Genomic DNA, 288,358 nt, shown 5'->3' on the forward strand with positions numbered 1-288,358 from the left:
TTGAGTCAAATGATTGCAGAGGTGCTCGACCCAGGTGGTGCACAATCTCAAATTCCACCTAAGGTATTACTCATGCATGGAATTATTTCCTTTTACCAATATTCTATTCAAGAACTCATAACCCTAGAGATGAATGAAGCATACAATAAATTGTGTGTCAATGGTGCATTAAATCCTAAGCATAAACATTTTGAAACCAAGGGTTTGACCCACATTTCACATATGCCAATAGACTTTTAGGTCAAATGGACTAGATATATTTTAAGTTATTTTCACAATGGATAGTTATGATTAGACAAGCCCATTCAAATTATGAAGAAAATGATTCATAGAATCACTAGGCTTCCAATGCTAAACAAAGCTAATATAACTAAAACCCTACGTTGGGTCAAATTGGCTAAGAATACTCTTGCCAAGTTAGACAAAGGAGGAATGAATCTTAAAGGATTAAGAGACATGGAATTAAAGTATGACATACATGTAATTTCACACAAGATTTATAGTTCTAATCGGTTAAACAACATGTCATGTGAAGCTGTCGATCTTGCATACAAGGTTGTGAAGAATGACCTACCCTTCAAGATTGTAGAGTTGCTATTTAATCAGTTCAAAAAGAACATGGAGAGCATTAGAGGATCAAAGAATAATCCATGTAAGTTTGGATGTCTTTAAAAATGTTTAATCTTCTTTGTTCAAAAGTTTTTCCCTTCCAAAGGTACAGTAGTATGGAGCAAGAATGTTGCTAGTTTATATCAAATTAATGAGTATATAGAAGAGATGAGTGAAAAAATTGAAAGCATCATGGATAACTATTTTGAATCATTCAAAGAGAAGATGCAAAATAAAGATAGGATCCCTACGAAACTTGTAGAAGATTACAAGGATGATATCTATTTCATGGTGGAATATGACAAAATATATATTTAGGTAGTCAAACCTAGAGTGGCATGGGTTATACCTCTAAAGTATGAGGTTAATATTGATGACACTAGGGACATCATAAAGGCTCTGCTAAATGATCCTATGGATCCTAAAACCACATATTTTGGAATATATGATGAAGAAAAGGTAAGAATTGAGCTTGAGATCAAGCTACCTCAAATAGTGAATAAGAAAATATTAGAGAAGATACTAAAAATAACAAAGCAAGAAAGTTCTACTCTAATGCTTACCTAGGGAAAAGGTGATGATATAGCAGATGATGATGTTGAGGATAAAGAAGAAGAAGGCAAGTATGAGTAAGAAGATCCTTTTAAGACGAAAGGTAAATCTATCATAACGAAATATTGTAAGTCATCTCCTACTATATTCACAAGACGAGCAACCAAATCTAGGAAGAAGTTGAAGTTAGGCAAATATGAAGTTGAGAAAATTATCTTCAAAAGAGATGCACCTACACTGACAAAAAAGGAAAACAATGGAAGAAGGGTCTAGCATAGAAAATTTAAAATATCTTAAGTATGAAACCAAAAATGTAGAAGAGAAAAAGAAGATTGAGGATATGCTTATGAAAAAAATGGGCAATTGGAATTGCTCACTAGATCAGCTTGCACAACCAATTCCTAATGAACTTCTATAGGTAATCAGACCTAGATGGGAAAGTGCAACAAAGACTATCAAGGTCATGTTTTAACAAACTCTAAGGAAACTCATGTTGAGTCTTAGTGAGAAGGAAGTAAAGGAATCCTTGAAGGAGAATGAAGAAAAATTCACTCTTAAATTCAACAAATGTATGATATTTCTTAAAGACATTGGATATGTGGTGAAGACAACTACTACTAAGTGGAAAACTATCTATAAGTTGCACCAACCCAGTGACTTTGCTATACATGTTGATGACAAGGATGATGATGAGGAAGAAGATGTAAAAAATAAAAGATGAGGAGTTAGATGATGTCAATCATGACGATGAGGAGGAAGAACAGAAAGCTATTGGAGGAAACCCTCTAGAGATTCAAAGAATTGAGGAAACTAATTGAGAGAAAATTGTAGCAGTAGTCATGGCCTCATTTCCTCACTCTTTGAGAACAACCTTAGTGCAATATGGCTTAGAGATAGCTTCTACTAAGTTGGTTTTGGATACCACTGCAATACCAAGCATCCAACCAAGCTCTAAATTTGTTCAACTGAATGTTTTAGTGACTTAAGCACCCAACACTTCATCAATCGAGCAGCAATGTCCTCAATCATCAAGCTTGATCAAGCAACAATAAAGTATTCATGTTGTTAGTGCCATTTCAACATTTATTTCTAGTCCATCATTTTCTAGAATTGTTTGTATGTCAAATGTATATATAGCTAGTGCAATGATAGTTGAGAACTAGTCTAACCAAAAACTAAAGTCCTAGATAAGGGAAAGTAAATTGTTTCTACGAATTTGAAGGAAAATGGAATAGGAGGAGAAGCTATTGGTCTAGATGAGGATGTAGTTATTCCCAACTAGGACATCTCTACCCTCATCCCTAATGAAATGGATATCATGGGTGAACTACTAAAGAAGAGAGGTAAGAAGTAGAAGCTAAAAGAAGAAAAGAAGAAAGAGAATCAAGTTCTTGAAAACTTAAATAGCATATTTTTTGATGCTCTAAGTATTGAGGTTGATGGTAAACAACCCATTCTACACTAGTTAGCAGAAATTGTTCACAAATACAATGAAGGCCTAAATGGACAAGATAAATTGATACAAATGGCTGAAATAAAATTTGTGAATAGAGTTTTGGAACAAGTTGCACAAATAATTTCAATAGATTAAGTAGAGCTAGTTGCTATTCTTGGTTCACTAGAAACATCTATTAAGAATGTTATTTCATTATTTGTCAAGTTTTGTGACACATTTATTTTTACAAAGGCTATAAAGGAGAAATTTTCCAAGGTAGATGAAGACATGAAGGCAAGTGCACACTAGTTTTCACTTGACCCAAACCATAGTTCTACACCTTATACAAATATTAGATATCAAAGAAAACTATAGGTAGAATTATTGAAGCAAGAATCTAGGATAATAGCCACACTTTTAGAAATCCTGAGCAAGATTCTTCAAAACATGGATGCATTGTAGAAACACATTGCACATGCAAAATAATGCATCCATGATAACAACTTATCCATAGATGATCACATGATGGAATTATCAGCAGAAGTCCAGATTGCATTAGATGCAAGTAAGATACTACATGAGAATTGGGACAAGAAAATGGTAATTATTTTGAAGGTACATTATGAATTCTTGTCAAATTTTTTTATTGATATATAGATATTATACACCTTTCACATTTATGTCAAAAAGGGGGAGTAGTAATATGTAAGAAAAATATCAAATTATAAAGAAATATACTATACTCTATTTATATGTATATAGGAGAGATATATGTATGGGGGAGTAGGATAGTATCACAAAGATACTTGTATAGATAAGTAGAAAATATCTTCACAAAAGAAATTTTGAAAAATCCAAAAAACTAAGTATGTTATTGAGCCACAACAACTGGAAGTCAAAACTAAGTTGAAGACACAAAATGATGGCAAAGGAAGTTTTAACTTATAATTTTGAAAGATCATATTCTTTGTTTGATAAGTAATTTTGTCACTAATGCCAAAGGGAGATATTGTTGAAATGAAGGTCAATTTTTCTATCAGTGACTCAAAACTTATTCAAATGGTTACATTGCTACCAAGCTTTATAGTTGTTACTAAGCCTATTAGTTAGTTTGCAGTGTTAACCAAGCGATTCAATTGTTCCCAAGCCAAGTTGTTAGAATACAATGTCTACCATGCACTTGACTTATTTTGTTGTGTTTTCCAAGTTAAACAATGTTTACCAAGCTTCATAAACAATGTACAATGTAAACTAAGCATAGCAGAGGCTACTAAGCTATTTAGAGGAAGTGAAGAAGATCATAATGTTAATTAATCCCTATAGTATTAACTAAGTTCAACAGTGTCTACTGAGGTCATAGGGTTAATGAAGTAGATCTAGTGTTGACTAATGTCAACAGAGAGATCTAGTTGTTACTAAATTTTTGAGTATTAACTTTTTCACATAGTGTTGACCGATTTCAAGATACTTGGAAGTGATTATTATTGACTAGGCTTCAAGTTCAATCAAGTACCAAAAATTGCTGAGTGTTCTCATTGTTTTTCATGTATTAGAACATCACCAAGTTTGTCTTCAGAACCTAAGTTACAATAGTTGGGCCATCTTTGTGAATGATGATGAAATTAGTATTACAACTAACTCCAGTAAGTTATGATTTGGATTGTTATATATTATGCATTGTATCATATCCAAGTATGATATGTGAAGAGAAATGATGAGAAGAAGTACAAATTAAAGAAGGTTACAAGAAGTATAAGGGACGATAGAGATTTATCTATCATAGTCGAGTGATTATTACAATACAAGGAATCTCAACCAAAAAATTAGAGTTGTAGATCAAAGATCAACCACTAGTTCATCATTCAAATCCCTTAAGAGGGTAGAATTAATAATCTTTTCCAATCTCCTAATCAAGTGTATACTTCATTGTATGTTAGTATATCCTTTAACGAGGTGGACCTCATAGTCCTTATTGCTCCTAATAGGGAAGATCACCAGAAGTGGTCAATTATAAGCCTTAATAGCTTAACTTTATACTACAATACTAAAGCTTGTGGGTATTATCCCCACTCCAGTTTTACTTTCTATTTGGAAGGTTTCTAGGTCACCATATCTTGTGTCAAAGTGTTATGAATGTTTATTTTCTTTCATTCTTCCATGCATGCAATTAGATTAGAATATTATACGAATGATTAATTGGTGAAGTAAGATAAAGTTTTTTTGGCTCTTGACTCACCCTTGTCCTCTTAGTTACCTTGCCTACCTTATATTTCCAAAAAGATATATTAGAATATTAAAAAAATAGATGAAATGGAAATTGAAAACACAATAAGAGAAACATGTAGAATACGGAAATATTTTGAGAGGGCCATCATCACCAATGTTTATAGGGAAGAAAATCAAAGTGCTAACTATATTACCAATATAGTGGTATAGACTGGCAGTATAGTTTAATGGATAGAAGATCAAGTGAAAGATCTAGTTATAAAGGAAATGATCATGATGGATAGGACATGACAAGGAATTGGTAATTTAAATGGTAATTATGAATACTTTAAAGGAGTATAATTATCAATTTAGTATCAATAAAGAATCTTATATGTTGCAAGGTTTCCATGCTTTCTTGGTCATTGTGGTTGTTATCACTCTCTATGTTCATTCTTTTCATTTCAAAGAGGATATGAGCTCTGATATAATAGCATAAAGTAGAGAAGAAAAATGGGCAAAAATCCAAAAAGAAAATAACCCACAAATTTATCAAAATCGAAGAACACCCCACAAGTGTGGTAGTAGCTAAAAAGTGGGGATTAATTGAGTACATCAAGCACCTCCATGTTTTTGATCTTGAGGCTACCCTAAATTTTTTGTAACCATTGGTAAAACTATACTACCACCTTGTATGGTATATCCTTTCTATTCAATACCCATTTTGTCTCTAATATTTTTGGTCTTCTGAATGAGGCAATCCATTTATTTAAGATGAAAATCCCAAGAGGGTCTCATAATTTTTCCTAAGGAGGAAGATGAGAAGAAAGCACTGATCAAGGTAGGAAATTTCTTTTTAAATAAGAAAATTAAGCCTCTTTTGCACTCAGTGCTTAGTTTTATTAGAGCCTACATAACCCTAGATAGTAAAAAGAAGAGGATTCATTGCTTTAATATTTTATATTTTCTTAAATATTTTTTGGCATGGAGACAAGATCAATGTCCCATAATAAATTTTTTATTCTCTATACTATAGCTTAACCGATCATAAGAAGAAGGCCTCATCCTTCTTTTAGTAGATTATTGTAGGGCTCATATCTCATCTCCTAGTTTGAAGTTTAAAACAGAGGAACATCTAACCCTTGTATGATTAAGGCCAAAACTCAATGTCAAATAAGAAAAAGGTTGTCATTGGTAGTTAGGATGATTTTGGAACTGGTTAGGAGGATAATTTGGCATTTAATAACCTAAATGATGATAGGGTTTTAGTTAATTTTAGGCAAGGAGCTATAGAGGAAATATAGACTACAGATTAAATTGAAGATGCTCTATCAGTGATAAAACCTAAATCCCAAAAGGATAACCCTAATGAAAGATTGGGGAAATTGAGTCAAGATACTCAAGGTTTATGTGTTGATAGTCTAAGTAAGGATGTTGTAAATTTGATTGGAAGCATTGCGGGATACTCTACATCTAATTTTAAAGACCCCCTTCCTAGAAAAGATAAGGGAGAAAAATAAGATAATTTTTCTTACACCCTAGCTGGTGTTGAGAAAATCAAAGAAAAAATGGAATCCATTGATGCGTTTGATTCTTGGCTTTAAAATGAAATTATTTATGTAAAGATGGTAGTAAATGAGCTACAAAGGGATTTCAATAAGGAAGTGTGGAAACAAAAGGAGGAGGATGTAACCAAAAGGAGGAGAATGCTCCTTATCATTTAAGAGAACTCAAAATGGTTATAAAGGATAGTGACATGTGCTGGAAACTACAATTGGAACAATTATTGTGTTGTCAGTGATGTCAAATCTATTGGTGAAACAATTTTCCATCTAGTCTAAATGCCATACCTATTTGGTTGACAAAGAGGATTTGAGAAGTTTTTCATAACAAAAGAATCTAGAGGAAAGGTTGAGTTATGAAGAGGAAACTACAAATGGACATTTAATTAGTTAAACTTTGACAAGACAAAGTGATTTTTTAAATCATGTTGATAAAGGAGAAGATAGTAATATTTAATTCTAGAAAGTGTAAGCAAAGATAGATCACATATGTAGGCTTCACTAAGTAACAAAGTAAAATACTAATGAATTTTGATGAACATGCCAAGTAATGCTAGTGTATACTATGCCAAAGTAAGCTCCAAAAAAATTCATCATTGACTGAGCATCAATATCAACTAATTGATAGTGTTGACTCTAAGAAATACATTTTATAGTGATGCAGAAGCATCCTGGGTGTAAGAACAATCTTGCATCACCCAAAAAAATATTTTATTTTTAGTATTTTCTATTTTAATAAGGACTAGTAGACAAGGTGGTTTCGATTTATGGAAACTTTCTATTTTTAGTAAGTTTTTCATATATGAGCTGATAATGTTCTTATTTTCTACATGAAGGTTCATTTTAGAGTTATAAGCCTACTATAAATATCTCATTGCTCAACCTTAAGTATTAGAGATGTTATTGCAGATTTTGAGTAAACAATTTATAGAAAAATCTTGAGGCTCACCATTGGAGGCCTTAGAGTGCCTGGATGAGGTCCAAAAACTTGACAGAAGGGTGCTAGTGTGGTTTTGACCCTATAGGTCAAGAGATGGCATTTATAAAAAGTGGTTATAATAGACAATCAAAGCAATGGTTTGAGATTTATGACCTTCCAAAATTGGGCTACCCAAAATATCTAAAATAATTGTGAAAGATGTATTTGGATGACTCTATATGTATTGGTAGGGTTTTTCAACACTAGGTACTAAGTTTCAATGTCTAGAAACTTCCTAGTTGGCATAAAATTTCCTATTTAAGAAAGGCCCAAACATTTTCTTGGAAAACTTTGTATAGTAATTCACAACTTTGTCTTGCAAATTATTGTAATGAAGGCACCCATGTGGGTTAGCATATTGTGCATCTGAATTTTGTAAATCTGCATTTGCGGCACAAATAAGAAGTACATATTTTGTTCCTACATTTTTTGTTGTTTCTTTGTTTTATTATGAGTTTGTGGTTTTAAGGGAAGCAACCTTCATTAAGTGATATTGGAGATAGAGTTCTTGAGTGTGTGTATAGATCACTGGCTATGAGGCAGTTCGTACTAGGACCATTGTTTGGGCTAAGCATGTAGAGAGATTGCTGATTGTGAGCTAGTTTTCCCTAGGGTTTTAGCGAAAGTGCAAAAAAACCTCCATGAAAAGAGCACAGTGGAAGAGCCATAGGTGTTACACCTGAGGGATTTAGAGCCCTCTAAAGACAAATGCCAGCATTGGAAGAACAAATGCATAGAGGAATAAATCTTCTTTTAAGAGATGAAAGCAAGGATGAGGATGAAGTAGACGAAAATGTCAAAGAAGAGGTAGTTCTAAACCCAGAGGAAGAAAGCATTTTTAGGGCCATCTCCAAGATTGGAAAAAGACCTAAGTTTAAGGTATCCACATTTTCAAGAAATCTTAACCCAGAGGAGTTTATCAATTGGATCAATGAACTGGAGGAGTACTTTAAGTATGAAGATACTAAGAAACTTATTTTAGCACTTTCTAATTTTAACAAGGTGTTTCAAGTAGCCTATGATGCTAGTGGTATTGCAAAAGGAGCTATTATGAGCCAAGAAGGTAGACCTATTGCTTATTTCAATGAGAAATTGAATGATTGAAAAAGAAAATATTATATTTATGATCAAGAATTTTATGCTATAGTTCAAGAATCAAAGAAGTGTAGACATTATCTTCTTCCTAAGGAGATTATTTTGTATACTAATCATCAAGTTTTGCAATATTTTAATAGCCAAGGAAAATTAAACCAAAGGAATTTGAAGTGGATTGAGTTTTTGTAGAGTTGAAAATTTGTTTTGAAACATAGGAGTGTGAATTCTAACAAAGTTGCAGATGCTCTTAGTAGAAGACAATTTTTGCTAATAGAAATGCAGATAGAGGTGGTTGGTTTCAAGAAATTTAGTACTTTTTATCTAGATGATCTTGATTTTGGTGAAGTGAGGAGGGCTTCTATAGAACAAGTTACACTTGATAGGACAAAGTGGTTGGATTCTAGAGATAAGACCATTACTTTGGTTGCTAAGAATTATTACTGGCCATAGTTGCAGCAAGATGTGAAGAAGTTTGTATAGAGTTGTAGAGTATGTCAAATGTTGAAAGGAGTGAAGTAGAATACTAGGTTGTATCAACCATTAGCTATACCAGAGAAGCTGTGGGAGGATGTCAACATGGATTTTGTTCTTGGATTACTGAGGACACATTGTGGGCATGATTCTATTTTTGTCATGGTTGATAGGGTTTCAAAGATGACACATTTTATTCCTTGCAAGAATGCCAGTGATGTTCATGTAGTAGAATTGTTTTTTAGAGAAGTGGTGAGACTGCATGGTCTTCGAAAGAGTATAGTTTCAGATCAAGATACAAATTTTTTTTGGTATTTCAAGCATAAATTATGGAAGAAGTTGAAGATATATTTGAAGTTTAGTTCATCACATCATCCACAGGTTGATGGATAGACAGATTTTGTGAATCACAATTTGGGAAACTTCCTAAGATGTTTGGTTGGAGACAAGAAAAAAGAATGGGATATGATTTTACCATAGGTGGAATTTTCATATAATAATTATGTCACTAGGATTATTGGTAAATCATCATTCCAAATTATATATGGGAGTAGTTCTAGGAATTTTAGATTGGAGTTGAACTCATGGTTCATTTGAGAAAGGACCATCTTCCAATGGGTACATATAATAAATTTAAGATGAAGAAGTTTGGACCATGCAAGATAGTAAAAAGGTATGATCCTAGAAATTCTTATGAAGTGGATTTTCATATTGAATTGAATATTTTACCAGTATTTAACATTTCTAATTTGACATATTATTATGAAAGAGGTGCAGGGATAACTTTAAGGAATCCCCCCTCCCAAAATTTATAAAATTCTGGCGAATCACATGCCATTTGGGTGAAAAAAAATTAATAGTGTTGGCGAATTATGCATCAATCAATGGATATTTGGTGGTAAAATTTTTAATAGTTTAGACAATTTTTATAAAATAATGGCAATTATAATTTTTGTTTTTAATAAAATTATTAATATTGATGGCGAATTATGTTTTCAAATGTAATTATGTTAAATGTATTATTTGAGAACTCAGATTGTCTAATGATCCAAGATCAATGGCTGAGGTTTAATTTTGGCCAACATTTCTTGAAGGAAGAAGAATTGTCAAGGTAGTCATTAGAATGTTGACATGTATCAAGGTAAGTTGTACTTGTCTGTGGAGTACAGTGTCACTCATAGAAAAAAAAATTCACATAGGAAAATGGGAATTTGGCGAATGATGATCGTCGAAAGAGACACTCAATTAATTCCATGGAAAATAAGAGTAAACATTAAAGAGAAATATGGGTGAAGAACCCAACTACCAAACCAAAATTACATAATAATAGTGGCAAACGTTCTGACCACTATATGAGTATTTTATAAAATCTGGGTGAACCGATCAACTAGTATACGGTGTTTTTCTAGCCAATTTCTATAGCCCAATTGGGACATATTAGCCAATTGGCGAATAATAGCCACTAAAAAAATCCCTGAAGAGATGATGGAGATGAAGTTGCAGAAGTGCAGTGGAGTATTCCAGTAGCTAGTTTAGTTATAAAGGAGATTGAGGAGATACAAGATAGTAGTGTTGGCAAAAGCACAAGGAACATAACTTATGAGGAATATCTGGTCAAATGGAAAGGGAGGCCAGTAGAAGAGTCATCATTGATATCAAGGGTAAGCATCTTGTTTTTCCTTTGAACAACTGAGATGTGATAGGGCCACTTCTCAAATTATCTTGGGTGTCTAATGCAAGAGAATCCTATGTGTAAAAGAAATCTTCAATCACCCAAAAAACATTTTATTTTTAGCCTTTTTAATTTTGATAAGGACTATTAGATAGGGTGGTTACTATTTATGATAACTTGTTTTTCTTGTAAGTTTTTCATATGAGCTTGGAATGTTCACATTTTTTATAGGAAGGTTCATTTTAGAGTTATAAGCCTACCATAAAAATCTCATTGCTAGAGCTTAAGTATCATAGAAGTTATTTCAGAATTTTGGTGGAAACATTTGTAGAAAAATATTAAGCCTCACCATTGGAGGCCTTAGATTGCCCAGATAAGGTTCAAAAACTTGACAAAAGGGCATTGGCATGATTTTGATCTTGTAAATCAAGAGATGGCATTTTTCAAAAGTGATTATAATAGCCAATCAAAGCAATGGTTTGAAAGTTATGATCTTCCAAAGTTGGGCTACCTAAAATATCTAAAATAATTGTTAAAGATGTATGTGGCCGACTCTATATGTATTGTAAGGGTTTTGTTGATCAAATAAGTAAGATTGACAAATGAATGTCAACACACTTAGCCATCTTCACTATACATGTCGAGTATACAATGGAAGCCAAGCCAAAACTCTAACACATGCCAAGTTATACATAGTACCAAGTAGATTAGAAGACAGTAGGTGCCAAGTAACATAGGAAGTTAATAGGTGCTGACTAACACAAGTTAATAGGTGTCAAGTAACATAGGAAGCTAATAGGTTTCGAGTAACATAGGAATTCTATAGGTGCTGGGTGACATAGTAATTCTATAGGAGCCGAGTAACCAGGAAACACAGTAGATGCCAAGCAATCTAGAATAGATGGTGTCAAGCATTAGTATTACTTCATATGTCGAGCAACGTAGGATCAGCATGAAAGTTTGTCAATTCACAAGCCAAGATGTAAAACGGTTATGCATGACTTATTACTTAATAAGAAGATAAGATCAAATCCTCTTAACCACCTATGCAATCTTCATGCAGCCAATCAAAAAATTGGAGACTGCATGTAGCCAATGGGTGAATTTCAAGGATTTGAGTAGGAACACTTGAATCAAGGATGCATAATGAACCACTAATCCTTATAAGGGAGTCTTGATGCCATTGAACACGAAAAGAGTTGGGAAGAAGAAGAAAAAGAAGAGCCTATTATTAAGGTCATTGCAGAACATTGGTGTAAAAGATTTAGTGGAAAGGATGACATTTACACATCTAGTTGATCAGAATAGAACAAGGAACACAATCAACAGATCAGATCTAGTAGAGATCAGTGATAGAAGAGCAGATCAAGTACTTGAGATCAGCATCAAAGATTGCATTAGATCAAGTGTATTATTCTAATACTCTCTCACAATTGTATTAGGAATATGGAAATCCTATTGAGTTAGGTGGGTTTAATAGCTCTATGTAAATCCTTTAATAGGGTGGCATTCTAAGTTGAATGTTCTTAAGTCCTCTAATAGGGCACACTCCTAACAGGGTGTAGAAATCCTTTAATAGGGTCAAATTTAATAGTGTGTTGTAGCCTTTAATAGGGCAGGCCTTTAACAAGGCAAACCATCAGAAGTGGTTGAAATTAATTGATGCAGTAATTTTGTGGGTATCATCCCCACCCTAGTTTTACCTTCTTATTCCTAGAGGGTTTTTGGGTCACCAAAAGCTCAAGTTTTATGTGGTGATGCATGTTTGCTTCTCATGATTGTTTAATGTTTATATGCATGCATGTTAACTTTAGTTATATGTTATTAAGGATTTAAAATAGGTGAAAAGGTCAGTACTTCTGATTCACCCTCCCTCTCAGAAGCACTCTTCCCATTAAGACATTCCAACAATTAGTATCAGAGCCGAATTCACTTAAGAAGAAGCTTAACAGCTTGGAGGAAAAGATCCGAAGATGGAAGTCTTCAAACTTGGGAAGATCATTGAGAACTAGGTGATAGATGTGCATCCTGCTCTACACAAGGTAGAGGAAGCTAGAGAAGAATTAAGAAAATCCTTAAAAAGGAGGAAGGAAATAGCTATAGCCAAAGATGATATTGACTACAAGGAGATTGACACCACACAAGTATTTTCCAAAGGAGATTCCAAAGAATTTGATGTAGCAATAGCAGAACTGATGGAGAAAAATAGAGTTCAAGCAGAAGAGATAAGAACTCTTAAGATAGAGCATGAATCATAGGCCATGATGCTATGTGAAATCATTGAGGAAAAGAAAAGAGCAGTTGAGGATAGAGTCAAGATGGAAGATGACAAAAGAAGTCTTGCAAACATACTTGAAGAAAAATGTACTGAATTAACAAGGATCTCAAACATGCAGATGGATACACTTGGCCAACTGATGAATCTTCATCATGAACTCAATATGAAAGATATTGAGATCTCTACTTTGAGGATGTAGAATGAACAACTATAGAATGAATTAAAGAGAGAAAAATAAATAGTACAGAATCTCAACAAGTCAAGTGAAGCTATCAAGTACTTTGAATAGTTGTTGAAATCCCCAAGATCAACCCATGATACATTAGGACTTTGATACATCAACACTAAAGTTGGTTAATCATCAAAGAGTGCTAAGTAAAGAAGTGACAAAGGTAAGGATCCTAAACCCACTCGTCATTACTATAATAAAAGGGGGCATACTGCTAATGTTTGCAGAAGTAGAAGGATCAATCAACCAAACACACCCAAAAGCAAGGGTTACTATCACAAGCGCAACATGCAAAGTCACATGACACAAGACTATAGGTCTAAAGTTACAAGGACACAAAGATTTGATGGACACTACCATAATTGCAAGAAGTATGGACATAGAGCCTTTGAGTGTAGATCAAAGCCTATGTGGACACCAAATCATCATGTAAGGAGGGATAACTATGTACACCATTACAATTGGGACTTCAATAGAAGGAAAAGTTGTCACTATTGTCAAGAGTATGGACATATACCCCAAAACTACATAAGAACACACTTCAAAGGGAACTATAAAAGATGGTTGAACCAAACTACTTGTTTCAATTGCTTGAAAACTAGACATGTCAGTAGTAATTGTCCAACAAAGGCCAAAGCACCCAAGACTAAATTAAATAAGGGCAGAGAAAAAGTTGAGGAGGCACACATCAGAATAGACATGAAGAAGACATGGCAGAAAAAAGATGGACCAAGTACATCCAATGGAAGGGTTACTTCACCGAAGAGGTCAAGTGATCATATCTCATCCAACTAATCACAAGATGAGCCTATGGGGCTGATACATATAAGGAAGTATCATACATTAGCCATAAACAGAGAAGAAGCAGTACAAAGTATAAATATACATGACTTAAGATTCCAAGACAAAATTTGAATGATGATGCTGAGCTATCTTTGGTTGATGAGTGAAACTACTTTCAAAGCCAAGTTAAGAAGTCTAGTGGGAGCTGAGTAAAATTGAAGTGGTTGCCAAGTTATCGACAAAGTCAGAAGATGTTGAGTGAGAATAGCTGCCGAGTAAAATGGAGTGGATGTCGAGTTGAAAATCTTTGGAAGCTGTATGACAGGTGAAGGTACAAGAATGCATTAAATATAAAGTTTTTTGAGTCACTTAAAGGTGAAAATTAATTCATTTTGAGCCATTCAAAAATAGAATGATTACTAGGAGCACGAATGAGAAATTTTTGAGTATTCAACCAGCGATTTGTAGTGATTCGACATCTACTCAAGCAATTTTAAGAATTTAACTAGGTATTTCCTTGAAGTGTCGAGTTGTATAGTTTTTAAAGTTTACTTTAAATGTCAAACCCTAGTTTGGTTTAAAATGGCATCTAGTTCAAAGTTCACCAAAGGGAAGGAAAGCTGTGAGATTTAGCTTGTTAATAATGAGGTTAAACAACCTGAGTTTAGGCCCATACCAGAGGTAGCATACAAAAATGATCCTGCAGGGGCATTGTCTATGATTCCAAAAAAAGTCGTTATGGTTCAGGATGTGCGTAAGTGTTACAAGTGTAAGATTGGATCCATAGGAGATCTATAAATCTTCAATGCCTATGATAAAATTTGTGATAATGGTATATTAAAAGATGAGTTTTCAATTATAGAAAAGAAGGGTTTAACCAAAGCCCTAGTTTTTCCAATCATATTTAAAACTGAGTGGATATGGATAGTACTTAGCAAACTTCATGATGGATCATTCTGGCTAGAGCAAGGACTAGTCAAAATAACTAAGAAGATGGTTCATAGGGTCATAGGCTTTCCAACCCTAGATTGGCCCAAGACACTCAGAAGTGAAAAGAGGGAAATAATTGAGGAAAACATAGGAGCAAAGTGGAACAATAGAGGCATGACCATAGAAACCATAATGTATCCCCATCTAGAGTTTGTTGTAAGGATCATATCACATAAGTTTTATTAATCTAGTAGGTTGAATAGTGTACCCTACATAGCAGTGGATGTGGCATATAAGCTTGTAAAGAAAGACCACACCTATGACCTTGTAGAGCTCATGTTGCAGTAGATAAATGAAAATCTTGGAGCAATTAGAAAGTCTAAGGGAGCACAATGCAAATTTGGCTCAGCATTGGTATACATGTTCTTTTATGTGATGAAAGAATTTCCTTCATTTTGCAAAGTCAATTGGAGTTGGAATAAACCAATTATTGATCAAATAAATGATTTTATTGCACAAATGGGAGATAGCTTTGATGATCAAATGACTATCTATTTTGATGATTTCAAGAATGCAATGAAGAAAAGAATGAGGATACTAGTCTCGTTGGTGAATCAACATGAGAATGACATATGCTTTCTTGTTGATATTGATTATACTTACATCCAAGTAGTTCTTCCAAGAGTAAGATGGCCTAGACCATTAGGATATGAGCTTGATGTTGATCAAGCTTTTGCAGCTATTACAACATTACTTGCAGAGGAAATGGGAAAAACTACCAAGGCATTTGGAACTTATGACATTGTCAGATCAAGAGTTGTTACAAAACTCAAGACAGCCATAGCAGTTAAGAAAAGAGACAAACTAGTAAAGAAAATAAAGAAGAAATTTGGTGTTGAAGAAACAAGTGCAGCAGGAGAAGCAGAATAAATTAGTGATGATGAGAAAGATAAAGATAAGCTAGAACAAAGGCCACTTGAATTGACACAAGGCCAAGGTGAAGAAAAAGATGAGGATGCTAAGGAAGAAGAAGCCAAGGAAGCACCCATCAAAGGCAAGGCTATCAAAAGGAAGGCAAAGACACCTCTTGCTTCTCAGCCTACATCAAAGAAATTTTCCATGCCGACACCCAAGAAGCCAACAACTAGAGCTACAACAAGGGCCTCCACACAAAAAGCTAAAGAGGAAGCTACAAAGAATAAGGAGACATCCAAGAAGGCACAGGAATAGCCAAGAAAAAGGAAAAGATATGTGGCTCAACCTTATATTGATGAGGAAGATCAATCTGAAAAGGTAAGTCATTCTCCTAAGTCTTTAGTTGATACATTATGTGAAAATATTAGGAATGGAGACTTAAGTGACATGGAAAAGATTGATTTCATTAAGTTCACTAAAGAGGAACAAAATAGAATAGAAGAATTAGTCTATGCAATGATGACACAGTTCAAGTATACACCTCTTGAACTAGATGGACAATTTCCAAAAGAATTGTCTAAAATTGTAGAGGATAGATGGCATTTTTGTTTAAAAATGGAGAAGGAGATGAGAGAATCAACCCTAACAAACATACTACCTTATTTGACAAGGGAATAGATAACTAAAGTAGTCAAAAGGCATAATAAAAGGTTTACACCTAAGTATAGGGTATTTTCCATACTTCAGAATAAAATAGAAGAAGTTGTACAGAAAACAACAAGATTGTGGAAGAATTTATATAAGAAAACTAAATATTTCCTTGAAGAGGAATAAAAAGAAGAAGCTACTGCTAAGCCAGAAGAGAGAAGAAAGAGGAGAGAAGAGAAGAAAAAAGTAGAGAAAAAGGTTGAAGAAGAGGAAAACAAGGAAGGAAAAGATGAAGACAGGGGTGCTGATGGGCAGCAAGACCAACGTGTTCAAGACACACAACTACCACCTCCTAGTCCTCCTCAATCTACTACCACACCTATAGAAATCATAAAGATTAAGGATTTTATTGAGAAATCAAGTCAAAAAATCAATCCACTAACTACAGAATATCTCACTAAGATCCTTGACCAAACAACTCTTCAAGCACAATTGTGTACAAGTCCCATATTGGTTAGTGAAGATAACCTCCAAGAGTCAGTAGATAAAATCAAGAAAGGTGAGGTGCTACCACAAGAACCATCTTAGAAAATTCAAACTACTAGATCTTTGTCTCTTCCACCTCTATCACCACCAAAAGATGTCACAAAAACTCTTGTAGAGCTGAGTGCAACAACAAGAGCAGATACAAATACAATAGTATAGAAAATGAGTACACCCCCATCAGTAGTGGCACAAGAAGAGGATAAGGAAGAAACACAGGATAAGGAGGAGTCAACAATACAAACTTTGGTTGAATTTCCAAAAACAAGAACTCCTACCAAACCTGTTCAAAAGCTAAGTACTAACATGTTGACCTTACAAGTTAGGACACTAGGCTCAAGTTCTACTAGGGTAGCCAAGACCATTCATTTTGGTATTCCTGAGCTTGATGAAGAAATTCAAATACCCTATTATGATTAAAGAACTTTAACTGAGGAAAAGATGAATGAGATACAAAGTGCATTGGACAAGAGAAGGAGGCAAGAGGAATTGAGGAACGAGTTCACATACAAGTAGACAATGAATGAGATCAAAGATATATTCATGGATGCCTTCAACCTACAACCTTTAGATTCAAACAGGCCAATCCTTGAGAAATTATCTGATATAGTTGACCAAGTTAATAATGAAGACCATGATACAAATGTAAAACTCATGTAATGGTCAGAAAACAAGTTTCTAGACAAGGTCAACCAAAAGATAGCTAATGGAATTATTTTGGTACAGGTTGACCTAGCCAAGAAATTGGATAAATTAAAGATTGTACTAGGGAACATCTTTTCCCTTTACAACAAATTGTGTGATTTCTCAAAGTTCACACAAGAAATAAATCCAAAAATTCTGAACCTTGAGAGAAAACTAAAGCTCTCCAATATGCAACTACCCTCAAATCCTACACACAATGAGAAGCATTTTTCTCAAATGCTTCACACTCAGAGGGAATTAGCTGCATTATCAGAAAAAGAGGCCACTATTAAAGAAAAATTGATGTAGATTCAAGCCTCAATTACTCCTCACTTGGAGGTATTACACAAGAAGCAATTGTATGCTAAAATAGTCCTCAAGATAGATCTGAATATTTCTACATGTGATGGACTAGTAGATCTACCAGAAGAGCTTGCAATCCAACACAAGTCATTGGATATTGCATTGAATAACTGGGATGTAGCTCTTAAAATACTCCCTGAGGTTAATAAAACATTTTTGGCCAAGCATGGCATTATTATTTAGAACCATTTGACATCAGTGTCAAAAAGGGGGAGATATATCAAAGGAGGAGAAATGCATATAGCAAGAAGATAAGGAGATAACAGGATCAGAGGGCAAGAATAGGATAGAAACAAAGAACATCAAGCACAATGGCACAAGATATCAGAATTCATGACATGATAAGGCATAATCAACACAGGGGGAGTCATAAGGTATATCGATTGTTTACAAAAAAAATTTTGAAATTTTGTATGTAAGTTAAGCCAGTAAAGAATGTACATATAAGGATTAGATCATGAATGATTAGTTAAGTGTTTTTGACACTCATGTCAAAGGGGGAGATTTTTGATCCAATAAGCAAGATTGACAAATGAGTGTCAACACACTTTACCATCTTCACTATACATGCCAAATATACAATGGAAGCTGAGCCAGAACTCTAACACATGCCAAGTTATAGATAGTACTAAGTAGATTAGAAGATAGTAGGTGTTGAGTAACATAGGAAGTTAATAGGTGTCGAGTAATATAGGAAGTTAATAGGTTCTGAGTAACACATGAAGCTAATCAGTGTCAAGAAACACAACAATTCTATAGGTCTTGAGTGACACAGTAATTCTATAGGAGCCGAGTAACCAGGAAACATAGTGGATGTCGAGCAATCTAGAATAGATGGTGTTGAGCATCAGTATTACTTCATGTGCCGATCAATGTAGGATCAGCATGAAAGTTTGTGCAATCGCAAGCCAAGATGTAAAATGGTTATGCATGACTCATTACTTAATAAGAAGATAAGATCAAATCCTATCAACCACCTATGCAATCTTTATGCAGCCAATCAAAAATTTGCAGACTGCATGTAGCCAATCAGAAAATTGGAGACTGCATGCAGCCAATGGGTGAATTTCAAGGATTTGAGTGGGAACACTTGAATCAAGGATGCATAATGAACCACTAATCCTTATAAGGGATTCTTGACACCATTGAACAAGAGAAGAGTTGGGAAGAAGAAGGAAAAGAAGAGCCTATTATTAAGGTCATTGCAGAACATTGGTGTCAAAAATTTAGTGGAAATGATGGAATTTACACATCTAGTTGAACAGAACAAAACAAGGAACACAATCAAGAGATCAGATCTAGCAAACATCAGTGATAGAAGAGAAGATCAAGTACCTGAGATCAGCATCAAATATTGCATTAGATCAAGTGTATTATTCTAATACTCCCTCACAATTGTATTAGGAATTTGGAAATCCTATTGAGTTAGGTGGGTTTAACAGCTCTATGTAGATTCTTTAATAGGGTGTCATTCTAAGTTGAATGTTCTTAAGTCCTCTAATAGGGCACACTCCTAACAGGGTGTAGAAATCCTTTAATAGGGTCACATTTAATAGTGTGTTGTAGCCTTTAACAGGGCATGCCTTTAATAGGGCAAACCAACAGAAGTGGTTGAAATCAATTGTTGTAGTAATTTTGTGTGTATCATCCCCACCCAAGTTTTACCTTCTTATTCCTGGAGGGTTTCTAGGTCACCAAAATCTGAAGTGTTATGTGGTGATGCATGTTTGCATCTCATGATTGTTTAATGTTTATATGCATGCATGTTAATTTTAGTTATATGTTATTAAGGATTTAAAATAGGTTAAAAGGTCAGTACTTCTGATTCACCTCCCCTCTCAGAAGCACTCTTCCCATTAAGACATTCTAACAGGTTTGTCAGCCCTAGGTATTAAGTTTCAATTTCTAGAACCTTCCTGAGTAGCATAAAATTGCATATTTAAGAAAGGCCCAAACATTGTCTAGGATAGCTCTCAGTAGTAGTTCACAACTTAGTCTTGGAGATTACTATAATGAAGGTAGCCATGTGGGTCAGCATATTGTACTTGTGAATTTTGTGATTTTGCATTTGTGATGCAAATAAGAAGTCCATATTTTGGTCTCGCATTTGTTGTTGTTTCTTTGTTTCTACTATGAGTTTGTGGTTTTAAGGGAAGCATCCTTCATTATATAGAAACTATGTAATCCAGTGATGACTAAGTGTCATAACTTAGCATTTCCCAAAGAAATTTTTTTAAACTATTTGTGAGGAATCATAATTTCCAGCCAACTAAGTTGATTTCATGGGATATGGAAAATGTGTTGAAGATAAGGATTAGTGAGTTGGATCCTTTAATTTTAGGAGACCTTTGATTAGGTAAACAATCTAAGAGATAAATTAAAGGAGAAGTTTCTAAAAAATAAGAGATAAATAGAATGGTGATTAGATACATTGTATCGAATGGATCAAATTTTGAACCCAAAGATATAAGGTGTTGATGAAGAGGCAAAACATCAGAACTGCCTATTTAGGGAGGTACAAATGTGAAGTTTTTATGTGTAGAGAAAGAGAAGTGTAGAGTAGTCATGCATGTGTGAAGAAGCTACAAAAAGTTGGAGCTATTACTAATGTTGTTGACTGGAGAATCTAAGAAGAAGGCTTAATTGAGTTGAGAAATAGTGAAGGGTGATTTCTTAAAGGGTTACCAAGTGAATCTAAGATTGAGATTACAATGGAGGCAAGGCAGTGAATTAGTATTAGGAGTTGAATAGAGTCTTGAACATGCAAAGTGAGTTGTACTTAATAGATCAAATATGTTGTTACTTTCTAATCATTGTGAATAATATTTGAAATCCTTTAATCAAGCTTGACCTAATAGTCACAAGGACCTAACACTCTAATCAAGTTTGACCTAATAGTCACAAGGACCTAACACTCTATGTAAATCTTTTAACTAGGTGACACTCTAATGAAATGTTCTAAAGTCCTCTAACAAGGCTACTCCTAAAAAAATGATTAAATCCTTGAACAAGGTCATATTTAATAGTGTGTATCATTAATAGGGTTAGCTCTTAATAGGGCTCACTTCATAAGAGTGAAAATTAGTGACATATTCTTAATGGTTTTTTCCAAATTGCATTTCCATGTAAAATTCTTGTGTCAAACTTGAGTGAATGTTATTATGATGATTTATTTTTTTAAGTTTACATTCTAAATATTCTAACAATATGAAGTTTCAATCCCTAGTTTAGAAGCTGTTAAACTAGGTGCAAGAAGGCATCAAGCTAAAAATTGATCTCACTATTGAATAGAAGAGTAAGGACATCCAAGGCCCCAAAAAAAGGACTCATGGAAGACTCAACAAAAAGAAGATTGAGGGTGGTTCCAAGACCATGGAGGGATTCCTCAAGATTACTAAGGTTTAGGGTGCCAAAGTTCTTAGAGAGTTGGCTTAGGTGCCTTTCTGGTTTTTTGTCATTTTGTTGGTTTGTTTCCTTAGTTGTTATTAGGTGATGGTTTTGGGTGATGGATCTGCTCATGTGTTGTTTATTTCCAACACATACTTTTTTCAAGTCTTAAATTAATTCTATAGACTTTTGGGTTTTAGGTCCTTGTAAAACCTATTTTTAGCTTTAACTAAAAAAGATGTTTTGTATTTTTTATGAATTATTTTTTTTATTATTTTATTATTATTTAAATTTAATAAATTATAATTTTTAACTTATATTTAAGTTTGAAATGTCTATTAATTATTGTATTTTTTGAAATAATACTTTTAATTAATTGTAGACCCAAGTAAAAAATGAGTTCACATCATTTTTTTGTAATTATATAATTTAATATTTAAATTGAGTAAACTAAACTTTCTTATATGATTAATTTTTATTAAAATAATTATAAATTATATATAATACAAAATATGTGAGATGTAAATATTTGTTAATTTTATATTATAAATTTAATTATTATATAAATTATCCATTTTAAAGTAAATAATATAATGCATAGTTAGTATATTGTATAATTTCTACACATTATAGCAATTAAGAAATTATAGATTAAATATACTTAATAGAATATGCAATTTTCTACATATCATATTAATGAAAAATTTCAAATGCATTATAGGTTAAGTATTTATCTTTTAACTATATTATTAAATTTATTGAAAGATACTTGAATATTAGTTTCATTGTCAATATTATATGAAATTTTCTATATACAATGTTTTAATAATTTACTTTGGATGATTTAAATAATTTTATCTCTAATTGTTAGATATACTTAGGTTCTTTTTCAAATTTCATAGTTTATTTATATTTCAAATTCCTAATAGTGAGTTTAAGTTAATACCAGAAAAAAATATTTGTATGTATGTCTCTATATGCATATTTATATCTCTATGTATAGATACATATATACATATGCACATAAATACATACATATACATATGCATATGCATATACATATACACATGCATATGCGTATACACATACACACATACATATACCTATACATATATGTATGTGTGTATGTGTATATGCATATGCATATGTATATGTATATGTATATGTATATGTATATGTATATGTATATGTATATGTATATGTATATGTATATGTATGTATGTATGTATGTATGTATGTATATGTGTGTGTGTGTATGCACGCGCGCGTGCACGTGCACACGTGCGTGTGTGTATACACACACACTTATAGTAGTATCGTAGGGGGTGTGTGTATAACATGTCACTTTCTATATCTGTATCTATCTACATTTATGTCATTTTAGTCTTCTATCTCTATCTCTTCCTAATTATTTATTACTATTTTATTCTATCACTATCTTCTTACCCCCTCTCTAATCATCAAGTTTTTTTTTTCCAAATTGACCTTTCATACCCCTTGACATACCCATGGAATACTTAAGTGCAACAACTAATAAATACATCCATCTTTAACATGTCAAGAGAACATTCAAAGATCAATAGATTTTTTTACAACCCTCACCATCCTATACATCTATTTAATTTGTTGAGGTATACAATAAATTTACTATTTTTGCTCACTGTCATCACCCTCATTATGAATCATGGAGTTCTATCAAAATTATTTAATGCAAAAACTATTAAATATTATAATTCTTAAAATGACACTCATTGTATAGAGTGTTCATGCCTTTTATTACTTCACATTGATAAATGTATGAATAATGAAATCATAATTTATATGAATAAAATATGAGGTCCACTGCATAATTTGTTGTTTCTTCATATTTCTCATCCATTTTATTTTGGGTTTATTTCATTTACATTTGATTCACAAAAGAAAATTGGAATGAAAGTAAAGTTGCACAAGAATGATGAAAATAAACTATACATGATTTAGATAAATTAGTTTTAGATTAAGTGTAAGTTTACAATGTAAATAATTTAACACATCATCAATTATTATGAACCTTTTTTGTTTATAGATGTGATATTTCTAATTTTATTATGGATAGAGTAATAATATTATTCGCATGAGATATAAATTATTATTTAAATAAGATTATTTTAAAGTTATATCATAGTATTATTTTTTAAATAACATCATTTTAATGTTATACCATAGTATTGTTTCTTTAATGTTATAAGTGTATCTTAAGACTCAATTTCTCTTACACATTCACACTCCTACCTAAACATCAAGCCAAATTCCTAATAATATTTGGGCAATTTCTTATGATTGTGATTATTTTAACCTAAAATCATATGATTGACAAATTATGCAATGTCTAGATTCATAATCAATTAATTCAAATTATTTTACAAATTACATAATGTCTAGCATATTCACAGCCTGTAAACTCAAAGAATGGGTAAGGATTTCCTTTATTGATATATTTTTTATTGAATTGATTGTGGATAAGCTATTTCGAATTAGATAATATTCTATTAGGTTAAAACAAAAATTAGTTGGTTTAGGGTCATTCAATTAATTATAGGGATTTATAAACTTCTTTGATTAAAATAATAAAAGATAGAAAAAAAAAAGTGCAATGGATTAATGAGCATACCTTGAAGATGAAATAAATTTCTATGGAGAGGGAAGGAGATGGGGACAAAAATGGGCACTTGTTTCATTGTCTATTCATTTTTTTTTGTTGAAATTAGAGATGAAAATCAAATTTTGTAGAAATTTTCTTTAAAAAATATTAATATTTATTACAAATGGATACCCATTTTGAAATATAATATTTACTTGTTTTGCATGGGTATTTGTTTATAATGGGTATCTATTTTTCTTCTAAATTGACCTACACATAAACTTCTTTGAGTTTGTGCACTTGAACCTAAGCATGTACCTATTAGAAAATGAGGTGCCTATTTCTAGTAGGAATTACAAGGATGGAAAGACTTCCCTCAAATTGGCAGAACTCTTGCTTAAATTGAGATAGTGAATTTGACCTTTCATGTCAAATTCTTTTGAAGAAAGTACAAATATTTTAATGGTCATTAAACTAATTCAATATAGAAAGTCTCTATTTAATTAATACAATCATCTAATCCATCCTTATCACATCCTATGTGTGCAAATTATTATAGAAAACTTGGCATCCTAATTGTATCCTATTCTATCTCCATCTTCCCAATTACATAACCTACAAGTTTGTAATACTAATTGCCTTCACAAAGCATGGTTTTCTTTTGAAACTTTTTATCATTGGCTATAGTTTCTACTGTTCTTCTAATTCTTGTTGCAATGCTTAATGTAACTAGATATTTTAACTTTTTTAATTTTATAAAGACCCTATAATGTAGCTTGACAAAATTAGCAAATAGGTGCATTGACTTGTCAAGTTCTTCTTTTTCTTTGATGTCATTTGTTTCTCCATGTGATTTAGTGTTCCCAGTCTTCTAACCTTATTTCAACTTCTGAAACATTCTTTATTGGTTTCTAATTGCAATTATTTTTCTTTTTGGTTTGTGTTGTAATATGGGATTAGAAGTAGCTTTTAGTTTCTTGTTTGCATCCACACATATTGAAAATTGGTGAGCTTCATGCGCTCTATCATCTACAGAGTCACATCTATGAGATTTAATTAATCCATTTGAGTTGTGCACATAATTATTTCCTATTAGGAGTTATTACTTATCATACACACTTCATTACATAATAGTCATATCCAAGATTGACATTTTATATTTCTTTTATATTTGTTTTCTCTATCACATGTCTATATCTAAAAATACTTTGTTAGTTTTGCACTTTTTGACACTATGAAAATACATATCAAAAAATGTTTCACAAGTGGGACATCATGTTTACCATGCACACTTCAATATATAATAGCTTTATGGAATAACTAGTTGAAATTAAGGAGGAAAATATAAGAACTATATTTTTTGACTGCATGAGATGCATTGTAATTTGAATTACAATTATTTAAATGAATTCTATAAATTTTTATAATTTTTGCATAGGTTAAAACTAGAAATTTTAAATGGAGTATTTTCTTCTATTATTATTTTATAACTATTTCTTTGTTATTTCTAGATCCCATCAATTTGTTTTTGAATTAAAAGCAACCAAAACTAAGGGGCTAGCCCTTAAATAGTCAAATTGGATGATTAACAGTAAATAACCATAAAAAAAACCATCTGCTACCACTTAATAAAACAAAAATAAGGTTCAGAACCATAATTAAAAGAGTATCATTAGGCTTAACATACATGCTAAACTATTTTAAAACTAGAAAACCTATAGAAGTATTTAAATAAAGGCATTACAGCCTTGCATTTGTTCAAGTGCAGCAACTAGTAGATTAATAGCATAAAAAAACAAAAAGGAGGGAACCCTTAAGGCTTCTTAGCCTCCTTCTTCCCCAGGAGAATGTTAGCCTAGTCTTCCACTAGGAAGTCAAACAACATCTTTGAATCCTCCTTTGGTAGATCTCAGTTTGAGTCCTTTAGTAGGTTTAGTGTGGTGGTATCCGTATGTGTTACTTTGATAGTGAACTTTGTCAGTAGGCACATTCTTTCCTCTAGTGCATGAATTCTTTCCCACACCTCACTGCCAACCTTCTTTCTAATTTCCATGTTGACCTCTTGCATGTCACTAGGAAACCATCCACCTACTTCATAATTACTTCCTCCATAATTAGGGGTTTAGTATTAGCTTTAGAAAAAGCCTTAATAGGGGAGGAGATCGTTATGGGGGAGGGAACCTTATCCATTGTATCAGGGAACTGGCCCCTCATTAAGTCCACATACCTCAAACCAATAGTTGTTGAAACATGGAGCCCATCCATATTCTCTATCTTCCTCTCTCTTGAGTTAGATTGGGAAGAGTTTGAAACCTCATCTTCCTCCCCTTAAATTCTTCCCACCCCAAAATTTGACACCTTCTCCTTCATCCTCCATTTGGGGTAGCCCAAATCCTCTGAATCTGTATCCTCCTCCTACAAGACTCGTGCTTTTAGTTTCCTCTTACCATTAGACTTAGCTAACCTATTTAACCTCCTCCTACCCCCTCTTCCCTCCTCCTTTGACTCCTAACATCTCTTTCCCTTTATCCTATCTCCCTCTTTTCCCTAATGGGGTGTGCTTCACAAGGGACCCGCAAGGTGAAGGTTGAGGGGTGGGGGCTCTAGGACCCATGATCCTAAGGGGAACTATTTGGGGCCAGGGGTTCGGATGGGTAGGAATATCTATCTCCAAAATCCTAGGGGGGACCAAGGCAAGGTGAAATTGATACAACCTAAACATTAACCCTTGGTGTTAAATGGTAAAATTAACCCCCTTTCTCATTTTTCTTTAACATTAGTAACATTGTACTCTAACTCATGCAACAAAAGGAACATAATGGAAATAAAATCACAGTGGTGCAAATGATTAAGGAGAGGAAAGTGGTAGTAATAATAGATATTATACCTCCATTCTAGGGTTAGATACTTCATCAATATCAAATAAACCTCATTCCATAGGTTAGGAAGCTTCTCCCACATGAAACCACCTCTATGTCAAATAGGTTCCTCTCCATCCAAGAAGAAGCATTGCAGACTCACTTCATTGGCCACCATTGTCACCTTCTATCACTTCCTACCCTTCATTACCAAACTTGTCACTAGAGAAATCACTTCCTCAAAGATATGGAACAAAATGTTGTTTATCGTAACTCTGTAGTCCTCCCAAGAATTGACAAACTACATGGAATAATTTTCCTCGTGTCCATTGAGCACATCCATAAATGGAATTAAACTACCTTCCTTTAGCAAAAACCACACCAAAGGATTCCTAGCATTTTCCTCAATCATAGCCAGCATAATCTCACCACCCATCTCTAAAATTGTTCTCACTCCTCTCTTCTTCTTTGGAACCCAAAAACGCTTGCTAAAAATAACTTCATGCTTAGGTAGAAAAACCTGAAGGTGAAGATAATAACCATAATTAATAATAATAATTATAGTGTCCTTATTAGCAATAGAAGTCACATGTCAACCACCTCTATCTTTCTCCCAATCATTTACATCATTCTCAATACACACTAACCATCTAAAATTTAAACCTCTTCTCTACCTAGTGTACGAGAATACACATAGGAAAATCATTAAAAAAATTTCTTCTCAAACTTCAAAACTCTTTCGCTCTTAGACCACGTAAATTTTTTTATTACCTATACCAATTCCATCACTCCTTTACATCTGTACATTATGGGCTTGTCCTCTCTGCCAACTCATCAGCATAATAAAAGAAATTTAAAAGGTCTCTCCAACTAGGACTCGTCATTCTTCACTTCTTGATTCACTAACTCCCTTACCAACTTTGGCATTGCATTAAATTCCCTCCAACATCAGTCCCTTCACATTTAGACCTAATGCTGCCATATCATCTACCACACTATTTCCATCCTAAAATAAATGATTCAAATCAAACATATTTAAAATAGGTAATAGGTATCTGATATCTTCTATCACATGTTTGATGGCCCATCCTTCCCCCATGTTACCTTTGACAATTTCTATGATGATTTTTGTATCACCTTCAATTTCCACATATCTCCATCCCACACTTATTACCAATTTTAAACCCCAATATAGAGCCATCACCTCCGCGGTATTGTTTGACACTTTCCCTAACTGTCCAGAATATGCCAATAACATATTTCCTTTACTATCCCTAACCATCCCTCCTCCCACTGAGCCCTCCTTTCTAGCTACACCATCAAATTTGAACTTAACCCAATTCATAGGTGGGTGTTCCCATTGTGTTATTTTCCTAGCCAAAAAATTGGAATTATTGGCCTCCATTATCTCATCCTCCAAATTCTAGCCCTTAGCCACTCTAACTAGTTTTCTCCACTTGCTACAACTCATATTATGAACCATAAGATTGTAAATCCTTTCCACCACAACTTTCTCATCTCTCTCTTCATTCTTGTATGCCTTGTTGCTTTTCTCCTTCCACATACCCTAACAAACAATGGGGGGGATAACCTTCCACAAACTAATAAGGAGAGGGGGGGTAAAGTGGCCTTGCCAATTCATCACTAATCACCAAAAATCCTTGTTAAACACCCAGTTCACCTCCAACTTATACAAATGGGTAATGCTCTCTTCATCCTTCTTACATATGTAGCATCTATTTGATAATTAAAACCCCCACTTCATAAGGTTATCTATAGTGAGAATTTTCCCATGGATGATGGTCAACTAGAAAATATTGATCTATTTGATTAAATTATTAAACCATATATTCTCATAGTCATTATGTTCTAGAGTTTTATCGAATGTTAATTTATATGTAGATTTAATAGTGAACTCCCCTGTTGAAGTGACCTTCCATATGAATTTTATCATTCTAGTCCCTTCCCAAGATTATGTAACCTTCAAGTAGAGAGTTTAGCTCTTCTATTAGGTCTTCTCTAACTATAGCATTCTAATGTAGCTCTTCCCTTTTCCACTTCCTCCCTGGCCTAATAAAATATGCAACCATTGCTGCCCCTACTCCTGAAGGTGATTTCGAAGAGACCCAAACTTCATTTTTATTAAAGGTTTATACGTAAGCCATAGATCCTCCAAAAAATTAATCTGATTACCATTTCCCACCAAACACCTAACATCTTATTTTAAAAGGGTTCTATTCTTCATAATATTTCCCCAAATCTTAGATCCCATAGGGAGATCATTTCTCTAGGTGTAGTGTGAGAACTTCATATTTCCAAGGTACTTTACTTTAATAATATTGTACCAAATAGATTCCTCCTTCATTAGGTTCCACCTCATCTTGGTGAGGAGAACATTATTAAAATCAGTTATCTTCCTTACTCCCAAGCCTCCTCTTCTTTTAGGTTTACAAACTATATCCTAGTCTACCAAGCTTAGCCTAGTCTTCTAACTTCCTCTAGACTAAAGGAAGTTTTTTTGTATTTTCTCTAATTTATTAGCCATACACTAAGTAATTTTGAATAATGATAGGAAGTACACAGGTAACCCCTAGAGGGAGGAAATTTGAAGTTGCAACCTACCTACACTACTCAGAGTTTTACCTTTTCACCCAATCAACATTTTTCCATCCTCTCTAGAATGCAATTCCAAAAGTTTTTACATACATCTTTCACTATGAAGGGGAGGCCTCGATAATTATTAGGTAACTTGATAGTATTACACCCTAAAATATTTACAATATTTTTTTGTAAATTAGGGGGGTTGTTAAACAAGAACACTTTACTTTTATCGAAATTAATTGTCTATCCTGCATTCACTGCATATGTCTCCAATAGTGACTTCCAAGCTTTAGATTCTCCCACCAAGGACTCCCCCAATAAGGAAGGTTTCATCTACAAAATGTTGTAATACTTCAGTTGGAAGTGTGGAAGTAGGTTTAAAGCCTTTAATTACCCCCACCTCCCACCATCTTTCTCAAGAATGCCCTCCCCAGGACTTTAGCAACCATGATAAATAGGTAGGAAGAGATAGGGTCACTCTATCTTAGTTCCCTCTCCCCACCAAAATTTTGCCAAGATGAACCATTCACCATCACTGAGTAGTTAACAATTTCCACCATCGATTTCACCATTCTTATAATTGTTTCACTAAAACCAATTTTACCCATAACTTCATATAAGAAAATCCAATTAATCCTATCATAAGCTTTAGAGATGTTGAGTTTCAAATCCATAACCAAATTACCACTCTTCTCCATTGAGTGCAAAACTTCATGCATCATTATAGCAACATCTAGGATTTGGCATCCTAGAACAAACCCATTCTGGGTTTTCGCAATGAATTTATATAGTAGTAGTTTTAATCTATTCAACAAAATTTTTGAAAAAATATTATAAGTAGTGTTACATAGCCTGATAGGTCTAAAGTCGAAAAGGACCTTTGTGTCTTTAACCTTTAGGATCACGGCAATAAAAGTTTTATTGAGTTGTTTGAGAAGTTTCCTAGTTCTAAAAAATTCATGGGCCACCCAAAGGAGATCCAATTTAATAACATCCTAAAAGTGTTAGAAGAATGCTGGGGGGAAGCTGTTAGGTCCTAGGGATTTATATGCTTTCATAGAGAAGACAACTCTATAGACTTTCTCCCCAATGACCATTTGAGCAAGTTCCTCATTCTCTTTAGCCGAGATCGCCATGGCTATGGAATTATCAGCCACTGCCTATCCTCTTCCCTAAAATTTCTCTACTCTTCCAAATAAGAGCACTTGAAATAAGTCATTTCCCAGTTTCCTATCTCTTTAGGTTTTTTAAGCTTCACATTATTATCATCTTTGATATTATCAATAATATTTCTCCTTTTATGAATTGAGGACGATCTATGGAAAACATAGTATTCCTATCACCCACCTTGAACCATAACACTTGGGATCTTTGCTTCCAGGAGGTCTCCTCTCTAACATCATATTTTTTGTGGGAAGACCTTCCCCCATAGCTTTCTGAAGCTCTTCTAACTTTCCTTCCACCTCCACCTTAGTCTTAAAGATATCACCAAAATATATTTTCTTCCAGGGCTGCACATTTATTCTAACATTATCTAGTTTGACATAAAGTCTATACATAGCCATCTATTTGACCCTAATCTCCCACCACTCTATCACCCTAGGACTAAAATTAGGATAGGATTACCACATAATTTCATATCTAAAAGGTCTTGATCCCCCTTTGGATTCTTCTTTCCAATTAAAAAGATGGAAGTATGATCCGAGATCATCTTGGGTAATCGCATGAGAGAGGAGGAAGTTAAGCCTTCCCAACCAACTAGAATGAAAAGGCTATCTAGTTTGACTTGGATAAGGGGTAAGTGTACCAAGTTGTGGTGCCAAAAGGGGGGTATAAGTGGACACCTTTTTCTAAAATCAGCAATTTTTGAACTCCAACAAGAACTTGAAGATAGTTATGCTCAAAATTTAATGATATGACAAAAACAAAAGTAGTAGTCCTTTGAATATAGTTTCTAAACTACTAATTTTTTTTCAAAATGGTTTAGTTTTAGGTCCTCAAAAAAGCGAGCCACAAAAAATGGTACTATTTATTCCAAAAAAAAATAACACAATACAAAGAATGATCCCCTAAAATTTTAAATTTTTTTTTGAAATTCTTTAATCGCTTTGGTCAAAAGTTACCTAACACTATGTAGTTTATTGCAAATTTTTTGGGTAATTGTATAATGTGTATTTTTTTAATGAATTTTTAATTAGACACATCCCAAAAAATGTGAAATATCTATGTGCTCCCCCTAGAAATGATTGAAAAGTAATCTAAACTCAAAACTTCTTTTTTTCAAAGTGTGTAGAATGGAGTCTTGTTTCTAAAAATCTAAGTTGTTGCAAAATTTGATGAATGAGCTAAAATCTATAGCCCAATTAGTACATGTTCATTTTTGACAAAAAGATGGACATACATTCAAAAGAAATTAAAGTTGAAAGGCTTGAAATAGTTCAAATAAAAAATAAATTATACGGTTATATAGCTAACACAGAGACCTACAATGAAATGTAACCTGATTTTATTGATGTTGAACCATGAGAAAACTTAAATGAGAGCACACAAGAAAAATCAATCATTTTTTTTATGTTTGCAGCAAAATATCTCTCAAACTACTTTAGAGACTCCAAACCTTTGGGTTGGATCTCCAAGGCAAAACCAAGCCTTAGGCTTGGTAGAATGCAAAGCTTTGAATAGTGTGTGCACCCTATAGTGTGCAGTCACTATTTAAAGATTTTTAAATTTTAGTCTTAACAGCATGTGAGCACTTTAGTGCACACACACTATTGAGACCTAAATAGTGCATAGAGAGGGAAGGAGAGAGGCAAAGAGAGAGTGAGAGAGAGAGAGAGAGAGAGAGAGAGGAGGGGGGATGGGCATGCATGTGTGAGAGATAGAGAGAGAAAGTAGGCGATGGGAGAGAGAGGAAGTGTGGAAGAGAGAGAGTAGGGGTGGCACAAAGAGAGTATGGGATGGGAGAGAGAGGAAGTGTGAGAGAGAGTAGGGGTGGTAGAGAGAGTATAGGATGGGAGAGAGATTGAGAGTAGAGGATGGGAGAGAGAGAGTGTAAGAGAGAGTAGGGTGATAGAGAGAGAGTACAAGATGGGAAAGAGACATCCAGAGTAGGGGATGGGAGAGAGAGAGAGAGAGAGAGAGAGAGAGAGAGTAGGAAATGGGAGAGGGAGTGGGAGAGGGAGATAGAGAGAGGAGAATGGGAGTGTGTGAGAGAGAGAGAGAGTATGGCATGGGAGAAAGTGTGAGTGTGTGAGAGAGAGTAGGGGTGGAAAAGAGAGAAAGTAGGGGATGGGAGAGGGGAGAGAGTGAGTAGGGGATGGGAGAGAGAGGAAGTGTGAGAGAGAGTAGAGAGAGTACAAGATGGGAGAGAGAGATCGAGAGTAGGGGATGGGGGGAGACAGAGTGGGTAGTGGGAGAGAGAGTGGGAGAGAGAGAGAGAGAGAGAGAGAGAGAGAGAGGGAGAGAGAGAGAGACAGAGAGACAGAGAGACAGAGAGAGACAGAGAGAGACAGAGAGAGAGAGAGAGAGAGAGAGAATGGTATGGGAGAGGAGATAGAGAGAGGGGGGATGGGTGTGTGTGTGTGTGTGTGAAAGAGAGAGAGTAGGCAGTAAGAGAGGGAGTGGAAGAGGAAGAGAGAGAGGAGGGGGATGTGAGTGTGTGTAAGAGAAAGAGTAGGGCATGAGAGAGAGAGAGTAGGGGATGGGAAAGAGAGAGTGAGAGTAGGGGATGGGATAGAGAGAGTAGGAAGGGAGAGAGAGAGAGAGAGAGAGAGAGAGTAGGTGGTGGGAGAGGGAGTGGGAGAGGGAGAGAGTGGGGGGATGGGAGTGTATGTGAGGGATATAGAGAGTAGGGGATCTGAGGGGATCGCAAAGAGAGAAAGAGGGGGGATGGGAGTGTGTGTGTGTGTGTGTGTGTGTGTGTGCGTGAGTGTCTATGAAAGAGAGAGCAGGAGATGGGAGAGGGAAGAGAGAGTAGGGGATATGAGAGAAATTGTGAGAGAGAGATTAGGTGGTGGGAGAGGAAGTGGGAGAGGGAGAGAGTGGGGGATAGGAGTGTGTGTAAGAGAGAGAGTAGAGAATGGGAGAGAGAGAGAGAGAGAGAGTAGGGGGTGGTAGAGAGAGTAGGGGATGGGAGAGAGAGTGAGAGTAGGGAATAGGAGAGAGTGTGAGAGTGAAAGAGAGAGTAGGGGGTAGCAGGGAGAGTAGGGGATGTGAGAGAGAGAGTAGGCGGTGGGAGAGAGAGAGAGAGAGAGAGAGAGAGAGAGAGAGAGAGAGAGAGAGAGAGAGAAGAGGGGAGAGAGAGGGAGATGGGAGTGTGTGTGTTTGTGTGTGTGAAAGAGAGAGTAAGGGGTTGGAGAGGGGGGAGAGAGAGTAGATTGAGAAAGAGAGTAGGGGATGGGAGAGAGAGTAGGTGGTGGGAGAAGGAGTGGCAGAGGAAGAGAGATAGGGGGATGGGAATGTGTGTGTGTGTGTGTGAGAGAGAGAGAGAGAGAGAGTAGTGGATGGGAGAGAGATAGAGTAGAGAGGGAGCGAGTAAGAGAGAGAGACAATAGGTGGTGGGAGAGGGAGTGGGAGAGGGAGAGAGAGGGGGGATGGGAGTGTGTGTGAGAGATCTAGAGAGTAGGGGATGGGAGAGGAGCGAGAGAGAGAGAGAGAGAGAGAGAGAGAGAGAGAGAGAGAGAGAGAGAGAGTAGCTCGAGAGAGTGTAGAGGATGGGAGAGAGAGAGTAGGTGGTGAGAGAGGGAGTGGGAGAGGGAGAGAGAGGGGGGATGGGAATATGTGTAAGAGAGAGAGAGAGAGAGAGAGAGAGTATGGTATGGGAGAGATTGTGAGAGTGTGAGAGAGAGTAGGGGTGGCAAAGAGAGTGTATGGGATGAGAGAGAGAGAGTGAGAGTAGGGGATGGGAGAGAGTGTGAGAGAGAGTAAGGGATGGTAGAGAGAGAGAGAGAGTAAAGGATGGGAGAGAGAGAGAGTAGAGAGGGAGAGAGAGAGTGAGAGAGATAGTAGGAGGTGGGAGAGGGAGAGAGACAGGGGATGAGAGTGTGTGTGAGACATCTAGAGAGTAGGTTATGGCAAAGGAGAGAGAGGGGGGATGGGAGTGTCTGTATATGAAAGAGAGAGTAGGGTATGGGAGAAGGGAGAGAGATTGTAGCCTAAGAGAGAGAGAGAGAGAGATACAAAGAGAGTAGTAGATGGGAGAGAGAGAGTGAGAGAAAGAGAGTAGGTGGTGGGAGAGGGAGTGAGAGAGGGAGAGAGAGATGGGGATGGGAGTGTGTATAAGAGAGAGTAGGGGATGGGAGAGAGTGTGAGAATGTGAGAGAGAGTAGGAGGTGGCAGAGAGAGAGGGAGAGAGAATGGGATGGGAGAGATAGAGTGACAGTAGGGGATGGGAGAGAGAGAGAGAGAGAGAGTAGGTGATGGGAAATGGAGTGGGAGAGAGAGAACGAGAGAGAGAGAGAGAGAGAGGAGGATGAGAGTGTGTGAGTGAGAGAGAGTAGGGGATGGGAGAGCAGGGGAGAGAGAGAGTAGGTGATAAGAGAGGGAAAGAGATAGGAGGATGGGAGTGTGTGTAAGCGAGATAGAGAATAAGGGATGGGAGAGGAGAGAGAGCGAGAGAGAGAGTAGGGGTTGGGAGAGGAGAGAGAGTGTGAGAGAGTAGGGAATGGCAGAGGAGAGAGAGTAGGAAATGGGAGAGGAGAGAGAGTAGGGAGAGAGAAAGAGTAGGGTATGGGAGAGGGGGAAGAGAGTAGGGGATGGGAGAGAAAGAGTAGGCAATGGGAGAGGGAGAGAGAGGGGGGGATGGGAGGGTGTGTAAGAGAGAGTAGGGGATGGCAGAGGAGAGAGAGTGAGAGAGAGTAGGGGATGGGAGAGAGAGAGAGAAGGTGGTGGGAGAGGGAGAGGGAGTAGAAGAGGGAGAGTGAGAGAGTAGGTGATGGGAGAGGAGAGAGAGCAAGAGATAGTAGTGGATGGGAGAGGAGAGAGAGTGAGAGTAGGGGATGGGAGAGGAGAGAGAGTGAGAAAGATTAAGGGATGGGAGAGAGAGTGAGAAAGATTAAGGGATGGGAAAGAGAGTGAGTGAGAGAGAGTAGGCAGTAAGAGAGGGACTAGGAGAGGGAGAGCAAGAGAATGAGAGAGTAGGGGATGGGAGAGGAGAGAGAGTGAGAGAGAATATTGGATGGGAGAGGAGAGAGGGTGAGAGAGAGTAGGGGATGGGAGAGGAGAGAGGGTGAGAGAGAGTAAGGGATGGGAGAGGGGAGATAGAGAGAGATTAGGGGATGGGAGAGAAAGAGTAGGTTGTGTGAAAGGGAGAGAGAGAGGGGTATGGGAGTGAGAGAGAGAGTAGGGGATGAGAGAGGAGAGAGGGTGAAAGAGAGTAGGTGGTGGGAGAGGGAGAGTGAGAGAGAGAGTAGAGGATGGGAGAGGAGAGAGAGTGAGAGAGAGTAGGGGATGGGACAGAGAGAGTGAGAGAGTAGCCAGTGGCAAAGGGAGTAGGAGAGGGAGAGAGAGAGAGAGTAGGGTATGGGAGAGGAGAGAGAGTGAGAGAGAGAGTAAGGGATGGGAGAGGAGAGAGATAGTAGGGGATGGGGATGGTGGGATAGGGAGATATTTATTTTCACATAATGCATATGCACTATAGTGCGTACGCGGTATATGAAAACACCAAAAAATTGTCATAAAGCAAGTTTAGGTTCTTTCTGATCCATATTCTGCTTTTTGTAAATGTTGAATGGAAGCAAGGGTATGGTCTATAATTTAGTAAATGTTGAGTGTAAGAAAAAAATAAGTACCAAGACACATCTTACTCCTGATATATTATTAGATTCCAAATTGTGAACATTGCATACACAAAAAGGTTGCATTAACCCATGGGAACAACAATTAAGGCTAAAGGGTTGATTAGGCCACTATTGCAAAGGAAGTACTATTTAGACATGTGCTAGAACCAACAAATGGTTTAGGGGCACCTTGAAACATAGGCCTCTCACCATTTTAATTTTGTTGTGTTGTTCTCCTACATAGCTTTTGTAAGTAGTAATAAGTGGTGTAGGGCACCAAGGAAAAGAAGTGCAATAGGTCCATAGATTAGTCATTTGAATAAGGTTTTTGTAACAAGACCATATGTAAGGTCAATTGGATCCTTGGTGTCATTATAGGCCAAGATACCAAATTGAATCAAAGGGCAAATTTGAGGAATTTGAGTTATTTTGTATGCAATAAGGAATTTTTAGGTCTTTAGATAGATTTAAATTCCTTGGGTTCTTTGGGAAAAGATTTAAGTGTCTAGGAGGTTATTAAAGCAAAAATGTCAATGTTGTCATGCAAAAAAAATGCAAAATTACAACTTTTCTTGCTAAATAATTGAAAAGGTAGTTGAACATTGGCATAACCATTTGAATGATGGTTATGACCATTGGAGGCAAGGAATACATGTTTTAAAATGTTATGCATGGAGAGGACAACATAGTTGTACAGACTGGTGAAGATTTACATGAATAAAACTCTAGTTCTTTGCCTTTTTCTCTATTTTTTTGAGTTGTACAGATGTGTACAGATTGGTGACCTAATTGCATGTCACCATCTTTACACAATAATAGTTAAGTATTTGAGACTTGACTACATATCAACATGTATTGAACTTCCAACTTGTAATGTAGCTCTAGGACCCAATTACATATTGTATATCTTCTACACTTGCAATCAAGTCTTTAGGGTATGATTGCATATCTTCTTTATAGACACTTATAGGAAAAGTCTTGAAGACTCGACTTTATCTATAATTCATTCTTGTAATTCAGTTAGTGAAACCCAATTACATACTAACATTGCATATCCACTTGCAATTGGGTCTTATAGACTCGATTACATGCCAACTCTTTGCATATCCACTAACATGATTACAAACAATTTTTCTTGGTTATGCAAAAAGTTGCAAAGTTGCATAGCAACTTTTGCAACTTTTATTGCATTTTTGCATTTTTGTTCCTAAAAACAATTTTAACTATGTAAATAAGTCCTAATTGACTCAATACAACTATTAGACCCTAGATAACAAGCATGTGCATTCAAAATACAAAAATTGTGCCCTTGTGACCTCATTGATAAACAAGCTTATAAAACACCCAATGCTGCTAATGGACCACACAAAAGGGTTAATGGAAAATCTAGGAGTCTAAAATCATTACCTTATTGAAAACATGGAAAGAAAACTAGAAAGAGGTCATATATGACCCAAACAACTTGATTACATGATTTCATAAGAGGGGTGCTCCTACACCAATCATAGGGCCCTCACCTCTTTTTTTTTGTTTTGTGTTATGCTCCAAGTGAGCCTCGTAAGTAGAATAAGCATCATTGGACCTAGGTGTGGTAGTATGGGTATTGGATGCCATTTATTGCAAACTTGCAAACACAAAGAGTTTTATTCCTGGATTTCACCAATCTCACTGTATCCATGGTCATTGTTCTCTTTTCATTCATGTTTGGGGGCATGTTCCTAGTGTAGAGCACCAAGGCACTTGGTTTATATTTTTTTTTTCATGCTTTCTTACCTACTTAGGCTAGAATAAAAAACCCTTGGATGACAAGTCCATGGTTGTCAAAGAAAGACACCATTTTGTATGCTTAAGGCACTTTATGCAATTTATAAACAAAAGTTGTTCATTAGGAAAATTTGAAAATTTTTATGTTTTGGTCAAGAAATCATAGGAATGAGTTATTTTTAGTCAGTTTTAGGTATTTTGGAACCTATTCCAATTCCTAGAAGTGGAATCAAGTGAAAAATGTAAAAATTGCACTTTTTGTGCAAAGTTGCATTGTTGAAAGTTGTAAAAGTTGCTCAAATTTTTAACTTAGTGGGAAAAGGGTTATAAATATTAAAATATTATACATAGGAGATATATATACCTCATTTGTGAGGTATGGAGGGTATTAATATACGGATTGGAAGAAATTCCAAAGAAAGAAATCCATTTTTCAAGTCATTTTTACTGTTGTTTACATGTTGTATGAAATGTATGGACTTTTAGACTAGATATGATGGATTTTTGAGATAGATATTTGAATCAGCTTTCTTTTTCTTCTAGTCTCATCATTGTACATGTTTTCTAGTTCAAGTTATTGCGTTTTTAGTGAAACTAGGTTTTTAGGACAACATTTTGGTGCACACAACAAAAATGCAATTTCCTTAGTTGAAATTTCATGGCCACTTGGGAAATGGTAGTTAGTAGGGTCCATTTAAAAATTCCAAGGTTTCAAGGTTGGAGGATGTTTTTTTTTTTTTTTTCAATCAAGCCCTAGGTCAAGTGCCATGAAGGATTTGACCTCTTGTAGTGTGTTGATTTGTGAATGGCAAGAGTTTGGGAATTGGTGAAGGGTTGAGCATTTGGAAATAAGTTATTTTAGTGTTGTCAAACCTTCTTGAGCATTGATTTCATTTTCATGACCCTATTTCCTACTAGTTGCTTTGTAAACTAGTCATCTACTTGACTAGGACATGTTTGGGAATTGAGAATCCCCATTTAAACTAAAGTCTCCATTTAAAGGTGGAAATGAGATTTTTTTTGTTCTATTAAGATCATTAATATATTTCAATGAGAACTTTGAGGGATCATGCCTAGCTTGAGTATCCTGGCTTCCCGAGTCCTATAAATGCAAAGTTGCAATGTTGCTCAAAAAGTTGCTTGAGCAACTTTTGCAATTTGTGCAAAAAAATTGAAAATGGAAGTTTGGGAAGTTGCAACTATTCATGCTTAGGTATATGAGAATGGGAAACTTTTTTTTAAGGTTAGAATGTTTCAAGTCATATTTTTATTTTTAAGAAACTTTTACAACTTTTACAATTTTGCACAAAAAGTGCAACTAATGCAAAGTTCACTAGATTTCACTTCTAGGACTTGGAAAAGGTTTCAAACTATTAAAAAACAACTTAAACCACCTAATCCTAGGCTATCTTGAAAAAAAACTCAAAAAGATCCAATTTGGCCAGATTAGCAACTTTTGCTCATATCTTGTACAAAGTGGCCTAGGCATACATATCTTGCTCATATCTCGCTCATATCTCTCTTACCGTTCATTGTGGGATCAAACTATCTATTCTGTTAGCTTTGGGTGACCAAGTAATCCCTAGCCCCAAGGTCATCTTGTCCCATTGAGCGATCGAATGAGCAATTGAACATTCTCAGGCACACTGAGCAAAAACGTCCCTAAGGGTAGCACAATGATCATTGACGAGTCATATCTTAGAGCTCATGTAAGTTATGGATGCAATTCCAAGTGCTATAGGACCATTTTTTGGAGACCTACAAGAAACACTCTCACTTTTTGGAGATCTTACTCCATTTTGATTTTGTGACACCATCTCAGATGATGCTAAAACTTGTAGTGTTGGCCAGTACAAAGTTGCCAACTACCAAATCTCTCTCACTATTCATCGTGGGATCAAACTATCTATTCTATTAGCTCCAAGTGGCTGAGTAAACCCTAGCCCCAATCTCATCATGTCATGTTGAGTGCTTAAACATTCTCGGGCATGCCGAACTAAAATGTCCCTAAGGGTCACTAAATGCCATAGGGCTGTGATCTTTGATGGGGAATATCTCAGAGCCCATGTGAGGTATGGATGGAATTCTAGGTTTTATTGGACCATGTTGCAGAGACCTACAATAACCTCTCTTTCTTTTCGGAGGTCTTACTCTATTTTGATTTTGTAATGCCATCTCAGGTGATGTTAAAACTCATAGTGTTGGCTAGTACAAAGTTGGCAACTGCCAAATCTCCCTCGTCATTCATCATGGGATCGAAATGTCTATTTTGTTAGCTCCAAGTGGCTGGGTAAACCCTATCCCCAAACTCATCCCATCATGTTGAGCACTCAAACATTCTCGAGCACATCAAACTAAAATGTCCCTAAGGGTCACTAAATGCCATAGGGCAGCAATCTTTGATAGAGCATATCTTAGAACTCATGTGAGGTATGGATACAATTCTAGCTTCTATAGGACTGTGTTGTAGATACCTACAATAAATTCTCTCTTTTTGGATATCTTACTTCATTTTGATTTTAAGATTCCATCTTAGGTGATGCTAAAACTCGTAGTGTTGGCCAGTACAAAGTTGCCAACTGCAAAATTTCCCTCACCATTCATCATGTGATCAAACTATCTATTCTGTTAGCTCTAGGTGGCCAGTTAAAGCCTAGCCCCAAGCTTCTCCCATCCTATTGAGTGCTTGAACATTCTTAGGCATGCCAAACTAAAATGTCCCTAACGGTCACTAAATACCATAGGGCATCAATCTTTCATGGGACATATATCAGAGCTTGTGTGAGGTATGGATGCGATTCTAGGTACTATAGGACCCTATTGTGGAGACCTACAATAAATTCTCCCACTTTTTGGAGATATTTCTCCATTTTTATTTTTTGACCCCATCTCAGGTGATGTTGAAACTCATAGTGTTGGCCAGTACAAAGTTGCCAACTACAAAATCTCGCTAACCATTCATTGTGGAATCAAACTATCTATTTTGTTATCTCTAGATGGCTAGGTAAACCCTATCCCAGAGCTCCTCTAGTCTCATTGAGTGCTTGAATGATCTTGGGCATGCGTAATTGAAACATCCCCAAGGGTCACTAAATTCCATAAGGTAGCGATCTTTGATGGGAATATCTTGGAGCTCATGCAAGGTATGGATGCAATTCTAGGTGCTATAAGACTATGTTGTAGATACCTACAATAACCTCTCTCACTTTTAGGATATCTTGATCTATTTTAATTTTGTGATGCCATCTCGAGTGATGCTAAAACTCATAGTGTTGGCCAGTACAAAGTTTCCAACTGCCAAATCTCCCTCACTCTTTTTCATGGGATCCAACTATATGTTTCATTAGATCTAGGTGGTTAGGTAAACCCTAGTCCCAAGCTCCTCCACTCCCATTGAGATCTCAAATTTTCTCGGGCATGTTGAACTAAAATGTCCCTAAGGGTCACTAAATGCCATAGGGAAGCGATCTTTGATGGGGCATATCTCAGAGCTCGTGCAAGATATGGATGTGATTCTAGGTACTATAGGACCGTGTTGCAGAGACCTACAATAACATCTATCACATTTTGGAGATCTTAATCCATTTTGATTTTGTGAATTTATCTCAGGTGATGTTGAAACTCATAGTGTTGGCTAGTACAAAGTTGCCAACTACCAAATCTCCCTCAATGTTTGTCATGGGATTGAACTATCTATATTGTTAGCTTTGACTGGCTAGTTAAACACTAGTCCCCAGCTCTTCCCATCTTGTTGAACATTCAAACATTCTTGAGCATGTCGAACCATATCGTTCCTAAGAGACACTAAATGCCATAGGGCAGATATCTTTGATGGGGCATATCTCTGAGCTCGTACAAGGTATGAATGCGATTCCAAGTGCTATAGGACCATGTTGTGGAGATCTACAATAACCTCTCTCACTTTTTGGTGATCTTACTCTTTTTTAATTTTGCAATGCCATCTCGGGTGATACTAAAACTTGTAGTGTTGGCTAGTACAATGTTGCTAGTTGCCAAATCTCTCTCACCTTTCATCATGGGATCAAACTATTTGTTTCATTAGCTCTATGTGGCTAGGTAAAAACTATCCCTAAGCTCATCCTATCCCATTGAGTGCTCAAATGTTCTCATGCAAGCCAAACTAAATATACCTAAGAGTCAATAAATGTCATAGTGCAGCGATCTTTGACTGTGGCAACTAGTTATGTCATCTCATCCAATGATGGAGACTCATGATAGAAGGTAAAGTGGTGATCATACACATCATTTTAAACGTTCTATTTTTCTATGGTAATAAGGTAATCTTTTTTTGTAGGGTCGAGGAACTTGAGGTAACCTATAAACCCAAATCGCCTTAGTCCTAACGATTTTCTTTTTTGTTGTTGTATTTCTTAATAAGTTGACTCAATAAGTGTTTTGAGAGTCATTGAACCTTATATAGATACATGTTATCAGTAAATAGAGTTAATGGAAGATGTCAATGATATTCTTGGTTATATTAATAGTCATTTCATGGGTTTGAAACATAACCACTTCCCTTTGTGAAGAGTTGTCTAAAAATCAGCAAATTACATGTTGTTGCAAAGAAAATACAGTCATAGGATGTTGGAAGATTGTTTTCACTCATAGGATGTTGAAGAATCTCTTGGAAGGATGGAATATATGGAAGACTAAAGTTTGTGAGATAGTTATTAGGTGTTCCTTGAAGTGGCTAAGATGTTAGTTTGAAGCAAGAAGTTGATCACGATCCATTTCTCAAATTTGCTCATTTTTCCCTTATCGTTTCCCAAGTGTTGAATAGGGAAAGTGATCAAGTAGTTTTGTGATCTTGGGTAGAATTTTTTTCAATATTGTAACCAATTTGGAAAGAGTCTTTGAAGAAAATTACAAAGGTGGAAAAGGTAGTTTTCCTTAAAAGTGTTCTTTCTGGGAATCCAGTAGCTTTTGGTGTGAGCACTCTGCATCATTTTGGATGCAATTTACATTAAAATGTAATACATGAAATGTACTTAAAATGTAACAATAAAAACAAGATATATATTATGATAACCAATAATGTCATACATGAACAAACATATAATATTATACAAGGTTGCATGGGGATGGGGGTACTTGGGGTAATTAGGGTATGGTTACAGGTATGGGTACAACTATTTTTTATAATGGGGGACAGGGGTACTTGGGTATGTCAAACTTTATTTTTAATTATACTTTTATATTTATAGAAAACCTGAATTTATGAGTCAAGACAATTACTTTTCAAATCAAGAACAATGATAAAGTTTGCAAATGTAATGTATTATTTTCAGTTTCAGATTTGTTATATGCTTGTAATAATAATTTATGATAAATGTTTAGATTTATAACAAAGAAGGAATACTTTAAACATGAACAAGAAGATCACAAATCATATGACAATGACATAATGCAAATGATAAATTTTTGGCTTTAACACTTATAAAGTTTACTATTGATCAATATTGTATCAAAGTTTTAAACTAATTAGGTATTGAATTAAGCTTGATAAAAAAATAACAGAGAAGGAAAAGTTTAAACATGAACAAGATACAAAATCATATGACAATGAAATATTGCAAATGATAAACTTATACATGAACAATGATAAATTTTATTGTTAATCAATATTCTATCAAAGTTTTGAACTGATTAAGTATTGAATTAAACTTGATAAACAACAAGCTGATACACAAACTAAAAATAGAAAAATAAAAATCAGAAATCTCAATCAAGGTCCTTCGCTATGATACTCTCCATTGAGTACTTGGTACTTGGGATATGTGTGCTCGGTACTTTGGTATGTGGGTACAAGTACTAGGGGTTTTGGTACAAGTACCCATGCAACCTCATAATATATTATGATAAGAAATAATTTCATACACGAATGAACATATAATATATTTTGATAACCAATAATGTCATACATGAGTGAACATATAATATATTATGATAACAAATAATGCCATACATGAACAAACATATTATATAAAATGATAACCAATAATGTCATACATTAACAAACACATAATATATTATGATAACCAATAATGTCATACATGAACAAACATATCACATATTAACAAATAATGTCATAAGTCTAATAATGTCATCCATCAAATATATGTCATACATCAAATATAAAATTTCATATATACATCAAATGTATATCAAATATGTCCATTAAAATAAAATCCAACATATATGTCCACTAATGTCTATACATGTGTGTCTATCAACTATATATTATTCTTCCCATGATGGGAAGGAAACAAATCTCTAGAGGTCTTCGATCATCATCTAGAGGGAGATGATGGGGATGATGGGGTCTTCCTCACATGCTCGCTCGTCCTCTTGTTTACGCTCTTCTCTAACTTGAACTGATACAAACAAAGTAAATATGAATCAATAATTATTATACATTGAAATCAAATATACGAACACACAAAATTAATTATTTTCTTACTACCATCAAACAGTCACTATGTACATCCACCTCAACGACTCATGGATGATCGGGTGTAACAAGGCCCTACAACAATTCAATCAATACAATCACTTATAAATAACATTAGAAATTTTGATACTAACTATTATAAACAATAACTAAAATCAAGAAAATTCTTGCATACCTCAATCAATGGCTTTGAACTAACCATCGATGCAACAAATCCACAATCGATGGGCTACCAAAAATGAGGAGGAGCCTCAAATTTCAAGAGCTGCATGTCATACAATAAAAGTTACATGTAACATGAATTATGAAACATGAAACAAATGTACCTCTATGAAGCTCATATCACATCTAGGCTTGGAGTCCCTAGTGAATGTCGATGGTCCTATAGAGAATTGATGCACATGCATAAATTTTTTTTGTCAATCCTTCAAATGATTACTTAATAAATATATGTATTAATTTAAATGATTAAATCAATATATACCTCTGGAATTGTCGATGAGACAAAAAATAGGGTTGGGGGATCTCTATCAAAGCTACCAACACTCTTACCCTAAATTTTGAACAATGTCAATACATGCTAATTAATTAGTCATTCACTATACATATGAAATGTGATCAAAATAGTTTATTATAATTGTAATTTACCTATGTGTCAATGCCAAATGTCTAACTCAAGAACTGATCAATGACTAGCCCATCATCCATGATATCTTTAGCTGACTGCCAAATGTGCATAAGGATCCACATGATATGCACATGTGACTGCAATGCACAAAAGGCTCCTCCTCAAATAATGGACTCGTACAATGAATGAGGTTCTATGTCAAAGCATTAATAGTCCCTAGAGTGTTGGTCTCTACATGTTCCTTCACAATTGAAGGAATAATCACATGCTCACCCTATAGCTTGACAAGAGGTGCCCTAACTACTTTAGGGCCATGATGTACCCCTGGCCTCGCAAATGATGACTCTTGACCTCTACCTTGAGATTCTAATATATCAAAATAATTGGGGATCTCCCCAAAGACAAATTTATGATATAATTTCTTTAAGAAATACATTGGAACCTCATGATTAATGTAGGGAGGGGCATCAAAGACCATCCACCATCTATCTCAAAAATTATTTCTAATACCATTGTGTGTGCACCAATGGATGGGGAACCATTCAGTTGTCTCTCTAATAGTATTTTGTTCACCAGGCTTTCTAAACAATGCAAAAATGCTACCTTTTGCTATTTCTTTTTCTTTTTTACATCTTGATATGATCATTTTTTTGCATAATATATTTTTTCTTCATCCCTCTTAACACGCCAAATATCCAACTGACCACTAGCAGAAGCTACATGGGTCATAATGGACTTGAGGGTGGATGCCAATTGTGCTCTCATTGGATTGTTTTGTCCAAAAGCTTTCAACCTACTAATGAGTGCTTCTAATTCATTTTACCTCTTTCTATTTAATTTATTAGGTTGTCTTGTGTGCTAGGAGGAGGTGTTCCAATCAGTGTAGGTTGCAAAATTTCTTGTTCTTGTTGTGGAGGGTTTTGATTCTCATCTTGTGGAGGGGTTTTGTTTGGATCTTGTGGAGGGTTTAAGTTTTGATCTTGTTGGGGATTTTCCAATTCTTTATTCACATTTCCTGATAAGAAACCAATTGCAATCTAAATAAATAAACAAATTTAAAGCAACATTAAAAAGAACCTACAAAATAATGCAAAAACATATAAAACAATGCAAAATAAGAGTAGAAAACATACACTGTGATCTCAATCTCGAACTTTCGTGATGAGGAGGCATTTTGATGAGGTGGGTGGTGAAAGTCTTCAATTCCTTCAACTTGCGTACATGCTATGAGGAGGAAATCCTCACAAAATAAAGTGAAAATAAAATGGTTTGCAGGTTTGCAGCTCATTTTTTTTTATTTTTTTGTTTTATAGTGCATATGTGTTATGGCTTGGGCAGCCCAAGCCATAGTGCGAATGCACTTTTGAAAACTAGAAAAAAAAGCGTGTCAAGTTTTTGGCACCACAACTTGGTGCACAGACCCTAAGGTCAACTCCCTTCCTCTAGTTCAACCATGTGAACTTCACTCCATGCATCTCCATATCCATTAAATCATTATTATTAATGACTTCAACCAAACCCTTCACATTGTCATTAAAATCTACTATTCCTCTAACCTTCTCCAATGGGTATAGAGGCAAGTTGAAATCACCCATACAAAAGGTGTTTTTATTTCAAGAGAGGAAGAAACACAGCTCCTCCCACATACTATATCTTCCTTGTCTAGTATTAGGAGCATACACATTAACAATATTTCATATCTTATCACCCTTCCCATGTTCAATTATAAGATAGTATTTAGAATTGTGAATTAAACTTCCTTTAGTAGCATTTGGGTTCCAGAAAGTAGCCACTCCTCCTAATGCCCCTCTATTTCACTATAACAAAAATTATCCCCTAGCCAAACATAACTAGCTATACTATTCAAATTAAACATTGTCATTTTAACTTCCTGGATAAGAAGGATATAAATTTTTAGGTTAGATAGATGTTGCTTGAGAGAAAACTACTTTCGAGGGCTATTCAACCCCTCATGTTCCATGATAAAATGATCATTTTCTACCCTTTCTGAGGGACTCCAAAGTGGGTTGTCTGCCACTTGCTACCTCCCTTGTCATCTCATTCATTCTTCTACTTTTTTTTCCTGACTTCCCTACATCCATCTTTAATTCCACTACCACTTTAGATTTCTTTGATACCATTGTCTATCTTCTCTAAGTTTGCCAATTCCCTTCCTCTTCCTCCAATTGGGCTAAAGAATCCACCTTCTTAGGAATTAGCGGCTCCTCTACACTCTAGCAACCTCCCCCTTCATTGAGTCTTTCACTTCCCCTCTCTCCAAGGCCTTATCAATGTCCTCCCTAAATACCTCCTCAATCACCAAGTTACTCAAAGGGGTACTAAAGAGCTCCAACCCTCCCAACTACCCTTCTAGTTCACAAGGCTTCTCAAAACCTTGTGTCATACAATAAATCCCCACATTTTAGTGGAAATCCAACTCATCCATCCTAACCCTTCCCATCTCTACTCAAGGGGAAACATATTTACCTTATAGCTCCTTCCTAGGTAAGGATGTCACCCCCTTCACCCTCTCTGCTTGAGGGTTAACATTCTTATCTATTAGCTCCTTCCTAGGTAAAGGAGTCGCCTCCTTACCATCCTATTCTCTATCCCCTTTAACAATTAGCCCAAATTCCTCCCCCCTTGATTCCAGAGGAGTAGCCTCCACTTCCATCTCCCCCACTATCTCCTCGTTGGCCATCTTATTGATCTTCTTACAATCTATAATCAAATGCCCAAATGATGAGCATCTCTAGAAAAATAGCCCTGCATTTTCATAAATGGTGGGTTGTACTTTTTTACCCCACTTTGAGCTAAGAGTAATATACTTAGGTAAGGAAGTACCCACAACCACATTCACGCTAAATCTCGCAAAGAACAACCTTGACCTCTATAAAGTAACCATATCTGTAGCAACAAAATTCCCAAAGGAGTTATCAATATATTTCAGGATCCTCTCATCCCAAAACTCAAGTGGGAGTCTTGGCAGCCTAACCCAGACAAGAGCCATTCTATTTAGTTCTTTCACGAGATCCAACACTGGGTGCCACTTAGCCACCATTAGGCTATGTTTACCATATGACCAGGACCCAACCATCACAATTTTCATATCTTTGGCTACTTTGAATGTGAAGCAGAATAGACCCCCTGACATGGCCAAAACCATCACACTCCCCTTCAACTTCTATCTCTGACTTACCCACTTTTTGACCATCTTAATTGATGGGTGAAAGGAAACAAATCTACCAATGGGGCACAGCTTCAAGTTAGCAAACACACTATCAACCAAGCAGTCCAAAACAACTATTTCCATCCCATCATCTCCACTTATCACCCTAGGAGCTTACAACAAATATGGATCACCGTCTCTCTGAGGACCACTTCCTTCCAACCAAGAGCCACTGTATGACTTGTTTGATCCTCCTGGCCCACCACTAGAGCCACCGTTGACTCCATCGGCACCCCCCTAATAGGACAATCAGCATCAACACTTCCTTGGGTTACCATGGCCATAGTCAGAACATGTTGCAAGTCCAAGCAGTGATCCTGGACCAAGCCTGGCCCCTTGGGGCCATTCCCACACATCCAAATTCAAAATACCAAAAGAATGAGAACAAGCAAAAGCTGCAGAGCAAAAGAGTAAATCTGTTCACATGCAGGATGAAGAGTTTAACCCTCCGCCTTCAATTCTTTGGTCATAAATACAAATAGCTTAGTTCACATTGAATTAATATGAGATTGGCAGTGACATTTCAGTTTCTAGTGACTTGGAATTTGTACGATGTTTATTCAACTCAACTCAACTCAAAGAATCTTTGTTGTAGATTCCTTTTTATTGACGGGCCAATTGTGAGAGATTAGATAACGATTCCAAAGAGTGGGATTCTTGAGCGCAAATGGATGCAACTAGTGTATACAAATAACTCAGTTCACATTGAATGAATACCACCTTAGCAGTGACATCTCAGTTGTCATTTACATTTTATAGTAAAAAACAAATATGTTATCATTCAAATAAACAATATTTATTTGCTTTTAAGAAAATTGTGTTTGTTTTTATTATTTTTCCACCATGGACTTTATGTCTTTTTGATGTACAATAGGAGAGATGAAGAGTTTGACCCTCCACTTTTCAATTTTTGGCCATAAATACAAATAACTCAGTTCACATTGAATTAAGACCACCTTGGTAGTGATATCTCAATTTCTAGCGACTTCAAATTTCTCTTGGAAATATATTTACAGCAGAGGAACTTTAAAGATTGCTACAATGTTCATTCAACTCAAGAGTCTTTGCAAGACTCCCTTTCGTTGGTAGGCCACGTATGAGAACTTAGATAGAAATTTCAAAGGGTGGGATTCTTGAGCACAACTAGCATCTACTTATTCTATGAGTATGTCATACAATTAGACTTTTGACAATCTTTTATGAACCATGTTGACTCTAGAAAGTAACTTGTTTGCAATGACGACTGACTTTACAATTGGGTTCAGAGTAACTTGTTTGCCACGGACCATGTCTTTGACTCCTCAATTTCCTTCTAGGTAATTTCCATCTAGGTTAACTATACCCATTAGAGGTAGACGCACTTCACCAATGGGAAAACTATTCCTAACCCTTGCTTTTGTAGTTTCTATCTTTAGTTGAATGATACTAGCAACTACCATGGTATTCGTTGGGGTCTAAGAGACCCCAAATTATATCATTGAAAAATAATCTTAATGGTGATTTATCATTTGGTCACCTCAATTTAGTTGAATATTTATGCGTTTAACAATAAATCTTTATTAGTGTAGCAAGGCATTCCCAAATGAGCATCAAGAAGTATTTAGAAAAGAATTATAGATGGCATTAGCCTAACATTTTTTAATCAAAAAAAAATGGCAAAACATGTCTTGTTTCTGGAAAGTCAAGCTTTTATATGAAAATTCCTTTGTAACTCCACTTCATTGGAATTGTAGGCCATAAGGATTTTGAATCTGAAGGAACACATGTTTTTTATATTGCAATTAGGTACTCCTCATGGATGTTTCCACAATATAAAAGTTTCGATTCAATTTTTAGTATTGGACCCTATTTTCAAAATGAAGTGAGATTACTTATCAAGCCCTAATATGTAGGACTTATTCTTCTCAATGAACTACTATCTAAGAACTTAGTTTGAGTGATCACTTTAATGAAATTTTGGAGACAAGATATTTTGTAATCCATAGAAACTATTAGTGAAAAGTATCTTGATTCTTTTGACAAACATTGGCTAGAAAAATGGTATATTTTCTTACTCACGTTTATAGATTAACATGAACAATCCCCTTTTTTTTGTAAATTAAGGTAAGGAATACAAATTCAATTGAGTAAGCTAATTATAAAGCCAACATTTTGTTTGTGGGGTGAATAACAGGTATGGGCACTCACAAAGAAATCATTCAAAGTGTAGCAAGGAGTTACCAAATCATGAGCACCAAGAAGTATTTACAAAAGAACTATAGATGGCATTATCTTAATATTTTTTAATTTAAAAACTATGGAAAAAGATGTCTTGTATTTGGAAAGTCATGCTTCGATATAAAAAATCCTATATAGGCCATAAGCATTTGTAATCCAAAGGAATGTATGATATTTTTAATATTGTAAGAAGTTACTCCTCATGAATTTTTTCACAACAATAAATTCTCAATTGAATTTTTACTTTTGGGCCCTATCTCCAAAATGAAGTCGGATTATTTATCAAATACTAACGTGTACAAATTGTTCTTCTCAATGAACTACCATCTAAGAACCTAGTTTGAGTGATCACTTTAATAAAATTTTAGAGACAAGATATTTTCTAATCCATATAAACTATCATTGGAAAGTATCTTGGTCCTTTTGACAAAATTTGGCTAGAAAAATGATAAAATATCTTCTCCACAATCGATTCAACAAATAAAAATGTCCAAGGTAGAAATACTGATTCCACAAATGTGGAATTGGATCAAGCCAACTTTAATTTTTGTTTTCTTGAGCATTGCATGTGCGTTGAAAATTAACTAAGCATTTGTGCACTACGCAGTGTGTCTGTGAACCCTTTGACACGCAACACGAGAAAATTTTACCGGCGACTAAATATTTTGTTTTCGGCTTATATATACAGTAAGGCAGCCATTAAAGTTAATAGTTTATTCATTAGCAAGGTGACTTTTATAGCAATGGGAAATACATGGTCAAGCCTGCTTTTTGCAGTTGCCATGTTTATTCAGCTGAAGAGTAGTAGTGGTCCCGCCGGAGATACTATTCCATTGGGTGCCTCGCTCACTGGAAAGCAGACAATAAATTCAACCAACGACATATTTGAGTTCGGATTCTTCAGCCCCAATGGAAGAAACTGGTATATTGGCATCTGCTACGCCCAAATACCAGAGAGGACTTATGTTTGGGTGGCCAACAGGGAGACTCCCACTAGAAACTGGCCTGTCGTTTTGATGCTGTCAAAAGATGGTAGATTGGTACTGTTTGATACAAAGTGTGCATCTATTTGGTCAGCCAACACAACAAAGAAGGCATCACAGGCTGTTTTATTGGATTCTGGTAATTCCTTAATGCTGAAGAATGATAGCCAATCTAATACCGTTTGGCAGAGCTTCGATAATCTCATAGATACCTTGTTTCCCGGGATGAGGTTTGGTGGATATCATCAAAAGCTGATCTCATGGAAAAGCTCAACGGATCCTGCTCCTGGGCCTTTTTCCATGCAGATGGATCCATCCGGGGCCAAACAATTTGTGCTGAAATGGAACAATTTTGTACAGTATTGGGCGACCAGACATTGGGACTACACAATTTTCAGTGGAATTCCAGAAAATTATGGAAAAACACATTGTCAATATCAGCATCAAAAGTAACAGCTCGGGGCCAGCCTTAAACATCACACATTAAGGAAGAAATTAAGTCTGGAAAAGTAAGTCAAACTTTGACTATTTAACACTTTTACACTAGAAATCAATCCTTAGTGTGTGATGTTTAAGACAGCTCTGCTTTGTTTTTTACTTACATGGTGGTTCCCAACTTCAATGCTCTGGCACGACTCGTCATGACTGAGTTTGGACAAGGGTGACAGCATTCAATATTGGATGGCAATAAATGGAACATGTTGTGGTCTATCCCCAAATATGGATGCGACGTTTATGGTACTTGCGGTGCCTTCGAAACCTGTGACTCCAGAAATCTTCAGTCCTGCAGCTGCGCGGAAGCCTTCAAGCCTAGAGTTTCCCAAGATTGGGCGCCCATTGGCTGTGTTCAGAAGAGCCCGCTAAACTGCAGCACCGACCGATTCATCCATCTTGGCGTAACAATGCCCAATGATTATGTTGTCTCATACCTTGCAATATCAACAAGAAAGATTGCGAGAAAGCCTGCCTCAGCAACTACTCGTGCACCACATTTTCTTTCAATCCGCCTTTAGGCCCCTGCCAAATCTGGTCCGAAGATTTGCTCAACCTATGCAACTCTACTTCGTCGAGAAGGAATACAAATCTCTTCATTAGAATGGGTCCCGCTCACCTTTCTGAGAAACGTAAAAGCAGAAGAATTATTGGGCCAGCGCTTGTGATTGTTAGTGCACTCACCGTTGCCCCAACTATTTCTTCCATTTTCATTTGGCGGAGGCATCAGCAGTGATCAATGGACAAGTGTGAAGATTCTTTAGACTATTTTCTTAGAATGTTTACTTACAGGGAGCTGAAAATTGCAACAAGGAATTTCAAGTCTAAGTTGGGGAGCGGAGGATCTGGATCTGTGTTCAAAGGATCTCTACGAGACAGTATGCTTGTGGCCGTTAAAAAAATGAAGTGTTCAAGGCAAGATGAGAAGCAATTTTGAGCAGAAATCAGTTCCCTCAGAAACATACAACATGTCAATTTGGTTAGGCTTCGAGGGATTTTGTTCGCAAGGATCGAAACAGTTACTGATCTATGATTACATGCCCAACGGCTCTCTAAATTCCCTATTGTTCACAAGTAACTCTAAGATGAGTGACGTGAAGGTACTCGAGTGGAAGGCCCAACTTGAGATCGCAATAGGCACTGCAAGAGGGTTGCTCTATCTCCACGAAAAATGCAGAGGCTGCATCATTGACAGTGATGTGAAGCTCGAGAACATCCTTCTTGATAGTAATATGTCAGCCAAATTAGCTGATTTCGGATTGGCAAAGCTGATGCGTAGAGATTTGAACCGCACGCTGATGACTACAAGAGGAACAAGAGGATACTTGGGTCCCGAGTGGATCGTCGGTACTCCTATCACTCCGAAGGTAGATGTCTACAGTTTTGGTATGCCTCTTTTGGAAATCATATCTGGGCGAAGAAATCTGGACTTGACAGTGAAGGAGGTGGATGGAGTGGATCAAAGACAAACACCAACTAAAAGATAAGCATTCAGTTCAATATATAAAATACAAAGACTTATCACAATGTGCTACATCACTTCATACATAACTAAAATCTATTACAAATCCTTAGAATGTTATAGCATTCTATCCACTCATGATCCACAATGAGAAACCCAAAATGGGCTCCGTTGCTCACAGGCTCAGCTTATTCTATTTATAAGCAAATGCATATTAAATCCTATAGCAAAGAGTTGGCAATACAATTAATGCTAGATGGTGAGGCTAGTGTGTTGGTCGATGCTTGGATGATTGCACATGGAAAATGAGTGGTTTGTTTGTCTACAGCTATTGACGGCAGCTAGGTGGAGAAATTACTCTGCCAACACTCCCCCTTAATTTCTTCCACTAATGCTATTGCATTTATATTGTTTTCCCTTGTCATAATTACTTTAGGTTTTATGGCTTACCCCTAGCCAATGTAGATGGCTTCTAGCTGACCAAAAACTTTACATTTGAATGGTTTCGGTTAACCACGAACCTCACGTAATAGTGGTTACAATAGACCACTAAACATTACAAATGGTTTTAGAATACCATTAATTCACATGATGGGAAAACTATCATCACTTTGGCTTTTCTCTTTCTTGACTTGCATCAAAGTGATCATTGAGTCAATATAAAAAGAAATCCATCTACCAAGATACATGGGTGCCAAGCCACTGTACTCGCTAGTTCTATATGAATACTTTTCACATACATGGTTCACCAATACATTTAGTCAAACTCTAGGGTGTCAGGTACAACTGATAATGCACCCCTTACAATAGCTCATTAATGAATATTCATTAATTCAATCTTTAACACTTGTTTGGGGAAAATCGATGCAACTAACTTCTATTACATGACCACAATCAAGAACATCATATCTCTCACAATTAGATAGACAAATTCTCACTTACCATCATAGACCTTAGAATTCCTTTAAATCATGACAACCAACTCACCACCAATCCAACCTACTTTCACTTACTGCAACCACAACTAACGACAATAACCATTTTATAACATCAAACACACATACTTCAAATACAAAGACATAATAAACATTTTCATGATCAATATCTTCCATGCCATGCGTATGCATTCTCTAGCACTCCCGCTTGCACATAGACGCTCCACATGCTTCTAATCTATGAATGATAGTATCACATAACACTAACTTAAACACACTTCAACTTTAATTTCTTTCTTTTCATGGCTTCTCTTGTTTTGATATCAGGCCTTCAATCTCTCATTTTATTCTTTTCACTCAACTCAGAGTGCACATTTCCAAGTCCACATTGCTTAGATTCCTTGATGGTGAATGAAGAACATGATAGTAATCAAATACACAATATGATGTACTGCTACATAAACAATTACTAATCGCTTAACACTTCTTAGCTCTTTCAACTCACTTAACAAATTAACATTCACCAATCTTCATTCCATCTTTGTAATGGGAAGCCTTTTCACAATTGCAATCTTCTTTAAGAGAGAATAACAATCCTCCACACTTCTCAACCATAATCTTTCAACCATAGCTCTTCAGACTCTTGGATCATTAACCATAAGCTCCGATACCACTTGAAGGAGGTGGATGGAGTGGATCAAAGAAAAACACCAACTAAAAGATAAGCATTCAATTTAGTATGTAAAATTCAAAGACTATGCTACAACATTTCATACATAACTAAAATCTATTACAAGTCCTTAGAATGATATAGCATTCTATCCACTCATGATTCACAATGACAAACCCAAAATGGGCTCTGCTGATCACAGGCTCAACTTATTCTATTTATAAGAAAATTCATATTAAATCTTGTAGCAAAGAGTTGGCAATACAATTAATGTTGGATGATGAGGCTGGTGTGTTGGCTGGTGCTTGGATGACTGCACATGGAAAATGAGAGGTATATTTGTCTACAGCTATTGATGTTAGGTAGGTGGAGAAATTACTCTACCAATAGACAGTACAAGATTCAAGTAAGCTTTATTTTCCTACATGGGTTGCAAACCAATTTCAGCAGGGGAACATGATGAATATTGTGGAGTAGGATGATGTACAAGAGGAAGTAGAGATGGAAGAGGTAAGAAAAGCATGTATCATAGTACTATTATGCATTTAGGAGGACGAGGAAGTGAGGTCAAATATGAGGCAAGTGGTGCAGATTCTGGAATGGAAGATAGAGCCTCAAGCACTACAGATTCTGAGCTCAACACTTATGGATAGGTCAGTAAAGAAAAGCTAAGCAAAAAACTATAGTGATAGCAATGTTGCTAGTTGTTCAAAAGGTTAGGCGTAAACATTAGCTAACAGGTAAAATCAATTCCGAATTACTAATAAATATATAGTTACTATATACATGCTAAGCAGCTAATAAATGTATACATGCAACTAATAGATATATACATGCTATTATTATTATTGGACATTGTGGATGGGCTACATATCCTAGTTTGAGTATGCCTTTTAAGAGAGGAGACAAGCGATTAATAGAAACTATTGTTGGAAAATATCTCGAGTCTTTAATTGCCATGGCTAGTATTAGTATTATTATTGTTTTAATGTGGAAATTAACTTGAGTAATTTTCTTTTTGTTTTTGGAAATTATTAAAGTGTGTAGGATTAATTAGATTCAAAAAGATCTTTTATGAAGTACAAGGAAATTGTTTAAAATTTGGACCTAAAACTATTTGATCATATCTTAAGATAGACTATTTAGGGAAAATGTAAATTTTTTAAATTCAACAAATAACATTTTAAGAACATTTGAATCTTGATGATAAGGATTGCAACACCATAATTAAATTATTATAATTTATTTATTTGTAAGATATATTTTATTCTATTATTATATTTTTAAAAGTTTGAAAATTATTGAAAAATATTTTTTTTATTAAACTAATACAATAACATATATGATCTTTTTATGTAATAAATCTTAAGCAACTAAATATAATTCTTAATCAAAATCAAATTAACAGAAAGATCTACCCTTATATATATATATAACATTCAAATATGTAAATAATACTAAAATATATTCAATGTATAAATATATAAGAAAAGAGTTTCTAATTAATAAATTTAGGGAAATTTTCTCATTTTAATTCATTTCGAAAGGAAAATGTACAAAAATTCTTAAATAAGTAAGATAATGTTTAATGCAATATATTTATCTATCTATGGTGTGCTCTCCTTCATCCCCTATCTATGTATCTATCTATATTATATAATGAGGTGACTCTTTTTAATTGGATATATGTAACAAGTGCCACGTGACCTATATTTCCCCAACTATAGTTTTTTATAGTAATTAGAAAACAAATTTAAATAATAAATTTACTAGTTTTATAAAAAAAAATTCTCAAAATATATTTTATATCATGAAGTCACTGGTGACGTGTACTTGTCATTATAGTTTAGTAATTAGAAATATATTGATTAAAGTAAAAATAAAATCTACAAATTTTAACATTAATTTAGGTATTATCATACAAAATCATTAGAAATTTGATTAAAAGAAAGTTTATCAAATTTTTCTATGACATGATTGGAAATTGATTCTTTTTAATTGTTAGTTTGATGAATAAATGAGTGAATAGTTTTATTTTTTGTTGGTGAACCATAGTAATGTGATTCAAAAGAAATATGCATCAAGGGCTCACAAGTTTTAAGTGTAGGTTATCTTCCTTGTTGACTAAAGGAAATTAAACTTTTCTGACAGATTATAATCTCTAGTATAGGTATGTCATTTTGTTCCATCTATCATGGTTCTCTATTTTCATATACCTTTGGTGGGTCTTAGGAGAAGCTATACTTGTTACGTAAAAATATATTTAATTTCTATGTGTTGGAATTACAATAGGAAAGGTAAACTTCTGGGAGGGCTGGTGAATTAGTAGTTTAAACTTGGACCCATAAAAAATTTCACCACACATCCATCTCATACATTTACTACGTAAATTGAAATATCATGTAAAGCATGTACATGTAAAACATGCAAGCAAGAAAATAATCACACACATATAACACTAGATACGATTACCTAGAAACCCTCCAATGAGAAGGTAAAACTAGTGTGGGGATGACACCTGCAAAACTTCACTATTGCAATAATAAAGTGTATCCAATGAAGGTTACAATATTTTGACCATGAAACATGATCTACCTTGTGAAAGGTCTACCCTTATAAAGGCTTACAAAGACTGTTAGCTCTCACCCTATTAAAGGATTTCAACACCTTGCTAGAAGTGTTCCTTGCTAAAGGACTTCAACTCATAATTAAGTAAGTAGCCTATTAAAGGATTTCAATGCAACCTATTAGAACTACTTTTTTAAGAGATTTAAATGATTCACCTACTAGAATGATTCATCAATGATCATTTGGTAAGCACTTGATTGCTTGATGATAGATCACCTATCTATTGATGTATTCTTGATCCTTCTTGATTAGATGTTTCTCTATTGTTTGTTCTTCCCTTCCTCTATTCTCCTTTAACTAATTCTACAATGCAATCTCAAATCATTACTCCTTAGCCACCACGAATGCTTTATTTTCACACACAAACTTCTCTCTTACTCCTTCTTCACACTCTATAGAGTTTAGGGTTTTTCCTCCTTAAGAATACTTAGGTGACTACAGGTTAGGTATGAATAAATGGCTATGATTCATCCATTTTTCTACTTAAACTTTTCCCTTTTCAAATTGGCTACATGTAATTGAATTGGGAATCCAACTCAAGATTCATCCTTATCTCTAAAATAGCATAATTCATCTTTAAGTCGGCTAAAAAATGGTTTACATAGTTGTTTGTGCCTTTAAAATCAATTATTTCAAAACTGTGTCACTTGGCATCTAAATTTTTTGATGCTCACCATAAACTGATCTCTATGCTATGACTCAACATTTATATCACTCAGCATGCACTGTCTACTTGGCACTTGAGTGACTCAACACATGAGTGGTTCAACACTCGTTATTGACTCAGCATACTCTATAATATACATGTTGTTCTCAACATGTACTACTTATTCGGCATGAACTAAGTAAATAAGTTAAGTGTGTAGAAACTCATTTGTCAAAACTAATTTGAGATCAACAATCTCCCCCTTTGACATGAGTGTAAAAAACACTTGAGTATGCAATAATATCCATAATCTTATCAGCATAACATATCTATAACTTGGCTTATGTACAAAACTTCAAAATTTCAAAATTTTGTAATAACTTAGATACCTCAAAAATCTAATAAATCCTCCTTAGTTAATATGTTTCTTCTGTATTAAAATTTTGTACTCCTACTGAGTAAATATGCCTTATTTGGTACTTTTTGACTTCATGCTTTGTTTATACTTGCTCCCCCTTAGCTTATTTTATCTTTTCTCTATCATTTTTCTTACTTCTTGCTCTTATTTCTCTTATCTTTATTCCTCCCCTTTTGCTTACTCTTCCATTTCTCACTCTCCTTATATCTCCCCCAAAATTTTCTCTTTTTGCTCTCCCCCTTTATCTTACTCTCCCCCTTTTTGACACTTATGTCAATGGGCTATACACTGATAGTGTGTTTATCTAGAAACTATTTATGGAGATCTAGGATAATCTTGAGAGTGGCATCCCAATTCTCACATGTTACATCCAAAGACTTTACTTGGATAGCAAGCTTGGCAACAAGGTGGACTAGGTCATCTAATGTTGAAAGATTTGGGTCTTTCTTCATGAGAGTTTCAGCATGTGACCTAGTTCCTTGTACAAAATTTCCATATGAGAGGTCAAAGTTGTCTAGATGTTAATCAGTTTAGCCCTTATATTGGCATCATCTACTAACAAGGAAACTAACTAACTTTGTGTTTGTAGAAATGTTCTGAAGTGCTTTTCACTCTGAGATGGTTTCATTGGCAGTTTTACACCTAATGTAATAATCTAACTTTCCAAGCTCAAAATGTGACTTCTAGTCTCTCGTGTGAAGAGTGTTGGACTACACAATTTTTTGTACAATGAGAAGATATCCTCAAGCACCTTCTTCCTAGTTTCTACTTTAGTTGCCAATGCAACTTATGTCAATGCTATGTCACCTAATATCTTTTCATTTACTTTTCTCTAAAATTTCTTTTCTAACCATTCTAACAATTTTTCATTTGTGTCTAGGTCTACATCACTAACTCTTTCCACTATGTTTTTCATCTATTCAATCAATGGCTTGTTCTCATCTAGAGTTGGTAGACTAAATGCATCTAAAAAGATGTCTTTGATATCCTACAATGACTACTTCTACCTATGCTCCTTTCTAAGCATTTCTTGATGCTTCTTACTTGCCAAGGCTTCCTAAAGTATACCCATCTATTCTATAGTAATTGCATCATAATCATACTTTGGTAGAACAATTTCTTTACCAAGACTCACATCTCCATATTCGATTACTTCTTCAGCCTTTAATGAGCTAAGAGTCAGCACTGAGATTCGTAATGGCATTGCATCTGTGCTCAAATTCTAAAGAGTATGACTTAAAGGAGTGCTAGATATTGGTAAGATTACCAAGGCTTGAACGACTACTTGCTCCTTCACCTGTGGTGTCAACTTGGTCTCTTTAGGCTTGTCCTATGTTCCACAATGTCTTGTGATATACCTTGTGCTTGTGCAGGAGGTTCAAATAAGATTATATGACCTACTTCACTCTATTTTGTTGTAGTCCCTCGTGCTTAGATTGTATCCTGTTCAATTGTATCAACCATTTTAGATGTAGTTTCTGGTATTCTATCCAAAGGTTGTACATGAGTGACTTGAGGGGTGATAGCAGGTGGTTCTTGTGTTTTCACCCCTTCCCTTATTGTTTCAGTCACTATTTTCTATAGTTCATCCATACTCACAAATACAGGATTATCACAAAGTTTTTCTTGTAGTGTGGACTAATCAAGTATCTTCTTCTGATCTTCTTCTATAAGGGGATTGATGTTTTGAGCTATGACATCAAAAACATCCTTCACTATTTTTGTTTCAGTATTCTCACCTATTACATGTTAGGGGCTAACATTAGGCAATTGTGTGTCTGGCACACTCTATTCTTCTTGCTGCTCTACTTCAGTTGTTGCCTTACCATCTATGTGTATTTTAGTTTTCTCTCAATAGTGTCATTATTGTTATCATCTTCTTCTTCATCCTTGACCTCTATGCATTCTTGCTCACCTTCCTTGATTGTAGTCAACCAATATGTAAGCTTCCACATCTATGTGGACATCTTAATAACATATTCAATATTATTTTGCAAAATGCTAAAGGCTTTGTATTTAGCTATAAACCTAACTACATATTTCTTCATAGCCTTAGAAATTTGTGACTTACTGAGTTCAAGCATTACTTTTGCAAGAGATGTCTCTCTAATCTATTTCTCTAAGTTCAAACAATAGTGCCATTTTTTCTCAACTCTATCATATAAGCTTTTGGGCATTGATTTCGCAATACCTAGTGGGGTAGTCTTGAATTTTTCCATCATGGCATATATAGCCTCCTCCACTTTACCAAGATTATCAAAGTCTACATGAGTAAATCCTCATAAATCTGCACTAATCTTGACATTTTTACATAGATTCTCTATATTTGATAGAGGATTGTGTCTCACCACTTTGAATTGCTTGTTCTCATCTAATTTTGTTTTCTCCTCATTTGATTTAGCTTGTGCAACATATTTCCTTCTGAGCTTTTTCTACACTTGTCCTCCCTACTCTATAGGTTTTGTCTTCTCTTTAGCCTTTTGTGCAGTCACACATGCACTAGCCCTTGTAGTAGGTGCAGTTGGTTTGGGTTGACTCAACTTGGCTACCTTCTTGGCTTTTGTCATTGGTTGGGCCTTATCCTTACTCTTCTTTTGTTGTCTAGGAGTAGGTGCTTCCTTGGCTTCTTCTCCCTTAGAACCTTCAGCAATTTTAGTGTCCTCCTTCTATTTATGTTCACCCATACACTAAGTAAGTGCAAGTGGTGCTTGTGTTTGAGAATCTTCTTCCTCGTCATCCTCTTCTTCTTCTTCTTCTTCTTCTTCCTGCTCAACACCCTCTCCAAATTTGGATTTCAACTTCTTCACCAATTTATCCTTCTTTTTTATTATAGAAGCAATCTGCAATTCCATCGTGATTTTGGACTTTGCCATTTCATAGTTTCCAAATGCTTTTGCACTTTTATCCACCTCTTCTGCAAGTAAACTATTACCTTCATCACAAGTAATAGGTAAACTATTACCTTCATCACAAGTAATATCATTTTATTTAAACTAATACATCTCCCAATCATTACATGGATCATGATTAATATCACTTCTACTTAGGAAGAAATTCTCTCTATCTACCTCTAACGGAAAAATTTTAAATGAAAAATAATATTCAAAGCATAACTTGTTCCATATATAAAAAATTTAAGGCTTCTGTAAAAGAAATTCAAAATCTTGTCACATTAAGAACTCCCTTGAACTTATCAATTCTCGATGAAATTAAATAAATCTCAATTTAGAAGCCACACAAATTGGACCATGATAAAAGAGTTTTTTTGGAGTATAAAGTTTAAATATGATAATTTGAATGGTTAATGGTTAGATATCTTCCAATCTATATAATTCTAAAAGGAAATATATCTATCGTTCATTCCATGATTAAAGAGTATGAATGTACTTAATAAATTGGAAATAGAGTTGGCTCTACATATTCTATTGTTCTAGTTCAAGGTTTAATATCTTGAAACCATGTATCCACTAAATTAAGAAATAATATATATAGTCCCAGTAAAGCTAAAGGCCCAAGATGATTTATGCCTCCTTTTTTATCATTTGGACTATGGGTAAGTGCAAGAAGTTGGGTCTCACTTTTGGGCAAAAAGTGGACATGTTTTTCCTATTTTTGAAATTTCTTATCAATGAATGCATCTGATCATACCTAGACGATATTATGCATGAGATCTTTACTCAATTACCAATAGATAATAAAAAATTTATGTACAAATTTTTGCATACTTAGTCTAGTATCAATAAATTTGATTGAATGCAAGGATAATTGCTTATCTTAATTGAAGACATGAATGATTAATTTAATTTAGCACAAGTACTATGCAAGTTTGTATGTATCCATGTAAAGAAGTTCACATAGTGAACTGATTTACATAAATACATGCACATATGCATGCAATCATCATAATCAGTTATCCTTGAATCTATCCAAAGCTATTATATATGAATAGGAGATACATATTTTGAAGGAAAAGAAAATAATATTTACATAGGTACCTCTTCTCCCCTTGAAGAAAATCATAGAGAATGGGCACAAAGATCACAAGGGAATGACAACAAAATCCTAGATCTCCACTGATCTCCACCAACGTTTAGAGCTCTCCACCCTCATTTGGAGCTTTCCGCCCTCTTTCGTGCACAACTCTCCACAATCAATCAAAAAAAATGGGAAATGACTACTATTGTATTTTCTTTTCCTTTTTGTTTATAACCCATAATCCACAATCCACAAGATCTCTCTATATATCTACATATCTACATATATACATACATAATATATACATACATACATATATATACACATACATGAAAAAAAAGAGAACTTTTTGAGACTTTACAATTGTTTAAAAAAATAATGTTTTACAAGAAACTGCATCTGAAGAATGGTTAGCTCAAAAGAAAGAACATGGTGTTGAAATAGTACAAAAAGTGCTTAACATGAGAGGTCCACAAGTGAGGTGTTGACCAATCTTGAAAACTTGAATCTTGAAATGAAAGCTATCAATGATCAAACACCTATGCCAAAGTTACAACACACTAAGAAATTGGTTTTAGATAAGGTAGAGGAAGATATTCAAAAGTTTGATAATCAAAATTTAAGACACAAGAGTGAAGTAGAAGAACCAGCTTCAGAAAGAGACTGAACAATACAAAAAAAAAACTAGGCAACATAGAGGATATTATGGGAGCCACTGGATAGAATCCAAGAATGTATTGTGGTTAGTACTATAACATTGAAAACAATAGTTAAATTGGTGTAGTTACTGATTAGCTAGACTGATTACTTCATTATTATATGATCCAATGGTGATGTTAGTTATTATTTTGATATACATGAAAATATTATTGTTATTCATTATTTTTAAATATTCTTTTGTGAAACATTATATTTATATTAATAATAAATGGTTCAAAAAAATATCCTAGAGAAAAGAACCAGAAAAGAAAAATTGTGGTCATTGCCTGATACAAAAAAGGATGCTCTTGCATCAAGAGAGAGCATCTATCAACATTGATGAATCTTGACCTAGAGATTTCCAAATCAAGAATATAGTGATTACAAAGAGCTCAAAACTCATATGAATACAATTCTTTGTTTGGTGCTAGAGACAAGACCAAGAGCCTAGCCAAAAACTATCACAGAGATTACCATCATTGATCTACATCTAAAACTCCAATTAAGACCATGATATTAGAAATTCATCAAATGCAAGTGCAATCCAAGACCCTAACCTAAATACAATATCTCAAAAGAAAAAGTGATATCCATAAAAGAAAAAAACATGTGAAATCATAGAGAAGTCATGATTTATTATCAAATAAAAGATGAGAAGGACTCGGCCTTATTCTAAAAATATTCTTTTCTCACAATATTAACCAAGTTAGGGAGATCAAGGAGGTTAAGTGGAGAAAGCAAAGAGCTAATATAAACCTCGTCGGTATCCAAATTACCTAGACAATCAGCTAAAATATTGCCTTCTCTATAAGTATGCATGACATAATATTCAAAGATTGAATCAAGAAGAGACCATAATTGAAGTAATTTATATTGTATGGACTAATTATATACATGACGTATAATACAGGCATTAATAATAATACAAGAATTCCCTTCAACATGTAATTTAGATATAAAAAGTGATTTTGCAAGTTCCAAACCAAAAAGCAAGGCCAAGGCCTCAGCTTTGTTATTAGTACACCGAGGGAGAGAAGATGATTTTTCTATAATCACATGACCTTTAAAATCTCTAATGACTATGCCATAGCCAAAGTTGCCTAGATTTTCTCTAGGGGCCCCATCAAAATTGAGTTTAAAATAACCCCCACTTGGAGGAATCCACTTGGTTTGTGCTCGGATAAGAGGAATCTTGGATGAACACAATGGTGTAGGAAGATTAGGAAAAAGTAAACCCTTCCACCACTGAATAACATAGCCATCCCAAGGAGAAAAAACATGTTTACCCTTATATTTACATACTAAAGAATTAGCAAGCTCAACAATTGATCTCTCTAATCCTTGCCAAAATTGAGGTATTGGAGATGATGTTTGTCTAAAAATTCTCTTGTTTCTTTCTCACCAAATTGCCCATATTATAGATGAGGGATGCACTTCTAAAGCCATGAAAATATTGATTTAGAGTATAAGATTATTATTCATTATTATATATACATACATACACAAAAAATATGCAGTTTCTAAGAGTTTAAAATTGCTCAAAAAAATTAATTTTTTAAAGAAAATGCACCTAAAGGAATGCTAACTTAGAAGCAAAAACATGGTGTTGAAACAATGCAGAAAGTGTTAAGTTAGTTGACATGAGAGGTCTGCAAGTGAGGGTGTTGACCAATCTTGAAAAATTGAATGCTAAAATGAAAGCTATTGATGATCAAACATCTATGCCATAGTTACAACACAATGTGAAGTTGATTTTAGATAAGATAAAGGTACATATTCAAAAGTTTGATAATCAAAATTTAATTATTTAAGACATGAGAGGAAAGGAGAAGGAACACCTTTAAAAAGAGAAGGATAAAGAGCGGCTTTAGAAAGAAATTGCACAATAGCAATAATACCTAGAAGACATAGAGGATATTATGGGAGCCATTGGATAGAATCTAGGAAAGTATTGTAGCAGGTACTATGACATTGGAATCACTTGCAAGTGTCTTTGAGAATTAATAGTCCAAATATCAAATTCTTATTAGAATGTTTCAAGTATTGGCACAGTAACCCTGCAATGATCCCAGGTATCAAATGCTTATAAGAGTGTTTCAAGGTTGGGAACCACTTCAACATCCTTTTCATGGTTTAGAGGTAATGTCATTGTGGTAGAGGGTTCTACAAGGGAATAAGCCTTGTGATTATGGTATTTACACAAAAGTAGAACTTGCATCTTCAACTCTTTATACTCAACTCTTTACTGAAGTTATTCTTCAATTCCTTACATATGGAATTTTATCACCTTGGAAAATTATATTTGATATTGCAAGTTGGGAACAATTGATTGTTCATTTTATTGAACCTAATCTGATGATAGTTCTACATGAATTTTTAATCAAACTAGCTAATCAGCACCTAGATCCATTTAACTGGTTATAGCTAGTTTCCTTCTAAAAATATATGCTATGATATGTTTTTGTAAATTTTCTTGTGAACTCTGTCCATGTATCCTGGTCTGCATTCTTTTTGTGGAGGATCTTGACTTAAGCCACTTATCATAGGTCGAGAGAGTTTTATTTTATTATTAATTGGATTCTAGAATATGTATGCTATTGGATCAATTTTTCTATTGTGTTAAGATGTAATAAGTACATTTAAAAAGATCTCTAACTATACATATTTAGAAGGAGATATAAAGAGATACTAGTTTAGAAGGAAATGAAACCAACATTTACATACCTTGGAAGAAAATTGCAGAGCTATGGCATGTCAACAAAATTGCAGAGCAAGAGCACAACATGAGAATGAAATCACAGAGAAATGGCAAAACATAGCAAAAAAATCATAGAGAAAGGGCATGTCATCGAAATCATAGAGAAAGGGCACTGAGAAGAAAAAACACAAAGATGACAAGGGCACAACAACCAAATCATAGAGAAAGGACATGGAATTAAAAAATAGAGATCACAAGGGCATGACAACCAAATCATAGAGCAAAGATATGGCAACGACATGCAGAGATCACATCAACGAAATCCCAGAGCAAGGGCATGGCAACAAAATGCAGAGATATATCATAGGAATGAAATACAACAAGTACAAAGGTATGACAATGTTCAGAGCTCTCCACCCTCGTTCGAAGCTCTCCAGCCTCTTTTGTGCACAACACTCCATAATCAAAACAAATGGGGAATGATTTATGTCATGTTTTTTTAATACTTATGTGGGTGTCACAATTACGACGCTTATATCAGTATTCCAATGACAATAGGAAAAATTGCAAAAAAAAAAATATGAGAAATAATAATAAGACCAATCCTATGTTACTTCTAACTTACCTAAAATAAAATTTGATCTAAAAATAGACTTTCACATGTGATTCCAATTTACAAATTCAAAAATCAAAATATGAATAATAATAATGATACCCACAAATTTATAAATCAAAAAATAAATAATAATAATAATACATGTAACTTACCTAAAATATAATTTAGTGATTTTTCAAAAATACACTCTCGCATGTGATTCCAATACACAAACAAATAAATGTCCTTATCTACCTATCTGATTCCATTGAAATTTAAATAGGTACCTTCCACCAAAATATTAAAAACCTTCCCAAATTTTTCTATATTTATTTTTTTCAAAAAGCAAACCACACCGAATGCTACCATCACACGTGACACTTCTCTTAACCGCTACACACCTCAGAATCTCAGATATTTCTCCGTTGATAATATGATGGGAGTTACAAAAGAATTTTGTTTTTAATAAAATGTGTAATGCCATTTGACAATCACAATTATTAACATATAGAAATAGAAAATAAATTTAAAGGGAGTTACAAAGGAAACTTGTTTTTAAAAATCAATTTCAAAAAATAAATGTCATTCGACATTCATAAAAACTATAAAAACTATATTAAAATATGTAATGTCATTTGGAAATCATAACTATTAAGAAAGAAAATAGAAAACAAATTAAGAACATAGAAAACAAATTTTATGGGAGTTACAAACTTTTTTAAAAAAATTAGAAAATGTCTTTTTGCATTTGAGAAACTTTTTTTTTTTAAATGAGACAAATTGTCAAATAAGATTCTCAAATATAAAATATATAAAAATCAATATTAAATATGCCAACTCACATTTTGCTTTTTCGGATTTAATTTTTCAATTTTTTATAATTTTTTTTCTAGATTTTCTATTTCTAGAAGTTAGAGAAGTGTGTATAGGTAGATTTAGTAAAACTATAAAATAAGAAATTAGATGTACCTCTTATTTTTTTAAATTATAATTATTCTATTAGAAATGTCATTATACCTAGTTAGAAAAGAAAATATAATAATATAGAAACAATTTAATTTTTTAATGATAATTATTATTAATCATAGTTAATGAGTTCTTTGAAAGTAATAGAAATACCATGAATGATAAATCCTAGAGAAAAATAATTCAATATGGAATTACGTTTAGTATAAGGTTTGTCATTAAAGAAAGCAGTCATCAGATTTTTGAATCTAATATTAATCTATAATGTATTGTGTACTTGTATTTTAAATTCCTTTTCAAATATAATTTTAGCTTTTGGCTTAATGTTTCAAATCACAACTTCACCCTTAATTGAGACTTAAAATCTAACAATAAATGTTCATGTTTCAAATCACAATATTACCTTAAATAAATTGAAAGTTACCCAATAAAGTTGAGACTTGTCACTAATACTAAATTAAGTTGAAATCTAAATTTAATTATAATTCCACTTGTAATATTAATTAAATATTAATCATTATTAGAGTCCATAATGTGTGTGTGTGTGTGTGTGTGTGTGTGTGTGTGTGAGAGAGAGAGAGAGAGAGAGAGAGAGAGAGAGAGAGAGCTTAGATGAAATAAGGAGGGAGGGAGGGAGACAGGGGGAGAGAGAGAGACACAGAGAGAGAGTGGGGAAGGCGTAAAAGAGAGAGGGATAGAAAGGGAGATAGATGTTAGACAACATATCTAGAAAGAGAGGAATATTTTATCCATTGTGCCCTATAATAATTTGGTAGAAATCTTGCCTTCATCTTATCCATCATTGTGTACCAAGATGTGATTTTTGGCTTCTTATTCCTCCATCTCTTTTCTTGAACACAATCTCACCATAGTAGAGAGTGTCCCTTCAACTTTAACTTTTCTATCTTCATCTTCTACCCCTCTTAAACATCTTCACATTTAAAGAAATTCTCCATGGCACTAAACCAATCTATCAACTCTTCATCATCCATCTTTCCAGCATACATAGGAAAATCTACTTTTTCCCTTGTATCTCCACTGTTTATGACTCTTACAAACTTAGCCATCGTTATGTCTTTAGGATCTAGTTGTTCATCCTCTTGAGGTGCTCCTTCTTCTTCTTCTTCTTCAACTTCTACTTCCTCATCCTATCTTCTACCTTTATCTATTTTCTCTAATGCCAAGATTCTTTCCATCATAATCTCTAGTGTCTTATCCTTCTCATGGATCTTCTTCTCTCTTTATTCTAATATTGACTTCAAATTCTTTTTATCAGCCAACTATTCTTTAACTACCCTTGTCAACTCCACATTTCTCATCCTTTTAGGAAAATATCCTTCTCCTTCAGACATGGTTTCTAATCTCCTTGACTAGATGGATCAACTCAAGTGCTTCTCCTCAAAGGATACTTCAACTCTAAGGGCTAACTAAAGACCCAAAACTATCAAAGTTCTTAAGGCCACTCTCCAAAATTCTAAAGGATTCTTACTTGCACTATAATACCACTTAATTTAGAAGTAAGGGTGGTGTATGGATGGCCCAACTACAAGTTCATAAATTTGTGAAAGCTCACTAGTGTTTTCCAAGGCCAAAAGTACTCCAATGTCCTCAAAAGCTAACAAGAACTCCTCACCAAGGTTCCAAGTAATAGGGTTGATATATTTTGATGATAATAACTTTTATTTAAGGTTTCTTTGGGTTTTAGACTATTTCAAAATCTCCAATCCCTCTAAACACTTCAAATTGCCTTTCAGGCCTAGTTGCCCCTATTAGGCCTCCAATGATAAAGATCCTTGATTTCCTCCCAACTTTCCCAAAGATATGTTTTAACTCTATGGGTTCTTGGATACAAATTTGGGCACTAATTGACATATCAAAAGGTTACCTAGGGTTCCTTTGGACCAAATCCTATTGTCATTAAACTGTGGCTCTAAAATGCTTTAAAAGTGAGTAATTTAACAAAGGAACTATGACTTATTTTCACTTCCCAGTCTCCCCACTTTAGAAAATATATTATTAGGTCATGAAAGACATATTTCCAAGAGTATTTAAACTCAATGTGTCTACAACACCATAAGCCCCAAATTGCTTCCCCACACCCTCCAAAACTAGGGCTTTTTGATTAGATGTTGTCCCCACACTTCAGGCTTCCAGAAAAGGTAGTTTCAACTTGTCCTCATAATACCCAATAAATTTAAATCATAAAATGGTATCCTCAAATGGCTAGAACTCCTACTTTTTCTCCATGCCTGCATTCCCATTCACCATTCAAACTTCTTTCTTGGACGATCAACATCAAACAAACTCTCATCTACACATGTCAAGGTTGGAATATTATTGTACAAGTTAGGGATGAGTGTTTTTATGAGAATCATAAATTTCATTAATGGAATGATCATCCTATAGTTCTTCTCCTCTTTTTCCTTTTGTTGGAAATATAATGATGACCGAGTAACTGAGAGGGGGGACCAAGGGTGGGGGGTGAATCAAAAACCACTTAAAACTTAGTTCTCTTTTATTTCACTTTATATATTATCTAATTTACTTTCATGCATGTAACATAAAGCAATAAAAGTAACAACACCATAACACTTTGACATAAGAATTGATAACCCAAAAACCCTCCAAGTGGAATGTAAAATCGAGGTCAGGATGACACACACAATGCTTCATTATTGCAGTGATAAGGTTGGCCTATTAAGGTTTACAATTGATTGCTTTTGGTGATCTAATTGGTTAAGACTAAGAAAGACTATTAGGTCCACCTTTTGAAAGGATTTATATAATACAATAAAGTATGAACTTGATTAAGAGAATTTGCAAGTACTGTTAGGTCCACCTAGTTAGAGGATTTGACTGATGTACATGTTAGGATGAACAGTCAATTAATATTTGTTGTGCAACTCAATTTACTTAATAAGATCCTTTGATGTAATCTAATCACCTAACTATGATAGAAAAGTCTCTTCCTTTCCTGTATATTTTTTGTAGCCTTCTAATTACTCTGCTCTGTCATATTCACTTCTCTATAATGTTCTTTTATAAAAGTATATTCATCATGACGGTGAAGAAAAGTAACATATATTTATATCCATCCAAAAAAATTGCATTAAGAAGTCAACTACTAAGGTATCATATCTTTAGTTTCAAACAATAATTTCCCAAGTCAGATGAATGCTAATACTCAAGTGCAATTATCCACTCGGGTGATATGCCGACACTTGAGTAATACAATAGAGCTCAACAATGATGGCATTTAGTTAACACCATGCACTTGGTTCACATTGATCACTCGATGAGCAAAGATGGCTTAGCCAACACCCGTGGCTTGGTAGTTAGTACTTAAAGCCAAATTCTTAGTTGACACTACAACTCAATAGATACTACATCTACTTAGTTCACACTACTCACTACTAGCTCGGTTAAAATTGTTAATACGGTTCTACTAAGTAATACTGTTAACCATGCAAAATGACTTAAGTATTTTGGCACTAATTTACAATATGTCTTTCCATAGGGTCAACAATCTCCTCCTTTAGCACTAGTGACAAAAAGACTTGTCATGCTCAAAATCTTCAATCAAAATCCTTCAGTAAACTCCCCCTATGTATGTGATGTATTCTGTAACTTGGTTTATACTGAAAAATCTATAACTCGTTTTAAACTAAAAATTGTATTTTTTATTTTTCAAATTTTTATTTATTTTTAATCTTCTTTTTACATATCTTCTATACAATTCCTTTTCTATACATATTGCCTACATTATATATATCTCCCTTTATTTGCATATATACATACTTTCCCCCTTGTTTTGGTTACGAATGCCAAAATTTACAAGGTTATGCCAAAATGATAGAAGAAATCATGATGTACCTTTGAAATTAAAGACATGGTCTTATCCCTGTTATCTTGAGGTACCTTTAAGATGTTCAGACCAATTTGAATCTCTGTTTACAATTCCATCATATGCTCAGCAACAGATAAATTTTTGCCATGAATCAATGTCATTACATGAGAAATTTGTTTTTGCATTACATCCATGTGTGTAATGATTAGAATCTGAATTTATGACAAGGATGTCCATTATCTTGGCTTCTTCTCTCAGTAGCTCCACCCATAAGTCAGCCAAATATCTAATTTTTACAAAATGTGTTGAGCTCGAACTTGGGTCAAGTGCCAACTAGTTTATAATTATATTTAAATCAATATCAGTCTTTGTCATCTTATCCTTAATATCCTTTATAAAGTTGGTAGTATTACTCAATTTTAAAAATAGAGATACAACATTATTTACAACATTTTCTAATGTAACAACAAGAGTTGATAACTCTACTTGATCAATAGTTATTTTTTGTGTGTTACATTTTCTAACACTTTTCTCACAAACTTCCCTTCAACCTTTTCTAGAAGTTTGTCCAAACCATCTGCATCATCATTGAAATTATGTATAATTTCAACAAATTGTTCGATGATGGAGACCTTTTCATTTACCGCTATAGAAAACATATCCAAGAATATATCTTTGATATCCTCAAGGACTTTGCTTCTATCCCTTTCTACCCTCAACATCTATTGCTTGCCTCTTTTCTTTTGTAGTTCACCCGATAGGTCCATTTTCTTAGTAGAAATATTAGATTGGTTCCAATTTGGAATCATAATCTCTTCATCTAGGTAAATATCATCAATAATCTTTTCTTTTCCCTTATCCTTGGCTACTGAAGAAGGAATGATTTCCTTTGCTTTGCCTCTATCTTCTTTATCAATTGAATCCTTCCTAGTTTGATGCTTGATTATACCTACCCTAAGAGCTTTTTGCTCAGTGAAGATGAAATATTCAACTCAGCTAAGGTGCAATATTATTCAACTTACTACTCATTTGAACTTAGCTCAACTCAATAGATTGTAGAGCTCTAGTGTTTTCTTAATTAGCTCAGAGTTTGAAGGAGTGGTAGGAAGAGATGACATGATCCGTGCTATAATTTTCTTAGGATTAGACTCTTCGATGGTCTAAATCTCTAGTAGATCTCTCTCTTCTTTTATATCAATTTTCTTCCACATGCTGGATGTGAACTGTACAACATCCTCAATTTTATTAGAAAAAATTTGAAATACTTTAAATCGAGGAGTCTATCTTCTTTCATGCTTAGACATTGCCTCCTTTGCTTCCTTCTAAAATAGATTTGGCATAAGTTTCTTCAAATTCTATTCTTTTATGTCTTTCCTTGTTCTGATTGCATTGTTCCAATTGTGAGAAATGACCTTTAGTGGGGCTTAGGAGCTTTCCCTTTTAGTTAAGTTGGGTCACACTTGCATTTAGCCATTTTCCATACCAATGCATCTTCAATCTGTTTATGATCCTCCTTGCTTCTGGTTTCATCTTTTAGGTATATGAAATCAACCATGCCACTTCCTTCCCATATTAATTTTAACCTTTGTTCAAAAGTTGTTAGTGACTTCTTCAGTGAGATAATTGGATTTCTATCTTCATCTTAATCATCATTGTCCATCCTCAATTTCCATCTTGGTTTCTTGGGCTTGGTAGCAATAATCAAAGAGGTAGAAGACTTTGTTGATTTTATAGATGTTGCATTTACCTTCTTCTTAGGAGATTCCTCTATGTCTTCTTGTTTCTCTTCTACATCATCACCTTTTCCCTTGGTAAGAATGAGAGGGGAATAAGATTTGGAAAATTTCTTCTCAAACTTTTCTATCCCTTTCTCCACTCTTCAAGATTTGAGGGATCTGAATCTCAATTGAAATCCTAGATTTGGCTTCTTCATAAGTTTCAAAATAGGCAACCTTAGGATCTATTGTTTCATTGATAAGGGCTTTAATGACATCTCTAGTTTCATCAATGTTAAAACTTCATACCCCAATGGATTCACCCATGCAATTCTAGGTTTGACTACTTGAATTTGAACTTAGTCACAACCAACTAGGAAACATATGTCTTGCTCATAATCATCAACTAATTATTTTAGTGATGCTAAACATATTTTCCATCCTCTTATTAAAGTTCTCAAAACATGCATTTGATATGCCAATTTGGACTTTCTTTTCTACTTGACTGCAACTGATGTGAGATCTTCTTTTGGTTCATAGTTCCAATGATTTGGTTGGATCCTTACTCAAAGGTGGATATGTCAAAGAATTCACTATTTTGGCTTGAGCTCTTTGGATATTTCCTCACTCATTTTTGCTTCATTTGAGCCTTGAGATCATTAGCTTTTATTTTCTCTTCATCTTCAACTATAGCTTAGTTCATACATTTCTTTACTAGATGATCAAGTTCTTTGCATACATAGCATCTTTTGGTAGGATTCCTTTTTTTGAAGTGAGTCCTCATACAATTAGCTCCAATGTGTCCATATTCTCCACATAGATACCATTTGTACCAATTTTTGTAATCCCAATTGATAAATGCTCCTAGTATTGGACCAGTGTTGCATTATTTTGTTCTTCATTTTGAGGATTTATGACCTTGCTTTCTGCATGTAAAGAACTTTCCTTCAAACCTTGGTTTTTCTTTACATTCACTTTCTATATGACATGACTTATTGTAGCTATAGCAATTTCGATTGAATTTTGACTTTCCATTAGTCTGACATTTGTTTGATGAGTATCCTATCTTTCCACAATTATTGCAAGTAGGTCTTTTTTTCTTTTGAGTTCCTTGCTCTAATGATTCTCCTTGTTTAGTGTAACCCAATACTATTTTCCCTTTGTGTCTTTTATGAGATATTTTAGCCATTTGATTCATGCTTTCTTGTGATCTCATCATTCTTCCATTGGTTTCTTTTTCTATTCTAATATTATTCTTGAGTCTATCATTTTTAGTCCTTAAATTGATGATTTCTTGATTTGCACTATTTAGCTAATTTATCATATTTGCCTGATGTAGTGAAAGCTGGTGGATTTCATTGTTCTTATCTTCTAGTCTAGTGTTAACTAATCTCTTCTCTTCTCATTCCATCTCTTTATCATTTTCAACTTTGTATTTTTTTTCCATAGCTTCACATACCCTGACTAAATGAATCTCTTGTTCTCCTTTTAATTTTCTGAATTATTTTTGAAAAATGAGGTTCCTTCCAAGTAGATATTCTATAGCTATATTAGCTTCTTCTCAACTTCTTTCACTCCAAATATCTTCATTTATTTCTTTTGTGTATATATTTTCAGTCATCTGAACTGCTAACTCTTTTCTTCTTTTTAGGGAATGCAATACTTGATTCCTTAGTTTCTTAATTTATTTCATGGCTAGGTATAGACCTAGGTTGTCATAATCAATGAATTTTAGTAGCTTGTACACTTCCATTTCTTCTGATCTTTTTTCTCATGCTGTTAAATTTCTAATAAGAGAACCTTGCTCTAATATCAATTGTTGGAAGTGTAAATCTGACTGAGTGACTGAGGGGGGGTGAATCAAGGACCACTTAAAACTTCTTTCTATTTTTTTTCACTTTATAGATTATTTAATGTAATTTCATGCATGGAACATAAAGCAATAAAAATAAAAACACCATAAAACTTTGACACAATAATTAGTAACCCAAAAACCCTCTAGTCTGCTAAGTGTATTTGAAGTATTAGGTTTTCCTTGGTTTTAGTTGTTTGTTTTGGTTCAGGTTCTATCTATTAGGTGTCACTTCTCATGACCTTATTTTTGTTGTCTAATGACTTGTTGTTACTTTGATGTAATGGGTTTAGACCCTTCCCAGTTTACTTAATCAGAATACATATATATAAATCATATCATATATATAATTATATATTCATCAGTTTATCTAACTAAAGTACCAAACATCAACAACATTTGTAATTGCCTTGGTAAACATGTATACAAAATCTGGAAGCATAACCAAGGCACTTGAACTATTTGACATAATATGTAGTCTCATACAACACTTTGATTGTAGTATATTATGAGCATTTATTTAAAGAATTCATCATGCTTAAATTAATATTTTGGGTATCAAAAAAGCCTAAATAATGTAAAGCTACATATTTAGAAAGTAAATAATGAGCAGATGACATAACCTAGTGGTTTACACCCTAATGCTTGTTTTTGTATCGTAGAATTTGTTTTTTTAATTTGACATAAATGTTATAAATATGGTGTTATTACAAGTCGACCAAGAATATTTATAAATAGGAGAAAATGTGATGTTAAAAAAAGAAGAGATGTTTAAAGTGTAGAGATATATTCCAAGCTCAGTTTGATAACTTACAACAAATGAAGAATCAAAACAATAAAAGGACAAGCTGAAATAAAAAAAATATAGAAACCATCAACAAGAAATATTCATGAAATAAAATATTAGTTTACTAATTGTACAACCTACAAGCACTTGTAAAATGAATCTTGCATTATAATTGTTAGTTTGTTCTGTAGTCATCATGCTCGATGAAACTTGAAATCAATAAATTTTCTAATATGGAAAACTTCACCAATCTTCTACCAAAATAAAGATTTCATGCATGTTTTGAGATTAGCCAATTTTATGTTTGGCTAGTTGTAGTGCTTCTTTCTATATTTTCAATTGAATATATATCACTACTCGAGTTAAAATGATTATTTTTGCTTTGCCACACATGGTTCTAGTTTTGAGTATAGAAATGAATAAACAAAAATAAAATAAATGTCCACATGCTTGCAAGTTTGAAATACACTTATCGATGCTAATCCCTTGCTTCTAACCATTTCAATATTTAAACTAACAAAACTAATTTGCATATAAAAAACAGAAAATTCAATAATTTTTTTTTTTAACATATAAAGAAATAGAATGCATACAAAATGAACATATAAGCATGCTGCTCTCCTATGTAATTTGTCACTTCTACATCAATTACCACGAAATGTAATTTATTGGAAAGACTACAATTTAATCATCTGTCAGCAAATTAAATTGTTCTTGATACTGCATTTGATCCAAAATTACAATCAAATCTCCCTGTACTATAAATATAGATCCTTTTAAAATGCAAAGGTGTGGAAGATTGTAAGCGAGCTGTATACAATAGTGACTAAAGCGGATATTTTATGAATGCAACGTACCTAAAAAATTAGTATACCCCTTGGTAAAATATGCGTTTTACTTTGCTTTATAGATGGTGCCAAGCCAATGCAAGATAGCCCTATGAACTAAATATTATCTAATTTAAAAAATCTTCTCCACAATCGATTCAACAAATAAAAATGTCCAAGATCGAAATACCGATTCCACAAATGAGGACTTGGATACAACCGGAGTCAACTTTAACTTTAGTTTTCATGCGTTAAAAATTACTAGCATTGTCCACTACGTACCGTGTCTGTGAACCCTTTGACACGCAACAGAAGGAAAAAATTTTACCCGCGACTAAATATTATGTTTTCAGCTTATATATACAGTAAGGCAGCCATTAAAGTTAATAGTCTATTCATTAGCAAGGTGACTTTTATAGCAATGAGAAATATATGGTCAAGCCTGCTTTTTGCAGTTGCCATGTTTATTCAGCTCAAGAGTAATAGTGGTGCCGGAGATACTATTCCATTGGGTACCTCGCTCACTGGAAACCAGACAATAAGGTCGACCAACGGCACATTTGAGTTGGGATTCTTCAACCCAAATGGAAGCAACTGGTATATTGGCATCTGGTACGCCCAAATACCAGATAGGACTTATGTTTTGGTGGCCAACAGGGAGACTCCCGCCAGAAACCAGCCTGGCATTTTGATGCTGTCAAAAGATGGTAGATTGGTACTGTTCGATGCAGAGGGTGCATCCATTTGGTCAGCCAACACAACAAACAAGGCATCCTGGGCTGTGTTATTCGATTCTGGTAATTTCTTAATGCTGACGAATGACAGCCAATCTAATACCGTTTGGCAGAGTTTCGACAATCCCGTAGATACCTTGTTGTCCGGGATGAGGTTCGGTGGATATCATCAAAAGCTAATCTCCTGGAAAAGCTCAACGGATCCTGCTCCTGGGCTTTTTTCCATACAGATGGATCCATCCGGGGCCAAACAATTTGTGCTGAAATGGAACAATTCTGTACAGTATTGGGCGACCGGACTCTGGGACGGCACAATGTTTAGTGGAATTCCAGAAATTGTGGACAAACACATTGTCAATATCAGCGTTAAGAGCAATGGCTCTGGTTTGTTTTTTACTTAGATGGTTGTTCCCAACTCCAATGATCTGGCACGGCTCGTCATGACTGAGTTCGGACAAGCGCACAGCATGCAATATTGGATGGCAGTAAATGGAACATGCTCTGGTCTGTCCCCAGAGATGGATGCTACGTTTATGGTGCTTGCGGTGCCTTCGGAACCCGCGACTCCAGAAATCTTCAGTCCTGCAGCTGCGCGGAAGGCTTCAAGCCCAGAGACTATCGCGCCTGGGTTTCCGAAGATTGCGCGTCCACTGGCTGTGTTCGGAAGAGCCCGCTAAACTGCAGCACCGACCGATTCATCCATCTTGGCGTAACATTGCTCGATGATTACGCTCTCTCATACGCTGCAATAGCCACAAAGAAAGATTGCAAGGAAGCCTGCCTCCGCAACTGCTCGTGCACCGCATTTTCTTTCAATCCGCCTTCAGGCCCCTGCCAAATCTTGTCCGCAGATTTGCTCAGCCTGCGCAACTCTACTCGATCCAAAAGCAGTTTAAATGTCCTCATTAGAGTGGGTGCATCTCCACTTTCAGAGAAACAAAAAAACACTAGTACTGTGGACACAGTGCTTGGTATTGTTGCAGGTGCACTCACCGTTGCTCTGGTTATCTCTTCAGTTTTAGTTTGGCGGCGGCATAAGCTACAGTCAATGGACAGCCGTGACGATTCATTAGACTCTTTTCTGAGAATGTTTACTTACAAAGAGTTGAAAACTGCAACAAGGAATTTCAGGTCTGAGTTAGGGAGTGGAGGATTCGGGTCAGTGTTCGAAGGAAATCTACCAGAAGGTACGCTTGTGGCCGTGAAAAAGATGAAGGGCTCAAGACAAGATGAGAAGCAATTCCGAGCAGAAATTAGCTCTCTTGGAAACATACAACATGTCAATTTGATAAGGCTTCGAGGCTTTTGTGCGCAAGGATCGAAACGGTTACTGATCTATGATTACATGCCCAACGGCTCTCTGAATTCCCTGCTGTTCAGAAGTAATTCTAAGATCGGTGAGGGGATCAAGGTACTCGACTGGAAGGCCCGATTTGAGATCGCATTAGGTACTGCAAGAGGATTGCTCTATCTCCACGAAGAATGCAGAGGCTGCATCATTCACAGTGATGTGAAGCCCGAGAACATCCTTCTCGACAGTAATATGTCAGCCAAATTAGCGGATTTCGGATTGGCGAAGCTGATGGGTAGAGATCTGAGCCGCGTGCTGACGACTACAAGAGGAACGAGAGGATACTTGGCTCCCGAGTGGATCGCCGGTACTCCTATCACTCCCAAGGTAGATGTCTACAGTTTTGGTATGACTCTTTTGGAAATCATATCTGGGCGAAGAAATCTGGACTTAACTGTGCAAGATTCAAGTAAGCTTTATTTTCCTAGATGGGCTGCAAGCCAATTTCAGCAGGGGAACATGATGAATATTGTGGAGCAGGGTGTTGTAGAAGAGGAAGTAGACGTGGAAGAGGTAAGAAAGCATGTATCGTAGCACTGTTATGAGGCCAAATATGAGACAAGTGGTGCAGATTCTGGAAGGGAACATAGAGCCTCAAACACCGCAGATTCCGAGCTCAGCACATATGGATAGGTCAGCAAACCAAAGCCATGCAAACAGCTATTGTGATAGCAATGTTGCTAGCTGTTCAAGAGGTTAGGCTTAAACATTAGTTAACAGGTAAAATCAATTCAAACCGCTAATAAATATATAGCTACTATATACACGCTAAGCAGCTAATAAATATATACATGTAGCTATTATTATTGGATATCGTGGATGGGCTACATATCTTACTTTGAGGGCTATTCTTAAACATCACACACTAAGGAATAAATTAAGCTTGAAAAAATAAGTCAATTTTGACTATTTAACACTTTTAGCCTAGGAATCAAGCCTTAGAGTGTGATGTTTAAGCCATCAGCACTTTGAGTATGCCTTGTAAGAGAGGAGAAAAAGGAAACGAAAGGAAAGGAGGTTTTATAGTCCACGACACTATGCCATAGTTTTTGGATTTACGCATGGTGACAGTGATATGGGACTACCTCGTACTCTTTTTCGAGAGGCGCTTGGCGCTACAAACGAGGCGTACATACCCTACCCCCCAGTGAGATTTGAACTTGTGACCTCTCTTTCAAGAGTACAAGTTTTCCACCACTAGGCCAACTCAGGAGCAATTAATCGAGACTATTGTTGGAAAATATCTAGAGTCTTTAATTGGCATGGCTAGTATTATTATTATTAACTTAGAACAATTTTCTTTTCTTTTTGGAAATTATTAAAGTGAGTGGGATTAATTAGATTCGAAAAGATCTTTTATGAAGTAAGTTTTTTTTTTTTTTTTTAAAGTATTTACAAGGAAATTGTTCAAAATTTGGACCTAAAACTATTTGATCGTATCTTAAGATAGAGTGATATATAGGGAAAATTATGTTCTCATATTTAGAGAATTTTTTATTTATTTTTAAATTCAACAAATAATATTTTAAGAACATTTGAATCTTGATGATAAGGATTGCAACATCATAATTAAATTATTACAATTTATTTATTTATAAAATATATTTTATTCAATTATTATGTTAAAAAAGGTTTGAAAAGTATTGGAATATATATATATATATATATATATATATATATATATATATATATATATATATATATATATCTTCTTATGTAATATATCTTAAGCAACTAAATACAATTCTTAATTAAAATCAAAATAACATAAAGATCTACCCTTATATATAACATTCAAATATGTAAATAATATTAAAATATATTCAATGTATAAATATATGAGAAAATAATTTCTAATTAGTAAATTTAGGAAAATTCCTCATTTTAATTAATTTCTAAAGAAAAATATAAAACAAATTTAAATAAGTAAGATGATGTTTAATGCAATATATGTATCTATCTATGGTTTGCTCTCTTTCATCCCCTATCTATCTATCTATCTATCTATCTATCTATCTATATTATGTAACGAGATGACTCTTTTTAATTGGATATATGTAACAAGTGCCACATGGCATGTATTTGCCCAACTATAGGTTTTTATAGTAAGTAGAAATCAAAATTTAAATAATAAATTTACTAGTTTCGTTATAAAAAAAATTCTATATCATGAAGTCACTAGTGATATGTACTTGTCATTCTAGTTTCATAATTAGAAATATATTAATTAAGGTAAAAATATGAATCTACAAATTTAAACGTTAATTTAGGTATTATCATACAAAATAGTTAGAAATTAGATTAAAAGAAAGTTTATCAAAATTTTCAATGAGATGATTGGAAATTGATTCTATTTAATTGTGAGTCTAATGAATAAATGAGGAAATAGCTTTATTTTTGGGCGATGAACCATAGTAAAGTGATTTAGAAGAAATATGCATCAAGGGCTAGGAAGTTTTAAGTGTAGGTTATGTTCGTTGTTAACTAAAGGAAATTAGACTTTTCTGACGGATTATAGTCTCTAGTATAGGTAGATCATTTTGTTCCATCTATTGTGGTTCTTTTTTTTCATATACCTTTGGTGGGTCTTAGGAGAAGCTATAATTGTTACGTAAAAATATATTTGATTTATATGGTGTATGGTTATCATGATTCATATTTGCATTTCTTTTGATTTGTTTAATATGCATTACTATTATATGTTGAAATATGAAATGAAGTATATTAATGATACAATCTAATTATTTATATATGAATTATAGATAACATTACTATTGTTCATAAATAAAAATGTAAGTGTTATAAGTTTTGGACAGTCTTACAAGGAATGAATGAGCATGAGGTTAACTTACCAACAAGAGGATTTGAATGATAAAATCTAGTCACACACTTGCATAATAAATTTATTTTTTGGTGATTTCTTTAGCAAGTTACTGACTCTATTTATGACTATATTTCTAAAATAAGTCATTCATGCTTAATTATGTGCATATTTCAAATGAATAGAAATGTTATTATGTTTTTCAAATTAAAATTTTATTAATTGATGGATTTAAATTTTTTATCTAGTAAACATGAATTTTGTATAATTTACTTATTTTAAATTAACAATACAATTTTGAATATAGAAAATTTAAAATGAGATTATTTCATACACACATATAAAACATACATAGGACTCTAGAATAAATAAATATATTCTATTTATTTTGGGGTGATGGATAAAATCAATACTAATACAAAAATAAAATATAAGCAAGAGCCTACAACACAACAATAACTTATGAGCCTTTCATGTGGGAGGTCTTGAGTTCAAATTTGCCTAACACATATAAATAACTAATTAAAATAAATAACAATAACTAACTTAGGCTTTGGTTGTTTAACAATTAAAAAAAACCTTAAAAATATATATTTTTAAAAAATTGAATTTATATTTTTTAATTATAAAAATAATTATGATAATTCTATATATAAATTAGAAAAAGGTAGGAAGCAAGGGTGAACAAAAATTACAAAAAATAAAAATATAAAAAAATGGAAGAAGTCCACCTTGGAAAGAGAAAATTAAAATAAAATAAAATAAATAAATAACATATGGATAGGAAATATAATTTAAATTAAAAAAATCTACAAAAATTCTTATAAATGTTCATTGATAAAAATTATTGTTTTCATATTTGTATATTTTAAAAGCTCAATTTTAATCTTAATGATTTTATATATTTTGTATTGATCAACTACTCAATACACTAAATAATTGTTAATAGCAAATATAACTAATATTTACCCCAAAAATCTCACTAAAAGAAACACTAGATGGAGAAAGTCTACAGGAAAATTGGTCTTATAACACCAAATGAAATGAACTAATCAAATTTCAGAGAAATGGTTTCTATAATATATAAAATTTATAAATAAATAATCAAACTTTACAAGTATCCAAATGATAAAAAAAAAATAGTGATCTCTAATTGGTGGAAACTACTTCATAATATGAGAAATTAAATGCAATAATATATTTCCTCTAGCAAATACGATAATGGAAATGAAGAGCCTGAAAAATGACAAAACTCAATCACAAGTTATTTTTGAAGATTTGAAATATTCAATGGAGTTGTCAGGGATATCTTTCAACCATAGGTAGGTGTACACTATTTATGGTCCTATGTAGTTGTTGTATAACTTTAGAGTTTTATAGCACTAATCACTAGATAAGGATTTTGGGAATGAACCTAATTTTTTCCTATTTTTCCTTGGTTTTTATTCTCTTATTTTTAGCTTTGAGGCTAGCATTTTAAAAATACCTTTGTGGGGATATGTTATAGGTTTTCCATACTTTATCTTCCATAATACTATATTTTTATTTATCTGCATCTAGGATGATTGGAATATTTTCTTAGACTTTTATTTGATTGGCTATTAACTATAATTGACTTTTGGTCTTATTAGCCAAGAATATTGCAACCCTAATACTTATTAACATATGATTGTTTGGGAGGGTGGTTGATTTTTTTAAGAATGTGCGTGATTGCTTCTATCAGTTTTGTCCTCTTCCAATTAAAGTTGTATTTATGTTTCTAATTACATTGATGCATTGAATTGAATATCCTTCTACACTTTTTGAGATTATATCATTTCATTCATATATTTTAGTCCATTAAAGACTCTTTCTAACTATGCCTCATTGTTTATTATAAAATAAATATTATTTGATAATTCTAAAATTAAAAAATATCACCTCATCTTGAGTAATAAAATCAGCATTTCGAAGAGATTGTTGAAAATGTATGGTGGGCTAGGTGACTGCTGGGGGGGTGAGGGTGTGTGAATCAAAAACCAATAAATTTTTAACTCTATTTCACTAATTAATCCTTCATAAGATATTCTGATCTAATTGCATGCATGAAAGAGTGAAAGAAATTTAAACATTCACAACACTTGACACAATATTTGGTAACCCAAAAACCTTCCAAATAGAAAATAAAACTAGGGTGGAATGATACCGACAAGCTTTATTACTACAGTCTAAAGTTGGCCTCTTAAGGCTTACAATGGATTACTTTTGGCGGTATTCTCTATTAGGAGCAATAAGGACTATTAGGTTCACCTTGTGAAAGGATCTATACAATTTACAATGAAGTATGTACTTGGTTAGGAGATTTTCATAAGTCCATTAAGTCCACCTTGTTAGAGGATTTGATTGATGCATTTGTTAGGATGAACTAGTAGCTGATCTCTACTCCACAACTCAGTTCATTAAATGAAATTCCTTTGATGTAGAATGATCACCTTAATGTGATGGATGAGACTCTTCTTTTCCTTATACTGAGTGTAGCCTTTAGTCTTCTAATTTTCATTCATGCTTATTTCACTCTCTCATTTGGATATAAAAAGATATATTAAATTTATACCAATCCAAATAATTACCTAAAGTTGAAGTTAGCTACAATACCATACTAAAAGAGCTACACCCAGTTGACTCATTGCTGATACTCAAGTTCTAAAGACCACTCAGGTGTTATACTAACACCTGACAATACTAAGAAATTGAAAAGCATTGACACTTGGTTGACACTAGTGCTCGGTCGACATTGATCACTCAGGAGTAGGCTCAAACTCTGTTAAAACTGATGACTCAAAAAGTACTATAGAGCTCTGTTGATATTGTAGAGCTTGGTTGACAGTACAACTAGGTCAACACTACTTTCCCTATGCTTGGTTAATATGGCTAGCTCAGTTGACACCATCTTTTTATTCTTCTTAGTTAACACTTACTTTTTGTTGGTTGATACTGCAATAGCTTGGCTTACATTATGAAGCTCAATTTACACTGTAACAACTCAATTTACACTATTAATCTTAGTTTACACTGTAAAAAATCAATTTACACTATGAAGCAAGGCTTACTCTATAAAGTGTAACAATGCAACCTATCACATGATCAAGTGTTTTTTCACTATTTGAAAAATGTTTTGACCATAAGGTCAAAAATTTTCCCCTTTGGCATTAGTGAAAAAAAACTTATCATAATAAAACATTATGAATGTGTCATAATGATAAGTCAAAACTCCCCCTATCAATCTACTTGGATTTGTAGCTTGATTTTGACTGTAGTGTAGATAACTTGGTTGACATTGACTCTATTTTTATTTTTCAAAAGTATTTTTGTAGCTTTGTTGTACATAACTTCTTGCTTCCTCCTTTGACTTCACACATCTTGTATAACTATATTTTCCTCTTATAGCTATATTTTCCCCTTATAGATATATTACCCCTTTTTTGACAAAAATGCCAAAAATGCATATTTACAAGGTAACACCAAAATGTGAAAGGAAATCACTATGTACCTTCAAAATTAGAGATATTGTTTTGTAGCAGTTATCTTGCAAAACTTTTGAAGTATGCAAGGCAATCTATACTTTAACTGACAACTCAATCATATGATCAAAAATAAAAAAGTTTTTCTCATGGATTAATTTCTTTGCATGAACAATGTGTGTCTACCTTACATCCATGGTAGGAATTATCAAACTTTGAATTTCTACCAGTGTTTCCCTAATTCTTGCTTCTTCTATTAATAATTCTGCCTACAAGTCTATTAGATACCTGATCTTTTTAATATGTGTGTAGCTAGTGCTAGGGTCATGGGATAACTGGTTTACACTTACCTTTAGATCAATATCTATCTTTGACAACTTGTCCTTGATTTCCTTGGTAAAATTTGTAGTATCACTTAACTTTACATACAAGGAAACAACATTATTAATAGTACTCTCAAAAGTAACAAGAATAGTGGATAGTTCCACTTGACCAATGGAAATATTCTATACCACACTCTCTAAATCCTTGCTCTCAAATTTTCTTTTTGTCCTCTGCAGTAGTTTTTATTAACCATTCAAATCTTCATTAGACTTGTGAACTATATCAACAAGTTGGTCCAAAATAGGTTTCTTTTTATCAATTTCTATACTAAGTGAATCAACAAGTATACCTTTGGTAAATTCTAACACTTGATTTCTCTTCTTCTCTTCTCTTAGTTTTAGTTGTTTCTCCCTTCTCTTCAAAAGTTCTCCAAGAGTATCCATCTGACTAGGAGTAATATCAGAGAGATCCTAATATGGAATAACTATGTCTTCCTCTAAATAAATTTCTTCAATGGAAACTTATGACTCTTTTACTTTTCCCTTTTGAATAGATGAAGGAATGTTTTTTCTTACCTTTACTTAAATCCTCAATGCTTGGTTGAGGCTTGACTTCAACCGTCATTACACTTACTATGGAATCACTTGAAACTGAAAAAAGTTTACTAATTTGAGAAAGAATAACAATAGTAGAATTACTTACATTACCATGAGGTGACTTAGTCTGATTTGATGCTAAGAAGAGTGAAGCATTTTTCTTAGTAGATGGAGAAGTGGTAACAATACTCATCACTCAACTTGGTAAGATAACTCCAATAACTAATTGAGTGCTTGGTTAAACAATGTTTTACTCAATTGTCTGTGACTTTTTTGCAACCTTCTTTGAATTAAATGTGACTAAGATTTTTTTTGGAGAGTTAGGGAGAGAGGTTACCTTAGTTGTAATATTCTTAGGATCTGACTCTTGAATATTCTAAATCTTAGGTAGATCTTCACTGACTATTTGATCATCCCTTTCCTCTTCATAATCTTTCTCAAAATCCACTTGCACTACTTTATCTCTACCCTTTACAACATGCAATCCATAAATGTTCTTCTATGCATTTGTATTTTATTGAACAATAGATTCAATATCATTTGACAAAATTAGGAATGCATTGAACTTGGGAGTTAGTTTGTGTTCATGATTAATCAATGGTTCCTCTACTTCCTCATTAGATAGATTTGACATTATGTTCCTCAAGGTTTGTTCCTTGATATCCTTGGTAACCATTGCAAAATTGTCCCAACAATGTGCAACTTCCTCTAGTAGAGTCTCTGGAACTTGACTATTTAGTTCACTCAGAGAATATTTCCATTCATCCATTTTTCCACTAAGGCTTCTTCTATCTTCTTTTTCTCCTATTTGTTTCTTGTTTTATATTTAAGAAAATTGAAATCTATCATACCTCCACCATCTTGGACTTTTCTCAATCTTTCCTGAAAGGTTGAGGCAAACCTTTTGAAACTTATTTGTTGCTCTTCTTCTTCATCTTGAAGTTTGAGCTTCTTCCTTCACTTGGTGGGTCTCCTGGTGAAAAAGGTAGGTGAGGACCTTGTAACTTCCTTTATTATTTCTTTCCCCCCTTTCTTAGGAGGTTCTTATTCTAATTCTTCTTCTTCTTCATGTTCATCTTCTTCTCCTTCATCTTCAATATCATCACCCTTACCTTCTATGAGTAGAAGAGGGGTCTGACTTCTTGTTTTCCTTTTGGATCTTCTCAACTTTCTCTCTATCTCTCTTCAAAGTTCGAGGAATCTTGATTTCAAGAGAAATATTGGTTTTTGCTTCTTCATATATTCCAAAATAAGGTTCTTTAGGTTCATAGGATTATTGACAATATCCTCAATGATATCCTTAGCTTCATCAATATTCATGTCATAACCAAGAGGTATACAACTCTAGGCCTAACTGCTTGAATATGTACCATGTCACAGTCTACAAGGAAATACATTTCTTATTCATAGTCATCCACTAGTTGCTCAAGTATTTTTTCAAAATATGCATCCATTACCCTCAAAATTGTCTCCCATTTTCGCTATAAATTCATTGATCTAATATACAATAGGTCTACCCTTCTTCCTTACTAAACTCCCCTTGGAAGGAAAAAAAATTCTAAATATAAAAGAATAAGCATGCCAAAAGTGAACCAAACTTACATAGTTTGTCTTAGATGATCATATTCTCTCCAAGTTATTTCTCATTTGGTTCAGTTGTACCTTGGCAAGGTCAAAATAAAAATTGTTCTTAACTACTTTGTATGCAAAGTTCATAGCTTCACATGGGACACCATTAAGTTGGCTAGAACTATATATCTTATGTGCAATCACATGAAGTCCAAACTTAATCTCCTTGTTAGTAATACCATTAAGCTTCATTCTTCTACCATCCCACTTGAAAAGAGTCTTCTTCTCTAGCTCAACCCAACCTAGGGTTTTGGTTGTCTTTGATTTTTCTAGCATGGGAAACCCGGTAACCCTATGGATCATTAAAATAGTAAAGATTGAAAACAAAAAAATTTTTGGTTCATGGAAGATTGCTCTTACACCTAGGATGCTCCTGCATCAAACATTTTCTACCAAATACTTTGAAGTAGCTTACATTAGGTTTGTAGCCATACCATAGTTCGTAAGGAGTCTGATTTGATAATTTTTTTAGTTGTACTCTGTTTAATGTATGAACTTTTGTAGTGATTTCTTCCTTCTAGTATTTGATTGCAACATTATTTCTTATCATCATGGTTCTTTCACAATCCATGATTGACCTATTCCTTCTTTCTGCCATACCATTCTGCTGAGGTGTACTAGGGGCTCATACCTATTTTTTGGTTCCTTTCTCAGTACATAATTCATTGAATTCATTAGAAATGAATTCTCCTTCTCTATTTGACCTTAAACACTTCATCTTCTTTTCTGTTTCTTTCTCAACTCTAGCCAGATACTAATTGAACTTTTGAAAAGTTTTAGACTTATCTTTTAGATACATTAATGTCATCATCTCTTAGAGTGATCATCAAAAAAGAAAATAAAGTAATTATCTCCACTATAGATCTCAGTGCCAATAGGTCCACAATGGTCTGTATGAACCAACTCCAAGACTTGTTCAGAATGATAGTTCTTACTCTTTAAACTTGTCTTGCCCATCTTACATATTTGATAATTTTTGGATAGACCCATATCAAGTTTCCTCTTATTAGGAATAACTCTCACTCTTTTGTTTTTCCTTATCTTGATTAGGTTATCAAAGTTCATATGACACAATATTTTATGCCATAACCATCTTTCTTCTACTTGAGCAATGAAACATGAAATTTTACTTAGGTCTACGTAGAATAAGTTACCTTTTGTTTAGTTACTAGACCCAACTAGATTCCCTTTTCCATCTACCAGCTTGGCCTTCCCATTCATGAATTCTATTGGATACAATTGTTCAATTATGTGTTGTCTTTGATGTTACACAAATGTCATATTAGTTATTGGTCAGAGTCTACTAAGCTTAGAAGCTTAGCAAAGAAGATTTACAATGTCTACCAAATGTTCTCAGAGTTTACCTTGTGCAAACAATTGTTACCAAGCTTTCAAGGTTAACAAAGAAAATTTAGTGTCTACCAAGCTTACTCAGTCATCAAAGGAAAATATGACAGAGAATAGTTCTTACCAAGCTCTCATGGTCAGTGAAGGAGATCCAGTTCTTACCGAGTTTACTCAGTAATCAAATGATTTCATAGAATTTCTAGTATTAACTGAGTTGAGATGGTTAACTCAGGAAATTATTTCTAAAGCTATATTTACTGAGCAGGTTCGGCCAATGAAGGATTTCATTTTTTTGGGAAATAAAGCTTTTTTGTTTAATGTAATATTTGTAGCTGAATGATGTATGGTTTAGTGGTAAATGTAACTAGCACCCAGGCTAACCTCTACTAGTTAGTCAATTTTTAGGAGCACCTAGGCTAACCTCTACTAGTTAGTCAATTTTGGCTTGTACTTGACTCTAGCCAAGTTAAGAAGTTAGTGTAATTTGGTTGAGGACCTTAGAAGGTCTTGTTTTATGTTGGCTAGGTGAATTAGTCACTAAGACTAAGGTCACACAAATAGCCTTTGTTAGTTGTCATTTAATTTCTTAATGTTAGGAGTTAGGGAGATTGAGTCATTAATATGTCTTAGGCCTAAGAATGGTTAATGGTTATTTTATAAATATGATGATCATGAATGATCTTGGATCCTCAGAATATGTGAGGATAAGAAGCCTATAATATAGGATTAAGGCATCTATCAAAGTTGCCAAGTGTTGTAAGAATGTTGTCATAACAGCATTTTCAACTTATTGCAAATATTCCATGCAACATGGATAGCCTTGGATTCCTTTGATTGTGGGAGGTTATTTTCGACCAAATGGGACCTAGAATGGTGGAGAAGATACCTAATGGATTTATGGCTCGAATCTCCAAGCATTGGTTGTATATTTGTAAAAAAGTTTTGAGTTAATGAAGTGCTGGAAACTCTGTTTTTGAAGTGATATTTCGGTTTTTGAAGGAACAGTCATACTTGAAGCCAAAAACGTGTTGATACAGTGGTTGAGGCGTGTTCTATAGTCATTTTGAAGACTTTTTCATTTTATGTGTTAAGGGTTTAGAGTAGATTTATCATAGTTTTCAAGTTGTTTTAGTTCAGGCCTTTCTTTTGGTCACACTGTGACAGATTTTGTAAAAATGGCTCCCACATGAGTTTCAACCATGGAAACACTGAATAAGTGGTTGAATATTCAAGTGGGGCCTCTATAAATATTGTATCTAAACTTAGGAATCATCATGAGCAAGGGAGCTAGCTTTATGATCAGGCCCTAGGCGAGTTTGACATACCAGGTTAGAGGCTTGATAGGGAGAAATCAAATCATTTCATGTGGGGAATGGGAAGTACAGCACGTCCCCAGGAATTTTTATGGTAGGTTTTCATGTTATTCATCCATCCTAAGCATTGGGAAGTCATACCAGTCCATTAGGATAGGTCTTGAGCATTTTTCATCAATCCTAGACAAACTGTCCTAGAAACTAGGCCTTTTAGCCCTGTTTCTCCTTGATATTAGGAAGGAGGCGTACGGTCACTTTGAGACCCAGAACCCTTAATGAAAGTTTTAAAACTTACAAAAGGGTATCCAAATCAAGTTTTATTTTTCTGATTTGTTTGGGAAAATTTTACTAAAAAGGGGAAAAACGGACTGGTAAAGGCTACTAGAAATAGGCTTATTTTTAAGATCTCTTTTGATGAAATCTTGAATCTGATAAACCCATGAGCCAAGAACCTTCCCAAATCAGTCAAATGGGATGGAATATGAATGAATTCAATGTGAAGAAGGTCCCCACAATGAAGTTTGAAATTTGTGAGGTTTTAGTGGATTTGGCACTTAGATCCAAGTGAAAGTGAGAAAGAGAACCAAAATTAAGGTGTGGATCATCCAAGGTGGAGTTTTCGAGGTGTGACTCTTGTAGTAAAGAGTGAATAGGATTTAGTTAATGATCTAATCCTATTAGGAGATCCTATAGAAGCATAGGATACTAGGAGATAAGAGAAATCTCTTGGTGGGAGTGGAAAACTAAGCCTAGGAGTTTTATCTCACACCATATTGGTATCAGAGCTTGGTTGATCAAGCTTGTGGGTAATGCATCAATCTTCTGAATCAGTAGGAGAGAATACACCAGCCCAAGCCATGGTGACTAATGCTGAACTAGCAAAGAAGGTTGAGGAACAAGAAGAGGATAACAAATTGTTAAGACAAAGAATAGCTCAAATGGAGCAGCTCTTGGGTGAAGTCCAAGACAAAGCTGATAGGGTCAAAGAGAAGATTGACCTTAAAGAAGAAGCTGAAGCAAAGGAGAAGGAATTAGAGTTGGAGGAAGAAGCACCAACTCCTGATCCTGTTCTTCCTGAAGAGCCATTCTTGAAAGCATTGAAGGCACTGAGTGGCAAGGCTTTAGAAGGTGTTCCACTTTTTAGTGGACAAATGGATCCAGATTCAGTTGTGGATTGGATAGATAGCATTGAGAACCATTTTGAATGTGATGGTATCTCTGAAGCACAAAAGGTAATGGTGGCCAAGTCTAGACTAAGAGGTTCAGCTCTTACTTGGTGGAAGTTTGTACAAACCGAGAGGGAAAAGGATGGTAAAGGTCCTATTGTGACATGGAAGGGTATGGTATCCAAAGTCAAGCAAACATATCTTCCTGATGACTATGAAGTGCAAATGCATAGAAGGAGACAAAATCTTAGGCAAAAAGATTTGGATGTCCAAGCATATACTGAGGAGTTTCAAAAATTGTGTTTGAGGTCCAAGGTGGTTGAAGACGAGAGCATCAAGCTAGCAAGGTATTTGAATGGCCTCAAATGGTCTATTCAAGAAGAGATGAGCCTAGTGAACTTCAAATCCATTAGGCAATGCTATCAAATGGCCTTGAAGATAGAGGAAAAGAGCAAGAGAAAGCAAGATAGCTCCAAAGGTAAAGGCAAAGGAAAAGATACCAAAGGTCAAAGAGGTGGCTATGGTGGAAGAATTTCTGATTCTAGAGCTCAAGGTGAGGTAAAATTCAGTGAGCAGCAAGAAGGAAGCTCAAGTAGAGGTGGTAGAGGAAGGAATTCTAACTCTAACTTTAGAGGAAGAAGTGGTGGTTCTTCACAAAGAGGAAGAGGCAATTATTTTTCCAATATGAAGTGCTACCATTGCAATCAAATGGGGCACCCTGCCTATAGATGCCCTGAGAAAGGTGGCTCATCACAAGGAGGTGATAAGAGAGCTAACCTTGTTCATGAAGACACTAATGCAGCAGATAAACATTCTGAGATTCCATTAAATTCAGAGGAAGGGGAGAACCTCATGATGAGGAGAACTCTAATCAAGGAACCGGTGAAGGAGGAGCCAAGCCAAAGAAGATCTTTGTTTAGAATCAAATGCAAGATAATGGGAAAAGTATGTAAGATCATTATTGATTCAGGCTCTACTGATAATATAGTGTCAGAAGAAGCAGTCAGCAAGCTCAAATTGAAAAGGATATCCCATACCAATCCTTACAAGGTTACTTGGCTCAATAAGGGTCAACATGTGTTAGTAAATGAACAAGCATGGGTGGAGTTCTCCATTGGAAGGTACAAAGACAAAGTTTTATGTGATGTGTTGCCTATGGATGCGTGTCATTTGCTCCTAGGTAGACCTTGGCAATTTGACCATCAAGCCATACATGATGGAGGAAAGAATTCTTATTCTTTCAAGAAGGATAATACTACCTACAAAATTCAGTCATTGTTGGAGGATGCTGAAGTAAGGACAACAGGTCCAAATGTTCTTATGGTAGGTGAAAAAGAGTTCCTACAAACCATGGAAGAAGGTGAAGGTATAGGGTATGCATTGATGTTGAAACCAAGAGAAGGAGATGAAGACAAGGTGACTAAGAAGATTGAATTACTAAAGGAGATTCAAGGTATGTTGCAGACTTACCAAGGCATTGTAAGTGATGGTCAACCTTCAGCCTTGCCTCCTCAAAGAGCCATAAGTCATAGGATAGACCTTATCCCAGGAGCTACCCTACCTAACAAAGCAGCCTATAAGATGACCCCTCAACAAAATGAGGAAATAGCAAGGCAAATACAAGAGCTCTTAGATCAAGGCCTAATTAGAAAGAGTATTAGTCCATGTGCTATACCCACCGTACTTGCACCTAAGAAGGAAGAAAATTGGAGGCTATGTACTGATTCAAGGGCTATCAATAGGATAACCATAAGGTATAGGTTCCCTATTCCTAGGATTGAAGACTTAATGGATTGTTTAGGTGAAGCAAAGTACTATAGCAAGATAGACTTGAAGAGTGGCTATCACCAAATAAGAATCCATGAAGGAGATGAGTGGAAGACAGCCTTCAAGACTAATGAAGGACTGTATGAATGGCTTGTCATGCCATTTGGATTGTCAAATGCCCCCTCTACATTCATGAGGCTCGTGAATGAAATACTCAAGGACTAAATAGGCAAGTTTGTAGTTGTATATCTAGATGATATATTGATTTTTAGCAAGACAAAGAGTGAGCATTTGAAACATCTTGATATTGTCTTCAAGAAGCTGCATGAAGAGAAGTTGATGATCAATTTGGAGAAGTGTGAGTTCATCAAATCAGAATTGGTATATCTTGGGTTTGTTTTATCTCATGGCAATCTGAAAATGGATAAGAGCAAGGTAGAGGCTATCATGAATTGGCCTACTCCAAGGTCAGCAACTGAGGTAAGGAGTTTTCATGGTCTTGCACAATACTATAGGAAGTTTATAAGACAATTTAGTGCAATTTGTGCTCCTATGTTGGATACTATCAAAGGAGGAATGAAAACCAAGTTTGTGTGGAATGAAGATGCTAACAAGAGCTTTGAGTTGTTGAAGGAAAGAATAGCTACCCAACCTGTTTTGGTGCTGCCAAGCTTTGAGAAGCTATTCACCATCGAATGTGATGCTAGCAATGTAGCAATTGGGGCTGTTCTAAGCCAAGAGGGTAGACCGGTGGCTTTCCATTCTGAGAAGTTAAGTGAGGCTAAGAGAAAATACTCCTCATATGACTTAGAGATGTATGCATTGGTCCAAGCTCTAAGAAAATGGAGGCATTACTTTCTCCCCAAGGAGTTCATTGTGTATTCAGACAATCAAGCACTTAGCTTCCTGAATTCACAAGAGAAGTTGAGTCACAAGCACATGAAGTGGGTTGAGTACCTACAAGCCTACACCTTCCATATCAAGCACAAGAAGGGTGTACTAAACAAGGTGGCTGATGCATTGTCAAGAAGAGCCCTCACACTACAAGAAATTCAATTGAAAAGCATGGGGATAGATCATTTCAAGGATCAATATGTAGATGATGAAGACTTTGCTGACATTTATAAGGTATGTGCTGAATACAAGAATCATTTTCATAGCAAATATGCTGATTATACTTTGCAAAGTGATCTCTTGTTCAAAGGGAATCAATTGTGTGTTCCTAGAGGTTCTATTAGAGAGAATTTAATTCAAGAAAAGCATAATGGTGCTTTGAGTGGTCACTTTGGGATCACTAAGACTCAAGACCTTGTTTCAAGGTTTTACTTTTGGCCTAGAATGAATCTTGATGTTAGGAGGTATGTGGAGAGTTGTGTAGTATGTCAAAAGGCCAAGGGCACTTCAACAAATGCTGGTCTTTACCAACCATTACCTATTCCTACTAGGCCATGGGAATGCTTAAGTATGGATTTTGTAGTTGGGTTACCCAAGACAAGACAAGGAATGGATAGTGTGTATGTGGTTGTGGATAGATTCAGCAAGATGGCTCACTTTGTGCCATGCAAGACTACAAATGATGCAAGTCAAATAGCATCTCTATTCTTCAAAGAGATAGTCAGAATACATGGACTACCAATCAGCATTGTTTCAGACAGAGACACAAAATTTATGAGTCATTTTTGGAAGACTCTTTGGCAAAGATTGGGAACTAACTTATCCTTTGGGTCAGCCTACCATCCCCAAACCGATGGTCAAACTGAGGTTGTTAATAGAAGTCTTGGAAACCTTCTAAGATGCCTAACTAAGGAGTATGGAAAGCAATGGGATCAGTTGATTGGGCAAGCTGAATATGCCTATAATGACACCATAAATAGATCAACCGGGAAGAGTCCATTTGAAATTGTCTATGGCCTACATCCTAGAGCTGTCTATGAGTTGAGAGATTTAAAAGATGGAGTCAAGGCAAGTGCATATGCTGATGACTTTGCATTTGCTATGCAAGAAGTTCATGAAACAGTGAGAAAGACATTGACAGAGAACACCATAAAACATAAAGCCAAAGTGGATGAAAGTAGAAGGACAGTTGATTTTAATGTTGGTGACTTGGTTATGGTGCATCTCAACAAGTCAAGACTACAAAAAGGAGTCCCCCACAAGCTACAAATGAGAAGGATAGGACCCTGTCCTATATTGGCTAAGTATGGTGACAATGCATTCAAGGTTGAACTGCCGGAAGACAATGGACTGTCACCCATTTTTAATATTGCTGACTTAGTCCATTATAGAGGACCATAGCAAGACATGGATCAGACTCTTCATGAAGTGATCAGAGATGTGGAGGATCTCCAATTACCTACTGCTACAGTCATAGGCCCAGACATCATACTAGATACAAGAGTCTATAAAAAGACAAGGACTAAAGAGTACAAGGAGCATCTCATTAAAAGGCATGGACAGAATGATGCTGATGCTATTTGGATAAAAGAATCAGAGTTCAAAAAGATGGGAGTTGATCCTAACATCATCAATCCAAGGGTGGATTGAACTACTTATCTTGGGGAGGATGGTGCAGGAGCACCTAGGCTAACCTCTACTAGTTAGTCAATTTTGGCTTGTACTTGACTCTAGCCAAGTTAAGAAGTTAGTGTAATTTGGTTGAGGACCTTAGAAGGTCTTGTTTTATGTTGGATAGGTGAATTAGTCACTAAGACTAAGGTCACACAAATAGCCTTTGTTAGTTGTCATTTAATTTCTTAATGTTAGGAGTTAGGGAGATTGAGTCATTAATATGTCTTAGGCCTAAGAATGGTTAATGGTTATTTTATAAATATGATGATCATGAATGATCTTGGATCCTCAGAATATGTGAGGATAAGAAGCCTATAATATAGGATTAAGGCATCTATCAAAGTTGCCAAGTGTTGTAAGAATGTTGTCATAACAGCATTTTGCACTTATTGCAAATATTCCATGCAACATGGATAGCCTTGGATTCCTTTGATTGTGGGAGGTTATTTTTGACCAAATGGGACCTAGAATGGTGGAGAAGACACCTAATAGATTTATGGCTTGAATCTCCAAGCATTGGTTGTATATTTGTAAAAAAGTTTTGAGTTAATGAAGTGCTGGAAACTCTATTTTTGAAGTGATATTTTGGTTTTTGAAGGAACAGTCATACTTGAAGCCAAAAACATGTTGATACAGTGGTTGAGGCGTGTTCTATAGTCATTTTGAAGACTTTTTCATTTTATGTGTTAAGGGTTTAGAGTAGATTTATCATAGTTTTCAAGTTGTTTTAGTTCAGGCCTTTCTTTTGGTCACACTGTGACAGATTTTGTAAAAATGGCTCCCACATGAGTTTCAACCATGGAAACACTGAATAAGTGGTTGAATATTCAAGTGGGGCCTCTGTACATATTGTATCTAAACTTAGGAATCATCATGAGCAAGGGAGCTAGCTTTATGATCAGGCCCTAGGCGAGTTTGACATACCAGGTTAGAGGCTTGACAGGGGGAAATCAAATCATTTCATGTGGGGAATGGGAAGTACAGCACATCCCTAGGAATTTTTATAGTATTTTTTCATGTTATTCATCCATCCTAAGCATTGGGAAGTCATACCAGTCCATTAGGATAGGTCTTGAGCATTTTTCATCAATCCTAGACAAACTGTCCTAGAAACTAGGCCTTTTAGCCCTGTTTCTCCTTGATATTAGGAAGGAGGCGTACGGTCACTTTGAGACCCAGAACCCTTAATGAAAGTTTTAAAAATTCCAAAATGGTATCCAAATCAAGTTTTATTTTTCTGAGTTTTTTGGGAAAAGTTTACTAAAAAGGGGAAAAACAGACTGGTAAAGGCTACTAGAAATAGGCTTATTTTTAAGATCTCTTTTGATGAAATCTTGAATCTGATAAACCCATGAGCCAAGAACCTTCCCAAATCAGTCAAATGGGATGGAATATGAATGAATTCAATGTGAAGAAGGTCCCCACAATGAAGTTTTAAATTTGTGAGGTTTTAGTGGATTTGGCACTTAGATCCATCTAAGTGAAAGTGAGAAAGAGAACCAAAATTAAGGTGTGGATCATCCAAGGTGGAGTTTTCGAGGTGTGACTCTTGTAGTAAAGAGTGAATAGGATTTAGTTAATGATCTAATCCTATTAGGAGATCCTATAGAAGCATAGGATACTAGGAGATAAGAGAAATCTCTTGGTGGGAGTGGAAAACTAAGCCTAGGAGTTTTATCTCACACCACTGAGCAGGTTCGGCCAATGAAGGATTTCATTTTTTTGGGAAATAAAGCTTTTTTGTTTAATTTAATATTTGTAGCTGACTGATGTATGGTTTATTGGTAAATGTAACTTGTTATTGAGCCAACATGACAATTTGTAATGTATAAATAAAAGGTCAAGTTGTGGATTCTAAAAATAAGGAATGAGAATGCAATGAGCTGATTCTGTGAAGAGGCAGTGCAAGGAAATTTTGATGAAGGATTAGATATCCTTGACGAGAAGCAAAGGTTTATTTGGTCTGCGAAGATCTAATGAAGCAAAGTAGAGATCTGTATCAGCAAATTTCAGTTGCATCTCATTCAAGTCACTTACTGTTACTTTCTTACCATTGTAACAATATTTCCTAAATCTCTTAATAGAGTTGGTTTAATAGCCATTTTGTAAATCCTCTAACAAGGTGGACAATTCATTTGAATTTTTTTAAAGACCTCTAGTAGGGACACTCCTAACTGGGTGAATAAATTCTCTAACAAGGTCACACCTAATAGTGTGATTTGTAACCTTTAACAGGGTTGGCTCCTAACAGGGCTCACTTTAGAAGAGTGAAAATTGGTAGCTAGTTACTTGGTGGTTTTTCCCATATTGGATTTCCACGTTAAATATAGTGTCTCTTGTGCTCATGTTATTTACTTTTGCATGCATGTTAATAATTATTAATGCTTAAAAATTAGTAATAAGTTAATCTACCGAGTTACAAAATTTTTGTGAATGTTTACTAAGTGACAACAATAAGTAACTTGTTTGACATCTAAGGTATCTGTGGATTTTTTTTTGTGGTAATTGATTCAGCCCCCACCCCTCCTCTCAATTACTCCATCTATAATTCCAACAATTGGTATCAGAGCTTTTGGTGCTTGCAGGAAAGGATTTCAAGGATCTAAGCTAAAGATCAAGATGTCTTACAAAAGGGAAATTCCAAGACTTAACAGGGAAAACTTCTCAGCATGGCAGGGATTGATGAGACTTCATCTAGCTTCCATTGGAGATACATGACTGCAATATCTAGATGAAGCATATGTAGAACCTAATGGCACATTATCTATCAATGATATTGCTAAAAAGAAGACTCACAACAACATGATGATATATATTGCATTTGCCTTAAGTTATGAAGAATTTGATGATATCAAGGATTACAAAATTGCAATTAGAGTTTTTGCAATTCAAGAAAGAAGATGTGAAGCAAATCATAAGATAAATTTAGAGGCCATAGTTGGAAGATTGACTGCATTTGAGCTAGACAACTATGATAATTATGTTCTAGCTACCAAGAACATTGAATCAACATTTGAAGCCAAGTTTTCACTCAAGGAGAAAGGTAAGAAGATAAAGGATTCTCAGTCAGATAGTGAAGAAGAATCACAACAGAGTTTTGATAGTGATCTTGAGGTAGTTGAAGCTCTACTAGCAAGGAAATATTCAAGAGGCAAAGGGAAATACAAAGGTAAGGTTCCTCTAATCCATTTTTGTTGTGAAGAAATTGGACATATTGCTGCTAGGTGCCCAAATAAGTAGAACACGAATGAGAAGAAAGGTCATAGGTGCAATGACAAGAAAGACTTCAAATCACTCAAGGAAAAAGGTAAGAAAACATGTTTCATGGCTAAGAATTCTAATGATTCTGATGAAGAAGAAGATGATGAAATTGTTTACATTGCTGTAAAGGATGAATCTGATAATGATGAAGAAATGACACTTATTTCTCATGTGAGAAAAAATGATACATGGATTATAGATAGTGGTTGTTCTCATCACATGACTAGTGATAAAACTAAGTTTGAACATTTTAAAGACTATGATGGTGGCAGTGTGAGGTTTGGTAACAATGAACCTTGTTGCATAAAAGGAAAAGGAAGAATCTCACTAACCAAAGAACTTGTATGTGATAATGTATATTGGGTAGAAGGACTAAAACACAATCTATTGAGTGTGGCACAACTACTCAATAATGGATTCAAAGTGGAATTCATGCATGGAAAGGTAAGATTGCTAGATGGCAAAGGAAAGCTAATTGGATTAGGCACTCAAACAAAAGGTAACTTGTTTTATCTTCAACTTGGAGAATGTTCATGTTTTATTTTTCAAGTTGAAGAAAGTTGGTTTATGGCATAGGAGGTTGTGTCATGTGAATTTTGATAACTTGGTGAAAATAAGTAAATTCAGGAAAGCCAGAGGCATTCCTAACATTAAGAAACCTGAGGTTGGTATATGCAAGAATTGTCAAATTGGCAAGATGGGAAAGACTAGCTTTAAAAGTAAGAACTATCAGTCTGAAGAAGTTTTAGAAATTGTGCATGCTGATTTGTGTGGACCTATTAGAATTCAAAGTTATACTGGTGAAATTTTTTTTATTCTTTTTGTTGATGATTACTCAAGAATGATGACTATCATGTACCTAAGAGAGAAATTAGAAGCATTTAAGAAGTCCAAATGGTATTTGGCGAAAGTAGAAAAGGAAATAGGCAAAAGACTAAAATGCTTGAGGTTAGATAGAGGTGGTGAATTCATTTCACATGAGTTCAATAAATTTGCATTGAAAGAGGAATCAAAAGGTAGATTTCAGCACCTAGAACTCCTGAACAAAATGGAATAGCTGAAAGAAGGAATAGATCTATCATAGACTGTGCAAGAACCTTAATGATTGAAAAGAGCATTGCTATCAAATACTAGAAGAAAGCTATCAGCACTGCAGTTCATACCTTGAACTGAGTACAGCTAAAGAAGGACTCATTCAAAATCCCTTATGAGTTATGGTATGGCTACAAACCTAATGTAAGTTACCTAAAAGTATTTGGAAGCAAATGTTACATTTTAAAAGAATCTAGAAAACATAAATTTGATGTGAAGGGTGATGGAAGAATATTTTTGGGATATCCTTGCAAGAGTAAAGCATATAGATGTTTGAATTTGTCTACTCACAAAGTCATAGAAAGTGCACATGTGAAAGTTGATGAGTTTGTAGAAAGAATTGAAGAAGAAAGATAAAGGGAACTAGAAGACTACAAGAGATTTCTTTTCATTGAACATGATACAGTGTCAGGTACACCTGTCAATAAGAAATCTTCTACTCCAAAGTCTTCTATAACTGAGTTGCAGGACATTCAAACCAAGTTGCTGAAAGTTCAAATTGAGTTGGAGAAAGTTCAAATCGAGCTAATGTCAACCGAGTTGCAAGGACCTGAGTTGTAAACAGAAGCTATCGAATCAATAGCTAACAAATCTTAGCAAGGAGCCTGTGCTAGCCAAGTATGTTAGGAGGCATCATGCACAAGATCAGATCATTGGAGATAAATCTAAAGGAACTATGACAATAAGTAGGTTGAAAGGTACTTATTTACTTACTAAATTTGAACCTAGAAGTGTCAAAGATGCATTAGAAAATGAAATCTAGATTGAGGCTATGAATGAAGAGATAGAGCAGATAGAGAATAACAAAACATGGACTCTTGTACCCAGGCCTAAAGACAAAAATGTGATTGGAACTAATTGGGTATTCAAAAATAAGCTAAATGAAGATGGTAAGGTGTCAAGAAAAAAAGCTAGATTAGTATGCACATGATACTCTCAAGAAGAAGGTATAGACTATGGAGAAACTTTTGCTCTTGTTGCAAGATTGGAAGGTGTTAGAACCTTACTTACATATTTTGCATACAAAGGATTCAAAGTTTATTAGATGGATGTCAAGTCAACATTTCTCAATGGTATACTAGATGAGGAGGTTTATATTGAATAACTTGAAGGTTTTGTTGATCCAGACAAGAAGGACATGGTCTAAAAGTTACATAAAGTATTGTATGGTCTAAAACAAGCCCCTAGAGCATGGTATGAGAGATTACATAACTATCTCATTCAGATTGGTTTTCAAAGAGCTAATGATAATAGTAGCTTGTATATCAAGGAAGGACTAGATAATAAGATTGTTTTGGCAGAAATATTTGTAGATGATACTTTGTTCATAGGAAATGATGTTCTTTGCAAAGAATTTTCAGAACAAACGAACAAGGAATTTGAAATGTCAATGTTTGGTGAGATCAAATTCTTTGTTGGTCTTCAAATTCAAAAGAATAAGAATGGTATTTATATCAGTCAATCAAAATACATCAAGGAGATACTGAAAAAGTTTGTTATGGAAGACTGTAAACCAGTTGGAACTCCAATGTGTACTAGATTGAAAATTACCAAGGATAATGAATCAAAGGAAGTGGATCAAACATTGTATAGATCTATGATTGGAAAGTTGTAGTATCTAGTGCATACAAGACTAGATATTGCCCTTGCAGTAGGTATTGTAGCAAGATTTTCAGCAAAACCAAGAGAAAATCACATGATGGCAATCAAAAGGATCATGAGATATTTGAAAGGCACTGAAGATTATGGATTATGGTAGAAACTTGGAGGAAATCTTGATTTAAAAGTGTTTATTGATGTAGATTGGGTAGGAAATATTGATGACAGAAAGAGTACAAGTGGAGGAGCTTTCTTTCTTGGAAATAGGTTGGTCTCTTGGACAAGTAAAAAGAAAAATTGCACATCCCATTCTATGGTAGAGGTAGAATATGTTGCAGCAGCAATAAATTGTTCAAACATTTTTTGGTTTAAACAATTATTGAAAGGCATGAAGGTAGAGATTAAAGAACCAGATGTCTAGTGATGCATTAAAAAACCAAGCATATTGCTATAAAGTATCACTTTATTAGACAATTGGTGTAGGATAAGGAGATTAGATTTGAATATGTCCATATAAAGGAAAAAATTTCTGACATATTCACAAAGCCTTTACCTAAGGATGCATTCTTGTATCTAAGAGGTAAGTTAGGGGTCATTCCCCTATCTGAAGCACACTAAAATATAGTTTTAGTGATGCATCAATAGGAACATAATTGAAAATCTACCCGTTGATGCAGCAAAGTAATGAAGCCATTGCATATGAATCAGTACTTAAGGTACATTGGAATTCATTTGAGTTGTGTTGTCTTTGGCATGTGTTGTCAAAGAGGGAGAGATTACTATAATATCTTTCTAAAATTTGCAAGAAAAAGAGAGTTTATGCAAGAGGGAGAGATTACTATGAAAGAGAGAATTTTTGTATTTGAGGGAGAAGCATTCTTTTAGAAAAGACTTGTTTTCAAATTTCATTCTACTATGACATGTTGTGTTACCATCAATACCAAAAAGGGAGATTGTTGGATACAATTGTTCAATTGTGTGTTGTCTTTGATGTTACATAAATGTCATATCAGTTATCAATCAGAGTCTATCAAGCTCAAAAGGTTAGCAAAGAAGATTTATAGTGTCTATCGAGTGCTCTAAGACTTTACCTTGTGCAGGTAATTGTTACCAAGCTTTCAAGGTTAGCAAAGGAAATTTAGTGTCTACCGAGCTTACTTGGTCATTAAAGGAAAATATGGCAGAGAACAGTTCTTACTAAGCTCTCATGGTTAGCAAAGGAGATCTAGTTCTTATCGAGTTCACTTGGCAGCCAAAGGATTTCACAAAATTTATAGTGTTAACTAAGTTGAGATGGTTAACTCAGGAAATGGTTTCTGGTGTAGTGTCTACCCAACAGGGTCAGCCAATGAAGGATTTCATTATTTTGGGAAATAAAGCTTTTTTTTTTAATGTAATATTTGTACCTGGCTGATGTATGATTTATTGGTAAATGTAACTTGTGATTGAGCTGACTTGAAAATTTGTAATGTATAGATAAAAGGTTAAGTTGTGGATTCTAAAAAATGAGCTAATTGTGTGAAGAGGCAGTGCAAGTGAATTTTAAAGAAGGATTAGATATCCTTGAGGAGAAGCAGAGTTGTATTTGATCAGCAAAGATCTATTGAAGCTAAGCAGAGATCTATATTAATAAAGTTCAGTTGCATCTCATTTAGGTCACTTATTGTTACATTCTTACCATTGTAACAATATTTCCTAAATCTCTTAACAAAGTTGGTTTAACAACCATTTTGTAAATCCTCTAACAAGCTAGACAATTTAGTTGAATTGTTCTAAAGACCTCTAGTAGGGCCACTCCTAACAGGGTGAATAAATACTCTAATAGGGTCACACCTAACAGTGTGTTTTGTAATCTTTAATAGGGTTGGCTCCTAATAGGGTTCACTTTGGAAGAGTGAAAATTGGTAGCTAGTTACTTGGTGGTTTTTTCCATATTGGGTTTCCTCATTAAATCCAGTGTCTCTTGTGCTCATGTTATTTACTTTTGCATGCATGTTAATAATTATGAATGCTTAAAGATCAGTAACAAGTTAATCTACCAAGTTACAACATTTTTGTGAATGTTTACCGAGTGATAGATCAGTATGTAACTTGCTTGACATCTAAGAGATCTATGGATTTGTTTTTGTAGTAACTGATTCACCAACACCCCCCCCTCTTAGTTACTCCATCTATAATTCCAATATAATTCTACCTTGAATCCAATGTTATTCAACAGTGCCACACTTAGTAGATTATGCTCCAGTCCTTCAACCCAATAAGGATTGTCACACATAAGTTCATTGGTTAGAGAAATGCAACCTTTTCCTTTTATGCAACATGTTTCATTGTTTCCAAATCTTACACTTCCACAGTTATAGTGTTGCATATGTTCGAACATTGCTTTATCACTAGTCATATGATGAGAACAACCACTATCAATAATCCATGTATCATTTTCTCTAATATGAGAAATAAGTGCCATTTTATCTTCCTTATCATTATATACATCGTTTACATCAATATAAACCATTTCATCATCATCACTACTATTTGAATCTTTAGCCATGTAAGAAGACTTCTTATCTTTATCCTTGTAGTCCTTGAAGTTTTTGAAATCCTTCTTGCCTTTTTACTTGATGCTCTTCTTTTCATCTTTTTCTTCTTTGTTTGGACACCTTGCAATACTATGACAAACTTCTCCACAAGAAAAAAAGATTAGAGGAAATTTACCTTTGTACATTCCTTTGCCTTTGGGACATCTTGTTGTAAGCAGGGATTCAATGGCTTTAAGATCATTGTCACAACTATCTCCCTCTTCACTTTTAGATTGTTTACCTTTAGAATTTGTAGCTTTCTTCTTGCATGAAAACTTGGCTTGAAATGTAGATTCAAGAATGCTAGAACTAGGAACATAATTATAAGAGTTATCTAGCTCAAATGTTGTCAAACTTCCCACTAGAGCATCCAAATTTATCTTTTTATTGGGATCACATCTCATCTCTTGAATAGATGACACTCTAATTGCATAAATAGGAAGAAGAGTTCTAAGTACCTTGTTGACCACTATCACATCATCAATTCCCCTCCCCCCAGGCTTTGACTGCATTTACACTAGCTTTTATTCTCTGAACTTATTTTTTAATATTTTCATCCTCTCTTATCTTCCTCTGATCAAAATGACCTCTTACTATTTCTTCCTTGGCTCTCCTCACATTATCATCACCTCCATACATATCTTTCAGCTTGGTCCACATCTCATGAGGAGTAGAAAATCCTTTGACTTCATCAAATTGAGCATAGTTAAGAGTGGATGCAATGTCTATCATCATATTTTTATGATTTTTTTTTTCAAAAATCTCCTGTATAGCCATCGTTGCAGTAGAGTATTTATACTAGGTATTCAAACATTTCAAACCTAAATCATTGATGGTTACCATATGTAGCTTCATAAGTTCATGCCATGCCTTGAAGTTATCTTTGTTAAACTTTGAAATCTCTCTTTTGTAAGACATCTTGATCTCTAGCTTAGGTCCTTGAAGGATTCTCTGCAAGCACCAAAATCTCTGATACCAATTGTTAGAAATATTAGAGGAGTAACTAAAAGGGAAGGAGTGAATCAGTTACCACTAAAATAAATCCCAAATCCATTGGATGTATATATATAAAAAAAAAATCTTCTGAAAGTTTTGTTACTTGGTTAACACACATGCACCTGGTTAACACTAACAATATGCAGAAACTCAACAAGCATTGAATTAACAACTATAACTTTGTAAATACTGAACATACATATCTCAAGATATTAAGTGTGATTAACCTTAATTAACTTATTTTCATACACATAAAAGAAATAGCATGAACACAAGTGAGATCAAGATTTAATGTGGAAACCTAATTTGGGAAAAAGCTACCAATTATAACTAGTTACTATTTTTCACTCTTTTGAAGTGAGCCTTGTTAGGAGCCAACCCTGTTAAACTTTACAAAATACATTTTTAGGTGTGACCCTGTTAGAGGATTTAATCACCCTATTAGGAGTGGCCTTGTTAGAGGTCTTTAGACACTTCAATCTAGAAATGCACCTTGTTAGATGATTTGGAAAATAGTCGTTCAACTAATTGTGTTAAGAGATTTGATATGCTACTACAATGGTTAGAGAGTAACAATGATATGAATTGATTTCTGATACAATTGTATTGCTGATTTCAAATCTTAATTTTTCCTTGCATACTTGATCCATCTTGATCTAATTAATCTTTGCTGCCCAACAAGGATATTCTACTTATCCTTCCAATTCACTTTCTCTAAGAATTTTCTTATCTTCCACACATTCTCACACATTCAATCCTCAACTTGACCTTATACCTATATTATATACATTGTCAAGTCGGCTTGAATACAACTTAAAACAATAATTCTTCATCTCTTCAGTCGGCTTGAACCATCAAAAAAATCTATTAAAATCAATATTGCAAAACAAGAAAATCCTTTGTTAGTTGACCCAACTCGATAAATATTAACTTTGAAATAATTTTCCTGTGTTAACCAAGTGAACTCGGTTAACATTGCAACTATTTAAACTTCCTTTGGTAACAAAGTGAGCTCGATTAACATTGGTTCCATGCCAACTTTCCTTTGTTAACCAAGTGAGCTTGATTAACACTAAACTTCTATGAACTTCTCTTCGACACCCGAGCGAACTCGGTAGGCACTATCTTCTGAACTTGGTAAATATTAGAATGCTTTGTAGACACAGGAAATCGGCTTCATCACCCAAGTGTGTTTGGTAGACACTCACTGGTAAAGATATGAAATTTTGTGTAACATCAATGACAATATATAATTGATCAATTATTTTCAACATCTGTATGTTCATTCTTTTCATTTCAAAGAGGATACAAGCTTTGATAACAACTAAAAGAAGAGAAGAAAAATGGGCAAATATCCAAAAAGGCAAGAACCCACAAATTTCTAAGAATCAAGAACACCTCATAGGTGTGGAAGCAACTATAATAGGGGGGATTAACTAAGTACGTCAAGCATCTCCATGGTTTGTAGCTCGACGCTACCTTGGAAATTTTAATGATTAGAAAAGTATACTATCACCATGTATGGTATATCATTTCCACTCAATACTCAGTTCATCTCTGAAATTTTTAGTCTTTCGAATGAGGGCATCCAATTTTTCAAGGAGACAAAAGTCACCTAGGTGTCTCTTGTAATTTTTTCTAAGGAGGAAGATGAGAAGAGAGGACTAATTAAGGTAGAAAATTTCTTTTCAAATAAGAAAATTAAGCCTATTTGGCGCTCGATGCTTAGTTGTGTAAGAGCCTACATAACCCTAGATGGTAGGAAGAAAAGGGTTCATTACTTTAAGTTTTTTTTATTAAGTCATTTTTTTAATGGAGACAAGATTAGTTTCTTCTACTAAATTTTGAATTCTCTGTATTTTAGCTTAACCAATCACAAGAAGAAGGATTCCTACCTTGAGTTACATGAAGAACTCGTCCTTCTTTTTGTAGATTGTTGTAATGCCCATATTTTGTCCCCTAGTGTGAAGGTTAAAAAAGAAGGGAAACCTAACCCCCCTATGATTAAGGATAAAACCACTGTGTCAAATAAAAAAATGGTTGTCAATGATAGTGAGGAAGATTTTGGAACCAGTGAGGAGAAGGATGAGTCGATGTTTCATGACCTAAAAGATGATAGGGTTTTGGTTAATTTATGAGAAGGCACTTTAAAGAGGGAATGAAGAGTAGGGATGAAATTTAAGATACTCTACTAGTGAGAAAACCTAAATCCCATGAGGAGAACCCTAGTGGAGAAACTAACTCAAGATAGTTAGGGTTTAGGTGCTAACAATCCAAGTAAGGATGCTGGAAATGTGATTGCAAGAATTGTAGGATTCTCTACCTCTAAATCTTATGATCCCCTGCTAGGAAATTATAAGGGATAAAAAGAGAATAATTTGTCTTACACCTAGGCTGGTGCTAAGAAAATTAAAGCAAAAATGGATTCCATTGATGCCTTTGATTCTTAGGTTCACAATGAAATTGTTTCTCTAAAGATGGTAGTCAATGAGTTGAAAATGGGCCTCAATAAGAAAGTACATAATATAAAGGAGGAGGATGTTCCTTGTCATTTGAGAGAACTCAAAAGGGTTGTAAATGATAGTGACAGGAAGATTCAATCCTTGGTTTACAAGTGCCTGTTAGACAATGAGTAGGAAGGCATAGAGCTAAAAATTGATCACATTGGTGAAGAGAAGGGCAAGGACATCCAAGGCTTAGGAAAAAGGACTTATGGAAGACTCAACAAAAAGTGTATCATTGGTGGTTCCAAGACCATGGAGGGAGTCCTTGAGGTCACTAAGATTCAGATTACCAAAGTTCTCATAAAGCTAGCTTAGGTGACTTTCTAGTTTTTTGTTTTCTTTTAGGTTTGCTTCCTTAGTTTTTGTTAGGTGTTGGTTTTGGGTGATGGATTTGTCAATGTGTGTTCTATTTCTAGCACAAACTTTTGTTAGGACTCTTAAATTTTTATCTTAATTATATTGGCTTTTAGGTTTCTGGTCTTTGTAAAACTGATTTTTACCTTTATCCAACAAAAAATAAGTTTTATATTACTTATTAAATTTTTAATTTTTAATTTTATTATTATTTGAATTTAATCAATTATAAATTTTAACTAAGATTTAAGTTTGAAATACATTTTCATTATTTTCCTTTTTTTAAATCATATTTTTGATTAATTGTAGCCCTAATTAAAATATGAGTTGATATCAATTTTTTGTAATTATATGATTTAATATTTAAACTAATTAAACTAAACTTTCTTACATAATTATGTTATATTAAAAGATTATAAATTAAATATTATATAAAATATTTTAGATGTAAATATTATAAATTCATTGTTTATATAAATTATACATTCCTAAAGTAAATAATATAATACATGATTAGCATACAATATATTTTCTACATATTCTCATTAAAAAAAAAATTCTACATAATATAGTGTAATTCAAAAATTAAATGTATTAGAAATTATTTGAATTACAATTATTTAAACGAATTTTGTAAATTTTTATAATTTTTACATAGTTTAAAACTAGATCTTTTAAATGAAATTTTTACTTTATTATTTATTAAAGCTGTCTCTTTGTTATTTTTAAATCCCATCAATTTGTTCAATAACTCTATCTAAGAGACATTAAATGTATCTCATAAAGTTATTGAGAGAGATTGAATGTATCTCATATTTGATAAACATGTTATCATTCCAATAATATTTATTTGCTTTTGAGCAAATTGTGTTTCTTTTTATCTTTTTCCCACCATGTTTGACGTACAAGAGAAGAGAGAAGAGTTTGATGCTCCACCTTCAATTCTTTGGCCATAAATACCAATAGCCTAGCTCAAATTGAACTAATGCCAGCTTGGCAGTGACATTTTGGCTTCTAGCGACTTAGAATTTCTCTTGGAAATATATTGGTACGATGTTCACTCCACTCAAAAGCCTTTGTTGTAGATTCCCTTTCGTTGGCGGGCCGCTTACAAGAAATTAGAGAGCTATTTTAAAGAGTGGGATTCTTGAGCGCAAATGGACGCAAGTGGCGTATACTTATTCTATGAGTATGTCAATTTCTTTCTGTGACTAAGAGGCGCTTCACCATAGTATTCGCTGGGGGTCTAAGAGACACCCAAATTCTATCATTGAAAAATAAACTTAAACGAAGATTCATCATTTGATCGTTTCAATTTAGCTGAATAGTTTATGCATTTAACAATAAATCTTTATTATTATAGCATGGAGTCCACAAACGAGCACCAAGAAGTATTTAGAAAAGAATTATAAATTGTATTATTCTATTATTTTTTAATCAAAAAAATATGGTAAAATATGTCTTATATCTAAGTATGCTTTGATATGAAAATTCCTTTAGAGCAGATTTAGTTGCTGGAATGGGAATAGGAAATTAGGAATATGTTTTCTACTTTTCTTTTGGTGTGTCAATTGAAATAGGGAATAGGAATACATATCCCCGTGTTGCCTCTAAAATGAGCTTATGCCCATTCCAAAAAATAGATGTTATTGGAATAGCCATTCATATTCTCAATATGCATTCCTATTCCCCAATCCTATGCCTGCAACCCACCAAGCCCTTATATCTTCATTATAATACAATCCTAGGTTATAAGGATTTGGAATTCAAAGGAACATATGATTTTTTAAAAATTACAATTAGTTACTCCTCATAGATTTTTCCACAACACTAAAATTTCAATTCAATTTTTACTTTCGGGCCATATTTTCAATATAAAGTGGAATTATTTATAAAATCCTACCATGTAGGACTTGTTCTTCTTAATGAACTACCATCTAAGAACCTATTTTGAGTGATCACTTTAATGAAATTTTGGAGACAAGATATTTTGTAATCCATAGAAACTATAATTGAAAAATATGCTGGTACTTTTGACAAAGTTTGGCTAGGACAAAATGGTAAATTTTCATACTCATATTTATTAATTAAAATAAACAATACCCTTCTCATTTTTTTGTAAATTAAGGTAAGGAATACAAATTCGATTGAGTTAGCTAATTATAAAGCCAACTTTTTCTTTGTAGGGTGAATCACAGGTGTGGACACTCACAAAGAAATCATTCAAAGTGTAGACCTAAAATCACTCAATTGTTTCCTAATCTACAAAGGTAGCCAATTTGAATGTGGAAGGGAAGTCCCCTATTCAATTTGATAAGCAAGATGAAAATGAGAGTTCATTCCAATCAAATGTCACTTAACAAATACATTCTCTAAAACACTTATATTGATGTTTCTATGAGAATTTCTAAAAACATATATTGGCTGACATGTTTGTATTCTATATGATATGATTATTTTTATTAGAGATACCTTGATTGGTATTTTATGATTTTTTGCATCATATGATGCATTTAGTGTCAATACATTTTTTTAATCAATATCTCAGTGGTGATAGATGGTAAAAATATGATTCTAGTTAAAGTTTTGATTGTATCTGCATGATGAGTGAATTGTTGTAACTTAGTGCCTTAGATTATATTTGCTGTAATCTATATTTGAGCCTATTGATTATGTTTCAACATGATTTTATTGGATTCCCTATTATGTGGTGCCATATATACTATTGGATATTTTAGTTTCCAACTTTCACTTATTTATGATCATATTTTCATAAATGATTAATTTAAATGATATTTAAACTAAGGAATAGAAAATAAAATGATGAGTGTCATAACATTATTTAAGTATTATTGTGCCAATAGAGAATTAGTATTCAATTAGAAATTTTATTATTACTATGTGCACTTGGCTATTTATATTGTAAGAAGTTGCACTTCATGTGTGTGTGTTTAAATGAAAAAGTGAAACAGAGGTATCTTGTGTTCTTACAAATCTTGCATTAACAAAACAATTCTATTTTAGTTTGTTCTTAGTTTTCCAATTTCTAAAGTCAAAGTGATTAGTCAAATGATCCATTTGATATTTAAGCTATATATTGTATACTTTGGTACTTATTTAGGACCTGGTTGTGGGTCATTTCCTAGGATCACAACTTTTTAATTTAACTATTTCTTGAGTTATACTAGATTTTTCATGGGTTTTTGTATTCTTTCCATTTTCTTGGGCTATCTATAATTTGTAATCTTGTGATAAAAAGTCTAGATATGTGTTTAGCAATGGAACTCATTTGTATGTCATGGATCATGTGAGGACCTAAATCTTGGATCACTAGCTCTTACACATTTTTTGTAATGAGTTTTATATGATTTAGGACCAAAACTATTTGTGGTAATGCATTTCTTCTTAATTCATTTTTTTGGCTGAACTAGGTGTCATATGACATATATGTTGCTTTACAATAGATATCTTAAGGTGGTATTATGAAGATTATGATGAATTAGAGAATACAAGATCTTTGATCAAAATTTTGCACAATAATCATGTCTTTTTGTCTGGAATGTATAAAGGCATGTTTTCAACTTAATGTATTTTAATTTCTAGTTCATTAAAGATCGGTTTATATGTGTTCTCTCATCTTACTTATAGTTTTCACCATCTTTAATGTAGTTGCATGATTGTGATATGTCTCTCTATATTCTCTCCTTCTATGACTGCAACAAAAAATTATTTGACACAATTTAAATTGAGCTGAAAGTTTTGAGTATATTTTATCCATGCTAGTGGTATAGGAGACATCTTTACCAAAATTTCATTATTGAGAAAATATCGTCATTGTATAGGTAGTGTATATCCATGATTTTTAAATTAACCTTCTAGTATATGTTGGTAGATCTAGATTGCATAACGTATTTGTGATAGACCAATGTTATGTCTATGCATTATAGATGTTACAGTTATCATGAATGAGATTTAACTTAAATACCAATCAATTTGGTTTCAAAAACTAATTTTATTACTAGTAAATTTATTTTATCTAAATCTCATTTTATTGGAATTGATTTATTTAATTTTTGGATAAGTTATTAGTTCACTTAATTTTATTTACATGTTAATTTTATTTTCATGGTATTTTTACTTGGAAAGTGAGTTCTTTATCACTCACTTTCTTCTATCTCTTGCATGAGAACTTGGAAGTATTTGCAAATTGCATTGGTGATAATAACATTTGTGCTTGCTAGATTTGATCTGCTCACTAGATTTTCATGGATACCTTCTTGTTCGATTTGTATTGAGATCTTTCTTCTTTGCCAAATATTTCATAAATTTCTATTGAGTCTTGAAATTTTCCTCTCCATTTTGGTTTACTCATCTTGTATTATTAAGAACAATTTTTTTTGCAATAGCTGATTGGGTTGGCCATTAACACTTCCCCACAATATTGTACATTTTCTTCACTTGGTTTGGTCTATATGAGCAAACATATGTTTACTTTTTCAGATTTGGCATTTTAGAAGTGTTATACTACCAAATTTCCATTATTTCCTAGAATGGGAATTTTATTTCATGATTGTGTTGTTTGGCATTTAAGGAAAAATGGGTATTAATATCATGGCTATTTGTTGGGTTTAATTTTGGGAATTTTTAAAATCTCTTTTCATTTTATGTACCATTTAGAACTTGTATGTTACCATGTTTGGTGGTATAAATTTATGGATTATCATAGTAATTCAACTCTATAATGGGATTGTGAAATTAAAATATATAGAGGACATCGTGAATAATTCATATTACAATCCCACCAAAATATCATTTTTTGTACCTAGTATCTTTGGCAAAATTTAGGATTTTGGTGAATTTTATTGTTTGTGGGTGTCCCTCACATTCTAGTGAGATGTATGTAGGTATAAATTGGAATATGAGCTCTTATCATGATGTTGAATTGAGTGGTTTGATATTTGTGCCTCTGTTACATTTTACATGGCTCTTGCCTCAAGTGTTTTGGAGCGGTTTTATACTCCAATTATTACATTTTTCTTAACAACTTTTAATGTATTTTATATCCTTGGTGTAGACTAGGTTTCTTATACATTTTTATGTTCAGTTCTTGGTTTAGACTGAGTGGATAGTCCTTGGGTCATACCATCTTTAGTATAGATCAAGTGGATGAAATCCCTATTTTCTGTGTTTGTGGTGTAGAGCATGTTGGTGCAAAATTTTGATTGTAAGTGTATTGCAAAGTTGGAGAAAGTTACAATCACAAAGAAAGTGTTGGAATTGAGTGAGATCAAGAAATCATATAGAATTTGGTATGTTGTTGAATTAAAGTGCATATTGTTGGACTAATTGCCAATGTTCCCATTCTAGATTCATGGCATGGCTTAATCACTTCCTGTGTTCTATAAGTCTAGTTTTTGTATCAGACATTGGCAGGTCAATCTTTTGATCCAATGACAACTTAGGATTCTAACAAATGGTATCAAAGCTTGTTCATAGGTTTGAATCTCATCAGGTAATTCTAAGGGGGGATTTTTAGACTAACTACCAATGTTCCTCTTCATGATTCATGACACGACTTAACTTCCTCCTATGTTGTATAATTCTAGTGGTTGTATCGGCCATTGATAGGTTGATCTTTTGGTGCAACTAGAACTCTAGCTTCTAGCAAAGGTAGTTTAATTTATAGATCATTTTATTTTCACTATTCTATACCCATTTGGTGTAGGAGTGTCTTGGGTACTTTAGTGATATTGCATCAACAAAAAATATTTCCTTTTAGTTATTCATATCTACTATAGAAAGAATGGACTTTGTTGTTCATGTTTTCCCTTTCTGCATGGCTGACACCTTAGTCTAGACCTATCATGGATCCTTGTTCTATGTTTATGAAAACTAATTCAATCATATGTAGGAGTTATCCTTCTCTTTTCTCATGGTGTGTTCTTTCTTGGTAGTCTAAGTAATGTTTAGGTTTGGATTTGGTGAATTTTGTATGGTATCTAAACTTTCCATGGCTTTGGGAATCTCTTCTTGGATCCTATGTGGACATATCTTTGTCCCATTAGAAGTTATTTTGCTTAACTATAATGTAATTGATTTCTCCTTTGGGATTGGAATTATATTTTTGTATAATTTTCTTGACAAAACAAATTGTAGTTTTCCTAGCTATATATTTGAGATCTAGGATTAGAATAGGAAAACATGAAGTTAGATAGAAGGAAACCAATAAGATTTTGCTGATTAAGCCTAAGGTTATAAGCTCCAAAATTATATTTTCAAGGGTGTTTATGATTACAACTTGGTAGGCCTTATGCCTATCATATTCATGGAAGAATTTCTACATTAAATTCTAGATAACTTCTTGTGGTTTCTCTTATACATTTTCTTTAATATGTAACTCTTAGCAAGAGTATCTTGGGACTATCTCCTTTGGAATCATTTCCTTGTGTCGAGTGGTATTAGAGAGAAGTTTTCTTTCCTTGCAAAGTTTGGGATCATGAAAAACCTTTTTTGTGGATTTGTTGTAGGGTGGCAAAGTGATTTTTTGACCTATAACATGTAGAAGGTTAGGATTCTTACAAGAACTATTCTCAAAATCATTTGAGATATAGGAGATGTAGATAATTCTATTACAAAAATGTTGAGAAAAAATTCAGCTAGACTAAGAGCTATTGAAACAACTCAAAGAAGAGGAGTAAATCTTAGTGATGTTGTTGATGATAAAAAACTAGTTATACTTAATCTTGAACTCTAGGTTTAACAAGATGAAGAATGACTATTGAGAGCCTTGAGTAGAGTGAATACTAGACCTTCTATTGAACTTTCTTGTTATAGTAGAAATTTGGATACTAATTCCTTTTTGGATTGGATCTTTGAGATTGAAAACTTCTTTGATTATGAAAGTATTTTTGAGGATAGAAACGGTGAAGATAATAGCTACAAAGTTGAAAGGTTGTTCTTCTCTTTGGTGGGAACACTTGTAGATTGGTAGATAGACTATAGGAAAGGAAAATATCAAGACTTGGGTAAAGATGTTTTGTAAGTTGAAAATCTTATTCTTGTATGCTGATTATAAATTTAATTTATTGAGAAGAATACAAAATTTAAAGACAGACATGAATGTGAAAGATTATACTGAGAAATTAGACAAGTTGGATATTACATTTGGACATGTTGGTGATGAAGTTGAGAATGTTGGTAGATATTTGAATAGTTTGATGACTTCTAAACAAGATGAAATTATTTTTCTAAGTATGGAAAGTTTTGAAGAAGAATATTTTATATTGTTGGAAATCTAGTGGGAAAGTATGATACTGAGAGGGGTGGAGGTGAATCGAGATCACTAAAACTTTTACTACTATAAACATAAACTGTGTTCATACTAAACTCACAATCTATTACCCTTAACTTTGCATGTTATCAAATATGCAAATTTATGAGATATCATTTCTAACATATAATAACATGAATAAAATACATAATAACATAACGCCAAATATGTTCATTTTGAAACCCTCCAAGGTGAAGGTAAAATTGTAGTGGGGATGACACCCAAAAAATCTTCACTATTATAGCAATAATCTATACCTGTTAGGGCTAAAAGTTTGATCACTTCTAATGATCTACATTGTGAGAGGTCCTCCATATTAAGATATCACAAGGCTATTAAGTCTACATTGATTAAAGGTAAGTGAGAAATCTATTAGGAGATTTACATAGGCCTATTAGAACCACTTTATTATGAGAATCATCTTGATACACTTATTAAAATGTAATGGTACCTTGATCCTTTGGTTTTCACTTGAATTCTAATGATAGATCACCTCTATTCAATATGTACTCACCTCTTTGTGATAGATATGAAATAATTTATCTCTGAACTACTGGGTTGCCTTCCTTTGCAACTTTTTAATTCACCTTAGCTTCATACATATGCAATCCTTCATCTCTTAATATCAAAAATCTAACTTGAAATTTTCCTTATATAGCCATATTAGAATATTCTAGATCTCAAGAAATGATCCAGTCCTCCTAATTTTTTTACTAGTTGATCTCATTTCATAGGGATTAATGACATGTAATTACAGGTGTAATTACCTCCTTGATTAACTCCTCACCATAAAAACATGCTTTCATCTTGAAAATTTTATTTTTTGTAGGATTTTGCGCCATTCTAAACATATATGCACAAATTGTTTAACTTGATATATATACCTTCCTAATTCTTGGTCATGCTTAATCTCCATGACATCACTCAATAGATACTTTCCTTGACTTCTACTATTTTCTCAGCTTCTATATCACTCAACTCATGTTTTTCCTCCTATAAACCTTCATTACCTCTATATACTCGGTAACACTTGGTTTTCTTAACACTCACTACTTCTCGACAATAATGTATATGCTTCTCCTTTACATAGCTTGTCCTATATAGAGCAGCCTGGTCACAATGTTGACTGACCAACTCTGCCTTGTAAATGACTAAGAGTTTTGCATTAACTAATATTACTATGATTTCCTATAGGGTCACCAATCTCCCCCTTTGAAATTGGTTGAAAAAAACATGTCATGATCAAAACTTGGCATACCAAAAACATAAAATAAAATGTAATTCCTCTTAGGACGTACATACACTACTAGAACTTGCATTTCCAAAATGTTTTTCCCAAAAAAAAAAAATTGTTAACCATCATTTCATGAGTGCAAATATACATTAAAAAATCTCATGCATACTCAACTCATCATACTTACTTGATTATAAATTATTTCTCCCTTACTTTTGTCACTTTGGCCGAGAAATAATATTCAATTGGGGCTTAGGGAGTATACCAAATGCTTTAAAAATGGATGGTGGAATCTAATAACTATGATCATTGTGTTGTCCCAATTTATCTTCAAAGTTTCAAGGACCTACTTCTCAATCTCTATCTTGGCTACCAAATTCACCATTTTGTCAGCAATGGATAATTATTGGTTCTAAATAAGATCCTTTGCACATTGTAGGTGTGATTGCATGACTTCTGTATGAGGTAATAACTAGGCTTGAAAAGAAGTTACATCATCTCTAATATGGAATTTTTTATGTTATAGTTTTCACTACTTGCCATACAAAAATTTGATATGTGCATAATAAAATGAGCTAGAACTTGGATCCATGCTCAATGTTCTCTTGTCCCTTTGAATAATAGCATCAATCTTATCCATTCCCTCCTCTATAGTATTTTAGTATTAGGGGATATCATTACATTATTTGGAAAATAATGTATTTGCATTTTTAACTAGATTTCCAAATTAGTAATCAGTAGTACAAAAACAACAATATGTGACTAAAAAAACCACTAAAATTTGTATATATGTGAGTAAACTTAGTCACGTGACTAATAGTAGTTAATATCTAGTCATTTATAACACTACTAAATTTACTACTAAGCAATTTTAGTCATGTATTTGATCACTAATTTTGATTGTTGATTTAGTGGTATATTTAGTAATTGATTTATTAGTTCTTTTAGTAGTATATTTAATTAGGTGTCTAGTCACATACTTAGCAATATATCTAATCTCATATTTAGTTGTAGTTGATTTAAAGACATATTTAGTAGTATAGTTAGTAGTATATGTAGTAGCATATTTAATCATATATTTGGTCACATATTTAGTATCTTTAGTCACATGTGTAGCGGTATATTTAGTAGTGTATCTAGTAGAATATTTGGTCAAATATTTAGTAGCATATTCAATAGTATATTTTGTCATAATAGGGTGTGATGGAATCGAACCACCATCCATTTTCTTGTAAATTAGGTGCTCTTCCATTGAGCTAGCACCCTTTAAAAATGATCATACATTGTGTAATTTTCTTTATTGTCTTGGTTCTTATCTTTTGAGTTCATCCCAATCATTTCTTTAGTGATCTATCCCTAGTTTCTATATATAATTAGTATACCTTTATCTTGATTTTTTCTTAGATGGAAGTATAATTGACTATTGTACTTAGAAATAACTAACTTTCCTCTATCTACATGATTTATATTTATCCTTAAGTTCTACATCATACAATTATAAATATCAATCATTATATTAATTAAACATCACCATTTTCAAAAATTGTTTAAACATCTAACCATGACTGACAATTAGTCTTAATCAACACTTGATTATAGCATTGTTCATTTTTCTCTAAAGTTCAACCTTTAGACCAAATTAGACATACCAATGATGACTCTATCTTTTGTTGAAGATTCCATATTCCTTTAACACAAACTCATTAACCTTTTGTTATACAAATATCACATTCTTTGATCACATTGAAGATTTATAGTCACATATTATAGATGAAAATATTGAAATGGTACAATATAAGAACTTTCCCATACACATCACATCACATTGCTTGATATTACACAACCTCCTTATCCATCTTACACTATGTCATCAAACATTTGTATAATTATATTCACTCTCTTTAATTTCTTCAGAACATTTCTTCCTAAATAAAACTTGTCAAAACTATAGATCTTGATTTTTAATCTAAAATGTATATAAGATTTTACATTCAGAGGTTTTCCTTAGCCCCTTGTTGAAGATTGAAGATGCTATATTATAAATGGGATATTTTTTTGTTTCTTATTAATTAATTTATATTATATGTATCTCGCATATTTATTTAGACTTATGTGCTCTTAATGCTAACAAATCTCCACAATCCATGTAATATCTAGCTATTTTTTTTGGATGGCATTGTGTGAAAATTTGTGCATCAACATTTCAAATAAATCTCTGTGATCTGTCATCAAGATAAAAGAGAGCACAAGGAGAATGAAAAAATAAAATAACTAGACTTTATATGCTCTGTTCAGTGTCTAGATGTGCCCAAACCTGCCCCCTCCCCCCTCTCCCCCTCCCCACAAAGATAAAATAAAAATTACCCAAGAGCATACCCAAATTCCTATGCCTACACTGGTAATTTAGTTCTAGTTTTTTCTTGGTGACTTCCATGGCATTCTTCTAAATAGAATTCTTCTCTAATAGTTGTGCTCCCAACACATAGCTTGTGTGCTTTAAAAACATTGTATCAACATTAAAAAATAAAACCACATAACTGTAGAAGAAAATATCACAACTCACCCTGACAAAAAATTCCTAACATAATAAGAAAGGCTTTAAAATCATATTAATATCATATTGCATTTGACCAAGTAGGCATACCTTTTCAATACTGTCCATCATAACACCCTTGACTTCAGAAACCCAAGCCTTCACTTTTGCAAGCTTGTTCATCTTTTTTGGATGATCTTTCAACTTTGAATTGCAAAATTTGATATAATGTTATTCATAATTAATAGCATAGTTAAAAAGGAAAACTCGTCTTTACTTCTATTATTTATGCATCAATATATATAAAATTCCAACTTGAAAAACAAAATATGAGATTAAAATTTTAGTAAGAACCATGAAAAGAGAATCATACTTCAATATATATGTAAGTCTTATTTCTCTAGAGCTCACAAATTGTGACATAAAAAAATCTACAAAATAATTAAGCAAACAAAATGAAAATTCTCCATCAAAATATTTGTGTCTTTCAATAAAAAAACACAAAAAAAAAATTCACATTCGAAGCAAGAAATTAAAATAGATTTTTTTGAATAAATGAACTACCTCATCAGTTATCATTGAATGTTCCTTGATGGATGAGAATATTGGATCCTCAAATGAAATGGAAGTAACTGAGCCAAGAACTTGCAAAGGTTTTCCAACCACACAAAATCTAAATCAAGGCAAGTATTTCATGTTGTTGAAATTCCTTCATATCTACAACCACAATAAAGGCAAGGATAACCACAATAGTATTAGAATTTGTGAACTTTGACACCACTATTCAAAAATTATGATGGGGTTTTAAGTGGTTGTGTTGATTCTAACTATCTAATAAAAATTACAAAATCCAATAATCTAGAAACAATATCAAGTCCTAAAAATAAAACCTAGTATATCACATTTTTACCTATGGAAGACAATAAACTTATAGTGAAAACTTAAAAGAAATGTAATATTTACACTTTGCACTTTTATTTTTGTTTAGTTTCCTTGAGAACATCCACCACCTAACTAGATAAATAAAACATTATTAGATATTATTGGAAAAATGAACAACATTAGTATTTGATATCCTCAAACCAAGGTGACAAAATTTTAATTGTCATTCTCATAATGGTATCTAGAGAAAGAACACTTGTTGAAGAAAGGAGAGAATTTAAAAATTAATAAATCTACATCAAAGAGATAATAAGTTTACCTTTGGTGACTCAATAACTTCTTGGAAAATATGTTTAACATCAATAAGACATGGATCAATCTCACCTGGGGCTTTATATCTTAAGGTAATAATATATATTTCAGTAGATGTTAATTGACTAGCAACTAGTTTTTGTCACTTCTATGTTTTCAAATAATTGCATTTAACATTTCAAAATGTATTTCAAATATTCAGTAAATGAAGATATGACTTCCATTCAAAGCTTTAAATTAACCAAACATAATCAAAAAGTGAAATAAAACTAACATGATTAGTAACCAACATTACTTGCTTGAAACAATAAAGTAGCACATCGTAATCCTAAGATCTGGACACCTATCACATTCATAACAAGTGACATCTTTTTTTCAAACTCATGAGACTCACAATTGAAATTGCTTGACAGAAACCTTCCAAACAACTCAAAAACAAATTCCTGCCAAAAGTACTAAGTTTTTCAAGGGATAGCAAGTTTTACCTACAACTAGAATGTTAAATATCCCTGAAAAACCCCTATTTTTTGTCATTATGTTCTTTAGAAATTATGATCTCATTTAAATGAACTAATTGTCAATAGAAATATAATAAAAAAAATGGCATGCACATTGACTGCCTATGCAGATTTATTTATTTTCAAGTGCCAAGTAAGCTACTATTAAAAAATCAAAAGAACTCAAGAAGTAGACATATCTCTTCTCACTATTCTTGCTTCAATAATCATAAAAATCATAAGGAGCTGGAAGATTTTGTATGAACCATCATAGGTAATAGTTATATTCCTCTCCATTTATTTGGAATAATAGTAGTTGATATCATTCCAAGAATTAGAAGAGGGAAAGGAACAACTCATGAAGTATCTGTTGAGACTAGTGAAGAGAAAGAAAATCCAATATTTAATACTGATGCTTTCTTATTCTAGTATAGAAATTGGTGGTGGGAGGAATACATTGATGATGCAAACAATTACTCCTTTGTTGTGATGGTATGATGAAAAAAGGATCTCAAAACTCTTCCACATATCTAACCAACATAAAAACCTTAACTATTAGAAAGTATTTCCTCTATGAGTAGAAATATTCATTTAATTAAGGGGAAAAAGCATGGGATTTAGAGAATTGAAATTTTTTCATGGTACTCATACCATGAGATTAAATAATTAGGATGTATACCAAAGACATGGGGATGGATGAATGTGATGAAGATCACATGCCACTCTTAATAACCCTAGTAAGAGGAAAGAAAATTTAACCAAACAAACTAAAGAGACATTATAATCAATTACCACTTAATGATTCACATAGTAATAGTGGAGAACCCATAATGACTATCAAAATTGAAGAACAAGTAGTAAAAGGGATGTTAAGTAATAAAAATTTTATACCTTGCTGATATGGGTATGTTGTAAAACATAGAAATTCGATAATAGAAAACCTTAGTAATGTTGACTATAATTAATGAGTCCTTTTTGAATCAAGAAACAAAAACAATGCTAAAGTTCTACCAAAACACACAATTAGAAATCATCTTCATATTCATATAGGTAAAATCTTAAAACCAATTAATATGGTATCATTAGTATGTTTCCCATTGTGACAAGTAGTTGGCAATAGAATCCCACAACTTTGGAGACGCCCTTTAGAAATTGTGCATCTTCCTTAGTTAAATTTCCAAGAATGGTTCCAACCCATACAATTCAGCATTGTTTTTTGGGATAACATATTTTAATCTATAAACCCTTGATAAAATATGCATGTATCTATTCTAGAGCAAGGTTTCATTCCTGCAACAAGCTCTGCCAAGCTTCTTCTAGCCTCATCCAATAAACTTTCCAAAACATTTATTCCAACATACATGCATTTGAATTGACCACAAGATGAAAACAATAAAACCATAGAATATTGGGTACAATACACCACATTCACTTGGATTCAAACTTTTGCTTCCTCTATGGATTACACAATGCTTCACTATTAGAAAAAAAAACATGCATACACATGTACCCATTTGAATGCTCATTTTAAAGGCAAAGCTATCCCCATGGAGGTCCAAAATGATGCTAGTTCCTTGTTCCTAGCACTACAACAAGTTCCACCAAGTCTATGATGTCATAAAGGGGAAGTCATGGTGCTATAGTAGTAGACAATGTGCTTACAAGACTACTATTACTATTATACTATCTTGGCAGCTAGAAACATTTTAAGACATATATATATATATATATATATATATATATATATATATATAATATATATATATATATATATATAATATATATATATATATATATATATCTATGTGTGTGTGTGTGAAACATACAAACCTTTTTAACTTACATGCACATATAAACTTGTTTACAATGATTTTTAATGGAGAAGTTATAACAAATGATAATAAATCATTAACAATAGAACATATTTGAGTGATCAAGCTATTGAAGTTATGTGAGTGATCTTAGCATCAAAATGTTATATAACAATAGCATTCTATGGGTAAATTGATTGAGTTACTTTTCATTGAAGGTTGGTGATTAGATGATTACTAGGAGGATGATTTTTAGTTATACAACAACAAACCCAATACTAAAAAATAACCCACATGCAACAAAGGTGTATGGCTTGCAACTAGGGTGAATTCCTTTATAAGATTCATATCTTTTCCTAAATTAGAAAATGAGCTATCAAAATTATTTTCCCATCTATGGAAAGAAGATAGAAATAATATCCAAAAGCATACAAACAATGCCAATAAAGATATGAATAAAAGTGATTGCTTCAATATAACTAGAAATCTATGGATACACTAAAAATCCTCACCAAAATACTCATAATTATTGAAAAATTCTAAAAATCATCAAATGTGTATTGTGTTTATGTAAACTTCTTGGCTTCCCTTCTTGATTTTCTTATTTTGATTTGAATGTTGAATGTGATCATGGGTGTGAAAGCTTCACTCACCCTTGGGAGGGAAGAGAAGCCTTGGGTGAAGGGATTAGTTGGGTTCAATATTTTAGTTGAGAAAAATTACCTCATGAGGAGGAGTTGTTCTTCTTTCATGGAGTATCGGCTCCATTGAAGCCATATATCTTTGTTGTTTTTGGGATATACAAGGGGTTTGTGTGTCAGAAGGAGGAGAATTTTTATGTAATGTCTTGTATGTTTCTCATGCATTTCAAATGTGGTATGTGTGTATCCTATTTAGATCTTGGTTCCCCTTCTCAGTGCGTGGCTTCATAGAATCCTAGGATGGGAGGTGAGCCTCCATGGTTCCTAGTTTGTGTGTGTATGCAAGTTTTGTGAAGATGGACTCGAATATATTAGGGTTTCACCCTTCAAAAAGTTTAAAAAGAAATATCAAGTGTGTAAAAAGATACCAATGTTTCATGTCATCTCAAATGTGTTGTAATTTCAAGTCTCCATTTTTATTTCAATGTGATGTAAAATGAAATTTCCATGTTATTGTATATTGTTGAAAAGGTGTAAAGATAGATTGAGAATTTGTAATTGTAAGGAAATATTCATTGTAAGTCTTTACATTATGTAATTGATGCAATATAGAAAATAATGTAAATGAAACACTTCTTACAATTCAATTAGTGTAAATATTCCAGAGTGGTTGCAATTTTTCTTGAAATGGTTGATTTAATTCAATACATAAATGGTTGTAGTGTAAATGTCTATGCTATGCATTCAATATAGTGGAAGAAAGATATCATATTTGATAGTCAATTTCATGCATACAAAAATCAGTCCATTTGGTTTTCCAAGTCCTAAAAAATTCATAGGTTAGGTAACACCAGTACATCCTCAAACATATTCACTAAAATACCATGGTAGGATAAGAGGGATAATAGCTTGAGAATGAATACATAGTTCAAAACCCATAAAGGTAAAAGCCTATAGGTGCACATTAAGCCTTTGGAAAATGTATAGGAAAATATAATAATTCCCTCCCCTTGATTACAGTGCCATATTTTAATCAAACAGGATATAATATTAATCTTGTGCTTGGAGGGTTAAAAAAAATACATGTACTAATTGTAAGGCTCAAATAATAATGACTTACTCCCTAGATTGTTTGTAAGAAGAGGCCATATAAATCCTATGACCCTTGGGTCATCATATTATAAAACAACTTATATATATGTGTGTGTGTGTGTGTGTGTGTGTGTGTGTGTGTGTGTGTGTGTGTGTGCGTGCAAAATAAGGCTATGTCATATAAAAAAGATAATAAACCTAGACACTAAATACTAAAACTAGGAAGTACCCTATGGAAATCCTCATACATCAACAATAAAAAGAAAATTCAAAATGAGAAAATCATGATTTATACCAAACACACTCCCATTTACTTAGGTGGCCAATTCCCTAGTATGCATAAACGAAAAAGTCAAAGAGGGGATTTAAGGTCAGTGGGTCCCCTCCACTTCTCAACACCTCCTCCTCTCATTTAATCTTGAGAATCTCTTGGGTTAATCTATCCCCATTGAGATTTGTGTCAAACGCCCAAAAAAAATAGCCTCCTCCTTACAAAAAGGTAAGGCATCATGGTTTTTGAATATTACCAAGCCTTTAATAAGAAGCTTAAGGAATGGGTGGTGTTGGAACCAAGGTAATGTCACCTTAGGAGGAGGAAGAGGCACACTTGAAGCCTAGGGGGTAGGGAAACATTATGTGGGGTAGGTAGATGTTATGGGGTAAAAGGGGTAGCAGGTTAATAAAGTAAGTTTTCTTATTTTGTTTGCCTTGTTTAACTCATGTTACATGTAGCAAAGTGAAGGTGTATTTTTTAATTATTAAATGGGTTTCTTTTATTAAATATTTAGGGTTAGTTTGTTTTGTGACATGTGTTAGTGGTTAGAACAAGAAAATTTTATGACATGAATAGTATAGGTTAGAGGGAAATGTTGGGACATGGAATTGTGGTGTTGAACCTAAGAAAATAAAGGGTTATGATTAGAGGTTAATAGACTAATAATGTATATTATTAAAGGAAATAATTGGTAATACATTTTATTAATTAGGATTATTAGGATTTATTTAATAAAGTATAAAGTAACTATGTTATAGATTAATTATGTTGTAGTGAGTAGACATTGGATTATAGGACTAATATAGTAATTATAAAGCAACTAATTTATATATCGGTATTAGTGGATAGATAAGTATATGTAATTGTAATAATTAAAGTAGTCGGTAACTACATGATGTTTTATAGTTAGAATATAATTTCATTAATTGGAGGTATAAATTAAGAATCATAGTCAAGAGTAATGGTTTATAGTTGATAATAGTATCATAATTCTTGATTGGATTTTTATATATTCCTTATATATTTCATTCAATCATAATGGTGTGACTTCCAAATAAAAATAAAGGATTGGTAAATATTAATTTATTTTAGAATTTGGATAGTCAATAAATGATAAAAAATTCAAAATACCTTGTTGTAAAACATATTCACCTACACAACTACCGAACCATTATAACCACACTAATTTAGAAATTGTGTTTCACAATTACATAAGTGATAACTCACTTTGATGAGAGGATTTTAATTTTGATATGATAACATTACCTAGCTACTATGTCATACCTCATAGTTCGATAGAACATTAAAACAAGTAAATATCAATACATAATACTTCTAGATCACCTTTCAAAAAAAAAAATTGTTTTTTGTGTTTTGCCTCATAAATTTAGGGCATGACAGCTCTTCATTAGAGAAACACACATCAAAAAGTGCAACTAGTTGATTTTCCACCTAGATCAACCCTTCTCCCTTTGATATCATAAAATGGAGTATTTTGAGTTATTTTCTTTAAATAATAAAATAGCAATATTGGTATTATTCATATTCTAATGATTTATAGTAATTCCAAAAGAAATATAAAATAAAAGCACTATATTATGTGAGGATGACTCTATAATTAAATAATGTTGCATTGCATGCCTCTAGTTTAAAATTTCATCAACTAATCCGGATTCATCCTTTTTTCCATTTAGTCCTTCTAATTTTCTAATTGTTGATCTCATTGCATAGGGATTAATGACACAAAATTACATGCATAATTACCTCCTTGATTAGCTCCTCAATCATAAAAACATGCTTCCAACTCAACAAAAAATAAAAATCACATGATTTTGTGTCATTCCAAAAATATATAAAAGAATTCTTCAACTTAGCATATATACCTTCCTAATGGTCAGTCACGCTTAATCTCCATCTTGTCCCTCAGCAAATACTACCCTCAATTTCTACTATTTCTATTGGCCCCTATATTAATAGACTGATGTGTTGACTCCTATAAATCTTGAAAACCTTTGTATACTTGGTAACACTTGGTTTTCTCAATAGTCACTACTGCTCGAAAAAAATTTCACTTCTCCTTTACATAGCTCATCTTATATAGGGTAGTTTGGTCATAGTGTTGATCGACCAACTCTTCCATGTAAATGACTAAGTGTTTTGCAGTAACTAAAAATACTATGATTACTTTTAGATCCAACATTGCATGCCTTTAAAGATGAAGAGATATGAAAAAGAAACATGATCATATATATAGAGAAATAGGTTGAATATTTCAAAAGAGTAGAAATAGATCTTATAGAGAAAGTAGTAGATCTAATAGTAAATATCTTGATAGTGGTAAACTTGAATGGAAAGAAGATAATTCTAATAGAGGAAGAGGTAACTAAAGTAGAGGTGATTCTTATTCTTACCCTATGAATAATAGTAATGGATATATAGAAGATAGATCTTGGTTTAAGAAAACTTTTCTAAATGCAAAGAATGACATAGAGCTTTTGAATGCACATTTTAAAAAATAATAGTGGAAGTAGTAGAAGAAATAATTTGATTCAAAAGGAAGCTATTGATCCTCCAAATGAACTTGATAATGGAGAAAGCCTAATGATGATTATAACCTTATGGAATGAGCAATTGCATGGTAATATATTTTGAGGGAATCTCTCTATAAATCTAGATCTATAGGATTGAAGGAAAATATTTCCAATCGATCATTGAAAGTGGTAGGTCTAATAATTTGGTACCTAAAGATTTAGTATCTAGGTTGAATTTGCAGGGATTAAAAAACCCTACCCTTATCACATTTCTTGGATCAAGGATGAACATAAGTTACTAGTTTGTGAATAATGCCTTGTGAAATTCAAGATTGGGAACTACTTTGATGATGTTATGTTGCGAGGACCTTGATAGTATGATAGAAATTCTTTATATGATGGTATACTGAACTAGTACAGTATTTGGGCTAATGAGAAGAAATAAGTATTGTTTTGCGTATGTGCATGATCATGGTCGACCAAACTATGCTCTTAAGTGGCAATAAAAAATTAGAAAATCAGGGTTATGTCAATTTGATATGCAATTTTCTACCTTTTATAAACTTTATATCAAAAAGTTTAGAGAAAAGAATCTCTAGGAAATTGAATTTGGTTTCTAAACTACTAGGCCTTATCTGAAAAAAAATATTGGTCAAAATTTTGAGTTTTAATGCAATAGTACAAAAATTTCAAGACAAAAAAAAGTAGAATTATATTTGACCACCTTAATCAAAATCAAATCATAATATATTTTAAAAATATTCTAGAAATAAATGGATTCAGGCCTAGATGTGACACATAATTTTTGGGTATTTTTATTCTAAACAGATAATTCATTATTAATTTTCTACTTTAGTATTTTAAGAATAAAAAAAACTCTCATGTTTGACCACCTTAACTAATTAAACATTCTGCAAAATTTAATTTCTCTTTTTCCCCCTTAGAGTAGAAGAAACATAGAATGTGATGCATATTTTGGATTTTAAACATATTGTACCATTTGAAAGTTATAGTTGTTTTTTAGGTAGTGTGTCAGTCAACACTTTATACACAACTCCATTAGAAAATAGGTAATAATAACATACTGAACTTCTAATTTGAAAAACCTTACATTCATAGAAAACTAAGAACATTCTTAAGAAACCTTCATTTCATTAAATTTTGGTGAAAAAATTTTTTTAGCTACATTTTTGAAGTAAAAAACACATATGAACATGCCAAAAACACATTTTTGGGACATTTTTAAAGTTGACTATAAAGGTTTGGTATCAAAATGTATACTTGGCCTTATATAGGTATTAATTATTATTTTTAGTACCAAGATGGGTGGTGAAAACTTTTGAATGGATTTTAAAATGCTCTGAGGTGTTTCAGAACTACATATTTTTTAGATTGTTGGCACACCATGTGTAAGGAAACTTGGCAATAAAGAATATAACCGTTTCCACATAACCCATAATAGATCTGAAATAAATACGAAATTAAAATCCACATGCAAGAGAATAGACAACATACCCACAAAATTGTGACACAAGATATACCTTGGGAAACCCTCATTGAGGGAAAAAACCCAGCCTCCAAAAGCATCCATCACCATGTATTATTCAGCAAAAAATACCATTGCCATACAACCATGGAAGCCTTCATGGCCATAGCCACAACCGAGCAAACTATGTGAACAAGCATGAATCCACACATCCCATGCCATGCTTTCAATCTTCACAAATGCTCCCTTGGCTAACCTGTCAAGCCTTGTCCCGCTCGACTCTTGCCTTTTGTCTTCTCCTTGTCACTCTTTACTCTTTTTTCTCAACAACTACCCTTGTGGCTGCTTATATAGTAGCAAGTCCCACAAAACCACCAAGTGGTATTACATAAACCATGTGCTAAAACCATGTGCTACCTAACCCACTGACCCCACATTTAATATTGGGCATTTAATTCTTTTCCCCAATATTAAATAATTACATAAAATATTATCACAATGTTACAATATAAACTCATCAAGAATATTCCATGGGAATCTTTACATGTTGCACGTCCATCTAGGTACAACATTACATAATAAAATAAAATAATAAAATAAAAATATTATGCAATGTGTGCAACACCCATTATCTCAACAATCTCCCACTTGTTGTATACATTGCATAGGGTCAATCCGTAGCCACATAAATGAACAAGGGAGCAATCCCTCCCAGCACATCCACCATCATGGATCAAAATACACCAAGTGCTCCATCCTGGTACCCACAGCAAAATCAAAGTATCTAGCATCTCAAAAATGAATGATCTCACCTCCTATTATGCCACTCCCACTAGACTTACATAGAACCCATCCAAAGAGAAAGCCACCCAACTTGTCGCATTAGAAGATCATAAAATCCTGTACCAACTAAAATTCCAAGCACAAATAACCTGATCCAAAGATAATCACATGTATCTGTAGTTTTCAAAATATCCATAGCTGAAATAGCACCCACAGCAAAGTGCCAAACCCATCCAACTATCCATATCTCAAAGGTATAACAAGTGAATCTTATATCACCAACATATCCAATCTATAACCTGCAATCACAAGCCTCAAGAGAAATACCTGCCACATATATACCAAGAAGCTCCCACTGTAAAAGATAATGTCAAATCTATAACCAATCCACTCAACACATCTCAAAGAAGTGAATCCATGTAGTATCAAGGACATCCACAATACATAAATTGATATCCTGCAAGAACAACTCTAATAACAAGTCTCCAATGCTCTCCCAAGTTCTCCACAACCAATAGAGGAAAGAGATAAAGTAATAACCATGTCATCTCTCACATGACACACATGAGCACAAACCAGTGATCACAATCTCTAACCAATCTCAAATCCAATGTAGGCAAAACTGAACATCCAGGAAGATAACCAAGACCAGAGAAACCATGCAAATCATAACCTGTATCATGTCCTTCTACACACACCTCTAGATGTAAACTATGCAAGTATGATCTCCTCCATAAAACCCCAAAAAAAAGAAGCCTCAACAACACCCAAACCATATCTTATAACTAATCATGGATGTAAGCCTCTCACAAGAAGATCAAACTCAATAAAACCATTTCGAAACCAAGGAATAACCATTCCTAATCTAAGGAATATGCCCAATATAAAACCATCTCCCAAACTCAACCAGCATAACAACATATGCACATGGAGATAACCAATGCTAAACCATCTCTCAAATGAACCCTCCAGAACTAACTCATGTACCATAGCTCAAGATCCATATCCATGAAAGACAAGCATAAATATAATGCAACTGAGAGAAATAATGGGCTATACCTCTCAAGTAGCAAACCGCCGAGTAGACCAAGAGTGGGGAATGAGAATGCTCATCAAGATACCCAAGTCTCCAACCAAGACTCATCTAAGAACAATCTCCTCTCAAGTCCATATCAGGTGACTACCCCTCGGACTTCCTGTTGAAACCATCAACCATCTCAACAAATACTTCTCTAATCCAAGAGAAATCAGCATCACCACCGTCTCTAAGTATCCATGAGCACTTGTAACCAATCAATCCATGCCAACTCCAAATGCAACATAGCAATATCATGAAGTATCCAGCTTATGATCAATATACTCAATACTAAGAAACTAAACCAAGATCAATCTCAAAGTTCCAACCATGGCCTTAGGAACATAAAAATGACAACATGATCTTACCATCTCAACTAAAGAGATAACATGCTCCACATGAACATACTATAACATGTCACAACTCTAAACGAGTATCAAGAGTATACCATGACATAATAATGAAACCATCCTCACACCAAGGATAACATGCCAAATAAAAGCATAAACCACACCTTTTCCAAGAACCCTGTGAGTCCTCAAGATGCAACCATCTCCACACACCATGAAAAAAAACCATCTCCACATACTAGGAAGAACCATCTCCACACACCATGAAGATAACCAAGAACCCCATGAGTCCTTAAGATCTAACCATCTTCAAACACCATGAATGTCAAAGACGCTTCTGCAGCAACAAGATCTAAGACAAACCTCCAACATCTGCAAACACTCAATAAATATATCAATGCCAACAACTCCCACTCAACTGTGGTACGAAGTCACCTATGGCATCATAAAATCCATCTTCTCCAAACCAGGAAGATATAAACCAAATCAGGAACTAATCCTGCACTGTCACTCCATCACTGTCACAAGCTCCCACTAAACCGTGTATCCAAGCTATCCATGACATAATGATGAAAAACCATCTTCTAACCATGAGAATCAACCAAGGCATCAAACCATCAAAGAACTCAAAGTGCACATCATGAGCTCCTCAAAAGAAAACCAGATAACCATGATCCTCAACCAAGAAGATATACCACCATAACTGAATCAGAAATCCAAGCTAATGAACATCAAGGATGTACCTGTATATCCAATCATGTCATGCCAAAATCCATGGCACCATGATCACATCCATGAACTGAGCATCTGGCTCTCAAAGTGTCCAACCTGTCAGCATAAAATAGTCAACCACAATCCTCCACCATGACTGTACCTGGTAACAACATCTCATCCTTTCTACATGAAGAAAATAGTAAATCATGTGACTTAGGGCATAGACAACCCAAATCCAAGCCACCAATCTGAAGATGCATCAATAATGAAAGATCAATGGGCAAAGACAACCCATAACCAAGCTATAAATGCAACCTGTAAGTATAGACCGCTTACAACACTGCACAACTTGTAGATCCAAAAAGTCATCATGCATATCCAAAACAAATACTGATAACCATATCATCATGAGACCAATCTGAAATATGAACTGAGTATACAATGACATCAAATCTTAAATCTCCAATGCCATAAACTCACAAGTTACCATAGTCAAAATATATCTATAAACTGTTCAGATAAATATATCAATAAATAAATCATGTCAAACCTACACCAAATCTGAACCAATGTGTAGAGCTCTCCAAGAGCTTTCTGTTGACTACTCGAAGTCCAAAATCCGACTCTGTATGCCCAAGTTATGCCCCAATTCGTGCTCAAAATAAGAAACATCTGATTTTAGGGCTCTTAAAACCTGACAAAATTTTAAAATCATAGAACCAAACCTATGCCATGTTGTAGTATTCTGAATTAGCTTTCCAACGCCTATAAGAACTCTGAAATCCGATATTCTGAGAGAAAGTTATGGCCATTTTACTAAGACAGTCTTTTTACCATTTTCAGTACGATTTTTTATTTTTTATTTTTTCAGTGACGAAAATTCCGACGGGATTAAATTTGACGGCCATCACGGGCTGAAACCAAAAAACTCTTTCATTTCCTCTAAACATGGCCAAACTAGGGCATACTATATATCAAATTTTATGGAAATGTAGACCCGGATCCAATGGTGAGGTATGTTTTTACCCAAGAGGTCATTTCTGCATGCTACCCCCAAAACACTCATTTAAATGAAACATCCGAAAAACTCTTTTGTCCAACAATTTCACATGCTCAAATCTTTCAACATCCCATCATAACAGAAAATCCAAAAACCCTTAGATCTGTAATAAATCATTCATATATCTTGCCCTTTCTTTTATCCTCTCATGCATTCCCATGGATTCAATCTAGGGTTACAATAATAAAACCATAGCTCTGATACCACTTGTAAGGAAACTTGGCAATAAATAATATAACCATTTCCACATAACCCATAATAGATCTGAAATAAATACGAAATTAAAATCCACATGCAAGAGAATAGACAACATACCCACAAAATTGTGACACAAGATATACCCTGGGAAACCCTCATTGAGGGAAAAAACCCAGCCTCCAAAAGCATCCATCACCATGTATTATTCAGCAAAAAATACCATTTCCATACAACCATGGAAGCCTTCATGGCCATAGTCACAACCGAGCAAACTATGTGAACAAGCATGAATCCACACATCCCATGCCATGCTTTCAATCTTCACAAATGCTCCCTTGGCTAACCTGTCAAGCCTTGTCCCGCTCGACTCTTGCCTTTTGTCTTCTCCTTGTCACTCTTTACTCTTTTTTCTCAACAACTACCATTGTGGCTGCTTATATAGTAGCAAGTCCCACAAAACCACCAAGTGGTATTACATAAACCATGTGCTAAAACCATGTGCTACCTAACCCACTGACCCCACATTTAATATTGGGCATTTAATTCTTTTCCCCAATATTAAATAATTACATAAAATATTATCACAATGTTACAATATAAACTCATCAAGAATATTCCATGAGAATCTTTACATGTTGCACGTCCATCTAGGTACAACATTACATAATAAAATAAAATAATAAAATAACAATATTATGCAATGTGTGCAACACCCATTATCTCAACACCATGATCCTACACATACCCTTTTCATTAATAAACCTAAACAAAAAAATGTACTAAAGTTAGAGTTTTCTTGGTTGAAGGAAATCAATTTGTTAAGGAAAAGAAGAGACAAATTTTTTTCTTTGCTTTGATTTGATCCCTAGAAAGATTGAGAAACAAGATAAACTTGATCATGCACTTGAGGTTATATATTTATTGATAGAATTTCAAGAAATTATTTTTCATAATATACCTGATGGTTTACTTCCTATGAGAAGTATAAGTCATTGTACGGATTTAATACCTAGATCTAGTCTACCTAATAAACAACCAAATAGACTAAGACCTATATAGAATGGATATTTGAAAATATAAATTCATGAATTGATTGAGAAATATTTGATTAGAAATATTGAGGCTTGGTGTAGTACCTATGGTATTGGAAAATAAGAAGAATAGATAATGGGCACTGATTCTACAACTATAAACATAATAATAATTATGTATAGGTTTCCCTTGTCTAGAATGGATGACATTATATATTGTTTGAGTGGATATCAAAAGTTGATTTGAAGATTGGATATCATTATATTAGAATGAGAGAAGGATATAAATTAAAGACTTCTTAAAAGACTAATGAAGGTTTGTAGGAGTGGTTGGTTATGCCTTTTGGTTTAACTAATACATGTAGTGATTTCATGAGACTGATGAATGAATATTTGAAGAAATTCTTGGGTAGATTTGTGATTGTATATCTTGATGACATACTAATCTATAGTAAGGCAAAAGAAGAACACCGAATGCATATCAGAAAAGTACTAACGAGATTGAAAGGGTAAAAGCTATTGATAAAATTTAAGAAATATTCCTTTATGAAAGAAGAGATTCTGTATCCTAGTTTTGTAATTTGTATTGATGGTTTGAAGATGGATCCTTAGCTATTATTGATTAGCCTACATCAGAGATTAGTGTAGAAGTTAGATCATTTTATGGATTGCAAAGTTTCTTTAGAAAGTATTAAAAAAATAAATCAATTTAGTTTCTAATGTTATGAAAGAGACTGTGAGAGGTGATAAAAGGAATTTAGAAGGACACATGGAACAAATTAAATCTTTGAAATATTTAACAAAAAAGGTCACATAATTACCTATGTTTTCTTTGCCTAATTTTTCTAAAGTTGTTTAACTGGACTATGATGCTAGTGGAAATGAAATTGGAGTTGTTTTAAGTCAAGAAGGTAAGCTAATATATTTTTACACTAAGAAATTTAATGACTCTAAAAAACAAAATTCATTATTTGACCAAGAATTCTATGTGATTATTCAAGTCTTGAAGAAATGGAGACATTACTTGATGCCTAGAGAATTTGTGTTGTACATCAATCATAAAGCTATACAATATTTGTCGAGCTAGAATAAGTTGAACCAGAGAAATATGAAATGGGTCAACTAAGTATATGCAAAACTTTTCTTTTGTGTTGAAACATAGAAGTGGACAGTCTAAAAAAGTTGTTGAAGCTTTGAGTAGAAGAAGAAGCTTTCTGATTTAGATGATAATTGAAGTGTTTGGATTTGATTATTTGAAGGACTTCTATAAAATTGATAATGATTTTTTAGAACCTTGGAAATCCTGTACAAGAACCATGTTTTTGATGAGCAAGATAAGTGGATTGACTATTTCATTTAGGAAACATGTTGTTTAAAGAAATTTAGTTATGTATACCTAGAGGATCTATGATAGAGAGTATTATTAAAGAGAAACATAGTGGCAGATTTGTATGACATTTCAAGATTGATAAGATGGTAAAGTTGATTTCAAAGAGATACTTTTATCCATAGATATATAAGGATGTTCACAAGATTGTAAAAAATTGTGAAATTTGTAAGTAGCTAGGGGAACTAGTCACAATGTTGGATTGTACACACCTTTTCATTTTCCTTGTAAGCCATAAAAAGATATTAATATGGACTTATTGTGGGATCACCTAGAACTCAAATAGCTAATAATTATATTTTGGTAGGGGTTGAAATATTTTCTAAGACATCACATTTCATCCACATACAAATTGAAAAATGAAGTTGTAAACATGAGTTTGGGTAACTTGTTGAGATGTTTGATTGGAGGCAAACCTACTAATTGTGACTTGGTCTTGGTACAAGAAGAATTTTCATATAAAAGATCATTATATAGAAGTACTAAGAAGAAAAAATTTAAGATTGTGAATGGAATGCATCTTAGAGGAACTACAAAATTGAGGAACTTAAATTTTTACTTAAAACATAGTTTTAAAAATGAGGAATTAGTAGTCTTTATGAAGAATGTGAGTGAATCTTTGAGGGTTAATCTAAATAATAGTAATCAAGAGTATAAGGAAAGAACATACAAGAGGAGGAGATATAATTTTTTTGAGGTTGGAGAGGAAGTGGGGATCCATTTTAAGAAGAACAAGTTCCCTCTAGGAACTTATAGCAAGTTGAAGATGAATAAATTTGGTCCTTGTAAAATATTGAGGAAGTGTGATAGTGGAAATTTTGTTCAAGTTGAGTTTCCTAATGACATGGATATTTCACCTATTTTCAAAATTTAATATATTTTTTAGTATTATTATTATGACGAAGAACCACCTGATAACCCTGATTATCCTAAAAAGAAAACATACAAAATTGACCAAATTTGGATACTAGGGTGAGTAAACGCACTGGAGGAAAGGATTACAAATAATATATAGTAAAATAGAAGAATAAACTAATGGAAGATAGTTCTTGGATTTATCAAGATAAGCTGGATCTTTATGATAATTCTTAGAGTATTAGGGCTTCTTGATGTGGATATTATTATTTATTTACTCTAGGATTTTAGTGTAGGAGAATCTTGGCTACTTTGGCAATCTTGCATTAACCAAAAATATTTCATTTTAGTTGTTCCTATTTATTATTCAAAGAATGACCTTTCCTATATGTGTTTTCCCTTTCTGTACAGTTGAATCCTTAATAAGGACCTATTTTGGATCCTTGTCCCATGTTCACAAAAACTAATTTGATAATATTTGTTAGTCATCCTTTCTCTTTTCTAGTGGTTTGTTAATTCTTATAAATATGTGTAACATGTAGGTTTGGCTTTGACGGGGTTACATGCGGTATCCAAGATTTTTGTGGACATGGTAATCCCTTCTTAGATCCCATGTGGACCTATCTTTATCTTCCTAGATGTTCTTTTGTTTAATTTTAAGGACATTGCTTTCTCCTTTGGGGCAGTATCTATATTGTGTAATAATTTTTATAACAAGATGAATTCTGGTCTTGCTAGATATATATTTGAGATCTATGATTACAATAAGGAAGAATGAAGTTAGATAGAAGGGAAATAACAAGATTTGGCTCTATAAGCTCAATATTTTAAGCTTAGATTTATTTTGGATATTTGTAAATATAAATAGGTAGACCTTGTACCTAGCATGTCAATAGAATATTGTCTCATCATATCTACATTTAATTCTATGTAGCTTTTTGTGCTTTCTCCTATACATTGGCTTCCATGTGTATCTCTTAGTGAGGGTAGCTTGGGATTTCTTCCTTTAGCATCATATCCTTGTGTTTCCATTGAAACAAAATATTCAATCAATTGGCTGTATCCTAATAGGTCCCTACTATAAAAACTCTTGAACTAGTTTACTCCTAGCAGGGTAAAGAATTTAAAAGGTCCATAGGTAAATCCCTTAATAGGGTGGCATTGAACAATGTTTTTGTCTCTCTTAACTAGGAAAGCTCTTAACAAGGTACATTCCATAAGAGTACACAATTTATGGGTATCAACTCAAATCATTATTTTCACCCAATTTTGACCTCTACAAGATAATTATACTATCTAATTTTTATGATTGATTTTCTTATGGTTTCAAGTTACTTAATGTTCATTTTACTTGCTATGTTGATTGACTATTTAAGAGCTTAAATTGTTTACCAATTTCTATCAGTGAATAGGGTGAGCTTTAAAGTTTGAATTGGCGAAAATGGATTCAATTCCCCACCATCAGTAATTAAGAAAGTATTAATGTAGTGCCTACCCCTAGTTTACATTTTGTTATCATTGCTGAACTCTTTTAGAACTAGTTTTATGTTGTTGGTTAGTAGCATTCTTTTGAGATTATCAGATGTTGTGCTATGGATTCAATTTATTATGTGATGAGATTACTTAGACTCTACATTTCATGTATGTATGATGATTATTATATTGCTTTCAATTATTAATGATGATTAGTAAGATGATTTATTATCATATGTGCTTTCTTATGGATACTTAACCCATACTTGCATGTGTATGGTGTGCGTATTTGCCTTGCGTGTTTTCTTTTGTATGGCGTGTCTGATGTGGTTAAGGAAGGGAGTCGTAGTCACTTACTAGTCGGGATCTACATGATGCACCACTTCCTACCATTGTCTGTTTAGTTTAGTATATATTTTGTTTGTACATGTATGGTTTTTATTCAGGTTGCAGGTACCGAATATCGACTTCCCTGAATTGCCAAGATGAGCGTACCCTATCACATTATCTCAATGATAAGAGAGGGGAGATAAATTCTCAAGTCCAAATCCCAACCCTTTAAGCCATTTGTTCTAATTGAAAAATTAGGACAAGTATCTAAGTTGAGTACCCTCTGAATGCATCAAATGATCTAATTCGTGATATAAACCCCGTGGTTTGATTTGTATGTATTGTGGCTATGATGAGTTTTGATATTTTTACCTTTGTGAGTCTTTGGAGTATTTTCTATTAATTAAGCCTAATTAAAAAGATTTTAATTAATGGTTTAATTAAATAGAAAATTAATAAGATATTTTAATATTTATTTTATTTAATTAATTGAAAAATTAATTAAATAAAATAATTAAATTTGAGAATAAAAGTTAAAAGTTTAAATTTGGAATGTGACAATATTTATTTTAATAATAATATATTTGCAGCTCATTTTTAAATAAATGACTAAATAATAATATTATTAAAGCTAATAAATATTTTAGCAATGAAATTTAAAAGTGAAAAATATATTTTAAATTATTAAAAGATTCTAAATCTCATATGATTAAAATATAAATATATTAAGATTGAAAAGTGGAGATATTAAAGTTAGTGCATAAATAAATTAAATTGAAAAGAGTAAAGTAAATTGGAGTTATAAGTTTGCATAGAAATTAACATGTGTCAACAACACGGAGGTTAGTGCATCAATTAAGCACAAAGTGTCTACAATTTTATGACTCATCATAAAGAATTGGAAAAGACCCATGTTTAGTTGGTGACACTTTTCAGTGGTTTCAAGAAGCATTTCAAAGGTTTCTTGAGAGTTCTTGATATTTCGGCATTCATAGAAACTTAAATGAAAAGCTTAATGGAAGCTACAAGCTTAATGGAAGCCACGAGCTACAAGCTAAAAAAAATAGAAGCTTCAAAGCTTACATGCATGGGAGAAGATTCATATGCTCATATATTTTCTACTTGCTTCTATGCTCCTTCTAGCACTTCTAATCACTTGGAGGATTCGATCGGCTTGGATTCCTTGAAGAATTGCAAATGATAGAGAATGAAGGGATTTTCTATGAACTTCTGAGGCATGACAAATTAGTATCAATGTCCAGATACACTTGTGATATTCTCATATTCCCTTTGCACTCTTTCTCTTCCTGTCTTCATCATATCTATTTTATGTGTTTGAATACTCTCTGTGATTGAATCTACTATTTGAAATTGGAATCTAGATATTTTATTTGGACGAAAAGAAAAACAATAGAAAAAATTTAGTTTCAAATGAGAAAGAAATTAGATTTTAATTGGGTTTGGGTTCGAATTTATATTAAATTAGAAAGACAAGATTTGGAATTAAAATAGAAATTTTATGGTGAAAATTCGAATGATTAGATGTAATCTTTCTATCAATTATATTTTTAGATGCATATGAACAAACCCTTTTATGGTTAAATTTAGAGAACAATTATTTTAATAGGAAATTCTTAATTCATCACAAATTGTCCTGTCGCTGCCCTTTGGATAGACCCGAACTCAATCATTCATAATTTTTTATTGTGATCCAATTTATTCGATCGCTCCGGTTAGAAGTGGCACAACTTGGCCTTCTCCAACATATTTTAATTTTAGCCCGATCCAACAGTTCATTAGAGAGATATGGCCGTCGTATTGGGATTGTTTTATTCAAAGATAGATATTTCTCCATTTCTCATAACTAAGAGTTCTTTATGCTTAAACTTCACAAAAATAATATAGATATCAAAGCATGAAATAAATTAAAGATATTATTGCAATCTTCCCTTATTAGAATCTTATTAATATGCATTAGTTTTATATGTTCTATTATCTAATCTAATTAAATCAAATTTAATTAAGACTAGTTAATAGTAGAAGAAGTGTAATTAATTATTAGTCAATCTAAGTAAATGAATTTTTAAATGAGAAAAAATTAAAAGAAAAGAGATTTTAATGTAGTTTATATAGTGGACTTTTTATAATGTATATTAAATACTATTTAATATATATTATACAATTTTAGAGTTGTTTAATGAAGATGATAATGTTAAGAATTTGAAGATTATTCATGTTAAAATTTACAATGAGTCTTATTGGTTTGTGATAGGGATTTTTTTCAAACAACTTTTATATAGACAAAATATTATTAGAACAATTAGAAAATGGAGTATAATAGTTGATTTTAATATTGATTAAATAATTGTAAGATGATAATTTATATTATGTTGATTTAAATTTAAAAACTCTAAATGATATTGGATTAAGATTGAATTATTATCTTATTGGTTAATACGTTTGAATACCTTAATGGTATTAAGAGTTAGCTAATGAAGTTCTATGTAAAAGTTCTCTATATTGACTATTTATAGTTGTGATAAGTTTATTATTTATTAATGTTTGTTGGGTCTAAAAAACTATTAATAAATAATAGTATAAATAGTTTAAATAGTTATCAACAAATTTGATTAGAGAAAATCTAGTGGAGATTATTTAATGATTAAAATTTTGTAAAAAGATATTAATTTTTGGGATTTGAAGTATAATTGATCAATTGATACTCATTGAGCTGATATTATAACCATGATATTAATAATTAAGTTGTGTGATAGAGAGTTATTTGGAAAAAATGACGAATGTGGTCATTATAGATAAGATTTCCAACATAGCTTTTTATTAGATATTAACAAGTTATTACTATTGAACTATGAATATGAATATTTGTGTACTAGATTATAGTTGACGCTAATCTTACAAAATTCTAGTTAGTTATTAGTCAACTGATATTAATTGGAACAATACTATGGTTATGCAACCATTAATTAAATCAATTAACTAGAGTTAATTAGATTTAATTAATAATTAAATTATGTAATAGAGATTTAATTGATATAATTCTTAAACAAGATTGTTAAAATATTGGTATCAAAAGTTGGTAAGTCTCATGACTTGAATTATGATTTTAGATATTTTAATGGTGAAGACTTAGTAACATATAATTAAATATTAGGTCATGGAATTGTGTACCTAAGTTAATTGGTGGATTTAACTGATCATTTTAATAAAGTTATAATCTTTCTATTCGAAGATTGATAACTGGTTCTTTTATAAATGAATAATGATCCTTTGATCATGTTGAAAAGTTGAATTAATGATAAGGAAGAGTTATTCAATTAGTAACTTTAATCTTAGCAAATAAAGTGAATGATTTAATTAAAGGCCAATAAGTAAATACTTATCCTTAAGTTATTCTTAGAATGTAATCCTTAATAATAGAAGGATAATGCTATCGAGGAACAAATGGGTTGACTTGTAGGTCAAATGATGAAACTTAAAACACTCAAAAATATACTTGCAAACAGAAAACAGAAAACCTCTACACTTGATTCAACTATGTAAGATAGCAAAACCAAAACATGTGTCTGCATCGTGTATTCTATATGCTTCTTGTTTTGAGTTTTGGGTTAACTAGTGTTGACCAGTCCTAGGTTGTTACTAGAGGCTCGGAGGTTATGAGATGTGATGACATGTTGATTTTATTTGGTCTCGATCTTTATAAGCTCAACCATGGTAATGTGATCGTATGCTCTATGAAATATTTGTATTCACTGATTGTTATTGTTCATCAGTCTTCATGTGTGAAGCTGAGAGGTATGTGTATGAGACACTTGAGCTAACCATATTTTTGAGTCATCGATTAGTTATCCTTAGATTATTTTCTAGTCGCCATGATGGGACTGAAATGTTGATTTATTTTTTGATAATGTCATGATGTGACATGTTTGACTCAACCATTTTGGAGTCTTCGATCAGTATGATTTTGAGATATTCTTGGTTGCTTGTTAAGAAGCAATGGATATTGTGATTTATTTTGAGAAATATTTTGGTTATTGAGAGCCAATGGATACTTATGACTATCAGTGATGCCTTTGGTTGCCAATAGAGAACTGTTGTGGTCATAATTTTCTATGGATGCTTTTCGGATGCTCGTGGAGATTTGATGATTCTTATCTTAGTGATTTGATGATTCTTATTAAGGATATTTGATGCTTTTATCATGGATATTTGATGATTCTTTTTATGGATTATCTTTTGGATTTTCTTTACAGTCACTTGTACAAGACTGTGGTATTTTTTAATTTCATGAGCTTAGGTTAGGTAATCTACATGTAATGCTGGGAAGTGGCTTGCAATGGGGGCCAGGGCCCTAAGTGGCTGCTAGGGTAACTCATTATAAGTTTTGTTAATAAGTGATAACATTTACACACTAAATGGAGATTAAATGAACCTAAAAAGATAATTGTTTTGATGTTCTTGCCCACGCCTTGAGTGCTTTTACAGGCTAGGAAGGGAGTAGTGAGAACACATGGTTATGACCGTGCATTTTGTAGTATACCTCGTCAGTATAAGAGGATACTAGTGTCCACATGAGATCAGTATGGGCCCATAGAATTTAGCTAACTGCCAGGGTAACTTGTACGTAATAATTGCGATGACACTTTTTCGCTTGCATAGTAGGTTTTCTACATGTCATTGTGTGCCTCTGAGAATTATATATCGATTTTGTGTGTGATTGGAACCTTTGAGTTAGTATACTTTTAGGATTCCTGAACTTTTTATACTATGTGTATTGATATCCTGTTTGGGACTTGAGATTATCTCCTCAGCATGATGGGAGTGGACCACCTAGGTTCCATGCAGTCAGGTGGTAGTGTATTTTCACTCTTATCATTTGAGATCCGTTCGAGACACCATGGCTGGAGTATCCTTGGTTGGTGTTTATTCTTCATTATGTTCTTGGAGCATTATGATAGATAATATAACTTATGATGGATGTATTTATTGGTATGTTTCTTATATTGATGATTTATTTTACTTTGCATATGTTAGTTGATGATTTATTATGCTTTACTTTGCATGTTAGTAGGATGTTTTAGGAGTGACATTCCTACTATGTTAATATCGATGATCTCTTCGGTGCTTTGGAATGTTATGCATGGAGGGATGGCTAGGATCCACGATGATCTAATGATGTTATTTATGGTTGGGAGGAATCGTGCACTTAGTTATTTATATTTGTGATATATGATTATCTTTTGTGATGGATGTTTATATATTTTGTGATGATGTATCATGTATGATATGTGGTTTCATTTATGTTATTGCACCATGGATTAATATTAGATGATGATGATGTACTTTATTTACTTGAATGTTTATTCTTTTAAGTTTTTCATACCCTGTGATATGTACAGTGGATGATTGAGCTAGACAAAATATAATTATAAAAGGACACTTGTATATTGTTTAAGTACATTGGATGTATCTTTGTTATTTCATAAGGATGGGATGTTAGATGAATAGTTAATTTAGATGTGATACAATGTTAAGGGATCTTTAAAGAATGTAGTCTGTTATGTATATATGTTATGTTTATTTTCATTTGAATTGTTGCTATTGCTTTCACAAATGTTATGAATGGTTTTATCTTTCATGTTTAAAAAAAAATTGTTTGGCAAACTTAGTAAAATTCTTTGGATCCCTTAGCGAGGCATTACATTTGGTATCAGAGCCCGAGTTTCAACATTGAAAGCTCTGGGTACATTGGAATGCTACTAGTTATTAACTAGTTGAATAAAATAAAAACTTAAAACTATCATGTGTATCTTTTTCAAACTAAAAACTTGAAACTAGGTGAACTGAAACAGAACTTAAAACTATTACTTGCATATTTTTTTTATATTTCAACACTTAGCTTTCAAAACTAAAAATTTTACTGAAAATCTAAACGAAGGCAAAACTAAAAATTGAAACTCATTCTAGCTGCAAAACATGTATCTTTTATCTATGTTGTAATATAGTAAACTTCTATTTATCTTTGCAATCATTAAGTTGCTCTAGTTTAGAATGAATTAAGGGATTTATTTTAGTTATTAAAAGAATGAATGTTGGATCGATATGGTTTTCGGTTTACCATTAAACCAGAATCATATTGCTCTAAGGGTGTTGTAATATCCTCAATGAAAACATGTTTCCCTACAGAGGGAAAGGGTTCAATGGGACCCACATAGTGAGTATCTTAGTTTTTCATTCCTGTAGGCTTCCAGGAGTAAGCCTAATCTCAGGGGGGGTGGATGTAGTGCCTGCCCCTAGTTCACATTTTGTTATCGTTACTGAACTCTTTTAGAACTAGTTTTATGTTGCTGGTTAGTAGCATTCTTTTGAGATTATCATATCTTGTACTATGGATTCAGTTTATTATGTAATGAGATTACTTAGACTCTACATTTCATGTATGTATGATGATTATTTTTAGTGTTCACAATTATTGATGATGATTATTACATTGCTTTCAATTATTAATGATGATTAGTAAGATGATTTATTATCATATGTGCTTTCTTATGGATACTTACCCCATACTTGCATGTGTATGGTGTGCGTATTTGCCTTGCGTGTTTGCTTTTGTATGGCGTGTCTGATGTGGTTAAGGAAGGGAGTCGTAGTCACTTGCTAGTCGGGATCTACACGATGCACCACTTTCTACCATTGTCTGTTTAGTTTAGTATATATTGTGTTTGTACATGTATGATTTTTATTCAGGTTGCAGGTACCGAGTATCGACTTTCCTGAATTGCCAGGATGAGCGTACCCTATCACATTATCTCAATGATAAGAGAGGGGAGATAAATTCTCAAGTCCAAATCCCAACCCTTTAAGCCATTTGTTCTAATTGAAAAATTAGGACAAGTATCTAAGTTGAGTACCCTCTGAATGTGTCAGATGATGTAATTCGTGATATAAACCCCGTGGTTTGATTTGTATGTATTTTGGCTATGATGAGTTTTGATATTTTTACCTTTGTGAGTCTTTGGAGTATTTTCTATTAATTAAGCTTAATTAAAAAGATTTTAATTAATGGTTTAATTAAATAGAAAATTAATAAGGTATTTTAATATTTATTTTATTTAATTAATTAGAAAATTAATTAAATAAAATAATTAAATTTGAGAATAAAAGTTAAAAGTTTAAATTTGGAATGCGACAATATTTATTTTAATAATAATATATTTGCAGCTCATTTTTAAATAAATGACTAAATAATATTATTATTAAAGCTAATAAATATTTTAGCAATAAAATTTAAAAGTGGAAAATATATTTTAAATTATTAAAAGATTCTAAATCTCATATGATTAAAATATAAATATATTAAGATTGAAAAGTGGAGATATTAAAGTTAGTGCATAAATAAATTAAATTGGAAAAAGTAAAGTAAATTGGAGTTATAAGCTTGCAAAAAAATTAACATGTGTCAACAACACGGGGGTTAGTGCATCAATTAAGCACAAGGTGTTTAGAATTCTATGACTCATCAAAAAGAATTGAAAAAGACCCATGCTTAGTTGGTAACACCTTTCAGCGGTTTCAAGAAGCATTCCAAAAGTTTCTTGAGAGCTCTTAATATTTAGGCATTCATAGAAGCTTAAATGAAAAGTTTAATGGAAGCTACAAGCTTAATGGAAGCCACGAGCTACAAGCTAAAAAAAATAGAAGCTTCAAAGCTTACATGCATGAGAGAAGATTCATATGCTCATATATTTTCTACTTGCTTCTATGCTCCTTCTAGCACTTCTAATCACTTGGAGGATTCGATTAACTTCGATTCTTGGAAGAATTGCGAATGATGAAAAAGGAAGGGATTTTCTATGAACTTCTGAGGCATGACAAATTAGCATCAGTGTCTAGGTGCACTCGTGATATTCTCATATTCCCTTTGCACTCTTTCTCTTCCTGTCTTCATCATATCTGTTTTATGTGTCTGAATACTCTTTGTGATTGAATCTACTATTTGAAATTGGAATCTAGATATTTTATTTGGATGAGAAGAAAAACAATAGAAAAATCCTAGTTCCAAATGAGAAAGAAATTAGATTTTAATCGGCTTTGGGTTCGAATTTATATTAAATTAGAAAGACAAGATTTGGAATAAAAATAAAAATTTTATGGTAAAAATTTGAATGATTAGATGTATTCTTTTTATCAATTATATTTTTAGATGCATATGAACAAACCCTTTTATGGTTAAATTTAGAGAACAATTATTTTAACAGAAAATTCTTAATTCATCACAAATTGTCCTATCGCTGCCCCTTGGATAGACTCGAAATTAGTCATTCATAACTTTTATTGTGATCAAATTTATTCGATCGCTCCGGTCAGAAGTGGTGGAACTTGGCCCTCTTCAACATATTTTAATTTCATCCCGATCCAACGGTTCATTAAAGAGATATGACCGTCATACTGGGACTGTTTTATTCAAAGACATATATTTCTCCATTTTTCATAACTAAGAGTTCTTTATGCTTAAACTTCACAAAAATAATATATATATCAAAGTATGAAATGAATTAAAGATATTATTGCAATCATCCCTTATTAGAATCTTATTAATATGCATTAGTTTTATATGGTCTATTATCTAATCTAATTAAATCTAATTTAATTAAAATTAGTTAATAGTAGAAGAAGTGTTTATAATTATTAATCAATCTAAGTAAATGGATTTTTAAATGAGAGAAAATTAAAAGAAAAGAGATTTTAATGTAGTTTTTATAGTGAACATTTTATAATGTATATTAAATACTATTTAATATATATTAAACAATTTTAGAGTTGTTTAATAAAGATGATAATTTTAAGAATTTGAAAATTATTCATGTTAAAATCTACAATGAGTCTTATTAGTTTGTGATAGGGATCTTTTTCAAACAACTTTTATATCGACAAAATATTATTAGAACAATTAAAAAATGGAGTCCAATGGTTGATTTTAATATTAATTAAATAATTGTAAGATGATAATTTATATTATGTTGATTTAAATTTAGAAACTCTAAATAATATTGGATTAAGATTGAATTATTATGTTATTGGTTAATACGTTTGAATACCTTAATAGTATTAAGAGTTAGCTAATGAAGTTCTATGTAAAAGTTCTCTAGATTGATTATTTATAGTTGTGATAAGTTTATTATTTATTAATGTTTGTTGGGTCTAACAAACTATTAATAAATAATAGTATAAATAGTTTAAATAGTTATCAACAAATTTGATTAGAAGAAATCTAGTGGAGATTATTTAATAATTAAAATTTTGTAAAAAGATATTAATTTTTAGGATTTAAAGTATAATTGATCAATTGATACTCATTGAGATGATATCATAACCATGATATTAATAATTAAGTTGTGTAATAGAGAGTTATTTGAAAAGAATGACGAATGTGGTCATTATAGATAAGATTCCTAACATAGCTTGTTATTAAATATTAACAAGTTATTACTATTGAACTATGAATATGAATAATTGTGTACTAGATTATAGTTGACCTTAATCTTACAGAATTTTAGTTAGTTATTAGTCAACTGATATTAATTAGAACAATTCTATGGTTATGCAACTATTAATTAAATCAATTAACTAGAGTTAATTAGATTTAATTAATAATTAAATTATGTAATAGAGATTTAATTGATATAATTCTTAAACAAGATTGTTAAAATATTGGTATCAAAAGTTGGTAAGTCTTATGACTTGAGTTATGATTTTAGATATTTTAATGGTGAAGACTTAGTAACATATAATTAAATATTAGGTCATGAAATTGTGTAACTAAGTTAATTGGTGGATTTAATTGATCATTTTAATAAAGTTATAATCTTTCTATTCGAAGATTGATAATTGGTTCTTTTATAAATGAATAATGATCTTTTGATTATGTTGAAAAGTTGAATTAATGATAAGGAAGAGTTATTCAATTAGTAACTTTGATCTTAGCAAATAAAGCGAATGATTTAATTAAAGGCTAATAAGTAAATACTTATCCTTAAGTTATTTTTAGAATGTAATCCTTAATAATGGAAGGATAATGCTATCAGAGAACAAATGGGTTGACTTGTAGGTCAAATGACTTGCAAACAGAAAACTAGAAACCTCTACACTTGATTCAACTATGTAAGATAGCAAAACCAAAACATGTTTCTGCATCGTGTATTCTATATGCTTCTTGTTTTGGATTTTGGGTTAACTAGTGTTGACCAGTCCTAGGTTATTACCAGAGGCTTGGGGGTTATGAGATGTGATGGCATGTCGATTTTATTTGGTCTCGATCTTTATAAGCTCAACCATGGTAATGTGATTGTATGCTCTATGAAATGTTTGTATTCACTAATTGTTATTATTCATCAGTCTTCATGTGTGAAGCTGAGAGGTATGTGTATGAGACACTTGAGCTAACCATATTTTTGAGTCATCGATCAGTTATCCTTGGATTATTTTCTAGTCGCCATGATGAGACTGAAATGTTGATTTATTTTTTGATGATGTCATGATGTGACATATTTGACTTAACCATTTCGGAGTCTTCAATCAGTATGATTTTGAGATATTTTTGGTTGCTTGTTGAGAACTAATGGATATTATGATTTATTTTGAGAAATATTTTGGTTATTGAGAGCCAATGGATACTTATGATTATCAGTGATGCCTTCAGTTGCCAATAGAGAACTGTTGTGGTCATGATTTTCTATGGATGCTTTTCGAATGCTCATGGAGATTTGATGATTCTTATCTTGGTGATTTGATGATTCTTAATATGGATATTTGATTCTTTTATCATGGATATTTGATGATTCTTTTTATGGATTATCTTTTGGATTTTCTTTACAGTCGCTTGTACAGGACTATGGTGATTTTATAATTCCATGAGCTCAGGGTTGGTAATCTAATTGTAGTGTCGGGAAGTGGCTTGCAATGGGGGTCGGGGCCCTAAGTGGCTACCAGGGTAACTCATTGTAAGTTTTGTTAATAAGTGATAAAATTTACACACTAAATGGGGATTAAATGAACCTAAAAAGATAATTGTTTTGATGTTCTCGTCCATGCCTTGAGTGCTTGTATAGGCTAGGATGGGAGTAGTGAGAAAGCATAGTTGCGATTGTGCATTCCGTAGTATGCCTCGTCAGTATGAGAGGATACTAGTGGCTGCATGAGATCAGTATGGACCTGTGGAGTTTAGCTAACTACCAGGGTGACTTATACGTGATAATTGCGATGACACTATACTGCTTGCATAGTAAGTTTTTTACATGTCATTGTGTGCCTCTAGAAATTAGATGTTGATTTTGTGTGTGATTGGAACCTTTGAGTTAGTATACTTTTAGGATTCTTGAACTTTTTATGCTGTGTGTATTGATATCTTATTTGGGACTTGAGATTATCTCCTCAAGATGGTGAGAGTGGACCACTTAGGTTCCACGCGGTCGGGTGGTAGTGTATTTTCACTCTTATCATTTGAGATCTGTCTGAGACACCGTGGCTGGAGTATCCTTGGTTGGTATTTATTCTTCATTATGTTCTTGGAGCATTATGATAGATAATATACCTTATGATGGATGTATTTACTGGTATGTTTCATATATTGATGATTTGCTTTACTTTGCATATGTTAGTTGGTGATTTATTATGCTTTACTTTGCATGTTAGTAGGATGTTTTAGGAGTGACATTCCTACTATGTTAATACCGATGATCTCTTCGGTGCTTTGAAATGTTATGCATAGAGGGATGGCTAGGATCCACGATGGTCTAATGATGCTATTTACAGTTGGGAGGAACCATGCACTTAGTTATTTATGTTTGTGATATATGGCTATTTTTTGTGATGGATGTTTATATCTTTTGTGATGATGTATCATGTATGATATGTGATTTCATTTATGTTATTGCATCATGGATTAATATTAGATGATGATGATGTACTTTATTTACTTAGATGTTTGTTCTGTTAAGCTTTTCATACCCTGTGATATCTACAGTGGATGATTGAGCTAAACTAAATATAATTACAAAAGGACACTTGTATATTGTTTAAGTACATTGGATGTATCTTTGTTATTTCATAAGGATGGGATGTTATATGAATAGTTAATTTAGATGTGATACAACATTAAAGGATCTTTAAAGAATGTAACCTATTATGTATATATGTTATGCTTATTTTCATTTGAATTACTGCTATTGCTTTCGCAAATGTTATGAATAGTTTTATCTTTCATGTTTAAAAAAAAAATTGTTTGACAAACTTAGTAAAATTCTTTGGATCCCTTGGCGGGGCATTACAATTAATAATTCAAGAAGTGGATGAGAAAGCAATAAATAAACAATAAAATGAACATGTGATAGGTGTGAATGATGTTGAAGAGAATCAACTCAAGGAAGTGACAAAAGGTGAAAAGGGTAGCCATACCCATGCATACTTTATTTTAATTTACATAACAAATAATGAAATATGAAGTAATATAGAAGGAAATTATGATTCCTACAATAAAAAGGACAAGAGAAGGGTAAAAGACACTATTGAAAAATATATACATGATTTCAAGAAAATACCGATTGATCTTTATGGAACAATACCTAGAGATCTATAGAATTTAGTTGATGGAAGATGGAGATTTGTATTGAAGCCGAATAAGGAGATGATGGATATAGAACTCATCGAGATAGACATTGAACTAAGTAAAGAGGAAATGGAGACATTTATTAAAGTAAGTAGACATGATTTCAATATCAGAAATATAGTTGTAAGAATTGAAATTGGAGACACATAGAACATACATGATGAAACTATTAGAAAATGGAGACAAATAATGGTTCTATGGGAAGAAATTTATCGAGAAGAGAAACAAGATAAAATAGGTCAAAATAAGATGTATAAACCTACCCTGCCCCTATATTGCATTGCGTAAAAAGTAAAAGGATAAGTTAAAGAAATCAAATATGGACAAGAACATGTCATACATGAAGAAGAACACATTGGTGATGATATAGTAATCATAGAGAATATATTGAATGATGAAATTGATCATACAACCAAAGGTCAACCAATAGAGATGGTTAAAAAAATAGCATAAATATTGCAAAAGAATTAGTGCCAAGAAAATAAAAGATAAGTTTTAGGACTACAAGCGAAAGAAAAAGAAGCAATTCTCTTACAAAGTTGGTTAGAATTGAGGAAGAATAAAATCAACAAGATAGAGAACTTTAAAATGTGGATAGTGCAAAGCTCAATCTAAAAGAGTTATGAGATTATTCTAATAATTTGGAAACAAATGAAACAAGGGAAGCAGTTAAAGGCAAATAAGAGGAAATATAGGATAATGGAAGCTTTAAGAGACATTCTTGGAGAAATAGTAATAGATGTCACATATAATCTAAATGAAAGCATCACTGATAGAATAGACTCATTAATAAAGGAAAAATTAGAATAAGTCCCAAAATTGGAAATAAAAATACTAAAAGTCTAGCAAAAGTTAACTATGAGAGGAAGAAAATATAGAGGTTGATGAATACAATAGAAAAGGATGAGATCACACTATCTAAAGTGATCAATGAAGCAATGCCAATACTAAATGAAGTTGGACAATTGGTGGTCAAGGTGTTAAAGTCTTTAGAGTCTACATATGAATTAGAGAAATGTAACTAGTGAACACAAAAGAAATTAGACTCATTAACTTCACAATTTGATCTAGTATCAATTTTAGCAATGGAATATTACTCAAGGGTGAAAGAGACTACTCTAAAGCTAAATTAGATACAGGATAAAGAAAGGAAAAGGATGAATAAACTCTTGGAGATACAACCCCCTTTTTCACCAATATTGGAGAACATACAAAAAAATATTAATTTAGAGAAAGACTACTTAGTCTACTCAATATGAGTACACATTGGATTCAATGGAGGAGTTGGCAGGATATTTGCATGAGAAGCTAGTTATCTTGAAATACTTTAAATAATACTTGCATGCATCAATGGAGAAATTGAAGATAAAATTCAAGGAATTATTTGACAAATTATGATAAAAAATTTGAGATTGATGACGAAAAGAGGGAGAATAGATAATAGAGAAAATTAAGAGACTAAATAAGATAAAGAATAAGGAAGACAAGCTCTATAGGAAAATTATGTGAACATGGGGAACATAGACATAATAGTAGAATATAACCAGAGAGATCTAAAAGATGAAATGGGGAAGTTATTAGAGGATTATTAGTGGCATCTAGAACTAAGTCTGATAGGTTGATATTAGGTATTCATTGATGAAAACTCTTGCGACTTTGATGTAGAAGAAATTAGTGTGATTAAAGACATTTGGTAACATCTAGTAATGTAAGAAAAGTAACTAGTACCATAGACCTATGATAGGAAGCAAGATTATATATTTGAAACAATCAATAAGGTCAAATATAAGGTAGTAATGGTGTACCTTCTTGAACTTAGGAGTGATATTACTTTGATAATTGGAGGATGGAATCAAGAAAGGTAAAGACAATTTGAGAAGGAATATTAATACGTAAAATACATTTTGACTTATATTAGTCATCAAACAAGAAGATTCAACAATGATCAAAGGTAAAGATTATAAATGTGTCAACGAAATAGAGATACTTGAAGGGAATAAATTAAAATCATGGTAAGATTGAAAATTGAATGAAGGGATGAGATTAAGTGGAAAAAGGATGTAAGTGTAAAAATAGTGAATAAAAATTAAGGAAGGAAAGTGATGTGAAGAGACAAAGATAAGGAAAAATACATTAAAATTATATAAGTCATAAAAATAAGCAAAGAGGTGATAGTGATGGAGATGAGCAGCAATCATAGAGGAACTAGTGAAGATAGAAAGATAGAGAGGCGAATACATTAGTAGAAGTAGAGTTTTGTTAAGGAGAAGTTGTAGATAGAGAGGTGAGAAGAAAGGATTTGAAAGGAAAGGAGTTCCATAAACAGGGACCAATTGAAAGTTATTACTTCCTAACAATTTCAATAATGGGAGTCCCTTAACTTGGTGGACCTTAATCAATATATTTAATGTAAATCCTTTAACAAGGTGGTCTCTCAAAAAGAGTTATAAATCATCTTATTGGAGTAGATCTTAATATATATTACTATAATCCTAAAACTTTACAAAAAAATCTTAACAAGATGAACCCCTAGAAAAGGGTCATTATAAGATCCTAACAAGAAAACCTTTTAACTACAATAAGAGGCTTGTGGTTATCATACCTACAATGGTTTTTATTCTAGCAAGGTTTTTCTAAGATACAAATACATGTGTTATGTGTTATGTGTTTAGTTGTGGTGCAATGCACCCCCCATTTTGAGTCACAAAATTGGGACCCCCTAATTTCAAATTTCCCTATGAGGCATCTAGTCTAAAGCCTCAATAATTTATAACCCTCCCCTAGGTCTATGTGAAACCCTACTTCTTAAATAGATACTTTCAAGTAGGAGTAGGAGGCTAAAAATCAGAAATAGAGCATGGAAATGTTCCTCTCTAAGTTAGGTATACACATGCATATCTTTTAGAGGCATGCATATGCATACATTCTAGAGGTGTGCAATTGTGTACCCTCTAGAGATTCACACTTGTTCACCCTTAGAGGTGCACACATGCACACCCCATCCGGGTGCACATCTGTGTTGGGGTCTATAAATAGACCCTAACCACTCCCCTTTCATCATTCTCTCCTCGCCTTTGTCTTCACACTGCACATCCACACCTTGACAATCTCCACATCCTTGCCTTCCTCAAAAGAAATAACTAAGTTCCCCATTTTAAACACTTGTGTTGATGCACATGTGTGTAGCTGTACATATGTCCACCTTGTACACCTTGAAGAGGAGAATAGGTGCACTAGTGTGTAACTAAACACTTAGCCAAAAAAGGCCAAATGAATGCACTAGTGCACTTCCCAGGGTGTACTAAGTGCACCAGTGTGCAAAAAAGGCTATTTTTGTGGGGGGGGGGGTGTGAAACTCACTTTTTTGGCAATTTTGACTAGTTTTGACCCCATTTTGTCATTAGTTTGGTCCTAGTTTAGACTCTAATTTTCACTTCTTTTATGTAGATAAAATGTAATCATCATCTTCCATGGCCAGAAAAATGGCATCGAAACTAGTTGCATTCAAATACCAGGGAGCACCCAAGAAATCTAGATTCTAGGATGGACATGTAGAAATCCAAGATGCCGAACTAGGTCACATTGGCTGGAATGCTTTCTTGACCATCTAAAATACCTAAAGGAGAGGTCATAAATGATATCTACCTTTATCTAGAGTGGTTTGGTGAACTAAACATTGCATCCTACATCAGTTCAATATTATGAGCTAATAATGACATTTTTAGAACACTATGTTATGGAGGAGAAGGCCTTCAAGAGCTTCACAAGAGAGATAGTCCTAGACCTCTGACCTAAAAACATTGAGAAAGTTTTACACCTCCTAAGGGATGATCAATACCTCTACATATCTTATGATGGAGTATAAAGGTTGTATAGAGAGAATGAGAAAGAGGCAAAAGAACTAGTGTGGACATCATTCTTGATTGGTAGGACACTTCTAGGTGTAAGAGTAGGCAAGGTGGATATGACCCAATGATATATGAAAGATGACATTAGATAATTGATTAGTCTCTTCAATAGAGTAATGTGCTTCCTTATAGTGGGTCATTTACACACATGGATGGTTCACTCTATTGAAACCATAAGGACCACAAAGATGCCCATTGATTGGGCCACCATCCTAAGTGACAACTTCGATGAGTAGCTATTTGCAGTCAAAATAGACCCTCACTTTTACATGAAATCATATATGGTGTACCTAGTGGCAGCTAGAACCATCAACTATCTAGGGCTATATAGAAAGGGAAGCATGCAATTTGAAAATTCCTAGCCTTATGTGCTTTACCCACAACTCGCAAAGAAGAACCTCCCATTCCAAAGTGTACAATATAGAGTGGTCAACGATGGATTCATTTTTGCCATCATTAGGTTTATTGAAGGAGATTATGCAAAAAGAATGTCAGTAGAGGCAACAGTAAGGAAAAATGAAGTAGGAGCCTGCTACATTCAACTCAAGACATTCAAATATCTTCGAGTAATTGGTACTCTTCTATGCCCCAAAAAATCCCAAGATACCCTTTAGATAGGCTAATATTCTTGGAGATATCCCACTAGCTCACTTCTACATATGATAGAGCGAGGAAATAACACAAAAAGACTTGAGTTTGGTTAATCGCAATTATGGTATTTGAGGTAAAGAAAAACAAGATATTGCTACCTTTAATTTAGAATGGGATCAATATCCCTTAGAAGAATGTAATTCTCCTTTCCCATACTTTGATAATATTGGGATGGTCCAACATCTCGCAAGAAAATAATTCCTCCATGTAGAAACCCTTGACAATCATTGAATGAAGACAATAGATGACTATGTTGTCTACATAAGGGACTATTATAGGATGAGTCTATATCGAGTAGAGAATTTGCTTAAAATAAATATTTCTCTAAAGGTCTTAAAAAAGGATTCCCTAGTAGTCATGGATACTTTTTATAATAGAGAAAAAAACCTATGACCAACCAATCATAAATGCATAAATAGGGTGTGAGGAAAATGATGACATAGACCATCAGGCCAAGTATTTTGTCAACTGAGAAGGGAATAAATTTTGAATCTATTCCAAATGGATCCAATTATCTAGGCCATATCTCTACAAGCCATAGCTAGCCCTCAAAAAGATAAGGGTTCTAAGGTCACTATACCAACCCACCTTGCTCAATCCATTGTGAGGCTAGAAATAGTGCATCAACATGAGAGGGAGGCTGATTTCTTTGAAGCAAATAAAGGAAAAGGAAAGAGAAATAGGGTATCTTGTAGGGTGAATACACAAATACCACAAGCCCAGGAAGCTGAGTAAGAATAGGAGAGAGGAAAAGCTGAGCCAAAGCTAACTGACCAAACTAAACTAGAGCAAGTTCAACTAGAGCTATAAGAGGAGGAAAAACTAGAGGAACAATGGATCCCACCACTAATAATCCCCCCACCTAATTCTCTAGAGAGAGAAAGAATAAAATAAATTATGGTGGGTTCTCAAAGGAGGATATTAAATAAGAATAATACTCCCTCCCTATAGGTTCTAGAGACCATTCCAAAAGTAGAGGATGAGGAAGAAGGGGAATAAATAGAGTTTTTCCTCTTGAGCTAGAGAACCTACTTGGCCAAATATGCAGAGGAAGAGAGAAGAACAAGCTCTACTTAGACACCTCCGTTCACTCCAAGAGACCTTATCCAATAACAAAATTTAGAAGATGAACAAAAAAAGTGGATAGTGGAGATGAAGAGTGAAGGAATTGATGCCTTCAACCTCTCATTTTATGATTTTATGCCAATAGGCACTAAGATTGTGGGTGAGAAGATAAGACATAATCCCATGAGTGAGCCATTAGGAGAGGATTGGAATCAATTACCTTGTCTTCCTAAAGGACCTCTGGGCATTCCACCACCACCATAGGATATGACCACCATTCTATATAAAGGGTTAGTAACTCCACCTCCTTCAGCTATACAAGAATAAGCAAAAGGTTAAAAAATTGATGAGGGAGAGTACCCATAGCTTAATGTCAGTGAGTATCTAAGGAGGGAAAATATTATAACAAACTCAAAAAACTCCCCTAGATAAAGAGGCTAGATCCTTATCCTAATAGAGCACAAAACCTCCTTCTATTGAACTTCCTTCACATGAAAAGACTCTAGCAAGGAATAATAAGGGAAAGGAACTTGCTTCAGGACTAACCTCTTCAGCCAATTATGTGTCACATATAGGGACCACACCATCATGGCTAAAGAGGGAGGTCATGTTTTGAGAGAAGAAGTAGTTGGAGCTGACAGAAGAGGAGGGACTCAAGGAATTGAATAAAGTGCTAAAGAAGCTTGAGGTAGCTAAGATGATGCTATAGCACTTTCCTTCATCATGAAGAATCAAGACCAAGACCTCCTAGCTCATATTGCAATTCCACCTCCTCATGTCAACATTGAATAACTGACACCTAAAGATTACCAAATAAAGGAGGTCATGTTGGGAAAGCCCATGGTGAACATGGCTAAGTTTTTTATTACTACAAGCTCGAAGGATGTATTTCAATACATGGATAAGGATGAATAAAAATTAATAACACTATGAAAGTAGAGCGAGCTACTTAGAGGCTATCTAAATGAAGTAGTTGGACCTATTGACCTAGAAAATCTAGAGGTGGCTCTTGGAGCTGCACTAGGAAGAAAATGTGAAGGACTACATATGGATTCACTTTTGGAAGCATTTCAGCTATGGTGTGATATTTTTGAGGAAAGGGGAATACAAATAATATAGGGTGATTTGAACCTATTGCACAACATCTAGTCAAATATTGACAAGTTGATTTCTATAGTAAATAAAGATTTTGGGCTGATGGATTAAGTATGTGTGTGGGCCATGGATTTACAAGAACTCAAGTCAATAAAGGGTTAGAGGTACCAAATGGTGATGGAGGTATACACTACAGAGGAGCTAGATAAGCTCAATGATTGGATAGAGAAGATATCAACATGTAATAAAGTAATGGAGGGATTATGTGAGAGAATCTAGTAGATAAAGGACAAAGCTTAAGAGAAATTTTTGGAAGCAAAAAGGTACTATAACATTTCTAGCCTTGAGATTTTTGGGGATAAGTCAAAGACCAATCTTTTTGCAGTGCCATTAGTAGTCAAACAATTCAAAGACACATTTCAAGATGCTTCATTCAAAGATGATGTTATATAAGCATTTACAATTGAAGAGGCATTGTTGGAACTAGACACCAAGCTTGAAGATTTTGTAGAGACTTAATTATATAGAAGTTAGTAACTACCAACAAGTATTAAAGAATAGGTATGAAGCTTTAGATCTACCGTAAGCCATTCAAGTAGTAGAGATGATAAAGAAATTCAAGAATAAACATCCAGACATCATCTTGGTATAAAGGGTGTTAGTGAAAAAAGATTTGAACTTGTAATAGCACTTGTGAAGTTTTATGTGTTTTCCAAGTTACTATTCCAATGAATATATATATGATATAAAGAGGCATGCCTCTTGAAAAGACATGTCTCTTTAATATATTAACTTACATTAGTTATAGTTATAACACAATAATATACTCTCAATATATTATAATGAAATATATATATAATAATATATATATACATATATATATATATATATATATATATATATATATGTACATATATATATGTATATGTACATATCTATATGTACATATATATACAGATATATATATATGTACATATACATATATATATGTACATATATATATGTATATATATGTACATATACATATATATATGTACATATATATATGTATATATATGTACATATATATATGTATATATACATATCTATATGTATGTATATATGTATGTATATATATGTACATATATATACATATACATATATATATGTACATATATATATATATATGTACATATATATATATATATGTACATATATATATATATATATATGTACATATATATATATATATATGTACATATATATATATATATGTACATATATATATATATATATATATATATATATATATCACTCTTAATATAAGTTAATTATTCTGTATATAAGATAGTCATGTATTATATATCTCATTTATATAAAATATAATTTATCCGATAGAATTATAACATTAACACTTCCTCTTAATGAATAAGGATAAAACACATAGATATTACACCATAGGTAATATTTCAAAAATAATACATATAGGAAATCTTTGATATGAAGATTTCTAGAATATGATATCATGTAAGTATTGGTCTATCAAAATACCGAAATATTATATTCACCAATAACTATTTGATATCATATTTGGTAACATGAGCATTGGCCTATCAGAATATCAATCAAATGACATTCACCAAATACTCTGAGTAATGGCCTATTAGAACATCAACTAAATGATATCCACCAAGTACTCAATGTGGTAGTAGCCTATCAGAATATCAAGGCAAGATATACACCATGTACCAAAAATAATATCTATTCAAGCAACTTGTAGATAATAAATTAATGATATCAACTGCCTAGTTGTTGATTTATAAGATAAGGCCTTTACATGAAACAATTTTGCAAAAATGAATCATGCTACAAGTTATTGTAAGGATGTCACTTTACAATAACTTCTCCTAATACAAGTGATAATCATTTGGAAGTCATCACTTCTTCATGATGTACACAGGGGACAGGCTCATACATGTATGACATCAAAAGTTTACATGAAATCTCCATGAATACTATTATGTGGTGTTGTCACAACATTCACCATAAGCATATTACAGAATAAGGTTTCTCCCTCTTAGTTTGATATCAACTTTTCTTACCTCTTAGCACAAGGTTCTCTTCAATGAAGTATCAAACTTCCTCTAAATCTGTTATCATCCTTCTAATCTCTTGGTAGCAAGTCATGTCATGCTTCCCTAGTTTGATGGGTATCCTGATAGCATACAGCCTTCCAGCCTACATACATGAGACTTTATCCCATGAATCATAGTCTTTTAGCTATTATAGTTTATGACTAGTGTTGAATCCATCAACAAGGTCTACTCCTTTTGAACCAATATCATCAAAAGTTTGATTTAAGCATTTTTTATTTTCTACTCCCTCTCTTTTTCCAAGGCTGCCTCTAATGAACTATCAATCTCCCTCTCATAATTTCAATCATCAAGGATATTTGCTTCAAGTAACTCACATTATCCAACCTAATCATCAAATGATTTGTGAATCCTAAATCACAACTTCTTTGGAGCTACTATCATAAGATTGAGTTTGCACAATATTTGGTAGCATACCTAATGTACCAATCTTATTTTCCTGCAATAACATCCTCAAAGACAAAGGAAAAGATCAAGGCAAATAGATCTTTATAGGAATTATAGAAATACAAAATAAGAGAGAGATTACAATGAGTAGATACATGCAATGCAATAATAATATATGTTGCTCCAATGAAGGTCCATATGCATCAAATCAGGAAATGCCTCCATGTAAGAATTAAACAATTTGACTATGTTTTTTCTACTCCCATATAAGAATGGTTCAAATGGGAATAGAATATTGGTTATCATAACCCCTTTGTGAGGCATCGCCCCGACCCATCGTAGCATAGTGATACATTACTATTATTTTCATATTCGCGACTCGAGATGTCGAGACATTATCTGATGCTTAGAACATACTTTATTATTTCATGTTGTGTGATGTTACTTTCAGATATATTTGATGATTTCCATTTAATGTTTCATGTATATGTATGTTGATGAAATCAGTAAATGTAGGATTGAGACTTTGATTTAAGAGATTTTAAATGATTAAGAATTAAGCAGGATGAAGAAACCCTTATTGATGTATGTTTTAATTTATGTGAATTTCTGATACATATACATTTATGTACATTTGATTTTACGGGACTACTGATGTGTGCAATGAGTGTGCAGATATTTAGCCAAGAAACCTTACTGAGGAACAGAACTGATCTCTTTGTGCTAATTTTGGAAACCTTGTTGTTCATAATTCACGTATTGTCTTGTGAGATATATGTATGTATCTTCTTTGTTCGGTGAATGTTAATGTTTGTAATTATGTTCTTTTAGTGTCGCTTGACACTCGTAAAGTGTTTATGTGCTTCAGTGTGCTATTTAGGGTTAGATGTTTAACCTTTGGACCCAAGTTGGTTTAAGTTGGTGTTAGTTTGCTAATTCGTTCTTAATCGAGGTTAGTCATCCCTAATCTAGATTAGTGCTTAATCTACTTTTTAAGAGTTGTTAGTTGGTCCTAATTATTTCCTAACCTTTGTGTGGCTCTAAACCTATTCCTAAGGCTTTAAAATATGATATAATTATACCCAAAGGGTATGGGTATGGGTTAGGGGTCTTTTCCAACCCCTAAGTCCCTTTTATTGACTTTTGAGGTCACTCAAAAAGTCTCTTTTTTCCTTTGTACAAAAATTGACCATGGTTATCTTGAGTTACCTCACCTCATCTCCACTTAGTGTCTAACCATAGTGTAGGTTGAGTTAGGAGTTTCTAGAATTGCAAGTGGGTGGGGGTAGTTATTGATCCTTTTGGGTGGTTGAGCTTGAGGCTTATTTAGAGGCCCTTCTTGGATTAGTTGGGTTTGTTACCTAATCTCTAGATTTAGAGAGGAGTTCTTGAAGATTGAAGCAAGGAAAGGGAAGCTCTACTCAAACTTTTTCATTGCCATTACCTCTTTGTGAAGGTTGGATTTCTCATCTCCCTTGTTCAAATTTTATTCTTGTTTCATGCTTATGCTACCTTGTTGTTGTTTCAATGTTTGTATGTTTGTGGGTATGTTGGGAAGCTTTGAAAACCATGTTATTTTTGGATGTTTATGTTTGCAATTTTGAGATTTTTCTTGCATGGGTGTTTTGGTATTACTCACCCTTGGAGAGGGCAGAAGTGACCAATTTTGGGAAAGGTCTGTTTAGTCGGACTCCAACCAGTGTAGAGTCTCTTCTCAAGATGAGAAGAGGGAGAAAGGGTAGGGTGTTATGGGCCCCTACCTATCAGCACAAACCTTGTATGATTATGGTATGTTGAAATGGAAGAACGAAAGTTCTTGGTATATAGCCCTGATAGGGCATCTATTTGGTGCTATGCTTGACTTCTCCTGGTTGGAAGAATCCACCTTTCCCTAGTTTTGATTCATTGTGAATCCTATTGTGTAAACCATGTATGATTATGCTTTTTTGATTGTCTCTTGGTTATGCTTGGTTGTGACCCAATCAGATATTTGTTTCCTCCATGGTTCTAGAGATGTGTTGTAGAAAACATTATAAATCCCTTGATTAGGGTCATGAAGAAAATTTGAGTAAATTGTTATAATTTGGGATTGAGATCCTATTGTAAATTGTATTTTAAACCTTGTTGTAATTGGCAACGAAGTTGGGTTTTCTTCCTACTTCTTTCTTGGCTGAGGCCTTGAATCAGGTTTGCCAATAAAATTGGTGTTTGAGTATAATTGTTTTTCATGTGATTCAATCAAAATTTTAAATTAGATGGATGCATATCATAAAATAGGATGGTAATAATGATGATGTTTAATTTGGCAAAATTTCAAGTTTCCATATATGTTGAAAACGAAAATTATGATCATGGATGTAGATTCAGTTTGCATGAGTATTTGAATCAAACAATTCTTACATTATTGATTAAAATGGATAATTCATTTTCTTGGTATATTAAGTTGTAACAAGTCCTTATAGATTTGCTTTGAAAAGAAAATAAAAATTAATCCCTTCTTGGTAATATATCACTTTAAAATTTTATACTTAGAAAATTTAGACAAAAAAAATATATATACTTGCCTTGTAATTTCTATACTTAGAAAATTTTCATAAAAAAAAAGAGTGTTGCAATGCAAGAGAGTAAAACTCTCTGCCTTTTGTATGGGAGAAGCAATTTATGATTTTATTGCAATAGAGAATATTCTTAAGAATATTCTTATATTTAAAATTAGAAGTAAAACCAAATAGAAATAAAACATAAATATATATATATATATATATTTAAATAACAAAAGAAACTTCAAAAAAAAAAAAATCATACCTTTTCTACATCCTTCTTACCTAGAAAACTTTATGTCTTTAATTTTTTTAATCATCTCCCCTTGCACGTCAGTTTGGGAGATGCTTTTAAAAAGTTTTTTTAAAAAGAGCATGTTGTGCAAGTCAGCAATGTACATGGGGGGGGTGACATCACCCTACCCCCATGTCCCATCCCCATCATCATTTCAAAAAGGAGCGTTCATCTTGGAGAGGGAATGCATTTAAGTTTTGGTTATCAAGCAATGTTAGCAAGTAATTCCACTTGCCTTTCTCCCCAACTACCCTCCATTGAGATCGCACATTTAATGAGGAAGGGGGAGCATTTAAGTTTTCTTTTAAACAAGCATGCTTAGCCTATTTTTCTCTTGGCCGCAGGCTTTTAGGGGGGGCATCTCTGCCAGCGTACCCTTAGGTAGAGCATTGTCCCAAGGACAACGCTTGGGAAGCGCTTGCCCAAGGGTTAGTGGGGGATAGAGTTAGTGTAGGGGGGATAGTTAGGGTAGAGTTAGTCATGTTAGGTGTTAGGTGTTAGTAATGTATGTTAGATCATTTTAAGATTAGTTTAGTATTTTTTTTTTTAGATAAGTTTTTAAGTTGTAATTTGTTTAAAATAGAATTAAATTGAAGATTAGTTTAGTTTTAAATTTATGAATTAGTTAATATTAGTTAGTTGGGAACTATATCTTTTATATATAATTTAATCATTATGATCTTTTCAAATATTGAATTTTGTTATATTGGTTTTATGTTAGTGTAAATTTAGTTTAAATTAGTTTATTTTATTAGTATTAAATAGTGTCTTAGATGTTAATATATTAAATAAGTTTCAATTTAAAAAGTTTTTTTTTATGCAAAATTATTATATTCTAATTAAAACAATTTTAATGTGTTATTTGGTAGTTTTAATTTAAGGTTAATTAGCTATTTAAAATGAGTGTAAATATTTAGTTGTTTTATTCCAGTTATATATTATCTTTAGTAGAAATGTTGTCTATGAATTATAGATGAACTTTATGGGAAACATTATTTTTTTAAAGTGTGCTCTTATTTTTTTAACATTTCGAATAATTAATCTAATATTTTTTTTTTGAGTATTCAAATCAATTAGTTATAATGATAATTGATATCTTGCCTAGTAAATTTATTATTGATCAAAGTTAATGGAACTTAAATTTACTGTTCATAAGGATCAACTATTGTAATAGTCATGCAATTTTTTAAAAGTTATTAAAATCTTCAAGTTTTTGGTATCTTAATTAATTCAAATTAAATTGTTAATTTAATTAATCAATTTAATAATGAATGTTTTAGCTTATCAATCTTTTCCTTCATGGTGTCTTTAAAACTGAGACGAAATCTAAATGTTTTGTGAGGGATTTTGTATCCGCCTTTCAGTGTACCTATATCTTTAGCTGAGAATCAACTTATCAAACTTAGTGAATTTTTATTATTAAAAAATTTTTTGGTGTGTTTTTGCCCTCGTAGTTTGGGCATGACACCCTTACAATGTTGGATACCCACTCTTATATTATTGAACATATAAGTATGCCAAAAACATTGAATATTATATGGTTGGATTCACCAAAGTTTAACTGAATCATATCTACTCCCTTTTTTTCCTACATTAACATTCTCGAAGGGAAGGATCAAGGCACATAGCTCTTATGTATATAAATACAAATAATGAGTAGACAAATGTAATACTCAGCTACTTATCACATATGCATCAAATAAATAATAAAATGCCTTCATATGTGTCAAGTCATAATTTTTGTTTTCTTGTTTTCTTGTTTTTTTGCCTAATACTGTTCTAGACATATGTAACTTCTCTTGGGTTGTATTATGACATTCATGAAGGCACCAAGTATTAATTGGACTGATATTTCCATTATAAGAAATTATAATAATCCTTATAAAATGTCAAATATTTTAATAAACATAACAACATCATATATTTCACAATCTTGTATATGCTTGCATTTATATAATTGAATATATAATATTGCAATTCTTCATTTCATAAAAAAATAACATAATACTTTATTTACTAAGAAATAAATAAAATAATTTCATATACTTTATCAAAGTACTTACCTCTTAATACTCTTCAAGTTAGTCAATATCTCTTGTATTTAAGATTGCATATGACTTTATAATCCAACTTTGAAATTAATTATATTACATATAATCAATAGATCTATATCTATTTCATAATTACTTCATTTACTAAGACAAAACATCATACCTTTTCTCCTTACCTCAAGGATGTGTCATTAGGTCGAAGGGTTGCAAAATGGTACATTGCCCTCTAAAAAAATCAATTTTAGTGCAATTTTGCAATGATGGTAGTGCGAACTCCCAAGAAGCCTTTTAACTTGTTGAATCCATTTGACCATGTGTTAGTTTACTTTGTTCATGCCAACTCATGGTTTGATTTTTGTGTCATTGTTCTGTATGAAGGAAAACATCTTTACTCATTCCAAAAAACCCATAAGTAATGAAATGGACTAGATTTTCATTAGCCAAGGCTAAAATAGCGCTCTGCAACTCCAATACAGAAGCCATGTGACTGTTGTCATCATAGATGTCTGCATGTATGATTGTATGATTCATGTCTTTGCAAGTAAGCCCATTTCCATGGGAAGTACCAATATGGTCCACTTTATCATTTGGTGGGTGTGGTCCAGTTTCTACACCTCCCACACCAGGAAACTGAATTGATCTTTGGACACTGTAGATTTGCTTCCATACAAAAAAGCAACCCATCGACTCTTGAAAACTAAAAGCCAACTTCTTAGCAATTTCAGGATCTCGCTAAGACATTATTGTATCTTCATTTATTTTATAGACATCATTTGCATAGATATGATAAAAAAGAAAAGTTTCATCATCTTCTTCATCAATTACTACCAAACCAACTGCCCCTAGTTGTTATTACTTCCATGCAGTCGCAGGTAGAAGAATAGGACGTCTTCCTCCTTATTTTTGTTATGTCCAAAAAAAAACGTGATTACTAAGAAATGCATCTTCTTCTCTTCAACATCTTTCTCAAAGTTTGATCTCCACTTTGATCCTCAAGATTGAACTACTCTAATACCATGTTAGTGAAAAAGGATTTAAACTTGTAATAGCACTTGTGGAGTTTTATGTGTTTTCCAAGTTACTATTCCAATGAATATATATATATATATATCTTAATATAAGCTAATTATTCCATATATAACATTGTCATATATTATATATCTCATATATATAAAATATAATTTATCCAACAAAATTATAACATTAACAAAGGGGATGAAAACCCAGATGCAAGAAATTTAGTTTTGACTCTTAGAAAAGTTTTTGGATCCTTGGAACATGTTAGCAAGGTGCATAGGTGTGTTTTTCATAGAGGTGCATAGAAAGTTAACTTTCAATTTCTATTTTAGAGCATTCCATGCACTAGAAACACATTTGACCATAATTAAACTCCTAGAAATGTCTAAAGAAGGCCAAGCTTTTAGAGATTTCTAAATCATCTCACAGCTTCCTTCTTATTATATTATTTTTCTTTCATTCTTTTGTGTCATGTAAATTATTATGCACCCATTAATGGATATAAAAGAGTATGGAGACATACTTAGCACCATTTAAAGAGTTAGTTTGTATATAATTAGATTTTGTTTGATTATTTTTTAGCATAAGTTCTCATTTAAAGTGCTCTCACTCCTAACAAAAAGTGAGGATATGATTTATTATAAATATATGGCTGTAATATGTACCGTAGGCCATTATTTTGATGCAATAACATATGCTATTGGTACTCTCATTTTGAGTTTAGTTATTCTTACTGTAGTTTGTTATTTTTTGAATGCATGTTTATGAATAATAATGTAGCCAAGTCTAAGGGGTTTACCTAGGTTGGTTGAAGTAATGAGTTCTCATTGTGGAGACCCTAGTTCAAATCTCAAGAGGGACATCTTTGTGGAATTCTAAGTTGCAACTCTTTTTATTCTATTGGTTGGATTTTTCTCATTGTAAAAGGTGGATTCTAATTTGTGACTCTTGGTTTCCAAATGTTGTTTCTAGTGTAGTTACTCAAAAAGAGCTTGAATATTTTTTTAATTCTCATGTTGTTGCTTGATTGAGGATAAGATTTGTAAATGATTTCAATATAACAAAAAAATAATGGAACCATTAGTTTTATTATGTTGTTATGATTGTGTGATCTTTTAGTTCTAGTGTTTTCCTTGTGTTAGCAAATGTTGTTGTTGTGACAAATTAGAGAAAGGATCATCTTTTTTGTTGCATAGCATCTTGTCTTGCATGAGCATGCTTCCCATGGCGTTGCAATTTGATTTAATGTGGAACATATTTCGGTTATTTTTGAGTTCCCATCAATGATTTCATTTTTCCATAGTTGAGGAAGCATTGCTCCTAATTTCATTGGTTTCCTAACTGATCCTTTTGATAATTTAATTCATAGATGTGTTGTTACCTTGGTTACTGTCCATTAGGAATTCCCCTTTCAATTATTTTCTTTAATCTCTTGTTACTCTATCTTTGTTATTTTATTTTTAAACACTTGGTTAAAATAGGAATTCATATAGTTGCATTGATAAATTGCATTAATGATAAAATATAAAATACAAGAATATATCCCTTTTTTGGTGATATTTCAAACAACAATGAATTGTGTAATTGATTGGAACCAGAAAATGCATCCTCATAAACATACACATTTATCTTCAATTGGGTTACCCAGTAAGTTAAAAATCTACTTTGGAGGTTGGAGTTGGTTCTTGATCATCTTTTCAAGAGATGGATTTGAAACAATCTCTATTTTTCAAATTTGTTCAAGATGACAGCTCAATATGTTGTAGGTGCATGGTGTGTCATCTTTATTTCATTACAATATATTATTTAGTTTTATTTGATGAAATATTTTTTAGTAATTTAATTTGAAGGATTATCTATAGTTTCAATTTACCCCACCTCCCCCTACCACTACCATTCCACACCAACAAGTTTGTACACTTAAAATAAATATATTTCATAGCATAATTATTGAAAGATAGTATATTCTAGAACTAATGAAATGCCACAACCATTCCATAACTTGATCTACAAAAAAATGAACCCCTAATGGAATGAACTAGATGGAATCGATCAAGAAATAGAATATATCTCATTGTATCAAGGATATATGATCTTGTGCATGAATATCTAGGTAGAAGGAATACATAGAAGAACCCTTAAACTCAAAATTCAATAATCTACATGAAAAACATTATGCTTTTATAATCAACATAGATTAAGGATTTACCAATAAGAAATAATTCAATGCCCATCATCATAACCCAAGGCTATATAGAATAAATCTATTATATTCAATATTGGAGCACAAACAACCAACATGTTGGAATTATTTATAAGAAATGAGAAGGTGGTGAATCATTTATCCAAGGTCCAAATGTACAAATAAAACTTTTTAGTACTAATCAAACCCATATCCATAAAACCTTAAAATACATGCATCCATTAGATCATACAATACCTTTACTTAATAGGTTACTACCCTAGGTCAAAACAACTTTGCAAAAATGTAAACATGAAATACCATAAGCACATTAACACAATTTGACACAAGGATTTTAAATGGAGACCAAATTTGGGAAAAGCCACCATAACATGCTACTAATTCTCACTCTTCTGAAGTGATGCCTTGTGAAATGCCAACCTTATTAAAGGTTATAATACACACTGTTAAATATGATTGTGGTTAAAGAATTTCAATCACCCTGTTAAGAGTGAGCCTTGTTAGAGGATTGTTAAAGGATTTAAAAATGACTATTAGGTCAACCTTAATCCAAATAATTTTATCCACATTGGTATAGTTACTAGAAAGTAATAGTAGGACTTGATATGATAAAAACTTACAACTCACTTGCAAATTACAAATCTCTATTTCAGTCCTCCATTCTACTTGGCATTCGTACTCTTCACCTCTGATAGCTTGTTCACCCTTCAATAATTCACCCCCTTAAGCCTTCATTCTTTGAATGCCAATTGCAAGTTCTTCCATTTGGCCACTAGGTAAAGCAATACCCTAGACTCCTCACCTTCCTTAGGTTCTTGCACATGATAAGATTTTCTTTTGAACAACCAGCTCTATAAATAGAGAATTTAGTTCTTTCATTGCTTAACCACAATGGTTTGTTTTAGGGTTAGGTAGAATTTAGTGAATCTACTCACTTTTCCATTTGGTTCCTCTAGAAACTTTCTCTACAATATTTGCCTCAAAATGGTTTACCTTTAATTTAGTGCCACCAACTCATCATCGTTATCTTCTACATGCCTCAAATAATTCAAGAAATCAAATTATTTGGCTTAGATTCATCAAATATTTGATTTGACAATGTTTGTTGTCACTCAACATCTATACTATTTTATCACTCTACCAACACTAGTTCACTCAGAAAACACTAAAGTTTACTGATGCTTGACACCAACTAAACTTTACTTAGCATATACTAACATATAGTCAACGTGCACTATTTGTCTTCTTTGCTCAACACCTATTTTTTTACAATTGACTTCTATTGATTTTTGCTTGTCTTGCACTGACTGCTCAACAAGGCTTGCTAAACATTTTTCATACTTCATCTTCTTTTAGTCTTTGCTTAAGAGATTTTTCATTTCAAACTTTAAGTACATAAAAAATACACTATAGTTTCAATGTCTTACTTGGTCTTAGTGCTCCTTTTATACACCGAATAACTCAACCTTTCTCTAGGTTCTCTTGTTATCTCCTATTTTCAAATCCTCTTCATCAATCAACTACATGATAGAATTCAGACCAAAAAGTAATTTCTCACTAGCAAGTAGTATGTTTAAGATCATTGAAAAAATAACGATTGTTCCATTACATGTTCTTCACTTCAAAACAATCTCTTTTCAACACAACTAACAACTCATTATTAAAGACATGCAACTTGTATAAGGATTTTGATACTAATGTCAAAAATACCTACATCTTATGAATGCTCTAAAATATTCCTTTGTCTGCTACCACATCTAAAGTTGAGGATTTTTCATCTCCTCCATTTATTTTAATATCTAAAATTAAGGACATTTCACCTACTCTATTTATTACTGCATCTATATTTTAGTCTATTCCATCTCTCTCAAATAAGTATATTACATCTAGATTCTCCTAGATATACTAGATATCTCCTTAGATGCATACTATTACATATGCAATTAGGGTTACTCTGTAAGCTCCCTATACAATTGAATTTATATCAGGGATACTCCTAGAATACTTTTTTCTATTGTTGATTTCAGGGTCACTTCTTTAAGAGCTTCTTCTAGTTAGGTGCATTAGACTATTCACCATTGTTCAAATATGCCTATTATAGATGAATAATTTTTAATATACAATAGTAGTTCATTTTTTAAGTCCTATCTAGTAGTCTTAGAGGACACTATTGATGATATTCATATTTTCTATATAATTTTTTTCATATGTATTTGCATTACTTTATTTTAAGATGTTATGAGGGTTTCTTATGACCACCTTGTCCCTTCACTATACCATTTGATACCACAATTTGGAATTATTGTAGAGACATTTGATTAAGAATTAGAGGGCCTACTATTTCTTATACTTTAGCATAAACATTTATTTCCATAATATTTTAATTTTCATCTTCATCTTTGTGGCCTAAATCACTTGATTTGGTTTTGGTGCCTTTCATATAGACATGGTGACCTTTTTGAAGAGTATAGAGGATTCAATCATGTGGATTTTTATTATCTCATATTTAGTTTAGAAATATAAAGATAACTTGCACACTTATGTGGTATTATTTCTTAATGACAAAACGAATGTTGTTGATTCTGATTGGATAAGTTTTTAATAGTTTATTTTTGGAAGCTACCATCACTGTAAGATGTATACCATGGGAAAGGATTGGATAGTCTATCCTTCTCCCTTATAAGTAGATATATTTAGCATATGGTGAATTTTTCTTCTCAAATTTTACTGTGGTTCATCTTGGGGGTATTTTCCCACAAGGTATTTCCCTTTCCTTTATGAGGTGCATTGTACTTTGGTATATTAGACTTTCATTTTGGGATCTAATCTTTTTGTTGGCCATATCTATGCTTGAGGGTGCAGGGGTGAGGGTTGGTTTATAGTCATGCTTAGGTATCTACTTATGGGGTACGTTATTTATAGTGGTAGACAAGAGATTTATCTTATGTATGCACCTTCATCCTAATGCATCATTCAATTATCAATCTTTGCATTTTTCCATAAATTGGTTCCATGTGTATTTTTCCATTTTTTGAGTATTTTGGATAATTTCTATACAAAAATGATGAATGAAAATATTTACATTTCATATGTCAGAAATTAATTTGAAGAGGATTTTTTATATGTGCTAAAATACCTCACTTCAAATAGTTCTATTTATTGTATTGATTATGATGTATGCAAACAAATGTAGGTGAACAAGAGTGTCATTTTGTGTTTTCAATCCATCCATGTGTTATGACAAAGTATTCTTCTTTGATAACATACTTCTTAAATTTTAGTGAATTAGAGATATCTCTTTTCCCTTACAAACTCATAAATGTAAAATTAATAATTGAAGTCACATGTTTTAGGAATCATAATGGACATTCTTTGAATAATTTAATCACTTAAGCACAATTCTGAAGTTTAGCTTGATTGTTAATGGTGAGAAAAATTATCTCATTATACATGTCTAGTTCAATAGTGAATTTTCTTCTTAGATCTCAAGGTTCAATAAGATGTTTCAATATATTGATGTCACACATAAAGATAAGACACTTGCAATTAAACTAGTCCATCTATATTTATTTGGGAATCTTAATCTTGAATATGTTCTTGTGTTGAAAAGAGAGAAATGGTGTAAGGAATTACCCTACAATATATATAAATTATTTTTCCACATTATCTTATTAGAAAGAAACATCAAGCTCCTTTAATTGCTACCAAATATTGACCTTTAAGTCCTTTATAGCCAGTTCACATTAATTTATGTGTTATTGATGTCATCAAATCATAGTAATGCTAGTATGCCCTACTCTTAAAGATTGTTATTTTGCAAAACTATGTGTATATTGTTTAGCTCATATAAAATTGAGCACTTGATAGATTTAAAGAAATTGGTGCTCTTATAGAAAGACAATTTGATTATTCTGCTGAATGATTTTCTTATATTGAAAAGGGAATCCATAAAGAGTTTTTGAACTGGTTTATAATATTGAAAATCCAAAGATAATTGACCACCTCTTATATGCATCACACAGGGGATTCACTTAGTGAACTTAAATCATAGCATGTGCATTCTTGGCATACTAAAGAATCTCCCTATTTTACAAAAATATTTTCCCAAACTCATTTTTTGTCACCATCCTTCAACACCCACCCAGTACACCCCCCACCCCTTTCCTATACAAAACCCCACACTCTATCGAAAAAACATCCCCCCTCCCACAATCCCCTCATCATCAAATCATACTAATGCAAGTATGTCCTACTCTTATGGATTGTTGTTATGCAAAAGTATGTACATATATTATTTTTCTCATTTAAAATAGAGCACTTGATAGATTCAAAGAAATTAGAGCTTTTATAAAAAAGACAATTTGATTATTCTCCTAAACGATTTTCTTATATTGAATAGGGAATCCATAAAGAGTTTTTGGACTAGCTAAGAATAATGAAAATCCAAAGATAATTGACCACCTCTTATATGCATCACACTCACTTAATGAACTTAAATCATAACATGTGCATTCTTGGCATACTAGAGAACCCCCCTATTTTAAAAATATATTTTTCCAAACTCATTTTTTTATCACCATCCTCCAATACCCACCTAGTACATTCCCCACCCCTTTCCTTACAAACCCCCATACTCTATCAAAAAAATATCCCTCACTCCCTCCCACCAATTAAAACAACATATTGCCCCCTTTTTTGGTCTATTTTAAACCCCAAAATATGAATGCATGTGGCACCATATTTCCCATTTTACAAAGCCCTTGTGATGCATTACCGTATTCATGTTACAAAGAAACTAAATCATACTATTATGGAATAGTGTAGTGTATATCAAAGTATAAAATTCTATCTCTTGTACCCTCTAGTCTAATGTAGTTCAACTAATATAATTTAGATGTTATAATTGAAAACCAACTAAAATCCTCTAAAATATTACATTTGGAGAAATGATGAAGCCCTTTATATCACATTTTATTGTATTTGAATGTCTACTTACATGCATGTTTGCGAGATATCAAGAAAAAAAAACAAGATACAAACTTGTACCATAGTTTTAAGAAACATAAATATATTTATAAATTAATTTATATTTAAAAATATAATATATCATTGCTTAAAAATATGAATATGATAATGAATGACTATTCCTATATCACAATGTATATGGATCTCATCGAAAATGGCACTCGTCAAAAATTACTATCTTGAAATTTATCCTACTCTGCACAAAATCCTTTTACCTTACCTAATTAAAAAAATAATATGGAATGGAAAAAAAAAGCTCTTCCAAATTATTAAATAGAAAAATCATATAAATTCTAATTTCCAAATTCAATGGAAAACATTAATTAAAAAGAGCTATGATGGAGCTTTAGTCCCTTCCTTCTGTGGGGATAGTGAAGGAGGGCTAGACATAGAGTGAGATCTATGGTTTTGTAGTTGTATATAGAAATTATTATTATTATTAATGAAGGATTACAGTACATTTATCATTTGACCATATATTTTGAGAAGACCTTATACGTAAAGCTATAATTTTTTATTTTCAAAGGAGTAGATCACATAATATGAATACTATTGTGTACATTCAAAATAGATGTCAATATTGAATAGTAGAAAGAGAAAGTTAAAAGGTGCATGTTTAGAATAAGCATATTGCATTTATTATGTAATTACTAGTGTCACTTACATTGTTTGTGTAGAGTTAAACATATAGAAACTAATCATGTGTAGAAGAAAAATGCAGAGTAACCATGTAAAGAGAAAGGAATAAAATTTTAGTCACAAGTTATTTATTGTGAAACCACAATTTTCAAAATGATGTTGGCTATCTCAAAATTCATTCTTTCTATGATGTGAGAATCCTAGAAGTGCAACAAATGTTTGAGTAAGTTAGCAATAGTTTTTAGCTGAAATAAATGGAGGATGCATATAGTTTTATTAGTGTAAAAGGATCAGTATAAGTTTAGTCATGTGTACCTTTGTTGTTGATGTATGCTGCTAGAAAATTTTGTTGTTGTATAGCTGTTTTCTACTAAGTTCTCTACAATTTGTAGAGAACAAGTAATTGTAGGTTAGTATTTTGTTTTGACAGTGGCATCCAATCAATACAAAAATGAGAAATGTAAGTGGATACTTGCTTGTTGTAGTGGATTTGTTTATGACAGCAACAATTGAATTGTTCATTGTGATGATGAAAGTTCCTTGGAGCTCAAATTGTCGCATGAGGTAGATTGTTGATGACATGTCCTCTGTGTAACTATGAAATGGTATTTTAGTAAGTTCTAGAAAGTGTTGTTGTAGAAGTCATCCATTCAAGCTGCATTCAAGTAGCTTCTCTTTAGTCTCAAGTATGGATTATAAATAAGTTTGATAAGTGAATGATGTGGTTTGTGCACATTTGGTGCAATGGGTATTGTTATTGTTTGTACTTTGTGATGGGGAAACAGTTTGGTGGCATATGTTGCAGATAGGCTAATATGGTGATAGATGGATTTTTTTTTCCTTAGTGTGCCTATTACCTTTTATTGGAAAAGTCATATAGATCTAAATTAGTTTAAGAGAATTTTGTATTCCATTGATTTGATAAGTGGAAAGAGGAAGTAGTTATTTTATTACTTGTACATTTGTTGAGTGGAGTTACGTGAGTGATTTTTCTATGGATGCATCATGCAATATGTCAATGAAGATAGAAAGGCCTGATCATATGATTATAAAGCCTTGTGGTCCCTAGCATTCTACATTTTTTAGAAGTGGAAGTAGTGGGTTTGGAATTAGGGAGGGTGCAAATATTTTTCCAAGTTGGTGTAGGGTCTGACATGATCCTTTATAACTATGAGCTGCATAAAAGTGAAATTATGGTTGTTAGAAATGATGAGTTCATTTTAACAATTTTTGTTCTAAGCTTTAAGCAAGAAGAAATTATAATTTCAAAGAGTTGCTTATAGTAGTAGAATCTCAAAGAAGTGGTCCATCTCTAATTTACAAGTGGAATTTGGATGTCTCATGTCTGTAGGATGGTACAAGTATGCCAAAACTTTTGATTGGGTATTGTTGGTCTCAGATTGGTTTTGACAATTGAGGGTTGTCACACTTAAGAAATTTTCTAAGTTGATGCTGAGTATAATATAGATGTTGAGTCATAGTATGTGCCAAGCCAGAAATTCATCAAGTGCCAAGCTATTTAGATGTCGAGAAGATAGATAGTGCTAAGCAAGTTTCAAGTGCCGAGTAAATTATAGGTGTCAAGCAAGACATAATTCCTATATGTGTTGAGTATCAGTAATCAACATGTGCTGAGCATCAACAATCAACAAGTGTCGAGTAACACAATATCAACATATGAGTTTGTGCCTTCAAAAACATAGATGCAAATCATATTACATGATAGGTAATAGACAAATTTTGAATTCTAAAGATAAGATTGAATCTTTTAGAATTCCTATGTACTCTACATGCAACTAATAAAAAAAAGTGTAATGCTAAAGAGACAAAATGGATGAATCTCAACTGTAGATTCATATCAAACCCTAAGTCACAAAACCTTTTTAAGAAGGAAAAAGCCTCATAATTCAAGAGTTGAAAAAGATCCAAAAGATAGAGCTGTAGAGTGGAATTGAGAAAAGACAAGAAGGGTGAAAGGTGACTTAGTGAAATAGGAGAATTGATAGATCAATTTAAGAATAACAGAGCATCAACACTTTGAACAGAATCATATAAGATTAGAGATGATCAAATTAGAAAGGACTAAATATCAATCTGAAATCAGCAATTGGAGATTCTAAGTAATTAGATTGAAACGTTCTACTATAATTTGTAGCCATTTTATTAGGAGAATTAAAATCCTATGATGATAGGTTGGTTTAATAGCCATATTGTAAATCCTTTAACAGGGTAACATTCCAAGTGAATGTTTATAAATCCTTTAGATAGGTGCACTTTTAACAAGGTGTTGAGGCTTTAATAGGGCATGCCTCTCACAAGGTAGACCATTGATGATGGTCAAACTATTTTAACCATAATTAGTTACATATTTCTGTAGTGATAAGTTGTGGCCCGTATCGTCCCCACTCCAGTTTTACCTTCTCATTTTAGAGGGTTTCTGGGTGATCAAATCTTGTGTTATCTATTTTCATGCATGTCTTTACTTTCACGCTTATTAGATATGTTACATGCATGTGATTGATTTCAATTAAAAATTTTAGAGGATTTACCCCCCCACCCCCTCTCATAAGTAAATCTTCCCACTTGTGAATTCTAACAATTGGTATTAGAAAATTGGTTCTTACAAGGAGAAGCCTTATAGCTTGAAGAAAAGATACAAAAATGGAAGTCTACAAACTTGGGAAGATCATAGAGAACTAGTAGATTGAAATACATCTCATTCTACATTCTCTAGAAGAAGCTAGGGAAGAGTTGAGGAAATTGCTAAAGACAAGAAGAAAGATTGCCATAGTTGAGAATGACACAAAGTACAAGGAGATTGCCACCTCAAAATTTTTTGCTAATGGAGATTCTAAGGATTTCGATGCAACAATAGTAGACTTGATGGAGAAGAATAGAGATGAAGTAGAAGAGATCAGATCTCTCAATATTGAGCAAGAATCACAAGCCATGATGCTTAGTGAAGTGGTTGAATAAAAGAAGAGAGCCATTGAAGATAAAGCTATGATAGAAGATGACAAAACAAACCTTGCCAATATATTGGAAGAAAATTCAACTAAGCTTGCAAGAGTTTCCAACATGTAGCTAGATAGCCTAAGCCAAATGATGAATGCACATCATGAGCTAAATGTCAAGGACACTGAGATCTCCACACTAAAGATGCAAAATGAACAACTACAAAATTACTTGAGAAGAGAGAACGAGATTTCAAAAAGATTCAACAAACCTAATAAAGTGATCAAGTACTTTGAATAGCTACTGAAATCACCATAATCTAGCAATGACACTTTAGGACTAGGTTACACGAGCATTGAAGAAGGAAAGTCATCTAATACTACGAAAGAAATAAGTAACAAAGGTAAGAACACTATACCCACTTGTCATTTTTGTGGTAAAAGGGGATATACCTCTAATGTGTGCAAGAGAAAGAATGTCAATCAGAATGAAAAACCTAAAAACATGGGTCATTATCACAAGTGCAATAAGCAAGGACATCAGGCACATGACTGTAGGACTAGAACCTTTGGAACACCAAGATTTGAAGGTCACTACTATAATTGCAAGAAGTATGGACATAGAGCCTTTGAGTGAAAATCAAAGCCTATGTGGTCACCAAACCAACCAGCAAAGACCAAAAGTCATGGACATCACTACAATTGGGACTACAACACTAGGTAGAGCTATCACTACTGTCAAGAATATGGACACATTCCTCAGAGCTACATAAGAACACACTTTAGTGGCAACTATGATAGGTAGTTGAGTCAAACCACTTGTTTTAGCTATCTAAAGATAGGACAGATCAACGAGTATTGCCAACTAGGTCAAAGGTAGCCCAATTTGAGTTCAACAAAGGAAAAGGAAAAGTTGATGTTGAAAACATCAAAAGAGAAATGAATAGGAAATGGAAAAGAAGAGATGGAGGCAACACATCCAATGGAGGGATCACTTCAACAAAAAGTTCAAGTGGTCACACTTCATCCAACTAAGCAAAAGAAGGTGTGTGGGATTGATATTTAATGTTTTATCATATATTAGTTTCAAGACTAAGTTAGTACTGAAAAGGATAGATCAACATGAATGAAGATGCAAAGTTAAAACTTCAAAATTCTCATAGTGTTGCCGAGTAAGGAAAGTTTTCTTTAGGTTTCAAGTAAAGTCTTAGTATCTATTGAGTTGTTTACCAAAGTTAGTAGGAGCTGAGTTAGTAGTAGAAGCCAAGTGAAGGGTAATTCCTATTGAAGCCGAGTAAGGGAAACTCCACTATATGTCAAGGATTTGGAGGCCAAGTAAAGAAAAATTGCTTAAGGAGCCAAGTGGATAGCTATACAAGCACTGAACATTAAATTCTATGAGATGAAGCATATATGGTCACATTTTGAATCATTTTTAACCATCACGAGCATAGAGCAAGAGCAAGAAGAGATCAAAAAAGATTTCCAAGAAGAGATTCAAGAATTTGTGAAGATTCCAACATAGATTCAACATAGTTTCATCAATTTCAAGGTATTTACACTTGTTCTGAGCTATGTAGTTACAAAATTTCTTTGTGTTGAAACCCTAGTTTGAAGATATGGCATCTAGATCTAGAATACCCTAGGATAAAGAGCCATTTAAAGTTCAATTAGTGAGTAGTGAAGTTAAAAAACCCAACTTCAGACCTATTCCCAAAGTTTCTTATAAGAATGACCCCGTCGGAGCTTTATCCATGATACCACCTAAGGTTGTAATGGTACAAGATGTGAGGAGATTCTATAATTGCAAGATTTGTGCAATAGGTGATATGGAGATTAGGTAAGCATACAACAAGCTATGTGAAAATGGGGTTTTGAAAGAAGAGTTTCAAATTTTTAAGAAGAATGGCTTAATGCATGCCTTAGATTTCCCTACTATATTTAAGATAGAATGGATTAGAATTGTGTTAGTAGGATACATAATGGATGTCTATGGTTAGAAGATGGACCTGTCAAAATATCAACGAGAATTGTACATAGGGTAATTAGGTATCCAACCCTAGAACAGCCTAAAACCCTAAGGAGTAACTCTAAAGAAGTAATTAAGAAGAACACTGAGGCTAAGTGGAACAAGAGAGGAATGACTATTGACACCATCAAGGATCCTCTTATTGATTTTGTTGTTAGAGTAATAGCCCATGAATTCTACCAGTCCACCCAACTAAACAATGTGCCCTACATTACAGTGGATGTTGGGTATAAAATTGTGAAGAAGGATTACACTTATGGTCTGGCTAAACTGCAATAACAATAGATTATGGAGAATCTAGGAGCAATAAGGAGATCCAAGAGTGCTCAATAAAAATTCAGATCAATTTTGATTTGTTTATTCTTCTATGTATAGAATGAGTTCCCCTCCTTTGCAAAGGTTTGTTGGAAGACAAATAGGTCAATGATAGTACAACTCAATGAGTATATTGAGAAGATAGGAGCAAATGTTGAGGCCATTATGACCAATTACTTCAAATATTTCAAGAAGTCAATGAAACAGAGACTAAGGATACTGGTATCTCTTGTGGAACAATAAATAAATGACATTTTCTTCTTAGTAGACATTGATTTGACTTACATCCAAGCAACAATACCAAGGGTAAGATGGCTTAGGCCACTTGGATATGAGATCAATATTAATGAGGCATCTACATCAACCACAACATTTCTTATAGAGGACATTGATAAAAGTGCAAAGCCTTTTGGCACTTTTGATGTAGTGAAGTCAAAAGTTGAGATGGAATTAAAAATTGCCTCTCCCATCAAGAAAAAGGATAGACTAATTAAGAAATTGAAGGCCAAATCTAGAGAAGGGGCTGCAAAAGTAGAGGAAGATGATGATGATGAAGAAGAAGAACAAGAACAAGGCCAAGAGCCACTTTCATTGACCCAAGGCATGGGTGAAGATGTTGAAGAAGAAAAAGGTGTTGAGGAGGAAGAGCAAACCAAGGAAGCACCAAGGCCAAAAACCAAAGAAGAGAAAGGCACAAAAATAGCCTGCTTCTTAGCCTTAAGGAAAGAAAATAGCTAAGCCTAGCCTAGAAAAACCTTCTGCAAGGGAAAATACAAGAGCTACAACAAATGTGGCTAAGGAACAGGAAAATAAGATAGCCACAGAGCAGGGAGGTCCAACAAAGAAGAAGTTGAGAAGGAAGTATGTGGCACCTCCTAAATTAGATGAGGAGAGAACTGAATTAGATGACAACCACCAAGTCTAACTTAGAGAATAAATGTGATAATATTAGAGACAATGCAGACTTGTCAAGGCTAAAAGGTATTGATTTTAAATATATGTTGCCAATATTATGACTAGAGAGGAACAAAACATAGTTGAAGAATCTATTTATACTATGATGGAAAAGTTCAAGAATACTCTAATTGAACTAGACAATTCTATGCCTAAGGAGTTATATTCAATTGTAGAAAATAAATGGCATTATTGATTAAACATGGAAAAAGAAATAAGAGAGTCAACATTGGCTCGTGTAATGCCTGAACTTACAAAAGGGAAAATAAGAAAAGAAAATAAGAAGCATGGGAACAAATTTGCACCCAAGTATAGAGCCTTCAGCATCCTACAGGATAAGATTGAAGATGTTGTCAAGAAATCCACTCTAATGTGGAAAGTAATCTATGGCCTCACAACTATAAAGGAAGGACAAGAAGATCCCTTTGAAGGGAGAAATAATGGAGATGAAGAAGAGGATGGGAATGATAAGAAAGAAGGAGAAAGTGATAAGAAAGATGTTACAATGAAGAAGGACATAGAAAAGAGTGATATGGCAATAGATGAACAACATTAGACAAATTAAGGTTTGCAGGACACAAAATTGCCTCCAGCAAGTCCTCCACATGTAACTCCCACACCTACAAAAATAGTTATAGTACAAGATGTTCCTAACACTTCTAGTCAGAACATAAACCCACTAATTGTAGATGACCTTAAAGAGATCCTTCACTAGACCACACTACAAGCATAGTTGTGTACAAATCTAGTCTTGGTGAGTGTGGAAGAATTGCAAAAGGCTACAACTAAGATCACAAAAGAGAAGGTGAATCCACAAGAAGTACCTTTTCATATCCAAATAGCTACAAATGGACAACCCTAAGAGCAAGTTGCACAAGACACATCAGCTAAGGTTGACTCCACAATACTAGTCACAACAACTACTAAGGAGTAAGTAAAAGAACAAATAGGATAGATGGATACTCTGTTCCTATAGAACAAGGAAAAGGCGCACCACCTCAGATAATAATAATTGATCAAGGAAAAATAGAGGAGGGTACCCCTAAGGAGAAAGAACAAGACGAAATACAAACATTGATAAATTTGCCTACAATAGGGACTCCTATAGGAACAACACAACAACTGAGCACTAAAGTAATACAACTCCAAATATCAGCACCAAGGTCAAGCTCTACCAAGGTTCTAAGGGTACTTCACTATGGAGACCCTACTCTTGATGAGGAGGTAGTCATTCCTAAGTATGACTATGAAACAATGAATATAGATCAAATAAATGAAATGCAAGAGGCAATAGAGAAAAAGAAGAAAAAATAGATACTCAAAAATGAGTATAAGAAAAGGAAAGCTCTAATTGAAATAAAAGACATCTTTCTAGATGCATTTAGTTTGCAAGTACTTGATGAAACAAAGCCAATCATGGAGCAACTATACAACATAGTGGACCAGGTATAGAATGAAGACCTAGATACTAATGCTAAACTATTATAATTGTCTAAAAGGAAGTTCCAAATGAAGCTAAATGAATGAATATCTAGTGAAATAGCACTATCTTAGGTGGAGCTAGTGAAAAAGATTGAAAAGGTAAAAGCAGTACTTGAGAACATATTCTCATTGTACTCAAAGTTTTTTGATTCATCATTATTCACACAAGAGACCAGCCAAAGGATAATGGTCTTGGAGAGGAACCTAAAAATATCAGGCATGCAATTACACAAGGATCCAACTTAGAGTAAGAATTATTTTGCTACTACATTTCACACTTAGAAGGAATTAGTTGCGCTAATAGTAGATGAGGCGAATATAAAGGCCAAACTAATACAAATTCAATCTGCCATCACCCCTCACATGGATGTTTTGTAGAAGGAATTGACCTATGTAGAGAATGTTTTGAAGAAAGACCCCAATATGTCTACATTGGAAGGCCTAGTTCACCTTGTAGTTGAGATAGCCATCCAACTTAAAGCATTGGAGATTGCACTAGACAACTGGGATGTTGCTCTTAAGATCATTATGGAGGTAAATAAATCATTATTGGCTAAGCATTTAGTTAATGTATCAAACCCTTTGACATAAGTATAAAAAAGGATGAGATAACATTTTGAGGGAGATTATAATAAGAAGTTTTGGAAAAAAAAATTGAGTTTTAGGAGATAAAATTGAAAGGGGAGATAAGGAGATAAATTTTGAAAAAACTAAAAGGATACAATAACTACAAGGGGAAGATGTGTGAAAGGGGGAGTAAAAATAGAGCAAAGTAGATAAGGAAGAATGAAAAGGCATGCAATCAACATGAGACAAATCCAACATAAGAATTATTGGAGACAAAAATGGCAGATCAACTCAGGAGGATTTACAAATTTTGAGGTATAAAGTCTTTTACAATATTTTGTACAAGTTTTGAAGTTTTGTACATATGCCAAAAAGAATGTATATTATACTCGTAGAGATCAGATTCATAATGTATAGTTAAGTGTTTTTGTTACTCATGTCAAAGGGGGAGATTGTTGGTCTCAGATTGGTTTTGACAATTGAGTGTCAATACACTTAAAAAAATTTCTAGGTTGATGCCAAGTAAAATATAGATGTCGATTCATAGTATGTGTTGAGTGAGAAATTTATCTAGTACCAAGCTATTCAGATGCCATGAAGATAGACAATACTGAGAAAGTTTCAAGTGTTGAGTGACAATAGATGTCGAGTGAACTATATGTGGCAAGTAAAGTCTAGGTGCCAAGCAAGAAAAAATTCCTATATGTGCCAAGGATTAGTAATCAACATGCGCCAAGCATCAACAATCAACATGTGCTGAGTAATACAGTATCAACATATGAGTTTGTGCCTTCACAAAATCATATGAAAATCATGTTGTATGAAAGCTAATTGAAAAATTTTGAATTCTAAAGATAAGATCGAATATTTTAGAATTCCTATGTACTCTACATGCAACCAATCAAAAGAAGTGTAATGCTAAAGAGGCAAAAAAAATGAATCTCAGTCATAGATTCATAGTAAACCCTAAGTCAAGAAACCTTTTTAAGAAGGACAAAGCCTCATAATTTGAGAGTTGAAAAAGATCTAGAAGAGAGATTTGTAGAGTGGAATTGAGTGAAGAGTAGAAGGGTGAAAGGTGACTTAGTGAAAATAGGGGAATTGACAGATCAGTTAAAGTAGAACATAACATTAGCACTTTGAACAAAACCATATCAGATTAGAGAGAATTAGATCAGAAGGGACTAAATATTGATTTGAAATCAACAACTAGAGATTGTAAGTAATTAGATCAAAGCATTCTACTATACTTTCTAACCATTGTATTAGGAGAATGAAAATTCTATGATGATAGGTTGGTTTAACAACCATATTGTAAATCCTTTAATAGGGTGACATTCCAACTGAATATTTGTAAATCCTTTAGACAGGTGCATTTTTAATAGGTTGTTGAGCCTTTAATTGGGTAGGCATCTCGTAGGGAAAACCATTGATGATGTTCAAACTATTGTAACCATAATCAGTTACATATTGTTGTAGTGATAAGTTGTGGGTGTCATTCCCACCCCAGTTTTACCTTCTCATTTTGGAGGTTTTCTGGGTGATCAAATCTTGTGTTATCTATTTTCATGCATGTCTTTACTTTCATGTTTATTAGATATATTACATGCATGTGACTGATTTTAGTTAACAGTTTGTTACTTCTAATTCAGCCCCCCACCTCCCGCCCCCTCAGAAGAAAATCTTCCCACTTGTGAATTCCAACAAGTATGTCTTTGACGAGTGTACCAATTATGATATTTTTGTATTTGGTATGAGTTGCTGATGTGTGCAAACTAGATGAATAGTTGTGATTTTTCTTTTGGGTGTCAGCTCTGAGTAATATTCGACATCACCCTTTTCAAATTGTCTTTTCTTCCTAATTTAAAACTTCTCCAAATGAACACTTGTCCCACCCTAGAGTGATGGCAAGAGTTTTTGTATTAATCTATTTGTAATAGTTGTTGTGATTGTCATCTGACCTTTGATATCAATAAGGTCAACATGTGCAATGGATTTTTTTGGTCACTTGTTGAGCTTGTCTTGAATGTTGGGCCATAGGTGACTAGAACATGATCCTCCAATGCTTCTATTGATTATGTTTTACATATGTCAAGTAAGGTAGATGGGTGGACTGTCTCCAACTTGGTCCTATAAATAATCAGATCATGTTAGTTTGGAGAATAAGTGGTGAACATTTTTTGTGTTTATATGTCTAGTATTATGCTTTTTTAATGTATAAAGATACTTGCCTTTATTGGTGTTGTAGATCATCTGCTGGGTCATCCTTTTGCAAGTTACTATGGTGTACAATGTTTTCACTTTTGAATGCATAGGAGGAAAGCACAAATGACATAAGTTATTGATAATGTAGAGTATAGATTGGTGTCTACTATTGAGACGTGATAGTGGAGACACATTTGTCATATTTTTTTTACCTCTTGTCATAATGTTCATGTTCTATCAAATTGGTAACATCAACTTTTACTTTGTCTTTGACCTTTTCAATTATAAAGCCATGATCTAAGATGGGTGTGGAAACATAATATGTCTAGTATAGCTAGAGGCACAATACTATTGCAAAATGATCTATCGAATAGATGTCTAATACAATGAATGTAACTTCTTCATTTTCAGTCATGCATATCGAGAAGTGGTCAATTATTTTTTATGCATGTGTCATTGACTTATTGACTACAAAGTGTAGGTTGTGTTGTTCAATGAAGTCTATGAGCATTGTTTAAAGAAGGTGTGGCAATTGAAGTTTTAGTCAACAGTGTCATATGAGATGTATTTGTAGTCCTTATTTCTTGAAGGCAAAGGATAGTTGCTGCAAGTAATGCATGATCATGACCTATGTCTTCTTTATGTAGTGGTAAGCTACATGTGTTCAAAGAGCATATAATGTGTGTAGTTTCCAATATGGAAGGAATGTTGTAATTCATTATCCATTTTGATGTTGTGTGGAGGAATTGCATTTCATTTTTTACTTTGTGAGAGACTTTGAAGTTGGTATGTTGCAATTTATGAGTCAGATACAATGATTCAATTTACCGCACATGTGATAGAGCAGTATATGCAAGTCCATGTTGGTAGAATTTAGATGGGTCAAATGCAACTACTTCCATTGTGAGTCCTTGTGCCCTATGTATGGTTTGTGTAGATGCTAGTTGGATGGGGAATTGTTATAGTGTTATAATTTTATTTATGGCTTTTATCCTCTTAGTGATTCTTAATATTGGTGTCCACATAATGGGAATCGAGCTAGTGTGCAAGCTTTACATTTGTTGGTGGTGGGATCTACCAATTGTTGGATCATTGAATGGTACCCAAACAATGTCTTGCTTGTTTGTTGTGTATAATTGGAATATGCAATCTGCACCATTGACTAGACCATCTTTAGTGTCTAGAGTACCTGTTATAAGTTCTACTAAGATACGTAGTTTGATGAGAAGAGTTCCAAGTAGTGATGTCTTCTTGTTCTAATATTTGTTGATGTCGAGTGGGGTGTCTTTTTGGTTGATTGCTTCTAGAACATATAGTGTTGTGTGTAAAAAGCTCAACATTTTTTGGTTGTGGTGGTGAATAGCTCAATTTATTTGGAACAAATGGGACAAAGCTAGATCATTAGGAGGATTCTTGTGGAACATTTTATTCAAGTAGAAAATGTCCTCATCTATTTGGTCTGAGGTTCTAGCTCAGTTGAGTATGGAGATGACCTGTTCATCTATTTTTCCTACAACTACATGGAGTTCAAAGTGTTTCACTAATTCTACCTAGAATGTGTATGGAAATTGGTTATTGTTAATTGTGGGTGATTCAAATATCCAATTTTCATAGATAGGTTGTGCTTGGTAGAGGTCCCCATAGAATATGAAATGGTTTTTTGGTGTGTGCTTTATTTGTTGCAGTCTTTGGTCAATGTTATATAGCATTGAAGATAAAAAAGGGAGGTTTCATCAATTAGGAGGATCTATAGCTGGTCAAGTTTCTTTCTTAAGTTATCCAGAGTGTCAGAATCAAGGGGCAACATTTTGGTAGAATTCTAGGGAAGGTAGAAGATGGAGTGTGTAGTCATACCTCCTATGTTAAATGTAGTCTTACCTATTGAGGTGACGAGAATGCCTTTTGGTTTAAGTGGGTCACTTTATAGATCCTTTTCATATGGGTGAAGCATATCTTGATATAGTACTTTGGCTGTGAATGTCTTGCCAACTCTAGAGTCGCCTATCAAGAATAAGTATAGTGGTGTATGTGGTGCTGGTCTCTTGCACATCACCATGCATTTGACTATTACTTATTGTTCTTTGTTCAATTGTCATCAAAAATTGAAATATTAATTGTTATTGAGTAAATATGGATGTGCTATTTCTGAGAATAGGTTCTTTGGAATATTGTCTTTGCATTTTCCTGAGTTTGGTCACATGAGGTCAGTAAAAATGTCATAGGTTTCTTGTTGGGCTTGTTGCTTAGGTTCACTATTATCATAGTCAAAGATTGGTTGCAAAAACTTTTGTGTGTCTACCTCTATTGTAGCTTTGTCTATGTTTCCCCATGTAGGATTAATTTGATTATTGAATAGTTGCTCATTGTTAGCTAATTCTATTTTATGTGCATTAAATACCATCGTCCATGTGTTGTAACTAATTAGAAGTGTTTTTTCACTTATTTTGAAAGGTAGATGCAACATTAGTTTCTCTCGATAGTAGTTCTCATGATCAATATGAGCATTGTAACTAACATAGTGTATGATTTGTGGCTTCCATTTTTTTTTGACATTTGTTCCATTGTTATAGTAAAATGAACAATACTCAACTAGAGATAATTTTTCCAATTCATTTGGTCATTATATGTATTTTTCTATTATAGAAGCACACATTATGTTTTCTAAGTTATCTTCTTTTTGTGCTAATAGCTTTGGGCTTTTCAACATGAAGACTCTACTCTTAAACGAGGTAGTGTTAATGAAGATAGTTTTCGTTGAGACTTGCATGGGGGCAATGACAAAGAAATGTGGACAACTTTTTTGCTAGACATCTATTGGTAGTTGAGCAATGCATTTTCAATTTTTTGTATAAATTGAATCTTGTTGTCACATTTAAATGTGCTTTCTCTTTCCAAGTGAGAAAATGCAATGGACATTGTCTTGTCTTGTTTCTTCATGTATGAAAAATAGTAGGATATAGCAATATATGCATCGAGTACGAATTGGGTGTCTGTGTTTGTATACTATAGAGGTGGCACAAGTTTTGCAAATGAATTTGTCCAAATTCTTTTGGCTCTCTTTTTAGCAACACAATTCTTTCTTGTTAGTGTAGATTGAAGCATTGTAATGTACTCATGTTCATTGAAGTTGAAGTCATGTAAGAAGTTGTTGAATGTGGTTTCTTTTGCAAAGTGCATATTCTCTAAATCTTTGAAGAAGCTTTTCACTTTCTCCTTCATTGCAATGTTGGTTGTCTCCAAAGGTTCAAGCACTATTGTTGTTCTCATTGGGGGAATTGAGAAATTGAAGTAGCAACTTGACGTTTAGTATTTTTTGCAACTCCTTGTGTGATGATGAGTCTTCATTTTTAGCAAGTTTTCATCAAGCAGTGAAGAATAAAATAAAATGTATGTGTCTACAAATTGTTCAATCTCACTATTTTTGCAAGTTCCATACACTGGAGCATCTTTTATCCACAACATGAAGTGAACATGTTCATTTCCATAATTTTAGAATTCTATTACAAAATAGCAGTCTTGCACTTTTCTAAATAGTTTGTCATTTGTCAGCATCATTTTTCAAAAGCATTGATTCTATGGTTGAAGTAGCAGCTATAAACAATAGGATTTTGCCTAATTTTGAAATCTATATCCTTGTCTTCAATTGTTTCATTATCTTTTCTTTGTTGTGCAATATATATGGTCTAATGCTTTGCATAGTGGTTTCCAATTGTGTTCAACACTAGTCAATGTAGCAAAGAATGTTGGAGGTCCAAGTTGTCATATCATTGCAAATATATTCTTTCTAGTGTTCTCCAAGTAGTTAGGGGATGTTCGAATGCTTTTGATTGATTCAATTCCCAAGGGTGATAATAGTATCTTCTCCAAATTCATTGGGCCATGTATTTCCTTTTTCATAATTTTTTTTCCTTTGAATTTTGCTTTCCTTATGCAAACCCAAGCTAGGGATGATATCTGTTATATTATGATCTTGATAGCCTTGAAGAAGATGTTAGTGATATGCATTGCAAAGTCATTATCCTGATGCATTAGCTCCCATTTTGCAATTTTTTTGTAGGATACTTTGTTAGGTATGTCAGTTGGACGAGGATGTCCAAAGAATAATGTTAGGAAGTTCATCTCTTCTGAGTACGTGTCTTAAAAAATGCTAACGGGTTTGATCACTTTAGAAGGTGCAAGTTCAATAATAGTTGTCTCAAGGTCTTTAATTGAATACGAGTCATTAAACTAATGTATAAGTGATTCAGCTATTGGATCTTCATCGGTGTTTAATGTTGCATCATTCATGTCTTCTTTGTTTTGAGTGTCTAAGTTCATTTCATGGGCCCTGGCTACAAGTAACATGCCCCATTTATTATTTATGACAACTTGCTCTTTTCAATATAGTTGGATAGCTGCTAAAGGTTCAGGTGCATTCATTATAGAAACAGGTCAAACATTTCCTTGAGCATATGCATTCTTGTGTTCTATCTTTTTCTTTAGTTTTACTGCCACGATTTTTGTTTCATCAATTTCTCTAAGTAGTGTTGCTTGTGCTTTGTCAAAGTCTATAGGTACATTGATGATTGTTCCATTTAGCCCATATTGTGATTTTTTGAAGCCTAATTGCCTTATTTTTGTAAAAGCTATCCACAAAGACACAAGTCTTTCTTCCAATGAACTTAGCATTTTGACTCATTTATGCAAGGATTTCATCATATGTTCCAAGGCAAAACAAAGAAAGACACTTTGCAAATGATATTGTTGTTAGACATTGCTTGCAAACCAATTTTCCTAGTTCAATTTTCTTTACATTGGTGGCAATGGGTAGCATAGAAAAATTATTCATGACATCTTGGTCAATGTGACACATGCTTTTGCCAAAGTGTAACATTTCACAAATGGCACATGCTTGTGTTAGTGTATCATTTATTGTGCATCAGTATGTAGAAATTGATCCTTTGGCTCTATTTTTGCTAGTCCATGTCTGTTTGGCTCTTCGGTGTTGGCATTTTTTTGTTGGGATGTTACTTTTGTCACATATTGTAGCTTTGACAGAGTGCAAAGAGCAATGGGTTTTTGGGTTTGTAGTCATTGTAGTATATGTTGCAATATTCAATGATTCTATGACAACTACACTTGTTTTTTGCATTGCTAGAGTAGTGTAACTAGAATTGAAGTTTTCTTAAGTACACTCATTGATTTGGGAGATTGACATTTTATCTTTGTACTTTGTGTGCAAAGTATCAGGGTTTATATACTTTCTGGTTGACTATTTCAAACTTAACTAAGTCAAGATTCAATTTTGCAATACTACATGTACATTTCAGCTTGTAAAATTTTACAGTATGATGTTCGTAGTTTTCTTTTATTTTAATTTTCCATTGTTAGAAGATGGCTAAAAATTCAAATAATAATGCTAAGATTTAACAGTTCAATATCAGAAATGTAATTGCTATGCTTCACAAATTAGATGTATTGGTCAATAAATTACCATGAATCATGAACAAGTGATAGCTTTGTTACCTCTTTCGTTTGATCTTCATGTTGTGTTGTTCTAATCTAGTAACCATATATTGTGATAGGGAAAACAAATTAGAAAATTGAAATAGTAGAACTTCAATATAGAAGAATCAACCAGAGAAAAATTAGAAAATTGAAATAGTAGAAGTTGAACATAGAAGAATCAACTAGAAATGGTTTATGTACATGACAGGACTGACTGAACTAACTGATAATAATAATTAGTAACATAGTACATGTCCTATGCTAAAGAGACTATCTATTCTTTTTAAAGTATGAAGATTTAAAATATAATTATGTGTCATCAATAAAAAGAACTTCCATCTAAAGTCTTTAGTATTTTGTAGATGCAATTTCTATTAAAAAATTAAGAATAGTCTAATTTATTTAATCAAATAGTAATGTGCAAAGAGGGTTATATCAAAGTCAGTGAATGGATCAATTTTTATCATAATAAAAAAATAACAGCTTTGAAATAAAAGCACAATTGAAGTGGCCACTTCTAAATCATTCGGTACAAATAATGGTTCTCATAGTCCTAGTAGCCCTTCAGATTTGAACATTGTTAGCTGGCCAAATACAGGTAGTTCCATCCACCTTCCATAGTGGGGAGGGCAGAAAAGATGAGACAGATGATGACTGCAAGCTAGGAAAAACTGAAAGCAAATGGTTAGAAAGACATGAAGTTCAGCTCTTCAAGAACACAACCATGGCATAGACTAATATGCAGAAATTTATGAAGGCAAGCACATAGCTGAACTGGGGTTTGTTTTTTCTTTTGCTACTTTTCATTTTAATGAGAGCTATTGCACATGGTTTTTTTTGGATCCTTCCTTTTGCGATTTGTCAAACAATGACAAACAAAAGAAAAAAAAAACTGAAACCTCAAAAAGATTCCGATTATGGAAGCCCACCATGATGATCAGCGGTTGATTTTGGTCATAACAGGCGAATTAAAAGTCAAACAGTCAAGAAGACATATCCTAGGAAGAATATAAAGAATTTGATAAAATAGAAATAGCTTTGTAATGTCTAGTACTACCTTCTATTTGTTTTGTGGCCTGAATTATATTCCAGAGGGACTCAGTTCATTTTTTAAAATCTCAATTGTGTTTTATATTTAGGATTCTTAATAAATGCTTCTGGTATGGGAGACAAATACCAACAGTTAGGATACAAGTCCCTCTGCTGTCGACTTTGACAAGTTAAATGATTATTTCTGGGAAACAAATCTAGTTCTACCTGTAGACTTCTGTGACTAGCATCTTTAGACATATCAACGATTTGACGATAGAAAATTTCTGTTGAATATTTTGAAATTTATGCAGGAAGAAAAACATAAGTACAGCAAAAACAATCAATATTAAGATCACAAAAATAAAAAAATACCTTAGTTAAGAGAAAGTGGTGCGATGAAAATATAATATAAATTATTCGTTGAACAATTTAAACTTGATCTTTCCTTAATAAGTTTATATAAAATTTTGTACATAATAGGGTCCAGGGTTTTTGGGTTTTGGAGATATCCAAAATTTAAGTTTCCCAGGGAAAGAAGATGTCGAGATTTCTGATTCAGGCCATGAAAAAGTCAGGAAAGCATACAAAAATCAAACATTATAATCAGAAACATTCTCAAAATCTCAATGATTTCAAGGCAAGTAAAGCCAAAAAATAATAGTTGAATCCATTTCTGAGAAGAAAAGCTTTAGCATTTAAGAGCTAAGGCTACATGGCTGTAGAGTACCTAATATATGGACAAGTTACAACAAAACTTGATGTGTTTGCATTTAGGGTTGTGCGGGGCCAGTTCTGAAGTCCCTGCTTCTCTGTGTTGATTTCGTTGATGGAGCTGCACTTCATAGTTAGCTATGTTATATACCTAATTCTTCCAACCCTACAGATAGCCAGACCGAAACAGGGAAATTATCTCTCGCGGCACCCCCTCCCCTAGTTATTGATAGGCTGATAGGCGATAGTTGCAAGGAAACTAGAGATAGTTAGCACCCTATCATCTATATATATGGCGACAGAATTTATGTCATGTGTCTCGACCATCAGGAGAGGCGAAGGGGACCGACGATCCCCCTCTTTTATATTATTGTGCTAGGACCTTGAGTCTTCAGAGCTACATATCGGAATCCCCCGACGGCCTGCTATCTAGAGAAAGAGGAATATGAGAAGGGGTAGGAACTACCTCTATGGAGAAATCAATCAATATAGTAGCCCAACTAGATATAGCCCCACCCCTATATCTATAGGCTTAGGTCCTATATAGGGAACTGGCACTCAACATACGGCCCCCAGATAGTGAGAGGGGCCCTATCTGCCTATCTATATGGGATTATCTTCTAGAGTGTAGGGGGCCGAGGGAATTTTGTTGTTTTGGCTAGAAAGATGAAGAGGGGACGGATTTGATGGCTACCTTGTTCGGCCAAAAGGGCATATTTTCTGCTAAACAGGGCAAGTGCAATATAAAAAAATAATGTTCAGCAGGCGCAGTAAGAACAAACGATGGAATTGAAAGAAAAGTGCAAATAAACAATTGATCTAGGCAATATACAACTAGCAAAGAAGGAAAGTAAGATTTCTAGCTCACATCTGTCTTTGTCTTCATCTCCAACCATCACTTTTTGCAGTCGTCCCTTTCGCTAAAAATAACTCTGAAACCCTTGTTAGCAATGTCTCAAAACTTTCTATCTCATGCAATAATCATGAAAATCCCATGGTAATCTAGTGCAATAAATTCATCACTACAGCCATCTGATAGCTGTACTAGATAATAAATGCCACTAAATCAATGCTTATCGACTTCTTAATTTCGTATCCTTTTTCACAATTTTTTAAAAAATTACCCCTGTCGAAAATACATTCAACTAATACAAAATTAGAATTTTGAAGATAGAAAATAATTATTTAATATTTGCATATTGAAACATTAGATTCTTAACCTTGATCTAATTTGCACTAATAATGTGTCATCACCAAAAACATTAGTTCCCTGCCTTATGCAAGGCAGGGACTAATAACCCATAACTACACTACCAAACCACTATATGCTAGGGGACTTTATTTTCCATTGTTGCAGCTGTCATAACACATAAATCATACTTTGTTATTATTTTGAATGGATAATTGGAGAGCATTAGACTAAAGATCTTAAAGTCGCGTGTTTGATCCATGCTCATTGCATGTGTTGCACTATCAAATGATCTTTTCCCAGTTTTAAGTTTTTTCATTCCCAAATATATGTTGTTGAAGATAATATGCTATGGTTTTTCCATTTGGTCGAGTGGCACTTCAACTAAGGTTAATGGTAAGTTGCATGGGTCGAATAATGAATAGGAAAAAGTTAATATTCACAGTAAATAATATCATTCATATCACTATACCAATAGTGTTTTGCAACTTAACTCTCAGATGCATCTATTTGTTAAAAAGACGCATTTATTAGTCCCTTAACTAATGTTCCCATTGCCCATGTTAATATGGAAATTTTATTGTTACATGTTATAGTATCAATAATTTTGAGAATATCTAATGCCGGAAGGAATAACTATGTGTACAAGAAATATCCAATTCAATGGTGATTCAAATAGGGCTTGGCATAGGAACACATGATGCTAATTAGGGGTTTGCAGAGACAAGGACAATTTGAGAAGCACCTGGGTGTAGGAATGTGCGATGGTAATCGTGGGTTTGTAGATATAGGGCCTAAAATAGGAACATAGGATGGTAAACAGGGATTTGATAGAGATAGGGCTTGGTGCAAGAAGACAAAATGGTAGAAGATAGGTATAGTTTTGGAATTCACAAGTGGGAAGATTACTTTTGAGAGGGGGGGGGGGGGGGGGGGGGGGCGGGCGTGAATCAGAAGTAACACATTTTAACCTTAAATTTTTTTAGCTGAATTCAATCACATGCATGCAACATATTAAATAAACATGAAAGTAAAGACATGCATGAAAACACATAACACAAGATTTTGGTCACCCAAAATCCCTCCAAAATGAGAAGGTAAAAATGGGGTGGGGATGACACCCACAACTTATCACTATAGCAATATGTAACCGATTAGTGTTACAAAGATTTGATCATCATCAATGGTCTGCCCTATGAGAGGCTTGCCTTGTTAAAGGCTCAACACTCTATTAGAAGTGCACCTGTCTAAAGGATTTTACAAACCTGTCTAAAGGATTTTACAAACATTCACTTGGAATGTCACCCTATTAAAGGATTTATAACATGTCTATTAAACCAACCTATTAGCATAGGATTTTCATTCTCCTATTACAATGGTTAGAAAGTATAGTAAAATGTTTGACTTGTTTACTTACAACCTTCTATTGCTAATTTTAGATCAATGGTCTATCTAATCTGTTCTAATCCCTGCTGATTTGATGTGTCTCTAATTGAAGTTCTGATGCTCTGTTCTATTCTAACTAAACTATCCATACCCTGTTTCACTAAGTCACCTTTCACTTTTCTACACTTTGCTCAATTCCACCCTTTTCTCTTCTAGATTAAACTCCTTCAACAACATGAATTGTGAGGCTTTTTCCTTCTTTAAAAGGTTTCGTGACTTAGGCTTTGTTATGAATCTAGGGCTGAGATTCATTCATTTTTCCTCTTTAGTATTTGAATTATTTCATTGGTTGCATGTAGAATACATAGGAACTCTAAAATATTCGATCTTATCTTCTAGAACTCGAAATCTATCTCATAGTTGACATGCAACATGATCTGCAATTGAGTTTGTTAAGGCACAAACTCATATGTTCAAATAGTGTCACTCAACACTTACTGTTTGCCGATGCTTGACACATATTGTCTACTAGTGCTTGGCACATATAGTATTTTTTGTCTTGCTTGGCACCTATACTTCACTTGACACATATAGTGACTTGGCATGTATAGTTCACTCAGCACCTATAGTCACTTGGCACTGTCCATCTGCTTGGCATCTAAATAGCTCAACACCTGTTGGATTTCTAGCTCGGCACATACTGTAGCTCAGCATCTATATTATACTTGGCATCAATATAGAAAATTTGTGAAGTGTGTTGACACTCAATTGTCAAAACCAATGTGAGACCAACAATCTCCCCCTTTGATATGAGTGTCAGAAATACTTAACTAAACATTATTGATATGATCTCTATGAGTATAATACACATTTTGTTTGACATATGTACAAAACTTCAAAAATGGTCAAAATTTTATAAAGAACTTATACCTTCAAATCTATAACTCCCCCTTAGATAATGTGCCTTACTGTAACCAAAACTTGACATGCTGTATTTATCTCATGCTGATACTTTTTATCTTTGCCTTGTCATTTTGCCTTGTTTTCCCTATTCTAGCTGCTCTATTTGTGCTCCCCCTTTCATACATTTCCCTTGTAGTTTTTGTATCCTTTTGGCTTTATTATTTTTCAAAATTTATCTTTATCTCCCCCTAAATGTATTATCTCCATAATGTATTATCTCCCCCTTTTTGACACTTATGTCAAAGGGTTCTTATGGAGTAATTGAATACTTAGACAAAAAGGTTTTATTTACCTCCATTATTATTTTGAGAGCAGCAGCTCAATTGTCTAATGCAATCTCCAATGCTTTGAGCTAGATAGTTGTCTCTACTGCAAGGTGTACTAGGCCATCCAATGTTGAAAGAATGGGGTCTTTCTTTGATACATTCTCTGCATAGGCTAGTTCCTTGTGTAATGTCTCCATGTGAGTGGTTATTTCTGATTGAATCTATATTAATTTAGCCTTTACATTAGCCTCATGTGCTATGAGTAGAACTAGTTCTCTTTGTGTGTGAAGTGAAGTGGCAAAATGCTTCTCACTTTGAGTTGGATGCTTTGGTAGCTGCATGCTTGATACTTTCAAATTCCTCTCCAAGCTCAGTATTCTTTAGTTGGTCTCTTTTGTGAAAAATGATGAGTCACATAGCTTTGAGTACAATGAGAAAATATTCTCCAGTACTACTTTTAGTTTTTCTATTTTCTTAGCCAGCTCCACTTGTGAAAGTGCTATTTCACTAAATATTTTCTCATTTACCTTCATCTGGAATTTTCTTTTAGACCATTGAAGTAATTTGGCATTTGTGTCTAGGTCTTCACTTTGTACCTACTCCACTATATGGGATAATTGCTCCATTATGGGCTTTGTCTCATCAAGATTAATGCATCTAGAAATCTTTGATTTTTATCAATGCTTGCTTCTACCTATACTAATTCTTGAGTATCTCTTATTGCTTCTTCTTCTCAAGTACCTCATGCAATTCATTGATTTGATCAATGTTCATTGTTTTAAAGTCACAACTTGGGATGACCATCTCCTCATCAAGTGCAAGGTCTCCATAGTGAAGTACCTTTGCAACCTTGGTAGAGCTTGAGGGGTCAATGCACCAACTTGTGCTGCCAAAAAGGTGACAAGTAGTTTTTTTTTCCTATTTTAAATAGCACACATGCGCTATAGTGCGTGCACACTATAGTGCATATGCGCTATTACCAAAACAAAAAAAGTGTATATGATGGGCTGTAGACCCGCAGCCCATCATTTTCATCAGTATTTTCTTCTACTCCTACAGCAAGCAGTGCGTACGCAAGTTGGAAACATAGCATTTTCACCACCATTTGCCAAAATGCCTCCTCGTAATCAAAATCCAAGACCACAAGCACACCCACAACAACGCCATAAGTGATACAAACCTAACTTTGCATTGTTTGATATGTTTTTCATATTGTTTTGTAGGTTTTCTATATTGTTTTGTAGGGTTTTTACAAATTTTATTTAGATTTGTTTATTTATTTAGATTTCAATTGATTTTTTATTAGGAAATGTCCATAATCAATCGAAAAATCCACAAGAACCTCAAAACCATAACCCTCCTCAAGAAGAACAACACATTCTACAACCTGAACCAATTGCAAGACCTCCGCTAGGCACACAAGAAAATATAATAAATGAAATAGTGAGAGGCAAAATTGAATTAGAAAGACTCATTGGTCGGTTGAAAGAATCCAGACAAACCAATCCAATGAGGGCTCAATTGGCATCATCCCTCGAATCCATTAACACCCAGATAGCCTCAGTTAGTGGTTAGTTAGATATTTGGCAAGTTAAGAGGGATGAACAAAAAATATTTTATGCAAATAAATTGTCATATGAAGATGTTAAAAAAAAAGAAATACCAAAAGGTAGTATATGTGCATTATTTAGAAAACCCAGCAAGCAAAATACTATTAGAGAGGGTATTAAACGATTCCCCATCCATTGGTGCATACACGATGCTATTAGAAATAATTTTTGGGATAGATGGTGGATGGTTTTTGATGCCCCTCCTTGCAACAATCACGAGGTCCCCATGCATTTTTTGAAGAAATTAAATTGTGAGTTTATCCTTGGGGAGATCCCTAATTATTTTGATTTATTAGACTCCCAAGGTAGAGGTGGGGGGTCATCATTTGAGAGGCTAGGAGCACATCGTGACCCTAATGTAGTTAGGGCACCTGTGGTCAAGCCACAGCGCGAGCATGTGACTATTCCTTCAGTTGTGAAGGAAAATATAGAGGCCATCACTCTAGGGACCATTAATACTTTGACGTAGACCCTCATCCATTCCACGAGCCCATTAGTTGAGGGGGAGCCTTTTGTGCATCGTGGTCACATGTGCACTTCATGCGGATCCCTATGCACATTTGGCACTCATACTGGAGATGGTGCAGATGATGGGCTTGTCACCGATCAGTTCCTGAACGACACATTTGGCATTGACACACAGGTAAATTACAATTATAATTTACTATTTTGATCACATTTCATATGTATAGTGAATGATTAATTAATTAGCATCTATTGACATTGTTCAAAATTCAGGGTCAGAGTGTTGTTGGGCCTAGCAGCGATCCTCTAGGCCCATGTTTTGTCCCTTCCATGAGTCTTAAGGTATGTATTGATTTAATCATTTTAATTAATACATATATTTATTACATAATCATATTAAGGATTGACAAAAAAAATTATGCATGTGCATCAGTTCTCCACAGGACCCTCAACCTTTACCACAGACTCAGAGCATAGACATCATACGAGCTTCACATAGGTACAATTGTTTCATGTTAATTTAATTCATTTGATTATATTTATTTTATGTTTCATGTTAGATTTAATGTGTATTGTATGACATGTAGCTCATGATGTTGGACACACCTCCTCATCTACGACAGTCTATGAATAATGGAGTGGCCGCAGCTATGGCTAGCTCATAGCCACTAACGGAGGTATGAAAGAATTTTCTTTGTTTTAGTTGTTGTTTATAATAGTTAATCTCAAAATTTCTAATGTTAACCTTTTTTTATATATTACTATAGCTTTTATGGTTTTTACACAAGCAGTATGTATGTTAGGCCTACTGATACTCTTTTAATTATGGATCAAAACCTTATTTTTGTTTTACTAAGTGGTAAGGGGTAGTTTTGGTTAATGGTTATCTGCTGATAGTAGGTCAATTTTTTGTTAAAGGGTCAACCCCCTAGTTTTGGCTACTTTTAATTCAAAAACTAGGAGTGAAGGTAGAAGTGGCAGTGAAAGAATTAGATAAAGAAAAACTAGGAACACATATTGAAGTTAGAAGTAGAGAAGAAGTAATAAAATCAAATAAAGGTATGAGGACTAAGAGTAGGAGATAATGAAATTAAAAGTAAAGATAGGAATAAAAGATTAGTTGTATTCCAAGTTGATTGCAACTAGGAGTAGGACCTACAAGATGGAAGTTATATGTTTTCTATAAATAATAGTCAAGATTAAAGATATAATTGGTGATTAGATATACTCACCTTGGTCTAGTAGAGTCATAAGTGTAGGAGAATTTTTGTTTTAAACTAATATTATTCATAGGCCAAAGTGAAATGTTGAACTTGATAATAGAACTAGGCATATCGTTAGGATTCAAAGAAACTATAGTTTTTGGAATCAACACCATCAACTCTCCTTCACTATTTCTTTGGGATGAATGGAACTAGCATAACTAAATTCTACATTCTTTCATTCTCATCATCCTCCTCCTCTCATACAAAATAAACTTGGATAAGATAACTTACTAGACTTTTGGATTCATGGCCCTTCTCTCTTCTTTTCATACTCTTATAGCTATGCTAGTGGGATAAATCATTGAGTATTTTCTTATCTTTTATTTTTGCTCTTTCTTTTCTCAAGTGACCACTTGAGCTTTTGCTATAGCTTTTTCAACACGATGCTTGAGATTGAGAAATTTTCTTGACTGAGGTCTCTTCAAATAGTTGACTTGGAATCTTAGTAAGCTTTAGGATTTTGTTTTTCTTTTATGTATCCTTGCAAATGAATGTAATAGTTAATATTCTTGGTTTGGGAGCTTTTGTCCTTCAACTTGGTGATATTTAATCTCCTTGTAGTTTTCCCAAAATATTTACCTCTTTCTCTTTTTTTCTTCTACTTTATTGTGTGCATGAGGTGGACACATGCTTCCAATAAAGTGGGGACTACATGTATCATTTGAAAAAGTAAGAACACTTATTTGGTATTAATTTTAGCCCCATTTTAATATACATTATGGGTTCCTACATTGATTTCACACTCTCCTAACACTCATTGGACCTTCAAATTATTATTTAAGTCCTATATTGATTCATTTTCTTTAAAACCTCAAGGTTACCCTTATCTATAAGTGTGCTTCTCTATTTCAACTTCAATCAAATAATTCCTTTCATTTATTGGACCTTATCTTACCATTTATGACATGTATTTTCTCTCTAAACCCAAAAATAAGTTGTTAGATCAAATTTTACACGCTCTAAATATCTTGGACCCACAACAAAACTTGGGTTGGAATTGGTGGGTATGAGATGAGTTTGGTGATATTTACTTGGGTACAATATTTTTGTTGGTGATATGTGTATTTATAAGTGATTATATTTATTGAATTGTTGTAGGGTCTCATCACACCTGATCGTCCATGAGCATTTGAGGTGAACTTATAGAGTGACTATTTGTTGGCAGTAAGAAAATAATTGATTTTGTGTGTACATATATTTGATTTCAACGTATAATAAATATTGATTCATATCTACTTTCTTTGTATCAGTTGGAGTTGAAGAAGAGCCTCAACAAGAGGTCGAGTGAGCGTGTTAGGAGGGCCCCGTCATCTCCACCGTCTCCCTCCACACGATGGCAAAGGACATCGAGAGACTTGTTTCCTTCCCCTCGTGGGAAGGAAAAGATGTAGTTGATCTAGACATGTACATATATATAGGCATCAGTGGACATATTCGATACACATTTGATGTATATGACATTCTATATTTGATGTATGACATTATTCGACTTATGACATTATTGGTTAATATAGGATATGTTTGTTCATATATGACATATGATATGATATGTTTGTTCATGTAAAACATTAAATTAGATATGTTCGTGTATGGCATTAAATTAGATATGTGCATGTATGAAATTAAATCCAATACCTAATATTTTAAAAACTTTGATAGAATATTGATTAACAATAAACTTTATCATTGTTTAAGCATAAGTTAATCAATTGCAACATGTCATCATCATATGATTTATGATCTTGTTCATATTTAAAGTTTTCCTTCTCTATCATTTGTTTATCAAGTTTAATTCAATACCTAATTAGTTTGAATTTTTGATACAATATTGATTGGCAATAGACTTTATCAGGTAATATTCGTGGACCTCCTGGCAATTGGTCACATAAATGAGAACCTTGAGAGTTATTTGGAACTCCGTTAAAGAAATCAGTAGTTTTAAATTACTCTATCCAACAAAATAGTGGCCTAAAAATATTAGAGAGATAGACTTCATATTTACCAAGTGGCCATCCAATGCCAAGTGTTGTGGATGTATCTCCATTCGAAGTTCAATCACATGTTAAATAATAGAAATTTTAGGAGTAAGAATAAGTTATTTAACCTTATTAACATTCTTTTGTATGAGTTCCAAGTAAGGTATCAAGAGTGCTTGAAATTAAAGACTTTGTCTTCTCATCTTGTCCATGTCTTTACTTAAATCAACTTGGATTAACTAAGGTACCTCAGTTAACTTAGAAACACTATTCTTTAAATCCTCATCAATATTTTTCAACTTTCTTTAGAATATATTGTGTCAAATGTAGTACATCACATAACTATTGGAGTAGGTGGATTATCTCCTTAAGAATATTTTCTAGCTCGGTTGTAATACCACCAAGTTCAACTTGTTGAGCAGTAATGGACTCATTTAGTTTCTCCATAATCTTCTTCTGTATTATTTTCTCTTCTAATTGTATCAAATTTTCATTAACATCAACATCAGGTGCATTTACCTATTTTACAAGTAAACTTAATTGATCAATCATTGGAGGTTTGTCATTGGCTAGTGCATCTAGAACAATTTGTAATAAGATGTCCTTTACATCTTATAATACTTTTTTGTACTTCACTTCCTATCTTTCTCTTTTGCATCTTTCCCCTTCACAATTCTCCATAATTTATCATAGCATCAGAATCCAATGTTTTATGATCATAGATTGAAAGTATGATAGCTTCATCTAATATTACTTGATCTCTTCTACTCTTTTTCATCTTTTTCTTGTCTTGTAATGTGATTGACCTTGTACTTGGTGATATAATTGGTTGCACTAAAGCCATCTCCTCCTTATATTTCTTATTTTTCTCATCAATTAAAGGTTTGTCTTACTTTACCCACTTTTTGTTGTGCAAATATTAGGTTATTTAGCTAGTGCCCCTATAACAACATTTGAAACAACAATTTTGTTTAGTTTTGGCTATGCATATACAACAGTGTTCGTTATTATTTAAGGGAATAGTGATAGTTACTAATCCATGTAACCCCAATAATATTTCCTTTTATTCATTGCAGTCCTATAATAGTTGATAATTTCTATAAGGATTTAACTAATTTTGATTTGGTTGTGCATAAGGTGCCTATTAGTAAGTCTTATTTTGCGAATAAGGACTCTAAGAAGAATTTTGATCCTTTGCAAAGCTATTCTCCACATCAAACTCCCATGCCTAATTCAATTCAAGTGTCTACTTGTAAGAGAAAACAAAGCAAACCTAATGCTTAAAAGATTAAGGAGAAAATTGACCTTGGTATTCAAGCTACTCTGGATAAAAATTTGATAGATAGAAAAAGGAAAAGGAGTGCAAAAGGCACTCCTTAGAAGAATGAGGGACCTTTTTTGAAATGTCAGACAAAAGATCTGCTCTCTAATCTAACTTGATGCGAGTGGTGATGCTGTAATTTTTCTTCAAAAAACAAAATTGTCTCAATAATCATATTCTTCTATTATTGCAAAGTTGACTAAGTGGGACTTATTTCATGTTCATGTTGCACGTGCTTCGGGTGGTTCATGTATTCCTTGGAACCATAAATCTTGCACTGATATATATTTAGTCTTTTCTTAACTAGTGGCAAGTAGTTGTTACTAATTTTGGTATGTCATTCATAGTGCTCAATATATATGGCCCTACTTCTACATGTGATGATAAGACAGAACTTTTGGATTCCTATTCTTAGTCTATTTCCAGCATTGAAGATGATAAATTTATTGTTCCTGGGGATTTCAATGGCATTCTATCTCGGAATGAGAGAATTGAAGGTATATTCCCCCTTTGATTGTTTCTAAATAGAAGGGGGTTTATTTTTGGAAGAGAAACTACGGATGGTGCATTAGTTTTTCATGAAGTATTCCATTCCATTAAAAAACCCACCCTTCCCTCATGTGTCATTAACTTGACTATGATGAAAGCTTATGATAGGCTTCAAAGGGATTTCTTGCACAAAGTTATGATAAAATTTGGTTTTGTTAAGAAATGATGTAAATGGAATAAGTCTTTTTTAGAGGGTACAAGATTTTTTGTAATTATCAATGGTTCAATTGGTGATCATTTTCATGCAACAAAAGACATTCGACAAGTCATTAGATAGATAGAATTAATAGTGGGCTACAAATATTTTTTTAATAGGTTGAGGATAGGGTTTACCTAGCCACCCAAAGCTAACGAAGGAGACAATTCGATCCCATGATGAAAGGTGAGAGAGATTTGGTGGTTGGCAACTTTGTACTAGCCAACACTGCAAGTTTCAGCATCACCCGAGATGGCATTGTAAAATGAAAATAGAATGTGATCTCCAAAAAGAGAGAGAGGTTATTGTAGGTCTCTACAACATGGTCCTATAGGAACTAAAATCGCATCCATACCTCACATGAGCTCCGAGATATGCCCCGTCAAAGATCTCAGCCCTATGGGATTTAGTGACCCTTGGGGACATTCCGGTTCAGCGTGCCTGAGAATGTTCAAGCACTGAAGGGGACATGATGAGGTTGAGGATAGGGTTTACCTAGCCACCTAGAGCTAATAGAGTAGACAGTTTGATCCCATGATGAAAGGTGAGAGAGATTTGGTAGTTGCCAACTTTGTACTAGCCAACACTACAAGTTTTAGCATCACCCGAGATGGCATTGTAAAAAGAAAACAGAATGTGATCTCTAAAAAGTGAGAGAGGTTATTGTAGGTCTCTACAATATGGTCCTATAGGAACTAGAATCACATCCATACCTCACACAAGATCCGAGATATGCCCCGTCAAAGATCAAAACCCTGTGGGATTTAGTGACCCTTAGGGACATTCTAGTTTGGCGTGCCCGAGAATGTTCGAGTGCTGAAGGGGACATGAAGAGGTTGAGGATAGGGTTTACCCAGCCACCTGGAGCTAATCGAGTAGACAGTTCAATCCCACGACGAAAGGTGAGAGAGATTTGGTAGTTGACAACTTTGTACTAGCCAACATTGCAAGTTTCAACATCACCCGAGATGGCATTGTAAAATGAAAATGGAATGTGATCTCTAAAAAGAGAGAGAGATTATTGTAGGTCTTTGTAACATGGTCCTGTAGGAACTAGAATCACATCCATACCTCATAGGAGCTCTAAGATATGCCCCATCAAAGATCACAACCCTGTGGGATTTAGTGACCCTTGGGGACATTCCAGTTCGGGGTGCCCAAGAATGTTCAAGCACTGAAGAGGACATGACAAGGTTGAGGATAGGGTTTACCCAACCACCCAGAGCTAACGGAGTAGACAGTTCGATCCCACGACAAAAGGTGAAAGAGATTTGGCAGTTGGCAACTTTGTACTAGCCAATACTGCAAGTTTCAGCATCACCTGAGATGGCATTGTAAAATAAAAATGGAATGTGATCTCCAAAAAGAGAGGTTATTGTAGGTCTCTTCAACATGGTCTTGTAGGAACTAGAATCGCATCCATACCTCACATGAGCTCCGAGATATGCCCCATCAAAGATCGCAGCCCTGTGGGATTTAGCGACCCTTGGGGACATTCCGGTTCGGCGTGCCCCATAATGTTTGAGTGCTAAAGGGGACATGAAATGGTTGAGGATAGGGTTTACCCAGCTACTCAAAGCTAGCAGAGCATATAGTTTGATCCCACGATGAAAGGTGAGAGAGATTTGGTAGTTGGCAGCTTTGTACTAGCCAATACTGCAAGTTTCAGCATCACTCGAGATGGCGTTGTAAAATGAAAATAGAATGTGATCTCAAAAAAGTGAGAGAGGTTATTGTAAGTCTCTACAACACAGTCCTATAGGAACTAGAATCACATCCATACCTCACACGATCTCTGAGATATGCCCCGTCAAAGATCGCAACCCTGTGGGATTTAGTGACCCTTGGGGGCATTCCAGTTTAGCGTGCCCGAGAATGTTTGAGTGCTGAAGGGGACATGAAAAATTTGAGAATAGGGTTTACCCAGACACCTAGATCTAATGGAGTAGACAGTTTGATCCCACGACAAAAGGTGAGAGAGATTTGGCAGTTGGCAACTTTGTACAAGCCAACACTACAAGTTTGAGCATCACCCGAGATGGCATTGTAAAATGAAAATGAAATGTGATCTCCAAAAAGTGAGAGGTTATTGTAGGTCTCTATAACAAAATCCTGTAGGAACTAGAATTGCATCCATACCTCACATGAGCTCCGAGATATGCCCCGTAAAAGATCACATCCCTGTGGGATTTAGTGACCCTTGGGGACAGTCCGGTTCGGCACGCCCGAGAATGTTTGAGCACTGAAGGGGACATGACAAGGTTGAGGATAGGGTTTAATTGGCCACCTAGAGCTAACTGAGTAGATAGTTCGATCCCACGATGAAAGGTGAGAGAGATTTGGCAGTTGACAACTTTGTACTAGCCAACACTACAAGTTTCAGCATCACCCGAGATGGCATTGTAAAATGAAAACAAAATGTGATCTCCAAAAAGTGAGAGAGGTTATTGGAGGTCTCTACAACATGGTCTTGTAGGAACTAGAATCACATCCATACCTTACATGAGCTCCAAGATATGCCCCGTCAAAGATCACAACCCTGTGGGATTTAGTGACCCTTAGGGACATTCCAGTTCGGCGTGCTCGAAAATGTTCGAGCGTTGAAGGGGACATGATGAGGTTGAGGATAGGGTTTACCCAGCCACTTAGAGCTAACAGACTAGACATTTCAATCCCACAATGAAAGGTGAGAGAGATTTGGCAGTTGGCAACTTTGTACTAGCCAACACTGCAAGTTTCAGCATCACCTGAGATGGCATTGTAAAATAAAAATGGAATGCGACCTCTAAAAAGAGAGAGAGGTTATTTTAGGTCTCTGCAACATGGTCCTATGGGAACTAGAATTGCATCCATACCTCACACGAGCTTTGAGATATGCCCCGTCAAAGATCGTAGTCTTGTGGGATTTAGTGACCCTTGGGGACATTTCAGTTCGGCGTGCTTGAGAATGTTTGAGTGCTGAAGGGAACATGACGAGGTTGAGGATAGGGTTTATTTGACCACCCAGAGCTAACAAAGAAGATAGTTCAATCCCAAGACCTTTTTTCCAGTAAGTTGTAAATTTGAGCAACTTTTACAACTTTCAACAATGCAACTTTGCACAAAAAGTTAAATTTTTACATTTTTCACTTGATTCCAATTCTATGACTTAGAAAAGGTTCAAAAATAGTAAAACCTCAAAGGAATATAGGAATATAGATAGTTTTATGGTTATTTCCTAAAAGTTGCTAAATTGTTGCAAAAGTTGCTAATGCAAATTTGCAATTTTTGCATTGACAACATTTGGGTGAATTATGCATTTTTGGCTTGGAGGGTATGGAAACTAAAAGGTGTTGATGGGAATATGCTAGGTAGGGTAGAAAAAACCTATTAAAGCCTAAAAACATGTTAGAGTTGACTGTTTCTAGAATTTTCCCATTAGGACCTAGAAGGGTCACTTGGCACATTGTTACAAATTTGCTCATTTTGGGTTGTTACTTGGGTCCATCACCCTATCCTCTGCATCAGGATTGATCCTAGGTTAGGGGTGGATAGAAAAGACCTATAAAGGTATTAAATAATGTAATAAGGCTATCGAAGCCTCTAAAAGATGTAAAAGGCACTAAAAGTTCAATATTTTGTAAAATTGCCAACATTGGCAATATAAGCCAAAATGGGCTTAATCAAGTCGTGTAAAGGGTCCAAAGGGAGGTTTCATTTGGTTTTGAGAGTCTAAATGAGTTTAAAACCTCATTCCCATGTGTGGGAGACAAGTTTAGGTAGTCAAAATTGATTGCTCCAAAGGTGGATTTAGTGTTTTCTCTAAACAAGAGTTTCATTTTACATTGGAAGTCATCTAATATAACCAAAGTGAAGTTGTTTGAACCATTTTGGGATTCTAGAGACTTTGCAAAGTAAGATTTCTAGAAAGCCCTAGGGTAAAGGGACTAGAAAGGAGGGTTTTGTAAAAGCCATTGTAAAGTTGATCATGAGACCAAAAAAAAAAAAGAATCCTTGCATTTGAGTAATCTCTTAAGACTATTTTGGGTCATCAGAGTTCCAAATGTCAACGGATTGTGAGTTGCTTTGTAAATGGCCTTAAACTAGGCCTAGTTGGCAGACTGAAATAGCCAGTTTTGAGTCTTTATAATAGTTGGTATGTACTAGGTGCATGGTGCAACGTAATTTTTCCTTCTGGTGTTGTCAGTTTTGATTGTTCTAGAAAATCAATTTTAGTTTCGTATTGGAAATAGTTTGGAGTTGGAGGACAAATGATCTTGAACAAGGTTCTAGCCTCAATTACTAGAACCCACTCCTGGCTTTCTCCTAGCCTCTTAGGATATTTCTCCTATACCCTATTCCAAGGGAATCTTCTCTCTATTCCCTTATTACACTAATCCTCACCAATCAACTCAAAACTCTATTTCACAATGGGGTCTCTCTAGTGCTCTCATTGCACCATTCTTCACAACTAGCTTCCAAGAGTGCATTCTTGGCTATATTCTATGCTCCTTTCAAACACTTATTTGCCGATTTCATTGCCTAGCCAGGTATGCAAACTCGCCCAGGGCCTCTTGGAAAAAAAAAATAGACCTCTGAAAAACAAGACCAAAATACATATTTACATTTTTTATACAGTCTATTACTTGGTTCCAAAAGGCCATCATGGTTCCACCATTGGAATTCAAGTTATAGAGGTTTCTTTGCTGATTGCTTTGTACAGACCAGCGAACTAGCAACTTTAAAAAGATTTTTCAAACTAGTAAAGAAACTGATAAAAAAAACTCCTAATCTTTACCAAAGCATCTACATTCCATAAACTATCAAACCACATGAAAACATCAACTCTATCAATCCATTAAAGGTGTGGATGAAGGGTGAAATCAGAAAACTATCATCAAAATGCTTAGTTTGCTCTTCATTCCAATGCCAAAATTCATACAAAAGCATGTGCCAACCCTCAAACTGACTTGGATTGGTCTTAAATACCTCTTACCCATGTGAATCAATAGATCTCATAGGTTTCCAACTAATTCTTGAAGCCCTTATAAAGATTTAGCACTTTTTGTTAATGTTGTCAAGCAAGTGCAACTTTTGCACTATTGTGCATTTAATGGCTCCATGACCTCAAACATGGTTAAATGAACCTATTTCCATGTAATTACAAATTTTAACATTTTTTCCATCTTTTCCATCCTCCAGGGGTCTTGGCAAATGTTTGACCATTCTAGGCTCTAACAAGCAATTTAAGCAATTTTGCCAACATAGAAGCAATTTGGGAACTTAAACACAACAAAAACTTATTTACAAACACAACTCACACACTTGGGGCTTTATCACATATCCCTTATTCATGTGGTTTGACCAAGAACACTACAACCAAAAAATGATTTAGGAAACTTCACATATTTCCTAGGTGCTCCTGCACCAACAAAGCTCAAAGCCAATGGGTAGAAGTCAATAGTAGGAAGAAGAAGTTCTCGACTACTAGCCCCTTTTTAACATGGTTACTAAGATAAAGTACAAACCTAATGTAGAAGGTAAGAATTATTTTTTGGGTAGGAAGAATAATAAAGAAATAAGAGAATTGGTAAGTAAAGTTGATATAGTAAATGGGAGACAATTCACCATCTAGGAGAGTTGTAACAAAAGTTATAAAGGAATATCATATCATAGAATATTAGAGGATTGAATGCTCCTCATAAGAAGGATATTTTGCAGAATATGGTTTGGTAGCATAAATAGGATGTGATTTTGGTGCAAGAAACTAAGATGACTAGAGATAAAGGGGAAATGCTTTCTTTCTTCAAAATGGAAATTGTTGGTTTGTAGGTGATATTTTCCTTTATAATATGTCATGTAAGGTGAAGTAACCTCTGTTTGAATTTGGAAGTGGTTGGAGAAGGCACTTTGAGAAAGCCCTAGTTTTGAGGGCATAAGACTAAGGGTTTGGTAGTTAGCCTATTGAATGTCCATGGCTAGGTAGATGGGTGTGAAAATATGTTGTTTTAGATCATGATAGAATATTACCATAGCTCGTATAGGGCCTTGGGTTAGAAATATTGAGAGTTTCTTTGTAAGTGAAGGGTAATTAGGCCTATTTTGTTGAATCCATAGTGTTGGATCAAATAGTTGGTCCAAACGAACTACAAACGAGATTGCTATATGTTGTCATACTCAAATAGTAGTATTTGTAACTATAATTTACTTGTATGGGGTTTGGGAGAAATTGGTGAAAATAAGGAATTACCTGATTCATAGTAATACTAAGATCAAGCCTAGATAATGTCCAAGTAAGGGGTTTTGAATAAACCTATTAAAGATATGCATTTAGACTATTGGAACAACCTAATTGAGATATTTGAAGACCTTAGAAAGACTTGGGACAAGCCAATAAACTTGGTAACCCAATTTGAACATTTGGAGGGACCCTTGTGGAGAAGGGTAGGTATTTAGTTTAATGGTTTGAATCTATTCTTGAAACAAGTCACTTGCTAAATGTTTATTACTTCTTGGGGATCTATTTTGACTCCTCAAATCATTGGTATCAAATCTAGTAGATCTATTGAGGGGTGCAAAATTATTTACTTGTGTTGTAGATTGTTATATTGAGAAGATGCCTCCAAAAGAAAAATATAGAATGAGATACAAGAGCTGATATAAGCTGCTAAAATAATGGATAGAGAGTTGAGGAAACAAAGAGACTAAGATACAATAAGGTAAAGAGAACTGAGACAAGTAAACAAGTAAAATGAAACCATCTTGGAAATCTTGGAAGCTTTGGAAAGGATTCCTATGAGAGATGTGCATGAAGAACAAGAAAGTGGTGCTTAAGAACTTGAGAATCCTCATGGAGATGATGGAGGGGACTTAGATCTTGAAGAAAGATGGATGATAAGGTTGTTGAAGATATTTCAATGTGGTAGAAGAAAGACAATAATTGATTTCCATATCTATCATGGCAAGATAGATAGTGAAGAGGTTTTGGGGTTGATAGATTCCCAAGAGAACTATTATAATTATGGAGATATAAGTGAAGTAAAATAAGGTAAAGCTATACACAACATAGCTAAGAGGGACAACATTGACATGGTGGAGTGGTGTAATGAAAAAGAGGTTTTGTAAGGGTGGAACAAACATGACCAAATGGTGAAGGATGTGCCTCTTCCATCAAATAATACAATCCAAAAATAGAGAATAAGGAATAAATTGAAAGAAAAGGAGAAGGGTTTGATGAACTACATAGAGGAATTTCACAAGTTGAGCATAAGAGGTGGATTAGAGCATAAAGATGAAAATGTTGCAAGGTATAGATTAATGGGCTCATATAAAACTTGCAAAATGGGATTACCTTGATTTTTCCTAAGATGCTTAGAGATAGTTTCCAATTGGCTATAAGTGCATAAGATATGGTCAATAGGAAGAAAGAGAGACAAGAAGGTGGTAGAGGAAATGAAAATAGAGGAAGGGGAAGAAAAACCAATAATATAGGAATAGGACAAGGAAGAAATGACAAGGGTAATGAACCTTTTTTTCTTATCAAAGAGGAGGCTATAGAGTTGGAGGAAGATTTTGTTTAGGTAGAGGAACATGGATGTTTATAGGAAGGGTAGGGAACACATCAATTAAGTGTCAATTAAATGATCAAGGTGAAAGGAAGATTAAGAAGAGGGTAAAGAAGTTAGAGCACATAGCTCAGTTCAGATCATTATGTTTAACTAATTTTAGAGACTAAAGGATAAATGTTGATTTTTATAAGGGGAAAACAAAAAAAGTGAAACCAAAGCTATTAATTTTTAGAGCACAATATAAGAGTCAAGATAAGTTGTGAATGAAAATAATTCATCTAGGTTCCAATGATAGTTTAGTTTCATATGAAATGGTGAACAATTTATATTTGGAATGGTCACCACACACTAGGCCGTATAGAGCATCACATGTAAGTAGTGATGATTTTCTTAAAAGATAGATGACTATGAGGTGAGTATCCTGAATTGAATGAAATCTATAGGAATTGATTGAAATCCAGTTCTATATGATTATGCTCTACTTTAAACAAATGGAAGTTTTTTGCATTGCAAATCTGTTTCAAGTCATTAGAATGTGACTTCCCAAAAGTATGTACTTATAACTATTTTAAACTATGTCAAGCTCTTCATGAAAGCTATGACCCAAATGCATCACCATTGTGTTGAATCTTCTAATATACATCTTCATTAAAATATGTTTGTTGGTGTAAACCTGTGAGGAATTGTTGGTCCCAATTCAGTTGTGTCTCAATATTAGGAATGTGATCAATTAATGCTACAAACCTTAGTATTGACATAATTTAACCATATTGTGGGTTGAATTCAATTGGGTTTGGAAATAAGTTATTGTTAACATGTGTATGAACTGCCAGAGAAATTCTAAATATAGTAGATAATATCCTTCCATGTTTGATATTGAGGGATAATGTATGCACATGCTATAACAAAACTAGAGGATCATATTATATGCAGATTGAAATTTCTATTTGTCATTCAAAGCATAGTAAAAAATTTATTCTAGGAAGTCTATGCTAAAAACTATAGTGTACAAACAACCATTACTTCATAAATCACTTCAACTCAATCATTACGTTGTACAAACAACCTCGTTGAATATGTCAGTTGAACAACCTATTTTCCTTCTTACTTTTTGATGATTGTGATCCTCTGCAATTCTAGGCATAAGATGATTAGCATACAATGGTACTTGAATAAAGCACACTAATAAATATTGAGGATGTGAATTGATAATACCATTTCGTAGATGATTTTGGCATCTCACCCTTTATCACTTGTGCGTCAACTTTATTAGCCCTCTTCTTTGGTGACCTGAAAATGAAGAATTAGCATAGTAAAAAATCTAAGATAAGATTAATCCACTAAGATTAACACACATGGGATGAATATTCATAATCAACTATTAACCCTTTCCAACATTCCAACTTTATGATAATAATGAGTCAAATTCCAACAAATTGGAATCCTTAGAGAGAACTATATCTATCACTACCCCATTATCATCAGATCGAGACTTATTTTCCTTCTTACTTTTTGATGATTGTGATCCTCTGCAATTCCAGGCATAAGATGATTAGCATACAATGGTACTTGAACAAAGAAAACTAATAAATATTGAGGATGTGAATTGATAATACCATTTCATAGATGATTTTGGCATCTCACCCTTTATCACTTGTGCATCAACTTTATTAGCCCTCTTCTTTGGTGACCTATAAATGAATAATTAGCACAGTAAAAAATCTAAGATAAGATTTAAAAAATGGGTCCTATTAAAGAATCTAATATAAATTCAAATAATGTATCTAGATTCTAAACAAATAAAAACTAAATCTCATCACTTACACATCATAACAATAAGGTCCACCTTAGTCATGTGATAGTCTTGGGGAAGAGGTTGTAACATTGTATTTGGATCCAATTGATCACTTTTTATCTCTCTCCCTCTCTCCCTATTCAATCTAATGAGCCAACTAGATCTGCTTGACATTTTAATGTCTCAAGTATTACCTCATGGTCTGACTCGCGAACTTTCCAAAGAATCTTATTATGTGGTTTTCCACCATATTTTATCAAGTGGACATTTGATGCGACAAAAAGGTTTGAATAATGAAGAATCTTCCTCTCTATTTGCCAATCCTTGAATAACCACAAGTTAGGACTCTTCATAGGATATCGTCGAAGCCATGTGCCTGTTACAACCACCGCACTAACATGGTACTCTAAATCTTCACCATCTATAACCGAGTGATCCAATTTTTGTTTGGCTTCAACACAATGACACAAATAATAATTTGTCCCTTCTTCATTGTCTTCAGGTGCAATAATAGCAAAAACATGGCCTATAATGACAAATGTACAAAATGCGGTCATTAATTCAAAAAATACTTGGGTAAAAGTTATAAAGTTACATATTAAAATTACAAAGATATATATATATATATATATATATATTACCAGGTTGCACTAGATCTGACAAGTGGTCAAAGTCAATAGACGAATCTATCTCTACCATTTCCAGTGCTTATGGGGGATGATAGGTGTCAATTAGATCCAACACCCATATATCCCATTTGTCCACCCATTCAGTTGACTCACAGTCATCCCAATTTTCCTCTGCACATGATGGACAATAGCATGCCATTTTTCGTGTGTGGATACTCCATGAACCTACATTAGGGATTCTAAAAGAGTGTAACTCACTAGATCCTATTAGAGTGCAACAATCCTGATATAGTGCAATGTTAGTATTATCTATCAACCAAAAAAATCTATGAACTATAGACTCACCTTCCTTACTTGGACCCATTGTAGCATTACACTATTGGACGATGGATTTTGCATGTATCAATTTTTCTCCATCTTTGTACTTTAGTTCTTCATGAGCCAAGGCTCTTTGAATGCATGGGCCTACACCATCGTGCTCTCCATTACCATGACCAGCCTCTATGAAATTCCACATAGATTGAGTTCTACACAACCTATGCATCCTACTCAGCCAATAGAACATTCATGCATTCTTGAATTGAGATGCACAATTGTCTGACCAAATAATGTGCTGACAATATGATATACCCCTGTTAGCCAAATCTTCATAAAATAGTTGAAAACAACCATGTACAAACTCTGTAGAATGTGATCGATCATCGCTGATGTAAAAATGGTACTCCCTCAAAATCTTCCTATCATCCTCTATACTTGTAGGTGAATGCATGAATGTTATGTGAACAAATATGAAAACCTGTTGAGATGTATAATACTTTGCTTGCACCTCATTTTGTGGTTGTACTGTGTAGTTCTCGGCAAAATCTACAACCAAAAAAATGGTATCCAATGGAAACATATCCTTGCACAACTTTAATTGTAAATCCAACCATCGAGCTCTATGGGTATGCCTTGCATACTCGTAAATAATCTTTTCACGAAAAATCTTCATGAACTCATACACTGGAATCTTTTCAATGACTAGATCACATCTTTTACCATGTTTCCCATCTTTTAGAGCATATGTCACTGTCTTGAATTTTTTGTAATCTACTATTTCATTTCTAATTGCATGCATACTATCCATATGTTGACAAGTTGATAAAAATTGCAAAGAACCAAAAAATAAGCACGTACCATCCAAACATGATGTCTTGTAAAATTGTTGGTTGTCCCCTATTTCACATAAAATTTTGGATATGAATTCCCTTGAAGATCTTGGTGGCTCTTTTATGTCACAATACTGCAAAACAAATTGAGAATGCAAAACTATGCATATATGCCTAAAAATATCAAAATGGTTAGAAAATTCAATATGTATCCTACAACAACAAGTTGTGCGTGTGTGATTTATCTTCACATAAAAAGGTTTATCCATCTTGGAAAATCTTTGACTTATTCAAATTTGAGGATACATACCAATAAATTTTGCAAAATATTGTGTCTGAATTGAGCCTAAAAAATGTTTCACATGTGGCTCATGATTTCGGCTACCAATCCTCATTCTTACAACATCTCTTTGATTAGGAGAAACACATGTATTATTTTTCCAAAAATCTTTGATCAATGATTTCAAGGCTTCACTAATTTCTTTATCCTTTCGCGGTAGTCTACCGCTAAATGTCCATAACTCATTTTTTGTTGGATCTTCTAATCTCTCATGCCTTAGCATGGCTCTCCTTAGGGTACCTCTACCAATTTTTAATATTTTGCTTGTCTTTCTCATGAGTCAAGATTTCTTCATTTGGCTACTTACTATTGTCGATGTGAGTACTCATCTTGTGATATTACTATTTTTGGTGCGTGATTTAGAACCCACTTTGTCATAAGCACTCATTAAATTATTTACAATATTTCTTTCATTTGAATCGTCCATCGTTCTTAGCCCAAGAATCTTCATGATAGGCCTAAATTTCAAATTTCTCATCATTTCAACAAATAATTGGCATTGACCTATAATATTTAATTCTTCAAAAAATAATCTCCACATACTATTAACTTTTCTTTGACTAGTACGCTTCCTAATCTTGTCAGGCATTGATTTCAAAATGTTAGTATTAATATCAATCAAATATTTTGGTCTTCTAAAACAAATTCTAGAAGGTGTTCTAATCTCTTCAATTCTCTCATCATTTTGAACATCAATATAAGCTTGAGTGTATTGCATACCTTGAACTAAAGATGATGTGCCCTGGCAATAAGATGTAAAAGATGGAATATCACCTACTTGATGTGTTGATATTGTGCTTTCAACATGGCATGATGGAGTGTGTATATAGTCAGATCTATAAATCAGTGTGTCTTCTACATGAAAGGATGATATGCCTTCAACATTGGAAGATGGTGTAGAAGATGATATGACTCCAACATTGGAGGATGGTGTAGCTTCACAATTCAATTGTCTTCTAGAGCATAACAATCTCATTCGTTCTCTTTGTCTTTCTAATTCTTCCTCTTTGTTTCTTTGTACTGGTGGTTCTTGATCCTCTTCGAAAGTCAATTCTTCATTATTTCTTTGTAATTTTCTTTGTTCACATAGTAATTTCATTTTATCTCTTTTAATTGCCAAATCTCTTTCCCTATCTTCATTTGTTTTAATCTTTGGTTTCTTCCTTGGCATGATGATGATTTCTACATGTCAAATTATTCAAACATCTGAATTACTAAAAATGTGTAAATTACACATTATTCAATTACATATAAAAATTATAATTATTTGAATGAATACACAATATATATGAATCGAATTCTCAAATTTCTAACCATTCTGAAATAACATTTCATTCAAACATACAATTTTCAATGAATTCATTATATATTAAATAACATGTCAAATTATAATCAAATTTGTATCTAAATATTGACAAACAATATTTAAAATGGATTGCACTAACCTTTTCTATACAAGGAATATTCAAAATGTCTTCAAATCATGTATCCAATGATTGAATTCAGTGTTGGCTAACTTCCAAAAGTGTTAAAATGGTGTTTGCTATGTTGAAACCCGTGATTTTTGTCGCAATAACAGAGTGCATAACAGACCAAAAGCAAGAAATGGATGAGGTTGGTTTTTTATCATTTTTAGGTTATTTGAGATAGTGCATATGCACTATAGCATGGACACACTGTAAAGCACGTACACACTATAGCACGTACACACTATAAAGCACGTACGCACTATAGTGTGTATGCACTATGTGAAATCACATCAGTCCTGATACTCCCTACTCCCCATCCTCCCGACTCTCTCTCCCCTCTCCCTTCCTTTACTCTCTCTCACTCTCCCTCTCCCACCACCTACTCTCTCACCCTCTCTCCTCTCCCATCGACAACTCTTTAGATCTCTCACACACACTCTTATCCCCCCTATCTCTCTCCCTCTCCCTCTCCTACTGCCTACTCTCTCTCTCCTCTCCCATCCCCTACTTTGTCTCTCTTACACACATTCCCATTCCCCCTATCTCTTTCCCTCTCCCTCTCTCTCTCCTACTACCTACTATCTCTCTTTCTCCCTCTCTACACTCTCTCTCTCCCATCTTGTACAAGCTCTCTCTACCACCACCTATTCACTCTCACACTCTCTCCCATTCCCTACTCTGTCTCTCTTACACACACACATTCCCATTCCCCCTCTCTCTCTCTCTCCCTCTCCCACCGCCTACTTTCTCTCCCCCATCCCCTGCTCTCTCTCTCCTCTCCCATCCCCTACTCTCTCAAACTCACACTCTCTTCCATCCCCTACTCTGTCTCTCTCACACACACACTCCCATCCCCCCTCTCTCTCCCTCTCCCATCACCTACTTTCTCCCCCATCCCCTGGTCTCTCTCTCCTCTCCCATCCCCTACTCTCTCACACTCACACTCTCTCCCATCCCCTACTCTATCTCTCTCTCACACACACACACTCCCATCCCCCCTCTCTCTTTCCCTCTCCCACCACCTACTTTCTCTCCCCCATCGTCGTACTCTCTCTCTGCCACCCCTTACTCTCACACTCTCTCCCATCCCCTACTCTCTCTCTTTCAGAGATACACACACTCTTATCCCTCCACTCTTCTTCTCTCCCATCCCTTACTCTCTACATTTGTCACACACACTCCCATCCCCCTATCTCTCTCCCTCTCCCCTCCCACTCCATCTCCTACCGCCTACTATGTCTCTCTCTCTCTCAAGTTCTCTTTCTTCCTCTCTACTCTCTCTCTCTCCCATCCCTTACTATCACTCTCTCTCTCCCATCTGCTACTCTCTCTCATGCTCTCCCATCCCATAATCTCACTCTCTCTCTCTTTCCCATCCTATACGAGCTCTCTTTGCCACCAACTACTCTCTCTCACACTCTCACACTCTCTCCCATCCCCTACTCTGTCTCTCTTACATGCACACTCCCATCCTCCCTCCCTCTCTCCTCTCCCATTCTCTACTCTCTAGATTTGTCACACACTCACATCCCCCCTCTCTCTCCCTCTCCCAGTCCCTCTTGCACCGCCTACTATCTCTCTCTCTCTCTCTCAAGTACTCTCTCTCCCTCTCTACTTTATCTCTCTAATCCCCTACTCTTACTCTCTCTCTTCCATCCCCTACTCTCTCTCAAACTCTCTCCCATACCCTACTCTCTCTCTCTCTCTCTCTCTCTATCACCCATCCCGTATGAGCTCTCTCTGCCACCTCCTACTTTGTCTCAAACTCTCACACTCTCTCCCATCCCTTACTCTATCTCTCTTATAAATAAGTACACATTCCCATTCCCCCCCCTCTCTCTCTCTCGCAGTCCCTATCCCACTACCTACTTTCTCCCATCCCCTACTTTATCTCTCTTACATGGTTCCATTCCACCTCTCTCCCTCCCACTCCCTCTCCCACCGCCTACTATCTCTCTCTCTCTCTCACTCTCTCCCTCCCTCTCCCATCCCTCTACCATTGCCTACTCTCTCTATCTCTCTCTCCCTTCTCTCATTCTGTACTCTCTCTCTTTCACAAACACACACACCCATCCCCCCTCTCTCCTCTTCCATCCCCTACTTTTTCTCTCACTCGCTCTCCCTCTCCCACTCTCTCTCCCATTGCCTACTCTCTCTCTCTCTCTCTCTTCCTCTCTACACTCTCTTACATTTTCACTCTCTCTTCTATCCCCTACTCTCTCTCTCTTTCTCTCTTACACACATTTCTATCCCTCCTTTCTCTCCCTCTCCCACTCCCTCTCCCATCACCTACTCTCTCTTCCATCCCCTACTCTCTCTCTCGAGCTACTTTGTCTTCCCCCTCTCCCATTCCATACTCTCTCTCTTTCACACACATTCACTCCCATCCTCCTCTCTCTCACTCTTCCTCTCTCACTCCATCTCCCATCACCTACTCTCTCTCTCCCCCATCCCCTACTCTTAATCTCTCTCTCCCAACCTGTACTCTCTCTCACACTTCCTCTCTCTCCCATCCCCTACTTTCAACCTCTTTCCCCCATCCCGCACTCTCTCTCCCATCCTATACTCTCTTTGCCACCCCTACTCTTTCTCACTTTCTCTCTCCCATTTTCAATCCCCTACTTTCTCTCTATCTCTCTCTCACATACACATGGCCATTCCCTTATCCCCCCCCACCTAGTTCTCTTATGCAATTTATGTCTTAATAGTAATTATGTTTTAGATAGTGCATGCGCACTATAGCATGTGCGTGCTATAGGGCGCACGAGCTATTGAAAGCTTATTTAAACCCAAGCCTAAGGCTTGGTTTTGCCTTGGAGATCCAGCCCAAAGGTTTGGAGTTTATGAATAGGTCTGAGACGTGTTTTCCAGCAAACATACAAAAAATGATTGGTTTTTCTTACGTGCTCCCCTTTAAGATTCCTCATGGTTGGGTATCGATAAGATCAGGTTACATAGCATTATAGGTCTCTGTGTTAGCTATCTAACCATATAATTTATTTTTAATTTTAACTATTGCAAACCTTTCATCTATAATTTCTTTTGAATGTATGTTCATTTTTTGTCAAAAACCACCATGTATTGTTGAGCTATAGATTTTAGCTCGTTCATCAAATTTTGCAACAACTTAGTTTTTTAGAAACTAGACTCCATTCTACACACTTTGAAAAAAAAATGTTTTGATTTTAGATTATTTTTCAATTATTTCTAGTGGGAGCACATAGATATTTCATGTTTTTGGGATGTGTCTAGTTAAAAAATTCATTTAAAAAAAAATACACATTATTAAATTACCCGAAAAATCTAGGATAAACTACATAGTGTTAAGTAACTTTTGATCGGAGTGATTAAAGAATTTCAAAAAAAAAGTTAAAATTTTAGGGGGGCCACACTTTGTACTTTGTTATATTTTTTTGGAATAAAAAATACCACTTTTTGTGTCCCCCTTTTTAAGGACCTAAATCTAAAACATTTTGAAAAAAAAATAGTAGTTTAGAAACTAAATTTAAAGGACTACAACTTTTGTTTTTTTCATATCTTAAAATTTTGAGCGTAACTATCTTCAAATTCTTGTTGAAGTTCAAAATTTGTAGATTTCAGGAAAAAGGAGTCCACTTATAGCCCTCTTTTGGCACCAAAACTTTGTGCAGTTACCCTGAACCTAGTGCTGATATTTGCAGTGGCACTACCTCAATGCTTAGTTGTTATGTGGTTCCTATGGGAGTCATTGTAGTAGGTAAGTTTATCAAGGTTTGTATTTCCTCTTACTCCTTCTCCATAGGACTCCCCTCCTTGTCCTCTTCAGATCTACCTTGATCAACTATAGTGATCTAAGGGGGTGCACCTTGTATTTGTGTTGTTATGATAGAGGTATCTATCTATCTTATTTGTTTCTTTCCTTGTTGCTCGACAGTTGAAGAATCTGACACTATGGAATCAACCCTACGAGATGTGTCTTATGTTGCTTACTCTTGGGGTTTTTCACTTGTAGCTATTTGAGTATGAGAAGGTGGTTCTTGTGGATTCACCTTCTCCTTTGTTATCTTAGCTATAGCTTTTTGGAGTCCCTCCACACTCACCAAGACTAGATTAGTACACAATTATTCTTGTATTAAAGTCTGGTGAAGGATCTTCTTGAGATCCTCTAGAGTCAGTGTGTTTATGTTTTGACAAGAGGTGTTAGGAACATCTTGCACTACCACTGAGTTTGGAAGTGAGGGTGTTTGGTTTTGACAATTGAGTGTCAACATATAAATTTGGGGATACTGCAAGATTTGGCATAGGAACCAATGGATTTGTAGGAATAGGTATATGGTCCAATGAAAGGCATCGACTGGGACTTCATGCTGGATCTAAAATTTTCCATGGACTACATCAATATCCTAAAATAACTTATCTCAACATATTTTCCTTAATTCCAATTGTACAACCTATTATTGACCCTCACTTTGATTTGTGATTCCAATGATGTCCTTTTCAAGAAAAGAATAATGGTCACTATCAGCACAAGGGTCTGAAGTCAATCTTTTGAGGTGAAGTAATTGTGCAACCGGCTAAACCATTCTTCATAAATCCATGATTTCATGTTTAGCACAAATCTAATCCACATTCAAAACCCCGATCTAATGATATTATGGTGGCTTCTTCCAAGAAAATTGCAAATCAATCTTGGCTATCCCTACCTCTATCTATATTTGAAATTGTGGAATTGTTTACACAAGCCATGATTCTCCTTTCACATACTCCACATTCACATGATTATGGTCTTGGGTAGTAAAAGAAAAATTCAAAAGTTTTTAATCCTCCTCCTCATCCACGGGTTTAGAAGATCAAGGGTGATTTCCAATCTCACAAATATGGGAAATTGGGACCAAAGGGCTATCAACATCAACACAAGATGTAGCCTATTTTTGATATATGTGTTGGTCATCCTCTTGAACTGGAAAATATTGTACATGTAGAGTCAGAGAAGGATCATCCACCTCCAAAAGAGTTAGGTGGATCTATTGGGATGAAGTCAAAGAAAGTGGGTAATATGATTGTGCTTGACCTTACAACTCCTCCCCCTTCTAGGGTCACTAATTCAACAAAGACTCATCAAGTTTAGCAAATAAAAACAATTTAGAGTAAATTTTCATCGGGGTTAAATGATCATCCTCTTCATCCTCTATTGATTACATGACTGATGCATTTATTATAGCATCCAATTCATCTCCTTCATCAAACTACACTTATGGGTAAGTTTAATTGTTTATCTCTCCCATTTTTTTCTCTTAAGGATTGCGAATTCTCTTCCTGGGTTGGGCTTAAAGATATTTTGTACTTTGATTTAGACACCCAATTTTTTGTTGCCATTTATTTCTCCAAGGAGATTAGAGATTTTTTCCACAAGAAGAAAGGTTGGTTTTGTTTGAGGTTTGGACTCTTTACTATGGTTTGGGTATCCAATTTCAAGCCTCAACCTACAGATGTTCACTTCTTCCCTTTTTGGATCTCAATCCTTCTGCTTCCTCTTGAGTGTAGAGATCCAAAAATTATAGAAATCTTTGCTAATAAAATTGGGATTTTCTGAAACATGATCTTAGCCCTTTTGATCACCCTCACTTGGATGTCAAGGTTTGTTTGATTTTTGATGTGAGGAAAAGTATCCCTCTTCAATTCATGATTAAATATCAATGCGACCTATGGAAGAAAACCATTAAGATTTAGGCTGTGGACACTATGCAAAAGTTTCAACATGGATTGATTCATTTTAATTTCCAATGTCAAGATTTGGTGTTTGGTTCCATAGAAATATGCCCTGATTTCAATACTATCCTAGAGTTATGTACCTTCAAACAAGATTCATAGAAGGACCAAAATGTTGTTTTTCCCCTAGTCCCTTATGGAGATCTTTGGAATTTGAATTTTTTGATGATGTCATGCCATCTTTTTTCCCTTTTACTATGGTTAGTTTTGCCTTTCATTCAGAATTTGGCATTTGGTGAAGTTGTATGTTCTTCTTCCCCCTCATTACCAGTTGACTCTTATTTGCCAATTTCTAAAGTACTAAGAGATAAATATCTTCTATTGGGTTCCTCTTCATCCTTGTTTTTTCTATGGGGTGTATCTATTAGTTCTTAATTTGAAAATTTAAAGGCTAAGCAGACAAGTGATCAGATCCTTTCAAAGATTGCTACTTCTATCATTTTTGAAATAACATAGGAAGAGGGAATAATCTTAGATATTCGGAATCTCATTTCAATTGATAACTTGCTTAAAGATTTCCAACTCTAGAATAAACAATGTTCTCTCACCAAGCCTCACACTGATCTAACCTCAACTTTCAAATATTTAGTACAAAGTTTGGATAATGATAAATTTTCATTTCATGAGGATTACTTGGGTTTAGAAGATTGCATTTACAAATAGATTCAAACTAGGCTAGCTTATTTAGACTCCTACATGGATGTTCATCTAGATTAATCTGAGAATATCAATGTCTATTCTATTAAGGAATCTAAGAGTCTCCTTGCAGTTGGATTATTTGATCACCAAAAATGCCTTTTAATTTCCCAATCTCCTTCCCAATGTCAGTAGGTTTGTAAAATGTCTTAATCTAGAGGTAGACCTAAAGAATCTAAGACTAAAATTAAAATTGTAGTAGGTATTCAGACTACCCTAGATAATAGATTTTTTATTACAAAACCAATGACAAGGAGAACAAAAGGTTCTCTTTGTCTTATATGAAGATTAATTATCAGAATGTCAAAGGCATTAATGCCTCTGACAGAAGATGTAGGGTCAAGAAGTTAATTGATTCTATGAATGTAGATATTATTTTATTACAAGAAACAAAGTTATTTGATGATTCATTTGATAAAACACTTTACAAATGGTCTGTGTTCTTCCTTGCATTCCCCTAGGATTGGTGTTTTTGGTGATCTTGTGGTCCTATGGAATCCCCAAACTATTTAGGGTCAACTTATTCAACAACACTTCGATTGGAAAGTTCTTAAGATGTCTCATTTTTACCTTTCCTTCATTATCATTAATGTTTATTGGCCTCCCTCAACTCAAGATAAATTAAAGGTCTAGAATAGTATCACTCATTTGATTCAAACTCATGATATTCATAATGTTATTCTTGGAGGAGATTTTAATATAATTTTGAATTAATCAAAGAAAGTCAGTGGGATCTGCCTACCACTTAAAACCATTCATGACTTCTCTCATTTTGTGGAAAGTAATAATTTAATGGATATCCATCCTACTCATGGATCATTTACCTAGTGAAATAGAAGAGTTGGGTTTGCAAAATTATTGTTCGCTTGGAAAATTTTCTCCTTTTACAAGATTGGAAATTACATAACTTCAATATTCAGTCAGAAATCTTATCTTTTCTAGGTTCAAACCCTTTTACAATATCTATTTCAATTTCTTAGGCTACCAATGGGGTCAACAATCAAGAAAAATCCTCTTTTAAATTTGAGAGGATGTGGCTCTGCCATCCTCACTTCCTTCACTTGGTTAAACAATTGTGGGTTAGTGCACCCTTTGTTCATGGCTCCAAGATGCATCAATTTGGCCACAAATTGAAGCATATCAAGGTACTTATGAAAGATTGGAATCATTATGTTTTTAAGAACATCTTCCAAAGAAATGAGGTTTTTAAAGCATAGTTAAATGATATATACTGTAATATCATTCAAAATGGCATGAATATTGATACATACCTTAAGCAAAAGAGCCTTCAAACTTAATAGAATGAACTATGTAACAAGCAAGAAGAATATTGGAGACAAAAGTCTAGGGAACTATTGCTGCAGAAAGGTGATAAGAATAATAAATATTTTCATGCTCCAGTCAAGAAAAGGAGTGTAGCTAAAAAGGTTTTTCAGATTCAAGATGCTACTTTAGGAATGATTTTAATAAATGAACAACTTATAGGGATGTAGGTGTTAACTTTTTCAAAAATATTCTTGCCCCTAAAGAATATCCAACAACCTTAGATTCTCAAGTGAATAAACTTCTTGAGGCTATTCCCACAATGGTATCTCCATAGAATTCTATGCTTATGGCTCCCTTTTCCATTCATGAAATTCATAACGTTGTCTTCTCATTTCCTCTAGATAAAGTCCAAGGCCAGAATGGGTTTTCAACTCTCTTTTACCAAATATTTGGGGACAACATTGGTTGGGACTTGTTTGTTGCCATTGACGAATCTAGGAAAAATAGATCTATGTTGAAGTATTTCAATACTACCAATATTGGTTTGATCCCTAAATCTATGAAACCTAAAATTTTTGTGGACTTACGAACCATTTCCTTGTACAATATAACATATAAGATTGTCATCATTTCAATCTACTTGTGACTATAACTTCTACTACCAAACATTATATCTCCTAGAACTGGTGGTTTTGTTCCAGGTAGGGAAACTATGGAGGGTTCTTTAGTTTCTCATGAAGTCCTTCATTCTATTAACACTTTCGTACAATCTCCAAATTTTGTGATCAAACTTGATATGATGAAAGCATATGACAAAGTTTGTTGGATTTTCCTCTTCCAAGTTCTTTAGAAAATGGGTTTTTCAAAAACATGGTGTAAATGGATTAAAGCATGTATATCAGGAGCCTCATTCTCAATTACCATTAATGGGAAAGCTTTTGGTTTCTTCTCTTCTACACAAGGTATTAGACAAGGTGATCCATCATCACTAGCTTTATTCATTATTATGGTTGAGTCTTTCAACAAGACAATCAAACATCATTGCTCACTTGGAAAATGGAAGGGTCTATACATACATGGCACTTCTTTATCTGTCACACATTCTTTATTTGTAGATGACACACTTTTATTTGGTAGTTCTCATGTTTTTGAGGCCAAGTAGATTAAGCATGTTTTATAGTTATACTCTGATGTCTTTGGGTAGAAAATTAATTCTCAAAAGTCAAATTCTTTTCTATTCAATACCAACAAATTCATCTCTAACAAAATTGTGAGGGTTTTTGGATTCGTTGAGGACTTTCTACCTACTAATTACCTTGGAATTCCCCTTTTTATGGGGTCCAACAAGGAAATTTATTGGACTTTTGTCATTGATAGAATCAAAAGTAGAATTGTTGCATGCAAAGTTAGATGGCTCTCCTTTTTAGGCATAATTCTTCTCATTAAATGAGTACTTGCAGCTAACCCCAACTACTATCTTGTTGTCCTTAAGGACCCAACTTTTGCCATCCTACAAATTTAAAAGTTGATTAGAGGTTTTCTTTGGATAGGTAATTTGTCAGATGAATTTTTTTTTCTCTTATTTCTCTCTAGAACATGACTCATACTCTAGTTGTTGGGGGTGCAAGTGTTCATGATTTATCAAACAAGAATATTGTATTTGTTGGTTAATTAGCTTGGAAAATGTATACTAAGTCTCACACTACTCGATGCCAAACAATGTAGCAAAAGTATTTCGATAACAATGATCCTTCAAGAATTTTCTCATTGTCGAATACCCCCAAAGGGTCTATGGTGTGGGACTTTTTGGTCTCTTCAAGAGGCATTTTTCTTAAGTATATTACTTGGGAAGTAAATAGCGAAGAAAAAGTTAACCTTTGGAGAGATTCTTGGAATGGTCAACCTCCATCGATTAACTTTCCCAATACAAAACATCTTTATTCTTGGAATGGTCAACCTCCATTGATTAACTTTCCCAATATAAAAAATCTTTGCTCAAATTTAGAGTTTTTTTATAGGGAACACAAGTTCAACATTGCATTTTAGTAGTTTGTCTTTTTTCCAAGAAAGTCTTTTGGAAGGATCTAGATCTTCTTCCTATTTCCTATCAAGATCAACAATATTTTTGTATCATTTTAGATTATAAACATGTTCTTTTATCAAATTCTAAAGATAATTTTTTATGGGCTCTTTCCAAGGATGGTAACTATTCTATTAAAGAAGGATGTCAGCTTATTCAAAGGATTTCTTTAGAAAAGAGTCCTTATGGAGCGTACCTATTCCACTGGAACAATGTAGTTCTTCTAAAAGCTGGTTGCTTTGCATGGCTTGCTATTAAACATAGGATCATTACAAGTGAAATACTTGTAAGATTAAATATTACTTCAAACTTCAAATGTGTGCTATGTAATGACGAATTTGAAACAAGTGATCACCTTTTTGTCAGATGTTCATTCACTTATTAGTGTTGGACATTTCTTTTTTGCAAATTAAGATTCTTTACTCCTATTCAAAATAACATATGGGATGTTTACCAAGCATGGCCAATCATCCACCCTCGCACTCTATTTGCAGAGTTACAAAAGCGTTCCCTGACATTAGTCATTTGCACCATTTGGTGGGAAAGAAATAAGTGGATATTCAGAAAAGAGTTATCTACTATTGATAAGGTTCTTGAAGGTATAGAAAGGTCAATTTCAAAGTAACAAATGTAAGCCTTAGAAAAAGTAAGTTCAATCCTATCATTTCTCAATGGGATTTAAACATTATGCATGAATGGAAATCACTATTTATTCCTATTCATGGTATATTAATTAGTAAATCACAACCTAAAGTTGATCATTCTAGTGTACATTGGTATCCTCCCAATTCAGGATATGTGAACATCAATTTTGATTGTACCTCTAGAGGATATCTAGGTAAATCAGGGTTAGGAGCATGTATTCATGACTGTAATGGAAAATCATTAGCATTTACATCTAGCCCCTTACTAGTGGGCACCAATAATCTTGCAAATGCTCATGCACTATTTGTTGTTTTAGCTCTTGCCAAAAAAAGGTAACTTTTAATATCTGCATATTGAAGTTGACTCACAAGTAATCATTGATGCTTGCATTATAAACTAAAGTACATTCTATCTCAAATTTGGAATTTGTTAGATTGATATCAAGAATTATGTATTTCTCTTACTTTACAAGAGAGAAATCAAGTTGCTGACTACCATTCAAATCTAGGTTTTGATGGCGTTCTAGCTTCATCTTTTTAGTTGTCATCTTTTGTTGATAAATTCAAAGAGTTGCAATTTTTGATCACCTTAGATATTGATAAATATTGGATCTTGATTAAATATAATTGGCTTCGTGTGTCATGATGAATTTGATCTTCTCATAATTAGGATAATGTAAAACTTAGCCATCAAAGCTCCTGCATATTGACACAATAATTTTACTTCAACCAAGTTGCATGGACACATGGTCTACCTCTTTTGTGTATTTTGGTCATTTCAACATTTCATGTTATTACATCTAACAAGCATATTTTTCTTGCATATCCTTTGAGTGTGCTAGTCTTTGTTAGAATTTAATTCACACATGTGTTGTAGTTCACATTCCTCATTTATTTCCATCAAGTCATTAGCTTCTACACTCTTTTCATTATCAGAGGTTTGGTATTGTTCTTCAACATGGAGGCCTACATCAAGTGTGACTTGTGTTCTCAGTTTTATCAATCAATTTTTCTAAAAAATTATCGGATTTGGCTTCAACCAAATATGGACAAATGCTTTCTCACTTTTATGGTAGCAGATTTAGACATGGATGTCATGTTCTTTGTTCACTCACCCTCTATATGGTGGAAGATTAGACACATGATCGGGAAAGATATTCTCTCCCCTCTACTAGGAACTTCCTTATTTTGTGAAATATGCTGTCCATTTTTTGTCAAATGAAATAGATTTGTTGTATTCTATTCCCATTTTGGAGATCCTGGCAGTGGAGATTCTGGAGATCCTCCTGAGTCGAGTGGATATCTTCATATTGGACATGCAAAAGCTCATTTTTTAAACCAATACTTTGCTCAAAGGTATAAAGGGCACTTGATTATATACTTTGATGACACAAACCTTGCTAAAGAAAGCAATGAGTTTGTAGAGAACATATTTAATGAAATTGATATGCTAGGCATTAAAGGAGAAGGACCTACATACACTTCAGATTATTTCCTACAGTTAGTAGAAATGGCTGAGAAATTGATATCTAAGGGGAAGGCATATGTGGATGACACAGCTCGAGAGCAGATGCAGAAAGAGAGAATGGATGGAATTGAGTTCATCAATAGGAATAACTCTATGGAGCAAAATATGTGTCTGTGGAAAGAAATGATTGCTGCTACTACGAGGGGGATGCAATGTTGTCTAAGAGGTAAGCTAGATATGCAAGATGTTAACAAAACATTGTGAGATCCTATTTATTATAGATGCAATCCTATCCACCATCACCATGTTGGATCTAAATACAAGATATATCCAACATATGATTTTTCATGCCCATATGTGGATAGCATTGAAGGTGTGACACATGCTCTCCGATAAAGTGAGTACCATGATAGTAATGAACAATATTCTAGGGTCTTAGAAGACATGGGTTTGTGGAAAGTGCATGTGTGGGATTTTAGCCGTTTGAATTTTGTTTATACTCTCCTGAGCAAGCGAACACTATAGTGGTTTGTAGATAATGAAAAAGTGGAGGGTTGGGACGATCCTCACTTCCCAACAGTGCAAGGAACATTGTGAAGGGGATTGAAAATAGAGGCCTTAAATAAATTTATTCTGTCACAAGTTTAAATGTTGGACTTTTTTTTTGGAACACCTTTTTTGTCACTTAATTTTCTATAGTTTCCATACAGATTCTTATAGCCTATACCAATTAAAATAATAAATCTAAGTTTTCTTTGGCACTTTTGTTTCAAGGAGCATCAAAAAATCAAAAAATCTAAATCTAATGGAGTGGGACAGACTTTGGACAATGAATAAAAAAATCATTGACCTTGTTTGTCCTAGACACACTGCTCTTTTTGAAAATTGTGTTCTTCTATGCTTAACAAATGGGCCTGAAGAACCTTTTGTCAAAATTTTGGCTAGGCATAAAAAGTATGAAGGTATTAGCAAGAAAGAAACTACTTACACAAAACACATTTGGTTGGAGAGTGTTGATGCTGCTCTTGTCTCAGAAGGTGAAGAGGTAACACTGATGGATTTGGGCAATGCCATAATAAAAAGTATTGAGAAGGACTCAAAGGATATTATTGTAGGGCTTCATGGCATGCTCCATCTTGAAGGATCAGCCAAAATAACAAAGCTAAAGCTAACTTGGCTACCAGAGATTTTAGAGCTTGTCAACTTGTCACTTGTTGAAGTTGAGCATTTGATTACTAAAAACAAGGTATATTTTTCACTGACTCAAAACCTTTATGGTCAATAATGGATGAATTTACGTATGTTTCTGTACATTGTGTTGGTATTTTACATTGATGTCCAAATATGACTCTCATTGCAAGCTGTTGATATAGCTTTTAGCAGTCTATTCAAAAAAAGATGTCCAATTTGGCTCTATGTCACATACACACTAGTAGGGGAGCTCTCATAACTATCAATGTTCCAAATTATTTTGTATGGGAAGGTATCCGCAGAACATATATCGGTGAACATTTGAGAATTTATACTTCAAGCAATTATACAAGAGTGTATTCTAATAATATATGAAAGTCCTGAAATTCAAAATTAAAATGCCTGTTTTGTGTGACTTCAAGACATATTCCCACCCTTTCATTCTCTATGAAATAGTCTATAGATTGTTGTTTAGTGGAGAATGAAGAAGTAACCTGGTTCAATTTAATAGCATATTTAATGTGGTTAGAGTTATGTTACCTTGTAAACAGGGCCAAATCCCCCTTCTCCAAGCTTGTTATCATCATGAAAATTTCTAGTTGCAGCCTTTATATTTTCCAAGTTGAGAAAAATTCCATGCTCCTTCTAAATAGTAGAGTACACCTTTGTATCAGGATTCTCTGCTGATTGATGCATGGGAAAAATATTACACATTTTGTATAGAGAAGATTTTATTTTACAAGAAAAAATAAATGGAATTTTTTCCCCCTTATTTCCTTTTTGAGTGAGTAGCTCTTATATAATCAACTAGCCAGAATTTTCATTAACATTTGAAAGAACGATTTACCAAAAAACAATCATCTCAAAAGTACCTTTCCTTAATGCCATAGACTTGAATCTTTTTCTGAATCCAAATAGGCATAGAAATAACGTCAACAAGAAGCCCCCAAGAATACCCAAAACTATACCCAATTCTTTTGAAGACTTGCCTGCATAGGAGATCAATTCAATTGTTTAGTCATAAAAAAAAAAACCTAAACAAAACCCTATTTTGGTCAATTAAAAACATCAAGACATAATTAAAACATCGATGGTTGGAATCAATACTTCATGATAAGTTCTCATTCTCATTAAATCTGAAGATGAATCATGAGTATGACTTGAAACTTCTATTGAATCTTAAAATATGATGTGAAACTTTGATGCTAAAAATGCACATACAAAATGATTCAAAAATATATATACGTTACATTTCAGAGATTGTAAGATGGGAAGGTATCCGCAAAACATATTTTTGATCACTGTTCAGCCATAGCTCTTTTATTAAGTCATGACAAACTCTAAATAAGTCTCTCTATTTGAAGTGGCATCTTGATGTCCAAATGGGTTTCATTCAGGCTGCCAAAGACATTCAAACATGGTTATGATCGAAGAAAAAATATTAAAAGAAAAGGCATAGTTAGATACTCATAGTAGCATTATCAATATTGTTCAAGTCGGATCAATCCTCTGATCTCTGATGTGCCAAACTTTCCAACTATTGCCTTGAGATTAAGCATTCGACAGACCAGATATGAAGCTCGTGTTCAGCATAACGATGTAGAGTGTGCATAAAAATGAAATAGGGTGTGGTCTTTTACATTTTCAAAAAAATATGAAGCTCGTGTTGGTCAAAATTTCAACCATAGGCATGGATTTTTAAAAAAACACATTTTTTCTTGCCTATTCCAACCAATTTGACCCCATTTTAAGAGATGGTAAAAAATTTTGGTCTATAAATGGGGTCAAATGTAATAGTGTGAGGGTAGGCATGGGAGAGAAGGGGTCATTGTGAAGCTAGAGGTGTAGCTAGAGCATGGGGAGATATGGAGGTAGAGGTCAAGCAATAGTGATACTACCACAAACAGGTGTTTCATGAGGTCCTGTGTAGAGGCTAGGAGATGTGGGTGTAGGGAGGTTTTGAGAGATCTAGGGATGTGGAGGTATGAAGGTGAGGGGAGGGATGGGAAGTGGTGTACAACTTGATCAGTGGGATAGTGGTGTTGGGCAGGGTAGGATAGAGCATTTGAAGGCCAGGTTAATTGATGATGTACATTTTATTCAGTGATAAAGGCCATGGGTATAGGTTCCTATTAGAGATCAACATAATTTATAGCCATAGGGAAACAATAGGTGTCATTGAATGCATTGCTACCACCAGAGAGGCCAGGAGGGTACACTAATTTAGAGGCTCAGATGAGTATCATGGAGGCTCAATTGGGTGAGTTGATAAGTATGCTATAGGATTTTATAGTGTCAATGACACTAAGGTCACCACTACCACGACTGCTACTGAGGATAGATGGGGATTTGACTAGTCAAATGACCATAGCCATACATATCTCAATGATGATAGATGCAAATGTTTAGGCTCTACAAGAGGATAGGAGTGCCCCTAGTGAGCAGGGCCCTTCGGATTAGCCACATATAGATGATGTAGGTGATCAGAAGCATGGATGAGTGTATATCATTTGTCATGGCTTTACTTATTATATGTTTTCTTATTGATGAGAACCATTTGATATTCATGCTGATACTTGGTGACCTTTTGATGTTCATGCCATGTTATCATTTGGATGTTTTGTTGATGCAATGTAGTAACCCCGACAGGATATTTGCTTCTTAAACACCAAAAACACTAAAACTTCAAAAGTTTGACATTTCGTCAAACAATTAGCAATCAAACGCTGATACTAGTAAATGGTTCTGATTTGAAGAACTACTAAAATTACCCCAACTGAGGTACAACAATCTGTCAAATGCCAACTTTATTTGCTAAATTAAACAACTTACAAATGCTATAGTTAATTAGATGCACCTGGCAAGAGAGGAATCGATACTGAAATATTGATTGAGACTTTGTTTTACAGTTGCTTCGACTCCATCCATAATTGTTCCTCAAATAATATATATATATATTCCCGTTCCTAAGATGAGACCATCAGGGTGGAAAGAAACAGATGTGTATCCATCCTCTAAGGAAGCATCACTAACCTGTTGTAGGCATGAACTAGTTGCAAGATCATAAAGCACCAGGGTTTGTCCATTGAAGCTGTGACAAAGTAATTATGTGTTGCATGAACAGTGATAGCATTGATCCTCAGCTGAATGGTCTTTCAAGGTATGCCAGCAATTGTAGCTTCCATCTTCATTTCCTTGACATATCCGTACAGTCTTATCTGCAGGAGATCATCACGTGGAACAATCCTTACACTGGTAATCTGGATATGACAAAGCAACCGTTTGCTGTACCCGAACATTGTGGAAAGAATATGGCCCGCTAAGGGGTCAAAAAAATAGCATTACCATCAGCACCACCAGTTGCTATGAAATCCTCCAACGTTGAATCCAAGTCGGGTCGAGCTCTGCCAGTCCTCTTGGAAAAATGTTTGCCGAATATTGACCTCTGCCCGCGTATCCCTCTGTGGATTTATAACAGCCAAGACGCGGATTGGCTTGATCACATCCACCAAATCTCCATTTCGAGGGCTTGCGGAACAATGATCAGATCTGAACCCGCAGTTGTTTCACCGGCCCCATATCATGTGATCTTTACTGGTTTTTAGGATGAGACGAGAAAGTTGTTGAAGACGTTTATTTGCAAGGCTCAGAACCCTCAAATCCAATTTTTTTTTAAAAAACTCCAAATATGAGATTGCCGCTGATGTGGTATTGCGATCCGGCTTGCCCAAAAGAACAGCTTCAGACTTCGACCAAATACGGAAATGCTGCTGAAAGTTTGTCCGCTCCAGTCGCCTTACCTCTGTCTTCTCTTACTCACATCGTTGGTAGGTTAAGCAAGACAAATCGTCTTTGGATGCTAGACAACTCATGGTATTGCCGGCACTGGATGTAAGATGTTATAACTCACAATGATAATGCCGACTGTCCAAGGGAAATGGAATTTGGCCCAAACCTTATATGGAAGTGCTGGACTGTGACCTCCGAATTTTAATCTGGTTCTCCAATGCTTCACGAGAATGATCTCAATGGTATACAACGACGCTTGCAAAAACTAAAATCTTCAAATACCAATCCTTCGAATTTGGCCTTTGGCCACAAATTCTGCCCCGATGAAATGACTAAATGTCACCTCCAATCTGCAATAATTCGGATGATATTTCACACCCTCAAAATCGCGTACCAATTGAGAGTTATCGTTCTCAATGGCCAACTGTGACAATTGCTGAAACCCTAGGTTCCCACAATGCACCTGTGATTAAATCACAACCTGAAAACAAAGAGAGATAATCAACTGCCTTATTCGAATGGAGCCCCGGGGTGCCTATTTATTCTTTTCCCTCCATCCTCTCCAGAGACTTCTAGAACATTTTTGATCTTATCCCTCAAGTGACTTTATTAAATACTCCAAGTAACTTTATTAAATACTAAAGTCACTTTATTAAATACAAGGTCATCTTTTAATATTTATTTATTTAATTAAAATAACTAATTAGTCATCCTTGGACAACCATTAATTAAATTAATTAAATCGAACTGTCACCAGAAAATTGGGGACATGACATGCAATCTGTCTTATATTCATGTTGATTTCATCCTTTTGATATATTGTTCGATCTTTTGCTTTATGAGATATCTGAACTTTTTGATGTTCATATGCGTGCACTTTTTATATCATGGACTCATGCATGCATAAGATGGTATGATATGATGGCTATGATAGTAGTCAATATTGATATCTATGTGAATAATTAATTTAGCATATGGATAGTATGATATGTGGGTAATGAATAAAGTGATTAAATGGCATCTATGAGAAAAATGTGTTAATGAAATGTGTGAAGGAAATGTTAATTAATGAGATGAATGAATGAAGTAAAATGTAATGAATGAAAAATGTAATGTAATAGTGTGAATGTAATGAGATATATGTAAATGAAATGTAATGAAAAAGAAATGTGGTGAAATGAAATTTGATGTAATGCAATGTGGTGTAATAATATGAAATGTAATAAAAGGAGATTTGATGTAATGTCATGTGATGTAATAATATGAAATGTAATGAAATGATATTTGATGTAATTGAAAGTGATAAAATAAACTATGATAAATAAAATATAATGGAAGAAATGTGATAAATAAATATGATGTAAAGAGGGGAAATGAAATGTGTAAATGAACAAAAATATGATGAAATGAAATGTCAAAAAATGAAATGTAATGAAATGAATTTGTAAATGAAATTAAATTTGTAAATGAATGGGAATGTGACAAAATGTAATGGAATGAAAAATGAAATGAAAAGGAAAATGTGATAAAATGTAATGAAATGAAAAAAAATAAAATGAAAGGAAATGAAATGAAAATGAGATAAGACATAATGAAGTGAAATGAAATGAAAATGTGATAAAATGTAATGGAAGGAAATGATAATGAGATGAAATGGAGTGGAAATGTAATAAAATATAATGGGATGGAATGTGATAAAAGGGAAAGAAATAAATTAAATGAACCGAAATGATAGTTGTAAATGAAAGGAAATGTGATAAAATTTAATGGAATGAAATTTGTAAAAATGGAATGAAATGTAATGAAAATGAAATGAAATGGAAATGTGGTAAAATGTAATGGAAGCAAAATGAAATGTAGCAGAAATGTAATGGAATGAAATATGATAAAATGGAATGTAATGGAACATGTAAAGGATATGGGAATATGAGGTGGAAGAAAGTGAAATATGAAAGGAAATGAATGTGATAGAGATGAAAAGGCATGGGATGGGACTCAACCATTGAGATTAAAAAGCCACAAAATGAAACTTCAGACACTAGTAAGAATAGGTGAAGAAGTGAATGTGTAAAACATGATGAATGATATAATGAATTAGTGACAATAATTGTTTGATATTCGAAAGCCACATAATGAAATAGGTGGAATAGATGATAGATGATAATGAAGTCTGATGCAAGATGATAGTGTTGTGATGAGATTGAGTCCACAATAGTAGAATGTTAATCATGCACAAGTATGTTGATTTGGGACCTATTCTTGTATAGCCTTACTAGAATTTTTTAGCCTTTTTGTTGATCACCATTGATGAGACTTGTGTGTGTTATCTTAATTTATGTACCAACCATGTGTTTTCAAGGGACCCAAGATGAAAATGAAAACTAAATAAATGCAACTATCTATCACCTTTTATTTGTAAAGAGATACAAATTAACTGTCATCATAAGAGCATTTAATAAAAAGTGACCAAGTGCAACCACCACTAGCTTAGCTATGGTGATATGAATACTATGTCATGTTGCAAAGTACCAGTAAACACAAAAATGTACATGAAACATATGACAAGTACTGAATTTTTTTTTTTTATAGCCATAGTAAATAAAAATAGCCACGCCAACAATCACATGTCAGATAAAAGACCTCACCTAAGATATCATAGAAAATTGGTTGAGGTATGTGTTGCTTTCTAAATGAGAGGAGGCACTTACAAGTGGACACCAATAATGCATGAAATTAGAGGATCACTGGAGTTGAATAGTAAAAAACCAAAGGCAAATAAAAGAGGATGACTTCATTTTGGTACCTCTAGTCAAGTATACCATTGAGGTACTAGAAGTTCATAATAGTAGGAAAACCATTATTTGTGGACCAAGAGTGCTGACATTTGTGTGTAATAGTGTCAAGTTTGTTCAAATCTTCCTCTAAGCAACTATTCTACAAGTCTAATAAAAAAAAGAAATGTACTAGTCCATTTTGTCTAGTTATTTGAGGCATAAATTAGAGTATATGAGTGTTAGAGTTGAGTTTCAAGTGTACTTGGAATTGGTGTAGTAGGATATAAAGGGCAGATGTGTGTTAAAGCTAGTAAAGAATGAGAATAAATGAGCGATGGCCATAAATAGGAAAATTACATGGAGATGGAATGAACTAAGGCGAAGAGTATAATGTGGCCATTGGGTTTTTTAAGAAGTCTAAGGAAATGTGTAAGTGAAATCATGTCAGGCTCACAAAACCAATCGCAACAGGAGGGTGATGTTAGCCAGGGAAGGTGGATTAGGAAAGGGTGAAAAATGAAGTGTAGTTGATGGACCTCTGGGGAATTGGTGTATCAGTCCAAACTTCAAGCATTATTTCAGGAGTAGGGTGAATCAATTCATGTGGGATAGGTGCTAGCACAACCTAAGGATGTGGGGACCAGGAAAAAAGAAACATCCTTGTCAGCATTAATGATGTTGTTAGGGACTACAACATAACAACCATTGTAGATGGTATTGGATGATGAGCCAATGACGTAAGCAGATAATAGTCTACCTAGGATGATGAAGAGCATGTCAAGAGCATTAGAGGAAGCTAGAGGGATAAAATCTCTTGAAAATTCTATAAGAATGAAAATTCTCCGGGAAAAGCTCTAGGGGGGGTAAGATGTTAATATGGGTGAGGTGATGTGTGAATGATGTTGCTTGATTAGTGTTAGGATTCTAGGCCAAGAGTCAATGGAAGGAGAAGTAAATAATATAAATGTAAAAGAACCATGGCTAGAGTTAGGGGGTGGAGATCAATCATCAAGTGATATGGAAGAATGATGGAGACTGTTGGCCATAGAGAGATTTTAGGCAAAAAATGTAGAACAAGAAGTTGCATTTTTGTTGGTGTTAATGGACAAGGCACAAGAAGATGGAGCACAAATAGAGGCAAGATGGCTCCAAGAATTGGTGAATATGGAGCGGGTGTAGGTGTAATCATTAGATGAAAAACTATAGGTGGAGCAATCACAAGTGTAGGGAAATGATGTGGGGATGTGGGTAGAGTGGTCATGAGCTCAAAGTTTGTAGGAATCTCTAAAGATGGTGCAAGTAGATTTGGAGAGCATGCAAAATGAGCTAGTGTTACTATAGTCAAAGTCTGAGCCATTTAGAGAGGCGATTGAAAAATCAAACTCCCTATCATGAAAGCTATAGGAGTAGTTAGAATTGAGTGAGTCAAAGGTTAGATAGTTGTAGTAGCGATTAGACAAGGCAAAACTAGATGTGGAGCATTAGCAAATGGCAACTGATCAAATATAGTAGGAGTAGGATGTGGCTGAACAAGTGATCACTATAGTAGGGATAAACAAGCTAGTGGAGAATATATTTTTGGATATGCAACAGATGAAAAAGGTACACTAGGAAGTCACTTATTATATGGGACATTATCATTAGGCATTCCCAAATGAGAACTGATAGGAGACACAGTTTTTGGATAGGGAATTTACACAACTATTAAATGTACAATTATGTAGTTGTAGGTTTCTAATTCCTATGGATGCAGTGTGGGTACGTAGAGGATTGATGCTAGGAGCTTCTTCTTCTGGGGTTGGGTCTGAAGAAATGTGATTGATTGGACACCCTATCTTACCACCTTCCTTAAGGAGGCTAGAATAAATAATCTACCAGACACTATTTAAATGTAATGCTGTTGTTGCCATCATAATAGAATAAAAGTTGATGTTTGTGGCAAGAAAAATGACAACTAGTGGTGATGTTAATGTGTTAGATGAACATTGTCATGTTTATTTTTGATATTTTTGGAATGTATTTGGATGTTTTTAGCATTTTGAGGAATATGTGGATATTTTTGGAATTTTTGATGGATATTTGAATTTTTTGGGAGTTTTGCAAATATTTGAATATTTTTGGGATTTTTTGATAGATATGTGAATGTTTTGGGATTTTGGAAAATATTTGGAAAGGTGTCAATATCTGTAAAAGTAGGAACAATACGATCTATAGAGAAAGAAAGACTGTTACTTGTATGTGGGGAACTAAATGTCTGTGTGGGATCTCAATGAATGATGAGTACAAAATTGTGTAACATTTGGAGAGCAGTGGCATTGAAAGTGGAAAAATCAAGAAGTGCTAAACCATGAATTGTAAGGCATAATTTTGTGTATATTGATAGAATTTATGGCCAAGCTTAGGACCAATGTTGGGATTTTTCTCTAAGTGTGTGTCAAGACATATTCTTATGAGGCCTGCAAAAAGAGGTTTGGGGCCTATGAGAGGCATTGATGACCAAAAGAGACCTAGTGGGACCTTGAAAAAAGTGCTTAGGGGTCCAAGAATGACATTTGGGTCTTGAAAAGGAACTTGAGGGCCCAAGAAGGTGTTGAAGGGCCTAAGAAGGCACTTTGTGGTCCTATAAAGACAAAATCAAGCTTTGAAAAAGGCATGTGGGCTTAAAATGCTACTTTAGGGACTTGAAAAGGTGCTTGAGGGGCCTAAAATGGCAAAGTAGGGCCTTGAAAAAGGCACTTAGGGTCTTTGAAAAAGGTGTCTTGTCCTAAAAAGGTGTTCGATGGCCTTGAAAGAGGTGCTTTGTGGGCCTTGAAAAAGGCTCTCGAGGGCCAAAAAAGGTGCCTTGGGGGCCTAAAAGGAGAGGAGGTCGCGATGAGCTCTCAAACTTATGCTTACTTATTTTCTGCCTCCATTAGGTGATCATGAAAGAGTCCAATGGATATCTAGGCCTTCCAGGATAGCATTGATATAATTGTTGAAGGGGTCTAAATCAATCGTGGCCACTACAACATAAATAAGACTAACAATCCATTGGGAATTTTTGTTCTTGACAAGAGGAAAGAAGAGGGGATGCTACCAGAGCCTCTTGCACTATTTGCATTGTGCTAGATTTTTTAAAGCCTAGCAAGATGTTTTAGGACATAACTACGTTGCTTCTTAATGTCATTGAGGCATTCTTTATTATTTTGCTAAAGGTAATAGAGCCATAAAACATGCTTAAAATATTTCAATATTTTTCAATATAATGGGCCACACCATTGATTTCATATAAAATCAGTCAAGGTATGCAAACCTATCCCAAAGGAGCAACAATTATAGAAAGACACCAGTTCGACATGAAATAAATGGATCATCGATTTGAAAAATACATCAATACTGCTTGCATAATTAAATATCCCATTTAAGTTAGAGTGAACCATGTTTGACTAGAATTTTGGGTTGTTGTTATTTTTTGGGATTTTTGGCTATTTTTGGCTATTATTACCCCCTTTTGAAATTTTTAGGTGATTTTTGATAATTTTTGACAATTTTTAATGTTTTTGATAATCTTTTAAAAAAATTGAATGTTTTTAATAATTTTTGACTATTTTTTAATGTTTTCAATAACTTTTGACAAATTTTGGTGAATGTTTTTGATAATTTTTGACAAATTTAGAATGTTTTTGATAAATTTTGACAATATTTGAATGTTTTCTAATAATTTTTGACAAATTTTCAACTAGTGGGAGTGAAATGAGGATGTGAGTGAGATTTCTTAGAATATGGGGATAACCAAGATTGTGTGGAGGCTTAGGGACCTGTATTGGAGATGATGACAATGAAAAGGATCTTTGGGACATCAATTGGATTGAATAAAAGTAAAAAATGGATATTAGGAATTATTGGCCATGGCAGATAGCTGAAATGTGCACTAATTTTCTTGTAATTCATGTCTTTGGTATCTCAATACATAATCTGATTCCATCTTTCTCCTGATCTATTGTGCTTCCCTTTGGTGCTATTATCCTAACTGTCACTACTACTATGAACTATGTTTGATGCCAACAAACCATTGAACTAGAACCTATAAGTGTTTCTCAATTGGGAATGTGTGAAATTAACTCAATTGTGTTGGGTAAGCCACAAATTAGTAAAATTTGTCTTTGAGGAAGTTTCTTGAGTGTTGTCTTGATTATCTTTTTGCATTAAAGGAATTATGTTGTTTAGGGAAGTCCAAAGGTGCCATCTCTTGATCCTTTTGAAACCAAAGGTGGCATTTCTCACTTCTTTTGTACCAATTTTTTTTTTTTTTTTTTGGTATTTTTAGTGTTTTTGATTTTTTTTTAGGTATTTTCAGTGATGAGGTGTTTCTCAAAGCTCTAGACATAAAACCTTTTGAGATGGATGTTGTTGATGGGCTTTGCTAGGTTTATGCCATTATAATTTGAAAGTGTATAAGTACCAATCCCAAAAGATTCTATGATAATGTAGGGACCAATCCAATTGGCCTCTCATTTTCATTTTTTTTCCCAATAGCTTGGTTCTTAGGGTTTTCATAGAGCAATAGGTCACCAAGTTGAAAGACTTGGGGTTTGACTTTTTTATTGTAGTGTCTTAATAACCCATTCTGATATACTTTGAGGTGTTCATGTGCCATACACTAATGTTCTTCTAATAATTCTAGCTATTCTAGATGAGCCACTTTGTAGTCCTCATCTGATAGGACATCACAAAGAGTAACTATCAAGGATGGGATCTCAACCTCCAAAGGAAGGATGGCATAAACCAAGGAGAATGGTGTTGTGCCTATAGGTTTCCTAACACTCATCTTATAGGACCAAAGGCCAATTCAATTATAAATGCCAATCTCTACCAATATCATTGATGGTTCTCTTGAGAATCTTGATAATGGTCTTGTTGGTGACCTGTACTTGACCATTACCTTGAGGATAATAAATTAACAAAGAGTACTGTATAATTTGAAATTTATCACATAATTTGTCAATTATTTGATTTTTAAAGTACAAGCCATTGTCTATGAGAATGCCACGAGGTATTCCAAACTGACAAATGATATGGTTTAGAATGAAGGAAGAGATTTGTTTTCCCATAGAGTTGGTGAGTGGCACCACCTCAACCCACTTGCTGAAGTATTCTATTGTAGTGATAATCCACTTATGTCCATCGAAGGAAGGTGGGTGAATGGCTCTAATCAAATCAAAGTCCCATTGATAAAAAAGTCATGGTGTGGCTAAAGGGTTAAGCTCCTAGGTTTGTGCATGGATGAGGTTACCATGGATTTGACATTCTTTTTAAGTCCTAACATAGTCAATAGAATCCTTTTCCATGGTTAACAAAAAATAACCCATCCTAAGAATCTTCTTTGCTAGTATAATCCACTGGAGTGTGACCCATAGGTCCTTGCATGGACTTCTTGCAGGGAAACTCTCGAATCATCCTTTTCAAGACATCCAAAAAAGGTACTATCAAGACCCTTCCTATATAGTGTATCAACCACCAAAGTGTAGCACAAGGTTTTTTGAATGAATTTATATATTTGGTTACATGAGAGATTGGAGGGGATGGTGTTATCATAGAGGTAAGTGATGATGGAGATATACCAGAGGGAATTAGGAGCATCTAAATGAAAAACAAGAAGGGAATCAAGTTGAGTAAATGCAAGTTGAACCACCTTTTCTACTAAGAACTCATACTGCTCATGTTGTTCTAGTGACTAAGGAGGCTAAGGTGGCTATGGTGTCTATTTCTCTATTCTTATCTCTAAGAATTTGTTCAAAATTAATATGAAAAAAATGTGCCTTAATTGTGTCAACCATATGTTTGTAAGGCAATAAATTTTCATCCTTGGTCTGATATGTGTCAGTAGCTTGATTGATAATCAGTTGGGAATCTCCATTAACTTCTAACACTATTAGTTTCCATTCTAAAGCTATTTTGAAGTGTAAGACCAAGGTTTCATATTTTTCCATGTTGTTGGTGTAGGGGAAAAATAGTTTGTAGGATTTGGAGATGCTAACACCTAGTGGCGTGATTAACAAAATACTGGCACCTAAACTATGGTGTGTGTAAGAAGCATCAAAATAGAACTTCCAAGTCACTAGCTTTGTTTAAAGAATGTGCATATCTAAAAAATCAGCTAAGATAAGATTTGGGCTCTCTATAGGTGCATCTTCTAATTGATCAACAATGGCCTATCCTTTTATTGCTTTCCTATCAACCTACTCAATATCAAACTCACTTAAGGATCCTCACCCACTTGGCCAATCTTCCTAATAATTTTTTTTTGCTAAGAAGATATTTGAGTGGATCAATCTTAGAGATGAGCTTAACCTTATGTGCTAATGGATAATGCTGTAGCATTTGGGAACCAAAAATTATAGCTAAACAAGCCTTTTCAATAAGGTTGTAATTAAGATCATAGTTGACCAGAGTATGACTGATGTAATAAATGACCCTTTCTTTAACTTGGCCATTTTATTGTGCTAAGAGGGCTTTGATCGATTTATCCATTAGGGAAAGGTATTAAAAAAATGGTTTGTGTGATACTGGAGGTACGAACATGGGCAGATTCATCAAGTCTTTTTTAGTAAATCAAAATATTTTTGACACTGATTATCCCATTTAAAAATTATGTCTTTGTGTAATAATTGGGTGAAAGACACACACTTCTTTGCTAACTAGGAAATGAAACAACAGACTGATTGAAACCTTCTTTGGAGAGAATATAGCTGACTTAGGTTCTTTAGAAGTTGGATGTTGACTATGGCCTTTACCTTTTTAGGATCAAGTTTTATCCCTTTGGTTGAGACAATGTATCCTAGAAGCTTTCCAGATTTGATGCCCAAATCACATTTCTTTGAATTTAGCCTAACTTTGAATGCTTCTAGGTTGGTAAATATTTTGTCCTAGATGGAGAGATGTTCTTCTCAAGTATGAGATTTGGAAAGGATATCATCTACATAATCTTCCATAAAGATGTGCATCATGTCATGAAAGATAGTGGTCATGGCCTACTAGTAGGTGGCTCCTATGTTCTTTAGCCCAAAGGGCATCACATTCCAGAAAAATGTTCCCTAGGCACAATTAAAGGTTAGAGCTATTAGATTTCCACAATCCATCAATAAACAAAATTTATTTGTGGGCATTATTGTGTGAATATTTTTTTCATCAACATTTCAGATCATACTGCATGATCCATCATCAAGATGCAAGAGAGTCAAGGAGAACAAAAAATATGGAATGCAGATCTAGGAAGGGAGAAAAAATGGTTGAGGTGATGGGAAGGCGCACCTAGAACTAGGAGGACATGGATAACGAAAAACAAAAGAGAAAAAATATAAGATAAGTGAAAAAAAGACAACACTAAAAAAAAAAAGGAAGAAATAAAAAGTGAGAGTTAATAAACAAGGAGAAAAAAGAAAAATTGGAACAAATATATATATATATATATATATATATGTGTGTGTGTGTGTGTGTGTGTGTGTGTGTGTGTGTGTGTGTGTGTGTGTGTGTGTGTGTGTGTGTGTGTGTGTGTGTGTGTGTGCTTCTTTATTATTTAATAATATATTATTTATTATATGATATATGTGTATATATATATACGCTTATATATAAATTAATAATATATTATTTATTATATGGATATATGTGAATATATGTGTATATATATACACACATATATTATATAATAGTTTATATTTTTATATATTATTTCATGATGTATATATATATATATATATTTTTTTTTTTTCTGAATTTTTTTTCTCCTTGTTTATTAACTCTCACTTTTTGTTTCTTTCTTATATTTTTTCTCTTTTGTTTTTCATTATCCATGTCCTCCTAGTTCTAGGTGCCCCTTCCCATCACCTCAACCTTTTTTTCTCCCTTCCTAGATCTAAATTCCATATTTTTTGTTCTCCTTGACTCTCTTGCATCCTGATGATGGATCATGTAGTTTGATCTGAAACGTTGATGACAAAAATATTCACACAATCATGCCCAGAAATTAATTTTGTTTACAATTAAAGGTTGTTTTCTCTTAGTCTTCTAGTGCTATCCTCATATAGTTATACCACAAAAATCCATTCATGAGTAAGAATATGGAATGGACCACTGTCAGATCTACAATGTTGTAATTGTTGGGAAGGGAGAAATCAACTCTAGGACATGCCTTGTTTACATCCATAAAATAAATACATATGTGTATGCTACCATATTTCTTGGATATCGGCACAATGTTTGATATCCATGATGTATATGCTAAGGGCTAGATGAAGTTGGTGTTGATGAATTTCTCTAATTCTTCTTTGACTAGCAAAGCTATGTGGGGATGCATTTTCCTAAGTTTTTATTTAATAGGCTTGACCTCTGCAGAAGTGTTGAGGTGATGGAGAATTAAAGTTGTGCTTAATCTTGGCATGTCTATGTAAGACCATGAAAATATTGTTTTCCTTTCTTTGAAGAAGATAATTTATGTGCTTCTTTCTTCTATGCTTAAAGACTGAGTTAAGTGGATGATCCTTAGTTCTGGCTCTATACCAACATTGACCTTTTCTATTGGTTCAATTAAGATAGATGATATTTCCTCATTGTGCTCAGGTAAGGTATGAATCATGTCATCCTAGGTGCCACAGTTGGGTTTTGACCATTGGAGGTGTCACTGCTATTCAATTCTATTTTTTATCAAGATTAACTATAACTTGGTAGTGGTCATTAAGGCTATGAAATGCTCAACTTATTCTAGTATGACTGAGATGATTGATATCAGACCTAGCTATGTGCATTTCTTCTATTCTTTGTGGACAAGATGGTTCAACTATGTTAAGGTAGACAAAAATATCACGATTAGTGTCATAATGGGTAATATGGTGAGGCTTGGTTGTATCCCAGCTAATGAGTTCAAGATGAACTAGGGAGAGTAATGCAAATATAGAAAGGGTTTAGTGAAGTTTAAAGACATGACCTTGTTAGATTGTTCATACAATGTATTATTTAGATCTATGAGATGTGCCTCCTCTAAAGTGTTAGGAAAAGGAGAGCTTGCGAGTGGCTCATAGTAGTCATCTTCAACTTTTGCTAGAAAGAAGTTAGGAAACAAGGTTTGAAAGTGAACTGCTTCAATATGTTCGTCATCCTCATATGATGTGATGTGATGTGTTTATTCTATAGCAACCTCTAAGTTTTTCTATTGTACTCTAACTCTTGGTCAAGTAAAACCTAGATCAGAGGTTGATTCTTGTGTAGTAAAACCATTGGATGTGAGAATGTGAACAACATTACATTTTTTTCATGAAGGGACTCTTTAGATAATTATTTGAATTCTCACTTATTGGAATCATCATCATCTTTGTTATTAGAGGTGGATATGAGTGAGTCTCTTGTGTGATGTGAACCTGGGAGGGATAGAATTACATTTATAATGTCAGTTATTTTTTGGTTACTACCATCCCTTTCTTTAGGCACCCACACTAAAGTGGAAGAGGACAAATCAATGTTCTTGGGATGAGACTTGGGATTTATCTATGCCCTATCTTTCTTGTTGTACCCCACCCCTATTTTGGATCTGTTGGACTTAAACTATGCTAGTAGAGGTTTGACGATGCCTTTCCTTTTCCCTAAGGGACCATCTTCCATATATCCTATCTTTTTCATTAAGTCAAAACATTTTCCATATAGGTGAGGGGAGATGTCAACATTTTGTTCACTTGTTTCTCACTTATTTCTCCTATAGAGCTTGGAGGTACTCCACTTTCTTTGATGAAATGTGGTGGTAAGGTCTATTGGTAGATGATGGTTTCTTGTGAGATCGTGGAGAAAGTAAGGGATCAAATAAGGAGACAAAGTCCTCATCTACCCCTTTGCATTGCAATTTACACTTCCTACCAAATTTCTTCATTAATCTACCAGTTTCTTCATAGTGTGATTGTTTGGGGCTTCTTGATGATGATGCTGAAAAGGGAAGAACTTGAATAACCAATTTTCTCTTTACCCTTAGTCAATGTAGATAAGTGGTCATCATTTTGGCTAGTAGACCATGAAGTGTCTATTGATGTGGACCAACTAATATCATTTGTTGGGGTGCCAATTTCTTCCCTATTATGAGGAACAAGGGAATTACAATATTGGGAAAAGTTTTGATCCCTAGGTATGGTCACCTCTTGACCCATGTACAAAAATTTAAGACATTTATGGTAAGTGGAGGGAATGACTTGCATGTCATGAATCCACAGTGTTCTTAATAGGATGTTATATGTTAGTTGCAAGTCTAGGACTTGAAAAATAGTTTATTTCACAACTAGTCCTACCCTAATCGACATAATAAATATGCCATTAGAGGATCTCTCCTCATCATCATAAGCTTTAATGATGATTTTCTTCCCTAGATCAATAACATCCTCCTTATATCCTAGGGATTTTACTAAATTTAGTATGCAAATGTTGAGATCTGCCCCATCATCAACTAATGCTCTTTTAGCTCTATTTCTATGGATAAAGACTTCAATATGAAAAGAATAATTTTGGGGATGAAGGGCTGACATTTCATCTTGAGCAGAAAAGGATACACAGTACAGGTCAACAAGATTGCTGGCCATGTTTTGAAATCTACTCATATCTAGGTCATTTAGAACTAGGGCTTTGGTGAGGATTTCTTTATGTTCCAAGGAAATTTGTAACAATTAAAAATAAGAGATATGTGTGAGTGTATTAAGTATTTGGTTTTCCAAGTTGTATTTGGGAAAGGAGGAACTCATAGTAGCATGATAAGAATTTGTCATGGGTCTTGGAAAAATAACTTTAGAAGCCTAGCCTTGGGTAATAGTATTTGATGATTGTTTCTTGTTTTTATCCTTAATTATGATGACATATATGGTGTCATAAAATTGAGAGATCATTTTGATGGTGTTATTTTAATGGTGTGTGTAAATAACCTTATCGCGAGGAGGTGCATTTTGATTAGCTCTAGAGGATTCACCCTTTTCATGACTCATGAAAGGGTTCTTGAAGGCTATATGGTTTTCATTGTTGCTAAGGTTATTCACCTCAATAGTTCTATCATTGATTAATTTTTGTATCGCCCCCCTTAAGGGGAAAATAGTTGTTTATTAAGTATCCCTTATTTCAACAATAGGCACAAATGTTCTTTTCATTCCACCACTTTGGCTTGACTTGAGGTTCATAAGGTTTGGCCTCAGGGAGTACAATGAGTTCATCAACCAAGAGGGTTTTTAAAACACTCTCATAAGATACCCCATTAGGTGTATACTCCTTATGTATATCAGAAGACTAATATTTTTGTGGAGGATGAGCTTGATTATAAAAAACTTTTTGATTAGATGTTGAGGGAGTTGTCATGTTGCGTCAATAAAATGGACATGTGTTATTTTGTCGAGGTGTGTTTGGATTGGTGTTGTTGATGATAGGATATGATTGATTTGGATGGGGTTGAGTTTGATGTTTGACATGGTTAGCTTCAACCACACCATTATTGACAATGTTTTTGCTATTGTTTCTCCACCACAACTTCTATTTGTTAGTGGACCAATAAGAGGAATGATGAGTCTATATGGATTTGTTTGAGAAACCCTTATTGTATTTTGACAACTTGATGATATCGTTGCTTATCAGGATTTGTTCTACTTTGGTGGCATTCTCAATGGTAGTCTTAAAGTCTTTAGGCCCTTGGAGTTGGAGCCAGAAGTTCATGGGTTTTGAGAGACCATTGATGAAGATGTTGGTCTTCTATTTTCCTGGTATGTCTCTCTGATTCTTGGAAAATGTGTATCTCTGCCACTATATGAAGACCTTGAATGATTCATTGAGAAGTTGTTTTGTGTTAAAAAAATTGATCATTGTAACTTCTCTTTCAATTTTTATAAGAATACTAAGTGATAAAAACAAAATACAATTGATCAAAGGTCTTAATGTTAGAGGGTAGCCTAGAGAACCACTCCATGGCTTTCCCTCTAAGGCTCGTAGGAAGCAGATGCATTAGGTAAGTCATGTCATGGAAAAACTCCATACTTAGGGTATACAATTATCTAAGGTGATCTTGTGGATTTGATGTACCAAAATATTTATTGTATTTTGGTATTTACACATTCTGAGGGAAAGGTGTGAAGGTAATTTTTTTATCAAATGGAAGAGGACACACCTTTTTGAGGCTAAATTATATGGATTGTATTTTTCCTTGCTTCATCCTTTGCATTTCCAATTATAGGTCTTGTAATTTTTGTGTGACAATATCTAAGGGTAAATCTTTCTCATTTTAGATTGGTCACATCAAAGTCAAACCATAGTTTTTCACCTTATTGTGCTAATCCTAGTATGTAACATTCTTTGTGTTTTTCAAGTATCTTGTCCATGATATCGACAAGTTTAGGATTTTGCTAATAATCATCAATTTTAGTTTTGATTCTCTTTTCATCCTACATGTTTGATGAACCCATTTTGTCAAATGGTTTTGAACTTTGGTTGAGTAGGGGGTGACTCATGGGTAACTGTGTTTGGTGAAAAATCCATTGGTATGAAGGTTCAATGAGATCTAAATATTTCATGTGTTTGATGGTTTTGATGCCTATTCTAGCACTCACTTGTATAGGTGATCATTTTGATTTTTTGGATACACTAGTTTTACGTAGTGGCATGAGATGTGAATAAGATTCCTCTAACTCTTATGGATTTTCACATTATGAGGAGTTCTATTGACTGTGATTCATTTGGAGTAACTAGCTAAGTTTGAAAAGATGTTTGGCAATGTTGATAGGGTAAGTTCACTTTCACAAAGCAAGGTAGAAAATAGATGCATGCCCTAAGAAATTTTTGGCTTGATATACAAAGTGAAGCAATAATGAATGTTGGATGAAAAATCTTTGAAGAGAACTTGTAACTTTGCTTGTTTCAAAATAATTGCTATCAATGTTAGGATTTCTCTATCTTGGAAAATATCAATGAGGAAAAAGGTTAACCAAATTGATTGTTTGTTTGCAAGTGTCATGTGTGAAGATAGCCTCTATTTTAGGTTTTTTCTTCCATACATTAGAGGATTGCTCAAATGCACTATTTCACTAATTATATGAATTGTTTTAGGCTTTGAATGCATTGTTATGTAGGGAAAAGTTTATATTTAAAGCTTCAGATGCACTATTTTTCAGTTAGATGCATTATAATAGAGCTCAAATGCATCACAAAATGGGCCAAATGTGTTGTTTTGAGTAGTAGATGTGCCATTGTAGAGACTTTCAACAATGTTCTTGTTTTGAACTAGGTGTCTCATATTAGTTTATAGTTACATATTTTGGAAGGACTGTGACGCAAACTGAAGTTTGTTATTAGGCTTCAAAGCACACCCAAGCACTCTAGTAGTGAAGATAACAATTAAATATAAAACTATACAAACCTAGAAAATGGAAGAAAAGGGCTTCCTACCAAGGTTGTCTAGAGCTGGTGACTAGTGGGTTTTAGTTTTTAACCAACAATGTTTGTATTTATCTCTCTTGTGATAGAGAGCTTCCCACCAATGCTAAGGAAGTTTTGCATAATCCTTTATGTGACTACTAGAGGAAGGATATCTTATAAATACGAGTGGCTTGCATTCAATTGGGAATGCAATGTTGGGAGTTGTTCCCTTTCACTAGTCTTACTAAGGCAACTTAGAAGGTAGCCTTTCTATGGCTGAGTAATCCCACCTAATAGAAAGATGGAAAATGAAAATTAAAAATAGGTTTGAAAATTTGATCACTCTACGAGAGTGAGAGCATATCCCTACTATCTTGACTTTCCAAACACAACAAACATAAATTTTAAATTACAAACCATTATACTACAAAAGACAAGGGGCTCCTAGTTAAGCTATGTGTGGGTTCTTTCCTCCTTTGATTGTAATTGATCTTCATAAAAGGTTGAGCATTCTAATCAACTCAAAAGAGTTGAGAGCATAGGCATAGTCTTTTTTAGGTTTGTGAGATCAACCACTTGTATTCAACTAGGTTTTGAACTTTGAAATACCACACTTTGAATGGAAAAGCACTGAAGTCCACTTACCTGATTTTGTGCTAGCAAAGGCTAGCACATTTCTGAGGGTCTTCATTCCTCTTGCATGCTGTCAATTTTCTGTGAGTTTCTATTAGCTAGAAGAGACCTGTAAGCACCTGATAATCAGATCTAGAATTTAGATTAAAAATTTTATAACTTTTATTAGATGCACTATAGGAATAGGAATTTGTGTTACAAAATGTATCACATGTGCTCTTTAAACTAGTAGATGTGCTATATAAAGTGGCAAATGCAATTTAGGAAGCTTTAAATGTGCTACATAAATGTTTAAACACAATACAAAAATCTATAAATGTGCTATAGAAAACATTAAAATAACTATAGAAAACTTTAATTGTGTTAAAATATTGCTTAGAAGTGTTAAAATAGAGTTCAAAAGTGTTGTAGCATCAAATGATTGTAGATCTGACCTTTGTGCATTTAGAGAAGCCTTTGAGAGTTTGTTGTCACTATTATGAAGCCTCCAGGATGTTGTAGAACCTACAACCAATTAGATCTGCAAAAGAAACAAACAAGAAACATAGATCTATACTAAAAATAAAACATTACATAGAGAGATTGGAAAATACAGAGGCTTTGAGTTCAAGCCCCATAGCAGGTGCCAATTTGTACATGATATATTTGCATATTCAGGAGACTTTAATGCAAAATGCAAATAAAATTACAACAAACTCAACTAAACCAAAGAAATCATTGTCAAAGTGTAAACTCTAGGAATGTATCATATTTCCCTAACTACAACCACTAAGAATTCCCTCAGACCAGCATCATAATGAAAATTAATGAATGGGAGTATGCTTAAAATGTAGTTCTACAAGAATGCATGCAAGATCTATCACTATAATGTAGATTATATGCAAGTAACAACTCTAGAATGTTATTAATGGATATGCAATGAGCTAAATATTTTCTAAGATGATACTAAATGACATGAACTTTCTATAATGATGATGCTAAGATGACAACTTAGAATGTGCCTATAGTGTAGATGCCTAGAACTTGGGTCTCTTAGCTCTTGAATTTCCCTCATATTTATAGGATTTCAAAAGGGGTTGGGGTAAGAATCAAAATTTTTATCTTTTACTAGTAAATGGAGGTGAAATTGAAAATATCTCATAAGGAACAAGGAGGAAGAGTCCCTCAAACTTAGTTTTGAGGATAAATGAAGATTTTTGTAATTCTTTTAAATGTAAAAGAGGGATTTTCACTTTTTTAAGGATAAATGATTTTATTAATTTAATGAATGTTCTATTTATTTTCAAATGTTTGTCTTTTTTTTTCTCCCTTTTTGAATCTCAATTTATTATTTTAAATTTTTTTCTTCTCTTTTTAAAGTTGATTTAGGTCTTGTTAATTTGATAGATGATTAATGACCTGATGTGATCCTTGATTTGAAAGTCTTCTATGTTCCTTTGATTTCCTTCTTAATTTGCATTGATTGATCAAAATTGCGAAGCTTAGGTCTTTGCCAATTTTTGGGTGTCTACAAGTAGAGTATAAGTTGAATTTTCTTCTTAAAAAGGATTCAAATTCTATAAGATGGGTGTTAGGGATAATTCTTTAATGGTATATTAGAAGAATAAGTATATGTAGAAAAACATAAAGGATTTGTAAATTTTGAAGGAAAAAAACATGATTTATGTTGATATAAGATTGTTTTAAAGAGACGAACCTATATTGAAGAGAAGCACCTATAATGGAACAATCATTATTTTGTCAATGATGTCAAACCTGCTACTTGCTAGTGAGACAATTGCCTTTTGGTCTAAAAGCTATCATCTAGTTGATTGATGAAGAGGATTTGAAAAGATGAGATGACAATAGCACCTAGAGAAAGGTTGAGTTATTTGGTATGTAAAAGAAGCACTAAGACCAAGTAAGACATTGATACTATAGTGTATTGTTTATCTCCTTAAAGAAGAAAATGAAAGATTACCCAAGTTAAGATTTGAAGAAGGTTAAGTAAGAAAAGTGTTTGCTAAGCCTTGTCAAGAAATCATTGAAAATCAAGTAGAAATCAGTGGAAGTCAAGTGAAAAATAAGAGGTGCCAAGAAAAGATGAAAAATAGTGCAAGTTGAGTGATTGTTAGTATATGCCAATTAAAGTTTAGTTGGTACCAAGAATTAAAAAACTATAGTGTTTCCCTAGTGAATTAGTGTTGGCCAAGTGACAAAACAATATAGATGTCAAGTAAAAACATATTGATGTCGAGTGCAACTAAATAGTGTTAAATCAAATATTTGATAGATATGAGCTAACTATTATTTTTCTTGAATTATATGAAGCATGTGGCAGATAACTATATTGAGTTGGTCATACAGAATTCAAGGTAAACTATTTTGAAGAGAATTCAAGGAAGATTTTAGAAGAAGTGTTTAGAGGTATCAAATGGAAATGAGGGTAGATTTATTGTATACTACCTAATCCTACCTAACCCTAAAATGGATGTTTGTCGTTATGTGACACAAGATCTGAATTCTCTATTTATAGAGATAGTTGGTTAGAAGAAAAGGTTTTCATATATAGGAACCTAAGGAAGATAAGGAGTTTAGGGTATTGCTTCATTTAGTAACCGAACAGAAGTGACTTATATTGGCATGCAAAGTAAGGAAGCTTAATAGTATGAATGATTCAAGGGTGATCGATCCATTAGAGCTAAAGTGTGTGAATGCCCAATGAAATGGATGACTAAAATAGAGATCTATGATCTACAAGTGGGTCATAATTTGTTATTAGATCAAGCCTTACTTTTTCTTTCTAATCATTGTATCAGTCTAGGTTAAATTATTTGGATTAAGGTTGGCCTAACAATCATTTGTAAATCCTTTAACTGGGTGAAATTCTAACGGAATGGTCTAAAATCCTCTAACAAGGCTCAATCCTAAAAGGGTAATTTAAATCCTTTAACTAGGTCATATTTAATAGTGTGTATTTCAACCTTTAACAAATTTGGGATTTCACAATACATCACTTTAGAAGATTGAGAACTAGTAGCATATTATTGGTGGTTTTTTTCGAATTGGGTTCCCACATAAAATCCTTGTGTTAAATTGTGTGAATTTTCTTATTTTGTTTCATGTTTACATTTCTGTAAATTTGTTTTCGACCTAGGATAGTAACTTACAAAGTTTAATTATTTTATGATCTAATGGATGCATGGATGACAATATTTTATGGATATGCTTCTACTAATCATTAAAAAATTTTATTTGTACATCTAGACCTTGGATAAATTATTCACCCCCCTCTTAGTTATTCTAAGGAATTCAAATAATTAGTACAATAGCTTCAATGCTTAAGAGGACTAGTACCATCAAGATGTCTAAAAGAGAGGTACCTAAGCTTAACAAGGAGAACTTCCCTGCATGGGAATTTCTAATGAAGCTATACCTAGGATTTCATTGAGACCATGCACAATATACCATCACCACTAAGCATGTTGAGCTTTTTGGATCCCTAACTAGTGAGGACCTAAAAGAGAATAAAGAACACAATCAGGCAATGTTGGAGATTGCATCTACCCTAAGTTATTCTAGGTTTGATTATATCAAGGATTGTGATACTAGAAAGAAAATATGGGATACTTTTCACACTATTTATGGAGGAGACAAAAATGATTTGAGAGCCAAATATGCAAGTCTAAGAGGTAAGATTGATGACATGAGGATGCAAGAATGTGAGTAGATTCTTTAATTTTTCTCTATAATTAAAGACATCGTTATTGTTGTTAGAGGAGAGAACGGTATCATTGATGATGATATTGTACTGAGAAAAGTATTTAGGACAATGCTTCCCATATATGCTGTTAGACTTTCTACCATACAAGAACTAAGATGTATACCTGGTACTAATTTATTTCTTAAAGGTTTGATAGGTAGGCTCATTACCTTTGAACTCTCTAATTATGATACCTTCAAATCTAATAATGTTGAATCTTCTTTCAAAGATAAACTATCATTAAAGTAACCTAAAGAGAAAGGTAAAATGTGTTTCTAGTGATAGTGATATAGATGAGGAGGATGTACAACAACTTGAAGCATTGCTAGCAAGGAGATCCCAAAGAGGCAAAGGTAGATTCAAATGTAAATTAACTATCATGGGTTGTAATTACAATGAGGTTGGTCATATTAATACTAGATGTCCAAAGAAGAACAAAAATAGAAGTGGAGACAAATAAAGAAGCAAAAGAGATGATGACCAAAAAGATTACAAAGAAAAAGGCAAGAAGTCTTGCTACATTGATAAAGAGGAAACCAAAGATGGATCTAATGAACATGATGATGAAGTGGTGTATATTGCAATGAAGGATGATTTTGTTGATGATGAGGCAACTACACTTATATCTTATGTGAACAAGAATGAAATATAAATGTTTGATAGTGGGTTTTCACATCACATGACTGGAGATAAAAGTAAGTTCAGTACTGTTGATTATTATGATTCAAAATAGTGTAAGATTTGGTAATAATGCACCTTGTCTGATAAAAGAAAAAGGATAAATCAAACCGATAAAAAAGATCATGTGTGACAATGCTTATTATGTATAAGGATTTAACTATAACTTGTTGAATGTGTCACAATAGAATAGTTTAGGGTGCAAAGTTGAGCTTGAGAACAGGATAGAAAAGATCTATGATATAGATGGAAAAATAATTGGGAAAGGTGATCAAACTAGAGGTAATCTATTCTATCTTGATATGAATGATGTTACTTGTCTTGCTATAGAATTTGATGATGTGTGTTTATAGAACAAGAGGTTATGTAATGTTAACTTTAATAACTTAGTATCAGTAACATGAAAAGAGTCAAAGGTTTTCCTAAACTGGAGAAACCATACAATATGATGTGCAAAAAATGTCTATTTGACAAGATGACAAAATCTAGTTTTAAAAGTAAGACTCAAACCTCTAAAGATATTCTGGAGATTGTTCATACTAACTAGTGTGGACCAATTATTATGCAAAGATAAAAAGGTCACAAGTACAGTATCCTATTTGTTGATAATTATTTGAGGATGATGACAGTTATGTTTATGAAATAGAAATATAATCCTTTAAAAATGTTTAAGTGGTACTTAGCTAGAGTTATAAAGGAGATAGGAAAAAGCTTGAAATATTAGAGATTTGATAGAGGTGGAGAATTTAAATCAAATGAGTTTGAGATGTTCTATAATGATAGAGGAATCATAACACAAATTTCTACACTTAGGATCCCTCCACAAAATGGAATTGTTGAAAGGAGGAATAGATCTATAATGGATTGTGTTAGGACAATCATGATGGAGAATAATGTTGCTTTGAAGTACTAGAGATAGGTTGTAAGTACAACTGTCTATAGCTTGAACATTGTGCAAGTCAAGAAAGGTACTCTTTCAACACCTTTTGAATTATGGTACAGATACTCACCCAATATAAAATATTTTAAGGTATTTGGAAGCAAGTACTACATTATTAATGATTTTAGGAATAGTAAATTAGATGTTAAAAGTGAAGAAGATATATTCCTTGGCTATTCACAAGAAGGAAAGCTTATAAGTGTTTAAATACTAACACTAACAAAGTTGTGAAAAGTGCAAATGTAAAATTTGATGAATATAAAAGTGTACATTGAGCTAAACCTATTAAGGAACCTAAAGAGTAAAAATAATTTGTATACTTTTATGAAGGTATGCCTACTAATGAAGATGTTGTAAACCAAGATGTAAATCAATAAGAAATTTTAGTGACTGCCAAGTCACATATAATGAATGTCAAGTTGCATTAAGGAACTGGTTTATAGCCAGGAGCTAAGTTGTAGATACAAGCTAAGGCACATTATGATTCTAAGATAAGTGTACATGAAAGGGATGCTGAGTTACCTGATAGAGAAGTACATAATGATTTATAATTTAACGAACCTAGTGAAGAAAGAAGAACAAAACCAAGATTGTCAAAGTATGTCAAAAGACATCACCCTCTTGAATAAATTATTAGAGATAAAGATGCTATACTAATGCCAAGGAATAGGCTAAGAAGTGATATATGTTTGTTAAGCATGCATGATCTTAAGATAGTGAAGCATGCCTTAGAAAATTAGGACTAGAGAAAAGATGTGAGATAATAAATTGAACAGATTGAGACAAACAATACATAGACTCTAGTTCCTATACTAGAGGACAAGAATGTGATTAGAACCAAGTGGGTGTAAAAAAACAAGTTAGATGAAAATGGTGAAGTCAAAAGGAATAAGAAAATATTATTTTCCAAGGGCTATGCACAAGAAGGAGGAATTGACGATGGAGAAACATTTTCTCTTGTTGCAAGATTGTAAGGACTAAGAACACTACTTTCTTACTCTACATATAAAGGTTTCAAAGTTCATCAAATGGATGTGAAGTTAGCATTTTTGAATGGTATATTAGAAGAAGACATTTATATAAAATAGCCTGAAGGATTTGTTGATGCTAACAAAAGAACATGGTATGTAGACTATACAAATCTTTATATGGTTTAAAGAAAGCCCCAAGAGCATGGTATGAAAGGCTTCACAATTATATTTTGAAGATTAGTTTTGAGAAGATTGAAGATAACAAAAATCTATACTTGAAGATAGAAGGAGATAAAGGTATTTTACTAACTGAAATTTTTGTTGATGATATCATATCAGATGGATAATTGTATATACATCACCCATTCTAAGTTTGTGAAAGTAATACTAAATTTTTTTGGATTGGAAGATTCAAAACCAGCTAGCACAGCTATGGTGATAGGACACAAATTGTCAAAGAATGATGATTTTGCTATTGTGAATCAAATATTGTATAGGTCTATGATTGGAAATTGCAATATGTAGTACATAGCAAACTTGACATTTCATTATCTATTGGGATTGTTGTGATATTCTCTGCAAATCCTAAGACAATCATTTGATTGTTATAATTAGAATAATGATATATTTGAAAGGAACAAAAGACTATGGTCTATACTATAAGAAAAATGAAAATTTAGGGTTGAGAGCCTACAAAGATGTTGATTGGGATGGAAACATTAATGATAGAAAGAGTACAAGAAGTGGAGAATTTTTCTTAGGAAAGAGGTTGGTCACCTGGACTAGGAAGAATGCATATCTCAATCTACTATTGAAGCTGAATAGTTAGCTATTGCAATAAATTGTACAAATGTGGTATGGATCAAAAAAATACTCAAAGGTATGAAGATAGAAATCACTGAACTTGTGGTACTTTATTGTGTTAAGACAAGTGTTATAAACATATCAAAGAACCCTATGATGTAGACAAAGACTAAGCACATTACAATCAAGTATCATTACTTCAGATAGTTAGTTCAAGACAAAGAAGTAAGGATGAAATATGTGAATAAAAAAGAACAAATAGATAATGTATTCACAAAAGCTTAACCGAAGGATGCTCATGAGTATCTAAAAGGTAAACTAGGGATGATACCACTATCCAAATCTAGTTAAGAAGCATGAGTAGTACCCTACATCTACTAAGTTGAATGTTGTATCTTAAAACTTGATGTAATGGATATTACTTTAGGAGTTTCCTAAAGTAATGAAGGAGATAAATTAGAAGATTTATAGTCACATAAAAGGTGATAAAGGAAGAACCTAAATTGATTATATCTTCATACATAGATGAGATTTCTTTGGAATTGTTGTCAAAGAGGGACAAATGACTTCTAGAGGTGACTACAAGAGGGACATAAAGTACATGAAAATAAGTATTGAGGGAGAAATGACTACAAAAAAGTATATACCTAGTAAAAGGGAAAACTATCTAAAAGAAAAAAATAGAAATAGATGGATACATCTAAATATTAGAAAGCAAGAGTGATACTCTAAAGAGAAAGATATAAGAAAGAGGGAGTAGTAAAGAAACTTGACATAGAGGAAGGACATATACTATATTGATAGAGGGAGACTTTTCGAAGATTTTTTTTTTTTTTGGTATTGTTGTTGGTATTGGTTTTCCATCAATGCTAAATAGGGAGATTGTTCTTATACAATTGTTTTAAAGAGAAACACCTGTAATTGAAGAATCATTAATTTCTCAATGATGTCAAACCTACTACTTGCTGGTGAGACAATTTCCTCATCTAGTTGATTGATTAAGAGGATTTATAAAGATGATATGAAAATAACACCTAAAGAGAGGATGAGTTATTTGGTATGTAAAAGAAGAACTAAGACCAAGTAAGACATTGATACTATAGTGTATTGTTTATCTAATTAAAGCATGAAATGAAATATTACTCAAGTTAAGAATGGAGGATGGTTAAGTAAGAAAAGAGTTTACCAAGCATTGTTGAACACTCAGTGCAAGCTGAGAAAAAATCAATGGAAACTGGTTGAAAAATAAGAGGTGCTAAGAAAGGATAAAAATTAGTGCAAGCCAACTAATTTTAAGTATATGCCAAGTAAATTTTAGTTGGTGTTGAACATCAATAAACTTTAGTATTTTTCATGTGAACTAGTGTTGGCCAAGTGATAGATTTGTATAAATGCCAAGTAACAACATATTGATACTGACTGCCAGTAAATAGTGTTAAATCAAAGATTTGATGAATCTAAGCTGACCATTTTTTTCTTGAATTATGTGAAGCATGTGGAAGATAACCATAATGAGATGGCGGAACATAATTCAAGGTAAACCATTTTGAGGAGAATACAAGGATGATTGTAGAAGAAGTTTCTAGAGGAACCAAATGGAAAAGTGGGTAGATTTATTGTATCCTACCTAATCCTACCTAACTCTAAAATGAACTATTTTGGTTATGTGGAAAAATATCTGAATTCTTTATTTATAGAGATATCTGGTCAAAAGCAAAGGTTTCCATACGTAAGAACCTAAGGAAGACAAGGAGTCTATGGTATTGCTTCATTTAGTGGCTAAACAAAGGTGACTTCTATTGGCATGAAAAGAAAGAAGGCTTAAGAGTATGAGTGCTTAAAGGGTGAACAATATATCAGAGTTGAAGTGTGTGAATTCTAAATAGAATGGAGAACTAAAATATAGATATGAGTCTACAAGTGAGTTGTAGTTAGTTATTAGATCAAGCCTTAGTATTACTTTCCAATCATTATATCAATCTAGAGTAAATCCTTTGGATTAAGGTTGGCCTAATTGTCATTTGTAAATCTTTTAATTATGTGACATTCTAATGGAATAGTCTAAAGTCCTCTAACAAGGCTCACTCATAATAGGGTGATTGAAATCCTTTATCTAGGTCATATTTAATAGTGTGTACCATAACCTTTAATAGGGTTTGTCTTTCATTAGGAATCACTTCAAAAGAGTGAGAAGTAGTAACATGTTACTTGTGGTTTTTCTCAAATTGGGTTTTGACATAAAATTCTTGTGTCAAATTGTGAGAATGGTCTTACGGTGTTTTATGTTTACATTTCTAAAAAGTTGTTTTTGAAGGATTTGACCAGTTCAAATAAAAAAAGCCTTCAAGCACCTCCATGCAAAAAACCTATCACAGAAGAAAAAGATGAGAGGAGGCAAGGGTTTTACTTTGAAAATTATGAAAATGCATTCTTAGAAATGAAAGAGATAAAAAATAATTTGAAAAGATCAATCCTTATAAAAGGAGATCAAAACTTGAAAGGGTAACCTAAAAAGGAAAAGCTATTTAATAATTACTAATTAATTCTTAAATGGAGATGTAGAAAGGTGCATAAAGTAAAATCTTGAGAAGGTAATAAAGTGAATTTAATAAATGAAATTAAATCAAGGCCTTACATAACATCCCCCTTAAGATGAGAATAAATGCAACTACAAACAATGCAAAAAGAGTAAGGAAACTACAATGCAATGCTAAAAGAAAACTTGAGTCTCGACAACAAGGCCTAATGATGTACCTTATCACAACTAAATCTCTATGAAACAAAGAAATAGAGAAAACCCAATGGGAGAAACTCTACTCCAAAAAGAGATAGCAGTAAAAAGAAAGGAAGGAATCATCACTGAGATTCCCCAAGGACAACTTCCTTCACCCTAAGCATAAAATGCAACTGAAGATATTGCGAGGATGCAAAATTTTTAATGAACATGTCTGAAAGCTTCTCAGCAATAGGAATGAACTCCAAGCTCAAGGCTTGATCCTGAATGAGATGCCTGATGAAGTGCATGTGAAGCTCAATGTGCTTGGTCCACTAATGCTCAAATAGATCACATAGAATGTGTATAGCACTTTGATTGTCACACCAAAGAAAGGTGAGACTATAAGGATAAAATCCAAACATTTTTATCAACTATTGAAGCCACAAAACCTCCTGATTAGCCAACACAAATACCCTATATTTTTCCTCTATATATGATAATGCTCGAGCATGATGCTTCTTACAAGATCATGTGATTGGACCAGAACCAAGAAAAAATACAAAACCAAAAGTAGACTTGCAATCATCAATATCACTAGCCCAATCTAAATTTGTGAAACCAAAAATATGAGGATCTCTTGATGTGTAGTGAATGGCATAACATGTACCTCTAATATACCTTAAGATATGTTTGGATTATTTCAAATGAATCTCATGAGGATAATGGGAGAATCAAGAGAGAATTCTAATCACAAAGGAAATATCAAGATGTGTTTGTGTCAAGTATAATAAACTACCCATGAGCTATTTGTATAAAGTGGAATCAACTATATCAATAGTGCAAGTGGTATATAAAACAACACTTGACTGAAAGGCATGGGGGAAAGATTGCAATCAAGCATGCCAAATCTTTGAAGAATATCAAGAGCATACTTATGTTGGAGTATGGCTATCCCATCTAAAGATTAAACAACATTTAGGCCCAAAAAATACTGCAAAATCCTAAGATTTGTCATCTCAAATTGCTTTCTCAATGCTTTCTGAACACCTTGTATCATGGATACTAAGTTTCCTATGATGATGAGGTCCCCAAAATAAAGCACAAGTATCAATAAGTCACCTCCATGACATTGAATGTAAGCTATAGGGTCAGAATGACAATGAGTGAACTATAAAGCAAGCTAGAAGGAATCCATCTTCTCATACCAAGCTGTAGGGGCCTGTTTCAGACCATATAAAGACCTCTGACACCAACATTCCAATATGGAATCCTACACAAAATAATGAGGCTATTCCAATAAAAATCTCCTCTTGAAGGTCTCCATGCAAAAAAGTACTCTTCACGTCCACCTGAAAAGTTATCCATCTATGTAAAGTTGCTAGAGAGAGTACAAGGCAAATAAAATTCATCTTGGAAATAGGGGAAAAGGTGTCAGAATAATCAATACCCTCAACTTTTGAAAAATCCTTTGTAATAAGACATGCCTTGTACCTATCAATAGAACCATCTGCAACATACTTGGTATGGTACACCCAATGACACCAAACCAAATTTCATTCTTTTAGAAGAGGACAGAGATCCCATGTGTGGTTCTTTGTCAAAGAAGAATACTCCTCATTCGTAGCCCTATTCCACTCTAAGTGTCATTTCTCCTATGAGAATTTTTGACAATCATTTGAAATGACATGAGTCAGAAGGCCACTACCTATAGTCTAAGAACAAGTATGATGAGCATCTATAGGATCACCTGCCAAATGTCCAGCTACATCAATAGTATCACATGCCCACTTGGGCAATCATGAAACATCTAGTGGAGGTGGTGAAGGGGGATCAAGGTCAAGATCTTCCTTAGAGGATGCATAGTCCTATAGAGGAGTAGAGGAAGTACTGGGTAATGAAGAAGAAGCTAAAGATGGAAGATCCATTGGAGGATAATGCTCATCAAACTAAACATCTCACCAAAGCAAGACATCTTTGGAATTAGGATAAAACAACCTATATTAATTTAAATCCTCATAGTAGTCAACAAAAATGAGTGGTTAGCTCTTCCTCTACATGGTTTTCTATTGAGCATCTCAAATAAATACCCAAGCCTCACTACCAAAAATATAGAAAGTAGAAACATCGAGCTTGACATATGTCCAAGCCTCCTCAGAAGTTAGGTGTCACAATGGCTTGTGAGGCATCTGATTTTGAATATAGTTGGCACAATTGATAACCTTAGTCCAAAATGAAGAACTCATAGCATGAGACTATATCATACAATTCACCATCTCCCATAATGTATTATTCTTTCTCTCTGCAACCTCATTGTACTGAGGTGTATGGGGAATAAAGAATTGATGCTACAAACCATGCTCAATGCAAAAATCTCTGAAAGACCAATTCACATATTCCCCCCGTTGTCAGTGTGTATATGCCTAACTAAAAGACCAGACTACTTCTCCACAAAATTCTTAAATATTAGAAATGAATCAAATACATTAGACTTGTACTTCAAAAATTACATCCATGCGTATCTAGAGAAGTCATCAATGAAGGTGAGTACATATTGAGCACCTTAAAAAGATGGAGTGGGAAATGACATAAGATCACTGTGTATCAACTCCAATGGTACCTTAACACATGTGGATCTACCTACCAGAAAAGGGGTCTCTATGATGTTTGCCAAGTGTGTAACCTTGACACACATTGTCAGTGTACGAGATCTGAGTTAATCCAGTCACTAGCTTTTGTGTACTCATATATTGTAGATATCTATAGTTGGCATGTCCAAAATGCTCATGCCAAAGCCTGTTCACTATGTCTACATGAGAAATGATAGAAATACCTATAGAATAGGAGCTCTCAAAGCCATCAAACTAATATAAGTGAGACTAAACATCAACACTCCCTATAGAAATAACCAAATCAGGATCATGAAGGTATCAAATAACCACATCATGTGGTGAGAACTCAAATATCTTTCTAGATCCTAAATGAAAAATCTAAAAGATAGATAGGAGGTTTGTAGAAATGGTTGGAACCATGAGAAGATCCTGTAGTGAACCAAATTCTAAAGAGATAGTTCCCAAACCTATGAATGAAAGCTGAGAAGAATCACCAATTGCAATCTATGTAGTAACACTCTGAGCAAGTGAGGTAACCAAATCAAGTGAGTCTTTCATATGATGGGAAGCTCTGGAATCAAGAATCGAAGGAGCTGGAGAAGGAATATTGGAATGTTACATGACCTCCTCTAATTCCCCAAGACATTTCTAACACTTGGAAACTAGATGTTCTTCCTTGCCACAAAAACTACAAGGCTCACCTATATACTTCTTAGTCTTGGAGGAAGACTTACTAGACTTAGAAGTATTACCCTTTTGAGAGGGCTTCAGAGCATCTGATTTGGGAGAAGGCTTGGAGGAACTCTCACTACCTTCCAAATCTATCTTTTGCTTCAATTTCTACTTCAAATTTCATATAGATGTCTAAGCTACCAATGCCTTTTTCTTAGAACAAGTCATAGTATCCAACTATGTGAGCTTTGACTACTCTCTAGTCAAATGATCACAAAAGACCTCAAAAGAAGGCATAACAAATTTATTCCCCAAGGCATCTTTGGTGGAATAGAATGTGGAAGAAAATATCTAAAAATTCCCTTGAATCTTAGAGAGAATCAAATAGATGCACTTAGTATCAGTCTTCATCTTTCCACAACCCTACAAAAAGGATCTCTGTTGAGTAAACTTCATCAAGAAGTCGTCAATAGTTAGAAAGGAATCTAGCACAAGTGATGTAAGCTTTATCTCTATCTGAAGTTCCCTAAACTCATTCATAGTACCAAATAAGCTATGAAGCTTGCTCCACATATCTAGAGGAGTATTGCAGCCATCCAAATAAAACTTTAAACTATCTGATAGTTGTAATGCAATCAATTTGATTACCTCATCATTTTTGTTCTAATGCTACATGATCTTAAAAGGCTTCTAAAAATAGGCTACATGAAATTTAAACATGACTACCACCCTTTTGATTAGAGAAGTTGAGTCATTGAGGTCTTCCAGATATGATAACTATGAGGGGTCAGAAGTTCTAGAGAAGAAGTGGTCTCGACAATTTTTTAAGAAAGGGTTTGTTATGTTTTTTGGTATAATGATATAATAATAGAAAATAATATTAAAAAAACCCCCACAATGCAATAAATTGAAGCCCAACTTACAAATAGATTGCATAAATGAGAGAAGAGAAAAAATGCTTTAGATATGAATAAAAAATACCTGGTACCAAATACTATTGAGAATAATGAGAATATAGAAAGTTCTCAAGAAGATCTTTCTGGTGCTTTTTTGAGAAGAGAAAATGGAGCTATAATGAAGAAGTTATGACCCCCAGATATATAATCCATCAAAAAACTTCAAGCACCAAAACAAGTATCAATCTAAAAAAAATCCCAAAAATGCCTTCTCTATCATCTCCATCTTGGAATCAGCTTTTTGGCACTTCTTTTATATCAGAGAAGACCCCTGTATGCTTGAATTATTGCAAGAAAAACAATAGGGCTGCCCAAAAGTAATAGATTTTTTTTAAAACAAAATAATAATAATTTAAAAAAAAAATCACCAATGAGCTACAACGAAACAACACTCTAGGTGCTTTCATGGTGGAGCTGAGTTAGGGTGGCACTAAGGTAGAGGAGAGTGAGGTAGAGCTAATAGAGTGGGGTTGTGGTAGTGTTGAGTGGTGACAAGCTGGCGAATTGGAGTTTTAGCAGTGCAGTGGCCTTAGGCAAGTGGTGGCCAAAAAAAGGAAAGCCAACAACAGTGCCATGGTCAAGGTTGGGATGGCAACAAAAAATTATTTTTTGGTGTCGGTATGGGCCTACAGGCCAAAAAATGGAAATTTTTGCATTTAAAGATAAAAATTGGATTTTTTCAAAAAATTATCTCATAATGCATGCAAGAGGTCATATGGCCTTTTGGGAAAAAAAATTTTGCCTCCCAAATCAATGTTGTCCAAAATGGACAAACTTTATATGAAAACAGGTGTTTTGATGCCTTCTAAATCCATTTGTGATGTCTATTTGGTCTCAAACTGCTCTAAAAATTAGTGACTCCCTGATTTTTACAAAAATACCCGAAAAAACTCTAGATCTATTCTGTCAAACCCTCATTCTACCTTTTCTCCAAATAACAAACAAACATCAAATTTGGCTTTGATGAAATGAAGGATTTTATCAATACAAATCCACAAAGCCTTCAAACACTTTCATGCAAGAAACCTATCATAGATGAAAAAGATGAGAGGAAGAAAGGGTTCTGTGCTAAAAATTATGCAAATGTATTCTGAGAAATGAGAGAGATAAAAAGTAATAACGAAAGATCAATCCTTATAAAAGGAGATTGAAACCTGAAAGGGTAACCTAAAAAGGAAAAATTTGATAATTACTAATTAATTATTAAATAGAGATTCAAAAAGGTGCATAAAGTAAAATATTAAGAAGGGAATAAAGTGAATTTAATAAATTAAATTAAATTAACACTTTACTGTAACAGTTTTGACCTAGGCTAGTAACCTACAAAGTTTAAGTGTTATATGAACTAATGAATGCATGGATGACAAGTTTTTATGGGTATGGGTCTAATAAGAATTGAAAAGTTTTATTTGTACATCTAGATGTTGGATAACTAATTCACCACCCTCTCAGTCATTCTAAGGAACTCCAACAAATTTACAAGCTACAAAAGGTCTTTTATGGATTGAAACAAGCTCCCAAAGCATGGAATCAGAGGTTACATTCAAATGTAATAAATATTGAACTCATAAGGACAAGTGATAACATCAATATATACCTAAAGTTAGAAAGTAAAGAAAAGCTCCTAATTTTGAAAATCTTTATTATTGATATTATCTTTAATGACAATGATATGATGATCATTACATTCCTAGAGGGAATTAAGGAAGAATTTTAAATGTCTATGATTAGAGAAATCAAATTCTTCACACATTTTGAGATTTACTTAAGCAAGGATGGTATATATGTAGTGTCTACCCTAGTTTACATGTTTTCTATCATTGCCAAACTCTTTTAGGCCAATTTTATGCTTGAGTATCAGTAGCATTAATTTGAGATTATCAGATATTGTTTTACATTCAATTTATTGTATGATGAGATTACTTTGTACTTTATATTTCATGTATGCATGATTATTATTTAATGATTTTAGTTACTGATGATGATTATCATATATTTTCTTATGGATACTTAGCCCATACTGCATGTGTATGGTGTGCGTGTTTGTTTTCTTTATGTATGACATTTTTGATGTGGTTAAGGAAGGGAGTCGCAGTCACCTGTTATTTAGGATCTAAACGATGCACCACTTGCTACCATTGCCTATTCAGCTTAGAATATTATGTTGTCCGTGCATGGATTTTATGCAGGTTGCAAGTACCAGGTAATGACTTCCTTGAATTGCTAGGATGAGCGTACCTTATCGCATTATCTCAATGGTAAGAGAGGGGAAATAAATTCTTAAGCCCAAATCCTAAACCTTTAAGTCGTTTGTCCTAATTGAAGATTAGAACAAGTATCTAATTTGTGTACCCTTTGAATGCATTGGATGACATTAATTCATGATTTTAACCCTTTTAGTTTGTTTTTGTATGTGTTTTACTATGATGGGTTTTCCTATATTACTTTATGAGTCTTTGGTAAATTTTCTATTAATTAGGTCTAATTAAAAGATTAAATTACTAATTTAATTTAATGGAAATTATTATGACACTTTAATATTTAATTGTATTTAATTAATTGAGAAATTAATTAAATAAAAAGAATTAAATTTGGAGATAAAAGTTAAAAGAATAAATTTAGAATGTGATAATATTTATTTAATTTAATAATAATATATTTAGAGTTCATTTTTAAATAAATGCTAAATATTATTGTTATTTATGTTAATAAATGTTTATCAAATTTAATGTTCAAAAATAAAATTTAAAAGTCAAATGAGTTATTGATTATTAAAAAATTTAAGATCCCATGATTTATGCATGAGTTTTAAATATAAGAAATTAATTAAAAAGATTAAACCTATGAACTTAATAAAGATATTTTAATTTGCATAAAGTGTGCATGGGATTAAAAAATAATAAATTAATTAAAAGAGGAGTGAAGTGGAAGATTAAATAAAGTTATTTAATAATTCATTTTAATGTGCATGAGAAGAGATATAAGAAGATTAATAAAATTTAATATTGAGTTAAGGGTTGTGAGCAAGGAGTTCTCTCGGGTGAATGCACAATCAGTGCCTCGATTTAAGGAGAGGGATCTTTATCACAATTAGAGGGTTAATTTTTGAGGGAGGAATTTTTGGACACAAATTTTGGGAAGCAAAATTGGAAAAGAATTTTGAAAGGGAATTTCGGGGAAAGTTTAGAGAGAGAGATTTTTGGATAGAAGTGAATTCTCTCACAATCTCTGGGTGGTTGCATATTAGCATCAAGTTTAGGTAGGGTCTTGTGTTTTGATCACTAAATGAATTATGTAATTCAATATGTTCTATCTACTTCTTGCTTGTAGAAAATTATTTTCTCAATTTTTTTTGCATGAATCTTGCCACCCTTCATTATGAATCTTTTTCTATTCAATGTCATCTATAAATCTAGATTGAAAAACTATTTAGAAATCCTCGTTCAACAATTGAAAGAAATTAGAATTTAAATTGGGATTTGGGTTTAAATTAAAATGAAATTGAGAAATTTAAATTTGGAAAAAGGTTTGATTTTGGAAATGAAATCCTAGAATGAAAATTTGAATGTTTCAACTTATTTTTCCTATCACACTAAATTGCAATTATTTATAATATATATAAAATAAATTATATATTATTAAACCTTAATAATGTTGGAGGGGGTTTGTTTATAACATAATCTATATAAATAAATTTTAGAAAAAAAATATTTTTAGACACATTGAAATCAGAGGGGGTGTCTTTTTTTTTTTTTTTTGAATATATAATAAAATATATTGGGAGGGGGTTTTTACCCCACCCCATCCCCACTTACTTGCACCAATGATAGCCATACCCTCTATCGTAGGGCCTACGATAGCCAGTGGGCTATTTAGGTTCCACGCAGTTGGGTGGTAGTGTTTTTTACTCTTACTATTAAGATCTATCCATAGTCACTATGGCTGGAGCTTCTTGGGATGTTTTTTTATCATGTTTAGATGATGTTATTTACTAATGCATTTACTTATGTCAATGATTAGCATGTTAGATTTCTTTATCCATATGTTGTAGTATGTTTTAGGAGTGGCATCCCTATTATGATATTACCGATGATCTAATCGGTCACTTGGGATGTTATGCGTAGGGGATGGCTACATCCCATGATGGTCTTATGATGCTATTGATGGTTGGAAGGAACCGTGCACTTAGTTAGTTATGTTTTACAATAGATAGTTGTATTTCATGTTGGACTTTTATATCTTTTATGATGGATGGATGTATCATGTATGGTGGATGTTTTATTTTATTTTATTGTACTTTGTATCATGGATTCGAGGAGGATGATGTATCTTTATTTCTATTTCTACATATGTATATTAGTTTAGCCTTTTTCATACCTTGTGGCATGTATAGTGGATGATTGAGCATTCTAAATTAATTTTCCAAGAGGCATTTAGAACAAATGTATAATATGGACATTGGACTTTTTGATTATTTTGTCATGTGGATGCGGTACTTGTAAGACTTAGAATTAATTAAAATAAATGTGACTCAATGTCATGGGATCCTTAAGGAATGTAACATGTCATGTATGCTTTTAGTTGATTGTATGTTATTTCTTCTGCTACTATGTGTTTGATGTGTATGATTATCTTTCTTGTTTAAAAAAAAAGTTTGTTTGGCAAACTTAGTAAAACTTTATGTTAATTCTTTTGGATCCCTTGGTAGGGCATTACATCTAGTATCAGAGCCTAGTTTCTACATTGGGAGCTCTGGGTATATTGGAATGCCACTAGTGCTAACTAGTTGAACAAAAGATGAAAAATTTAAACTATTATGTATATCTATTTCAAATTGAAACTTGAACTAGTTGAACTGAAAATAGAACTTAAACTTTTAGTTGTATATTTTCCATACTTCAAAACCTGGACTTCAAAACTAAAATCATATGTAAACCTAAATATAGGCAAAACTGAAACTGAAACTTATTTTGTTTGTAAAACATGTATCTTTCATGTATGCTTTACAGTAGTATGGTTTATGGTTACTACAGCACTTGTATGTTTCTAATGGATTAATGATGTTGATTCTTTGTTTAAAGTGTTTAGGAGACCTATTTCAGTAGTTGTTAAAAAGGGATGAAATCAATATGGTTTTTAGTTTACTATTAAACTATAATCAGATTTCTCTAAGTGATTTAAAGTAGTATGTGTATGTTTATAATAGTATCTTGTATCTAGGTATTATTGTAGAATGGTATCTAGGGTGAGATCTTTTGTTAGAGGCCATAGCCTAGACCATGGTGAAGGTCATGGATGAGGTAGAACTATCAATTTCCATGATTCTATCCATGAAGAACCTATCCAAGATGAGAATAGGGAAGGGCATGTCAGAGAGATTTAGGAAGAGAACCATAGAAAGCAATAGGTTGTCTCTATGGAGGTTGATCTGAGGCAAATGATGCAAACCATCATTGATCACCTACCTCTTGTTCATGATCAAGATAGATCACATTGGACAGGACTTGAGCATAGACCTAAGTGTATGATGTAAGGCCGCACTTGTACCCCATTACAAATTGTAAGGAATGGATATGTTTAGGAGTTAATTAGGTCATGATCAACATTTTCGTATTAACAATGATTTATGAGATCCGATTCGAGATTAATGTAGATTTTAATTATTATAAGGTTAATACCCAATCCAAACATTAGGACCATGTGAAAACAAGACTCAATGTGTTCAAGTTGCGAACCTAGTCACAAGATTCAAGGTATGATCTACAAGTAAGAAAGGAAAGATACATTAACATTGACCTTAGTCTGGATAACAATGAATGTAGGTCAAAATGATAACAAGGCATATGATTTCATTCAAAAATTAGATTTAAAGTACGATGACACAATTAAGGAAACATTCTAAGAGTTTGAGGGATTAACCCTAGAGACTTACTCACAAACCCCTCATGATGTGATGAAGGGATATTGCTAGGAATGTCGATATGTTTAACTTGATTGAAAGGATACTAGTTAACAAGTCTGGATATTAATGATTTTCACTTTAAGACATATATATTGAAATCTATTTTATATGTTTTGATTGTTTAATGATTATAAGATAGCACTTAGAACGGTAATTTTTTAATGATAAGAAAGATAAATGTTGAAACCCATATGTTGATATTGCAATGTTTTGAATATCAATCAAATGAAAGTTAATTATATATGGACTTAGATGAAAGTTAAATGAATATGAAATTGCAATGCTTCCTTTTATAGTATTTAGAAAATACATGATTAGATGAAGTTAAATTTATATGTTAATGTAAATTATGAGACATTGGATTTATTCTACACTTATCTGTATGTATTTGTATAGTATTGTATTCGGCTACTAATGTTTAAGTTGAGTGTACAGGAAAGTTGAACCATGGAGATAATTAGGGGAAACAAGGTTCAATCTTATGTGAACATGGTAAAGCCAAGGTGAATCTTTGGAAGATTCAAAACCTTGTTGTATTGTGTTTATTTCGTAATGTGATTGTGCATGAGTGTTATAGTCAGAGAGCATGATTAATTAGAGGCATATCATCATGATGTGTAAAGTGTATTAATGTGTGTGTGCATGTCATTTGACACTTGTATTGTCTATGTGTAAAGGACATGTCAAATAGGATTCTTTGGCATGAAGTCACTTGACCTAAGCCTAATCCTCATCATGAAATCAATTAACCCACCTTGGAGGGTGTTAGGAAGAGTCACCTTCTTGACAAAATTCAAGTTATAATTTGATAGGCACTTTAGAGAGCCTAAAGTGATTCCCAAGTGTTAATTTTGTGAAAATAAGTTACCCACATGGTAATAGTATTGGTTGGGGGTTCAAATATAATCATTAGTTGGTCTAGGAGACCTAGGAGATACTCAAAAATAGTCTTTTCCAAGCCAATTCGAAAATCAGATTGTCACATGACTCCTTCCCTCATTACACCACTTGGTTAAGTTTTATTGGTAGATAAGAGGGGTAGGTGAGGAGGGAAGTGGAGGTATTTTTAGGGAGTTTGTGTCAACCTTAGTGATCATTCACCCACTCTCTAATGGTAGAGACAGATAGGTTTTTGGGAGAGGAAGCTTGGAAGCCAAGGAAGGAAAGATCTTGAACACCATTTGATAACCATAGCTTGGAAGGAGGTTAGTACTTCATGCCATGTTTTCTTCATCTCATGAAGTTGAAGTTGAAAATTGTAAGAGTGTTTCTTGTAGGATTTATGTGTGTGTTATGGAATTATGCATTGTCATTGAAATATTTGTGTTGTGGTGTTGTGGTTGTGTATATTGTTTCAAGAATTCTCTTGGGGTTTCTTGTTTGGTTTCCTTGTTTGTTTGAATGTTGAATTTTGTTCATGGGTGTGAAGGCTTCACTCACCCTTGGGAGGGAAGAGAAAGCCTTGGGTGAAGGGGTTAGTTGGGCTTGAGATATAGTTGAGAACCTTGGAGTGTAGGTTCCATTGTATGCCATATTCATTCATAGATTGCTTTGGAGCAAAAAGGAAAATGATGGTGTGGGAAGGAAGTTTATGAAGTATGAGTGTTAAAAGATGCTATAGTTGAGGGTAGTATGTGGGAGAGTGTTTGTGAACAGCCCCGAAAGGGCATGAAAATTGTTGTTTTATGAAAGCCCCAAAAGGGCATGAAATTTATTGATTTGTGAAAGCCCCAAAAGGGCATAAAAATTGTTGTCACAAATATGGTATGACATGGAAAGTCTCCTAATTGAAAGCCCACCTTCACCCAATGTTTATGATTCCATCCATGAATCATTGTGAATGCCTTGGTTGGGGAAATTGTATAAGTGTTGGTGAATGTGGAATTCATGTTGGTTCTTGTTGCAGTGATGTTCTGTTGAATGTATCCTGATTGAGCCTTGTTTCCCCTAGCATGGGGGTCACCTCCTTGAGGCCTAGGTTGGGAGGTGAGCCTCCATGGTTCATCATTTATCTTTCATTTGCAGGTTTTGCTTGGTTTTTCTTGTAAACTTGGAGCTCTTATTGACATTCTATGTGTATAGAGGAAGAAGACATAATGATGTTTTAGTTGAGATAGAACATAAATTACTTCTTGATATGTGAATCTAAATGTGAGGTAAGAGTAATGTCTTTGTTTTATTTTAAACTATAAGTTGGAAGGTTTAAGAGTACCTATGTATTGTGGAATAGAGTACATTATGGTACCTTGTTTCCACCACTTTTATATAACATGAGGCTATCTTAGAAGAGTTGTTATGGTTGGGAGAATATCCCTTTCGTATTATCCTATTTTTTAACTCCATCGTATGATAGATATGCATAAACATTCAAAGTGATCCTCTCAGGAGATAGTATTGACTGAAAGAATTATCTTTTTTGAGTATTATTATCATTTCAATTCCATTGTATGATAGTTGTGATTGCACATTCAACTCGAATATACATGAGAACATAATGTTAATCCTTGCCTTGGGAAAATGGTTACTGAACTTCATAATTTATATAGAGGAACAATCCTGCTAGTTGATATAAGATCTTATCATGCAATGTATAGAAATTGCATTGAGTTTTAATGTTTGGATGCTAAATGGAAAAGTTATCAACCTAGATTATACATTATGAAGAGAATGTCTAAATTAGCATAGTAAAATTCTATAAATTATAGTATGGACTTAGAGGTAATAAATCAATGGAGAACAAGATAGCATGTTGTGTGAAGAAAATAAACTGAAGCTATAGATGCACAAATCTTCTCTGGAAAATGTATGAGCTAGATAAATAAAGTCTCTTGTCAATATAGACAAATAAAATATTCACCCCCCCACTAAAATAATATAAATCTAACCTATAATAATAAATATACATAAAATTATATAATCACCTACATGAAAATGGGTGTCAGCTTGGAAAGTGACATGAAGTAGGACATTGTCAATTTGAAAATAGATATATTAAATAAGGCAATCCCCAAAACTAGGGTCGACTGAGATGATGGATAAGACATAAAACAAATACATAATGAACAAAATTAAATATCAAACCAAAAACCAATAGCAATAAAACCTTCATGCTCCTGCCTTAATAGCATGAGGTGACTAATGGACATAGGGAAGAGGGAGAGGGAGGGTCCCACCTTCCCATCTCAAACTCACACCTACCAATATTGAGACTAAGCTTGGGGGCGCTATCCAAATCTGACTTAATGTCAAAAATTAATGCACTTACCTCACCTTTCGGTCGCCCACCTAGGAAAAGAACTCAAGGTTGACTAGGAGAAGTGAGCACAAAGTCAAAGGTGGGAACAAGGTTATTAGACTATATTTGCTGGTTAGCTTGGGTCCAATCAAATGTGGTCTTGTTAACCACAGATTTTTAATAAGACATCTCTACATGGTAGGCAAGTGGTGCCCTTCTAGAGGTATAGGTGGTTTAGTGTAGGGTGAAATTTTGTGGGTAGTGTAAGGTAGATTTGATTTCTAGGAAATCATGTGTATAGCAGATTTTAGTTTAATAAGAGATAGATTAACAATAACATTTTAAATTTAGACTATGAAAGTTTAAAAGTATAATGTGAATTTAATATATGGTAGTTTAATAGTGTAATGTAAATTCAATATATGATAGTTTAATAGTATGACATCAACAGTAAGTAAAGTAGTGCTAGGTAAAATGAGTATGGAAAGATAACTAGATATGACATAAGTCGAAACTATAGTAGATAGTTGATGGGTTTGAAATAAAATAATAATAATGTTAGTTAGTATTAGTGATTGGTTAGAGGAAGATATCAGATGGTATTATCAAATAATTATACATTCATAGGCAGTCTAGTAATTTAAACATATTAATTAATAATCATAATGTTGAAAGATTAAAATAAAAGATATACACACACACACACACACACTAAGAAGGGCGAGTATAAGTATTTTCAAAGTAATAGTATTAATACTCATGAAAATAAAATGGTAGCAATAATAGATAAGAAAGGATTAGAAGCCCGTATTTAAAAAGAAATAGTCCTTAGGGGATAGTTAATACATATATAAATTGATGCATCAAGTAAGTTTCATTGAGGTCTTGAACTATTTTGAATAAGTTGTAAGTAGAATGAGTGCAAACATACTTTAGGGCACCTGATGGGAACAAGTAATAAGAATTACTGAACCTTAAGTTAAGTGCACACATTGATATCTTAACCTATGAATTGAGTACAATCTACATAACTGTATGTTACATTGATCTCCTCGAGCATAGGTTCGAGTCCATTTTGGCGAGGTTGACATTACATTTGAGTGTGTTAAAAGTACCTAGGGTTAGTTATATTATGAATATACTTATTTTTACATTTATGGATTATTTGTCTCTATAGTTGATCTCCTCAATTGCAACATACCCCACACCGCAACTAAAGGAGATCGAGTTTATAAATTTTTAAAAAAATTAGTTGTGTTTTGCTCACAATGCATGGCATAATACGCACCACCAACTTCACCTACCACCTCAGGGTATTCCCTCTTCTATCATTGAGGGTAGCGGTCAGTAGTCTAGTGTACCTAGAGTCTAGCAAAGCTTCAATAGAAAGTGTTTCACATGTGGAAAATGTGGGCACAAGTTGCCTCATTTCCCTCAAAGGAAACCACCACTCTTAGATTAGAGAACTGTAGCTTCAAAACCTGCGGTTGGTGATATAGGTAGATCCTAGAGAGTGTTCTTAGTGGAGACATATCCTCCTATAGGGGAAAGGGTCCAATGGGACCTGCACAGTCAGTCCCTTAGTTTTATCATTCATATAGGATTCTACACGTAAGCCTAAGTCTAGGGGGGGTGGATGTAGTGCTTGTCCTAGTTTACATGTTTTCTATCATTGCCAAACTCTTTTAGGCTAGTTTTATGCTCGAGTATCAGTAGCATTATTTTGAGATTATCAGATATTGTTTTACATTAAATTTATTATATGATGAGATTACTTGGTACTCTATATTTCATGTATGCATGCTGATTATTTAGTGATTTCAGTTATTGATGATGATTATCATATGTGTATTCTAATGGATACTTACCCCATACTGCATGTGTATGATGTGCATGTTTTTTTCCCTTATGTATGGTATTTCTGATGTGGTTTAAGGAAGGGAGTTGTAGTCACCTACTAGTCGGGATCTACACAATGCACCACTTCTTGCCATTGTTTGTTTAGCTTAGAATATTATGTTGTACATAAGTGGATTTTATGCAAGTTGTAGCTACCAGGTATTGACTTCCCTGAATTGCCAGGATGAGCGTACCCTATCACATTATCTCAATGGTAAGAGAGGGGGAATACATTCTTAAGTCCAAATTCTAAACCTTTAAGTTGTTTGTCCTAATTGAAGATTAGAACAAGTATCTGAGTCGTGTACCCTCTAAATGCATCAGATGATGTTAATTCATGATTTTAACCCTTTTAGTTTGTCTTTTTAGGTGTTTTATTATGATGGGTTTTCATATTTTACTTTATGAGTCCTCAACGATTTTTCTATTAATCAAGTCTAATTAAAAGATTAAACTAATGATTTAATTTAATGAAAATTATTATGACACTTTAATATTTAATTGTATTTAATTAATTAAGATATTAATTAAATAAGAAGAATTAAATTTGGCGATAGAAGTTAAAATAATAAATTTAGAACATGATAATATTTATTTAATTTAATAATAATATATTTATAGTTTATTTTTAAATAAATGCTAAATATTATTTTTATTTAAGTTCATAAATATTTATCAAATTCAACATTGGAAAATAAATTTTAAAAGTGGAAAAAGGTATTAATTATTAAAAAGTTTAAGATCCCATGATTTATGCATGAGTTTGAAATATGAGAAATTAATTAAAAAGATAAAACCAGTGAACATAATAAAGATATTTTAATTTTCATAAATTGTGCATGGGATTAAAATTAATAAATTAATTAAAAGAGGAGTGAAGTGGAAAATTAAATAAAGTTATTTAATAATTCATTTTAACATGCATGAGAAGATATATAGGAAGATTAATAAAAGTTAATATTGAGGTAAGGGTTGTGAGCAAGGAGTTCTCCCAGGTGAACGCACAATCAGTGCTCCAATTTAAGGAGAGGGCTCTTTATCACAATTAGAGGGTTCATTTTTGAGGGAGGAATTTCTGGATGTAAATTTTGGGAAGCAAAATTGGAAGCGAATTTTGGAATAGAATTTTAGGAAAAGTATCAGTGAGAGAGATTTCTAGATAAAAGCAGATTCTCTCACAATCTTTGGGTGGTTGCATATTAGCATTAGGTTTAGGTAGGGTCTTCTGTTTTGATCACTAAATGAATTATCTAATTCAATATGTTCTGTCTACTTCGTGCTTGTAGGCAATTATTTTCTCAAATTTTGTTGCGTGAATCTTGCCACCCTTCATTCTAAATTTTTGCTATTCGACTTCATTTATAAGTCTAGATTGAAAAATTATTTAGAATACCTCATTCAACAATTGAAAGAAATTAGAATTAAAATAGAATTGGGAAATTTAAATTTGGAAAAAGGTTTGATTTTGGAAATGAAAATTCGAATGGTTCAACTTATTTTTCCTATGAGAAAAATTTGCAATCTATATAATTAAACCTTAATAATGTTGGTGGGGGTTTATTTATAACATAATCTATATAAATAATTTGTTATAAAAATATTTTTACACACATTAAAATCGGAGCAAGGGGGGGGGGGGGGGGGGGTCTTTTATTTTATTTTATTTTTTCTTCATATATAATAAAATATATTAGGAGGGGGGGTTTTACCCCACCCCATCCCCACTTACCTGCATCGACGGTAGCCATACCACTATCACAGGTATTGCAATAGTCATCACAAGCCTTGTGACATTAGGCAGGCTGCACAACCTTAATTAATACTGTTTGCAGTGATTTTAAATTGCTTTGCAAAGTTTGTGTTTATTTTTTTTTTTTTAATTATCAATTTTAATATTATAAAGTTTAATAATAAGTTTTATTTAGTTATATATATATATATATTATTAATATATATTAATAATATATTTAATGATAAATATATTAATAATAATTAGTTTTAATTTATAAAATGTTAATAAGTTAATATTAGTAATAATTTAAATTATATTTAAATAAGAGATTATTTCTAACAAATTAATGAATGACTTAAATTTTAATAATATCTAAATAAGTTTTGATCAAGTTATTATTAAAATGATTTAGAAATGTGGATTGTAAATTTTATACTTTATTAATTAATTTAATTAAATGTTATTTAATTAAGATTAATTAATAGGGGAAGTTGTTTAATTTGAAGGTTAAAATTTATTAAATTATTGTAATTTTGAGTTAAATAATTCCTAGACTATTCTCTTTGAAAATCAACAAGCATTATTTTAATAATTTATATATATATATATATATATAATTTATTGTTGGAATAATTTAGAAAATTGATCAAGTTGGGTAACTAGTCTTTTAATCAAATATCAGAAATGGGTTAAACTATATGAATTAAGATGCACTCTTTTAAATTAAAAAACTCACACTACAATGAAGATGGAAACCTTATTGTGAATTGAAACTATGTGTATTCAAGATTACACCAAATTGTGAAACTATTCTCTATTTCTATGCGTTATCTATATTTTGGGGTTTTCAAGGTTGTCCTAACATGACTGATTTAGGTTGTTACCAAAGGCTCGAGGGTTGTGTGAATTATGATATTATGATGTTTTGGTCTCGATCTTTTTAAAACCCAACCATGGTAATGTGATGCCATGCATATGATGATAATATATTATTGATTGTTATTGCTTTCTAGTCTTCTTGTATGAAGCCGAGGTGTATATTTATTAGATACCTAACTTAACCATTTTTGAGTCATTGATCAGTTATATTTGATTTACTTTCCAATCACCTTGATGGGACTCAAGTGTTTGCTTTGATCTTGGTGATGTCATCTTGTGACATGTTTTGACTTGACCATTTTGCAGTCTTCAATCAGTATTGTTTTGGGATCGATGGATATTATGATTTTTCATTTGATGCTTTCAGTTGCTCATGGAGAGCTGATGTGATTATTTTGAATTATCTTTAGATGCTTTCCAATCACTTGTATAGGACTGAGGTTGTTTTACTATGAATATTGATTTGTGCTTTTATTTATCCTAGGGTAGGTTATCTATATGTAGTGTCGGGAAGTGGCTTGCAATGGGGGACGGGGGCTCTAAGTGGCTCTAGGAATAGCCCATTGTAAGTTGTTTTAATAAGTGATAACATTACACTAAACACTAATGTAAATAAACCTAATAAGAGTTAATTGTATGTTCTCACCCATGCCTTGACTGCTAGTACAGACTAGGATGGGAGCAAAGAGAATGGTTGGTTATGACCTTCCATTCTGTAGTATGCCTTGTCAATATGAGAGGATACTAGTGGCCACATGGGGATCACTAGGGACCCTAGAGTCCTACGCTATCTACCAAGGTAACTTCTATGTGATTTATGTAATGACACTTGCCCACTTGCATAGTAGGTTTCCTACATGTCTTGTGTGCTTCTGGGTCTAGATGTCGATCTATATTAGAACCTTTGAGTTAGTATACTTTTAGGACTTCTTGGACCTAGAGAGTATTTGGGTTATGTGATTCAATATCATATTTGGGACTTGAGATTATCTCCTTAGTATGGTGGGAGTGGGCCATTTAGGTTCCACGCGATCAAGTGGTAGTGCTTTTTACTCTTACCATTGAGATCCATGTATAGTCGTTGTGGCTGGAGCTTCTTGAGATGTTTGTTTATCATGTTTCGATGATGTTATTTACTGATGCATTTACTTATGTAAATTATTAGCATGTTAGATATCTTTATGTGTATGTTGTAGTATGTTTTAGGAGTGACATCCCTATTATGATAGTACCTATGATCTGATCGATGGCTTGGGATGTTACGTGCGAGGGATGGCTAGGGCCCATGATGGTCTTATGATGCTATCGATGGTTGGGAGGAACTATGCACTTAGTTAGTTATGTTTTATTATGGATGTTGTATTTCATGTTGGATGTTTATATCTTTTAAGATGGATGCATGTATCATGTATGGTGGATGGTTTCTTTTATTTTACTATACTTTGTATCATGGATTCAAGGAGGATGATGTATCTTTATTTCTATTTCTACATATGTATATTCTTTTAGCCTTTCATACCCTGTGGCATGTACAATGGATGATTGAGAATTCCAAATTAATTTACCAAAAGGCATTCGAAACAAATGTATAATATGGACATTGGACTTTGTGATTATTCTTTCATGTGGATGTGGTAGTTTGTAGACTTAGAATTAATTAAAATAAATGTGATTCAACATCATGGGATCCTTAAGGAATGTAACCTATCATGTATTCTTTTAGTTGATTGTATGTTATTGCTTCCACTACTATGTGTTTGATGTGTATGATTATCTTTCTTGTTTAAAAAAAAAAAAATGTTTGGAAAACTTAGTAAAACTTTAGGTTCATTCTTTTGGATCCCTTGGTAGGGTGTTACAATATACATAAGATAGATTGAGTACATCAAGGCAATATTGAATTTTTTTTTTTTGTAAGAATAAAACCAATGCATAATCCTATGATTACAAGTTACAAGCTATCCAAAGAAGTAGATGTGACATTGTATACATCTATGATTAGTAAGCTAAAATATGTCATTTACAATATGCCAAGTATATCACATGTAGTTATATTAGTAGAAATGCTTTCCTCTAATCCAAAGGAATCACATTTTATTGTAGTCAAGAGAATCTTTAGATATCTCAAGGGAAATAAAGAATTTGAATTGTGGTATGCATGTAAAGGAGATTTTATATTAAGTGCGCTTATTAGTGTTGATTGGGTAGGTAATGTGGATGATAAGAAGAGAACAAGTGGTGACACATCCTTCTTAGGAGAAAGACTTGTTTCATGAATAGTATGCAAAAAAACCATGTATCTTCATCTACAACTAAAGTACACTAGTTGAAACTTCAATAAACTATACAAATGCAATATAGATAAAACAAATTCTAGAAAGAATACATGAAAAATTTGATGAAGTGGTGTTTCTCTACAATGATAACAGTAGAAAAATAAAAATTTAAAAATCTAGCAGTGCATTCTAAGATCAAGGATATAGCTATTAAGTATTAGTAGCATAGAGATAAAATTCAAGAAAAGAAAGTGGTACTTGAATATATGCCAACTAAGGAATAGGTAGTTGATATATTTACAAATCAACTAATCAAGGATTGTTTGAATATGTAAGACAAAGTTTAGGGGTATTCCCTTCACCTAAATTGAACTAAGAGATGGGTAAGGTTGCATCAATTCAATTGGAGTCATTGAACATCTTTAAGATCAGAATTGATGTGTGCGTGTTACTCCTTAGGGGGAGTAGTAGTAGAATGAAGAGGTGAGTACTAAAAAAAAGTGTAACAAATCAATAGGTATAAGTAGAAAAGGAACAAAAAAAAAAGATAGAATAAGTAACATGAAAGAGTTGAAGAATAGAAAAACATGTAGAAGAAGAATGGTTAAGTGATGTACACTTACACCTTTGGAATTATTGTCAAAATGGGAGTGAGTGAGAATAAAGAATGATGTGTAGTGGGAGAGAATGAGATGAAAGCATGATTTCTAGTTGGATGGGATAAGATGAAAGATTATATATTGAAGAGAGTGTAAATATAATACTCATGGGAACAGAATGAAGATTGAATGCAAAGATAAGAATGTGCAAAAATAGAGTTTGAGACAAAAGAAAAGGAGAGAATGTGTATGAATGGTGTTGTATAGGGAAGTGTAGTGAAAGAGGGAGAATTAGAAAAGAAGATAAAAAGGCAAGTCAAGGTGAAGACAAAAGTAGAAGTCATGCATTATGTTCAGTGTATTTCCATCAATGCAAAAGGGGGATATTTTTGGCATTAGTGGTCTAATTTATATAAGAGGCTGTGATGTAAATAATAAGTGATCATTTAATTTCATGATGATAGTTTAGTTTATTTTTATTAATGTCAACCATTTACCTAGTGTTCTTAAAATATTGCCAAGCATAATTTAGTGGATGTAGCTTGCATATGCTATTAGGCTCTAGAGAAAAATGAGAGGACTAGTGAAGTAAAGGTATAGGGTATGTGTTGGACCATGAGGGGTTGAAAAGCCAAAACATAACGATATGAAATAAAAACACTTTTAATCTGAATTTGATGAAATGTAAAGGATTTTTTAAAGACATTATCAGCATTCCATCAATTTAATTACTATAAAATTATGAGTTTAGTAAGTAATTATTACTTATTTTCTAATGAAGTTACCTATAAATTTTTTATTTACATACTAATTTAAAAAAAAAATCAAATAGTATAACCTTTTCAAAATATGAAAGATGTGTCACATTCTATTATTTTCCTATTATCAGGAAAAATCTTAATTTTTTTGTATAGTTTTGAATGTGTTAGGTGGTTAGACACGAGATTTTTTGTTTTCCAAAAAATGTTGTAGCAAAAAATTCAAAATTAATTATTTACTTGGAATAAAATTAAACAAAAATGCATCACAATGCTCGGCATGAGTCTACTTCTTATATCTAGAATTAAAAAATGAAATATTATCATTTTATTTTGATTAAGGTGGTTAGACATAGACCTACTTATATTTCCAAAAAGTTTTCATAGTTTTGCATCAAAATTCTAAGTTCTAACCAATTAAATCATTTTTTTATCATAATGTGACTAGAATTTTAGAAATTACATTCATTTTTCTTTAGATTCTATTATTATAAGTTTTTGATATAATCTATATAACTAGTTTGATAGTTCACATCAAGCTGACTAACATTGATTTCCTCATTTTTTTTTGCTATGTAGGGCCATAGTTTGGCCCACCATGATCCTACACATACCCTATGACTACTATTACCAACTAATTATGATTGATATTTTATTTAATTGGTTTATCAAAACCATGATAAATTGAATAGATCAATCACAGGAGAATATTCACTAGTCATTGAAGCTAGTTTAGCTAGCTAGATTTAATTCATTATCATCACAAGGAATATGTTTCCAAGATGAAAAGATGATAGGTGAGATAGTTTTTGGTGAAGGTGTGACATACATGTGACTAAAGAATGAGGTCTTGAGTAATGATCGATAAAACTAGATTCAGTGAAAGGTGTCATGATTGCAAATTGACTTGTAATGAGTTAGCTATAATTATATGACATGGATATACATATGGAGGTGATGTTAGATATCACATTGATTGAGATCTAGTATTATGGGGAATATTCTATTGAAAGATCACCAACCAAAATGAGTTTGACTTCTAGCACATAAAAATATGAATTAGTGGTGCATCTATTAAACGTAAATGATGAAATAAGATGATAATATCATGGTGGTTGTATCTGCAAAAGATATTTGAATTTTCCAATGATACTATATTAAAGGTTTTTGATAAGTGGGTATAAGTGAAAAAATAGTAAAATAGGTAAAAGAAGAACATGTATTGTTTGTTATTTATTGTGATCTAGTGATGAGTGAAGAAATAGAAAGTGTGGTCTAGCCAAAGAAGATAGAAGAGTATTTTAGAGAAAGGGTGATGAGATGGATCTAAATAGGAAGAGGTGGTTCTATTTCACCAATCATAATTACTATTGTTTCCTAAGAGTCAAAATAGGCAAAATTAGCTAATTAGGTAGATCCTAACAACTCCTCATTGTAAATCCTTTATTAGGTTGTAAATTTAATTAGTTTTAAAATTTCTCTAACAAGGAAACTCCTAATAGGGTAAAGCTCTTAATAGGGTGGCATTTAACCATGTCATTGCAAACTCCTAACAAGATTAAGATACTAATAAGGTGTACTTTAGAAGAGTGCAAATTATTTGTGGGTACTAATCCCCACTAGAGTTTTTATCCAAGATGGGTTTCTACATAACCAAAATATCTATGTCAATATGTGGATGATTTCATTTATTAGATGTTTTATTAATTCTTTTTAGTTGTTTAAAATTTGAAAAATCTAGTTGAATTGAAAATTGTCAATTCACCCCCTATTAGTGATTTCATTACTTAGGACTAACAAAAGGTCAAGAGGAAACAAGCACAATAGGAAAAAATTAAAGGTCATTTATTGTGAATCTTAGTACCTCAACCTCCAACTTAGTCATATTAAGTCAAAAAAAATTTCCTAGACTACTAAAGGAAGATTCTTAGGTTTCCTTTTAAGATTAAGCCTATTCCTCTTTCTAGGTCAACAAGTATCTCAAGCTTTGTGTGGATCCATCTCTACAATCATCTTGTTCTGATGTGCCCTACTCAGTGCTTTGGTCACTATATTCATTATTTTCTTTATATTTATACACTCATGTTGATATAATTTAAGATAGTTGGAAAAATTCCTTTTACACTAATGAATTTTAATTCCACCTAATATATCTTACTCTTATGTATTCCATTTTTATTTTCTCAACTTCTTCTATGTTCATTTTGAGAAAATCTACTATAGACTCATTTTTCATCTTCTATATGTAAATTAGTCCACTTGGCAATATCATCCCTATAGTTCTCTCACTACTATATTATATTGTGTTTAACTAGTTATTGTGAGATACAAAAGTGCAAGCTTACTTCCAAGATATCTTTTCTTTATATTCAATTATTTGATTTTATGAGAAAATATTTAGAAAGAAAGAAGGAAGAAATGCTGATGTCTATCTCCATATCCAAGAGATCATAATAGCATTCAAGATATAGCTTAAGGTAGTGGGAGTCAATATTAAGCTCCTTTGGAGACATAGATCCATCACAACTTTGAGACGATGATCATGGTATAATTAACATTAATAGTAGCAAGTAAAGTACTTGAAGATCAATAGGTACTTCCTAATCCTTACCAAAAAACATCCTTCTTCTTACCTTTACCAACCATGATTTTGTTTTATTTTAATAATTAGCTGTTGACAACATGGGAAGGAAAATTGCTTTACCTAGAGATTTACTAGTATCTAAAGTAGTCAAACCAATTATCTTATCCTCACTATTGCATGAACTTCCAACTACAATTTTTTATTTGAGGGTTATGTAAAGGAACACAATATTCCTCTTCTAATTGAGTTCCTATTGGTCATTTTTCCAACATTATTCCCATCATATATAATCAATCTTAGAGATATTTAATGGGATGGATTCTCCCACGATGAGCGTACATGTTAGATTTTTGGATAAAACTTTTGTTTCCTAACTTTTTCTATTTCATAGGAGTATTTTCTTCCCCTTTTTGAAATAACAAAACTATTTCAACTATCTTCCCATGTGTTCTCCTTCTTTGAACCCATAGGTGTAGTAAGCCCATACTAATGCCATGTCTAAACTTTTAAGTCATGCATCATTTCAATCATTAATAGGATGGTGCCACATAGAAAGGATTAACCTTTATGTTAACCCATATTTCTATTTTGTAGGAGGTAACTTGGGCATCTTGCAAAATAGTGAAACCATTTTGTTACTTCATTGGGCTCTTCTACAATTTGATGTAAAATAGTGCCAACCATCAAATTCAAGGGGTTTCTTCATCCATGGATATGTTTTAATCACTTATTGGTATTCTCCTACAACATTTTGACCATCAATTTAAAATAGGAAGATCTATTTGTAGCCCTAACTATTTTTTCCTATTAGTGTCAAATAGTTAGTTGTGTACTAGGTAGAGTCATAAGGTCATCATTGTGACTGAGCTACTCTATGTATGCCAAGTCATATAAAGAATTATAAAGAAACATATATATGTCAAGCTCTATAGGAGCTAAGAAATTATTTTCTCGCCAATTATTTTTAGTATAAGATGATCATAATGATTGCCAAGAAGTCCAAGAATATTGATGTTGAGTTGTAAAGAAGGTATTGAGTATAGTAGAGACTGAGAAACAACAGTAGTGGATGCCAAGTATCAGAGACAGTAAGTGCCAAGAAATTTAGAATTGATATTTAAATTAGACATGACACAAACTTTGAGGTAAACCATTTTAGGCCAACATCAACTCAAAATTTAATATTTGTAGAGGTTTTTATAGAGGCTGATGTGGATCATAGATCCCTATGAGCAGTGATCAACCAATTAAATGAAGAGGAAAAAAAGGAAATCATATAGAAAATCCTTTCAAAAATATTTAAATAAAGCATATCAAAACCTATTTTGATATGACATATCATGAAAAAGGGTGAGAAAGGTATTCATGGGATCATATAGTAGATCAAGTGTGAAAGTGCAAACATTGTGAAGAAGCCAGAAGAGTTGAATTTTACTACTCCAAAAGAGAGGAAACAACCTTATAAAGTAGTGTAGGACAATAATTATACATCAGATCCAAGATCACATTATATTAAAGAGATTAGATCCAAGACCATATTTTTAGAGAAAAGTAAGGGTTAGGTACTAAATCAATTTTAATAGATTAAGTTAGGCATAATCTATCGATATAGTAGTTTTAATAGACAATTTAAAAATCTCTTAACTAATTCCTTGCTTTATTGTAAGTGTAAAACCATTTCACAATGTAAGACCTAACAATCTTAATAGCCTTTAATAGGGTAGTCCTCTCACAAGGTAGATCATCAGAAGTGATCAATATTGTAACCCTAACAAGTTAACTTTATTACTACAATAGTGAAGTTTCGTAGGTGTCATCCCCACCATAGTTCTACCTTCACCTTGGAGGGTTTCTAGGTAACCAAATTTTTGTGCTATGTTCTTACATTTCAGGCATGTGATTGAGAGATTATATCTACATATGACAACTATTTAATTTTCAAGTTATGTTATACATACATTAGATATAAGAAGACAAATATTGTGAATGCACTAAGGTTATGTTGTAAAATAAAAGTGTTACAGATCCCGATTCACCCCCCACCCTATCTCAACATTTTATTCTCCAAAATAATAATTCCAACAATTGGTATTAGAGTTGAGTTCTCTTGAGAAATCCTAATAGCTTGGGAGTTCATATGTTTGAAATAGAGGCTTATAAATTGTGATAAGTTATTGACAATCAAGTGAATGACATCTAATTTATACTAGAGCAACGTGAAGTAGCTAGATAAGAAATAAGGAAATCCCTAAAAAGAAGAAAGGCTAAAGGAGATGGTCTATCAGCTAAATTAGTTGAATTATGAAGAAGTTGATACTCGAGGACTATTTGACATGAGAAATTCCAATGAGAGAAATGCAAAAATCATAGATCTATTGGAAAAGAACAATATCCTACTTGAAGAAGTCATAGGATTAAAAAGGAAACATGAAGTTTAGTTAGTAATGTTATGTGAAGTGATAAAAAAAAATAAGAAAGTTCAATAGTGACAAAAGGAAAATGGAAATTAGACTTGAAGAAAGGTCATCTAATGTAAAAAAGCTTACAAACACTCAACTAGACATGCTGAAACAACTTATGCATGGTAATCAAGAGTTGAACAAAAAGGACATAGAAATAGAAAATCTAAGATCACAAAATGACTTATTGAGGAATGAACTAAAGATTGAGAAAGAACTTGTGGAAAAATTGAACAAGCCTAATGAAGTAATGAAATACTTTGAAGAATTAATGAAATCTCCTATTTTACCTAGTAGTAATCCTAGATAAGAACATACAAAGAAATATTCATCTACCGAGCAAGGAGAATCATCTAAGAATGGAGAAAGTTTTGAGGAATGCAAAGACAAAGAGAAAACCTACATGTTATCATTGTGGAAAACTTGGTCAGACTACGAAAATCTATAGAAGCAAAAATGGTATGAAAAATCGTAAACCTAAGTTTACTAGTTATTGTTTTCACTACAAAAGGAAAGGACACAAAATGCATGAGTGTAGATCAAGAATTAAGAATGGATCTACTACACCTATATTTGAATGTTATTGTTAAAATTGTCAAAAGTTTGGACATAAATAATACAAAGGAAAATCACAGACAAGGTTCTATTGGACTAAAAAAAGTCTGAATGATACACCCAAGAATATATGTTCCAAATGTCACAAGTTTGCACATTTAAGAGAAAACTACAAAACTCAAGTACCAACTAAAAAGAAGATCAAATAAAGGGTAAAGACAAAGTGGAAATTGAGAAAACAAGGAAGGAGATGAACCAAACTTGGAAGAAAATGGTAGAAGATGGAAACAATGGAAGAAATGGAGTTGTGATTAATCCAATGGAGAAGATTATCATATCATCTCAAACTAATCATGAAAGGTATGTAAGGAGCTACATATTTAAATGATATATCTTACATCATTTCCAAACATAAAATGAGCTAAAATTTATATCTACACAAGGAAAGATGCATAAGAGTAGATCTATGAAAAGACTAGTGCAAAAGAACAATTTACATAGTGATGCAGGAGCATCTTGCATGGGAAAATTAAATTATTAGAAAAAAAAAAAAAAAAAAAAGAGAAAAAAAAAAAAAAAAAAATTTGTGGAGGAGAGACAAAGTGACGAAAATGGAAGGAAAATAATTTAAAATAGAAAATAGGAAAAGTGGAGAAAAGAGGAATCTCTATTTTCAAGGTGCATGGGTGGCATAAATATAAAATAATAAAAATAGTTGTCATTCCATTAATCGAGGTGTGTAGGTGGCATCTTAGAAGTTTGTGGAAAGTTCCTTAAATCATGCATTTAATATTTGTTGGGTGCTTAGTTGTATTTGGGTGGGAATTTAATATTTATTTAAAGCTAGTTGTATTTACCTTTTATCCCACATTGCTTGTGTTTGTAATGTCTTGGGTTAGAAGTGCCTATTTAAGCAAGGCTTATAATCATTTGTAATCAAGTTCAAGAAATGTAAGCTCTTCTAATAGAAGTTGGAGAAATAGAAGCTCTTCAAGACAAGCTCTTCAAGTAGAAGCTCTTTGGATGTAATTTTTTGTAGAAGCTCTTAGCGAGCAATCTCTCTTATATTTTGGTACGGATGGTGTGGCCCGTCATCAGTGGTATCAGAGTAGGAGTTCCTGAGCGTGTGGACAGATCGCCGAACGTGAGGCAGTTTGCACCAGGACCTTGAGTTGGGTGAAGTTTATGAAGAAGTTCTTGCTTGTGTAGATAGAGCGCCGACTGTGAGGCAGTTTGCACGAGGTTCTTGTGTTGTATGAGATTTTTCTTCTAAAGACTTGACTATGGAGAAGGGAAAGAAGAAGATGACTTTTGTGATTGGATGGATTCTGAGGATTCCTCGACTTGAGAAATTTAGAGCAAGAAATTAACAATCATTGCTAGTTGATTTGCAAAAGCAAGTGAATGAATTAGAAGCTGAGTTGCGGAAACGAAGAGCATGTCACCAGAAAAGAGATGTTGATAATTCCTTGGATGTGGAAAAGAAAGATGATCCAGTGGAGGAGCAAGCGGATGAAGAGGAAATCATTTGTGAACCTAAAGTTGAAGAAGATGAATGAGAAGAGGAAAAGCATGAAGATGACAAGATTTATGAACCTGAAATAGATCAAGATGATTTGAAGATTGCAGCAATGGAGGAGAAGTATAGTGCCTTAGTTGGAGATCAAGCAAGTGGAGTAGTTGAGTGCATTGTTGATGACATAAAAGAGGCAAGCAAAGATGAAGATGTCAAACAAGTAAATTCTTATGAATCATGGGATGTTGTCTTTGATATGAGTTTAAAAGATATTAATGATGGTTTGCATGAGGATCTTGTTCATGATGTATGGTATGCAAAGGAAGATTGGTATGGTGTTGCTAGATTTATTACAGGTGTAATTAATTCAACAAGATTGGATGAGGATGAGAGTTATACTTGGATAGAGTTCATTGCGAGAGAGCATTTTCAGCAGCAAAAAACTGTTCCAGCCAGGTGTTGGAAAAGAAGAAAGAAGGAAATATATCGACATCAGATACTTGTTCCAGCTATGT

General features: G+C 33.6%; 2 protein-coding genes and 3 pseudogenes across 2 annotated transcripts; all 5 read left to right on the forward strand.

Annotated features, from left to right (window-relative positions):
• The first annotated feature begins 51,248 nt into the window (after positions 1-51,248).
• LOC149566864 (G-type lectin S-receptor-like serine/threonine-protein kinase B120) lies at positions 51,249-51,941 on the forward strand. Its single transcript, XM_089816547.1, has one exon. The coding sequence runs from the start codon at positions 51,249-51,251 to the stop codon at positions 51,939-51,941; it is 693 nt and encodes a 230-aa protein (XP_089672673.1).
• A 778-nt stretch (positions 51,942-52,719) lies between these two features.
• On the forward strand, positions 52,720-53,467 carry LOC149566865 (G-type lectin S-receptor-like serine/threonine-protein kinase At2g19130; annotated as a pseudogene).
• Positions 53,468-77,121: 23,654 nt separating this feature from the next.
• On the forward strand, positions 77,122-77,835 carry LOC149566866 (G-type lectin S-receptor-like serine/threonine-protein kinase B120). Its single transcript, XM_089816549.1, has one exon. The coding sequence runs from the start codon at positions 77,122-77,124 to the stop codon at positions 77,833-77,835; it is 714 nt and encodes a 237-aa protein (XP_089672675.1).
• A 95-nt stretch (positions 77,836-77,930) lies between these two features.
• Positions 77,931-79,485, forward strand: LOC149566867 (G-type lectin S-receptor-like serine/threonine-protein kinase At2g19130 pseudogene; annotated as a pseudogene).
• An 11,639-nt stretch (positions 79,486-91,124) lies between these two features.
• On the forward strand, positions 91,125-232,033 carry LOC149566868 (glutamate--tRNA ligase, cytoplasmic-like; annotated as a pseudogene).
• The last annotated feature ends 56,325 nt before the right edge of the window (positions 232,034-288,358 follow it).

The sequence above is a fragment of the Cupressus sempervirens genome, chromosome 3 (genome assembly GCF_028749045.1).
Source record: "Cupressus sempervirens isolate cs-2001-9-10 chromosome 3, ASM2874904v1, whole genome shotgun sequence".
NCBI classification, from domain to species: Eukaryota; Viridiplantae; Streptophyta; class Pinopsida; order Cupressales; family Cupressaceae; genus Cupressus; species Cupressus sempervirens.

Excerpts from the sequence above, each read along its gene's own strand:
- LOC149566864 (XM_089816547.1), top strand. The coding sequence starts at position 51,249 with ATGGGAAATACATGGTCAAGCCTGCTTTTTGCAGTTGCCATGTTTATT.
- LOC149566866 (XM_089816549.1), top strand. The coding sequence starts at position 77,122 with ATGAGAAATATATGGTCAAGCCTGCTTTTTGCAGTTGCCATGTTTATT.